The sequence below is a fragment of the Falco punctatus genome (assembly GCF_963210335.1).
Source record: "Falco punctatus genome assembly, chromosome: 6".
Taxonomy (NCBI): Eukaryota; Metazoa; Chordata; class Aves; order Falconiformes; family Falconidae; genus Falco; species Falco punctatus.
In genome coordinates, this window is record NC_137585.1 from 13,951,538 (window position 1) to 14,156,352 (window position 204,815).

Below are 204,815 nucleotides of genomic sequence, written 5' to 3' on the forward strand. Positions count from 1 at the left end.
GTGGGTGGTGGTGTGTGTACACAGGGGGCTGAGTTGTGGGTTTTTTTAGCACCTACTCTCTAGATGGATCCCCACTGCAAACTGAGGTTCAATACTGTTGTTACACCTTACACTAATATGACTTTGGTAATATCAGTCACACACAGTGGCAGAGTTTAAAAATTCTAGTGATGACAAACTACAAAAGTGATATCAGATATTGAGGCATTAACTAGAGAAGCATGACACTGAGATGGGTCTGCCCAGGCTCTTATCTTAAGCATCCTAAAAATACTTACAAGGCTTTTAAACTCAATGCTAGCTACATCTCCTCCACTTGCCAAACCCCGAAAAGCCCTCAAAGTGAGACAGAACAATAAATAGATTAAAAGTAACTGTTTCCCCACCTGATCCCTGTGTTGTTGCAGGGTGATCTTTTGAGGCTTGCTTGCTTTTCACCATCCCTAATTCTGCTTAGAGTGAGGTAGGACCTATGTGGCTTACAACAGTCTCAGCACATCTTGAAGTCCCTCAGCACGCATCTGCCCCTTCCTCTTCTCAGAAGTCACCTACTCCCTGCTGGTATACAAGCTCCCTGCCCGGTTCTCCTTTTTCTGCCTCTTGACTGGCACTTAGGACTTCACAAAACACAGACTAATTGACTGGGAATTTCATGGAAAGGATTAAAAAAGGGGGAAACCTGCTATATTGTTGCAAAAGATGATTCACAATATTAGGAGGTAACAGTCCAGAATAATCATAGTCTTCATTAGAAATTAAAGGCCAACTAGCTTAACAAAAATCAATAAAAAGCATGATTTAGCCACTTGCCTAATGGAATAAATACAAATAAATCTGCAAAGCAGCATGCTGTATGACAAGGTTGACTCAAGAAGCTGGATTTTGGGGAGTGAAGGTCTCCTTGCCTGCTGACACAAAGAGGTACTGGACATGGTGAATTTAGCACACATATTGTCAGTGGTATTAGGAAAAGGGATTGGAAAACAGAAGGTACAAACTTGGAGATTGCCCTGAGCAGACCTGAGCCAGAGCTTTTAGAAAATGGAGTGAGGCAATGCAGACCTCCTCTGGTGATGGTGGTGTGCAGCTTCACCTGGAAAACAGGGCTCCACAACAGCCTTGCTCTAAAGAATATTCCTGACTTGTGCCACCAGTTTCTCCTCCCCATGTAAAAGGTTTGAATAGTCATGACATCCACTCCGCTGAGCTACACAGAAACACCCAGAAGACTAACGTTCTTTTGTAAACTACCCTGTTAAATAGATTCAAAAGTAGCAGTTTTATTCATTAAGTTTCAAATTATGTTACAGTCTGTTAACCCTGCTGCTGCTTGTTCAGTCACCTATGTGATGGCAATGTTCAATAGAAAACATTCTTTTATTTTAAATAATGGCAGGTATGTTCCCTTGAAAAAATGGAATCCTGCAATTGGGTTTTGCTTCATGCATACCAACTCTCAGGAACAGACTCTGGGGGACAGCTCTTGAACCTCACTGTGGGAAAGTCAGGTTGCTTTTTCTGAGAGATGTATAAAGCCTAGGAAAAGTGAGTGTGAAAAGCATACAATCAACAGGGAAAATAATTCAAAATAAGGGAGCATTTAAAAATCCTTTCTTTGGTTAACACCAGCAGTAAATGTCTCACTTGAAATACTGCAAGGAAATTCAACTTGCCTGCATGGGAGGGCTATGGCAGAGCAGGAAACTAAACCCAGTAATTAACAGTGAGATTTTAGCTCTGACAACATAAAACATAGCACAACACAAGGAACTTTCTAATATTTTGCAATTCCTTTTAAGAATGAGAGCAGAGTTTAAAATAATGCAGGGAACTTGGGTGGAAGTTAATCATTCAACAGCAGCTCCGAGCAAGGATCCCCTGATCCTCTTTTGGAATGATGCTGGACTCTCTGTGGGCACTCGGGTCTACATGAGTAGATCACGTTTTTGCAAAATTGCTGTCTGATGTCCCGGCTAAAAGAATGCAGCCTTTTTGCTTATGCAAAGAGTGATCTGAAGTAGATACAACAGAAGTTCGAGGGAAGGGATACAGTGCTTCCCTGATCGTTCAACCATAAGGGTGTGCTGAAAGATTTCTTTCTGAGCCTCCTCCGGCACAACCCCCCAGTGAAAGCTACCGCGCTGGGTCTACAGAAGTCTGATTACTGTGCGCACAGTGCACTAGCTCGGCGATGAAGTCATTCAGTAGTCTGATTAAAATAACATCTTCTAATTCCCTTTTTGTTGTAATTTACAGTCTCTCTCCTTTGGCTGAACCTGCCAGCCATCCTGGAGGTGAACAAAGAGAATGTGCTAAAGTTGCCAGTTCTGGGGCCTGGTGTGAGAGAAAGCTTTTGTTTCCAGAGGTTGTATTTACTCTGGAGACAGTTAATCAAAGCTCCGCAGAGCATTGTAATTCTTCTGTTCCTTTCGTACGGGTATGAACTCTCGGTGTCTGATCCCTGCGACTGTCTTTCAAATCCCCACAGTAAGCTCACTCCTGTGTAACTTACACTAGGGCTGGTTAAGAAAGATCCAAATTTTTTCAAAATGGCTTTGGATAACTACATTACATCACTTGTGTTGTTGTATTTCATATTAGCACCATGGACACCAGCTAACTTTCCTACACGGCTGAAACGAGTTATCATCAGGACAGTTTCAGCATAAGGACATTTAACGCTCACTGTCCAAAAGGGGACTTGGATGCAGCCACTTCCATGGAGGAAGTGAACATTTGGGATAATAAGGTCAATTTGTCAAATGCCCAATATAAAATCAAGGGACAATCCGCACAGAGACATCCAAAAGGAGTGGGTGATAAGTGTGTGTCTTAGATTTTCTGATCTCAATTTGTTATTAACCTTCCTCTAATAATCCACATTGCCTCTGACCATATGTGAAGACTGTACATACAGAATAATTTCCTGATAAGTCAGTTGTCTTTCATTTAAAAACCACACAGAAAACTCTTTCTAAAGTCCTCTGGTGACACCAGTATACACTTTTTTTTTTTTTTCCCCAGGTACAGCTGAACAAAATAATAATTATTTCAACCAGCCAGCTTCTTGATTTGATCTTACACCAAGTTTGGAGTCTATGATGAAAGACTCTAAGGCAAAACAAAACTACACAGGAGCTACTTGTGCTACTGAGACTCTGACACATTAGTTGAAAGCTTTCTTATAAAGCATAACAATCATTTTTCAGCATAGAATAATACAGGGAAGAAACTTTCTTGGTAAAAGAAATTGTGTGCTACTTAACATGCAAATATTATAAGCCTCTTCAAAATACAGATACTTGAATAAACAGATTCATAAAGCCAGTAAAGGTTCTTTAGCTTGGACACGAATGCCAGTTATCCTAGATAAACGTTAAATACAAAGATCACTCATTTATTTTTAAACTGTTATTTATTTTTTAAATGGTTCCATTACACAAATGCAAACAAAGCACACCAGAAACAGAGTGCTCTGACACAGGTCCCCTGAGCACTGCCTCTGTGCACGTATCCAGCCCAGAAAATGCCTTATGGGCAGTGAACTCCAAATAATTTCAGCCTGTCTCCTTGGAGAGGATGCTGCTGTATCTAGGATTGGTTCTGGGTGGTCTCCAGTTAAATCGGAGAGACTGTTTTAATACAGATAATTTAGCATTGTAAAGCATTTTGTGACTCATTGGGGAATGATGATACTGAGAAAACGGTGATATTTAACAGTTCCTTCACCATCTCTATAAGATGAACCACACCAACACCTACCTAAGTCACCTTCTGTTTGTTTGGACTGAACTTTAGCCAACTTATTCCAGTGTCAGCCAGATGCTGAAGCTGGGAAAGGAGCACCGCATGCCAATCCACCAAGTTTGGTGGACTGGATGTTAGACTGCAGAGCTGTAGATTTGTCCCGAGTTCACCAACTTGTGACCTTGGTTCGCTTTGCCTCTGTTTCAATTTTAGCTTTAGTAATGTTGCAACATGCTTTTGTAGAAATATCTGCAACTGTGGGCAAGCTGGGTTCCTTGTGTGCTCCAGTACCAAATCCAAGCAGCAGCAGGAACACACCAAAGAGGCTGCACTGTGAACTACTGGCCAGAGGTTGCCTACACACTGAAGCACAGAAAGAGCTCAGAAGCCAGCAGCCCCCACTCTCCCACTGGGAAAGCACTGGGGTAGTGCAGCTACACTCCACATTCCCCAGATTGTGATGAGGCAAATCTCAGCAGACCACATAGCATTTGCTCCTTGACTTTTGAGCAGTGGAAACATAAACTGATGATATACAATATCTTTTTGGCCTCCCCAGTATCAGATTTCAATTAAAATCATTGCAACAGATACTACAGAAGCACAATCTGTGCTCAGAAACAGCAGGAAAGGTGATCTGTGATACCAGCTTTGTGTTAAAATGTAGTCTACCACACGCATGAAATCAAGTCTCTGAAAGACAGCGGATGAGAGCAATACAACCCCAGCCCACAAACCATTGCATTCAGATGCACTAACAAAAGATCATGGCCAGTTGTAAGAAAAAATACTTGAACACAAAGCCCTTTTGTATCATCAGAAGATGATTGTGATCTAATAAGTCCAGCTCAATATCCACCTGAAGCACTCTCAATTTGCTTCTATGCTTCCTCACTTAGGTCCACATCAACATCTGAGAGAAAGCTGCTTCTAATTAAACAGGCAAATTCTTATCCCATGCACTTATTTCACACTGTGCTAGCATACACAATGCTGATAAAGTAACAGAAGCTATTCTCAGCCACAAACAGTTAAATGGGGGCTCCTTTCCTTTGCAAAGTGTTTCTTTTTGAAGTGGCAGCATTTTGACTTATTCTGTCTTTGTTAGGAGCTAAGATTGTGCCACTGAAAATCTATGGTGAAATCTGTCCCCTACTGAATGGCAAAACTCCCAGCAACTTTGCCAAGGCCAGGAACAGATTTCATCCTCTGTATCTATAGCAACTCAGAGGCATAAATTGCATCCACGGGACCTTAAAAGTCAGAAAGCAATGGGTGGCAATCATAACGAAGCTGTTTTTCCCAGGATTCTTAGAAAACAGAAGACAAATAAATAAAAATCCAGAATATTTTAACATTTTATTTCCCCAACCCCTCTTCATGAACAGCTACAAGTCCTCAGAGTTTCCCACTGCCAGTGGTCAATGATATCATTCACAGTGATTTTTCTACACCCTTCATTCGCTGGCCTTTCTTAGGGCTGTTTTGGTTTCCTGTGGGCTTTGGTTTGATTTATGTTTTTCTTGGCCATAAGCTGACCTGAAAATATAAGGCTATTTCAGGCAAAACTATCAAAAAATAAAGCATGCTTTTTCAACCCGTATGGCCGCACCCCTAGGTCTTTTGCCATTCTGCCCAGTTAGCATTTTTAAAACACGTTATGTATTTATTATTTATTCGTGCATTCAATTGGAACTGCAGGAGTACTTGAGGCAGCCAGGATATAATTACAGGGACTGTAATTTGGCAATACAAATCAGGTTCTTCCAAAAAATGCTTCAAGTCTATGGGGCCAGATTAGATCCACCCAAAGGCACTAAGGGAGCTGGCGAAAGTGCTTACCAAGCCACTTTCAATCATTTATCAGCAGTCCTGTCTAACTGGGGAGGTCCCAGTTGACTGGAAGTTAGCAAATATGATGCCCATCTACAAGAATGGCATCTCGTACAATGTAAGATGTACAATGATGTACATCTAGAAGAAGGGCTGGATGGAGGATCCAGGGAACTACAGGCCTGTCATTCTGTCCTTAGTGCCAGGGAAGGTTATGGAACAGATCATCCTGAGTTCCATCACGCAGCATGTGCAGGACAACCAGGTGATCAGGCCCAGTCAGCAGGTTATGAAAGGCAGGTCCCACTTGGCTAACCTGATTTCCTTTTCTTACAAGGTAATCCCGTTAGTGGATCAGGGAAAGGCTGTGGATGTTGTTTACCTGGACCTTAGTAAAGCCTTTGACACCACTTCCCACAGCATTCTCCTGGAGAAACTGGCTGCTCAGGGCTTGGGCAGGTGTACTCTATGCTGAGTAAAAAGCTGGCTGGATGGCTGGGCCCAAATTGTGGTGGTGAATGAAGTTACATCCAGCTGGTGGCCGGTCACAAGTGGCGGTCCCCAGGGCTCAGTGCTGTTTAATATCTTTATCAATGATCTGGACGAGGGCATTGAGTGCACCCTCAGTAAGTTTGCAGATGACACCAAGTTGGGTGGAAGTGTTGATCTGCTTGAGCATAGGAAGGCTCTGCAGAGGGGTCTGGACAGGCTGGGCTGAGGCCAGTTGTATGAGGTTCAACAAGGAGAAGTGCCGGATCATGCACTTGGGTTGCAACAACACCATGCAGTGCTGCAGGCGGGGGGAAAAGCGGCTGGAAAGCTGCCTGGTGGGAAAAGGACCTGGGGGTGCTGGCTGACACCTGGCTGAACATGAGCCACCAGTGTGCCCAGATGGCCAAGGCAGCCAACAGCACCCTGGCTTGTATCTGAAACAGTGTGGCCAGCAGGACAAGGGGAGTGATTGTCCCCCTGTACTGGGCACTGGGGAGGCTGCACCTCAAATCCTGTGTTCAGTTTTGGGCCCCACACTTCAATAAAGACACTGAGGTGCTGGAGCATGTCTAACGCAGGACAGTGAAGCTGGTGAAGAGTCTAGAGAACAAGCTTTATGAGGAGCAGCTGACAGAACTGGGATTGCTCAGCATGGAGAAATGAAGCCTGAGTGGTGACCTTATTGATCTCTACAACTACCTGAAAGGAGCTTATATTGAGGTGGGTGTCGGTCCCTTCTCCCAAGTAACAAGTGATAGGACAAGAGGAAACAGCCTCAAGTTACACCAGGGGAGGTTTAGATCGGATATTAGGAGAAATTTCTTCACTGAAAGGGTTGTCAGACATTGGAACAGGCTGCCTAGGGAGGTGCTGGAATCACCATCCCTGGAGGTATTTGAAAAAACATGTAGACGTGGCACTCAGGGACATGGTTTAGTGGTGGACTTGGAAGTTAATGGTTGGACTCTATGATCTTAAAAGTCTTTTCCAACCTACATGATTCTATGGATCTCAAGTTCTACAAGGTGTTGCAAAAAGACACTTACAGCAGCTGTGCCCTGACAACCGGCACCTCTGTTTCTCCCACCACCCAAAACAGACCTCCTCTTGCCACAGGATGACACTTCATGCCAGAGCAAGGCATGGGCTTGGGCTGGAAAAGTGGCCCTTGCCCTGATTACCAGCAGCACCTTCCTGTGCTGCCTGGGTGTTCCTTTGGGGTTCTCTTTCCCATTGCTTCTCCCACGAGCAGGCTCTGATGAGATCGCAGGATTAGGTGATGCCACAGCACATGCTAAAGGCTGCACTTTCAGCCTCCCCTTTCCTTCTCAGGAAAACTTCCAAGCTTGCCATAGTACAAATTGACATAGCATTTTAACAGACTGCCTGTATCTATGTGGGCAGCCAAACATATAGTTGAAGGAATATTCTAATATTCAATTAGTCGTATTTTTCAGTTGGTATGAGTCTAACACTGTAATCATGACATTACAGGACACTTGCATAGGTTGATGTGGTCCTTTTATAATTATATACAAGGCAACGGCATCATTTTTTTTCAACTGAAAGTCTACATGATGGCACTGAATCTAAGTTTTTCCAGTTGCTGAAATGAACCTCACCTTTCAAAGAAAAGGGAAGAAGTCCCCAAGGAATTGCATTTCTAATTTGTTGAAAGCTGCACACAAAACAAAACAACCTCCCACCCAGAACCCTATATCCAGTCCTTCTTGCATGTTAAGCTGCAGCCATGAAGCAACTGTAAATTATTAAGCATAAAACTACAGTTACTGTGATCGATGCTACTTAGAACTGCATTCCTTCTTACCAATGAAAGGCACATACTGAAGTGCAGACCAGTGTAACTGCTGCAAAACTGCTTTGAAGTAAATGACATAAAGTGATTCAGCAAAATGGGAAACAATTTTGCCAGTGGGGTGTGGGAAGTGCAGAGTGCGAGGTACTCCAAATTTTGTGCACTGTCTTCTGATAGATTTGCAGGGGAAGTCACTTATGCTCTGATCCAGCAAAGCAGGTGAGCGTGGAAACAACTCTCTGATGCAACAGAGTTCATCTGAGTCATCATTAGCCATGGAAAAGGTAGGAGCCTTAGAGGGCATCCACAACCTGGGTGATTCCTGGAGAACTTTAGCCCAATGATGGCTTTGGAAAACATCCATTTTGTGGTTGTAACAATCTATCCAAGCTTATTCTATGACCAGAAAACTTGTGAAAGAGTTAAATTCTTTAATTTCTTCACATTTCTTCTTTAATGTGAAGAAACACTTCACATTAAAACTTGTGAAATTGTTAACAGACAAGGCCAGTGAGACAAAAGTTCACCCCTTGTATTGCTTATTTGGCTGTAGGGGGGTTTAACAGCTCCTCAGTCCCACAGCCAGTCATCAGAGACACATATCCAAATGATTCTTTTTGCTGTTGCTCTTACTGACCTGGCTTCTGCTCCCCACTCCTACCAGGCAGCACAGGAATAAAAGAAGGTTTAACATTGGGCCATAACCATGCACTCAAGTCACTTCTTCAGTGCAGAGACCACCAGGTCCTAAAGCCAGAAGGATGTCCCCTGTGAAACCAGCAAATACCCCCCAACTACCCTAGGACCAGAGCTGGTAGCTTTTGTCTTGTTAGTGCTTACCTTGCAGAAGGGGCTTTGTCTGAAGACATTGGGAGACTGAGGACACCCTACTTCCTTTAGTGTTTTGTTGCAACATGTAATTACTCTTGATTTAATCATTTGCTTCAGCTGCTCCAGTGACTCATTAGAAAATCAGTGATACTTACCCACATGAATACAAGCTCACAGGGCTTCAGAGAAAAATATGCAGTTTTTTATCTCTGCTTTTCATCTGCAGCTGACTTCTCTCCAGCCTTGCTACGACTGCTTTGATCTCATGCTGGCCAGCTTCCATGCCATCTTTCACTTCTTCTGGGGAAGACTGCACTGTTTCATCGTCAGGGTGGTTTTATGCTAGGCTCCTTCTGTCCAGAGATGAAATTTCCCAAAGCGGTGCCTTCTTTTCCATTCCTAAACCCTTATTTGAGCACTTTGGTAATTGGCTTTGGTTTTCTAAGACTTGGAGTATAAGGCATCTTCTGACAGGAGATATCAGGTGCAGGCACAGCTTTATGGAAAACATAGATCTTGTTTTCATGTTCCTAAATAGCAAATTAGAATTACAGGTTTTCATTTGTGGGCTTAAGGATCTTGACAAGAATGCCTATCCACTGGATTATAACTCCACATCATTTGGCAGCAATTGCTCAAGTTGTCATGAACAGTTTAAATCTCCACCAGTCACACAATTTGCTCATTGGGAAGCAAGTAGCTGGGTAAAACCAGATGGCACAGAATCAAAATGTTAAGAGATGTCTGCACGGTACAAAGCTAGGTCTAATGGAAATACTTACAAGACCTCTAAATGATACCAGAAGTAGGTGTGTGCCACATCACAGTTCCATAACTTCATCAATTTTCTAAGTATTTCTGGACTGTAGCATATTACTTCAGAATGGGATTCCAAACTTCCATTTAATATATGTATGTTCTACCATCATAATGACCTATTTTAAAATATATCATATATTTAACCTTAACTCTGTGAGACACTAACTTTTAAAGTTAGCCTGGATTATTACGCTTACTGTAGAGTAAATCCCATTGCTTTTCTGGAGTTTAGACTGACACTTCTTCAGCTGCTAAACCCAACAACATTCTGCAAATTTAACGGTATCAACACCTGAAGTGGCTAAATAAGTGAAGGGGCATTATTTAGCCACAATTTTCTCTACCAATATTCAGGAAAAAGCACCTCAGCCCAAGGGAAAATAAAATATGGCCCAGTACCTACCCATACAGTAGCGTAGGAATAACATGCATGGATAAAAGGTTTGCTGTGCAAATGCTCCTACTGGGGCTACGTTAATTTAAGGATAAATTTCCTAGGCTAACTTTGCTGTCTTGACCACTATACCTTGAAAATGATCTTTATGGTTACAAAAAAAATTTCTAATGAAGCTGAGATTGGAAACCAGCTATTTCACTTCTTAATGAGTGTCCTGACTTCTGATCTACTCCCCCTCAAAACAATCACTGCACAGCACCACTTCTTTTAATTGGAAATTGCAGCTTCGGGACAACTAAGCTGTCAGTCAGAAACTTCCCAAGAATGGTAACCGAGCTGAACTCTCAACACTCTCAGTTGGTAACTGGACTCCAAACAGAGGCCTGGCCTCCCCATGGTCCTACCGGATAACTTCTACCAGGGAAACAAGGAGCATTTCTACCAAGTCTAACAACTGCTGTGACTGACCCACTCCCACCTCAAAGGGGCTGCACTGCGTGGGGGCTGGCTGACTTGACGACATTGCTTGACACTGGCAGCACCTTGACCATGGTTAAGTCTCCAGGACAGTGGACAAGATCTGCACAGCAACGTCCCCACAAGACAACCTGTGCTCCTCTCCATCGGGCTCCTTAATACTGATGTGTGCGCAAGACACAATAGCAGCCAAAGGCTATACAGAGGCCAACAGAATCTTAACTTGCTCTTTTTATGCTACTGTTGTCACTCAGACTTGGGCTGGCTTGGATGGGCTAGACATAACCTGACAGAAGTCCCCCATGAAAAGTGGAAATGTAAATATCCCCAAGGATCTATGCTTTGGAGGAGCCTTATCATTCAGGACATTCAGGAGGATGTACGCTGTTAGGAAGCTGCATTATGCTGATAAGATTTCCTTCACATCCTGGCCTCTCCCCTTGTTACTCTTAGCCAGCAGTAAAATGTTGGAGGAAAACTAATCTTGATCACTGCCTGCCAACAAAATCCTGTAGGCTGACTGGTACAAGTTTAGGATATTTCCTATATGTATGCTCACATTAATGGCAAAAGGTGCCCTACAAGCTTTTTCACTGTAGTTTTTTAATGGGAAGTGTGATTTCAAACTATATTGCATTTCATCTCAAAAGAATTACTAAACGTTTACATCACAGAAAAGAGGAAAGCATGTTTATTCTTATGTTTTATTTTAGGTATCTGATGAACAAGGCACTATAATACTCATTTCCACTTGCTAAATAAGTCTTTTTCGCACTGGCAACACCACAGAGAGAGAGAAGTTGCATGGAAATGACTCTTTCTACTTACAATGAAATAATAGCATTTTAGAAGAAGCATGAAGATTTACCACTGGGAGAAGGCTAAATGTATTTGTGTCCTCTCTGCATTTGGATTGGTCATATAAAAAATATTTCTGTGCCATGTGATGCTCTTCATCACCCTCAGACCCTGCTTTGTCACACAGCAGTGCTTTGGTATGGTTAGTCTTTTCAGACGTTGCTTTGCCAGGCGCAGGTAGTGGAGATGAGAGGTAACATTCTTCAGATGCTGTCTTTGAGAAGTACTAAAGGGCAGCCATCAAGATGGACATAAATTGAGGTCAAGAAGAACCACTTTTAAAACAGCCATGGCTCGCTCCTGTTCTAGCTGTAGGTGGGGTTTGCTAAGCATGAACTCTCCGTGATATGGGATAACATCTTCTCTTGTGGGACTGAAGTAATATGATTTTATAAGCTAATAATTGTCCTTCAAAATTTTGCCTTCGACTTCTGAGTCAGGAAACAGCTGTGGCATCCAACATTACAGTCTTAGGGATGTAGTCTCTTTGCCTTCGGTTCCCTGCAGTCATGTCCTGTGTTAATCTAGGATAACATTGTGTTACTCCAATTACTGGAAAGCTTCAGAGAAGTCAGGAAAAAAAATCACCAGTGTAAAGTGAAAACAATCTTGAAACAATGTTATGCTACAGCATCAAAACATTCCAGATGGATTGTAATGCCCCAAAGTGCGGAATGTCAGCTATATTGGAAACCTCTGCTGAATCTGAATTGTAGATTTTTCTTCCTTCCCCTCCCCCATTTTGGTCTTCTTCACCCCCACCTTATTTTTATCATGTCGCTTTACCAGTGTTCTCAAAGGTCCCCATCAGAGTTTGGTTCCTTTGGAACGAAGCCCTGCACATTAAATTATCTAAAGCAATCTTCCTTTTATTCTAATACTGACATTCGTAATCCTCTAAGGACTTAAAAGCAAAGGAAGGAATAATATCAATTATGGGAAAAAGGCTTTCATAAACTGAAAAGGCGTTTTGATCTGTTAAAATAAAATTAAAAAAATTCAGTCATTTGCACAATGTTTCCCAGGCTAATCCCCAACATAATTCAAATGAGATGCTTTAGCCTACAGAAAATAATAGAGGTTCTTTCTACGGGACAGAAACACAAGGTTTTGTTTATTTAAAAGAATTGCAGCTGTGGGATAAAGAACTCTAGCTGTACCAAACAAACAATCTTTGTTCAGATATTACAAAAATTGCTTCTCCTCTTCGATCTTTTTAGAATAAAAAGGTAATCACAAAGAAAAAGTAGACTAGAAAATCTCAGTTGCTGACTATTTCAGATCTTTGCAAGACACAGGATTACCTGTGCTCCTTTCAAAGGTACTGGAAGGGACAAAAAGAGATGCCTTGCATGAGTGAAAGGAGAACATCCTCCTCCTCCCCAGACAAGTTATTAATAGCCCTCTGCATGTCTTCTGAGAGCAGGCTTGTCTTCTGCTGATACCTAATGCTCTAACTCCACAACTATCCAGCTATGCCATTAGAACTGGGAAGATGCTCTATGTGTGGTAGATATAATCCTCCAATGTATAAGACATCTTTAATTAAACATAAACATTTGCTCTGAACTGCCACTTGAAAACATATTTTAGAAGTAGACCTAAAACCTAAGAGCTATGGTTCTCCTCCCCACTTTTATCTCTGCTTTTGCTTTAGTGCATATCAACATAAACCCACCATATTTGCAATTTCTCTTGCAGGTTAATATTTAGGAGGATTTAACTTGACTTCCTGCATTGTTTAGATTTCTATATTTGTCCATGTTCACTAAAAGAATCTGTCAAACAAATAAACAAAATATTCAAGTCTTTTTCCACTTCCCTGAAGATCAAACTAGGAGAAGTCGTGAGGTCTGGTAGCCATATTTTTTTTTAAAGCTGGGACAGCTCTAGGAAACCTGAATCTAAATGATACTTTTATGCCATGGTTTTCTTGTTCAAAGTGAGGAGCAGAGACCTAATCCATCCTCTGAGCATTTGCAGTTAGCTTCAGAACCAGGACTAGGATTCACATTTCTCCAATTCTTGCTCTTGCTGCTCCTCGACATCAAAGCACAACTGTCTTATGAGCTGCGCATTTGCTGTAAGATCAGATACCTTCCCAAAGCTCATGGACCCTCCAGCCCTGTCTCTCTTCCCCACCCAAAAGACCCTTCAAGCCCAACTTGGAAAACTTGTGTGCAGTTTGATAGATGCCAAGTGGTCTGAATCAATTGAGTTCTTCTGCATACCTATTTGAGGAAAATATGGAAAAAGATAAAATAGACATAGATGCAAGACTGTGTGCTGCACGGCACTCAGCACCATCCAATACAATCATACCACCAGCTAAGGCCAGCACATAGGGACTAGCATCTTTCTTGCTGTCTATACTGTGCTAACTTAAAACAATCCTCATATAAGGCTGGACAGCTGAGATTCACTGGGAATGTGGGTCCATATGGTGCCCTCATGGTATGTGCCAGCTGAGCGCCAGGGTGGGCTGGCAGGGGTGATGGGGTAAAAGAAAAGCTGAGGTTTTTCCATTTCATGGCTTTAAGAAGACCAGACCCCTAAGGGACAGAAGAGAGATCAAAAGTCTGGATAGTGTCCTTATCTATAAATTAAGCATCAATCCCCCTTCAGTGCCAGTGAAACTGGATTTAGGTTGGAGGATCACAAATCTCCCATGTCTGTTGGGAGCTGTGAGCCATACCTGTGTCTCTGGGGTTAAGCAGGCTGGCTGAAAATGAGTTGTCTCAGGGAGCTTCAGATGTGAACACTGAAAAGGGATGGTGAAACCTCAAAAAAGCTGCCCCAGGCTACTTTTTGCCTTTCACTGCTGAACCTAACTTGTCCAGCTTTATTTACTCTGTCCCTCTGTAATTCCCAAAATAATATCCTGGTCTTCTGCCATATCATACTGAAAGCCAGAGTTTCCAAGGAGCACATGAATTGGCAAGTGTGGAAGCAACATTAACACTAGCTTTCCCAAAGTTTATGCTAAGCTACCAACAACAAATAGACAGCAGCTGAGCTGAAGATAAGACTAATGCAGTCACTTTTCATTAACAGACTTCAAAATAATTCATTTTTTTGAGAGGGTAATATTACTGTAACTCTTCAAATCACATAGAAATACTGTCACATTAGCATACTCCAATAAATTCTTATAAAATGCTTTTCTACATTCAGATGGACATGGACTACACAGCTGACAGTGAAACAAGCAAGGTTTCCTGGCATTACTCTGTTTCTATTGAGTTGCATTGATATCTTTCATAGTATTTGATGATGATAAATTTTACAGCCACTAAGAATAAGGGGTTTTAACTTTTAAAGAAAAACACATTACTGACCTAGATGGCTGCAAAAAATAGCTAGAAAGTATAATCTCTGTTTGTTTCCAAGGTTCAGCTCTCCCAGTTTCATACTTTGGATTTCAAATTTTTAATCCAATCATATTATTATTAGAATTACAATTCCTGAACACATAAGATCCCACAAAGGACTCACAAAGCTACTTGACTATGGAATTTCTTCCACATCTTTCTGCCGCTTCATTGCTATGGAGTAACCAGAAAACTTTGTCCTTTGTGTTGTTGTGTACCACACACAATGCAGTATGAACCACAGATATAGTCAGACTTCTTTTTTTTTCTTTAACTTTACCAAACACATTGAGAAGCATAACTTTGAGGTCTTTAGAGTGCACTGCTCTACCATTAGTTTCATCTATGAATACTCTGCAGCCAATTGGTTTCTAACCTCTTACACCAAAAAAATATAAAACCCTTAGTAAATTTAAAATGCTTAAAATTTCTGTAAGATTCAGGAGTTCAACAGTCTAGGGAACGTAAATGAGGGGAATTGTCCCCATCAAAGGCAAACAGATGTTGCTATAACCTTTTAAAAAGCCTGCTCTTGGAAGTTATAGTAAATATGTAAATATGCTTTGAAATCTAATATCCTTCCTGAAGTGGAAGCCCTGGAGTACAAGAGCTCTTTGAGAGTATGTTTTGGTTTCATGGGATCGTATATATGTGATACTGAGCTGTCACCAGCAAAGCCAGGAGTCATCGCTACCAAAGCCTCTTGGAAGATGGTTGTAGGGAGGAGAGCTGTCCCAGGAATGGATGGTGAGTGCATGTGCACTGACATCCAGAGGCCTCTGACCAGGCATTAAGAATCTATTACCCCAACAGGTACCATGAGTTGGTGGTTTCTGCCTCAATATGAAATACTGTGAAACATTTTCTATGTCCCTTTCCATCTCTTTCATGCAGGATTCTCTCACCTCGCACAGTTTTTCACCTGTTTGTGAAAGTGTCTGCTTCCAGCAATAAAAGGTCTTAGAGCTGACATAACTTAGGTTGCCAAACCAGTTGTACTGCTCTGCATCAGCTGAGCACCTTATGTCTCCCTTCTCTTGAAAATAATTCATCTCACTACCCCTTTCACCACAGCAGTCCACACAGGCTGGTGGCTCTGATGGGTTTCCCAGGAAGAGGGATCCTTAGATGAGTCCCAGAAAACAACTGCCTTTTCCAAGCAGAGTCCAAACTGCACAAAATTTCCTCCTTTAGCTGTACTGCACCATTAGAAATTAGTTGTGATTTCTTCCTTTTTCTACTCTGAAAGAGAAATGAAATTTCTGTTCCTCTCCCTCAAAGGGTTCTGGCTCCAGCCCACCAGTACACTGAAGAGGACTGGGAAGTAGGAGCAGCCGTTGGTCTTTGTCCTTAGAAGAAGGTTTGTAATTGTGGAACTTGGGCTGGTGCTGTTACAGTGAGTTAAATCCCAGCTGTGGTGCAGGAGAGGACACTTCTGGGCCAGAAGAAAAGCAAAACGAACTCAGATGTGTCACAGGCTTGGAGGATTCAGCAGGAGCAGAAACACACGCACCATGTGGAAGGGATGTCATGGTTCTGGGTCCACAGGATGCTCTCCAATGGGAAGGTGCAGGTTGCTGATAAGCCTGTTTCTTCCAGGCCCATGCTCTGAATAAGTACTCTTCAAGGGTGCTGTTCTGCTCTCACAAGCAGCTGTTCTGAACAGTGGGTAGCTCATGATCAGCTTGAATGACTGAAACCAAATCATGTTACAAAGCATTTCATCTTCTGTTCAATTCATGTCTCTTAAATTTGAGGCAGGGGATTCATAAGCTACCCATTGCTTGTGAAGTATCTTCCACAAATATTTCCTTGGACCACCTCCAGGGGAAAGAGCTCTCTCTTTCAATTCTGTCTGTTAACTCCTTCAGAAACCTACAAATGACATCTCGAGAGTTCCTGTGCAGAAAACTGTAACAACCCTTTGCTTTATGGGTGTAACCCCAAGATTTCAAAGGGCTTTCTCCTCTGAGGGGTCACCCAAACTCCCTCTGTTTCCAGACAGGGATCTGTGCATCGTGCAGTAACATACATACCAGTGCCTGCAGCTGCAGGACCAAGGGTGAGGGCTGGGCTGAGATGCAACCTCTGAGCATCAGGGGAGGCTCCTGGCAAAGCTCCCACCACGGCTCTTTCCCTGGGGTCTGCCCCACACCAGAGCTGGCCTGCAGCACCGGCAGGCAAGCCCCAAGAAGCATCCAGGGAAGCAGCTGCAGAAAAAGCATGAGCAAGAAAAAGCTACCGTTCGGTTTTGCTCTAAGAGAAAGCACAAGCAAGATAGGAAACACTTGATTTACCTAATGATGCTTTTATTTTTCATTATGGAAAGACAGGGCACATTGATAGCGCTGGAAAATCCATCACAGACCAAAATTGCCCAGACTCCAGCCTCATCCTTTATTTTTGCCATTTCTGCACTCATAGAGGGGCTGGAAGTGGATTGTGGGGGAGGGCCCTCATCTGCACTGTACTGATTTGCAGAGGCAGTTATCCAAAAATAATATTCTGGGTCGAGTTCCTGGAGAGGGACGTTGGGGTTTTGTGGTAGGGAAAAGCTGGCAACCTTGACTCTCATCTGTAAAAATCTTCCTTCACCCCTCACACATTTATTGGCTTGTTTTCACACCTTGCCCTCTTTAAAGGGTTATATACAGTAACATGATGCTGCCTGGAGCTTCAGATTCTTCAAAGGTGCATTCAAGCTTGAAGCAACCCCTTGTCCCCCAAAACATCCTAAAAAAGGTCGGACCCGCCCTGATTGCCTTCCTAAATTTTCCCTGGCCTTTTTGTTTTTGAAAGAACCATGCCACTTATGTGTGTTCTAACATATCCCTCTTAACTCAACAAAAATGCCATATCAAAAGCTTTAACTGCCATATGTCCTATATAGACATATGAAGCATATTTCTTTTTTATTCATATTTTATTGGAAGTCTTACAAAGCATACAGAACAGATGCCAGTACATCAAATTCATCATGCCGAGCCTTGATTATACAGACCCCGAAGCCCCAACACTGCCATACAATCCTTCCTTTCAGGAAATAAAAGCCAAAGACCAGTTTTCCCGCAGGACCACTTGTGGGTATAAGCTGAAGCCCTTATTACCGGAGGTTCCTTGGATACGATTTAAAGTTTGAAAGTTCCTCATATAGCTGTTCACTCATCATAAGGTACCTCTCAAAGTCTAGGCATGCTGCTAAAAGTAGGAACACCCATCCAAAACCAGGGAAGCACTCAGCCAAATATCTGCTTCCAGCTTAGTAGCAGCAGCCTTCTCTTTTTCCCTGAGCAACAGTGCAGCAGATGAGGAGAGAGATAAGCAGACAGAAAGCTCAACATCCTAAACAGCCACTGCCAGAAGCTGTTACTATGTGCAAGGAAATATCGCATTAGTCCTAATGAAACAGGGTTGTCACCTGAACTAAATCTACTTTGCAAAGAGGAGACAAAATAGTCCCCCAAGAGCTTTGTGTGCTATGCTGTGACAAAACACCAATTAAAAAGAAATGAATAGAACAGATTCTCGTTGGCCTGACATTTCCTTCTATTGTTCGTAGTGTAAATCAAAGCAGGCATGACATCCTCCGAAATTTTAGATTTATTTACACGTGTTTAGGCTGACCATGTTTACTCACGCGGGGTTTCACTCCACCACTTGTTAATGCATTTGGCATGTTCTCATGTAAATACATCTAGGATTTCAAAGGGAGGTCATTCTCTATCCCCCCCCTCCATGCAGAGGGAACATGCCAGAACTGTGCTGAGGATATGGAATGAGATCACTCGAGATCTGAGTTGCCATGGGTGGGTAATGATGAGGTTACCCCTATGGTGTGCATAGATGTATTCCAAACCCTCATTATAGTTATGATACATTCACAGGAACACATCAAATCCATCTTTGAAACTGTTCCTTGATTTTGAGTCTACTTGCTGCTTTATGGAAGCCACTCCAGTGGGGATTTTCTGCTGATGTAATGCTAAATGGCAGCAAATAGGGGGAAAAGGCAGCAGGGGCAGGGGGAACGGAGGCGTATTGAAAAGATAATGCAAGGAAACGATGGCAGAGGAAAAAGGATAGAAAACTAGGGTTCCACCATGTATATGAGGATGTAACTTCAGGACAGTTCTAAATCCCTGTTTATAAATCACTATTAGGAGTCAGCTGTGTGTGTAGATCCCAGTACTTACATGCCTAGCCACATTGGGGGAGACTCTCACCAGCTTCACTGCACTCAGAATCAGACCTTGTCAAGCCCTGTGCTCTTTTTTTTTTTTTTTTTTTTTTTTTTTTTTTTTTTTTTTTTTTTGGTTATTTAGAGCTTTTGGTCAAACAAGAGCTTCCTGAAACTCTGCCAAGCACTGGAAGTTGCAAAAATTGCAGTTTCTTGACCAAAACAGCATTCAGTGTTGCATGAGAGAGGAGATGCCTCCATCAACCATAAAATGTCTGCACCCATTCACTTCCTCTGTGAGTCCAGGCCGTTGCACTGGTCCTTGCTGAGGCAATACCCTGCGATGCACAAACATTGGTTCTGATCCCATCTGACATGTATTTTTTTCATATTTATTCTGTGCTGTTGTGGGAAAAGTCTATGTTGATTTTTAGCTTTATTTTTTAAACTTTATGGTAAAGAGTTTTGAATTTATTTTACTTATAATATAATTTTCTTTCTTTTAAATACATCTGGCTAGTTGGCATAAATATAACTATAGCTGGCTGAATCCCTAGAGTTTAAAGGAATATTTCTGGTCGCAGGGGATTTAGCTCATAATTTATTTCAGGATTATGCACTCAAGGATTAAGGCAAAATAAAATCCATGCAACACTTACTATTTTATATTTAAAATTCAGAAACTGCTTTGAAAAACCCAGCCAGCAAAAATATACTTTTTAAATGGTTAAAGGTTATTGTTAATCTTTCAAGTTTTAATGTTGAAGTTATCTTTGTAGAAACTGTACATATCTGTGAAATGCCTGTTTGCATAAAATGACAAGATTAGTCGAAGTCATATGTCAAATGCGGTTTTTTGTTGTTTTTTTATTTCTTTTGAAGAATGTACCACATCAATATCCCTAACTCTTCTGTACTTAGGATGGCATTTCTGAAAGTACTTAATATTGCATCTAACTAACTCAGTTCAGACCCCGTGGTGGCTTAAATGTGAGCAGGATTAGGTCATCACAGAAGACTTCTGAAAATCCCAAGCTGATCCCTGCTATTACCTCATTTAGGTCATGATAGCTCATTTTTGAATGGGTAATGAACTTCTGAAATACAGATTTTCATGACATAAGAAGAATGCAAGAGGCAACTTTATCACCTGGGTTGATAAAACCCCAGTACTACTGGGCTCTTACCCAGGTTTTGGTGTGGGAGACCGCAGGAGGAGAGATGCCCAGTGCTGTACCGCTCGCATGACATGACAGGTTGTGAGCTGGCATATAACACCGTGACTCCACAGAGACCAGCACCAGTTTCTTCCGTGAAACTATGGCAGCTGAACTGCTTATGCCTAGCTTAAAACAAACCACTCTGTAAACTCTGCAGAGGTTATGTTTTTCAAGACCAGCTCGTACATTTTGCCATCCTGATGGTCCCCATCCTACAGAGGTCAGTGCAAAGCCTGCCGCTGACTTCAGTGGTTCAAAGAAAGCAGGCTTTCCATGCTATGACAAACTTCAAAGCTGCCCTGTCTCATCCTCCCCCCATCCTTGCTCCTTCTCTGTGTATAGTCAGCTCCACAGTCAACCCCAAAACCCCAGCCATATGGCCCCCAGTAGATGCACCATCATCTATGTGCACTGCAAGTCATCTCTAACATGACAGCGGGAAGTGGACAGTCAGAATGTCTTTTATCTCAGGGAACTAAACAGCAATACATCAATATAATAGATCAATATTAGGTCAATACAAGTTTACAAGTGGGTTACTAAAAAGCAAAACCACTAATGTAAAAACCAACCTGTGTCCTGGTTTCCAGCATGGCATCATTTTCCCTCTGCCACATTCAGCTCCAAATACTATCTACCAGTCTCCTTTCACCTAGCTCCCACTAGAGCTGACCACTGCAAAACTAACATCCCTTGTGACCTTATTGCTAGGTGCTGATTCAGCTGAATGGAATCTTTTTATGAAACTACCAGGCTCAGATGAGGAGCAGTTTTAATAGTTCTTGGAAAGCCAAACAGCAGCACTAAGAGAGATACAGCACTTGCAGCAACCAGCAAAAAAAGGAGGAGCTCAGAGAAATACATCTCATCGATGAACAGTGTGAGGCTTGGCAAAACTGTATTTTAATGGTAGTGAGAAGGAGTCATGGTGGCACATTCAGCTCTTAGCTTCCCTTTTGGAACCAGCACTCTATACATTTTTTTTTTCTCATCTTTAGCTAAAGTTTGATTGAAACTTGTCTTAACCAAGCCCATTCACTTACCCACAGCTTCATAGCAGAGTAGTTGTGTTTGAGAAGCATGAGTGGTTTTGCTCAGGGTTTGTGGATATATCCGCTGGGGGGAGGAAAATTTATTTTTAGATATATCCTGATGCATCATGGTGTTTATGTAGAAAATTCAAAAACAGTTGGTCAGAGAAAATTTTACTTTTACCATGTTAGCACATGAGTGAGAGCTGACTCACATTTTTATTATCTGAGTGGGTCTCATCTACTGGAACCATCATTTCCAGTAGTCATATCTTGTACTTCTCACATCATCAGTTCTTCCTCTGCATGTCTCTCCCACACGTATTTCAGCTTCTAAGTATCAAGAATAAGGGAAGTGGGAGCACCCTGTGTATTCTAACATGTGAAATAAACCACCATGTTGGAGTTAAAATCTGAATAGTAGTTGCAGGATATAAATACTAGTCAGTTAACGTCTCCCAACTGCTTTGTGCAAAGGTGCTGTGGGAGACCAAAGAGAAGCCCCAGCAAGCAAAGGTTGCCATGTTTTTGATGGAGAAGTCTGCTAAACTATTCCAAATAAAGTAAATCATGAATGATCTTTAAGAGACAAATTTCACTGAGTTATTTTCACATGAATATTAATATACCTGAGAGTTTTGTTGCATGAGACAAGTAATCACAGAATCATAAAGCTGGAAGACATCTGAATACATCATTTAATGCACACTCCCATCCTAGGACAGGACCAGCCCTACATTTTTCAGTTCTTCAAAACCTTTATCTAGTTCTCATTTTCAGTGATGGAAATTACACCAATTTCCCAGGCACTCCTGTCCCAGTGATTCACTATTCTTACTATTAATTTATTTTTCTAATGTCTATTTAAACCCAGTCCTTATTGTCCCAACCACCACTGGAGTGAGGACCAGAGTTGTTTGTGTTTTCTTTTTTTCTGATATCGTGGTTAACTATTATGGAAAACAAAATTAAGAATAAGAGGAAACATGATTTTTTTCTGAAAAACAAATCCAGTACTTAAGATTTCAAAACATGAGTTATTTTTTTTGCTTTGTTCTAATTCATATCTTCACTTACTTGTTTTAGTCCAAAGCATTATGAAAAAAGCTGTATTTATGGTGTCTCAGAAATTCAGTCTCAATCTGGTTATGCAATAAATCAGAAAAAGCAGCCTACTCTCACAGGACTAGGAGGCTGATTTCTGGACCTGAATGGTTTCAAAAAAGTTAAACTTTTAGATTCTTATCTGAACCAAGCTATTAGAGGCTTGCCCATCACTTGCTAGTAGTCTAACTTTTCACCTCCAGAGACTTCAGTTTAAATTCTGGTTTAGGTCACAGTGAAAATGAGTTCAGCGGTTTGCATCCTAGTGGACTTCTGTCAACATTGAGAAACCACCATACAATCCTACAGAACTGGAAATTTTGCTTAAAAGAAAGCCTGGACTGGAATACCAGAGGCCATAACAAGCGTAACACTACAGCTACATGGAGAATTTTGAACAGCACCTGACACAAAGAAGTCCAGTGACAAGCAATATAAACTAACTGCTAGCTTAACAGGGATGTATTTGTTGTTTGTCCAAACTCATACATTTTTGAACCAAGCAACTTCACATATTATTACAAAAATCTGATGAGAACCTCATAATGAGCAACGATGACAGAGGAACCAATCTCAGACACAGTACTTCAAATTAAATGGTTAGCGATATAATTTCCCATCATCCCTACAGAAAATAGCTGTTAAGAGAAATCATAGAATCATTTAGGTTGGAAAAGAACTTTGTGATCATCAAGTCCAAGCATTAACCCAGGACTGCCAAGTCCATCACTAAACCATGCCGCTAAGCGCAACACCTATGCGTTTTTTAAACACCTCCAGGGATGGTGATCCCACCATCTCCCTGGGTAGCCTGTTCCAACGGTTGAGCAAACACTTCAGCAAAAATGATCTGTTGTACAAAAATATTTCTGTATGAAGGCATATTAAAAAGTTTGATACTGTTAACCTCAAGGGAAATACAGAAAATAAGGCATGTCAGAGATAAAGGTGAGTTTTAGATTAGAGTACAGATTTTACATTTACCATATTAAAAAAAAAAAGAAGACATAAGTAAAACAAAAAAAATGCAAATAATGTCTTCCTGGTCTTTCACTTCTGTTGCCCTTTTCTCCTTCAATTAGATATACACACGAAAACTTGCATTCTCAGCTGCTCTGAAAATATACAGACACGAAATGAAGTAGAAACACTCGTGTATAGACAGATTTTAATAACAAGTTTCTCTGTTCAGGTGTCCCAAAGCTGCAGATTACAACAGCAAAAGAGTGTGCTTTCCCATAATACAAGAAACTAAGAGGACTTTCCACCAACTTTCCAAAAAAGTTCACATATGGTTTTAGACTAGATTTTTTTTCTCCCATATAAGAATCTGAGGCAAAATAAATGGGAAGGAACAGAGTTTTGCACTGTGAGAGCTGATGTCACTTCAGCTACAGGCAGAATGCTTTGAATTCAATCATTTGTGCTGCTGGTTCATCACTGGCTACAGGTTATGTTCCAAAATCTCAGCTTTTAATAAATAAAACCAGAACAATCGCCTTTTTTCTTCTCCCCCCCCCCCCCCCCCCCCTCCTTCTACCACAACTGCAATAGAAGGCTTGTATTTTGGAGGACCACATAAATGAATATAAAATTTGTTTTCCTGAGTTTGTGGTCTGCCTTAAGCAAGGCTGGAGTCATGTGAAATGTCACATGCATCTCAGCAGAATATCAGCAATGAAGGAGGAGGATGACAATGGAGTGACCCACATCATCTTAAAAAGTAAGCCCCCACTCCAATGCTCAAGTAAAATGTGATAAAAACAAAGAAACAGCCCACACGAGAACTAAGGCACTGATTTTATCATTCATTCATAAATGTAAATTTAAAGGTATCTATTTCTCTGATGCTATCACAGCTTTTTCTATAGATGGATTTCTGAAGAATTCAAGTTCAATGTACATGATGCCTTGATGACAGCTTTCTCATATGGTGAAATCTATTGCATAATACAGAAATCTAAAGAACACGTTCCTACAATAGTTTTCATCTACTCATTTAATTTCACAATATTAATATTTAAAACCTACAGCAAAATGTCAGTTGTGGAGCTGGATCAAAATCCAGCTCTCCAGCCCCTTATAAAGGGGGTGATGGTTTTGATGGTGCAAAAAAATTTAAAGGATTTACTCAAAGGTAAAATCACAGGAAAATACTATAACAGACACAAAATACCTGATAGAAAAGGCAAACCTTTCAAAGCCTACAAGCATTTCCAGGAAAAATGCCCCAGAGGATCTTTACTCCAGTGTTCCTAGAACAGGTGGGTAGTATGTTGCAATGGGAAAACAACTTTTCCAGAGTTAAAAAATAAAAGGGTGCAAACAAATCAGAAACAAAGAAATACCCTTAAGGTATCTGCACTGAAAAAGGACACAGAAAAAGCACACCTAACTTCCATAGGCGAGGGGACAGTCAGAGGACAACTGAAGCACAGCTACCCTATGAATCTGTCCGGGAATAGGGACATCTCACAAACTGGAAAGTATTAGTATGAGGTAATAGAGTCACTTACAGATTACACTATTATAATTTAATAATTTAACCCAGAATAGGACCAAACACAGTTTAGCCCAGCTTTTCACATCCATCATGATTTGCTGTCACCACTCATGAGGGTCAGGCACCAGGATGTAACTTTCTGAAAATGATCTAACAAATCATGGGCTTGATTAACTTGGAGAAGTCAATCAAAACATATGTGGGGACTGGAGAGTACTTGGAAAAATGGCATTTAGACAAGAGTTGGTAGTGTTGATTCACATAAGAAATCTGAAGGCCTAGCACCTTCAAGGGATGCCCTACATAGATTTCCCCAGAGACTTCAGCTTTTTGTGAGAGGCCAAATTCTTTTTCAGTCTACAAAACCAGTTAGTTTCATGTTGTGAGTGAGAAATTGGATTGGTAGATGGCTACTGATAATCATTTGTATTTTAGGATTATTTTAGTAGGGAACAACAGATGACCATAAATTATTTGTGATTAAGTCACAGATGTACTTCCCAGTAAGGTTTCTGACACTGAATTTTGCTGATACCCAACTATGTATCAGTTGAGGAAAGGTAGAACAGTTCATTCTCAGCAACAAGATTAATGAATTTATGCAAACAGTGAAATAAAAATCAATGTAAATGTAGTGAAAGTTAAAAATCATATATTATTCTATTTGAAACTGGGAACACAAGAAAGCAGAGCAAGGTAAACAAGTAAAATGTCCTTAAAACAAAAGGCTCTGAAAAGCCTCTTCACTACAAGAGCAGAGGTTCTACATAGGTTCCATGTTTGCTGTTTCCATGTCCACCTCAGAAAGTGTCAGCACAATGTAAGAACCGTTGAACCTAAGCAAGCCTTACGCTGTAATGCTTTCAAGGAGAGGACCAGCCCCATTAGCAAGCTCCTGTTCCCTAGTTCATAGTATTGTTTAAAGCATTTATTTTTGGATGAAAGTTAATCAGAAGCCTTGATTTTTTTTGAGCATTAAATTCCTCAAAATGATTTTTTCTGCAAGAATATAAATTACCAGATGGAATTTCTGCACCAAATTCCAATTCAGACAATGACAGCTTGATGAAGACCTATATGCACTTTTCGTTTGATATATCTTTGTGATTGCCAACATCTTGCTATGCTGTCACTTTCAACTCAGAAGTAAATGAATTTCAGTGACTGTAAAATGTTTTGGAGTATGTTCAGGATCTTCAACAATCTGTAGTACATGGGTCTTAGACTTGTAATTGAATCGGCATGGTAAACTTACTTCTGTTTGGATCCCATTAAAGTCTGCTACTAGAGTTGCCTGCTTCCAAATACAGTACAAATGTACATCCAATGCAATGATCAGATAGTAAGTTTAAGAAACAGAGTAAGTGCTTTCTCACAGAACACGTAATTTAATTGTGGACCTCACCGATATCGGGGGTTTTGGGATTGAGACTACAGGAAAAAAAAAAAAAAGAAAAAAAAAAAAAGGAAAAGGACTCCAAATAAATCCATGGACAATACATCTGTCAGCAGCTATTAAAAACAGTAGTGCAGACAACCTCTGACTGAGAAAGTACCTAAGTCCTCGACAGCTGGAACCTGGGAGGGTGTTGTGGGAAAATACAGCGCTACAACTGGCCCCCATTAAAGCCTATGCTGGAGACAAAATGCTGCGCCAGGAGGACATTTGGTGTGACTCAGCATGGAAATCGTTATGGCTAGTATGAGAGCTGAAACACAGATTGTCCCATGGGAGTGCCTTGTATGTATAGTATATATACAATGAGATACTGTTAATCAAAATTAACAAACAGCTGGACATGAACCGACAATGTGCACTTGCAGCCCAGAAGGCCAACGCTATCCTGGGCTGCATCAAAAGCGTGGCCAGCAGGTTGGGGGAGGTGACTCGCCCCCTCTGCTCTGCTCTGGTGAGACCCCACCTGGAGTGCTGCATGCAGCTCTGGGGCCCCCAACACAAGAAGGACATGGACCTGTTGGATTAGGTCCCCGGGAGGGCCACAAAGATGGTCAGAGGGCTGGATCACCTGTCCTATGAAGACAGGCTGAGAGTTGGGGTTGCTCAGCCTGGAGAGGGAAGGCTCCAGGGAGACTTTATAGCAGCCTGCCAGTACTTAAAGGGTGCCTACGATGAAAGATGGGGACAAACTTTTTAGCAGGGCCTGTTGTGACAGGACAAGGGATAATGATTTTAAACTAAAGGAGGGTAGATTTAGACCAGATGTAAGGAAGAATTTTTTTACAGTGAGGGTGGCGAAACACTAGAACAGGTTTCCCAGAGAGGTGGTAGATGCCCCCCGTCCCGGGAAACGCTCAAGGTCAGGCTGGACAGGATTCTGAGCGATGTGATCTAGTGGAAGTTGTCCCTGGTCATTGCAGGAGGGTTGGACTAGATGACCTTTAAAGCTCCCTTCCAACCCAAACTGTCTGAAGTTCCTATGATTCTAAATAACCTTAGAGAAGCAGCAAGGAAAGCGTCTAAAGGAAAATATGCAGTTTCAAGGGGATCCCTGTTCATAGGCTTGTGCTTTTTCCTCCTATCCTGTTCAAAGGCAAGCCAATAATCAGAAAGGCAGTAAGTAGTGGTATGGCAATAGGTAGCTGCAACCTCTCTTCATCCTCTGTCATTATGGAAGTGCTAAGATTTATGCCTCCAGACTGTAGGTGCAACCCAAGGAAGAGCCATTGTACATGACAAGCTCTGTCTTCAAGCCAGGAAGGTTATGGCAAAGCTTCCAATTAGCCCCACCACTACTGGCTGCACACTTCACAGCTGCTACATACATTGGAAGAGTTATCTTTCAGAGAAAAGGTAGGGGAGCTCGTTGGCTTTTCCTTCCCCTTGTTTATCAGCCACACCTCCAGCTAGAGTCAGTAAGAAGAAACGGGATTGCGACTGCCTGGATTTCCCGAGCAGCCCCCTCTTTCACTGCTCAGAAGGATAGGAGATAAATTCACAGGATGCAGGACAGGTTAGAGAGCAACCTCAGTGCTGATTAATCAGTTTAGTTTCAGAAAGAATCTTCTGGAGGATAAATTCAGTAATGTTCTGTTCCAAGGTGCATTAAGATATGTCTGTGTATCTCGCAACAACTACGTTACAGAGGAGGACATGCCATGTCTGCAGTGTTGGAAAAATCACACATTACAGATGACAGTTAACAAAAGCACTCCAGTCACAAGTGCAGTAAACATGGGTAAGTTATACACCGTAGTCAGTATTTCCTGGCTATAAAGCAATTCTGTTTATTGTACACATTTACTGAACTTCAGAGGCAAGAGAAGCCTGGCTCTGCACATAAAACCACTCAGATAAATATGCCATCCTACTTCTTTAAAACAAATTTTGTACTGAATCAACTCCCTAGGCCATTTCCTAATGCGATATCATGGCTCTTGCAGAGCCAATGACAAAAACCTGTAAAATGTAACTCCACATAAATGATGTCAGTGTAGACTGGATGTTAAGTGTCAAATTAGACAAACAACTGAAATTTTGCAGGCTTCACTCCCAATGATAAGAATGGTCAAATGAGCAGGACAGGGAGGAATCAGAGTGTTATGATACTTGGGTTTGTCTTTCTGCAATTGCAGGGATGAATTTAGATGAAACCATTCTGCTGTCTGTGGCTTTAATGAAGACCATTTGCCTTGCCTAATCAAAAAAACAAAAAGTATATATTTGAGAACCAAAAATATCTTGGTTTAATGACGCACATAGGCAAAAGTTTATAAGTGGGAAAACTTTCTTGCTGCAGAGCCTCAGTGCACCTGTGCAACAGCTGGATTTAATCTATCGAGGACTGTATTTTAGAAGCCATTGCTGGATTTTAGGCTGGAAACTGAATAGTGCCCCACCCAGCCACGTTCCAGTCCACAAACTACTTTTAACATTTCAGTGAGGGTAGAACAATTGTATTCTGCGGGTTAAAGAAATCCAGGGATGATTTATGTGCTGCTGGGAGTTTAAAGAGGAGAAAAGAAAACAGGCAAATTCAGCTGACAAGAAAACAATCTAACCATTTGATCTAGTTCAGTGAATAGAACACCTAAACTTATCAAGAAATGCAATTGATATTTGTGCTAGATTCATTACAGAACAGATATGTACAAACAAGAATCCGATCAATACCAGCTAAGTTAATAATATTTCCTCCATATCTTCCAACAGTTACATATCTTAACAGTCTGCATCAATAAACATACAGATTTAGACATAAAGATCAAATACGCTGCCCAAGGGCCAAGCACAAATAACTATCAGCCAAATGACAGAACAGTAAATAAGTGAGGCTCTGAAGCCTACAGGCTTTCCCAGCAGCGATTTAGGAAACCTATCTTTGGACATTTTTTTTTTCCTCCTCCCCTCCAATCATGGGTAAAATCTTGATACCACTGACCTAAGTGGAGCCAGGTTTTTAACCGTTACCCTTACCATACAAATCCATCTGTTAAACAGATGGTATGAGATCAGAATATGATCTCATACCTTCTCAGGCATAATATTAAACCCATGTGATCACACCCAAAGCATCCAGAGCAAAGGATCTGGATGTGACAAGACTCAGCACCACTGCTTCATCATGAAGATGAGCAGAGATCTGTTTTCCAAACTTGCAGAAGGCAAGTTTTTCATAAAAGACCATAAAAATGTTGTCTGGCCTGCTCTGTAAGCTCTGAGACTCCATGACACTATTCTTAAGGCTAAGGGTCAGACACACTCCTTGATGCACTGCCCCTTCTCCCCTCTATTTTTGAAGCTGCCCTACTAGCATTGAAGATCACTATACTGAGAAGTGAAACGCATAACAAAATTAACCAAAAGTATTGCTGAAAAAAGAAACCTGCCTTAACATTGTCATTAAACCATCAATTTATGACCACCTGGAAAAGTTATTCCACAGTGAATCTAAAAAAGAAAGTGACCCTTTCTACCCATTCAGTAATACTGTTGCTGTATATTCTACTTTATATAATTGGCGAAAGATTTTTCTTGACCTTCCCTTTCCATCAGCTACAGATGGACATCCTATCTCACTCCGTGGCTCAACAGATACCTGATATAAAGTGAAGCTGCTCCTCAGAAGAGGCTGATGAAAACTTATTCCACGTTCCCCGACATGGCATTGGTTAGACATCCATCTAGGGGTGTGAACCGAGACTCTATTCCTTGTTTTGGGGCCTAATTACGTGTGACCTAAAGAGCCATCCGAACCACAGAAATTAAGCATCCTTCTGAGTCTGGTGACCAGGACCTAGCTCTGCGAGAAGCTCTGCTTTAGATCAAACAGGTCATTCAAGGCTGAATGAAGTGGGAACACTTGCTTTTCATTTTAATGAGCAAGAGAGAGGGAAACTAGCTGCAGTTGACCTGAAACAAGTGTTTTTTCTAAAAGTTTTGCTGAACTGGAAAATCAACTTTTCACAAAGCCCCTAATCAACACAGGCTTTCATGTTAAATACAGATGGATAAACCCCCCTATTGTATATTATGGTTTTTTTCCCTTAGAAATACTATTATTTTCTTCCTTTGTTCCACTTTTTCCCTGGAATTAGCTTTGCTTACCCTAAACTAAAAGCTTGAGCTTAGACACTTAGAGGTGCAAGGTGAGTCTCTTAATCCCATAGTGCAGTCAATCTATGGAAATTAGAAGACCTTCTCATTTTAAAGATTTATCAATGAGTTTCAGTTAATCAATCACAAAAGGAGAATCTCAGCCTGCATACAATTTAATGCCAAAAGGAAAAGCAACTTACCAGAAACTTACATTTGAAAATAAAAAATAAGCAGGGCTGTGGGGTGAGAAGACTGAATCAAGTTCCCGCAGTGTGAGAATGCGCATACACCAATTACATCTGGAAGCACACAACTTGTGGTATTATTTGGAGGCTGGAGGTTTCACCACAATAGAACATGAGAGGGTCTTTCTGTTGGTGACAAGTCCTTTCACATGTCCTTCCCCTGAAAAGAAAGGAATGCCAACACACCGAGTCACTTCTGCATCTCCTGTCACCACACTTCGTTCCCATGCTCGTCTTGGCCAGCTGTTACATTGTCCCAGCTCATTTTTATTTGAGCATCTTGATGGTATTCTGGAGCAGCAAGGTGGCATGCCAGGCAATTCTCATCCTGATACACGGCTCTTGCTGGTCTTGGACATATTTCATCACACAGATTTACAGGGACAGACAAACAGCTGGCTGACTCACCAACAGATACTTGGTGGATGGTAGAGCTTTGCAAGTAAATTCAGACTCTAAATGTCATTTATTTGTGTTTTGGTTCTTGTTAAATGCTTCAAAGCAAAAATTAGCACATTTCCTACCATGACTTCTTAACAACAAACTCTGCAGAAATGCCTTTTGCAGAAATTCCTAGGAAGCAATTTCAACACGGCTTCATGCAAATCTCATTTTTAAATGTCAGCTCTGATTCTTCTACTCAGCTATGCCTTCATGAAACTAGAGATTCTGACAGACAGAAGCTTTGAGTGCTCACCGCATTCCAGCATATGTGTGACTCCTGTATTGCCGTGCTATTTGTTTGCTCAAATATTTATCTTAACGATACCTGTGAGTGGTTAAGAAGTGTTATTAAATTCCCATCTGTGAAAACTGGTCAGAGACATTAAGGACAAGATACTCCCCTCCCTCCTCACCAACCCCACAATAAAAGCCAAAGTCCAAACAGAAGCATCTAATGCTGTTGAGAAAAAATTTGGACTCTCAATAACTGAGCACATCTTTCACAAACACACTGACTTGGCAAAACATTTATCAGTAAAAAAACCTCCAAAACTACAATAAAATGTAAGTACCTAAAGTTTTTCCACTATGCTTGCAGAGGACTGCAACCTTGTAATCAGAAAAGAGAGTCTTCATTCTTATCTCATAGAAAAGCCTGCTTGGGAATTACATACTAGGAGGAGTCCTTAGGCTTAGAATCCCTTAAGGAATCTGAGCATACCCAAAACATGCTTCCTAAATGGAGTTCAATATCAAACACAACAGACTTTGGTTTTAGCAGCTAAAGAAAACGTATTCATATTTGGTCCACCCTGCAAAATGAAACCATAGATAATTATTAAGTTTGAATCACCTGAATAAAACCTTAGATGAAATCCATCCTCAAAACAGATGACAACAGAGATGATTTCTAAATGTGACAGGATTCAAAGTAATTACAGCATCAAAGCATCAAAGTCCAATCTCAAAGGTGCATTTGGGAGGAACAATGGTGACCTTCCCACAGAACATTACCAATACAGAAGGGCACATCTACCTGCCCTGAGCCGATAATTATTTTTGGGGATAACTCCCAGTGAATTTGAAATAGAAGGTGTTAAAATCACAGCTTTACCTTCTGCACACATGCCATAAATAAGAAGTATTCACTTGACATCTTCAGGTTCCACTTATACTATTAGCCATTAAGGAACTTGTATGCTCAGTATGCCCTTGTCAAGTACAACAGAAATCCACTGCAAGAGCATTTTGATTTCAAGCTCATATTGCAAAAGAGGTAATGATAAGCAAGCAAAAGGAGAACTAAAGAATTAAAAGATGAGCCAAAGTGCATTCCCAGTGTCAGAGGCCCAGCTACTACTGCAGCATTGTATTTAGCTCAGTTCACCCAACTCACTGCAGTTTATACTATCATGCAAAACTTTGCAAAGAAGGTTCACAGAGGATGGACAAATGTTCCCATCTGGGTCCAATAGCATATTACAGGAGAGCAGAAAGCAACTGAAATCTGTTCCTCCCTTCATGTTTTGTAGCCACTTTTCTTCTTTTGGGCAGGTCTACCAGCAAAAATGCAACACACTGCCACAACTAGTATCAATGGCTGCGTGTTCAGAGAAGGCAATATAAATGGACAGGTTGGAAACAGTGAAGCTACGCTGAGGTTCACAGAAGCTTTGTGTTACCTCTCTGAAATCTCCATCCCCCACAACACTGCTTTTTATTGCCCCTTGTAGAAAAACCCAAACATATTATCTTCTGTGAAATGCAATGCAATTGACTCCTGACATTGGGAAAAGCAACATTCAGTTTGTGAATGACTGCACCGTGTCCTTCTGTTGCATTACTCTGGGGGTGTAGTAGTCACAACTACTGCTTTTAGAATAGTCCATCTTTCAATTTAAGGAATGGCTTTCACATCTGATGCTGGGAAACTGCAAAATCTGTGAAAATGTCCATAAAAATTTCATGCCCAGATACTGTTAACTCTCATCTAGAACTCCAGTGGGCTAACACAACAGATTGATGCACGCAGGCTGAAGTTTACCCCTTCACTATGACCTCAGCCTTATGTAAATCTTCTAAATTGAACTAAAATTATTCTTAAATGTAAAAGTATGTTACAGCTGCCACAGTTTTATCTGAACGAGACACACCAGTGCCGTTTGGGCAGAATAACTGTGATGGGGCAACAACTGCTTTGAGCTGCAGCTTCAGGCACAGAGAAAGTCCTGTCATGCAGAAGGATAAAAAGCTGCCAGCCTTAGACAGTGCAAGGCTCCGTCATCCAGAGGAGGCAGGCCCTGTAGGGATGGAGCCATAAGCAATAGCGATTCTCTGGCCACAAGAAGGTTACACCATGTGTTACTGACCCAATGAACTCACCATTGGGCTGCTCCTTCCCAAAACAGGAGGCATAACTCTTGTAGAAAATAACCGCCAGGCTGGAGATTATACACATCTACTCAGGCAATTACATTCAATATTCAAAAAACTTGATCGACATTAAGAAAAGCAGATCATTGCGGCCAAGTCCTCCCTCTTGCCAGAAGTGACAGATCTCTCTCTCGCCCGCCAGCCCTCTCTCAGCACTCTGGCCACGCATCGCGCCGTAGCTCTGGTTGCGACGGATGTAACTCGCGTTTGCAACCACCAGCCCATATCATTGCGCTTCCTATGCAGCTGCTAGGCCTCTCCACAGCACCGAGCCTTCAATCAAAACAAATTGTTTGTTTCTTTCTGACCACAAGAAGAAGTCTGGTTTCATCGTTTGCTTTGGCTATGTCGCCTGAGTAAAAACACACTATAATGCTAGGAACTCCACACAGCCCGCTCCGGAGCTAAAGCCATACGGTTGCAGTTTACAGTTCTGACTGACAAAGCAAAATAATTCACAACCACTTTTGAGGCCGTGGCGCTCACCAAGGAACCCTTCTTTGTATGCCTTATTCATACCCTGAGCTCCCACACGAGCATGAAGGTAAAGATACTCACAGAAGGGTTTTGAAGGATGGTGTGAGAAAGGGTTTGCAAGGGCAGCGTAGCACACAACACAGGGATACTCAAGCTGTGGGAATGGAAAGCCACCCAGCTGGTGCAGCATGGGGCTCCCCAGGCACTCGTCCACCCTGTTCCCAGCACCCAAGCCTCCTTGGCTCACCCTGGGCTGCACTGCAGGGTAGGCATACCCAGGGCAGCGAACTGCTTTCACTCTTCTGACAGAAGCTTGGGAACAGAAAGAGAAATAACGTTTGGGAACCTTAGTTTCTGACCTCATGCTCCTCCTGGCTACTGGAAGAGCTACCCTGAATCCTCCTCATTCTTCATGCTCTGCTTGCTAATGTTACTGCCTTTGCCCGCCACCATCCCTGGCTCCCTGGCACATCTCCTTATCATAAAACACAGACACCAGGAGAAACTTGTGATAAGTCTTATGAGGCTCCAATCCCACGGCTAACAGAGACAGATGAAAACTATACTGAACTGGGACAAATCTGTAAATTTAAACCCCCATCTTTTGTATCATCTAATGGTATGTCAGAAGACCATAATACAGTCTGAAAGAGGGTAACACAATGTGGTTTCCTGAGACTGGGAAAGACTGGAGCCAGTGACCCAGGAGGTCCCATCCCTTCCCATGCTCTTCTTTTCTTTCCATGCTCCCTTCTTGCTGCCACACATCTAAATTTAGGCTGTAAACTAATTTTAACTGTAAGGGGCACAGGGTTGACTCTTTTGAGTGTCTGACACACTGTAGGAGCAGAGTAACTAAAACACAAATGCTTACGTAAATTCATCTTTGATTTTGTAATCAATTTAGTTCACTAATTTGTTGCAGGGATTGACTGAAGTAACGTGCCAGAATTTTTACTGCCTCTCTGCCATAAAACTGACAAGCGTAGGTCTTCTGTTTTTGTTTTTACTTCCTTTCAAGTGTAATAACTTCCCTTTTCATAAAATGCCAACATATTCTTTTAAAACTGTCAGGCTGCCATCAACCTGGTCATGATCCAGTGCCAGGACATAGCCAGACAAGATGAGTTACAAGGTAATCTCTTCCCTGCCAAACAATACAAAGATATTGGCACCTTTCTCACGGCTGCAAATCCGCTCAAAGGGCCACAGAAATCAGAAACCCAAGAATCACTTCTTCCTTTTTTTGGTGTTTGCCCTTGCAAGGGAAGTGGTGTTCTGCAAGGAACCTAATGTTTTCATTAACAGCACACTGGTTTCTTCCCTTTCTTCAAGCCTTTTCCTCCACTAAAGTCCTGGATATGATTTTAATGAAATTGAGGATACCCTCCCCCCCTCCAAGTTACACACTGGATTCCTGATGACTGGTTTCAAGGAAATGCTACTCCCGAGATGAAATACAAAGCAGCTGCACAACTTTGGCAGGGGAGACTGCAGAAATGCCACCAGAAAGTGAATCGCTGTCTCAGCCTGACTGGAAATGTATCAATATTTCTATTCAGGAAGGCCACGCAGCAGTGGAGACCATCCCTTACATCATGCAGAAAAAAATAGTACAAAAGGCCACAGAACTGGAACATTGACCCCATTTTTTTCCATATGACTGACATTGGAAACGAGGCTTTTCAAAATCCATCAGCTGGTAAATTAATGCATCAGCACAGTCAGAGTTTTAAGACAGATCTTTAAAGCAGCGATAGCTTCACGTGATTTTGAGACTGTGCCTACATTCTTTGCTCCTACATACCCTCAAAATTCCTGTTGCTTTTAAATGATTTGAGATGTATGTGGGTAGTAATGAACCGCCACCTCCTACCTCTATCCCTCACCTGGGATTTCAAAAGGGCATTTTAATTTTACAGCCTTGCAATTTTACAGTTCTGAACGGGCATCAAGAATTGTGATGGAAACAAGTGTCTCCATGTGGTACTTTCTATGTCCCTTACCCTAGTCAATGCAGAACCCAACACTTTGCACATGTAGAGAATGGGTAAAGACTACAAGAAGATCCAGTTAGTGCTGCTGGGAAAATTTTCTTTTTTAAAGCAATTTTAATTGTATGACCATGAAGTACAGAGCCAACCTAGAAACATCAGTGCATCAATCCTTCCTCACCAATTTATTGAGCAGCACGGCACTTTTATGGTTGCTAGGCTGAGAAAAGTTAGCCTGGACGCTGACTGAAGTCAAGCTAGTAGCTTGGTAGCTAGTAGCACCACTAGTAACAGATTCCTGGAGCCAGATTCTGCCTGCAACTCAATGTGGACAACTCCCTGTTTCCAATAAGGTAGAACGGAGGTAAATTAAAGGCAGGATTTACATCCACAGTAACAAAATAGTTAACAATGCCAAGTCATATTCCAAAACGGAGACAGCTGCACACTTCAGCAATGCTTACAGCAATAAAAGTAGTAAATACTATTTTCTTTCACAACAGCAAGCTTATAGGGATATATTATCAGGTATTTGCTGATAATGGTGTGTAATGGAGCAATAATGGTATGTTATGAAGTGATAATGGTATGGAGGAAAGGTGAAATTTTTTCAGTACAACTTTTCAAAGTAGAAATGTCCTCTGGAAATCATTGGGTTAACTAATATATTACTGATACTTATTGATACTACTGATAATTACTTGCTATTAGAACAAATACACATGTGTAAGCACACACAGTACTGTGAAAATGCCCACACAACTAGTATCCATCACACACATCCTTTTTGAAAACTTGGACTAGAGTTGGAATGTAGTCAGCTTTGGGCTCTACACAAACTATTTAGCAATATACAATAGTCCTTCAATCAAGGATTTGGGCAAGGTATTACCTTTGGGAAGCCTGAATAAGAATTCATAGCAGTAGGTTACGGCTCTCCAGACTGGTAAGGGTACATAACTGGTATTCACAATGCCAGTGTTTGCATCCTTTAATCCAACACGAGGTATCATTAGAAAAGTAATGTTTGCAGTCATGTTAGAAATCATAAATCCCAATGCATGCATTATTAGAGAGATGGCAGATGAATATCAAACACACTGATTTTAAGGTATGAGTCTGAGACAAGCGTGCAGAAGATGATAGTAAAAACTTTCGCAATACTGCAACTCAATCATTCTGGAAGCATGAAAAGAATGATTAAAGAAAATAAAAAAAGAGAAAGGTGACACAGCTCACTGAAAGCATGAAGTGATTTGGGAGTTTGTCTAGTTCTGCTTAGGAAGCTAAATGAACCACTCACCAAGGGAAAACAATATCTAGTAAGGAAAGGAAATCAGATGAATACACAATTTACACACTGTCTAGATAAGAGATATTTACCTTTAGATAACTTTAAACTTAACTACTGAAATCGAGTCTTTCCGGTCTCCAAAACTCTTGTGACTTAGACCAACATCTTAATAGCTCTAATCCATGTAGCTGGAGATGGGGGGGGGGGGGGGGGAGGGAGGGAAAGAAGAAAATCAAACAGAGCTTGAGGTACTCTGCACTCCTGGATACATAGCAAGATAAGGTACATTCAATAAGGAAGTCCTCAGGCAATCTTCTGCCTATAGAGTACTCCAAACAAAGTAGTCCTTTTTTTCTTGCTAAGTACATTTAATTTGAAAAGTTTAACTAGAAAATGGGATTATATTAACAACAATTTTCCAGGGAGAGTTGCACTTCGGCTGCACTCCAAAGCTCACTGCAAAATATTAGACATGCAAGTTATGGTGATGGAGAAACCAAATTTCCACTCTTAAATTTATATAGTATAATTAGTAATAAATCCACTCAGAAAAATATTTTAAAAATATTTTAGTGGTTAAGCAGCACCTTCCTTTCTGATGACATAATGCTATTCTTTACATCAAATCCAACCTCACTCAATAGTTGTTTTTGATATTAAAGTGGAGCCTGGTAGTATGAAAGAATATTAAAACTGATGTAAAATTTAATTTTACATGCTCTTCAAGGCATCTTTTAAAAGTGGTAAGCGTTGTCTTGAAGTTATTGGAATCCAATTTCCTTGCTAATACATGAAAAGCCTTTAAAGTTTCATTCATAGAAATGTCAGAAAAGACCCTTAAGATTGAGTCCAACCACTTCTCCCAGTCTTCTTGTTGTTCTTCCTCATGTTTCCTGGAAAGCAACAACATACTAGCACAATACTTGTCAGTGAATCATGTAAACCCGAAATGTTTATGAACGAAATGATAATGAAAATGTACCCACTGGAGTGGGTCAGGCATCAGCCCCAGAATCATTTTCCTCTTGATCTGTACTAGTCTCCATGAAATGGCCTAGCATAATCCCAGTGAACTCAGGAGGACAAAGCACCGACGACCTCATTTTGCACACTGTACCCAGAGCCCCAAGGTTTTTTGGACAAAAGCATGTGGGAGAGTGTGGGGCAGCGGTAAAGGGGAAAGCCCACAGAGTATGTCCTGTCAATCAGCTTGCCATCTCTTCTTCCAGGTGAAACCTCATATAAAGAGACTACTGCTTTGGTGCCAAAGCTATAACAGAAAATAAATTACTAACCTAAAAGACTAACCTTATAAAAGACTAACCTAACTCCTCTTAAGGAAAGGACTTGTTCTTTTTAGGAAGTACCATATGCTGTAGGATGTATAGAGTAAGCATTAATTACGGACAAAGATCTAGGTGCTGCATGCACCTAGAAAATAAATTTAGTTCTTGCCTCAGAGAATTTCCAAATAAAGAGGTTAAGAGAGAAGATTTAGATTCAGGCAGACAGGTAAAGGACAAAAGATGCAGAAGAACAAAGGAAGAGAACAGCCTTGTGAAAGTATCTTCAGGTAGTACTACCTACCAAGCTGTAGACAAAACTTTCTTTTTAGGCATTCTTGCAGTGCAGGCTCAAGGAAGATTTTGAAGGAAAATAACATAATACATGATTTTGTATGACTATAGAAGAATCCTCTAACATACAAATAGCAGCAGAAGAGAAGCTTGACATATTCAGAATAATTTTTAATAGTCTTTACTAAAATAGCTCATGAAATATCAACCAACATACCTTGAGCACAAGGTGATGTCCAAACAAATAAAAGTAATTTCAAAACATTTCAGCCTCTACTGTTTACATACTCTTTAGCACTAATGTTGAACCACTCTGGTTTTATTTTAGCAGGCAACAGCACTTTATTAACACTCTAAAACTTCAAGTTTCCTCAAAAACGCCTTCAGCATGCAATTTGGATGACAGCCAGGCATGAAAAGCCACCTCTGACTGAAAAGTATTTAAAAAATGGAATGGATTTTGGAATGGAGAATATGCAAGTTCAGTTACCTAAGTCTTATGAAAATACAGCAAACATGAAGAGTAGATGGTGTGCCACAGGGAAAAGTCTTACACAGGTTGATTGCCTAATCAACATTTCTTTCATGAACACACTCTTGCTCATAGCATACTGGTGAGTAAAGTAGCACCAGTGGTTTGAGTTACATTCACATGCCAATTCAAATTTTAACTTTATTTAATATATTTGCTTCAAAGAAGAAACAGTCCCATAGTAATATCTCAACCTACCTTAATCCCCCCACCACAGGCACTCTACATTTGGGAGGGGATCACTTCCTGCAACATTAATGGGAGTGTGAAGAGCCTGCATATGAACTGAAACATTTACCTAGTAGCTTTTTAGAAAGTCATTTACCTTGAGCACGCATCCCATTTGCCCCATGCTCTATCAGTGTGGCAGAGCTCACGGCAACACGGTGGTGACTCTCTCCACTTCAACTCCAAAAGCAGTTGCAAACCTTCACAACCCTGTTTTGCCCTGGGTCGTTTGCTTCAAAGAGAAAAGAAAAAAAGGAAATAGAAAAAGCAAAACCAGGGCACAGCATTAGCATTGTCCTTTTCATTCCTGCAGCTGACCAGGAGTGAGGATTAGCTTCCTTTCCGAAATCCTCTGGCCTTTAGCCTTCACAGGCCTGAAGAGAAACAATGGAATTTTGCTTGTTCCTCTTCCTGAGGGCTGAAAACGTGAGAGATTTTAGGAATGGAACCAACAGGAGAGGGAAAGCGTTCTCACAACCAAGTACTGCCTTCCTTGCATTCTTTCCCAGCATTCATGGGACAGGAAAAAAGAGCCAGAATAAAGTGCCTACCCTGCCACACCTGGCCATTATTAATTATGTAGTTAATCAAACCAGAAAGGACACACAACCTAATCTAAGCAGAAACTTGGACAAAACCCGCTCTGTTTCACTGTTGATCTCCCGCTGCTTTTTCTGTGTGGGTAGTCAGGAGCCGTCATTTTCAGGCTGCGTGGACAGGCAAGAGCCAGAACGGGCATATTTAACCTGGGAGGAGGAAAGGTGAGATTTACGGTGAATGGCAGGAGCCAGTTACAAACTAAACACCTGTCATATTAAATAGAAAGATACCTGCTATCTACCGAAACTCTGCAAAGCAGAGTCTGACCCCACCTACAGAGAGCTTGAATTACAGGATATTTGTTATAACAAACAGAAACATACTAGGGAACCCAAGCCAGGAGTCAGGCTGGGCAGAATGTTGCAGCTCTCTCCCCAAGGGGACAACCTTTCCCCCAGTGCAAGGAGCAGCCCTGCCACGGAAGAATTTGTTATTTGCGTAGCCAGTCTCCTTTTTCTCCCTTGGCCCCAAGGCTGGGGGAAGGTAAGGTGTCCTGCTGTTTGTGGCTACGGTCCCATGGGAAGTGCTGCCCCCCCTCATATAGGGAACTGAAAATAAAATGTTCTGTGTGAACTGCAGAGATTCGTCAAAAATCTTCAGACAGGACAAAGGCTAAGGCTATCAATGGGAAGAAATTCTCTGTACTGCACATAAAGAGTCAGTGTGCAGTAGCAGAGGGAAGCGAGGAGTCCTTGCTCATTTGCTGTCCTTCACTTGCAAGACAAAGAAATCACAGTCATGCTGTCACCATTTGCGCAAGGTGAAAAAGCATTTCTTACCTTCCTGAGTCTCTAAATGATCATCTGGAGAGTGCGTCCTAAAGACCAGCCCAAAGGTCCTTACCTGAAGCAGCTGGGGAACTCAGAACCTTCACAGGCACCCAGGACTGGTTTAATGTGGCAAGAAGCAGGATTGCCACAGGAGTGCAGGGCATGCACTCACTTCTTGGAATTCAGCCTGTCATCTGCCATGTTTTGTGGCTGGCTGGTGAGAGAGCACGGCCCAGTTCTCTTACAAGACATGTAAACAAGACTAATGGCATCAGAAGCATTACAGCAGGGCAAAGGCGATAGGAAAAGGGAACTTGCTCTGTGATTACTTGACATAAAGTGGGTGAGAAAACAGATCCCATCTTAGGAAACTACTATATAAAAGCATGCCAGGTTAGATCAAACAACTGGCCTACCCGATATCCTGCCTCTGATGGTATCGAGCAGCATGGGTAGGTGTATGAGAAACACAGCAAGAATAAAACAATCCTCCTTGAGATATTCCTTCTCAGCTTCCAGCAATCTTAAGTATTACGGGGAAAAAAAGGAAAAAAAAAAAGAGATCATATTCCTGCTGATCTGCTTCGTGGTCCTGTGCAAATCACCATCCTTGGGTGCCTACCTTTGTTTGTCCTCCTTCCGTCAACTTTTTCTCCTACTCATTCAAGACTGAAGCACGCCTAGGCAAGGGTTGCCTTGCAACACATATGAATGGCACTCAGCACAAACAAGCCCTCATCTTGGATGGCCCTCCACATGGTCTACAGAGGAAAACGTAGGTTAAATTCCATTCTCATCTAGAAAAGTTAAACAAAAAAAGGAACAACTTGTGTTCTGCTTCTGGATGCAAAAACAGAGGGATTGATAGACAAAACCCCATCAGTATGTAATCTCTCCCCACTTCTACTGCTGCCAGAAAAACAAAGGAACCGAAAACATAACTTTTTGCAGCTTTTTTCCTTTCCATACAACGTCACTAGTGTAGAATACATTCAGAAAGTAAGCTGCATTTGCAATGACTATACAATCTGATGATCCATTAGAGAACCAATACAGCACAGAGGACTGAGAGCCCAGTAACTGCTTTCCATATACAAACTAAATATACTATAATTATTTTCATCATCTTACTTACAAAAAAATCAGAATTTTATTTGAAGGCATAGTTTTAGGAAGCAATGGCAAGTTAAAGCCACAGCCTCAGCGTAAACTAGTTGCTTTCCAATGTACTTGCATACCATTATCAAAAGTGCATGCAAGCAGCTGAAAGGTTGAACAGCTATAATTGAGAGGAAAATCTGGCCTGGTCTCTAAAATCAGGCTGAAATGATAGTTAGATCCATATTAAGCTTCCCTCCGGCTCTGCCCCCCCCCCCCCCTTTTTTTTTTTTTTTAAAAAAAAAAGCATCCAACCCATTAGTTTCCTAGCTTAAGTCTCTCACTGAAAACACTTTAAAATCTGATACTAAACAGCTCAGCCATAGTCCTGATACAAAATACAGTACTACAGATGACACACTGGGAAAAATAAAACAAAATTAACATACCAATGTTTGTGGCTGGACCACTATACCATTACTGGCATTTTGCTTATGTAGTGATTCCATTGGTGTTTTGCATTACATGGCAAAACCATAGGTTCCCCTTCTAAGAAAAGAATTGCTTAATGTGCCAAATGGTACATCTGGAGAATAGCACTGCCAGCCTGCAATGTTTAAAAAAAAAAAAAAAAAAAAGGGAAAACAAAAAGATTAATCTGATGCCTGCTGGCTAGGTTTCTAAATGATGATGCTCCTCACAATATTCCTGTTGAGAATCATATTTTGGTAACGTATTGTCTAAAGCTTTCAGGCTGGAAAGCATCTTTAATCCATTATTCTACGGATTTTTATTTTTTTGGCAAATCCTGTAGCTGCAGGGAAGACGACTGTGGTTTTGGTGAGATAACATGTATTATTAGTGCCTTGATTTAGCTTTTTAATTAAAATATTCTGTTGCCTTCCACTGTCAGAGACACTATCAAGCACAGAATTTATTTGATCTTTGAATGGGTATAATGTAAAATGAAGCCTTTTGCCTTATAGTGTGGATTTAGTGTCATACGGTACTTTAGGTTCAGCATATACATCAGAGAAAACAGGTAGAAAGGATCTATCAGATCATACATGGTCCGTTACAACGTGTTTTCCCAAACTGTATTACACTACTACTGCACAAAGTCTAGTCAGCCCTTCCAAGCAGTGGCTTTTGTTACTTCTTTGGAAGGTTACTGCACCAAGCAAGTTGCTACTGGCAATGGGATTCCTGCATGGGGGGACCTCCATGCCCTATCTGCTGTTACAGGGCTCTGGGTGGCTAAAAGGCTCTGACTGCACAACTGCAAGTGGAGACCTGGTGCAGCAGACCTCCATCTGAAGTTTTTAATTTAATTAGTTTCAAACTATGCCTCCTTTTGAAGCGCTTTCTTCCTGACATTTCCACAGAAACAAAGAGAAAAAATCCCAAGCATTTTAGACCGGAGATTAAAGTATGCACAGAATGATACAAGCAGCAGCCAGATCTGCTATGATTTGATGCCAGTGATACAAAATATAACCTCTATTAGCAAAAGTAACGTAACAGAGGTCACGGAAGATTCTACTGCAGCAAAGCACACAAGTAATTCATGGTAGGTTCAAGACATCACCAAACATATCTATCCCAGCAGACAAGCAGGGCAAGGCAGGGATAGAAAGACGCCTTGGAGCAAGGCTCTGCATTGCTAAAGCTGTGCCAAACCATCCCAGAATACAACTGTGCAAATCTGCAGCCGTTTCAGAAGCTGAAGGAGCTTTCTGGTTTTGAGGTTTGTAACAGTCCCTGCATTACAAAAGGCCATCCAAAGAATACGGATGATTTTTTTCCACTAAAGGTGAATGATTTTCCAACTGAATACCTCCCGGATTCAATGGTTCTGGGCATGCTTTCTGGAGTTTTTGGAAAGAGACATACATGATAGATCTTGGAGCAAAAGTTCCCAAAAGCATTGCTCTGGAGTTGTTCATGACCAGTCTGAAACAATCTGTGGACCATAGTGTACACTCCGTGGAGAAAAAAGGTGATGCCTTTTTCTAAAGAGTATTTCACAGCAAAAAATTCCATAGAGCAAGCAGAGATAGTTGAGACAGGGTACTTAATATGGCAATACAAATGCTTCAGGGATGACACATCAGTGCATGTGACAATGTAGACACAACACAGGTAAAATATTTGAAATTCTGTAAGAGGCTACGGGTCATTATTACCAGCTTGCACTGCTAGGTTAGGGCTGGGAGAGGGAGGCGAGTAGAGACGTGCCTTTCGGGTTACATCCCTTGGAGGCTGCCTTTATGCTGTGAAATTTCTTATCGGTTGGAACAGAGACACTGATGGAGTTGGCTTGGTCAAAATGCTGGTTTTGAATGGCACGTGTATGGCCACTATTTGCCTTCTTCCCTGCCAGCTTAGGTATATGTAATTGTACAACAGACGTCCCTTCAGCTCTGCTGGGTAGATAAACTACTCCAGTCTTCAACTAGGCAACTACCACTTCCCATAGCATTAATGAATACTGAAAAATAGAATTAAACCCATACTGATCTTTTCAAAAGTGTCTGTCATCATCTCCCCTGCACAGACAAATTGCCAGCCATCACAGGAAGGTTCCGTGTTTTGTAATGTGAATTGTGTAAATTGCTTTGGCTTTTATCCATGCTTCCCACATCTGGAAGCACCTCCTCACAAACTGACTACACACATTAAAAGACAGACTTGAAGTTTGCAAATAAGTCGTTTGGCAAACAAACTCACTTGTCCTCCAAATACATTGACATTTTTCATCTCACACAGCAGATCCTTTATTTCCCCAAAGATCAGAATTTTTACATTCCAGAAGGTAGTTTTCGGGATTGCTCTTTAGTTCCTTCCTGAAGAAACATGTTTGAAAATTGATCTTATCTAAGTTATTTCCCTTCTCTGACACAGAATATTAATGGAAATTTGAACAAAGAATTCAGGGCAGCATGCCTGTTGACAAGTGGATGAGGAGTGTCTACATTTAGACACAAGCTATGCAACTTTTCGAACAGCTTTGGCAGACTGATCTCTACAGGCCTGATGTTATTTGTTTACTTTCAATGTCCAGACCTGTGCTTCATTTTACTGAACCATCAGCTCTGAAATCTTTCCTGTGACAATTAATGTGCATCTCTTCTTTTAGTCTCAGACGTCAGATCTACAAGTATGGCTCTCATGGCATGTATAATGACTTTCTGCTTACTTTTATGTAGTGAAAACATCGTTTTTCCTGAAAAACAATGTAAGAGTGAAAGAACAAAGTTCACAGTGAAAATACATGTGGCATGGTTTTATCCTACAATAATGTAACAGTTCCTTAATATTTAACTTTCATAATAACAGCTAAATTAGATACATGCTTTCAGAGACACAAACTGTTCCAAGCCTTGCTGTTTCACAGATGGTGGATGCAGAGATTAAGCGGCTGGCTGAAAGGAACAGAAAGGAAATCTGTGGCAAAGTCAGAACCTGATCCGAGAACTCCTGATTCCTATCCGTTGTCTGAACCACAAGACATTTGTGTCTTCCAACTTGTATTATTATTTTGTACCTGTACATATTGCTTGCCCTCACCACAACCTGTTAACAGAGCTCTTGAAACCATTAGGAAACACCAGCTCTTATCTTCAGTAACACCCATGTTCGGTCTCACAAGCCCTACCCCCACCTCAAACCTGGATGGAGGTCCAGGAGCTCCTTCCACCATCGTTCCCAGACACACAGCACTGACAGCCCTCCCCTCACCAGTCCCAGAAGCACACCGCCACAGACATCCCACCTCCTCCCACCCCCTTGAGCACAATCTGCTTCACAATCTATTTGCTAAACCTGCAAATCCGGCAGCAGAGCTGCTGAGCCAAGTGTAGTACGTGAGTTGTCTCTGTTCATTAGTGTCTTGAAGGTACTTGTGGTTCAGAAGCCCCTTTCTGGTCTGGGAGGTCCACGCTCACCCTGGTGCCCAGCAGCTTCATCCAGCCAGCTCTGAGCTGCCACTGCTGTTGGGAGGGACCAATGCAGTAAATGTCACTTCTACAAATACATTTCTGCAGAATTTAAATTCCAGGAAAGAAAATCCCAAAGCTTTTACCTTTATTTGGGATAACTGAGAACATGGAAACTGTAAGTGTGTATGGGAGGGATTCAGAAAAATACAACCAGCTGTTAACCACTTCAAGTTACTGCGTGTCAATGGGAATTAAATATGACGTGTGTCTTCAAAAGCCTTTCTGATGTGATTTGCCTACAGCTGCAAAGCTCACACCAGAAATACAATCCAGGAATTGCATACCATTGTGTCCTGGCACCAATCACCACAAACTGGCTCGCTGCACCTTGTGTTCACGTGTGGACTACCTCAGGTTCTTGCTAGGTGAAAAGAAACCATGGTGGTTTGGAAGCCATCAAATCCAGCTTCTACAAATTTGCTAAAACAACTCAGAGAAAAAATGAAACAAAGATGAAAAATATTTGTATGGAAGTCTACAGTGCACAGAAAATTTAAAATTAATCACCATTTTAAAAACAGCGATGATTCCTCTTTTAAAAATTCCCTAGTTTTCAAGAAGACACATACCTGGATTTATTGTTCCATAAACCAGTTCATCCAGATTTGTTCCTGTTATCCAGATTCCATAATTTACAGTGGACCAAAAAGGAAAAGCTGGATCCTGTCAATGGATGCCAGACAACTTGTGATTAAAAAAGATTTTTGGGATGAAGTTTCCCAAGTAACCATGGAAAAACCACATATTGATCATTTGACTTCAGTGTTCTCCATTTCCCAAGGGAAAGAACATAAAAACACGCATTTGTTTACATCAGGTCAAAAGGAAGTGGTAGAAAGAATGACTGTAATACTGCCCTGTCCAACATTATTGCTTCACTTTCTCAGCGCCTGCTGATGTTTGAAGTGAATCTGCACAAAGTGTACCTTTGCTAAACTTCTAAAACTATGTGAAATCTCAATTATTTCTGAACAACAAAATCAAAATTAGCTGAAAATAGATAGGCAAAACCAATGCCATCTTCTTTCTCTCTCTGTCCACCAGCAGGAGCTGGCAAAGCCTATCTGAATCTGTATTTGAACCCCACCAGCACCATTGCAATTTTGTTACTCAGAAACCTCGGAACAATGGAGTTTATTTAAATGCTACAAATAATTTCTGGTCCCTGCCTCCAGTTTGATCAGCCTTCATAGAAATGTGAGGAAGCTGTGGAATGGTAACGACAGCAGATAAGGAAAAGAGGATTATCATCAAAGAGACTTACCTTACAGTGATCATTTGCAAATATTTGAGCTACGCCTTCCATTATCATAGCATTCACCATATTCTTTATATTACAGATATAGAAATGCCCAGGAAACATTCATTTCAAACTATGAAGTTATCCCAAAGGTGAACACTTTGAAAAAATAGAATACCTTACTTGTGCTACCTATGAGTTTAGTTAAACAACATGGAAAACAGGACTGTGGTCTTCCTGACAAACGTAAAATGGAAACAAACAGGTCTCGTGTGGAGATTCATGCTGTTAATTTGATTGGTAACCCCTGGAAGACGCTCTGTCATTAGCATATTATCCTCCTGTTCCACAGCACATCTGACAATTTATTTCTGACAATTTGCTATTACTCCTGGGTGCAGTGGGCAGCCTCCCATGTGTAGCAGGCTCCAAAAGAGTACACCCCTAAACTCATAGCTCCTCATAGGCTCTCGTAATTATTACAATGAGAAAGGACAAGATGCTAAACATTTTCTGTGAGGCTTCTTCTGCTTAGAAATTCAAAAAACAATTTGTAATCTCATGAACTTTGTTACCTCAGCAATAAGACAGGATTATTTTTATAAGTTTTTTTGTTTGGTTGGGTTTTTTAGGGAGTGATAGGAGATAGCAGGACAGCAGTGAATGAAACAGAAGGTATCTGTTTGGCATTCGGTGCCTGATAGTTGCTAATGTTGTGGGCTGGAACAGTTTGATCTAGAATTTGCCTTAAAAGAGAGAAAAAACATTAATAAATAAAACTAGGTAAGTCATCATGGTGAAGGAACCCTTGGGATCCAGCATTTGGAGAATACTCTGTGGATTGTGTATTCAAGGAGAAGCAGCACTACTCTTCCCTCCATAACCAGCTTCCACACAATGCTCCCGCCCCATCTCCAACACATCCTTCACAGCAACAAGTTGTCCTTGGCATGACCCATGTTTTCAGCTAGTAAAGTCCTCCTCTGTTCCCCCCATTCCCTCAGAAGGCATCAGTTTTCTATTTTAAAAATATCAAGTCACCCTATCTCAGCTGCATTATAAACAAAGACAAACAAAACAACCCAAAACAGTTTTGTGTGCGCGGAACAAGAACAAAACACTTCAAACCCAAAGAAGTTTCCAATAAGTCACTCATTGAAATTCAGGAAGAAAAAACCCCAAAGGGTAAAAATACCCCCACGTATCCAAGTTCTCTGAGGCCATTTCTTTCCCTCATCTGTGTTCCATCATCTTCTTCCTTATCCAAAAAAGTTGCGGTGTCCGTGGGAGTATGAAAAAACATTGGTGTGACCACCAAAAGGAACTCTCTGTCTGGCAGCATAAAGCCACGCGTTATCCCGTCTCCAGGAACTCAGCCTTGCTTCAATGGTCATAAATATTCTCTGATGACAAAGAAAAGGGCAGTCAATTCATCCAGGCTGAATAATGTTTTAAAACCTTGAAATGCACATGGGGATCTGTGCTCTGTCCCCAGCCAGAATGTAAGATCCATGGGAAGCAACCCCTGACTGGTCTTGCGTGCAGGACATCCAGTGCTGCCCACCTCCATCTGCAGGGTGAGCCAGGCAGGAAAGAGTTGGGCTTCTCGCTTTCTGAGGTCCCAACCCAGCTGGTGGCCATTAAATTTATCTGAGGAAAGTATGAAGCCTTAAAACCTTCCCAATTCCCTCCCTTGTAAAAACACTTTCTGTTTGGTTTTTTGTTTGTTTGTTTGTTTGTTTGTTTTTGTTTTGTTTTGTTTTTTTTGCTTGCTGACCTTGTCCCATCTTGAATGTGTATAGGAAGGCAGGCTTTGCATTAGGCAGGCGTCACTGGAAGGAGTATCACAGTGTAGCAAATTAAAATACCATATCCATGAGGGTGATAAGTCTCAATGACATCACTGAATGACCCACAGACACATGAAGGCTGAAGAAAGCATTCAAGCACAGGCTACCTGGTTAATGATAGCTAGTGTATGTGATTAAAGGGCACTCAGAAAGTTAGCTCACCTTTTTAGATACACTCTGCCCTTGGAAGTTTTCAAAGTTTTACAAAACATGTACATACATGTTTTTGAAAAGGAGGAAAGGACAAAAAGAACCCAAACAACAAACTCACTAGTTACAACACTAACTGTACACTACACTGCATAATCAGAAATCTCCTGATTTTCAAGAGCGTGTTACTTGACGTCTTGTTGCATAAATATTCTGCTCGTGCAAGCAGCTCCACGAGTGATTGGTAATGTACGTCACAGTCTTGCAAAAGTTATTGATGAGAAAATTATCTTTACAACTAGCTTTTATGTCGTCAGTGGAAAAAAAAAAATCTAAATGTAAATCACTCTCCTCTTTTGGCCTCCCTTTCCACCTTCCAACCCCAAATTATTAATAATATATTTACTATGAATAAATAATAACTTCATGCTTACCTGTATGCCTTCTCATTTTATGATAATCTTTTAAATTGAATTTAATCTTGCCATTCAAGGTAGAAACAAGTAATAAACCAAACCTGTTTATTAGTGTAGTTTTAGAATTATATTCGCATTTCTTCCTTGGAGAATGTAACTACTTGTTGACACAATGGAGGCCAAGCATGCGTTTATGGTGCATGTTATCATTGTGTGGCTAATAGAGGGAGTTTACTTATTCCACAGATGACTGCCACAAGAGAATTTAATTGCTCAATAATGTGTCGATGTACCCATGGGAAGGGTTTAAGTCATCTGAGACCTGTATTGGGAACTTGCCAGGGACCCCAGCACTACCTCTAATTTGCACGAAATGGAAGAATTGTGGCTGTAAGGATAAACAGAATGAGAGAGAAAGTCAGGAAGAGCCAAAAAGGCACCCCAAATCTGAAACTTTGTTAGACTTTCAGATTACATGAATAAATTGGAAGTTAAGTGATTTAAGTAAAAAGTTTTAAAGTTTCTGATTTAAGAGAAAGATTAAAAACACCCATTAGATTAAAAGAAGCTTTTAAAATAAACTTAATTTATATTTTTTAAGGGGTCCAGGATGTGGAGAGTATTGCCACCTAGCCATGAGATCCTAGCAGATGTTAATGCCGCCTCATAAAAAATGATTATGACATGCTACTTAAAAAAAAAAAAAAAGAAGTAGTATTCCTCAGAAAATCGAACACAGCTAGAAGGGAAAAACTGTTATCCAGATGCAGGAAAGAAAAGCTGTTAAGAGTATCAGACTTCCAAGGGGACAAGTAAATGTAAGTGCTGTGTACTCCAGTACATAAGATGATCTGCATCAGGGAGACATCACCTCACCAAGAATTAAAGGCTCAAAAATAGACACAACACCTGATTGAAAAACTATTTAAAGACAATTAAATCTCTGTACCATCTGCACTATGACAATTTTTTTACTTATGTATGAAGTATAAGTGCAACATCTGATTGAATACTAGTGCAAGATAAGTAACCGTCAAAGCAGAGTGAAGAGCTCACTGAACATTGCATATCAAGTAGCACGATGCAGGATCAACTTAAGAGATCAGAAAATTTTCAATACTTCTCAAGGAGGCAGAGAGTCATAGGATGAGATTCAGCTTGGTGGAGGCCCACTTTTAAGTATATAACTCCTTCCATTGATTTTGAGAAGGCTACCCAAATGCTTTAGTTCAGAAACATGCATTAAAAAACAAATAATCTGGGCAAATGAAGGCCTTGGTTAGGAATCCATCATTGGATGTGTTGAGCTTTTCAAACCAATGGCAAGTGTAACTCTTGGAGACCCACGATAATGTAAAGAGACCCCAGAGTTAGAGCAAGAATGACCTCACAGCCCCCGCTGGCTAGGACAAAACTAAGATTTAAAGCCTATCCCAGCATCCCATTGGAGATTTTTTCCTGAATTTTCAAAATGGTTTACAGGATACTTTCCATCCACCTTTTCTCCAGATGCAGTTCAGAAGAACCTGCCCACTCTTAGCACGAAAGGGTTCAGCCCCAAACCCCACAATGAGTCAAACGATCTGATTCAATGAGATGCACCATGTCATGATGTAATGCTCATCTCAGGGCCCATATGTAACCTACTCCATTTTTTGTTTTTTTAAATATATATCCTACACTAGTTTTGCTAATTTCACACTAGTTTTTCAAACTAGTCACTTCCCCCGGCCCTCCCTCTATTTCTCCCCCTCACTCCAATATGATTTTTCCCATTTTCAAGTAAGACTTAGAAATCTGCCCAATGGCAGGTGGGTGGAGGCGCTCCAGATACTATGTTTGTTGGTAGCCCAGCAGTTATTTGTGGTTGACTTTTTTTGGTTGCCCACAGTAATTTCCAGGGTGGTGTAAACAGACAGATGTGGGTTCTTTTCTGCTATACAGATCAGACCATAGAGAGATATCAAAGGGAAAAAACAAATCCATGAATAATGCACTAGTGGTAGCGTTTGAAGCTCAGAACTTTAAAGACTGACCCCTGAATTTATTGGTTTCATTGTTGGCTATGGACATTTAGGGTACCATACAGCTTTTGAAATCAAAACATCACTGAAAGGTTTACCAAATATTTAAAAGTTCATACGAAGTGGAAGTGGGCCTAAGTACCGGCAAACTCAAAGCTGATCCCGCCCTGACAGCACTTCCTTAACCTTATACGCTAAAATTGCTCTTTCCTTCTTTTCCTCACTATCACACGTTGGTTTGCTTTTTCCTTCCATGAGGCATCTCCATGGCACACTGCTGCTGTAACACTGGCAAGCTAAAGGGAAGGGGGCTTTGAGGGTGTGCGTGACAAGGTAGGCCTTTTGCTGGGGTAGATTAGTAAAGCTCCGCTGATCTCAGGCTAACTCGTATTAGTCAGGAAATTCTGCTCCATGTTCCCTTTTCCTTTTTTGTTTTTACTGGTACCATTATGCAAAAATGCCTTCTGCTGGGTGATTTCTGTGTGCCTCATGTTCACACAAGAGACACATTGTGGCATTTTCCCCCTTGAGATCAACAAGCAGCACGATTAAAATCACGTTAACTCAACAGTGCAACTTGCTAATCATTCTTCCTCTGGAACTGCCGGCTAAAGCTTTTTTCATCATTTATTTTTTCAGGAGGATTTGTATATGTTTCTGTCAGTCTATTTCAGATCACGGCAGGTTACGTAGGCGCTCTGGTTCATGGCTGGACATAGATTATTTTAAGCAGAAGGAAAAAGGAGTCTTGGTTTTAACGGCATTGCACTGTCATCTTGCGGTCGCAGTGCTCGGCTCCTGACCCGTATTTGGAAACGCCTTGAACAAGAGCTGGAACAAGAGCTGGACGTGAGCAGGAAGAAACAGCGACTGCCTCACTCCTGGGGCTTCGGTTTGTCTGGGGGCCTTCCTGCCACTCTTGTGACAACAAGGCACACTGACCTTGCTAACTGTTTCCACTTCAGTTCTTTCTATCTCCTTCCTTCCTGAGAGGAGAGCATGACCTCCCCCATAAAACCATCGTTATTTAGAAGACTTCATCTCCTCCAGACTTCCAGTACTTCTACTTTGACTGACTCAAAGACACGTTTTCAGGGCAGTGTCGTGTGCAGCCCTCCTTCCTGCCTGAGCTTTAAAAAGGGAATGCTCTACCACTGCCAGCTCCTGACTGGTTATACATCTGTTTCCACAACTGAGGCAGGGCACGCCAAACACTTCTTGGCTTCATTCACTGTTTCCAACTTGTAAACAACAACCACTTTTGCCGCTTTTTCTGGACTGCTCAAGATAATCAGTCTGGGATTCTCCTTGTAGACCTTTCCAATCAGCTCAAAAGAGCTAATTTCCTGAGCTTGCCTAAAACAGAAGAGAAAACCCTCAGCTAGGCTTCCCTTCGCCTCCAGTTGTGCTGTTCCCAGCTAGCGTGCTGCTCTGCCACCTGCCTCCTCGTACCCTCCTGCTGGCTAAAAAGAACCATATTCCAGAAAGACACACAAAATACATTCTGTCCCAGCAAAGTCTGACCTAATCAACTATCAGTGCATGACGAGAAATGATGAAATAGTAGTCAGCCTAACTAGTTACTTCCAAGTGTGCACCATGATGCTACCCGTAACCTAAACCACAGATTCCAAAAGCTGCAACCTTGTCGTCCTCCTCAAAAGGCAATATATCAATCTCCTGTTATGCAGATTCTTCCTTACCCTTTTACCAATACCAGGAATCAAAAGCTTAAAAATCCATGTTGTTTCTATTTGTGCTCTAGTTATTTCTCTGGTTAGAGAACAAAAACTTACAAGGTCACTATTGTTACCTTCCATTTTGGCTTTTGCATTTGTTTTTTTTTTTTTTTTAATTTTGTACTTGAATTGCCTACAGTTTAAAATGGTGTAAACCATGTTTACTTCAACTGTTTTTACATGTGAAAAAATGTCATGGTCTTGCAGATGGATTGCCACAGAAAAACTTATGCATTGACCCAAAATCTTACTACCAGCAGAGGGATCCTCTGTGGGCTCTGGAACGCATTAATGCACCATTCAGAGTACACACAAGGTTTACACTCCAAAACTCGCAAAATACAATATATTTATTGCAAGGTTCTTTTAAAATACCTTATAGCTGAAAAAAAAAAAAAAAAAAAAAAAAGGTCAGAATTATCTATTTTATCCTCACACTTTCAAAATGAGTACATTTTGGTTTAGCTTCAGAAAAGAACAAAACTTCTTGCAGAGATAAAATATAAAAACACTTCAGAAAGAGGACATGGGGGTACTGTGGAGACTTTTGGAACTGACAAGCTACCACTGGTGCAATTGCCGTTGTGAAAGAAATGGACTGAAATGTGAAGAATCTTATTTGTGGTAGATTTAGCAGAGATGTTAGGGGATTAATCCGACTGATAATGGGTGCGTGGTGAAGTCCAGGTACAGAGATGCCCCTGAACCCAGAAATCAACTGCAGAGGACAAAGCAAAACCAAACCAAAACGGGGACATGGCTCACAGCTTGATATTGTGGGAGCAGGAAAAGTTGCAGTCTCCCCAGAGGGAGAAAATCTACATGCACACACAATCCAGGCAGCGTCAAATCCCAGCTGCTGCAAGGCTCCAAGAGCAGGGTGCCTTGGCTCTGCTTCGGACAGACCACCTCTAACAGCAGAAGACAGCTTGATGGCTAATTCAGTCCTTCGCCTCACCTACCGATACTGCCAACAAGGCTGCTAATTAGTACTAACTGTGACGGTGGTTTCTGTGATGTGGACAGCTGTTTGTGAAAAGCTGGACTGAGACCACCAACTCACTTCAGACAGGCCACTAAACAGCTATCTGAGGGTAACCACTGGGTCGCTAGCAACTTGGGCTGGATTCAAACTAGTGACTTCGAGGTGAAAAGGCTCCATATTCAATTACCAGTCCCCTGAGTCATCCCATCCACCCTCTATAGTTATTTTCAAAGTGCTTTAGCAAGCAATATCTGAGGACATTACATGTGTTCAAAATGCTAAAAATACACATCTAAAAGGGAAGAGAAAAGATCAGATCACCCAAAAGGATATTTTCTTTTCTGTTTAAAAAGAAAATAAAGGAAAAAAAGGGGAGGAAAAATCACGATTCCAACACTTTAAGCTTGGGAGGCTTTTTTGTTTGTTTGTTTTTTTGTTGTTGGTTTTTTTTTTTTTTTTAATATATAAAAAGCCTTCCCCCACACCCATTTTGCCATACCAATTCATTTCTTGCAAATATCATTAGAATACTAAAGAAAAAGGGACTGTTCAGGGACACACACACACACAAAATTCCTTTTACCTTTGTATTTTCTAAATAGCCAAATCAACAGTAGAAAGAAGGGAAAAGTACTTTAGGGTGGGGAGTGCCAGAAGGGTAGCAGGAACAAAAAAAAATGCTGAAAGATGGATTAAAAAAAGCCCCACGTTGAAAACAAGTCCTAGGGATCCCACACAGGGCTTCTCAAACTTGCAGATTTGTTTTAAGAGCGACGCTGCCCTCTGGTACCCCAGGATATGGTATTTTCAATGCAGCTCCAGAGGCCACCAATCTATTTTTGTCACCTATCGTGGAATTTGACAACTCTCACCAGGGGCTCGGTTAAACAAGCCTCCAGTTTTTAAACAAAGTGGATTTTAATTGAGAAGCACCTGTGGTGAGAGTCTCTACTGGCATTATTAAAAAGCAAATTTATCACAGAGAATCATAGAGGCAGGGGGTGGGGGAAAGAGTGGGGAGGGGGAGTCCGTGCCTACGTCATACCTGCAACACAGTACCATTCCTTTCATAAAAGTCCCTTGAAGAAATGTGTAGGATTTGACTGCACCCCACGAAGAGTGTTTTTCCCAACAAGCTGTTCCCAGGGTGTTGAAAAGCTATCATTCATAAAAAATTATTGAGGGGGAAGGAGGTAGCAAAGGGGAGTTCAGAAGGCCAGGGACACCAGTGGAAACCACAGAATGAGACCCTCTGTAAAGCACGCACCTGTTTATGGCCACCATAATAGCTTAACTAGAAAGCTTAAAGTTCCAAATTGTGGGGGGTGGGAGAAGGGGGGAAAGAGGGAAAGCATAATGGATGCTTGTTCTAATATCAAAATACACTTTAACCCATGGAGTGCAGGCTTACAATGGATGGCTGCAGTTCAGAATAAAGCACTGACAATAAAAAATGCACAGAATTGATGAGGACACCCTTCCGACACATCTTGGTATCATTAAATAGACAGGGGCTTGGGCCAAAGATTGGAGGTGCACCACTTTATAAAGTATATGGCTAAAGCCCCCTGTTTATTAAATAATACTTAATGTGGCCCAGAAAGCAGTTGAAAGTAGGTGCCAAGGTCTGTCTAAATGCAGTAATAAACAACTCCTGCAACCATAAGTTTACAAGGCAAGGAAAACAGAGTGAAATCACCCTGCAAAGACTTGGATGATACACAAATGTTTAGAATGTCAAAGAATGTGCTGGAATTTTAATGACACTATTAGAAATCACCAAGGGATTATACCAACAGTGTTATGCACGCACTTTGCCCTCAGTGAGTGGTAAAAGTGATGTACTGAAGCCTGTTGGTCCAGCTGAAAAGACATTAAGCACGAGACTCCTCACAGGTATTGGTCAGTAAGGATTATTTTTTCCCCGGCAAGGACCTAGACATTTTCATCCATTACTCCCTTATAAAGTGGAGCCAAGACTTCTCAAAACATTTTGAGAAAACAAATCTTGAATTGAGGGAAACCACTGGCAGGGGGGATATACGTATCTCACAGGGAAGCTGGGTTTAAATCTTTTAAGTCTTCTGAGCGAGGCTGGAAGGCTGCCTTTGATGCAAAGTGCTCAGTCTTGTTGACAAACTAACCCTTCTGGCAGAACCTATTATGACGGGCTGTAAAAAGCAGAACAGGAGGGCTGGCCCAGAAATTTGGAGGGAAATATGGGGTAATACAAGACAGCTGTATGCTTCTTTTCATTAATATTGGTGGCCCAACATTTTCCCATTTGTTAGTGCACATGCAATGCTGCCTTTTTTTCTTTTTGCTTTGTTTGTGTAAAACAGCTTACTGAACCTCATTTTAAATCAAAAGTAGGAATAGTCTATGATGTGCCGAAGACAAGAAATGCATGACGCAGAATAAAAGTGGTAAGGAACTGACCAGAAATATCACCTGCTCTACATCCTATGTCACAATTTGTTTCTCTTTTTCTTTTAACATCACCCCCAAAATAATAAGATATTTTGCCCTTCCAAAGGGCTTTGATCTGCAAGGGTTGCCTTAGCTATTTTTGGTTTTTTTTTTTTTTTTTTTTTTTTTTTTTTAAACACAGACAGCTTGGACTGTTTAGATCTGTATTTCTAGGTCTAACCATTTTTAGTCAGTTTGTTCTATATATTCTTCCAGCATGTTCTACACCTCTTCCACTTTAATTCTTACATATAGCATTAACAGCTGAAAAAGTTCTGTAGCAAACGTAGGCAACTTCATCCACAGTTAATGAATAGGTAACCTGAAGCAGCTAATGGATTCTTCTCCACTCCACTTGCAAAAGAAACCCCACAAAAATTAAATACATTGTGAAGCCCAGTGCAACACACTGATCTTGTAACATAAGACCACAACTTCAGGCACTCCAGACAGAACAGGACAGGTTCTTACCACTCTTTCCACTGTTCTTCCTAGGCATTGCTCTACCCAAATGCAGTATCACTTCCTGCCATTTCTGGTAAACAAAATATTTTCAGGAATTACTGGCAAGAGATCATCACTTACCATTTAGCTAGTCAAGCTGTGAATTATATAAGTAATAAGCCACAAAAAAGTCCTTTTGTCATGAATGCTTACTTCCCTACTTTTTCCCCAATTTGCTCATAGCAGTTTACCTTACAAAAGAAACAAAAAACTAGTTTCATGATTGGTTCAGTGAGAAATGTGTCGAACAGCACATTACATGCTAATGCTCAGTGTTAAACTGATTTCTCATTAAAATTATTTAAATGTATTTTTAAAAAAGCAATACATAAAGCATTTATCACGAAAACCCAAGAAAATGCTTTTATAAGCATTCATTAAACAGCTCACAAAGGACAGATTTTAGGAAGCAATTGGCTGCCTGTACTCAGTACTGGGGAGTTCTGTGTTCAGTTTTGGGCCCTTCACTACAAGACAGACACTGTGGTGCTGGAGCACGTCCAAAGCAGGACAATAAGGTTGGTGAAGGATCTAGAGAACAAGCCTTATGAGGAGTGGCTGAGGGAACTGGGGTTGTTTAATGTGGAGAAAAGGAGGCTGAGTGAAGACCTTAATGATCTCTACCTGAAAAAAGTTGTAGTGATGTGGGTGATGGTCTCTTCTCCCAAGTTATAAGTGACAGGACAAGAGAAAACAGCCTCAAGTTGCACCAGAGGAGGTTTAGATTGGATATTAGGAAACACTTCTTCACCAAAAGGGTTGTCAGGTATTGGACCAGGCTGCCCAGGAAAATGGTTGAGTCACTGTCCCTGGAGGTATTTAAAAGGCATGTAGTGGCACTTAGGGACATGGTTTAGTGGTGGACTGGGCAGTGCTGGGTTAACGACTGGACTTGATGATCTTAAAGGTCTTTTCCAATCTAAACGATTCTATGATTATAATAACTTCCAGTAAACACAATTTCAAAATCCAAAATTCCCAGGCTAACACTTGAAAATTCCCTCTACACCCACAGCTGGGACTTAATGTTTAAAATAGATTATGTAATCCATATTTGTTTCCTTATTATGGTGTTGTGAATACAACGTAATCAGGTATTTCTGAAAAAGAGGTCAACAGTAAAATAGTTATCATCACTAACATTTGCTATGCTTACGTTTTAGACCACTGTTGAGAGGCCTGTTCAGTTCACACACTTCAGATACATTTTTTAGGTATTTTCCTAAGGCAACATAGGTTTTGTGCCTACTTTGATCACATTTTCAAAACCCATTGAGAATAAAATATCTTAAGAACAACTCCACCAGAAGACAAATTAGAGATTGGACTGTTTGTCTTGTAACCAATACTGACTATGAACATATGTCAAAAAGTGTGAAGATACTGAGAACTCTTGAATTATTACAAAACACCCGCAAAACTAAAGATATTGCATAACAACTCCACAAATGGACAGACAGGAATGACAAAGTGAATATTCAAACAGAAAACCCTTTTGTGCACTTGTGTCTTTAAACTTATGTTTGCTTGTACTCAAAAATGATAGGAAACTTCTAGTTTTAGTATAAATGTGTTACGGATGTCACTTGAAGTTTAAGCAAGACCAAGTAGAAATTACAGTGCATCTTATTAATAGAGCTTTTGTGATGTCCCTGCATCACTGTTGGTGAGGCATTAGCTCTGGACTTCCATCTGTCTTTACCTCCAGCTGCTTTTTCCTTCCCTATAACAAGATATGAAAAATCAGAATGCTCCAATTTGATTATATATTTTCTGGTTTTGATTAAAATATTTTAACTACTTCAGTATTTTTTTCAATTACATGCTAGTTTTAGAGTAAGCTGTCAGGCTGGACAATATGCTGAGGCAGACAGTAGAGTATCCTTGATTCTGATAAGCAACCAAAAGCAGTACAGAGCCAATCATACTGGGAATAAAACTGGGGTGAAAGTAGACATTGCTTTGATCTTAGTCTGGAGAGGGGAGGCTCTTCCTAAAGGATAACTTTTGGGCAGCAAAATTCTGCAACTGTCAGAGCCTAGGAGGAATGATGCAAAATAATCACACTTAATTTGTTTTATAAATGGACTGATAAAAATGTTCTCCATCTTCCAGTAGTCCTCTCTTGGACCTGAACTACCCCCTCTTTCACCCTCTGAGATCCATTTTTATTTATTGTTGCCTTCTCCAGTCTAAGCAGCTCCTAACTCCACATTAGATGGACACCACCAGGCAGCTCTCAGGGAAGTGCAGAGAATCTCTCAGCTCTTGATTTCTTTTACCAGCACCACACTAGCGAGGAGCAATAGCTGTTGAAAACACCCTGTACAGACCCTGGATTCATGACGGGAACAAAGACAATGCAAAAGCATATTTAGTAGCTCAGCTCTTACAAGTCTCTACTTACAATGCAAAAACTAAGGACTTCCAGAGTTTACAACAAGGCCAGATTTGGACTAGATTATGATAAAGAAATGTGCATAACCCTCATTTATATTGTGAATTAAAAAAAACAACAACCAACATACATTTTAAGGATACTATTAAACTGTACAAAACCCAACGGCAGTTCCTCATCCTCAAGTTACTGGATTTTGTCAGAAATCACTGTGAGAGAAAGCTCCTGTAAAGAAACCAATTAAGCCTAAAGCAGCATAGAAAAATTCCACTTGAATGGTTACAATTTGGCCAAGCTACACACAACCAGAGCTGGATCTTAATACGGAAATCATCATTTAACCCTGAACAGAGACACTGCTAACAGGTGTGCCCATGAACAACGAAGACCTAATTATCTTCCCCATGTAACAAGGTAAGGAATACTTGTCTTCAAGCAGACTTTGAAAACAGCACCGTCATGGTTTAAAGCTGGCTGGCAACCAAGCACCACGCAGCCACTTGCTCACCCCCCTCACCCAGAGGGATGGGGAGGAGAATTGGAAAGGAATGTAAAACTTGAGGGTTGAGATAAGAACAATTTAATAGGGAAAGCAAAAGTCACATGCACAAGCAAAACAAAGCAAGGAAATTCATTCACTACTTTCCACCCGCAGGCTGGTGTTCGGCTATCTCCAGGAAAGCTGGGCTCCATCACGTGTAATGGTTACTTCGGAAGACAAATGTCATAATGTCAAATGTCCCCCCCTTCCTTCTTCTTCCTCCAGCTTATATACTCAGCATGATATCATATGGTATGGAATAGCCCTTTGGCTAGTTCAGGTCACCTGTCCTGGCTGTGTCCCCTCCCAATTCCTTGTGCCCCTCCAGCCTTCTCGCTGGCACGGCCCAAGGAACCGAAAAGTCCTTGATTTAGTATAAAAATCACCCAGCAACAATTAAAACCATCAGCGTGGTTATCAACATTGTTCTCACATCAGAGCCAAAATACAGCACCGCACCAGCTACCAAGAAGAAAGTTAACTCCATCCCAGCTGAAACCAGGACAAGCATGCACGGTATTGCCCAGCTGTGGCCTCAACATCCTGCAGAGAAACTCCAAAGGCAATCAAGGAGAACACTGGCAATAAAACCATGAAATTGCTTTCGGCCGGAGGCGCCCGGCGGGCTCGCAGCGCTCTGCCCCCGCGGGGCCACGGGCACCTCGTCAGCACCTTGGACAGTGCCGCGGCCGCCACCGCCGCCCGCCACCGCCGCCGCGGCACGCTGCCCGCCCCGGGCCCGCCACCCCGCCTTGCACCTCCGCGGGTGCATCTTGCATGAGAAAGCCCTTGGGATTTCAAGGAGGAAGTGAAAAGGCAAGGGAAAACGCGGTCTTCCACACAACACACAAATTCCACCCCCTACCCCCCCCCCCGCCCTACACTTAATACGAAGAAGTTCTACTTGGAGCACTGTAAGACGACAGCAAACTCTCAGCCAACATAGAGCCACGATACGGATCAGGCTGGGTAAGATCTAAGGTAATTTTGGGTACAGCCTCATATTTTTTACTACTTTCTCATTTGCAAATAAAGGTAAGGTTTTTTTCAGAGTCTCACTATGCAAGCACACTGACTTCAAAATATAAAACCAACTACTATATAAAAATGGTGGCGATGGCATTAACTCCCTAGGATTTTATATTTTGATTTTACATTTAAAACTGTATTTTAGAAGTGCTTTAAGCAAAATAAACCTGAATTATTAGAAGCAGCAAAAATTCAGAGCTTTGCAAACATTTAAGCCTATTTCTCACAATTGGCAAGAAAGCTCTTTGAAAATCTATCCACTTATGACAAAAAAACAACTCCCTATTCCCTTTTAATAAAAAATAGACCTTAAAAAAAAAAAAAAAGACCTGATCACTATTGTTTGAAAGCACTCGAAAGCAATAAGATGGTCACAAGACTTGATCTGACTGTTCTGCCCCTTTACAAACTCAATAAAGCTTGCTTTTTATGACTGATTGCTGTGCTGTATTAATCCCCTAGCATATAAAACAAGCCTATTGGAGACTGGGACTCCACTGGGGGAGGACAGGGAAGCTGTTGTGTTCTGAGAATTAATCCATCTAGGAAAATCAAAAGCCAGCCACTCACAATACAGTAATCAGCATGTTCTCCACTGTGAAAGCCCTACATTTCCCATTTAGAAAACACAACTATTACTCCAATATGTACCGAAACACACAAAACCCTTTTATTTATTTGTGTTTGTTATTAATACGGTTTATATTTATGTGTTTGTGCCTATTCCATCGGTGGGTATACAACCATCATCAAGTTAAAAAAAAAAAAAACACCAACAAAAACCCACAACAAAACAACAACCCTGTCTATTCCCAAATGCTTAAAAGGAAAAAGGGACTCCCACTGCTTTTTCCACAACCAAAGTTCTTTCTGGATTTGCTTTGTGAACAGGACTTTAACTCTTTATTACCCTAAATAAAAGAAAATTCTTTGCATTTTTTTTTCCTTACACAGAAAATTAATTTTCTGTTCAGGATAATTATACAATTTTTTCTCACTTTATTAAATGATCTAACATGAGCTTCCTAAGTAGTGGTGCTAAAATAAATATGTTTGAAGTTTTATAAGTACTCAGTTGAAAACAACTTCATTTCTAGGTGCTATTGTATTTGATGGTCCTTTGTTAGAAAAGTTTAATTCTCTCCTTTTAAAGTTGAATGATGCAGCCTTCTGAATTAAACTTAAGAGCAGAATTTTTTTTTTTTTTTTTTTTTTGCCATTTAGGTGCTAGACATATGAATTTTCTGTTGTATTAAGAAGATTAAAAAACCCCAAACAAAACCAGTTGTAAATCTTACATGACCCAGTAATTAAACTGCCAAATGAATTCTGGCCTAAACACCAGAATTAAGGCTTATAGAAATCATTGAGAAACTACAATCTCATTGATGATGTTCTCAAGAAGAACCAAAACCATATATCCTTTTCCATTCAGCTAGCAAAAAGATACCTACCTGTATAAGAAATTACTTTATAAACCAGCACTTAAACACAACAGTTTTTAATATCCACTGAAATGTTCTTATCAAATTATTTTTAAAAGCACTTTGCTTATATTCATATTTATTCTTTGTTAAAACAAAGAACACTTTCTCCCCCATTTGTTTTGAAAGATATCACTAAACCCAACAAATCTTACAGTCTTTGTTCCTACTGTCATTATCCTGTTATATACATCCTTTACTTAATAAACCACTGAAGTCAACAGTTTTGCGTCATTGCCTTTAAAACCAACAGGTGACTGAAATCCCACTAGGTCAATTCAATTGTCCCACTGGTCTGCATGGCAGACACTGAAATCTTATGGTTAACCTAAAAAGATAATAGCAGGCTGGCTATAGTCACAATCATTTTTAAGTATTGCTGTGTATTTCTCATAGTTCAAAGCATCATGGGTTTGTTGTTGGTTTTTTTTTTTTCTTTCTCCCTCCCCCCCCTCCATTTTTAATCAAAAAAACAATTGGAGGTGCAACAGCTGATGTACATGGCTGAATGTCTGTTACATGTACATGTAGTTTTAGTACATAAACTTGCCTTTCCATTCAAGAATGGGATTAAATGACAACACCACGGACAATTTAACTTTTCTGGGACCTTCCTGTTACACACAGCTGAAGATAACCTAATGACAGCAGTGATACACAAGCACTAATAATAAAACTTTAAATCTTGTTTTCCTTATGCATGGAGGATCACATTTCTCAGCTACTAGGGGAAAGCTATGGCACACACAGAGTTAACCATGCCTCCCCACCCTTTCTTCACCCCCCTTCTCCCCCCCATCTCATTCATGCCACATTCCACAGTGGCAGGGTCCAACAACAGTATAGGAGGGTACCCAAAATGAAGAGGCAGGGCCTTCCATTCTTCTGCCTCTCTTGAATTAATTAACTGGAAATGAGTTTTGTCAATGTTTTGGAAAGGCAGAGGGGTGAAAAGAAACTGCTAGAATTAATCACAGTGAGAAACTACCTCTTCAGCAGTCTGCCAGGGTTCAGAAAACCCATGAAGAGTGCAAAATAAAAGGAAAGTGGGCTGACTTACCATCCAAAGGAACAAATAAAATTCAAACAAACACCCAAGTCTCCAAAACAGAGACATGCCCCAGTGCAAAGGAATGTAGCATCTGTTGCCACAACAGCTTCAGCTTTGCTTTTAATATACTTGTCATGAAGACTGAAAGGTAGCAAGGTAGAAAAGACAATTTAGTAATAATTTAAATACACAGAAGGCATGCCACATTTAATTCACTGAATATTTATGTACATGCAGTGTTCCACTGATCCTTATGTAAGTAGAGATATTTAAGCACCATGATTGAAAATGAGTAACTTTCATTGTTTAGCCCTGACTCAGCACAGATCTTTTAAATGGAGAAAGCAGAGTGCAAGGCAGTTATTTCTTTGTTGAGTTTTTAATGACAGTTATCTCCAGGTTCAGCAATGGAAATTACAACCCAATACTGCACGCATGACATCTTTCTATTAATGAAATAAGTAATGAAATTTAAACCATCTGAAAAGATCTTTTTCCATAGATTAATTTACCTAGGTATTTAGAAAATATATAGGTGTCCTTTTGTTTACAAGAGTGAGGCAGAAGTATCACTCAGCAGTTTTTCTGAAAATGAACATAACACTTCCAGCAGACTGGAACTGAAGAAATCTTGATTGCCCAGACAGGGGTAAATATTTTAAAAGATAAATCCTCCTTTCATGATTTGACTGTTCTTAATTTTTTGTTCATGAGGGCTTTTTCCTGGCAGATCTCAGAATTAACTTGTCATCTCGTTTCTCTATCTCCAAACCCGTCCTCTCAAGGGCAGAATTGTCAGCCAGCCCCTTCTCCTCCATCTGCGCAATAAGCTCTTGGTTTCTCTCATTCTGTTCAGTGAGATTTCGGATAGCATATACTGCCCACTGGTTCACAACTGTTGGACAAAGTTAAGGATCACGTATTTATTTAAAGACAATGCTTATTTTAATTATTTACTGCATTCCCCCTCCCCAGTTCTTCAAACCCAGAAAAACAGTGGAAATCAAGGGTTTGAAAAAGACATTTAGAGGCAAAAACTCTGAACCTGAAAATACTTGCATATGAGGTAATTTAAATTTAAATGACATATGGCCACTAACTTCAGGCAAATTTACTAGGTTATATCTAGAATTAGAAAAACCCCACAAATATAATCAAAAGGCAGGAATTAAAACGATGTATTGTTTTAAATTGAAATTGCAGTTAACTGAAATGTTCCAGTGATTTTCCTACTGACAAAAAGTCAGTCACTGTGTTACGGTCTGAACACTTGGACACTACGCTTCCAAGACCTGGCAAACAAAAGGAGCTGTAAATCTGGTACAAGAAGGAAGACAACTATTATTTTCACTGTAAAAGTTGAAGAAATGTAGAAAAACACATCCTATGCAGGTTAACAACTGAAAATAGCACAAGTAATATGGGAGACACTTAAAAATACTTAACTTCTAGTATTATCTAAATGTGATTCGTTGTGCCTGGTGGTTTTGCAAACTCGCAAACAGAACAGACACTAAGATCATCAGTAGGTAGCTCCTGCTCATGTTTAAATGGGCACAAGCTGCAACTCATTCACCTTCTAAGGTGGTCCCTTGAGGCCAGGATTGAGGCACATGTCAGGGCCATAGACAAACGATTTAAATTCCCAGGATTATCAGTCAGGCATCTTCCAAGTGAACTACAGTGTTCATTTTATGAAGTGTCAGAGATGTTAGTCCCAATTCTGCAGCTGAAAAGCTATGTTACGATATAATCTTTCACAAGTTACCCATATGGGAGGCAAGCCATTCTGAATCACACAGAAGTGGTTTGGCTGCAGGGCACCAATTATTTACTACATGTAGCTTCACATCCAGTAGAGGAATATGCATAATTTACTCATGTCCTTGACGTCTTTAGAGTTGGACAGTGTCTAAGCACAGAGATAAGTTAGTATTCTTATGGGCATTTGCCAGGGGGTGACTGGAGGGGAAAATTTCTCCCTTCAGGAAGATGGGAACTTCAGCCAAAATAATAAAAAGCAGGAACTGGACCTTCTGACACAACTTATCACGACAGCATTTAGAAAATCCAGTACCCCTGCATGCACATTCTCACGGTGGCGATCTTGCCATTTTCTCTGTGCACCTTGCACCAACTGTTGTGCCTACCTTATCACCACCTCTGACTACCCTTCAGGCTTACACGGTTTCAGCAGAAGCAGTCTTTCATGCTGGCTTGTTGGATGCACCAGGCAACATGGATGAACAACAGCATGTAGCAGAAGCAGCTTTCTTAATGCAAGACCAGGGCCTGCCTTCACAAGCTCACATTTTAAGAGAGGGGAAATGACAATCTGAGAGTGCAAGAGACTGGGGGGGGGGAAAAAAAAAAAAAAAGCAGCTTATGACCATACCTAACCACAGCACTACTTAGATGCCAAAACAGAAAACAGAAGGGACTAAAATAAAAAGCACATGAGGAATCCTCAACAGAGAGGGAAGGTTTTAAATGAAGAGTAGCTTGGACAAACATCACAGAAAATACACATGCTGGGGAACAATCCTGCATTGGCATGCATCAGTGAAACAACCCCCTCCCTGCTTTTTAATAGTAGTTTACATTTATTTTCACATTCAAGCAGTCCAAAACTGAAAAATCAAAAATAGCAAAGCAGCAACAACTATAGCACTTTTTTTCTGACAGCGTTCTTCAGACTTTGTCAGGAAACCTGCTGCACACCTCCCTCATATAAAAAATTCTGGCATGAGGTCATGACACAAGAGAGAAATTCAGAAGAAAAAATAAAATCATGTATCACAACAAAGCCTTAATAGGCGAACATGACAGAATATCAATGTATTCTCTTCTGCCAGTGCATCATTACTGTAGTTAAATGAAAAGACAAGTGCCAAGCTACATTTAAGTTACATAAACTGAATACTTCCACTGATGATTACATTTAAGTATATAAAACAACAATAAAATACCAAAGAAATAAAATCATATATGAGCAGAATTTCACTCATCAGCTCCAACAGCAAGAATAAATTTCAGCATAGTAAAATATGCAAGCTGATGAATGCAGAGGAACAAAAGCTGATACCTAGCAGGTCTTTTTGAGGTTTAATTCAGAGCATTTCACGAGTGCCAGAAAGTAACATGAAGTTCTCCCAATGGACTGTGAGAAACATGCTACCACCCTCCCTGGCTCTGCTCCTGGAACGAGTAGCAGATTTCTCTTGTGTTTCTAAAATACAGCTCTGCATGAAATACAGCACTTTCATAAAAGAATACCTTTGAAAAGAATAAAAGTGATTTTCAAAGACTGACAGTTCTCAATCATCCAAAGTGCCACACAGAGAAAAAAGTACTCTCTAGAATATTTTTTGTGTGTATTAGCCTTGGGAATAATCCTGTTACCATCATCTTTATGTCCTTCAACACAAAACAACTGCTAAACCCCACAGCAAACGATGTTTTCCTATTATCATATCCATTCATGCTTACATAATATCTAAGACATCCCCATTATCTTATGAACTCTATCATCATTATGGCATTTGTCATTACTGACTACTGTAGCTGAAGCTGCAAAATGGTTTCAATAACATTTTCAGTCATTCAAAAACCCTTTTCTGTATGTAGGTTTTCCATTGTAAATTCAGTCATGAATATGCATGATTTCCCTTGTTCGCATGCTGCGTGAGGCTAAGACCTTTGGATGGCTGTGTGTAGACCTAGACAGACTTAAGTGTCAGCAGAGATTAAAGCTAGTCCCCAGCTAATATTCACATTACCCTCTTGCTCCTCTCTCCAAAGACAGAGACACAGAGAGAAAATTAAACATATTCTAGAGTCTCTAATCCTACCAACACTTTAAGCACTTTATTGTATGCTCAGCTTTAGAAAGAGAGCTTCTAAAGTTTCCATAGTTACTACAAAATAAGAGCATGAGCCTGTTTGTTGTGAAACTGCATAAAAGAAAAGAAATGCAGCAAGCACAGTAGATCTGATTGCGTAGATTGTCCAGATTTTTCCAACAGGACATACTGCATTCTCAAATTAATATTACAGACAAGTGTAGATTACAATATCTCTGCCACAGTGCAGAGGGCACACAAAAGAAAGATTGGTTTTTTTTATTATTTTGCAGAAGCTTCATTACCAGACTACCTGGGTTTAGGGAACGAAAGCAAACATTTGTACACCTTTAGAGCAACTCTTCTTCAAAATCCTTCAGCACTGTATGCTATGGGATTCCTGTGTTACTTTGATTTACACAAACAATAACAAAACTGAATCAACTTGCCTGGTGTTCCATACTTGTGTAACATTTTCATACAGCAATTTAAAATTTATCATGTACACTCCTCTAGGTCGTAACTTCAATTGTCAGGGAGGGGAGAATACAGGAAAAAAGGAAGAGAGGTGGAGAAAATGTGCTAGCAATCTGCCCTAAAGGATGAAAAATTTTACTATCTGAAATCAAGATAAACCATGAATTTTATGCCACTAAATCCTGTGGAAATTTTGCCATTGACTGCAAAGGGAAGTTTTCACAATTTTCGTTTCTTTTCACATGGATTCTGCTACAAGAGGTTGCCAGAGTCAACGCTAGCAATAGCACAGTGACTGTTTTGTAAATTTAGTGGTGTGTGAAAACACAACTGCAAACTGTCAGAAGCCACTAACCAATATCCTATTGTGATGCACTATTGGAGAGGAGGACTTACAAACCATTTCCCAAAGAGACTATTCCAGCTTTTCATTCTCATATCAGGGGGTCCAATTGGGACTAAATGTTACTGGCAAGTCTATTGCAGCCATCAGGACCTCTATAAGTTGTTCTATAAAATGATGTGGATTCTATGGATGAAAGATAGTAGACATAACTATTAATGAGGTTTGAATCTGATGAGGTAGACATACAGCAATGCATAAGTAAACTGGAAACTATGTTGCCTGAAAACTTTTAACACTTACTACATGCCTTTAAGTATTATCATTAACTAGTATAGGATATTGAAGAGTGGCGATAATGAGAATGAAATACATACATCTGTTTTCTTAAGTCCCCTTGATAGTTATTAATACTGAGGCATTTCTAAATATAACATCCTTGATGAAGAGTTTGATTTATTACATAGCGTAGATACTTTTTTTTTCTTTTAGTTAAGACCATTTCCTGCACTACAGTTGGTTTTCAATAGTTAAATGATTACTTAGGAAACTTTCTTCCTTAAGAGTATTTGGCATAATGAGAAAGACAGGATATTCTTTGCCCAATTCCAGTACCTCATTTAAATCAGATTTTTGACTATTTAAATATTGACCATATTTTAACCAAATATAGAAAGATACAAAACCTTATCAAGAAAGACAACCCACACTGGTTGGAACCCTACTCAATCCAGCTGTTTATGCAACACCTAAAGCCACCCAACTTCTCTAGGAGCTCTTCCGGAACAAGTCTATAGGGCTAAAAACTAGATAATGAAAATACAATTCTTGTTAATTATATTTCTTTCTGGTCTTCAACAAGTAATCCAATTGCCACTAGCACTTCTGCAGATAGGAATGAAATACTGAAGTGTCATGTTAGATGAATCACTTCCACTTACAGATCAGACTGGACCACACTGAAAAGACATAAACTATTTCCCCTTCAAGTCTTTCAGTCCTTTTAAGTACTTTTCTTTCACAGCAACTTGAAGATAATTCTTCTCACCATTAAAAGAGGTCTCTAGGCAGCTACCACAACTGTTAATCAGAGTTTGGATCAATGTGCTGTGATTGACTACACGTAGTAGAGAGTCAGGATTTTCGTCCCTCACGGTCAGCCAGATTGCTTACGCAGTTCTATAAGTTTCTTCCTCTTGGGGGTTGTAGTAGCTTTATGAAGCCCTAGAAGCTGTTTAGGATGACAGCAATTCTTTACAACTTTTTACCTTTTCAGGGTAACTTTTACTTGTGCTTAATATTAATATATTGCTAAAAAAAGTAAATTACAGAAAATGTAAAGAACTAAAAGTTTTATCTTAATTTATTTACTTATTCTAAAGAAGTTCATTCATGGGTTTAGAATTAATGCCTGGACTTTATTTATACCTGATATTAACTTATCAGCATTACAAAACTTCAGGAATTCAGCCTATACAAACTTCAGATACTTTGCCTAGAAGTTAGAATAAAAACGTTTAAAATATTTTAGTTGCCTGCATTTTTATTTATTCCACAGCAGTTATTATCACTTATGATCGCAGTCACCATATTCTGGGTTTAGGAGCTAGAAACAGGCAGCACTGTATCAGCTGGGAACGACCTTCCTTCCTTCCCCTGCTTGACCTGGGCCTCGCAGAGCAGACGGCACAATGCACCTAACCCTAGAAGCCTCCAAGGTGGAGAGGTACCGTTGGATGCTGGAAGAGGCATTTATTCCTGATCGCATTTTTTAGGGCTAAGATTTGTAAGAGTGGGGAACCTAAAAAGCAAAGGTTCATTTCTGCTACAGGTAACTCTCCACTGGTCCAAGGGATGAGTTGGAGGGTTGGACCACTCACGGCCAACAAGCTGCAGTCTCCACCACTACGTGGCAGCAAAGCTTCACTGGACATGCACGAAATCCGCTGCCTGCAGCCAGCCCTTTCCTGCTCCTTACTGGGACAGGAAGCCCAGGGTGGGCTGCTGATGCTTACTGCAAGCACTCCCCATACAAACTGACATCCACAAAATATTTTGGTAAAGACAGAAACCCTATCCCCAAAAACCTGAGCTGGGGTTTCCAGCTCGAATTCCACTCTGTACAAGAACACTGCTTTGCCAGAGAAAGATCTCAAACGATACCATCTCAGAACAGACAAATGGGATCAAAACAGTTTCAACACCAAGGCGACGTTCTCTGTAATCCACAGCCTATTGAAATTAGGAAACATCCATAGCAGAAAAAAGTTGTACATTAAATAATATTTTCCAGTTCCTAAGCCTCCACTAACCTCCCACACCAGTAGTTATCTCTTCCTCTAGCAAATACCACCTTTCTGGTTACCTGTATTTGTATCAGTTTCTTGATATTCTAGCCATCATCTGTAATGATGAACCCATTTCCTGAAGTGTGCCTTGTGGGATACAGGTTTCTTTCAAATGGGACTGGTATCTTCTGTATAATCAACAGACAGCATGTTATAGCTCAGCTATAAGTTTCAGTGAAAATTCACATATTTTAAGTATCTATGGCCAAGAAATATACTTTAAGACCAGAATGGATGATTCTACCTCTTTTGCCCAACATTTCTGCACACAACACAGACGACCAAAGGTCAGCCACTCTTGAAATTGAGCTTGTCAGTTATGTTTCATGTACAAGATATTTTCATGCCTCCTTCTGAAAGACATCCAATGTTGATGAGGAGATTTCACTGTGTCCCTAAATAAATTGTTCAAGTGGGTAAGAATCTCATTCATTACAATCTGTGATCTAGCTCCGATTTAGATTTGTTTAGAATTGTTTTGAAACACTGACTTTCACTGTAGATTAAAAAAAAAATAAATCACAGGTCATAATCAAGGTATTCGGTAAGCACCTTTTGCATCAACTAAAGAGAGAAACCAATGGAGATATTCCAAGCTTTGCATAGTTCTTGTACCTCTTCCCTCCATTTGTATTTTCCAGCATCCCTTCTGAAGTATAGGCACCACAGCTGATGTTACAAATTCTGCCAAAATTTGCTATAAGGCTGATTGCAGGTGCAATGCAGTTGCCTGCTCCTTCTGGCTATTAGTAATTCAGAAAAAATGAAAAACAAAAGCTCATAATACTCAGTTGCTCTCTCACTCCTAGCTATAGCCCCACAAGTAAGGTCCATGTTCTCCAAGTCATTTAGAGAAACATTTTCAGCAGTGTCCAGTTCTGACACCCAGAGCCAAATTATGAGGCTCACTCTTAGTTCTTAGCTCATTTCTTAGGCTTGACTGTATTTAACTACATACTCACTTCACTGATGTCCACCTAAACGGTATCCAATGTTCATCAAAGTGCTGTTTACTACTTCAGCAATTTGGGTTACTAAGACATTTCTTACCTAAAGCAATGTGGGGATTTTTCTCCCCAGATCACCAGTATTTCAAGGTTAACAGATCACACAAGACATCATTGAACAGTATTACATGCCCAGATTGCTATTAGTCTTTAATGCCTGCCAGTTAAACAACATTTAATCCATATTCTATGTGCCTCCTTTCACGCTCTGTGGGACTTAAAAGTACAGTGCCAACACACCTTAGTATACTATGAAACCAAACACAAAATTTCACTCAAGTACTTCAGAGCTACAAAAGCCGTAGCACATGTTCAGCTATGTCAGGCTACTTTTATTATAATGCCTCTTATGCCAAAATTTACAGAACTAAAAAAAAAAAAGTGCCATAACCTGTAGTTTGTTTCACTTTTTCCTATACTCAGACCTGTAATATTAGCTAAAAACCATCAATATGACACATTCATTTTTGCTGCTTAGGCTGCCAATTTTTTTTTTTTAAGTTGTGACTTACATTTTTAATAGAAACCCGTAATTTATAAGTAGCTATAAATCATCTGGTTCTAAAACAGAAAGAATGACACTTTTGATCAATCTCAAGCTAACTGCTCCACAGTTACAATATTCTGTTCTTACAGTGCCTTCTATTACACTAATCCCCTTTTAAGAATTCATGACAAATAAATCTGTTATTATCTATAAGAGGTACCAGAGAGTTAGCAGGTTGTTACATTAAAAAGAAAAAGCTTCAATTGCTGTGACCTAGCTGTTAAAAATGCTTTAGCTTATCTTCTTTTTCCAGGTACAGAAAAAATTGCAAAATTCCATTAAGTTGAAACTTGTATATCAAATTACTATTAAAACCTACCGCAAACATAGAGATGTAAAGCAATACAGCATAAAGCGATGGCAACTGTGTTCACAAGCTAATTAAATATCATGCAGACTCCAATAATTTTAAATTTCCTTGGAAATGTAAAGAAAAAAAGTGTCACCTATACAGAGAAATATATTCAAGTGCATTTATATGCATACATATTAGAAATAAAGAGCTTTAAAATGCTTTAAAATGGAAATCATAGAAGTCAAATAAAACTCTCAAAAATTTGGCACTAGACTTAAAAGCTCGACCTAGTTAATACCTGAGATGTGGTCAAGCTAATTATAATTTATCACTCTAAGGTAGATGACAAGATAAACTGAATCACAACCTGAACAGAAGCTCTTTTTCTATTTATAATCTCTAGAGACTATTCATGTAGATTCTATAAGGATCTGTGAGCCAGTTTCTCTTTCAGCATTGTACTTGAGCATTTCATTGATTCAAGGTCTCTAAACAATTTATGTGGCATAACTCTCACCCCTGCTGCTTTTAGTAATTTCAAACATCACTTTATGACAAATAATCAAAACAATGAAGGTAAATGAAACTCCAGCTCCATTCTCATAGACACCAAATGATGTTCAGTGTGCATCCAAAAATAACAATGGTTAAATAAATGGGTGTTTTGAAAGATGCAACTAAATTATAACCAACTAAGGTTTTTCTCCCATGTTTTGCAAAATAGCCATTAGCCACAATTATATCTGCTACAATTTCAGGAAATGGTTGCATCTCCTTGAAGGAAACTCAGAACACCAAGAGACAAGAACAAATCAACAAGGTCAGTGGAATGGGCTGCAAATGTATCCTTAGTGAGAAAGAAAAGGTTATGTTTTGGAAACCATTACAGAAATAGAAAGAACAAAATGTAAAGATAGATCTGGGAAAGTCAGGGAAAATGATTTAGGGATCAGAAAAGAGCTACATAAGACAATGCATTTGCCAGCTGAAATTACAGATTGTTTTAATAATAATGAAACAGGACAACAGAAAAATGTCAGAATAAAGATATTATGCAAAGCACTGACCATATGACATATGAATATTCTTTGGAGCCATACAAGAAACAATGTCAAGAAGACAGACTGAAATATGATAAGGCAGTTGCAGAAGGCATTCCATTCTCAACAATATTTCTGAACCACTCCTAGCTTTATTTAAAAAAACAAAAACCTTTGTGTCTCAAATTTCTAGTGCTCTGTCTCAGCCCAGAGGGGAATTTTTCAAAGGAAAGTCTACAGAAAAATCAAGAAAGCTGTTTGAGCTATAAAAGCAGTGAAATATTATATTTTCTCTCTCTTTTTTTTTGGTGCTCCTGGTAACTAAAGATCCACTTTCTTTCAAGAATTCAAGCCTGTCATGGATTTAAATCCACCAAGAGGATTAGGGCAGAGGACAAATATGACAATATTTGGTTTAGAAATAAGAGTTATTAACTTCAATTCCTCACTTTTACATGCATGAGTTGGTATCTACAGAGATTACTCTTCTCAAGGGATTAGAAATATTATAATGTAGCATTTGAAAGAGCCTTCTTGCATTCTGTATACCTCTGTTAAACTTCCTCCAGCGCTAAGAGGGACCCTGTGTATCACACAAGTCTCTTAATGATTGTAGTTGTCACTTACTGGACGTGGGTAGAAGTAAGATACTGAAGAACAGTCTTTGTATTTACATTTCTCCCAATTTGATTTAGAATTTTATATATTCTCGAGAAAATTAATACACCTTCCCCCCCAAAAAAAACCAACCCCACTGGATTTCACTATTTTAATCATCCTGCAGATACGCTAAATAAATTGCATCCTGAAATTATGGAATCAGCAACATAAAATATACCATTAGGAATTACAACTTTGTTAAATGTCCAAGCACTAAATTTAATCTGTGGTCATTTCTAGAAGGAAAAAAAAGGGACAGCACTTTCATTTCTCAGAGTATCTCTTCCTGTACTGCACATCGCATTCATTCTGTGGTCTTAATCTTTTTTGTATTAGGAGAATACTGCATTTGACAAGAGAAAATTTGTTCTTGGGTAGCTGTGGATTACTGATGTAGCTGGTAGATGTAGAACACCTCACAAGAAAACTTAACATTTTTGTTTTCATTCTAAAGTAAACATTTTCTTGCAATTATCATTTCAGAAGTGCAGTCTTTTGAGTCAGAATTTAGATCTACCAACTACCATGCTTAATTGTGGTAGGGTTTTTTACTTGGTTCTCCACCTTTAACTGAGTTTTGTTCCAAAGAGTTTGCAACATACAGAAAAGATAAACAGTGGGTTAAGACATGGAAGTTATATTATCCCAACTCTTCAGATGGGAAGCCAATGTCAAGAGTGATATAAAAGAAGATTAGGTTACACAAATGACTCCTGTAACCTTTTCAACAGGGTGTGTGCACCTATATCCTCCCCCCTTCAGAGCTTTATAATAATCCCACTCAGGACACTTTATTCAATATTGCACAGAAAAATCCTATTTAGAATGGAATCCAGACCTTTTTAGTCCATTAACACTTCTGTAAGAACAAGACCGGTTACTTGTAATGCTTCTTTCAAGAGTGTCAAAACACCCTGATACATAGAAATAGGCATTGCTGAGCAGATGACCTTCCCAAGTAAAATCAAAAGCAGTGTTTGGGAATAGCTGTGTTTCTCCCCTTTCACCATGAGAAATACAGAAAAGGATGAAGTCTCTTGGGAATTACTTAGGAAACTGGCCCAATACTACAGCCAACACCCCCCAACCCTTATCATACAATACCGAGGGATTCCCTTGTGAGCCACACAGACCCCTAGGCTCCGGTAGTATCTAACAAAACACAGCTATAAAGAATTCACAGCAACTTGCAGGAACAGGATAGGATTTGGTCTGCTGAATAAGGTAAAAGAAGTAAGCCCCCCTCAGACTGTTCTTGCTCAATGAATAACCACACTTGTACCTGTTCCAGCTTCCAGTCTGACCAGTTCATCTGAATATAATTGTAAGACAGGGAGGAGTTAAGGTCTGCACACATGCCACAAGCCAGAAATCCTGCACTCTCTCTTTAAAGAAGAATTCTCAGCACACTGGGAGTTAGTCTGAACAGGAATATGGCAATACAGTGGTTTCTTCTTCCTTGACCATTGTTTTTCATCTTAGTTCCATCTATGGTAGTTGGATCCCCCTCAGCTGGTATTTTGTGTTGTATTTGGCACTATGAACCTAAAGGTTCTGCTTGTTAACAGCTGTTACCTGTGCTGGCAAGTCCCATTCTTTTACTCTCGACCTCAATCGCTGCTGGGTCACTAAAAACTTACCATCTACCTTTTTTGTTAAAGTTATAGTGACACAATCAGTAGTGGTTTACAGAAAATAAGATTCTAATAGTGCTCTGTGTCCAAGGGTAAGTGCTGCAGCAGCAGTAACCTGTGATAATGCAAAATTAAAGCCCTCTACCAAAGAATACACTTCCATTTAGCCCAAGCAGACTTTAAACTTACTTGTGCAGCAAAGTTAGTCTCAATGCAATGAGGAACAGGGTGATTTCTTCCAAGTGGGCAGAACTTGAATGGGCATAATAAGGTCATTACTGTTTTCATCAGCAGTCTAGGTCCTCTACACTGACCATATCCACTGAAATAAAATGATTTTATGTAGGCTTATGAAAATACAAAATCAAATAGGTCACCTCAAACTACTAAATACACTGGCAGTGCCTAAAGTGAGCTTTCCAAAGACAGACAACCATTACTGATGTAACGTTATGCTGCATTTTCTTGCCAACATAGACGAGATAGCCACATTTATGTGAAAATGCTCAACCGTATGAGGGTTTACTCTAAAAAGTCAACTCACACTCCTATTTTTGCTTTCTACTGGCTTCTATTCAGCTGTGAGGCTTTTTTACAGCATGCGGCCTGTTTTAGGTTGCACTCTGTAACTTAGAAATAAAATCTCTGTCAGCTCCCCCAAAAGTCTTTGCTGGCATCGCACAAAAACAAACTGCCATTGTTGTAGACCATAGCAACTCGATTTCTTCTAGCTTTAGCCAGAATTTTCATGAACCACAATTATACTTGCTGCTGCCATGAAGTCAAAAGTATTTTCAATCTACCTCTCAGATGACTTTCAGACTGAATATAATAGAAGCAGCTTAGGGAAGGAGTATCTGAAAATCAACTTGTTTTTTCTACATTTTCATCTACTATTCAAACCGAGGGGCTTATGCATGGATATCCATGATTGCAGGTTTTCCCCTTCAAAAAAGCTGAAAATTCTTACTCCTAAAACATAGCCAGCTGGGTGTTTACTCATATATATAAACATACATGTGTGTGTATCTCACACCCACACAACCTCCAGCAGGATATTTTTTCTTCAATTGTGATAGCTTTATCGGCTAACAGAGAAACATGCCTGATTAGGGGTTAATATAATATGGACACTTACTTAAGGTTATTCTAATTAGATTCAGACATTCACAAAATAAATTTATCAAGAGACTTACTATAGGAATCTCAAAAGAGTGGCAAGCATCCTGAAAAAACAAGAATATCTCATCTTCAAAACAGCTCTTCACTTTTGATTTTCAAGTTTTACCACTAAATAACAGGTATTACATTGCAGTACTTTGGATAATATGCTTTTTCCTAAAATATTTCTAAGGACAGCCATTAAATTAAAAAAAAAAAAAAAAAGGCACATTTTTGTGTGTTACAATCACAATTGTTAGGAAGTAGTGAAAAAACAGACAAGTTAAACTGAAGTCTTCAATAATAAACAGGTTAGTTTATTTAAAGTCTTTCATAAGCACCTTTTTTGTATGATTATGGTCAACAGTCTTGATCAGAACAGGCCTCTCTCCTTATGTTTGCCTTAAGCAAGTGGAAGCTGTGAAAGATCAGAAACAAAGCTGGAAGGAGCAGCAAGAGCTTAGGATGACGTAAAAGACAAGAACAAAAAGGGCCTGTCTGATGCTAGAGCCTGTCAGAGCTGAGGAAGATGGTGGTTCAGAGAGCAAAATACAAGATATTTTAATTTAGAACACCTTTTCAACCCAAATAACCTGAAAAGCAGGAACTGGAGTAAATTTTTTACTGGTATTAACCAGATAGGCATCTCCAACTCACTCTCCTATCCTGTGGCATGTTTAATGTATTTATTTTTTAAACACAGGTTACATAAGTAAAGCACAACACTCCCAACTTTTCAGAAGCAGAACATGAAACTGAATTTTCAAACCCAAAAATTTATCTCATGAAAGAACGTCTCCTTAATCTAAAGGCAAACAAGTCCACTTGCATTTTGAAACTCCTTTTTCCTTTTGAATACAGAAGGACAGTTGTGATTAGGATACAGCCAATCCAATATGGAAGATTTGAAGGGTATAGAAAAAATTAAAGTGACATTCAACCTTCTTTGAAGTTTAACTCTTCAAGACCCCAAGGTCTGCAGGTGAACTGCATCTCCCCAGTCTCACTGTTTATCTTTTTCCCCTGTGCTAAAAGCCTAATAGCATCTTTCAGCATCTCTCTACTGAATTTACATGGAACTATGCAAAGTTATAGTAGCTGAAAATTTTAAATACCAGTTCAGACAATTGCAAGAGATAAAGCAAATTTTTTCTTAACTGTCCATAATCATCCTCATGTCTGTTAACTAATGAGGGTGAAGGCTTTTTGTTGCCTTTACTCATGAAATATCCTGAAGGAAAAAAATGCTATTTGTTAGTATAAGTGTAAAGGATAGAAGTCTAAGATGTAATTAGGTAACAGTTCTCCCAAACTGATCACTGAAAGATGAATTCAAACCTAAGAAGTTAAAGCAATGCAAGCATGTTAGTTGAACTTCAGCTAGCAATCTCGCAAGCGATGAACCTCCTGGTATTTCTATGCACATTACAGAACTGTTCAAGATCTCAAAGGATGCAATTTTAAGGTAATGACAGGTTTACAAAGGAATTTATTTTAGGGTAAGAGCAGACCCATTTCCTATTTCAGTATGCTTCCATACACTACAAATAAAAAGATTTATCAAAGGATTTCTCCTCTCAAAGGTAATAAAGAGCTCTTTTAACATCTAACATGGCAGTCCAGCTTCTCCTGATGAATTGCATACTTTAGGTAATTTTTTTTTTTCTGTCTAGAAAAATACAATTTTATCACTTCTACCACAAAAGTAACATTTTTCTTTGGAAAAATTTGTATGTGTAATTTGGAGGCAGAAATTAGTAAAATGTAGAAAATTGGTATATCAACTCTGTTTTCAGTAGAAAACATAATGACATCTTAACAGTAGAGCCTGGGTGTCTCCAAAACAGATAAAGTTCAAACAAAAATGTACATCTACAAAGACTTTGCAAAGAAACCTAAGAAGTTCTTATATAAAAGGAATCTGGATGAAACTTTTTCCAGTCAGCTTTATCCAAGGAGAAATCTGAGTAACACAGCCTGAAACCACAAAAACAGGCACTAGAAACAAGAACGTAAAGAGAAGTTTCTGGACATGACTCCCCAAAGGAACTGTGGCTGAAGAGCTACACTGAGCTTTCCCTTGCAGCTTTCCACATCACCTTGGCAAACTGTAGCACCACTGAGTGATCATATTCAAATTTCAGCAACTCTCTCAACACCCGGCTCAAGAGCTGCCTAAATATTTCCTTTTAATTAATATTACTTGAAAACAGAAAAGAGACAAAATATATTCACTCTGGATCACAAAGTTATAACAATGGAGGCAATTTTAGGATGTTTCAATTTTAAGCAAGCAGGCTTTCAAATCTTAGTAAGACCATTGCTCTGGTTTGCAAGCATTACAAAATGGATTTGTGCCAGACAGGACTGGGTGCACAGAGGGAGGAGAGAAACAGTCAAATCTCTTCAAAGGAATGTTGTGCAATGGAGTCAGGTACCTACACGCTACTAAGGACTTGGTTTGTAGCATCTAGAAGTAGAACATGCTGCAAAGCAGATAGAAGTAGAAACAAGATACAAACTGCAAACCCTTCTGCTTCCCTGCATAAAGACATACGAAGAACACAGCTGGTGAGGAACATCAGAGGCAGGAGAGAAGCAGGAAGCGTTAACTTCACGTAGCACAGGATCACCTGAAATAGCTCTAGGTCAAAACAATAAACACAGTAGTAACCAGAAGCTGTGCTCAAAAAGCTGATGGCAGCAAACCATCACAGCAGGCTAGTCCCTGGCTCTGCCAAAGTGCTACTTACTTTTTCATACACCTGAATACTGTACGCTATGGACCAGTGGTGAAAGCTCGTATTAAAAGGTGTCATTATGTCTTTAAAACCCAAGTAAGCAAAGTCTTATCCTCTGGTAAAAAAATTATAGTACAGCCATAAAATGTCAGCCTGTATCAAAAGGTATGAAGTTCCACATTGCTCAAAATGCAGTAAAGGTTCCCATGATATTTTATTTTCATTTCATTCAAGATTGTAAATTGCAACTCTACCCTTTGAAGGCCTCAGACTTGATCCTCTTTTACTAACGGCTAAAATGAAGGATTAATCTTAGAAAGAAATTCTAAAAGTTGTTGCACAGCTGTGTTTTCCAGCAAAGGAAGAATAACTCAGGACCAAAACTGCTTATGAGGTTTTCTCAGGGCTGCTTTTCTGCTTAGGGAAAGGTTACTTCCCCTGCCCTTCCCACCACATCCAGCATTGCCCCTTACAAGAAGCAGACTGGGGAAGTACAGCTCTGCTACTCAGTGCACTGTCAGGTCTCCAACTAAAGGAACAGTGATGAACATAAAAACCTTGCACTTAAAGCAACAAAGTGAATAACTCAGAGGATACTTAACACCCATAGCTCCTCCCCCCAGACTGTTAACATTTTGCTATCATCTGTCCCTACATTATTTTATCCTTTTAAGATATATTAATATGCAGATGTTCTCATAATTGTGTGCTGTGGAACATGTAACATTTTCACAACTTCTATTTTGTTTTTATGATACCTGTTAAGAAGTGAGCTTTTTCTGACAAATTAATTTATAAAACCTGTTTCACGTGTTCCGTATAAGAAAACTGACATTACTCTGGACAGGAAAGGCATTTGATTTCCAGATGCACTTACCAGAAACTTACAAGAAGCTAATGATTTGATGACAGAAAATAGTCACTCACCCACTGAACACACCAGCAGGATTACTATTTAGTTCATGAAGAGATTGGTAAGTCTGCTTAACAACTGTTTATCTTCAATATAAAGTTATTTCCCTCTAATAGCAATTTATCTTGGAAAGTCTCTGCACTTAAACCCGAGGAGAAAAAATCCCGAATATGAAGCACAATGTCATTTATATTAAAATCTCCCCAACATATAAGTAATCTGCATCATTAATTCTCTCAATTATACACACTTTCATCACAGCTTGCTGGCCTTGTCTCTGTGCTTAGAATAAGTTCTCCAGTCAGATTTAGTAATTGTATAGAATTGATGGAATACTTATTTCAGTCTACTGAATAGATTTCAGTTGAAGCAAAAGCTCCAAGATCTGATGCAATGACCAAACACAGTCTTAATTCAGATTTCTATCACAGTTAACTCTTTGAATTGACATTTGTAGCCCAGTAATATCATTTTAAGAAGCTGAATAACCACAATTCAACTTCCTTAGAATCCAGTTCCTGAAAGTATTTTTATGAATTTGCTCACTTCTGAACGAAGCGTTTAAATACAACCTAGAAACACATGACAAGTTAGACTTAGGTACCAAGTGAAAGCAATGCTGGCAAAAATATATTAAACCCCCACAACTTTTCTTATGAGTCATCTTCCGTAATTAGAATTCTTTTGTAAAGGATACAAGGATTGTTGCTATCCATGCTGCAGTTATCCAGGATCAAGGGGATGCCGTCTAACTCATAAACCTAAATACAAACAAAAGATTAATTTAATGGATGTCTCAACAATACCAAGTATGTTTCCTGCAAGAAAAGTGCAAAAATGTAACAGGGATGTGTGTTTCATCAAAAATATTAAACATGTTAACATAAATTGCAGAGTGAATCTGGTATTAGCAGTAAGTATCACAAAACAGTAACACCAGCGGACAAAAATTTCACACTCTTCCTTCATTTAGCATGTGTTTGACTGAGGTATTTTCTGTGTCGTGCTTCTCGCACTGAGCCAGAAAAGCTGTTTATTGACAGCTCATGCTTGCTTCCAGAAGAAAGAACCAGAAAAAAAATGGAGTGAAAAAATAGGAAACTAAAAGTTGAAAAAAACCTATAAACATGCACACAAGTTAGCATGGGGCCACATGTCTTCTGTACCTTCTGGATTTATGCAAACTTTAAAAGCACTGTGTTACCTGTATGTACCTAAGCACAAATTCTTTATATCAAGAGCCACTGACTTTTTTCCTTTAATAAGGTGTTCATTATGTTATTAGCAAACTAGCAAAGATGAGATCTGTAATTTTTTATTTTTGATACATATATACACACGTGAATTCCCAAATCACACTAATACATTTGTGTGTGTGGATAAGATAATAATATATAATCCTAATAGTCATATGTACATAACACACCAACACTACCAAGAATTCAGAAGCTGATGTTAACAATAAATATGTAGCATGATTATCTTAGTAAAAGTATATTCCATAAGAAATTTATCTAGACTTCTAAGGTATACTGTAACACCATACATCATCATGCGTATTTATAGCTTTAGATAGTGTTACTTATTTAAATGAAAACCTGTTTTAAACTATCTGCAAAATTTCAACCTTGGAAATATTTTCTTAAGACGTATAAGCTTTTTTTGTTGTTGTTTTTTTTACATTACAAAAGTAGTTTTAAAAAGACTTCCGAGCATAAAGATTGTTTATATTCTTATAGTGATAGATTATTTACATTGTTTAAGCCACTCCAGATACAGTCCTGGGCAACCTGATCTGCATTTAAGCAGGGGGGCTGGACAAGACATTCCCCTCCAGAAGTCCCTCCCAGCTATTCTGTGATAGCAAAACCGTACTTGTCCAAATCCCAAATCATTTATCCCCTTAAAATTTAATTTCAAACCAAGAACTGGCAAGCAAAGCAATTTAGACAGAATGTCAGTTTAGGTTGTGGCTTGATGATGGGATTCTCTCTTCCATCTTCTTTGCCCAAAATAAGATGCTTTTTTATGTACCATGTAAATCAACAAATCATAAAGTTTACACTGCAGGATGAATCAGCTTCCCAAAATGCAATTTGTATGGCAAGAGAGGAAAGTTGGGTAGTTGGAGATTTAGATGGGAAATCCAGAATAGACTATTGATCAGTAAAACTGAATTCAGAGGCAAATCTGAGCACTCTTACAAGCTCCATTTCATATAATCTTGTTGCAGAGTCTCAAGCTATAAAATGAGAAGGTAACAGAGATGGATATACAGACAGGCAAGGCTTACATGTAAAGAATCAGAGATCATTGCCAGCTTTTAATATCTAACTGGCACACCTGTGCTAACATGCATAATTATATCTACATAAAATACAGTTAATAACACAAATTTTAAAACACCCATTCCTTCCACAAGATTTTCACATTTTCTCCACAGGTCATGCATCATTTATGATGTCATACTTCAAACCTTGAACAAACAGTGACCTTTCACTAATACAATACTTCTGCATGCTTGGGAAACGTTAGTTCTTTGATTTTCACACTGTAGTCGAACTCTGATATGCCTACAACGTTGCTTCCTATTTTCAAAATGCTGAACACTACAAATTAATCTAGATTAAGCGCTGCCAACTGAAATAAACCATGCAATCTGTTCCAGTTCAATTCAATTCAGTTCATTTAACAGAGTAAGCATGCATTTGGGGAAAATAAAATTTTAGTTAGAATCCACACATGCTTCAAAAAGTTACTTCAGGAATATGATGAGACTCCTTCAAAGTTAAGTGGAAACAGAAGCAGCAAATCACAGCCTAAGTGATACCTTAATGTAAAACCCAAACGTCAACTACCACTGCCTTACATACCCACTGAGAGTCTCTTAACATCATACAATTAAACTGTGCATATAATTTGAGCAAGTTAGGCATAGCTTTTGTCACCATGATGCCAGCTTTAGTATGTCACCTGGGACTTACTACACAGTGAAATGAAGCAAGGAAAAGAAAGTTTACAACAAACCCATCCAAGACAAACCTATATACTTCCTAGAGTGACCTGTGAGGCGAAAAGCTCTGATTCCTGAGCAACCACTACTACAGAAGTTCCAGTGCATGTCAGCTGTTTCTGTACCACCAGTGATCCACTGAAATAGCATTTTATGGTAACCTAAAATTCATGCCAGTGTACTGTAATGATCTGGGCTGCAACGTGAGCTACTCTGGAATTGCTCTACGTGTAGCGGCGCCATTTCTGCAACAAAAGTGCCACAGATAGTCAAAGGAAGGAATCACTGTCCCCCAACCAGGCTGTCCCACTTGCATGCTGAGTCTCTCTCAAATCTCACTCTCACCTGCCTGTAATCTCCCATGCCAGCAGATTTTGTACATACCAAGAAACCATCATCCTAGGTCTCAACTTCTTAATATACTGCCCAATATAAAAAAGTTAGTGAATTTTTCCAACTAATTATTGGCCTCAGTTTTTCCTTTGAAGAGAATTATCTCTGAAATGCAACAGTATAGAGCAAGGCAGCAGACCTTTTGCAGGGATCTTGTGCAGGACTTGGGAAAGAAGTCTACTGCACAAGTCTCAAATAGGGCACAAAAATATCCTGGGAAGAAAAATATGTAGTGGTCGGTATGAAATTCACTGCAATTCATTCAGATTTTAGAAAACATTATAGACAGAACCTAAGCAATAGGGAAGTTCTGGTGTCTGTGTGGTAAACATAATTACTCACATTGGCCTGTGTTACAAAAGGTCACTAAACCTTTTCTTCATTTACATTACTGACAACATAGCTGGCCAATAACATGGAACTGCACTGTACTGTAACAAAACCACGAGGTATTTTCTTATGAAGAACTATAGTGCTTTATTCTGAACTATGCTGAAACAGTAAATGAAGCTGCAACCTATGTGTAGGCTGAAATCTCAACTGCATTTAAGTTAATTACAAAAGTTACCTAAGACAAGTTTAAAATTAAAAAAAATACAGCTCTGGACTACTGATCTCTAGTGTTTTAGTCCAGTCAGTACCAAAATCTTCACCCTAATATTATGCTGTCAATTTCTGAAACTGTATTCTAAAAAGCACAAAACAGAACATTCAGCATTCAAAGGCAGGTACCAGTCTCTGCCAGTTAAAAAAGGTGTTTTTCACAACACAGTTTTATATTGCTGTCCGACTTGTTTTCTGTACTTGCCTCTGAAACATAACGAAGATTGGTTATCATGCCAGTGCGAAATTTAAATGCATTACACTTAAAAAAAATAATGCCTTCCCCAGTGACAAAGCAACTGCTAGGTTTTTTTCTTTTTCTCTGTACATTTCTGTAAATTTCTGTACATTCTCTGTAAATTTCTCTGAAATTTAATAATCTATTTTGATTACTTAAACCAGATGCTAAACAGAAGCCCATGTAGGCAGAGAAGCTATTTAAAAAAGAGCTTATGAAGGTGACCAGCCAACACTATATATGCCCACTGCTCTCATGGCCAAAGAACAATATAGGGTTTTACTTGGATGGTCTGGGACACGTCAATCCTGAGGAAAAAGCTATGCTTTTTTCCTTGATAACCAATGAAAATATTAAGACCAGAATTAAAGCTTTTAAGTTATCTTACAGAATTCACATTTATTGACCAATATATAAATAAGGTCGCTAGCATAATTAAGGATATTTGCCTGAAGAGACCTACTTCTGATAATCTCCTGGTATTTTCTTATGAAGTTCACAGAAGTAATTATCATTAACACAATCATTCAGAGCAGAGCCCAGAAAAAGTATATAAATTAACCATAGACTGTTTCTTGAATCTTTCCCTCTAGCAGCAATAGAGCCAAGCTCAGGGGTAAGAATGCAAATTCTCTGAGCATGACAGTGCTTGTTGCTCAATCTGCGTGCATCTAGTAAAATGCAACTACAATCTCCACGTCCGGCAACTATACAGACTGTAACAGAAAAACTCCAGCAAAAATGATCTCTTCAAAGAATCATTAACACTTCAGGCATTAGAAACATTACCTATTACGCAAAACAACCATTACGCCTTTAGATAACAACAGCTTAATCATAAATTATCCTTCCACCAGAATATGACCAATTCTCAGTCTTGAACTGATGCAGAAAACAGAATGAGAAATATATTTGTTTCAGTCCCAGAAATACCTCTCTTTCTTAGAAGTTTTATTTGGTCAAACTATAGATAAGCAAAAGGAAATGAGTTCTCACAAACAGAAGTGGACTACTAACACTTGGAGTAATCCATGCTAACACTTACTCTTCCTTTTAGCTGTTGCTGGTACGTACATCTACAAATAGACAAATTTCTAGTTTAAAAAGTGGTTGGGGGCAGGAAACACATATGCTAGAGAGAAGTGAAAAAACAGGAACAAGCAAGAACTATTTTTATGGAAAAACTTGCAGATATGACCTTCATTACAGATCACCTGTTTCCTACCAGAGTAAAAGTCATCTCCAACAATGATCTTTAGATCTGGCGTATTAACTTTCAATTCACATTATGGAACTTGAAAGAAAAAAAGGTTTCTGGGAGAACAAAACTGGCAAACCATATTTTTATGGACTTGGCTCCTTTACTGCATTCTTTGCAATGCTCCTAGTTCTGTCATACAGCTAGAAGAGTTGAAAAACATGCAGGTAGCAGCACATGGTTCAGAGGTGCAGGTGTGCCAGAAGTCAGCTGTAGTTTGCAGTGGATCAGGATTAAGCTGCCACTACCCAACCTCCTCGCTCAGGAGCACTACTTTGTGTTTCTCATTTACCCATTTGCTGATTCTCATAAAGCACAAAGTAAGAGTACAACAAATATTTCTGATACCCATATTTCTCTGACAAATTTGATTAAAACTGGCTAATGGATACAAAAGCTGGAAGAGGTGAAGTAAAGGAGAAGGGGAAAAATAACACAACTGGGATGGCATGACCACAGTAAAAATAAAGAGTATATTAAATTGCAGAAAACACATGTATCAACTATATTTTCTGTTTTCTTTTAGTACCCCACATTACTGAAATTATTACTTTTCAACATACTACAAGAGCTGAATCATCAGGATACTAACACCCATCTTTCATGAAACAGTACCATCCTAAACTGTATCAAGAGGAGCATAGCCAGAAGATCAAGGCAAGCAATTATTCTCCTTGATATTCATTAGAGAGCAACCTACTCAAGCGGCTGCAGCTACGCCATGCAAAGAGAGGTTGAGGGTTTTTTTTTTAGCTTGGAGAGGTTACTAAAAAGACAGAGCTGCTCTCCTGACTCAGGTTCACAGTAGTTTAAATTGAGAAAATATGGTCATAAAAATGAAACTGAGAACGTTCTGACTGGATACAAGGAAAAAATTTTTTACTATGAGGATATGGAGCAGGTTGTCCACAGACATCACGGGATCTCCATCTCAGAGTTCTTCAAAGCTTGTCTAGAAAAGCCTCAAGCAACCTGCTTTGAATTCAACATCAAGAAGGAGGTCTCCTGAAATCCTTTCCAGCCTGAATGTGCGCGTCTAAGATTTTTTCATCTTTCTCAACAAAAATGAAAGGACTAAGACCATGGAAAGAAGCATAAGTCCATTCGTGTCCTCACATTAGTTCAAGACCAGATTCTTTCTACTCTGGTAAGAACTCTTCTTGGTTATAAAGCTGGAAAAAGTTGTCAGAAACAATTTATCAGAGTATGTAACAAACAGAAACAGTTCTAGAAAAAAACCCCACACTATTCTTGCCCATTGGTGGAATAATCCTGCATATTCACTGACTTCACATGACAAAGAAATCTTAAAATAATTTGTATTTTTGATGCCAGACCATTCATATAAATTCATTCCCATTTATTGCCTGGGAGAAAACAAAAAGGATTCCTCAACTGTACAAAGTAAGACAACTTTGGCTTTCTAGAGTAAAAGGTAAGAATTTTGCACAATCAAATATACTGAAGAAATATCTGGGCTGGCTGGGAAGAAAGTAAAGGAAGGGATAAAAGTAAGGTCTAAAACCCACATCTCATGCGAAAACCAGCGAACGCATAAGCAACATTACTAACCTATGGCAGAAGCTTGCTAGTGAACACAGTAACCTTTAATCAACTTCAAGGAAAAAAGTATGCTCTATTATCTAAATCCAGGAGCACAAAAAGTAATGGACTTAAACAGAATGGTCACATTACATGTTCATAAAATATTTTTAACAGCAATGGTTAGTCAAGCACTGCAATACACTGAAACACCTGTCTCAAAGACTCCTGCAGCAGTAAGTCTCCACAAATGACCTGACAAATCTTAATGATGAATACTCTAACCAGTCCTGCTCTGGACAGGTAAATAGTCAGAAACCTTTTGAACCCCTTCTGTCTCTAAGTTTACAAGACCTTCTTAGAAAATCATACTAGAATGAATCATGCCAAAGAAAAGCGATGCAATGAAATACACACTGGGGACTTGTTGCCAGTCTTTGTTCACCATTAAAGGTATGTTTAAATCTTATTCCTTCTGAATGTACTACATGAGGACTACATGACTATGTAATGACAGATGTATCCTTCAAGCCTGCCACCAAACAAGCTGACCATCAAGAGTCAATTTTCCTACAAGACCTGCTCAGTGAGATAGGTAATTAGGAATTAGACATGTGAGCAGAATCCAGCATTCGATTTGAGGAACAGAGCAGCTTAATAAGACCAGGAATATATCAACTGGTAAGGTTCACAAATTGGCTCCTCTGCAGCTGTGATGGTACTGAAAAAAATGTTACTTCATTTTTTTCATTTGTGAGTCTCAGTTTTGGTTTATTTTTTATTTTTTTTTTTTTCAAACAGCAGAAATGACAGGAGATACACGGGAGATTATACTTCAAAGGACAAAAGAACACTTTAATCCCTTAGTGCTAGTGGCTTCCTAGGTCTACTGCAGACTACAAGCACTTTGGCTTAGAATAGAGGCAGCTGTGGCTTGTGGCAATCAAGTCTATTATTGGAGCTCACCACATCCTGCAGATCTACTGAAATACTTGTGGACAGAGACTCCTTTCTCCAGGACATCACAGCAGACTTGCTTAGCTAGTCTGAGAGCTCCTTGCACCAGTGTGAATGACTTTTGAGAACTAATAGAGATCTTTATGCCCGTTTCAGCCAAGGCAGTGTCCCCAGAATACTCTTCCGCCTACTCTGCTGTTTAGGTAAGCATATATTTAACATTTTAATGTTTGAAATTCAGAAATCATGGCAACAAAACTTGTTGCTCCTGCTACATTGATTTCAAATGTATTCTCCCTCTTTCAGCATTATTTCCTGGAGAGACACAAAGTTTATTTCAACTCTCCCAAAAGAGGTGACCCTTGCCCTCTTTTTTGGCTATTAAAAATTTTAGAAATAATAAAAAAATAATCTTAGAAACTAAAAGTGGAATTCTTTCGTGATGTCCTAGAACTCTCTGAAGAGAACTGGTTAGAAGATGACAGTTTTGGCCTTACTAAGGGGGAAGGGAAGAGAAGAGAAGACAAAAGGTACCAAGCACACAATCAGGCCTGAGCCAAAACAAGCAGAAGTTAGAGTGTCCAGCTATGAGTAGAGGGTAACAAGCCATCTCGATTGTTGAATAATTTTTTCCACTAGTCTTTCCAAGAGCAAAACACAGGAGTTTCCAGCCATTGAGAAGACAACATAAACACTTCAAAATTCAGAATAGATTCCCACAAGAGACAGTGACACAATTGGTTGATTTGTTTTTTAAACAGTTCAGCTTCCATCATTCACTTATGTACAGTTCCTCAAACAGAAGCCACTTTTCCGTAACAAACAGAAACTGCTATGAGGAGCAGGCTCTTAGCCCTTCTTAGGTTTAGATCTGCTACTTAACATGGATGAAGTAAGGTCTGACACAAGACAGATTTTGCTTGAAACACACAGTATTTGCTCGTGTAGTCTTTGTCTATCCTGGCAGCAACAGCAAGAGAAAACAATGGTGCTAAGCATCATCCAGTATTAAACCCCTGTGCTTCCTATCAGTTGAATTTGTACAAATTTGCATCACAAGAGTATATGTTTCTCTGCTAGTCACTCACTGTCTTGTTCTCAGTCCCCTAAAACCAGTAATTGGACAGCTTTGAGTTGCTGATTTCAAATCATTGCTATAAAAGAGGTCCTTTTAATTTTTGGAAATTAAGTGTAAAGATTACCCATGTGACTAGAACTGGGCTGAGGATACAACTTATACAAGATCATCAACATTTCAAAACTATATTTTGTTCCAAAGCAAGACTTCAAATTACTCCAAACTTTGAAATAAATACAGATATAAAGGCTGATTTCAGCTGTTTTAATCACCATTGCAACAGGAAGTTCCAAGCCATTCTGGCAAGCTGCCGCTGTTTTGGTGGCTACAGTATTTCTGTCTTCCATGTCAAGCTTAACAAAGCATTTTAAGCATCTCTCAATTAAAATGAGGGACTTCGTTTTGCTGGTTGTGTGTACTGGTTTTCTTTTGGGGTGGGGTGGTTTCTTTTCTTTTGAGTTTCACATTTTATATTGTCGTTGGAATAGCTTTTCTTCTAGAAAAAAATTCCAGGCATTCCATAAAATATCCTGATTTTGAAAATCACTGATATTGACAGAAAAAAGATTACCACAGAACGTTTCTGTTTATTTCCTCATTACGATTCTACACGTGATAACCCACTCTTCTAGCCAAAAACCAGCACAACAGTCTTGTGACTCTTTATTAACATCCCCGCTCGACTACTCACGCCAACTTTGGTACTTCACTTCTGCCCCAACAGCCTGCACACCTGCTTTGCTGCTACCTTCTCTCAACATTCCAATTGGTCCTTGAATCCCAGTTCAGCTGAAATATCTCCCCAAAACAGCCAGATGCTTACAACTTAAGAGTAAGTGGGAATGGAAAAGGAGGAAAAGCAATTCAAATTCACACCCTCTTTTGATGAATACACACCCTCACTGCAGCCACGTGTCATCACTCTCCCACATTACTACAGTATTCCAAAATTGCTTCCACTCCCAACGTCAAGGGACTAAAACTCTTCCTTGGAAACATCTGAATTCAGCAAGAAAAACTAAATGCCAGTCAGATATTCTGCACTCTGATGTCTTTTGTTGTGTCCAGCATTACTTAGCAGTCTCTTTTATTTCACTTTAAACGAAGGATTTAAAAAAAAAAAAAAATCAATGTCGGACATATAAATTAATCTGTGGCAAAACCAGCAACACAAAATACTCTAATAATTAAAATAATGTGTGAGAAAAGACCTAGCATTATTTCAAAATGTATAATGATTGGTGCATTTCATGGTAAAGTTCTGCAGCTAAATACAACAGCATGCCACACTGAATTGCAGCGCTTAGAGTGCAGCAACAGACTCAAGACGGAAGCCAAGTACCACAACCACCCAAGTGGTGGCAGTTTCCATAATTCCCCAGTTTCCTATTGCAATTAAGTGAATTTAGTAGTGATAAAAGTTTTTAAGGAACTGTAAGGATCAAGTTATTATGTTTATATAACCCAAATTTCAGAGCCAAGGATGGGATGGAAGAAAATTAAAAAAAAAGGAGAAAGCTAGTAGGCTCCAAGACTGGAAACAGCACAGAGACATTATTAATGGCATTCACTAGTCTCTTTTTTCACACTCCCTTGTACACAAAGCTTCCAAGATTTTAGTGACGGGTCAAAGAACAAACCATTAATTTTCTAGTACGTGTGTAAAGGATGTGCACTCTGTTACATGTTAAGTATAAAACTAACCTTAGCGATAATTAATTTTTTCACTAGGTTAAAGCACAGTAAAACAGAGCAAGTGTTTCAGGAAAGGACTGTAAAATGCCTTTCTAGAACTCTACAGAAATTGTAAATGGCAGACTGCAGGATCCAGCTGACTACTAAAGCTGGAAGACAGTTTAATGGTATTTGCTGCTTGTGTTTTAAATCAGGCCAATCAGGGAAGCCTTCAGAAGGCTTCAGCCAGCCACACAACGCCATTGCTTAATGCCGCAGTAAATAATACTTCTCACTGAGCAATGCCAACTTCACACTCCAATTTATATGAAATGTTATGTTTTCCGAGAAACACATAAATAACAGAACTATGGTCTTTTTGAAAGAAACACCCCCCACCCCAATCTTGCAATTACAATAACTGTTTTGTTTCAGAACTAACAGATATGGTCTCAATTTACTGCAGAGCAATACGTACAGCCTACTGGGGATGGTTTCAAAGGAGTGTAATGCAGGTGCAAATCAAGTCTTGCATCAGGAGGAAAGAAGCTTTAGACATACACTGTTCTACTGAGGCTGATTCGTATCTTCTTCCCAGTAACTTTTTTCCTTTGTGGTACCTTCAAGTCACAGAGTATTCTTCATCCAAAACAGAACAAGTGACATGTCATTTCAAATACACAACCAAAGCAAATACACTTACTTTCATTTTTCCAAAATAATTAATTGGCTTCCTTTTTATTCCATAATCTGTACAAAACATCAACCCTGGTCTATGTTTCCCTGGAAAACCCTTTACGTTTCTTCCTCCAAGTAGTTTTATAATCAAATTCAGCACATTTTTTATGTATTCATTTTTTTAATGTATTCAATGCTCAGTACATAAATAAATGTAAATAAAAAAACGAAACAACTTTCACTGTTTCATTATTCAGGAAAAGTAAGACAGGGTTGAAGTGTGCAGCTTCATAATGAGGTCTAGGTCCTCTTTTAAACATGATCAAACACTAAGCTCCTTTCTTTCACAAGCTCTGTACACTCAACTATCAGTTTCTGCCCATGTCACCTAGAAGAACAGTGATCAAAAGCTACCACATTTACTTCATATGCAGCAATAACAGATTGACAGACTGGTGCTGGGGTTCATGTATTTAAGTTTCTTATGCCTCTTTTTGCTATTATGATTTTGTAGAAAGCATTTACTGCAAAGTAAACCAAACTGTTTGTAAACAGTATCAAAAAGAATAAATTACCATAAATTAAGTAATTATAAAATAAAATAACTTTTGGTTCAGTTTAGCATTGTTTGCAAGTCAGACAGTATTATTTCTTCATGACTGAAACAATGCCACAAACTACTTCAGCAACATTTTTACTGAGATTAGCCACACAATTCATGAATAAAAAGCCCTCAATGGTTAAGAACTTTGCCTGAAGAAGATACTCTCTTGAAAACAGAATATTGCAGACAGGCTAAATGATTTCTCACATGTTGAAATCAAATGTTAAAAGAAAACAGAAGACTTTCAGTGTCGTATTTAAAAGATTTTATAGTATTAATGCAAGGAAAGCTGTGGCATGAGAGAAACACTGTGCAATGGAAAAGGTGTTCGAATACGTTGAGAGTCTATATTCATGTTAATCAGTAACATCATGTGTCTGTTCTCAACTTATGGCACCCTGTGAAAAACAATTGACTTTCAACAAATGTTATTTTATAAATTTATTTTTTTAAATAAAACTGATTTCTCATTATCTGTGTCTTATATAAACTAGTAACTTGGTGAGAAATAGAAATGTACTGATGAAGGTGTTTTGAACTGCCAACCTATTGCGGAGTGACTAGCAGCACCATATGCTAATATGAAACTTTGAAAATATCAGTGTATGGGAAGATGACAAACCAGCCTTTTCTGTCATTTAAAGAGAAAAATATTAACCTAAGGATTGTCAACCAGTATAGTTGCATTAAGGTGTTATTCTTTATCAGCTTAACTAAGTAAGTGGGGGAAATCCCTGTGCACAATACTATTCAAGCATTTAACTTTCCTCACATTGCAGAACAGAAAGGGTTTTACTTTATTTGGGGTCTTTTTTACACCTTTTACACAAACAGACCAAATCTTTACCATTCCAGGATTTTGCTAATAATGGTGTTTCATTTTTAATGGAAAAAAAAGTTTGAATGCTGCTATTTTTAACGACTGTTCATCATTCTTGATACATTAGCAAAAGGGGTTGCTAGTAACTGCAGTTAAAAATAACTGCTAGCGCTCCCCCACTGACAATCATTACAAAGCATGATTCTGGCAGCATGAATTTTTCATAACTTTTCCATTATAGTTTTGGAAATTCCCAAATTGCCAAACCGCAAAAGGATTCAGAAAGCAAACCAAATGATACTCTAGGTTACAGTAGCGTAATAGTACAGTACCTGTCCCCTTGCAGCAGTTATCTACAAACATACCAATATATAAGAGCAAAATAAATCATTGTGCCTTACACTACACCCCCATGATAGCTGAGAAAAATCAGTTATTAAGTGACACGGGCCACTTGTTCCATAACCCAGCTGTATTTTGAATTGCCATTGCTGACTCCAATTGCCTATCACCCAGATCACCTTTTGACAAACAGATAAAACTTATACTTAAACCTCTCCTGTAGGCTGAGAGATATCTGTGTTTTGAAACCCATTTTCAAGGAAAACAAACTACTGAAAAAGTTAGGAACTAGAAAACGTCATGAGGTTAATACCAGAGCAGGGCACAGCATCTTCAAAACCCCGTGCTGCAATTCACAAAATCTGCAAATGAACTTGCAATGAGTTGTCAAAGGTTGACCTATACAGAAAGTCTTTGAGGTGGGGGTCTCCGTGGACCAAGCCAATGGGATAAAAGGTCTAAATTCCTCTTACTGTCATATAAAGTAAGTACGTGAATCATTACAGGTGATGCAGAAAAGAAGGTGGAAGGAAAAGAAATATCAACCTCATCCTAGGTGAACAATACACTAGTGCGGTCTGAAAGCTGCAACAAATCTGGGTCATTCCAAATCATTTCAGCAGAGCTTCTAATTGCATCAGGAGAGATGCAGAGATGAGATGCCAGGCTTCAGCACTTGCTTGCAGTTGCCGTTTCTTGCTGTAGTTTTCAGACGGTCCCTGAAGGGCTGTTGACTCATGATGACTAGCACTCCTCTGGACAACATTCAGGAATGGTTTGGTATGTAGTATAGGCTATGAGCTCTATGGGTAGATGTATGGGAAACTGAATTCTGTGATTTGATTCTGGTGGGGGCAGATTAAAGTGAAGGAAGAGAAGCCCATAAAGGAGAATGCTGTCACAGGGATGTGAGCCATGCCAATTTTTGCAAATTGCCCTCAAGGCTAGAAATGGTCCTTAACACATTTTACTAGCTGTACCCACTAGGGACTGGCCCAGCCCTCGTGACATTGATTGTGTTTATTTGCTGATGATCCAAGACTTACAGAAAGTTCAGCAGTTACTCTCTACTACCTAAAATTCTAAGAATACGCATTTTCCTTTAATGATTCACCAAGCATAACCTTTGCACAGGATCAGATTCGCTTATTAAGATAAATTTAGCCACCTTGTTGAGATTAAGATCAACTTTACATTTAGAAAACACAAGAATCCTGATGTTGTGATTTATATGTCTATAAAAGCCATATATTTAGTATGCATGATATACAATAACTCAGGTATGCATGCTCTAGCACTAAATTTCATGCTGAAAGCTTGCTAATGCCTCAGGCTATTGAGCGAGATGATACATGAAGCTGTACATAAGGAGACTGCATAGTAGTTTCTTAATTTACCTCTAAGCTACAACTACCAGAGGATTTTTGAGTATTTGTGTCTCAGTGTCTTGCAATCTGGTAACAACTACTGCAGATACTATGAAAGTAAAATTCCCAGCTTCTAGCTGAACTCATATATTCATGATAAAGAGAATTCTAATTTTTAAATTTGTAAAGATGTGGTTTAAATTGTTTTAAAAAATCCATAATAAATGTATCCTTTCCATATGGTCTATTTACATGAAAATAATATTGTGCAAAACAAGACATGCATATATATCCTCAAGCACTAAGCTGTTTATAAAATTTTAAATGTTCTGTTTAGCTTTACTTATATTGTTATTTCCTTTCTTGCAACAGATCATTTATTTGATTACAGGTCTGTACCTATAAAGTTAAGGCTGCAGGTTCTAACTGAGAACTAGAAAGAGTTCTTGTTTCAAGACGTGGTTTCATTACTCTACATTAAATATGTATACACACCATGTTATAAAACGTCATTAAAGGAAAACTACACAGGCACAGCAACTCTTCCTCGTGAGTCCTTTAAAGAAAAAAAGATCTCATATGAACAGAGCTGGAGGGTACATTTCAGTAGCTGAAATTTGTACCAAAATAAATGCAACCATAAAATTAGAAACATTTTTAAATGATTCTTGCAAGTCACTATTTTTTATTTTTTCTTTAAAGAACAAAGAAAACTTCTATAGGAGTTTATTAATAAATACTGTTTTCTTTGAAGTTGATTTTCAAAGGGACAGGTCGACACTTTTATAGAAAAGCCTGCAGGAGCAGGTTGACAGTAATGGTGGGTCAGAAGGTGAGAGGAGTAAAAGCATTGAATCAGAACCTCAATCAGCTGCCACCAGATTGATCTATTGTAGGGGCATTAAAAATGACATTTTTACTTTTAAAATTAAGAAAGCATTTTTAAGCTTTTTTTTTTTTTTCCCTCAGCAGCTACATATCCTAAAAGCACTTTCAAAAAATGCATTGAATGGTGAGGCGCTCTCGAAATTGTATGATTCAAGAGCTTGAATTAAAAGGTGACACTCCCAACCACCAAATACTCCAATTGGATTGCAAGTTCTGGAAGAACTGGCAGTAGCTAATGCTCTCTCAAACTGCATTAGCTTCTCATAACTGGAGTTGTCAGGAACAGGCAGAGCTGAGACAACTAAACAGACCTGGTTGGAAAATATCAAGGTAGTGACATCTAATTAAGTTCAAGGGAACATAAGTTAGGTGCAAGTTCAAGCAAACTTCCCAGTTTATTATTAATTTTCAGTGAACTGTTTCCATTTTTGTTGTGGGTAAAACATTTACTTTTTAAAAATTATTTCCTTTTTTTACTACAATACTGAACAATTGCCTGAAATAAAGCATTTCAGTATTTCCAAAGCCAAATGCACAACCTTAATTTTGCTTAACTAAAGTGTGAAAGGATTTTTAGAAAAGCTGGAGACTGTCCTAGGGAAAACTGCAAGCCCTGAACAGCTCCATGGGTAGCACCACTCCTTTTCTAAAAGGGCAGGAAAAAAACTGAGGTAAATGTTGCCGTGTACCCTTAGTAAAACTCAACAGAAATGTTGCCAACCTCAAAATGAATTCACCGAGCTCCGTAATTGCTGATCATGCTTCTTTTTCACGTATATATTATGTATTTACATTAATGTGCATTTTTATATATTGCATATGTGCACAGGCACCTATATATTAAAATAGATATAAATAGATATAAAAATATGCATATGTCTATATATATAATTATACAAATTACAGATCATAAACAAGAAAATAGCCAATTTCTGTTGATTATCGATTTCCCTATTCTCTAGGATTACGGAAAAGATTCAAATGCATAAATGAGAACAATGAACAACAAGAACAGAACACCATCTTGACAGAAAGGCTGTATTTGCTATTTCAGAAACAAATTGTTACAGGTGTGTGGGTTAGTGCTCAACATACATGCAAAACAAAGTAGGGGTCTCTTCTGTACCTCCTCAGATTGCTAAACTTTTACACCTACAGGATATTTATGGTAAGTAATATGTAATCATTTTGGTGGGTTATTATATTGAACTTCAATCTTACTTTGCCTTGCAAAGAATGACTTTGGTCAAAACCATCCTTTATTTGTGTATCACAACTGCCAACAGTTTCTATACCTATTTTAGCCATTTGGAACCTGCACACACAGTTGTTTTCTCTCAATCCTCAGTCACTGGCAAAGTGCATTTCAGACTGTGAGGATGCACCATGAAAATCTAGTAAGTCAATCTTGGAGAAGATTTGGATTGTTTGGACATGCTGCGTTTGTATTATTACTTTTCTTTTCCAAGCAGATACAACCCTGCTAGAGTCCACAGGAGCTTGTACCAGTGACTGGAACATGGATAAACAGATGTGCAGTGCGTTGTCTGTTCAGTTGCTCTCTCTCATGCTAAACCCATGGCGATCCTCCACCTGAATATACAGATTATTAGCAAGCACTTAATCTTACCTTACTGAGTTATAACCTTCCGAGCAAGAAGAAAAATCACATTGGAGGCACAGGTTTGTTTTTTCCTTAGAGAAGAGCTTTGCATCAAGATATGTGATAGGAACAATCAGTCCTGTGGTGTTTTCCAGTGGAAATGCTTGGAGGGAAGATGGAAGGAATATTTCTAGCGGTCAGTAATCAACTAAGCTTAGTACATACAATCAAGCCATGATCTTGGCTTTTGCAGATTTAGTTCATTGTGCATTTCACAAACAGCAGAGGGTTAATTCAACATCTTGATGCTCTGACTTCCAGCACAGAGATCTGACACAGCACTTTAACATTGCTCCCACTGCTACAATATCTAAATACAGGCAGTGCTCCATTTAAGGAACTAAAACTCAATTGTTTTTTCCAATTGTCTTTTACTAGATCTTTGGTCAATGTCCCTTTGAAATCCTTCCAGCAAATCACTTCTGCCAAAACAATCTGAGCAAATCTGATTGACTGCAATTATGATGTGTGAACTTGGAGACATACAGTTTTAAACATTTAAACGCCCACTAATGAGGCAATTTTTATCTTTGCCACTTCTTTATGGAAATATTGAGGGGTTTTGATTTAATAATATAATTTTTTTCAAAAAAGCACAGTTTCTGTGAATTGCTAAAACAAAGATATCAGTAGACTGCAAAAGGGATATTATTAAAGTCTGTTCTCCCTCAAAATACAGACAGAAGATCCTCACTATTTATGAAGTTCTTAAACAACATGAGAACTGAGACATTTTTCTGAAACCTCCTTAAAGATTACAGGAAGTTCTCCTCTTGTTATTTGTTTTACCATTGCATATATAAAAGAAAGCATGAAAAGCTAGGCAGGTTTCTTCCAGTCATTGGCTGTTGACAGCAAGGAAAGTAGATATTCTATAGTTAAGAAGAGGATGCAAAAGTGATCACTACTTATTTTTACATTATGGTAGCATATATATATTATATATTAGGGTTCTTCAAAAAGGCCTGCATTTCACTGAACACAATCTTGCAAGTAAGAGCTGAACAGGCAGAACCTTTGCCTACAGGGACATGTGTATTCTCATTTCCCTCTCTCCCTCCTTCCCCTGCTTTTGCAGCCTTTACAAATTAGAACTTTGGTTCCCTTTGGGCACTGGCATCACCAAACTTCGCTCAAGCATTGCCGTGCTGAACAGCAAGGAGCAGAATACCGCACGCCTACAATTTAGAACAAACAGCATCACCCAACGGCAGACATTCCAAACTGCAGATGACAGTCGCTGCACTTTCTCTTCCCAAAGACACAAAGAAAAACAGGAGAAAGAGCGGAAATAAATTAAAAAAGCAAGTATTTGGCCTGAAGACTAGGTGCTCTGATACAGCTTCACGTGCTTCGACAGGAGTTTCAGCGAACAGTTTTCAGGGCTGGTTACAGAAGTTACGCTGCCTTGAAGGCACACAGGCAGAGAACTGAAGGCTCACAGCTGCTTTTTAAAGGCAAAGCCAAGCTGACTGCTGCAAGACATTACACCTCTGCTGAACCTGATGATGGGCTACACAGGAATGGAGGGAGTTAAGTAACTGAACCTCACTGATGAAACAGAAACTGGACACCAGACTTCTGTAAGCACATTTGTAAGCATCTGTCTAGCTCAACACTTCTCTGATTTTGGTGGGAAAGTGAGTATCAGGACTCAGTGGCATGCGTTCAGAATCCTGCTTGCTGATCACTGGGTAAGGGATCTTCCACCAGCCCCCACCAGCCTTCACACGAAGTTTCCTTGATGTCCTCCTCATCCTGAATATAGCACAGAGTACCAGTAAACCCAAGAGCAGTAAATTCATCACAAATCATAGTCTATCACATATTTCATGCTCTACTCTTTCCTCTATGAAACTATTTTACTGGCACTTCCAAAATGTGAACTGAACTAACAAAGTACAAGTAGCGACGGCCAAATTTCAACACCAACAAAACAGAAAATCTTCAGGTTTTTTTGCTTGTACCTATGTTCATAGGCTTTAGAATTGCCATAAAAATACATGCTGAGATACTACCTCACAGTAACCAAAACTCAGTAACTATCCAGGAAATAGATGAAATGATGACTGATTCCTGTGCCTCACAGGGTAATTAAAGCAGTAAAAAATCTCTTTAAGTGGAAAGGAAGAGAAAGTTTTAAGTATCCAAAAGGGATCACATTCAACACAGCATTATAAGATCTGCCCTTTGTGAAGTCTGGTGCAGCTTTAAAACAAACAAACAAAAAACCCAAAGAAATTGTACCTAGGATGGCAGTTAAGAAAAGACAGGGAAACTCAAAGTTCATGCTGAGGTTAAAAAAAATGAAAAACAACATAGAAAACTAATGAAATTCCTTGCTATAGTAATGGAAAATACATGTCATTTGTACCTGACACCAGTAAAAGCAGAAAGAATTTGGATTAACAGCTCAGATCTGAGTATTTAGAAAGGTAGACATTCTTACACACATGGTGGGCTTGCTCCCAGCAATATGAACACTGGCAAGAAGCACAAAACACAGGCAAACCCCCTTCCCACAAGACAGGGTACAGCATGTCTTGTGAGCCTTTTTTAATCAAAAATCAGCCACATCAGAAGGTGGTTATTTTATTAACAGTTTTGCTAACAATGGGTACCCCAACAAATTCGGTTCTTTACCATCTAGTAAACTAGCAAGAGGCATTTTTGGTGGATACGGTGCTCTTCACTTAACTGAGAACGATATACGGAACAACAAGCAAAGAAAAAAAGATCTCTGTATACCTCAGAATATTTTGCAATCTACTAAAACTTTAATATCCCATGTCTTACTGAAGCATCTGAATCCAAGCTGGAGAAAGGAATAAAAAAGTTGTCATGACTCCCAGACTCCTCCTTCTAGAAGCTAGGCCACATTGCTTCCCATCTTTACAGGCCTCAAAAAAAAAAAAAAAAAAAAAAAAGAAAGAAATGACTAGGCTGATCAAGATCACCGAGGAAAGCAAAGACATTTTCTGATTTCAGTGGACTTTAAACCAGGGCTTTTGCCCAACAGATGCTGACATTATTCTTGAAGACAGAAAGCACCTGCAAAACCCAGGAGAACACTCCTCTGTTTTACAAAGGAGATAACATTCAAGAACCACCTGCAATATCCACAGCACAGCTGTAACCCCTTCGTTATATGGTTCACACTGCGTTTACAGAAATTACTCCAAGCAGCAAGGACTGCCACACAATGTACTCTTCAGGTAAGTACTACATCAGGCCATTCTGCAACCCAGCAAGTCAAAAAGCCTGCAGTAGCATGAAGCACTCTCTAGTGAGCACCAAGTTTAATTCATGTTTGCCACATGTACGATAACCACTATTCAGATCATTTGAGCAGGAAAAAAGTTGCAGTACCTCTGAAAATTCTTCCATGTAATGGTCTATACCTTATTTTTAGGTTTCATTCTGGCTTAAAATGAGTATTTTTACATGAGCTCCTCATCTTAAGCAGGCACATTAAATATCAGTGCTATAGATGTAGTTTCAACACTTAGACAAGGTGCTTATTATGAGTTGCAAAAAGGTCTGGGAACAGCTGTTTGACAATGGCATGCTGAGCTTTCCTTTAAAAAGGGCTTGTGCTGTGCCACGACAGTAATAGGGTTCAAAACACCATTCAGAGTCAAGAAGAGGCTGACAAGCCTGTAAGTCGGTACTGACTGTTTGGAAATGTATGCAGAGACAACTCATTTTAATGTTGAATGTTAGAAAATATCTATTAATCTTATTCTTTTCTATATTCCCTCTCCACTATAAATCAAAGCAATTAATATAATTTCTAGAGCTATCCAATATCTTATTTTAATACACTGTAAACTTCACAAGAACAATCCTCCTCCCACAATCTATCTTTTACTCCAAATTGCCAAAACTATGTTACTGCTTTTGGCAAGTACATATATATATACACGTTGCATAAAATCATCGTTCTACAGACATCTTCACACTGGCAGAAGTGAATGTAGTTTACATTAATATGTATTCAAGGTTTGGTCAAGGTCTCAGCCTATGATTCATGAGAACATAATAATGTATAGATTGATCTTTATACCCCTTTATCTGTTACATGGTAATTGTGGTAATAATCCTCCACATGAAGCAGGCCAATAATATACTAGCAGGGAAGTATAGTACTGTGTGTTATGTCAGCCTTCACCTAAGCATTGGGGATATCCAGATAACCAGTATGTGGAGATGTGTCTATGTAGTATGTAATTGAAGTATCAAATGGAAGCTGTTTAAAATAAAACCTAAGGAAAAACAAACAAATAAACAAAGCTTATAGTCTATTAAAACTATTAAAACTACCTTTAATACGAAACTTTGAGTGTATCTAAGTGCATCTAAGTCCCGTACAATAAAAACTTTCTATGCATTGTATAATCAAGGCTTCAAGTGAAATTGGTCAAACCAGAGAAATTACAAGGAACAACTGTATCACTTGCCAAAAAATGGTGGGGCAGAAGGGGACACAGGAGCAGGACAAGAGGGAACATTAACTTGTTGCCTATAAAAGGGCAGAACAACAGCATAAAGTTTTGTATTATTCTCCAAGAACAAATGAATTGCATTGTTATAAAAATAATTCAGTGCTTTACAAACTATACTTGCATTAGGCATACATTTCTGACCTCAGGGCAAAAATACTCCACACTTTTTTGCTCCTCTTGTCCTGCCACTTAAGACATCTCACAATTCTCTAATAGTCTCTAGCACTGATGAAAATCTTGGCACTTCATTAAGGATTCATGATTGCAACAGAGCTGAAGACTAACATAAAATTCATATTGTGTGGGAAAATCACCTTGTGGGGAGGGAATTAGAGAAAATTGGGTCCTAACAGAAGCATAGTGTTGAGAAAGTTTTTTTAGGGTAAAATATAGCTATCACCTTCAGGATGGTTGGCATGCACAGAATCTACATCACCACAGTTCCCCAAGCAACACATCCTGCCAGCTCAGCACATGCTGATAGGAGCGTAGGAGTGACAGAGGATGGAGCAGAGTGGAGACACCACAGCCATGCTCTGTTGTGCTCCCTACAGGAATGGGAATTCAATGGCACCACACAGCTGATAAGCTGCATATTAGTTGTCGCATCAAGAATCCATGAGATGTCCATGGCTGAGCCAACCACTGTGGCAAAATTAACTTCCTCAGATGAAATAGTATCATTGTAATACTAATACACACCTCTATGTCAAAGTTACCTGTTTCCAAGATACTACTACACCTCACTGGGCACACCACACCAGTTAGTAACAACAAGATGTATGACTAGAGTCATTCAAGCTCCACCTAAACGTGATGGTGGTCAAGCTGACTCACTCTCTAAAGTTGTTATGAAGGGACTTCTAATCAAGGTAGTCAGCCACCGGGAGGCTGAGAAACAAAGAAAAGATAGTGAAGATACCAACTTTATCTAAGTTATGCAGAAAGAAGCCTTTAAGTGCGGAAAGTTCTGGCTATGAGAGGAAACAAGATGATCAGGTGTTGCTATCCACTGGCATCAACAGAAAATTAGTTGAAAATAAGACAAAGATAATTGTGGTAGTGGAGATCACGACCTCCAACTAACAAACAGCCCGCCTGAAAGAGGGCAAAACCCCCTCTTGAGGTTGCATAGTTAGTAAAGAACTTCAGTAGTGCTATCCGAGGATGTGCACTAATTTGCATTAGAAGTGTGAAACTTGTAACCAATGCTGTGTATGATGAATGAATATGCAACACGCTATGAAGTATAAAAAGTGGACAAAGGAGGGGAGAAGTTAGGGAAGGCTCCATCGTAACTTCTGTGATCAGTCGATGAGCTGAACCCTGTCTTCTCCCCCATAGGGACACCTATTGGGTAAGAACTTTTTCTGATGCAGGCTAAATAACTAACTCACACTAGCTGTTATTAGTGATTATAATTTAATTGTTTGTAGTTTGGTTGTATATGATTTCAAGCTTGTTTTTGCAGACAGTCCCTATCACTGGCAATCACAAACCTTAATTTGTCATGATTTTATATTAATAAAGAGTGTTAGTCCATAAATTGTTAGTGTTAGTCCTTTGTGGGTGCTAGCAGTTGCTGGCAGTGTGTGACACATTCAAATAAAGTGGAAAGACCTGCTGAGGGGACCCCTGATGCTGTTGGCGTGTTTCTCTGAACAAGGCAGTTGAATTGCCCTCCAATCCAGTGGGACTGTTCAGATAAGGGTCCCTGTAATGGGATGCTGACAGACTCGTCAGGCACAGGGGTCTCAGCTTTCCTGCGCGCTAACAGATAAATCAAACACCTGGGGTTGAGAGGATTTCCCACCCACCCCCATCCCCCCTTTCACGTGATATATGGGACCAGAACTACTTATATGTCACAACAGATAGTTCTAAAAGACACTCTTGAACCAAAGAAACTTTTCTACTTGGGGTATCACTATAGTTAGGTAGAGATCTCATTTCAACAGCAAAACCTAGGCTTTTAAAGCACTTCTGTGAGAAAGACCATTTTCAGCTTTACTGCTGACTTTTGCAGTGCTATACTTTGAGAAAACTTACCAGTTAACGGGCTCGGTCCTGCAACACCCTGAATGTTTTTTCCTTATCCAGCAAAGCATTAAAACACACAGATAGCTACAACGTGAGAATAACACCATCCAAACAGTGGAACCATGTAGAATTTTACAGTTAGGTGTGCAGAAGCTCATCACTTCAGAGCATTCAGATCCAAAAGGCTCCTCCTTTTTCGCTCAACTCTAAACCAAGAATCTCTTTCATTTTAGGCTTATGCTTAATGTTAGGAAAACATAATAATCACAGTTATGCAGGTTTCTAATGAGGAAATCAAAGTGGCTTATTTTTCTTCTCCCGCTCTCAACAGCATATGCAGATAAACGCAGGATGCTCTTCATCACAAGTAACTCCAAATCCTGCCATGCTAGAAAGAATGTAATTACTTCTTTTAAAAGTTAAACTGATCCTGAAGGAAAAGAACATATAGACTCATACAGTCTTTCTGAAAACCTTAGGTGAGAAAGAGCCAATTATTAAATAAAACAAAGTATTTGTCCTTAATTTGAAAATTTCTAATTTATGTTCACTACAGCAAGAAGAGTAAGTTAAGGAGCTGAATGGTGATAATTTGATCTATGGATGCTGGCACCTTTTCTTAACTGTATTGTAACTGGATTCATTGCACACCCTGCCCCAGTGAAAAAAAAAATATGAAAAACTGAATTCCACACAAGTCACATCTTGTTCATACTTTCAGGCAGAACAGTCTTCAAATTAGGGAGCTAATCCCATAAAAACAATTTGGCTTATATATATATATAAATCTAAGCTACATTAAATGGTATCCAGATGCTTTACTTGCTACTTTTTTTAAGACTAATTTTAACTGTAGAAGCTTTTCTTTTTCTTCTCCCTTTTCTCCCAGAAGACTTCATTTCTCAACTCTGCATTGACAAAATCCATTATATAATTGCATTAAAGGAAGCACTGCTGCCACCTCAAATAAAAGGGCACATGAAAAAAATTCCCTCAAATTGTTCACCTCATTAAAATGATTCCATTTAGGTAAGAAGGTGCCAAGTGCCAGTACCAAAGACAACTCTGTATTTAATTTTTTTTCCCCTATAACAAACAGAACAACTTTACACACATTCGGAGATGAATATCATATCACTCGGTCCATCAGCTTCCCCAGCATCTAAAATGTCCTTGACACATAAGGGTACAGATTGCTTTCTTCACTGAAGGGATTGGTTTTGCTTTTAACAGGCTGATTAAGTAAAGAGACATCTCAAAAACATCCTTCTGCATATTCAGTATTCTGCAGGGGACAGAGATCTCTGTCCCAGCATACTAACTGTATTGCTAGACAAAGTAAGAAGGAGGTAATAAACTACCTATCCTATCAGCAACAAGAGTCAAAGACAGAAAAGCCAATGCAATCAGATTACAGCACCAAACCCAAGCTAAATGCTTTGTTCTTACTAAGTTAGGCTCAGTTTTGCATTCAGAAACATCACATTTTTTCTCTTCCGCATCCCTCTCAAAAGGCAACAGTAGAGCATGACCTCAGCGTGCCAATTCTGCCAGCTGGCTGCTCCCCCGTTGCAAGGAACACAGCTCGTGTGTCACATCTAGCTTGTTCCAGACAACACTGCATCCTTCCGTAACAGTTTTCAAAGGACAGAAACCCCCGCCAATTAAGATTCCCTCGTTTGATCTCAGAGGTAATAGTGAACTAAAGCGAATAGTGAATAAAGACTGCAATTAAACTTTGTCAAGCTTTCTACTTCCCAATTCCCTGTCTACTAACTCCAGCAAGGTAATGTGATTGAAGTCTATGTAATTCCTCTGTACAGGAGGAAGGAAACATTGCAGAATAAGGTCTAGATTATTCTGTCGCTTGTTCAAGTACTGATGACATTTGCAATTAGATCAAGTATTTTAAACTAGTCATACCATTTTAGGAAAAGGTAGTAAGGTTGTGCAGAGCGGTGCTTTCTGTCACAATAAGGCAGACAGCAGTCATCTCACCTTCCAGTATGTATTCTCGTAAATGAGCAAAGAAATAGGGGTGCAGATAAATTGCTATGACCTATTTTGTGTTTGCTCCATTTCTATAATAAAGGATTATAACCCCTAGACTTCATTCATTAGGTTTCTTTTGTAAGTTTTATTCTTTAATAAAATGGTTCTACTACACTAAACCAGCAGGAAGAGCTGCACTGAATCCATCACTTCATAGTTTTAAGGGTGGAAAATAAGTGTACAAAGCCTCCCCCTGAAAAAACTGCATTACGTCTGTCCAGATGATAAAACTGAGGTGTTCAAGGAGGCAAGTCAAACAAGGTGAGGGGAGTATGGAGGAATTCTCACTTTCCCTTCTGATAAATTCATTCTTCAAGCACCAGCCAAAACCTCCACTCCTTGCTCAGCCTGAGAACCCACCTCATTCCTTGCCGTATATTTAATAAAAACATGCAATGCATCTTTGTGAAGGACACATACCAAAATATAAGCCACCGGACTGCCCCACATGTATGATAATAATTCTTGACAGCTCTTCCTCCTACAGAGGAAAGAAAGCACAGGAGAACTGCATATGCATTGCAGGCTCCTGGTGGGTTTGACACAGAACTAGCTCAAGACTTGGTGTTGTAAGTACAGCACTTTTATTTGTTCTTCTCTTCATGCAAAAGTGCGTGCAACTCAGGACATGCATGTACCCAACATTTATCAGCCCAGAATAAACATTTTATCAGACACTTTTCTTACAATACCAACCCATCCAGCTTCTCAAAACATGCAAGTGGGCAGTAAGCCTGGAAAGACCTATTTTAATAACTGCACCTCAGTTTACAGCTTAAAGGTCTGCCCACTCCCTTGTATCTTTAAGAACTTACCACAATTGTGTAAATAAAACTATGAGGAAGAAAAGATGTAAAGAACGCATTCCTAATGCTACCAGAGTACAAGCTAAAGAATGCTTTTTAAAAGCAAAGAATGATTTTAAACAGAAAGTGAAGAAGCAATAAAGCACTGCTCTCTGTTCCAAAGCATTACAAGATTTTTCAACACTGCCAACAAACCAGTGCACTAATGCCCTGAAATTTTTGTTCTTATAGCAGGTGGAGACCATAAACGGAGAAGCAGCCTTTGCAGAGCAATTATCCTCCCACTCCAGGCATTCTCTGTTGCTTTAACTCTGTCGCTAGCACCCTGTGCAGCAGGACTGCACCCCTGTACTTCAGGAGACACGCACACATAAGGCGTAGCCTGGCTCAAGATGCACCTCCCAGAGAACAAACAGGTTGTCACTCAACTCTTGAAGAAGCTCCTGAAGACAGTGATGCAGCTCTGTCGACTTGGAGGGCTTTGCCCAAGTCACTGCTTGGGCTCTACTTATGTTTTCAGAACAAGTCAGGCAGACCAATACCAAGCACTAAGGTTATATTATAAAAACAGGGGCTATACTTTTATTAGTAGTAGCATACTATTACTCTGTTTATTAGCGCATTATCATTTTTACTGGGAAAAAGCTCTACTGGGACTGGAAGTTAAGAGAAAAATTTTAGAGAAAACAAGTGTGAAAGCCTCGGTTCATTAAAGAGTCAGGATACTAACAGTGCTGTTAAAGAGCCTTTGGTAAGTTATGTGCAACCCTCTCATGCCAGGCAAGCAGCTACACTGGCTGAAGAGAAAGCCCCTTCCCCAGCTGATGACTACTACTCACACATAAGTCACACAAAAGCAACAGCTAACGGTAAAAGCCCAAGGTCTCTCAGATGCACGGTCAGTTTGCTTGTTATGTAAACCACATAACTACTATGTATTACGTTATTTTTGCTTGAATACAGGAAGTAAACTGTGTGTAAACCAAATAATGGATATAAAATAAGACCTATATTGTGAGATAGTTCTCTGAAAAGAGATGTGGGAACCCACAAAGCCTGTTTTCATTCAGTCCAGGTCTAACCCATGCATCACTGAACATTTTGATCATTTCAAAATTTCAGATGGGTTGCTTGCCCCATCCTCACAAACACTTGTCTATGTATGGAAAATGCCTTAAAGATGACAAGTGCATTTATTAGAACCAATTTAAATGTATGAAATAAACTGAAAGTACAGATGGGATATCATAATATTGGCATTTCTAAAGTTTCAACAACAGTTAAATAATGTTCCATGATATCACACACAAGAATCTAAGTAATTTTCAAGACATCATGAAGCAATAATATTTGCAGGCAGTTTAAGGCAAGTTAATACCCAACTTCCATTGAAAACACTAAGCCTGCATGCCTAATTGCTCCAGGGGCCTTTGAAAATCCCAGCAGAAATGAACAATAAGCAGTAAATCAACCCTTTCAAAATGAAAGCAACCCTCTCCCCTCCACTATCATAAGGTATTCCACAAAAAATGTATTTCACTAACATAAAACACATATTACATCATAACGGGTCAGAGACAGAGCTATGCAAAAATGATTAACAGGATTAATAGTATTTTTCTGAAATACTGAAATATTTTATTATATACTGTAGTATGAATGGGAAAAGGGAGGATCATTCCTGTATTTCCCATCTATATGCCCAGATTACTAGCATTTATCAGACAAAGAGGGTAGCATTCCTCAGATTTTACATTTCTGTACCCTGCAGACAAAAAATACAAGGAAATGGGACCATTCCTCCCATATGCTATGAAAATGCCCTGCTGCCATTATAAAAGTCTAACCTGGTAGACACTGAAGCAGTTGAAACCAGATTTGATGGCACCAGTACAAAAGAATCTATTATCTCCACAAAATAAAGTAATAAAAAATTTTAAAACTTAAGAAACAGAGAAGCTTCTAAGAGATTGATTTTTCAGTACTCAGTGTCTCAATCACTCTTTGGCATCACAGAATTACACTCAGAGTATCTCATCATATGGAACTTCCTGTAGAGTAACCAGTATTAATTACTGTATTTTGGGTACTCACTGACATGGGCCTCATTTGCCAACACAAGAAAGAAGTAAAAATACTCCGTTATCTCCTTTGTTCCTACTTTGATATAGTCTTTCTTCTGTCTTTTCCATTTTGCAGCCTAAAAATTACTTCCTTGAGAGCAGGTGAAACTGATTCAAATTATTAAAGAAAGGAAAACAATCCCAAATGTCCCTGTTGAATAACAAATATCAATACTAGAAGCTACTCAAGACCATTTCCTTCCAGGATAAGGCTGCCATAAGGAAAGACACTTCTAAGAGAAAAGGAAGATACGGGAATGAACACCGGGTTTCTCTACCAGAAACTCACAAGGAAGAACTAGAGAAACATAAACTTCTCACTAAGGTGAGGCTACTGTAATATGCTACGTGGTTGCTTAGGCCAAATGAGAAAAGTAATCTGCTGGGTATTTGGAAGTGCCCAGTTGAACTGTAAGAAAACATTATTTCATGATTTCTTTTCTTGCTGAAATTAGGTTAGTCTAACAAGTCCTGGAGGAAAGCCAAATATTTTATCACCCTACCAAAAAAAGGTGTTGTATTTAAAAACATGCTGCTGTTTCCTCTTTTTCCTAAGTGTGGAAACAAAACTAACTTTCCACACCAGAATTCTGAAGTTAAATTGTTCAAAGTGATTTGATGGAAATAGATGTACATTTTTAAAGCAGCATGAAAAAAATCTTAAGTTGAGGGGAAGCGTTAAGGACTAATTCAAACATTAAGTTCATGCAACAATTCCCATCCATTTCCCTTCAAAGGGAAGTTGAGGTTTAGTCTCAGACATTTTCTTTTCAAGTAAGTGCAAATGTGAAAACAATAAAGGAATTAGGCACTGGTTTGCATTCTCTAGGACTGAAGTAGAAGGAAGACAGGCACATACTAAATAGTTATTAAAAAGTTAGCATACCTGTAATAGTAATTCAAAGACATGAAAAAAAACCAAAACCCTCCTTTACATGACCAATTCTAACCTCTATTTGTAGATCAACAATATATATTTTCATCAGTAAGGTCATGGTCAGCCATAACGCATCTGTTCACATGTAAGAGTTCTGCCACAAAAATGTACGAACTTACCTTATCTTGGTTTTCCTTATTTTTGTAACACAAATTTCCAATCAAACGAATGAGATGAGATTTAAAATCCACAGCTGGATGTGAAATTTCCTCCTGCCCTGCCATAGCGTGTGTAGCAGTGAAAATATTTACAGACTGTTTCCCAGCAAGATGAGTTAATCTCAGGGTATCTATAGAAAACAAGAACACTTTATTTAATTACCAGATGAAAATTAGTATTCACTTTGCACAGAGCTTTAGTACTAGTTGTTAGGTTCAAAGTTAACCAACAATTTCAGATATTCAGTAGTAATATGTCAAAAGAACTTTGAAAGCTTTCTGTATTTCTTAATTTGTGCTAGTATAACCATAAAGGCCATCCCGAGGTCAGAAGGTATTTTCACATCTTTTTGACACACGTACGTAGTTCAGACATGAAGTCTGAAGGTTGGTGCTATAGGTCGCTACTTGAAGAATCAGAACTTGTGGGCTGTTGATGATTCTGGCACTGTAAATACACCGCTAAACCCAAGTTTTTCCTTTAGTTCAAGCTTGTCACAGCGACACATACCAATCACAGAATTACTTTTTTCTCTCTTCTCCAGTCTGCTCCTAGCTCTGTAGTATAAGAATAGATTTTGAGTACATCTAGCACCTTGACACATCTTTACAAATCCTTCAGTGCCACAACCTTGGCAATCAAGAAACACTAGTGTTCCTGTATGTTAAATGCTAGCTTAAAGCAGCCAGAATTTTTTTTTTCTACAGTGCTCCAGAGAGAAATCAGAGAGAAGGGAAACTAAAATCTGTGAAAACAACATTCCACAAAGAGAGCACACCCAGAAGAAAAGTTGGAATCATGTGAATGCCTGAGAGCTTGTACAGCTGAGAAGCCAATTCAATAAAGGCCGCGCCTATATTTAAAAATTAAGAAGAATTTCTCCTCTAAGTGACCTGCAATACTAATAAATGCCCTGGCATGCCATTGTCCCCAAGATGCTTCATGCAACTTACATCGAAACAATAGATACAGCAAACCCAAGTTACAGCACAGGGCAGTAATTCAGCACCGTGCTCCTTCTGTTCTAAATGTAACATCCATATTGGAATGGGCACTAGATCTCCTGGATTTAAATCAGAAGAAACTTCACAGGTCATCATATCATAGTTTCACTCCCAGATAGCTGATACAGGAGAAGAAAAGAAAACACCTCTGTCCTGATAAAGACAAAACTACATTTTTGGCAGGTTGGTTTTTTTTAATATGAAACTATAATAGGGCCTAGAGGCCTCCCGTATGACAGCTACCACTTATATTTGTTCGTATTTTGAACTACTAGGAAAAAACAATCTCCTGATTGCACCTAAAAAATATCATCATAAAATAGCTTTGAACACAATCTTCGCTCACTGGAATTTGTTTGGTGTTTTAAATCCATGAAAATGGGCAGTGTCTCACATCCTTCTCATGGCATTCCACTTTGTGTGCTTCCTTGCGTTATTGTCTTAGTCTTTTCCCACACACAAACATGTAAGAGGGAATTCCACGGTCCTCCCAAACATTCTGCCTGCCCTTAAAAGGGACCCCTGAACAAAAGGATAAAAAAAAAGGCACCCCCTCCAAAAAAAAAAAAAAAAAAAGTATAATAAACCCCTTGAAATTTTATTACAGTGCAGACAAAAATGCAATGAGCAGTGCATGTTACTGGAAAAAGAAGTCCAGGAGAAGGTAGAAGACAAACAGCCACCATCCATGCATGATGCCAACACAGAGAGAACAGTGTTCTTCTCACATTGTACAGCAGCGCAACACAGCGACTGCTGCCAGGATGTCACACATACTCTCAACTAAAGGACACCTCAGTCTGCCGTTCTCTCATTAACCCAAAAAGCAATTATTCCAAAATGCCTCCCAAACCAAAAAAACATTTACCTCCCCTGGTGATATTCCCCAAACACCATGCAATCAAGCTGTTAACAGTGCTAAAAATATTGTTAACACTGCAGTATTACTGTCTAACTTAATCCCCAGATTAATGAAAATAGCAAAACACACTCCTCAGTTGACAGTTAGGAGATCATTCAGATATTTTTTCAGATCTTTTGATCAATCTTTTAGTAATTCCCCAAAAGAAATTTCTCATGATATAAACTGAAAAGAACCGCTCCATTAGAAGATCTGTTAGATGAAAATCTTTTGCACTATCTATCCTTATTTTTTTGGTCTACAGACCTAAATACTGAAGGTGATGTAACACAATACAGATTTTTCTTGCTGGTTTTGCTAATCCAGGATTAAAGTCTGGAGTCTTATAGCCAAAACGTAGTCTTAAAGAAGAGAAACTATAGGAGTTGATAAATTCCTCTTGGCTGAGAGCATGTGGGATGGTAGCAATGTTCTAGCCTGCACCGGTTTCATTAGCCTGGAGACAGCTGTAGAGAAAAGCCATTCTGCACACAGCTACGGAAAGGACTGGCCTGTAGGCTTCCAGACTTAACTGATCTGCAGCTCCTTGAAATTCCCATTTAAATTGAAAGACTTTTACAAGTATTCAGATGTTACAATGAGTAACTCGAGTTTCCTCAAAACACCAGACACAAGATAGATCTTATTCATCATCTTACTATAAGTAATAAAACTATGGACCTGTCATAAAAAAACAGAGGCTTGGCTGGGGTTTCTTTTTGTTTGTTTGGTGGTGGTTGGATTTTTTTGTGATTTTGTTTTTGGTAGGGTTTTTTTGGCTTTGTTTTTGGTTTTTGGTTGTTTTTTTTTTTTTTTTACACAACAAGGACCCTTATATCAAAATGGTCACAGTTAACAGCCTTTTTCTTTTTTTGGGTTTGTTTTTTTTTTAGCCAAAATATTACACGTTTTTCTTTAAAATCCATAACTTTTTATAATTTTCTCAGAAAATGCTGGGATGCACCAGTCTCAAAGCGCTAAAATTTAGGAAGGCACTGGTCAGTACATGTATATTTCCTCCTCTTTACTCCCTGAGTATATAGTGTCTCTCTGGACCATCCTGGCTTAATTTTCTTTGTGTACAGCCCTTCTTTCCCTGTTGTTTCTTAGCAGAAGAAATCTTCTTTCAAACTGACCTTTAACAAGTCGCTGAATTTGGTTAAGAATATTCAGACTGTACTTAGTTTGTTTTCAGGAATCTGGGAAACAGAAGGGAACAGACATGGAAAAATCCTTTTTCTCCTTCTTGAGGAAATTCTTCCACACACATTCAGCCAGTGGAAGAACATAGGAAGCAGCTGTCCTTTGCACAACTCTTACTGTATAAATAGCACATTGCTGACAGTTGAATCAAGGCTCTGTTGAGTCATAGGAGCTAACAGAGCAAGTAGAGAAGCAGAAAAATTCCAGGAACAAATCAAATATTTGAAAATGTAGATTACCTTAATCTCCTATTTATTTATTTTATTAAAAGGTCAGAATCATAATTACCACCAGTTGTGAAAAACATGTTTTCATTCACAGAGCAACATGATTTGGAGCAAGCCAACAGTTCATAAACTTTGTGGCTTTTCACTCACCTATGGCTGTCTCAAGCAAACCAGGCAAAGCCTGTAGATGTTCTAGCTGTCCGTTGTTTGATGTCATTTCACAAAGAACATCAAGAAGACGAACTGTAACCAGTGCTTCCTGTAAATGAAATTTAAATTTCTGAAAATGACTTATGAAGATTACCATAAGAACATAAAACTGACAATCTAAACAGAGGACGGGAACTCTCAGCACCTCAGATTCCTTGCAGGTCTTCTAAACACCCAAGAATAAATTTATATAAAACAAGGACAGCTTTTTACAATAACAATAACATATTATATTGCAATAAATTATTTTCAAAAGTCAGTGTTATATGTGCCTTATAAAATCACAGGGAAACCAAAACAGAGCCATAAGGGATAAAATTTTAACAAAAACACACTAGCTTCCAAAAGGAGAAATACAGAAAATTACTAGCTGAGAAAATTATTTCTGTATAAATATTTTCTTTGAGTTTATTCAGTAGGAGCGTCCCACTTTAAAGACACAAACACCGCCTGCAAGACACCAATTTGTTGTCCGCAGGAATTCTGTAAAGTTCTGTGGTCAAATGAACTTTGGCTGCGAGAATTTACATTATTCTTGGGTAAATAGGATTGGGATCATAGATGCAGCATTTTGGTTAGGTATGAGACACACAATTTTATTTGCATATTATTTATTCAGCCAGAGAACTATTTTTTCTCACAGACTGTGTTGATATGTGCTTATAAGGACAATCCAGCACTTACAGAAACTACCTTAAGAATGTATGCCATAATTTGGAACACCACATATTGCTCAAGAACCAGACTCTGACTGCAAGATGATTCCACACAAGGTGTGGTATGTGAACTGCAAGCAGCCTTGAAAAGGCTCAGACACAGGCCACAGTAACTATTCCTTTCTTGTATAGTCTTGGACAAAGAGAAGTTTTCTTACCAACAGTGTAATATTTTTGAATCCATATAATCAATATCACAATTTGTGAACACTATTGTTGATTATTTCAGTTAAGTACTACAATTACATACACTCTTTGCTCCTTCCCATGCTCCTTGAAGACAACAAATCAGTATAGGATCCAGGTCCTAAAGCTGTATTTTATTTTTTTTTTCCCCACGCAGGTGTAGGAAGGTTCAAGTCTTGCACCAAGTTATCCGATAAATTGCTTTCAACAGCACACACACAGCCTCTGAATACTTTGGTCATTGTGTTGTTATGAAGTAGGAATACTCAAACTGTGTTTCAGTAAGCAGCTATTTACAATTTTAAGGCCATTTTGCATTGTTACAAGACAATAGCTTAACCAAAAGCCTCTTCAGCTCATATACTTAACGCTTACCTTTGCACAAGAAAAGCTTACGTGCTTTAAGCACACAAATATCAATAGGCAGCGATAAATCACACCAGTAAGGTTACAACAGCCCTTGTTGCCTATGTGTACCCCATTACCTATGCACATAATGCAAGCTCTATAGCAGTTGATACCACGAGGTATGGCTTTTCTTTTCTCAGCCTTACCCTTTTTCACCCCACTGCCTTTTTAAAATGTCTTTCTTCAGCGTCCTCTACGTATTCCTTCCCAGGGTTTTATACTACAATCTCTCCCTTTCTTTTATCCCACAATCTGGCTTAGTTCAGCAACTGTTCCATCTAGATTTGAGAACAGGAACAGATTAATTAGAAAGGAAAAAAGAACCTCTAAATTCTTATCCACATTTGCAACTTAATACTTCCAAAAAACAGTTTAAACATCTCTGGTTGGGTTCTCCCCAGCAACTTCCCAATCTTTATGCTTTTTTTTTTTTTCCCCTACACCTGTACAAAAGAAAGGCAATAAAGCATAATTTTTCCTTTTTAAGTTAAGTGACAAGATGCTGTTTGAAACCTGGAACATTTTGAAATCTGACAGCCATCTTGATGTGGATATAATTTGAAAAATATGTAAGGAAATAATTAAAGAGGTTTTTAAATCAACCTACTTTGAGAGAGACTCAGAAAAGATGTTCCTTATAAAGAAAGGAAATAAAAACTTAAAATCCAGGGATGGGTTTTATTTTGCAAGTATGGTTGAAAGTTAGCGAAAGCAAACTGATGCTGAAGGCAGGCTTATAATGGAAAAGCTATTTTAAACATTGGTTTAAGCACTGCAGAAGCATATGATTAGCTTTTCATTGGCTTAAGATGGAAGCAAGACGACCTGAGGTTCCTTGGGGAAAAAAGGCAGTGTTTACATATAATAAATTAAACAGTGGATGGGACACCCAGACAACATTTTGTGAGTCAGGCCAGTTCAAGGACTGTCCCAAAACGCAGATTTCAAACATGGTCATGCAGTTTTGAAGCGTGTGACAGCTTACTAGTACAGACATAGCCTGACCAAGGCACTTGGCTTCAGAGTCACAGAAAAGTCCAGGCAGAACTTAGTTTAATATCACAGTTGTTGCCTAAAGCATTTCTAATGACAGACTCTACATGTGCAACTGATTTTTTTTCAGTTAAATACAACTCGTGCAGAAACTACAATATTTATATAATCAAGGAGAAATTGGTGCAGTTTTTGATAATTTCCAGTAGGAAAAGAAATAGTTTTATAAATTAAACTGGAATTTCTGTTTTCCCAAGGCAAGCACATGTTATGAATAAATCTATACACTAAATACACTTTAAAAAAACTATTTTTAAACTATTTTGTCATTGCTCTCCATTTATTCAGCTATTATGACTTATATTTTGTGCTCATTAAATGATCCACATTTCCCACCAAACAGTGAAACTCAAGTTGTCATACATCATGTTTATGTGAGAGAAGAATAAAAAGTCAGTGTCGACCAAGACAAGTTATACAGTAATATTCTGAATACTGCTGTCCCAGCACCTTCAAGTTGGACAGAGACCTCCTTCTGCTGGGCGCAAACAAACTTTTTTTTCCAAGAACTGAAACCACAGAATACTTGAAAAGTAACCATACAGGATTAAACAAAAACAAAACAAAAAAAAAAAGGTGGTGGGAGCGGGAGTGGAATCATCTCAGTATATGTCCTCTTACTGCCAAGCTGGTAACTTTTCCAGAAGTAGACAGTTAAGTTTTCCAACATAACTTTGCCTAAGCAGTTGGGGGAAGCTGTGCTTCTTGGACAGATAAGAAGAGATTGAAGAGATTGCTGTGTGGTTGCTGGGTTTTGGGGGGGTTTGTTTTGGTTTTTTAAAATTTATTTTTTTAATATCTTTAATATCTTTTCATAACAACTCTCAATATAATTTAAAATTCTTCTATTTAAACAAATACAAAAACATTTGGCATGTACAGCACTGTGTAACTATCATATAAGAGCATTTAAAGATCATTATTTTTTCACTCAGTAAATCATGACAGCCATTCTCAAGAGTTTCTACAAATTAAACTATTATAGGTTAATTTTGTTTTAACAGGAAAATGCTTCTTAGTACATTTATATTGGGTAAAAAAATTTCAACATACCACTGTGGTCACTTGGCAAGATAGAAGCTAGGTGTGACTTATTTTGAAACATCTTTTAAAATATCTTATTAAGACAATATGTTAATTACACTTCTGAAACTAAGCATGATTAATCAGTGAGAATCAGTCATTAACTAATTCTACGCCTGACTAAAACATACTAGATTTCCCAGGCTTTTTGTTTTCTAGGTAGTTGTCTTTAAAAAAAACAAAAAAAAAAAAGACTCACCCCCAAATCAGCTGAAAGCATTAAAACTTTATGAGAGTAATCAAGAACTGAGACCAGTACAACCTGGCACTGCCTGCTAACAATATGATGACTTAATGCCACACAAATAAGGTCACTGCAAGTTATGGTACAAGTTGCTTTCTGTATTCCCAAAGGCATTGTTAGATCTTCAAGCAGGCTGGTTGGTACCAAGAGGAAAAACAGAACACCATATTAAAAAGGCCTCTACCCTTAGACGGCCTAAACCTCCTTACTGGCCTGTATGGTGTGGCAATAGCCAGCAACTCTTGGATACTTCATAAGGAGGAAACAAAATAAGGCCATCCAGGACAGAGCTCTGCATCAGAGGTTCCCAAAGTGCAACCCACAAACCATCTGTGACCCATAAAAGCCTTCCTATTTAGCTTGCAAAGGGACCTCATTGTGGCCACCCTCAACAGAACCAGTTCATTAAGTGTGAAGCAATAACGGATTTCTTCCAAGCGGACTGGAGTTGGGGCAAGTGTCTGGGTGCTCAGGAGACACGAGCTGTCTGCCACTTAAGAGCCCAGCAAACTCTGCAACTTGATGCTGCAGATGCTAGCTGGCCCCAGGACTGCTGCCTTCTTGGATGTAAGGTCCACCAGAGCGCCCCAAATCATTGGGAAATGGTGAAGAGTCAATAACAAAAGCCCCCTCCTGCAGGGAGGATGGCTATATACTTCAGACAGCTCCGCTGCGCTCAGCCAGTCACACACCCTGCAGCTCTCCATGATCAGAACCTGATGTTCACATCACAAACCGATCGGGAGCGCCTGCCTTACAAGCAGCCAAATACATTTTCAAAGAACAACTATTTGGGAACTTAATGATGTATTAATTATCAAGTTATCATCAGTTATCTCAGTTTTAAAACTCCCCCAAGATTTACTTTAGTACTTCTAGATTAAAAAAAAAAAAAAAAAAAAAAAAATGCATTTACTCCATTTTTACCCCAGTTGGGTGTGGAAATGCTGCTTCCCACCTACAAATAAAATAAATATATTAGGTTTTGATTCATATTTTAGTAAAATATAATTCACAACCTAAATAAATTACAGAAGTGATCCTTAGAAAGAACATAATAAAACATCCAAACACATGACAACTTGAACATTCTTTAACAATGTGGTAGATTTATTTTTATCTCAAAGTACTGTATTCTTTGTCATCCTTAAATTAAAAGCAAAATTGGGCTTCTATCTCACAGATTCTATTGTGAACTCTGCTACTACTTTCCCTATATAAACTAGGAATGTACACAAGCGCCACTTGGGTAATTGTGGCAGTGAAAACTCACCACTTCAGATTCTGGTACTATAATGGCTTTTTATCAGTCATACCTCATCTTCTCCAGAAGTTAACTTGAGCACTGCTTCACATTTCTCTTGGAAACATCCTACAAGGAAGTCAGCATGTCTCATAAACACATTAATTTCTTCACTGGTAACTGGGTTCTTCTCACTTACTTTCTCCATCATCAGCTCCAACAAAGTAACTCTAGAATTAGAAAACAACCTATTAATCAAATTCAGTAAGCCATATAGAATTATCAGGAAAATAAGCAGATACAGTTGTTAAAAATTATACACACAATTAGCATGCTAGTAACAGAGCTGATTTTTAAAAATAAGAATTTTTATGAACAGCAATCAGTTCCTGCTTGCTGGTTTATTTCTGCACGCTATTAATTTAATTCATCATTCATTTAATACAATCTGGCCAGACAGTCAAGTCAGTATTTTTCTCAAGTCTGTTTAAATTTCTAATTTCTTACGTCGTAACACAACATTAGTGTGACTGCATATTCTGTATGTCTAAAATTTCCAGCAAAACAGCTCTTAAAAGCTGTTATTAAGTTCAGCAGAACAAACACAGAGTATATGCCAGCTTCCGTTTGAAAATACCAGCTTTTCACAGCCCTTGCCTTGCACAGAGTCCTTCACTAATTCTCGTCCCCAAATCCAAAGCAATTCTGATCAGAAACAGGAGAAATAAAAATTGATATGCACACTGCGTTCTTTATAACTGTTTTATAATTGCCGCTAGATGGACTAAAATAAAGCCAAGTTGATTACTCATATACCCAGCAAGCCTTAGTGTATTAAACTAGCAAGTAAGCAGATACGTAACAAAGCTGTTCTATAAAATGTACTGGGGTCATTTATTTTAACAGCTTTAATGTAATTTTATTACCGATATACCTTCGTATTGTTATGGCAAACTAGGAGTATTTTGTGGAAGTAGGACTTTAACATGGCAAAGACCCTCCTACAGCTTCCCTGTTCAACTCCAGTGCAGAGGAGCACATGGGTTAGTGAAGTCCCACTGTAATTCTCTCAACCTGAAAGAGCACTATTTATTGAATGAATTCAAGAGCAGGCTTGGGGTTTTCTTTCGCTAATATATTTGCAATTCAGATGGAAGGACTGACATTTAAACATGTGGAATAGTTCAAATGCTTTTTCTTTTTTTTTTTTTTTTTTTTCAATTTACCAAGCAGGTTGTCACAAGGGGAAGAGAGATGTCTTTTTCTGTGGAAAAAGCACGGTCACTGCTTTATTAACCTCCAAGAACTCACCCCTATTAATCACATAACAGCTACTCAGTTCTTGCTAAACTCAACCCTCAATGTCATTAAGACAGCTGCAGCAAACAATTATCTGAACGACGACAAAAAAGCTTTTTCAACACAGTAGCACAGAAATGTGCTCAACACATTTGGGAAAGGGTGGACTCCAGAAAGAAAGCTGTCAAACACTGGTAACCTCTCTCACAGGCTTCGCTTATGTATGCAACAGCACAGACACAGAACAGTCATTCTGTTTGTTCTGTAGGTTACAACTGGGTACCATAACTTACCCATCTACAAACTACCAGAGTACAGTTACCCAACACCCCTAACTGAACGACAGCTTTCAGATTTGGCTTACTATACAAAGATCAAGTTGAGTGCACAGACGCGTCATTCATCCCCAAGACAGGGCTAGATTTTACATGCCAGTTTTACCAGGTTTAGAGCCTTTCAAGCATATGCTCAGCTAAGAAAACAGGCTGCTCGCAGACTTTATGATTACAGGAATTAATCCAATAAAATATTTTCTGCATAACAGAATTCTAGTCAGCTATTGTTGCACCAATAATCCAAATAATACATGTTTAAAAATGACAAGCAATCCATCTGTAAAGAAGCTGGAGGATTACAACATACTTCCATAAACTGTATTAGTGAGATGAAATTGTTGCCAATAGGGAAAACTGTTGCATTACGCTTCCTCTTGCAAAATCATTGGGGTGCCCTTTAGGACAACCATAATCCTTCCAGAGAAGCAGGACTGGCATTAAAAGAAATTACATACAGGTTGTGTTTTAAAATTTGCTGTTCTCTTTAGGCATTCATGTCAAAACTGTTTTCCTGAGTTTTCTTCCAGGCACAGTCATTCAGGACATGCCCATCTTTCCTTTGATTTTCAAGCAAGCCTTGCCATTCAGCCACCAATTTCCTGAGAGCAACTCTTTTTGTTCTGGTGCAAGTTCCCTTACATTCTTTTCTTCTATTGTTTCTCTCAGTTTTCTTCCAAGACACTCAAAATTTTCCAAGTTAGTTCTCCCACACAAAGCAATTTACTCTTTTCTTTTAAATTATCTCACAACTGGTCAGCCACTCAGATGACAGTTCCTACTTGTTTGCCCATAGCTAAACACAACAGATACGACAACTGGTAGTAACAGTTTTAGCATGTCTCATAACAAATTTTTGTAACCCTCAGTTCAACATCTAAAATATAATTTTGTATATTATAATTATGATTGTATTTCTATTTGGAAATGATCATGCATTAAGTGTCATCTTCCTTTGCTTTAGGCACCACTTAAGAAGATTTTTTTGTCGACCTCTTGCTTTGTTTCCCCCTAATCAAATTTACATCAGTTCTTTCTGAAGCTGAACAAATTGGCAAGAACTTAGAACAACTACTATAAATATATGCAATCATCACTAAAACACATTTCTGTCTCCTACAGTCTGCAAATAAACCACAGCATTAAAGTGCAATTTAATTCTGGATGTTCATCATTACAAAATAAAGTGAAGTCTTGCTAAGCCTGTGTAAAAATACTGTTGTAACATTCTACCAATTTTATTATCCCCAAACAATTCTGTATCAAGCATGCTTGGTTTACATAACCTCTTAGTAAGTGCCAGACACTTGAAACATTATCTCTCTGTGACTGGACTTCTTCCTGAAAAACTTCACTGGCAGCAACAGTTCTATGAGACAAATCAGGTCCTTCCTCAAAACTTCCAATTCTTTCATCTTTGAACGATACTTGTAAGCATCCTATTAAACAAAAATTGGTAAATTTGCAAAGGACTACAACCCCACACTACCTTCTGCTATTCTGTGTCTGTCAACATTACCAAGAACAAAAAAACACCACAAAACTGTCATTAGCAGCCCTACAGCTGAACATAAACAAGAAGTGGTGCCGCTTACACCACTTAAGTGCCCATTTCCATACCCCATAAATGCTGGTAATTCAATCAACAGCTACGTCATTCACTGAGCACACTTCACATGAAATAACACAAAAATCAAAACCAAAGATGCATCTTAAAAATGCCTAAAGCAATTCAGTTGCATTTTTGTTGCTGTTAATTGAAGCAAGACCCCTTCTTAAAAGGGACAACACAGATGTAATAATTTTGAAGATTTTACAATAATTAGGACTATCAAGGCATGAACTTACATTGTCCATGCTCAAGGCTAACTTGAATTCAAGCAAAACAGGCTTGTTCTAAATATTTCTGCCAAATACTTACACACACATGCAGGGAAATCTCAAATCTGGCAAAGAATTCAAGAATCTACAATCCTTTGGCGCAATACTGTAGCCATATGTTTCTGCAATAATCAGTTGCAGAGAAACAACAGGCATCGTCACATCATCATATGCTTTTCAAACCCAGAATACCATTAAAAAAGCTGATCATATTATCACAGCATTTATTTCAGGCCATTTGCAAACTCAGACATGCAACTCCAAAGTGCTTAAATTTGTTTGGAAATGAAAGGGAAAGTTGTCCAAAAGTCAAAAATTTTAATTGAAAAATCAAGACTCCAGATCCACTTCTACAAGAACTACTTCGTGGCATGCACCATGGCCACTGTATCACAAATGCTCTAGATTTCAATTACAGGAAATACTCTGAATAGTGCGAATTCTGTGAATAGTGCAAATAACTGCGGTTATGCAACTGCATACACTTTGGTTATCTAAGGCAACTGCCAACTTTAAGAGTCACCACTAATGTATGTATTCGCAAACTTTCTCAGCACAGTTCATGTCGTTCAGTAAATACATTTAAAATAAGCGTGCATGATAGAGAATACTGTAAGCGAGTGACCATATTCATGAGCTCAAGCTGCTTTCCCCAGACACCTCAATACCGCATCTGTCCTTTCTTCATTTATATGACTTAGTCAGCCTTACTGGACACCCAGTGCAGCAACTCTTGCGGTGAAGGCTCCTTGTCTCGTTTTGAAACAATGAATGCCCCATGGTTTGGTTTATACGGTTATTTTTTTTCTCCAGTTAATGACAGTCAAAATGTTTTTATCTGAATTGGATTTGTCTCCTCATATATCTCAAAAAGAATGCATTCTTAAATATCCTAACATTATATAGGAAGATGCCACAGCAGAATTTTCTTCTATAGCTCAGTTGCGAGAGGAGTATTTCTACAACACTTTTTACATATGTTTGACAGTAAATTAAGCAGTATCAAATTCATAATAAACTGTACTGTGATTACGTTTTTTAAAAATTTAATTGTGTTTACTTGATTTGCAGAACTCTTGGGGTTGATAATAAATTCAGTAAATACACTGTGACTAGCTATTCTGTATGTGATCGTCCGTATGATACCTTGTCCTGGTTTCAGTTGAGACAGAGTTAGTTTTCTTCTTAGTACCTGGTGCAGTGATGTGTGTTGGATTTGGTGTCAGAACAATGCTGACAGCAAACTGATGTTTTTGGTTGTTGTTAGGGAATGTTTATACTAAGTCAAGGACTTTTTTCTTGGGCCCTACCAGTGAGAGGGCTGGAGGGGCACGGGAAACTGGGAGGGGACACAGCCAGAACAGGTGACCCGAACAAACCAAAGGGGTATTCCATACCATATGACGTCATGCTGAGTATATAAGCTGGGGAAAGGAGGAAGGGGGGGGACATCTGGCATTATGGCATTTGTCTTCCCAAGTAACTGTTACGCCTGATGAAGTCTGGATTTCCTGGGGATGGCAGAACACCAACCTGCCTGTGGAAAGCAGCAAATGAATTCCTTGTTTTGCTTTGCTTGTGTGTGCAGCTTTTGCTTTGCTTATTGTTCTTATCTCAGCCCTTGAGTTTTACATTCCTTTCCAGTTCTCTCCCCATCCCTCTGGGTGAGGGGGAGTGAGCAAGCGGCTGTGTAGTACGTAGCTACCAGCTGGGGTTAAACATGACATACCTACACCAAAAGCCTTTCTTTCAGTCAAGGTAGCCAACCACCATCTGTAGCACAGTGTGTGCAACGAATCCTTTCTAGAAACTGATTACATCTATTGCTTTAAGTACAATTGAACATCCTAACCCAGTCCTGGCTGTCTTCAATGGGTTTATGAAAACATACAAACAAATTGCCATTCATGACATCCACCAAAAGAATTAAATCTAGCTCGTTCACTTAAAACAGTCTTTCCGGGTGACTGGTTACGGAGCCCCTACCTTAAGATAGATTAAGCACACAGCTCACTCACTCCTATTTAGTCATCCTGAATAAAGGAGGAAGACAATATTTCCCTTCTTATCATTCCCACTCCTTGTTTTCCATCCCTTACCTATACATCAATAATATTTTATGTATGGCTCTCAACCTATCATACACTCTGTCTTTGCCTGCCATCCTTTTCATTTCTTTTGTAATCTCTGATCAGCATTTGTAACAACACTGTAGCTTTAGTCACAGCAAAACACAGAGGGAAATAAACCACTAAGGCATTGCTTTGTTTACTACTTTGTCTTTCACCTGCAAAAACTATAGGAGGAACTTGCAGTTCCCCTGGGCTAATGGGGAATAAAGCAGCCATGCTGAATACATAAACAAGATTCAAAATCTTCAAGTAGTTGCAGAAGCTGTAGACTTCTAGTGCAGGATTCCCCAAAACTGATTATTCTAACAAAATTTTTCATCTTTCCCAATTCTCATTTAACACAATTGTAAACAAGCATTTTTCCAATTACAGCAGTGGCCATTTCTCATCCATTCAGCATAGATTTATTTAAACACCTGAAGGAAAACTAGCCAGTTTATTTCAGGGTTAAGGTTTGTTGAAGCATTTTATGTTTTCAATAGTGGAAATACTAAAAGATTAAGTAAACATGGGCATCTGTACATCTACATTTTTCAGATTCTGCTAACCAGTATTAGACACACTTCCAACTTTAGTAAAGGCTTCCTTTTAATTTCTTGTAATTACAACAGGAGTATGAACAGCTGAGGACATTTCAAATACAGCTGCAAAACACTGCAGGGTGTGGTGCTCTTATGAAATCAAGACACAGGCATGAAATTTTTTTATTTTTTATTTTTTTTTAAGTATTTCTTTACCAAGTAATGGCGCCAACCTGGATTCTGCAACCCTACATAAATCACTGCCAGTTGTGGCTAAGCTGTAATGTTAACCAACCAATTTAAAACCATTACTGACATAGAAACATGTATTTAGAGATTTTGTGCCAACTATGAAACCACACAGTTTTTCAATCATGTGAACAGGATACTCTATATGGAATGCTAAATACTAAAAGCCACATTGGTTTTTGGGGTTACCTTTCTTGATTGCTCAGTTTGGCATAGAGGGCTGTTACCAACTCCGGACATTTCAGCAAATGGTCTGTAACAATCAAGAACCTAAAAAAAAAAAAAAAAAAAAAAAAAAAAAGTGTTACTGGTGCTACACAAACAGCATCTACATTTACTCCAAATAGTGATGGCTGTTTTTACTTGTAGATGACCATGTGATACGCTTCTGGTCTATTTGCTAATAGATACACGTTGTCACAAAATAATCGCACATTGTTCTGCAGTAGTTTTGCTAATACAGCAATGGCCAGCTCCCATCAATTCAGCACACTTTAACTCAAATGCTTGAAGGGAAACTGGTTAGTGTTTTGCCAGTTATACAAAAGGCACACCCCAATTCAAATAATAAAATGCTTAACCAATTGTTTATGCATGTCAGCAAAAAGCCCAAACTCAAGCTTGAAAACTATTATGATACTTGTCACAACACTTTATGAACACCAAACAGTCAAAAAAGTGCAAATAATTTCTCTTTAAAAAAAAATATTGTAACAAAGCATCAAAGCAAACAGAAACTTGTCAGATGCAAGGCAGCAAAACACTGTTCACAACTTACAAAAAATACCCTCCTTGTGTAATAGGAACCTAAGCTGATAACCAAACTTAACTCCTTACTCTACAAGCCAGGTAGGTATGGTCAGTCTACCTTTGTGCTAAATCCAGTATTTACACCGATCACTTTCCCAAGCACCATTCACAGCAGTCGACAGCAGACGCTAGCTATTTAATTTCAACCCAAGCACCTACCTGCAGCATTATGCGGAAAAAACAAAGTATGTAAAAATATTTTTCTCTGCAAATTACATTCCTAGGAGTACTGAGAGTGTTATATATGTTGCATAGGTGTACGCATACTAAATTATGCATTTTTAAAGCAGCATGTCTAACTATTAAACATAAAATAATTACAGGTCAAAAAATCTCAGAGTATCCTCTGAGCTGATGAAGCTACTGTGAAAGAATAGCTAAAATAATATGAAAACCAAGCGATTTCAATATTCCTTCCACCTCCTCCTCCTTTTTCACTTTGCTGACAGCTTTTTATTTTGTGTATCTGTAATCTACTACGTAGCTAACAGAAAGATAGAACACAGAAGCCTCCCAGCTGTGATAAAGTATTTTTTGGATGAATGCTCAATGACAATTGGGAAAATAGGAGAACAAGAGGTCCAAAAGATTAATAGCTATTATATTTCTAACAGTAACTCTGGACTTAGCCAGCATCTGGTTCAGTTACTGTAAACTAGACTTTTTTAAGAGCGGGAGGGACAAGAAAAACTATTTAGTGCAGTGGGTTTTTTTTGTTTTGTTTTGTTTTTTTTTAATGCATTTGTACATACATTCAAGGAAAAAAAATTAGTATAAGTGTAGGGAATCATCAACTTCTGGCATTCTGAGCAGTGTAACATTGATTCAAGAGTTTCTCAACACAAATTTGAACCTACAGACTTCCCCAAAGTCAACAGCACAAATGTATTCCAACTGAGCAGCACAGACTCAATCATAACAACTGAATCAAGCCATCAGCAGGGTAGTCAAGGGGAACACTTTTACAGTTCCTGAACTGACAATTCACAGCATACAAGCCATCCAGCTGATAATGAAGTACAGTAAAAGTGCTTTTAAGGAAACAGTCTTGTCTGATTTTTCAATTTTGCAGTTGGAACCAAGACTTTAAATCTTAATTTTCTTGACTAAAATTACTTCAAGGAGATCTTGACTATTTGTCTTGTAGTTAAAGAAAGAGATCAATAATTATCACAAAAAGATCTAATGTTACTAGGTGCACGTTAGTGATTACTATTGCAAAGTGAAAGTCCTGTATTTTAGTCGTTACTTGGGTCTACACTCTTGTATTTATTCACACACCGCTTTCACATTCTGTGGACTAGACCTCTACTGCTTGAGGAGTTTGCAGTATTTCAGAATAACGTTTCTGCTTATGAAAGAGCACAGACCTCTTTATATCCTTCTAACCCTTTTAGTTTCATGACATGATGTAACACCTTAGAAATTTCTGCTTCTGTATTTAAGTTTCTCTTTTACCTTATCCACTTCCTGCATTACTGTGTCACACAGAATAGGGCACTGGCACATCTTTCAAGAGCATCACCAAGACATAACAGAATCAGCCGTGCAGTAAAGCACTTTCAGCTCTTGCTACCATGCCCAGAAATTCTGGTGGCAGTTAAGCAAGAGCGCAGCAAATTAAATATATCTTTAGTCCTCAGCTCTCCTGTTTTTCATTTGGGGTAGGGGAGAAGAGGAGGAAAAGTAAGACCATCCACAACTCTGAAATAAAAAGAGACTTCAGCTTTGGGATACTAACTGTATATGGCATTTCAGATGCACACAAAAGGCTTTGGTAGGAGATTTAAACTCTCTTTGGGAGCCAACAGTAGAACCACTGGGATATACTGAGGACCACTGTAATTCACTGAAGGAAATGGTGAAAATTAAAGTTGTTATGCAAGCGTAACACAGTAACAAATGAACAGTGTTAAATATGCCAATTTTCTTGATTTTTTAAAAACTGTTTGGCTAAAATCCTAAAAAAATCAAGTGCTTACATAGTAGATAAACACAGGAGATGTTCAGTTCAAAGACTTTACAACAGCACAAGGACTGCATTGTACCAAACTGAACTTGAGAAGAAGCCAAGATGAAACAGTATAAGCTACATTTGTGCTCAGTATATTCCAAATGACCACTAAGCTTGCTCCAATCAAAGCCGGGTGTAAGCAATCAACTTTATAATCAAATGTCATGCTCAATATTAAGTTGATTTGATCCCATTAACAAGTCTAGAGAACAGTGTCCTCAGTCTCAGAAAATGAGGAAGAAAACCCCCAGGAATTTTTTAGAAGAGAATCATCATGTCTTTTTCTATTTGATAAGCAAACTTCTCTTCCAATCTCAAAACCAAAAGCATTTTTCATCATCCTAAAATAATGTCACTCTATCCAAAATATTGAATAAGAACAAAAGAGCTATGTTTACTGTTGTTTAACAAACAAATGCAACAAATCATCCACACTTTTGGAGGAAAAAAAAACCCTTAAGACAGCTAACCTTTCAAAGCCATAATCACCAGCCTTTGTAGATGCTAAAAAAGCAATTATGCCACATGAGAAATGGTATGGGACCAGAACATATATTAGAAGCAGAGGTATTTTTTGTCCTTGTACAAGAAAATATGCACCCTACCAAAACTAAGAAACAAGTATAAAGCTATTTAATAACAAAAGGAACACATGCACTGTCACAAAGATCAAAGAAACTAGGTAATTCACCCCAAACACCAGCACTCAAAAGAACAAGGAAACACATTTCCATACTAAGGCTCAACCCAAAGTTATCAAGGACCACAATACTCCTCTCCTGAGCTGAATCAAGCACAACAGTGAATATCCTGCCATCCTCAAAAGGCATTACCCATAATGAATGCATCCCCCTTACAGGCCACGATACTGGTCACCAAGTCAACTCTCAGGTTTAGAAGACTGAATTCAGATTGTCTGTAACATTTCTTTGATTCAGAAGACACTCCCATTCAATCTGATAGCTACATCTGAAAGGCACTAACAATAGATTTTTACTTATGTGTGAAGTTGGAATTTTTTTTTTCCATAAAAGGTAACAAGAAAAAACTAGAAGACTATTAGAAACACAATCACTTCTTGCTCCTCCTTCTCCACAAAATATACAAGAAAGGGTGACAAGACAAACATGTGAGACTGGGCTTTGAAAGACAGAGAAAATCTGTGCCAAGACACTGCTACTGCAAACAGAAAGTAGAAGCTGCTCAGATCTTTACAATTAAGGAAACTTTTTCAATTGTCATTACTATTTAAAACCACAGTTGAACTTGGAACCTGCAACATAACTCCAACTTTCCTGGAATTAAAAAAAAGAATTACTTACTGAAGAGTACAAGAAGGGGGTGGGGGACACCCTAAACTGTCAGAGAGGAGAGAGAGTTGCCAGCCCAAAATGAAAAGAAAAAAAAAAAAAGTCAGATTTTCTGGTTTCTCTACCACATGCATACCAATTAAGCAACAAGCACTCTACTGAGGAGATCCATCGTTGCCTTTAAATCTGTGCCCATGGGCGAGACTCCTTGCCACAGGAGCACTAGTTTCTGTCCACACTTCTTTCCATAAGCCAGGACAAAAATCACCAAAGGCAAAAAATGGGGAGGGGGAGCCCCACATCCTAATCTTTACAGTCATCATTGAGCTGTGGTTTCAAAAAGAGAAAGTGGATGTTCAGAAAATCTTACTTCCAATGCCAAACAGCTGACCACACTCTTAATAACGTTTTTCTGGAAGCCAAAAGAGTATTATGGCTCTTATTTTAAAATGGAGGATTTTTGTTCCTTGCTCTTTAGGAATCAAAAATACAACCTGTTTTTTCTTTCCATAGTAGCTACGCTGCCCCATGCACACGCTTGGAAAAACTGATGACACAGGCTATACTCTCATCTCTAATGGAACCACCAAAGTATTTCTAAAATAAACAGCTTTTAGAATACACATTGGTCGCGGTTAGGATAAATTATAATGTAATTTTGTACTACTTTTTCCTAATTATTTTACAAAACACATATGTTTGCAGGTTCAATATTCTAAAATAGACCTCGTGTGGCATTCTGTGCTGGTTTCTCTTCTAAATACAGTAGCTTCTAAACTGTCACACACTTTTCTGCTGTTGATTAATACCAACCCAAAAGGGAGTGGATGTGGATGTGTGGGAAAACAGAGGAATGACTTTTGTAAAGGATCCACAATTTGCCAGATCTAAGGCATAGTGCTCTGCATGTTTTAAGAAAGAGTTTTTACTAAAAAAAAAAAAAAAGGCACTGCCTTTTCAGCACAATGCACATATGATGCAGGATATTGCTTTGCTTGCTTCTTCCTTTGGAACTGCAAGGAGTTTGTTACAGAGGACTCTGGACTCTTCAGACCCTGGTATAGAGTGCGTAGGAAATACATTTCAGTTACTGAACAGTGTATTCCAGCTTTGTTTCCCAAATGAAGGATATGACCAACTCCCTGATAGCATCCTTCGGTAGGCAGCAACTGTTGAAAGCAAGCAGCAATGAAAAAAGAGAATTAGCTTATGCAGTAAGTATATCTGCTTACATTTGTAAAATATGTTCAACTTAGTATGTCAGCACACCATTACAGAGGTATATTGGAAAGATGGAAGATACACAGAAACAAATTGTCTCACGAGGGCTTGAAAACTGTGCTCATCCCTTTGAATAGAAAGAGAGGATGAAAACATAAGGGTGGAGGAAGCAGAAACAAATGATGCATCAAGCAGAAAAACCAATCACAGTTTAAGAGACAGATCTTCTGCTGTTAGGGGAGAGATAGAAAGGAACTAAGTAATACTAAAAGAAAAAAAGTATCACAAGAAGTTGGAAGCAACATGAAGTTCAGAGGTTTAAAAACCTTCCACGTGCAAGGCAGTATTTCAGAGGGAATGCTAATCACACAACAGCGATCATGAGCAGAGCAAGCTGGAAGCAACAGATAGTAACCAACCCCTGAAAGGGCGAGCCTATATTAAAGGACAGTCTCAGGACTAACAACAGGACAGGAATGGTCAGTCACCCATGCACCAGGCTGTAGCAGCATGGAAGTCTTTCACCAAAGTTAGAGGGTATTCTTAAGCTAATAGCCTAGGTAGCAGCTGCATATTGCAAAGAACAACATGTTTTCTAGAAGACAACTGCACAGCAAAGAACTGTCAAGGAGATAGGATCATTTAATTAGTGTATGCCATAAATCAAATCACAGAAAGGAAACTAACTTGTTTCTGCAGAGCCAGTGTCTTTGCAAAGACATATGCTTTGAAGTATATTCTGTAACATCATACTCCCTGAAACTTTCTGAAAGCAGGAAGCTCTGGGCACTTTGCAAGCCCAACTACAGATCCAAACATTCAGGACAAGACAGGTAAGTTTCAACGGCTTTCAGTCCTGAAAACTTCCAGTTTCTTATTGCTCTAAGATTTTAGCCAAAAGCTACAAAACAAAGGGGTATACAGCCAAGGCAGGCAATGTTTTGAAGAACCTCAGCTGGAGATACACAATCTGCCTCCTCAGATCATTGCTCTTGGGAGTTAGACCAGCAGCAGCAAACTGGGAAGAGCTCCTAGTATTCAAGATTACATGATTGCTAACCTGAAACAAGTTCAGGAGCTGTGTTGATTAGAAATTTAGAAGGAGTTTAAAAATACATTGTCTAATATATGTTAATTAATACTATTTTTAAAAGCCACTCAGCTTCTAGTATTAAAGATGGCAAAGGTAGCAACATTAACAAAAATCTTGGAGCTGTTTAGAGAATGAAGCTTCTAAAAGAGCAAGAGGAAGAGCTATCAGTTCTTAAATCAAGACAGTATGTATTAAATGTGTGAATTACATTCTGCAACTTCACAGATTTCAAAGATAGTAGCAATTAATGATGCTTACAAGTAACCACAGGCTTAATGAAATGAGCCTTCAGACCAGATGGTCTGAATAAACAGGTATGATCATACAAGGACTGAATACAAAATTTGACCAGGGCAATCCGTATAGAACTGACTTCCTTTTTAAATTTATTACCTATTCTTAGCTCATAGCATGCCACAGAAAATAACAAAAAGTGTACACTCATGAAGACACACATAGATGCATGCACACCACTGCACTGTTACCTCCCTTTCTTCCAAGTTCTGAGGCAATTTTTGTTACATTGTCAATCACAAACTCTTAAAAAATGCATCAGTGCTTACAGTCTCAAAATTTTACTATCCTGATCTGCAAAATAGCTCTGTTTCAAAAACTGCTTAAGAAGTGGATGGCTTGGCTTCCCACCACTGATTAGACTCAGAAGTTGCTAAACTGAGGCCTTATCTCCCATAACTCACCCCTCTCAGGAAACATAGCCAACACTTCAGCTATCCCCTCTTCCCCTGCAGAAGATCCTTGTCTTCTACTGAATGTCTTGTGATGTGAAAAGTAGGCAAATGAACAGGAAAGTTCTAAAAAGCTATATCCTGCCTTTAAAGATGCTTCCTCTGCTCTCTTTAACTAAGAGAGGGGTTTATGGCAGACAGAGGAACTGCAAAAGTTTTGCTACCCACAGCTGCTTCTAAAAAAGGAGCTGAGGTACTGCTCAGAATAATCTCACATTTCCTCTGACAAAAACTCCCTACAGAACTGCTGTGCGACTGGAGGGAAAATCCAAAGGCGTCACAGTTGGAAAGAGATTCCTCCTGAACCTTCCCTAAGGACTTTTCCAGCTTGGAGATGGAAAACTGGACTCTAACCATGAATGTGGGATCATGAACAGAGGATGAATTGCCAACTCACCAAAAAAAGACTTTAAAGATGTGCTTGCCCTCCTGTGATAGGTGAAGAATAGAAAACTCAACATGTGCTAGCCAAAAGGAGTAGTGAGGACCCCATGGCAGAGACTACAGTTCAACCAGTGGACTTAAATTCAAATATTTGCCCTGGATGTCCTCTGTCTGTCCTAACAGTTCAGGGCAGCAATTGCAAAAATAACTTGAGCATTGTAAGTGTTTATTTGTGGAATTCATTGGATACTAACTTAGTGGAACATTAAGTCATAAATTTCAGTGCACAATAAAAGAAAAGGGAATAAAATAGTGAATAAAAGTTTTGCTATAACCAAAACTCGCCTGGTTATTCAAAAAAGGTTTTCAATACCTAAAAGCAGCATTTGATAGCAAGAAAGCCCAGCCAAGAGGAATAAACACACATGGCATTCACTTCTTACTCAGTGTAATAAGAAACCGGATGCTCCAGCTGAGAGACAAGAAGGTAGGCAGGAATTAAGTAATATTTTTAACTTTAAAAGTAAGAACATCTTAGTTTCAGTAATTTGTGAGTCCAGTGGCGAGAATAACCTCCTGAAATAAGAACAGTTTGTATTTCAGCTCTAACCATATAATGCCATCACAGCTGCTTAAATATGGTTGCTGTGCACTTTGTTAGCTGTGGTGCAAGGGACCCAAATCTTTACAACAAAGTACTGGCTCTGTTGCAAATACCGCGGCTATGTAAATTCGTTTAAGCAATCCTAGTGGTATGTACTTCAGTGAGAACTGAAGTACAGCTCCAAATTTTCAATGAATTGCTGACCAAATATTTTTTCTACAGTCCAGCCAGAGAGGCGTCCCAAAGCTTAGCTCTGACTTTGTAAGAAAAGGGACAGAAACCTTTTCATGCACTTTTACTTAACTATCTCTCACGCGTATTCTTCTGATCAGAAAGTAACACAGATCTGCGATGAGGAGGGGAAACAAAGTGTTCTAGTAATGAACCAAGAATTAGTTAAAAACGGGAAGATTATATGTGATGATAAAAATCGACACCAAACCAAAAGCAGCAATATACCAGAGTCTAAACTTATTCTAAACATATCGCCAAAGCAGCAACAACTGTGTCTCTCTTTCAAACACCTAGTCGCAGAAAACTGTAATCCATTCAATATCCAAAATTAGTTTAGAAATAAAAGGCTCTAATGAAAGAATAGGCATTATCAGCACAAGGCACATGCAAACCTTGACAATTTCAAAAGCTGTCCTAAAGAGACAGCGTTACTACATGTCAGGACCAACACTGACCCAAGGACAAACCTTAGATTTTCACCTATTGTCAAAAAAAAATTATCTTACAGTCAAGACAAGTCACAACCAAAGTGAATAACATTACTTCTACCAAAACAAGAAATCCTGTTTTCTGTTCACAGCAAAGTATTTGTTAGCCATTTCTGGACAGTGCCTGCTCTGCTTGATCACAGGAACAGAGCAGCACTTCATACTAGTAAATGGAGAGCAGTAAAAAGTTCCCAACAGTTTCCTACAGAAAATAGATGCAACGTGGCTGACATCTGTAGAGCTTTACCCTACATTTGTTGAACCAGCAGAGAAAACAGCTCGAGTAGGCAGGACATGACAGCACAAGAGCTGATTAGCTTGCTTCCTGCTGCTCAGCAATAGGAAAACAGCAAGCAAGCAAGCAACACAAGGCATCACTACATTACATGATTGTATCTCACAGTAGAGCGTACCTCTTTGGCTAGCTCAGGTCAGCTCCCCTGGCTGTGTCCCTTCCCAGTCTCTTGTGCCCTTCCATCCCTCTTGATGGCAGGTCCCAAGAAACCAAAAAATCCTTGACTTAGTATAAACAATACCCAGCAACAACTAAAACCATCAGTGCGTTATTATCACTGTTCTCACATCAGAGCCAAAACACAGCACTGTATCAGCTACTAAGAAGAAAGTTAACTCCATTCTGGCCAAAACCAGGACACCATCCATGTTTATCTCACAGTAGAAAGACTCACGCTAATAGAAGAAACAGGCTTTCAGACTCAACTCAAGAATTCCTTCAAAACAAACCAATTCTAATAATTCAGAAAAAGAGAAGACTATTTGGACTGGGAGGTTCACCTGTGTGACATCAGTTGTAATACTCTTAAAACACTCTTACAGTATGTGCTTTACAAATGGGAAAATGAAAGCAAAATGCAAAGAAGAATCCAATACACAAGCTGCAGGTACCTTGTGAAAATGTAGTCATTCACAGGATTAAACAAATACCCTCTGTAATTAAAGCTAAAGTAAGAACAACTTGTTGCCTAAGAAATACATGCTGTGTTAGTACTGCCAACAAGAAAAAACCTCTTGAGAGTGGGGGGCGGGGGAGGGAACAAAAAAAAATTAAAAAAAGGTATTGCAAGACTTTACAATGATTGTTCTACTTGTATCAAGACTACTAACTTTGTAGGCTCCTCCAAACCCTTCACTACACAGAAATACACCATGCAGTACATGCTCACAAGATGCATGTATGGTCTAAGATAAAAGCATTACATTAGTGTAACATACTGACCTATGGCCAACTGGAAGAGAGGAAAAGAAAAAAAAAAAAGAAAGAAAAATCATAACTAAAGTCAGGAAAAAAAATTGATTTTGTTTAAATCAGTGCTGCATAAGGGCTGGTACACACTAGCAGATTTCCATTGAAAATACAAAAAATAAACTTCTTACACCAATGTGTTCAGGTGTTTTTTTTAAATAAAAAAGTATTGAAAATGTTACTTTCTTACCTCCTCTCTGCACCAAGTAGACCAAAGATATTAAAAGTATTCTAATACATAAATATCATAGTTTCTTTCAGGATGGAAATCACTTTCTTGATGAATATGAGGGAGAACCAGAGAGTAAATGTGTTTCTTGAGATGGGAGATATTAAAAAAAAAAAATAATGGAGGAGTAGAAGAAAAAATGAAGTTGGGATCAAGAAATGGGGGAAACAGGAACAAGATGAATCACAAAAGGGCTCTAGAGCTACAAAGAGACAGAAAAATCAGCCCCTTCCTAGCAAGGAATTATCTTTGCCATTTCCAAGGTAACGCCATTTGAATACCTACTCAATGTCTGATACTGCACTGTTGCAGTACAGTTTTGGTTTAGATTTTGCACTTGTGAATGCATGTTACTTGTGTTGACTTGAAAACAGTGCCAACATTACTAAAAGATTTCCATTTATACTTCGGTTCAAGGTGACTGTATAAAATGCCAAGAAGCTTATACTACAAACTCGTTACTTTTTCCTTCAGTTGGGAAAACCGCTAATGCAGTTTGAGACTTAACTAGGCAATGATAAAGTACCATGAAAAACCCCCAAATGTATTATCTAATTAATGCCTGGAAGATATTCCAATGCTTTTTTGTATATTCCCTTTATGAGGAACTCAGGTTCTGACAGGAATCAGAGGGCAAACATTCTGCAAGTGCCTTATGGTAGAATTCCTCTTTTCTACCCATTTCTTTTCCTTCATCATGGTCTTACATGTTGTATAGAAGTTTGCCCCTTTTTAATTTCAAGAGTATGCTGAAGAGAGACAGTTTCCCAGCCACAACAAACATTCATAGTGGAGGTAAGATATTTTCATTGTAACATCAACAGAATGCACTTCAGATGAGAAAGATCGGGGAAACTGATACCTCCGCATTTATTTGGATACTGCATTTATTCTGCAATCACCTTTAAAATATAAATTTCACATCATGACAACCTCTTCCAGCTCCCCCGGCTTTCTTATCTCAGTCAAAATTCATTTCGGTATATCTTCAATACAAAGAAAAAGAAGGATAATCAAGATATTTATCTGAAAAGCAATCTTTCACGTGTTTATATTGACAGATGGCAAAACTAAAGACTCAGTTTGTCACTTCTGAAAAAGTCTGGTCACCTGCCCATCAAACTTTGAGTTTGCTTTCTGAAAACTATTTATGTCCTAAGCAAATTGACCTGGTTATGAAAAAACCCCAGCCACTAACAAATATTAAACTGTTTTTTCAGTACAAAAGCAAACAATTAAATGGCATTTGCTTTTCATTCAATCATCTTAACTGTGTTTAGAGACCTTCCAAATAGCTAGTAAAACACCAACAATTCTTCCTAATTAAAGTTTTTAATTTAAACATGACCTTCAAAACAATGCTACAAGAACATACAAACTATCCTTTTTATTCTCCCTGGAATGCATGATGTAACAATTAACTGAACGCGTGTCCTTGCTGATGCAGGGCAGAGAATTTCTCAGATGTGTAACTGACAGCAATAGTTACAAGAGTGCCCATTAGCACAAAACACCAAAGCTCATTGGCATCAAACCACTGATTAGGTGCTCTTAAAGTACAAAAATGAAACGTGCAATATTAACAAAATAAAACACCTCTGTTATGGTATAAAAATGACTGCATGTTGCACTAGACAACAGACCTGTAAAAAAGAAAAAACCCACTACATTTTATATAGTGCTCACGACCATTAGTCATACAAGTCTTCCTAGCATGACCCACTAACTGAAGTCTGTAAGACTGTTTTCTGTGTTAACTTTATTTCAAAAATCCCCACAAACCAACATACAAATACAAATTCGTTTGCATTCTAGACCATGACTTTAAAATTCCTGTCTATATCCTCAACAAAAATGTAGTTTTATTTTAGCAGCAATCAAAATAGTCAGTGAAAGTAGCCTGGACATAATACCAAATTACTAACTTCTGAATAGATCTTCATTTACTACTAAGCAGTGTCACAAATTTAGATATTTTAATACAGAGATTTACACTAGAGAAACACCTAATTAAGAGGGGGAAAAAATAAATCTAAAGATACATACGACCACTCAGACTCCAGCTGCTCTTTGTAGACTTTCAGGACATGAAGAGCCACAGCCAAGTTCCCAGGATCCAGTAGCTCTCTCACTTTCTCTGAATTAAGGCAGGTGAACAGAACCATACAACAATAGGCAACAATTTTCTCATCACTGTACGTTAAGCATGTCCTTCAAAGAGAAGAGTGAAGACAGCATGTTAAAAGCGACCCTGGAAAAACAGACTAGTGGCATTCAGCTTGTTGAGGAGTTGTTCTTTACTGTCTTCTAGAGGATCATGAATTTGTCATTGCCTAAGAGGGACAGAAGTCATCTGCAAAGAAAAACATCCAACTCTTAGGTGAAGGTCAAACTTAACAGGCAATTTACAAAACTAATGCTAAATTTGAGCTAACTGGAGATCTAAAATTGGGTGAAACCATAATAATTGTCTGCTTCTCTTATCATAAGGGCTTTCTATATCCAGTGCTGACAAGTGGGCTCCAAAAACACACAGAATGGTCATCAAATCGAATGAATGTGTCTTTGCTACTAGCTCACTATGAAAAATTTGGCCAAACACATAAACAATATTGTCGTGCATCTGCACAAAATCATTTATGTAATATTTCATTACACATATGTCATCAAACCTCCAGAAATATATTCTGGTGAGGTTAGGAGGGGAAGCAAAATGATTGGAAGAGACAAAGATTAATTCACTTCCGTAGATTCCAGCTTACTCACAAATACTGACAGGTCTGCACAGCAGCAAAGTGGACAAAGAAAAAGCTGTGTTCTTGGAAAGTAATATAACTACTTGAAAACACATCTGAAATAAAGCTTATGTTTGAAGCCCATACTTTTAAATAGTTTTCTTCACGTTTCTGTTAAATGAAATCAATTTACTGTTAGTTTAGAACAAGCAGGTTTTTTTAAAGGTCCTGACCCCTGCAGTTGACTAACAAAAAAAAACAGCTACAGGATATGGTCTCAACCATCCCATTCTCAAAGTTATTTTTCAAAGCTTCATGGTGCTAGTGGAAGCACAGCTATCATGTACAAAAGATTTGACTATAACCACAGAAATTACATTAGAAAAAAAACCCGCATCCATGCTTACAAGAAGAGATCTGGGAAAGCACACTTCCAAATGCTATTCTGGGAATCTCCATTTCCTGTTGCAATGTTTCCAAGAAACTGGAGACTACAACGAAGAGCTGAAAAAAACCCAGAAAAATATATTAACAGGAATTCAAAGAAACACTAATAAGTTTCATATAAATGACAAAACTTCAGTATTACAGCTATACACTGCAGAGTCCACCTCAATTAGGCTCTGGGCACAGTATTTCACTGCTACTGTACATAAATACTTGCATTCTCTTCTAGAATAATTTGTACGCTATGTATTAGAGTTATACCCAAAACAAACTTTTTTTTCCTCAGACTTATACGAATATGAAACATTGGTTACTAGTGATTACAAGAACTAATTGACTGTAAAGGTTTAAGACAGGCTGAAGTCAATGAAAGCTTGGAGCTACAGTCAGTAGAAACTGAGGCAGACCCATGCTGAACAAGTGCCTGCCACATAGCAGTAGCCATTTTGCCTCTTCCAGACCTGAGGTGGCTTTCCCTGTCATATTAAATCAACACAAATAGTCTGCCTGTCATCACCTGAACTCTGCAAGAGCAGCTCTGCCTGCTGCTAAGAGAATTCCCCTGGCACCTTCCCTAAGCTGGCCAGAGACAGCTTGAAAATTTTGTTGCAGCAGGTAAAGCCACAGCAAAAGAACTGAATCTGTTCCCTTGCCAGCCACATTAAATTCTATTTGGCCGGACAAATCATTATATAATATGATGATGTGCCCAGTACTTTCTCATTTCTAACCCTGAAAACTTAAAGCCAGTACATAATTCATGAGAAAAAAAAAGCATGAACCCACAAATGTCACAAAATCAAAACAATTCTTTGGCCCTATTGACAGCTCTCAACAGCCTGGCCATTATTGATAGGTTGGAAAAGAAATAAAATTAAATGTTATAATGCAGTTTAACAGATATTACAAACAGCAGCCTACTACGGATGGAGGTGGCTGATATTCCCAGGTTCTGCAAATATAAAATTAGGTCTCTTTGAATCTGTGCCAGCTGGCAGGCAGATTTCCTACAGAGGTCTTGGCATATGTCCTCTTGAGAACAAAAAGAAAGCAAGTCTAAAACAAGGTCACTTGGTCTTAGGGAATAGTAATATTTTTTTTCCATATATATTTTTTAATCCCAAAATATGTATGTCCTCTCCATAATGTATTTTGAATCATGTCCTCCTTTATGCTTTCGTTCTTAATATCTCTGTTCCCTCTCCCTGCACATCTGCACTTTTTTATTATTTTCTGCTTGTCATTATGCTTACGCTTCTCCCATCCATCTGGTTCCCATCCTGCTGACTCAGAATTTTTTTGAAGGACAGCAAGCATGGGCGCGCAACTCTTCTAGCAGACATTTTATGTAAATACTTCCCTTCTAGAAAAAACTAACAAGGCAGTCAATCCTAGGAATAGTGTATTAGCTCTTTTAGTGAACTCCTTACCTACTCTACTATGAGAAAGATCTTTCAGAGACACATGAGGTTGGTTGATTTTACTCCAATATTTACCTGAATTTTGCTTGACCTTCTTCAGCTATCAATTACACCTTGGTCATTAAAAGATCAAGATCTCAAAAAATATTACAGACTATGTAGATATATAAAAAGTTAAAGATCTTTTAAAAGTAGCCATCCTTACTGTGACAAGGATGAAATGCTATGAACACATTTGCAATACAATAATAAATATCTAGAAGTTCTCCAGCCATCACACACTGGAGTCTTAATTTTTGTGAAAGCAACTAACACTGCCCTTGTTCAGTCGTTGATGTCCTGAACAAGCAATAAGGATCCCAGAAAAGGGCACGATTCTGTGGATGTACCATGGAAATAAACCAGCTTCATCTGTAAGTGCTTGTTTTTAACCAGTAGTGGTTAACATTTTTATTTTAAAGGACACAAATCAATATATGGGTAAGCAAATAATCTGTGAGACAAAAGTTAGTGTATCTATTCACAACTAAGCAGAAAAAGATGCCTTGATAATGCAACATTTCCCCATGCAAGTATAGCCTCACATGATGAATCTTGGCAATTCAAAAGATGTGATACTACAAACATCTGAAGTAACTAATGGAGCTATGCTGAGAATAAAGTACACACAGCAGCACACAATCTGTCCAATCAATTTATGTGCTCTGTCACAACTACAATGCAACTGCTGCCATCCATTCAATAAGCCATGTGTTTTCCTTTTTTTTCTTCCTCTTTTTCAGAAAAGAATTAAAAAAAAAAAACCAAGACTATTCCACTTTTTCCCTGAAAACTTACAGATCTTTATGAAGCTAAATAAATTGTCAAGCATTCTTTCCAGCTGCATTAGCTAGTATTTGGGAAACATTACTCATAATTATAAAAAAGTATTATTTTCCATAGGACTGATTTATTTAACATCTTAATCCACTCCATAGCTGCTGCTGTCTATAAGCACTGACTTTTACAAATGATTCTATCAGCACAGCTAAATTTTAATTTAAAAAATATCACACTGTGTGTGGTCAGGAAGACTATTTTTAACCTGATGGTCAACCACTGTCAAATTACACATACTAAGATGTAACTTCTGATATATAGATTGACCCTAGAGCTGAAGAAATTTTTTCCCCATTGAGTTGTCAATGGTTCCTATAAAAGCAGGATGTCCTTTAGCAAATGCAAATACTCAGATTACATGTTGCTTTCATAACCAGCCTGTAATGGGCTATGGAGAGTTTTCTAGGTTCTACAAAAATAACCTCTTTATACAATAAGGTAATGTGTTTAAGGGGAAACTTCTGGTACCTAGATTTTTGGCTACATGTAAAATGACCTTTTAGAGTCGCTCAATGCCACCCATGCAAAAGGTGGGGCAGCTGATACTTTATGGCGCTGCATGAGGATGGCTTAAACGCACTCCAGCAGTTCAGTACCTTCAAGACCACAGCTCCATTTGTTCATTTCAATCTCTTACCATCACATGCTACCTGAACCAAGCTCTAGCACACACTTTTCATTTCACAATTATACTGCAGTACTACCCAGATGGTCTGAAGGACACACACGAACCTTTCACAGGCCTGGCCCTGTGTCTTGCTCCTCACAAAAACATCATCTCACACAGTATCATTTGCTGAATCAGACTGTGTATCAGATGAAAACTTAAACCCGTGAAGTTATTATGACAAATATATTAAGCATTATGATTTTAAAACATAACACATTGTTTCTTTCGGCTCCACATGGTTAGGTGATAATACTTACAAAAAAATCTATTGATGTTCCAGTACTAAAGTTAGAAGAGTTTATTGCTGGTAGGCCTCTATCAGCTGCAATCTGTCCCCTCCACTGTCTTTCCTGATTACATGTCTACACACAACCATTACCTTATTGTAAAACATATTTTGCTGTAGTGTGTATTATTTAAATGTTTATATTCATACACATTTTCATGTCTTCCTTACAGAAGATGAGTTTTTTTGCTGATAGAGTTAACAATAATCAGATTTATCTTCCAAATTCCTCTACATTTTCTCCCATCAAGAACGGGAGGAGCCTGTGAACTTGCTCACCAATCACTTTGAAAAATCACTTTGACCTCAGCTGCAGAGTCTTAACAACAGTCGTGAAAAGATATTTCCATTTTTTTTACTTGGGGCAGACAGCACAGAGATAGTCATAAGCACAATCCTCTGCCTTTATTGGAGTTACATAGAGATACAAAATAAATCCAATCAAAGCTAAGCTGTACAACATCACCTGCCAGACTGCAAACACAAGGTTAGTGAATTTGCATATCTCTCTTTAATGCTTTGTTAACCATTAACTATGCATGAAAGATAAAGCTGGCATGCTCCCTCTACACTGGGGGGGAAGCATGCACAAAGATTTACAAGTACTTAAACCAAATTACAGCCTCCCAACAGCTTGTACACCTTTTAAGTTGCCTGCAAGCTTTGCAAACCTAAACTGTGGACTGCAAGCCATTACACAGACCACCCCTGGTTGTTTGTAAACAACGGCAGAATGTTTTGTGTTATATTGCCATCCCTGGAAAAATAAAACCTTCAACTCAGCATAAGGTGTAGACCTCTATTACTATAAATCATTAGTTTCCACCACTATCATCCGGTCATTGACTTGTTTCCTTGTGGCTGCGAGTTAAAGCAACTTCCAGTCATAAAGAGTTATTTGCCTCTTCACCACCATGAATCATACCGCAAATACTGATGAAAATGTATTTTCCTTGGAAAATAGTCTGTCTAGACTACTCAAATTGAATGCACAATATATATACGGGCTCTGTCATTTACAGTTATTAAAATAGTGCTTAGTACTTCATTTCTGTAAATAAAATGAACGTCTTGCTACCGATTATATTTCCACCTTGATCACACTGCACTTGCTGCAGTGCAGACTAGTAACCCATTTTTATCATCTGTGGAATACCAAGAATGTTGTGTTTAGTAAGTTTCTGTTCCCACTCCTCATCTCCTCTACCTCCAAAAGAAAGTAACACAATTTTTCTTTCTTTCCCTTCAAAAATGTCAGCTCTAACATTAACAGAACATTATGTGCACTGACTCAACAACCATTCTTTTCTTGGAAGATAAACATCTAGTCAAAATATCAACACTGTTCTGACTAAAAAGGAGGATTTGACTCAAAGGCAAGAGAAATCCCCACCATGCTATTAAAAATGTGGAAATACAAATGAATTAGAAGGAAGACGGAAAAAAGCATCAGACCACTCATCAAATTAGCCTCTGATGTAAATTAAGTTCTAATGAGATCTCATCATGGTAGATTCAAAAAGTTCATTTGTGCATTTACTAGAAAGTCAGTTTGTGCATTTACTAGAAAGTCAGTTTGACAGCCCACTGCCTGACATGAGATCAGTTTCATACTGAGTCAAATTCATACAGCGTTAGCAGTGCTTATTAAATACAGCAACAGGACCACTCACTTTATCTTCTGGTACTTTAATTGAATCATTTTATTTTTAGAAAGTATTCATCATAAGTGTGTTCATTTCTTTAATAAATTATCTGTTAAAGTCTAAAGGCATAATAAATAGGACTCCTGTTACATCCACACAAGTAGCAAAAATACATGCCAGAGAGTACTCTCCTATGTGAAGTGAAACATGTCTAAGTCCTTGCAGACTTGGGAACTGCATTTATAAGCTTCCTGAATGCATTAGGATGTAAAATCTTTTTTCTTGAATCAACCTATAAGTCACGCCTAAATCTAACAGACACTATCTCTTTAAAGACCCTGCTGTAGCAAAATCAGCAGGTTTGGAGTACTGGGGAGTCTCAATCTGGACTTAAACCATGCCAGGAAACCAAAAAAAAAAACAATAAAAAGGATTGGCCACCCACTATGTTATTCGTGGTATCTAACTATATGACACACTACTACATGATACCTTGTACAGGTCTGGAAAAAAAACATAAACCAAAACACAGAAAAAAAATTATTAACATATAAAATGCTAACCATGATTATGAGCAAATTTCTCCAATTATTTTTGATAGCATACTGTGGATGTTGTTTCATATAAACCAAAATTTCCACTGAAGAGCTTTTATTTAACCTAGAAAAGCTAAATGATCTTTTTCTGTAAGTCTGTGGAAAGGATACCAGACCTTTTTTCCCCCACCTTGGACCATTTATATTCCGTATCTGCCCAATAAATGGATCGTGGTCCTTTTGCAATAGACAGAGATCAACAAATAAACTTACATTTAGTATTTTTACTTGCATATCCACATTACTATACAGCAACAGTTACATCATCCACATTTTGGGGCATTACCATTTATTTATATATTTTTTATACCTATAAAGGCAGCTTGCCTCTTCTCATTGCCTTGTTACAGTCTCTTCTGTTTCACACGTGACATATGCCCAGAGGATGGAAGAAAAGGAAAGAACTTGATGTCTCCTGGTATAAATCTTGTAACTTTTCCTTTCTACACGGCCAATATTACCTAAAATTCTCACTGAAAAGCTAAGGATAGGCATGAGGCACTTCTCTCCAAGCCCAAAGCTGCTAATAAAAAAGGATGCGCAAAATGGAAAAAAAAATATTTCTGTAGCTTGTGACTGGAAAGCCACGCTTATAGACAGCCCTCTCCTTTTCTACCAGAAGAATGCTCGTGTAACTGGAGAGCCTGGAAGTTGTGCCATGGCAATGATAATCAAAAGGCCGAGAGAATGCCATGGTGAACTTCTACACAATTATACAGTATTTGGATTTTTATCCAAACAGGTGACAGTTTACTCAGAGACAAGCAGATGCCTCATACTGTTCTCTTTGCCCAGAACTTCCTTTGGCTCCTTCCCAACCCCCTTCCATCTTCACTTTCTCAGGAGGAAGAAGTACAGCATTCTTGGGCCTCTGCGGGAGACTCTCTAGTAGGGGCATTTCCTCTCAGTACATGTGAAAACAGTTAAGCTTCTTCCCTCTACATTATATTTAGGACGGTCTCAACTTTAAAGTTTGTTTGCCCCATTCTTCCCACCTTGATCTCATGATCGCAATGTCTCTGCTGGGAAAATCAAACCCAACCTAGATCCGGTCATATCCTGTAGGAATGTAATCTTTACAATAAATGTATCCCCTTATCTCTTCTCCTCCATCACAGCAGTGAGACAGGGTAGAAGCATGTGACCTGCACTATGCCCGTAATTGTGAATAACGACAGGATCTGTAAGAGTCAGTATATAAAACTGGCAAGCCCCACTGATGCCTGCCCTTCCCTGGCCAAAGCCTGGTGGCATGTTACGAGGTACCGAGCAGTTCCTCTTCCTGCCTTTGGCATAGAGGGAAGCTGGAAACGGCCACCGAGCAGCCGCTGCAAGGTAAGCTGATCAGAAATGTGATGGCCGGCTCACGCCAGAGCTGCCCTGTGCAGCTGCCGATTCAGTACAGTGCCTGAGCAGAGCGGAACCGCCACAGCCTTTCCACCAAAAGGAAAAGGCAGGGAACAAACTTCCCATCCAGAAGAGAACAGCAACTTTCCCCCCCACACACACCCCTTTATAGTCAGCCAATGGCAACCATCTTAAATCTACACTGATGTCTGCCGTTTGGATTCACCTATATTTATTCTGAAGGAGGGAAGGAGGGAAGGAGGGAGGGAGGGAGGGAGGGAGGGAGGGAGGGAGGGAGGGAGGGAGGGAGCTTACAGAACACTGTATTTAAAGTTCCACAGAAATATAGCCATCACTGTTCATTTCAAGACTCAACCAATGTAACCAAAACCCATTCTAATTAAATAGGCATCAGCAAACTCCCATTTCCTTTGTGCTCCAAGTGGTTATCAGTCCACATTATAAAACCACTATGCATGTGTCATAAATCAGCAACATCTTTGCAGGCTGTATTAGAAAGCCTCCAAATTGCAGGAGCAAGAGAAAAAAACAAAACAGCTATACACACTGCCTAAAAGCAGTACCAGCACCAAGAAAAGGGAAACCTACAAGACAGCCCACTGACCTAATAATTTTTATAACTTAAGGCTATCAGCTCAAGTTAGCCTCTCTCCTAGAAGGAGCAAAATGATTTACACTGACTCTGAAACTGTCACTGTCTCCCAGTACAGCCATCAAAATCTTTTCCACGAGTACCATGGAAAGGGGAGTTTTGAGCACCAGTGCAACAAACATTGAATTGTTGGAAAGCATCACCTTTTTTGTCACTACTTCAAAGTCTTCTTCCAATGCCATCCATGTCATCAGTACCAGACAGATGAATCTCATTTAGGCAGGATCTGGTCTGTAGTTCAAATTGTACCTTAACGAGCTGCAGCAATAAAATACTTTTATACTCACAGTCCACAGTAAATAAAGTAATTCAGCTCAGCTCCACTTAAATCAGTCAGTCACTGCAGAAGCATCAGGACTGAAGTAGAGAATCAAGCCCAAGGTATAAAAACCCCCACTATCAAGAACCACTGGATTCATACTCGGTAGGACATTTAAACTAGAGTTAGGAAAAAGTTTTAAAATAAGAGGGGTCTTTCACAGGACTAACAAGGGAGAAACACAGCAAGCCGGAGCTTAATATACTCGGACATGAGATCCCATAACTACAGTTGCTGTGTTATTCAAGGGCAGTAATAATGGTCCAGGCCCTGCTGTAAGCTGGAGGCCCACTCCCTCCTCCATTAAGATAAGAAAATGTTGCATTTAGATAGTGTCCCTGGTCCTAAAGCTGCCTTTCTTCCATGGATCTGAACTTGCTGTCCTCAAACCTCCCTCCACTCCAGGTGTTATAAAATAAGAAAACCAAATTCAGGCATATGTAAAATTTCCATATTAATGCCAGAAGTCACAGCCAAGCCATGAGCATGAACACAGACACGTCAGGCTGAAAATAATGGTAACACTGGCATTTACTCAAAATGACAGTTACTGCTATCACATAAATACAGTTCACTGTACTAACTGTGCGGGTCACAGTTAGTTGTGCCTGTACACACTGCACAAGATTCAAAGTGTGGGACTGTCAGTGCAGGGAGCAAGAGTTAACCACTGCAGACAGGGGCAATACTACACACACAAGAGCTAAAGAGAATTCAGTGTTTGCTAACCCAGGACAATTCACCAGTTTAATTCGTCTTAGATTTGGCTCTTTTTCTCTGTGGACAGCTGAAAGAGTGTAAAAGTTCGCTCCCTATTTTGTAGTTTCTGAAAAAAAGGCAAAGAACAAAGACCTGGAACAACGACCTGAACCAAGGCCCACCCAAATCAGGGTCTTTCCACAGCCTTTAATGGATTTTGGACCAAACTATGAGGACCAAGAGAACCTTCCTGCTCACAGAAGGTGGCATCAGGTTGGCATGCTTAGGAAGGGTGAAGCTTGTACAACTGTAATCCTTGCTGCAGATGTTCTGAAGGCAGACAGTTCATTAAAAAGCTGTAGCAATATTCACCAAAACACAGCACAGACAGAGCAGTTGTAAACTTTAAACTGCAGTATTAAATAGCAGCAGAGCTGAAGTATTTTTGCCTCTGGTAATTTACCATCACCCAGCAGCAAGAATGCCTAAGCCCTGCCTGAACTGTTAACTAGCTAAGGGGCAACTGTCTATTGTTAGAAAACCTCATACTTGCTTCCTAGCACAGACGTTTCTGGAAGATGCTCACAGTTACCTTTCAAAAGCACTCAGGCTCACTTTCAATTAAAAAAAAATACAAAAATTAATGAGCTAAACAGAAAGGAGCAAAGCAACCAAAACAACCCCAAATGGTACCAAGAGAACAACCCAATTATTTAAAACTTTCCTGTCTCATAAAGTAGTAAAATGATCTGAGTAATAATAATTAGGGGACAGCAAAACTAAAAAAAAACCAACATAGAATTTTCTTAAGCTATGGAAACATGAAACCAAAATCCCAATACAAGTGCAAATAGCAGTTTACTTCTACCAGATAGCCTATCAACTCATTGTTAGGGCATACGCTCTGCAACTGCTACGAAGACCATGAAAATCCCAATATTATTTTTACAGATTGGAAAAACACAAAGGCCAAAAACAACACCAATAACTCAAATAAAAAACTTATGCTTATGTTTACATAAAAGTTTGATGAGTATAATATATTTGTCACACTCCCACAATTATTCCCCAAAAATACTATAAATATTATTTTGACAATGTAATTATAGTTTTTACTTTAACAGTGGCAGCAAAGTACTGGCACCAATCCCCCATACAAAAAAGCCTAATTGACAAAGCAAAGATCATACATGGAAATTGGCAACTCTTAAGATCAGGGCTGTCTCTTATTTATATGGCTAAAAAAAGTCTGTTTAAATTAACATCTGGTTTATTTAAGCTGTAAAACCTAAGTAGCTTAATTATGCTAGCAGTAAGCAAACAGAAACCCCAAATACAAAAATAAATGGAAGTTCAGATTTTTAAATTCTCTTATTTTTTTCCAAGCAACTGAGGCATGCTCTTTTCAAGCTGCTTTTCGGGAATTAACCCCATGGACTGTGGGTCCATTCAAGAACCACTCTCTCCCACTTCCTCTCCCTTAGGAAACAAAAAGTTAATATGAATATGAACTTCAATTGACAAATGTCACCTATTAACAGTTCACGATGTTTTTACCCTGCATGACAAGGAAAATGGTTCAAGCTTTATAACACTTACTCTCATTCCATGCAGTGTAATAATTTACAGGATTTGCTCATGAAAAACCCTCAAAAACAAAACAACAACAACAAAATATCTTCAACAAAACAGTATGCCTTCTCCTCCAGAAATATAGAGGGCACCGATGTGGGAAGAGAGGAAGGATTATCTTTCCTTCCTAGTCCTGTTGGTTTAATTTTAGTAGCCATCGTGTTTGAAAGTCTCCAGGATACAATTTAAAAGCTACATTTCTCCAACTGTAGTCACATTACAATCAAATCCCTACAACCAAGCCTGTGTGGAGACACTTATTGTTCAGACAGTAAGAGACCTCTGTTTATAGGCAATAAAACTTAGCAATGGTTTCCTAAATGGATTGGGTGAGCTCTGAATATTCACTCTGCTATGATGTCTGTCTAGTAAAAATTTGCTGTTCCATCACACTTTCCAGGCATATTTAAAATATTTATTTTTCATATATAAAATACAAGGGGCAATTTGGAAATGACACCATTCAGTGCAACATGATTTAAGAACTACAAAAAGCAGTGAAAGCAGAATGCAAATTCTTTACAGAATAAAACAGCAACATGAAAGATACTGAACAGGAAATAAAAGAGAAGCACAAAAGGTGAAAGAGAGACTCCTTCAGTCAATATCGGCATGCATTAAAGACTATTTAGGTTCTATGGCTGACAACTGTTTCTCTTTCCTGTTAATTTAAAATATGTTGCCGAATGACCAGTCATTCCAAATGATAAGGTACGAGGAAAAAAAGAAAGTATCAAAAATAGGCCACAGACCGTTAAGACTCCTATGCCAGTACATAAGCCCTAAATGCTCTGATTTTCAAACTAACTGGTTCTGCAAAGGTGCATCCTGAAGAGGTCTGAGTATTTACCCATGTCATTTTCCTATTGCCAAGGTACAGTCTCTTTAATGGGACCAAAAGTAACAGTGCTGCTGCTGCCATTGCATTCTAGGGGAAGAAATTAAATAAATAGACAGATAAATATTGACAAGAATCAAGAAATGGTTAAGGACACATGGCTGCTCCATTTAAAAAAAAGAATAAAGGAAAATCAATTTAGTGTTCCTTGGCAGGTTTGAGAACCTCACCTTCCCCTGCTTTTCTATACCCTCAAAATTAGCCAGCCTCTGTTCTCCAGTGCAATTCCAATTTGCAAACAGTTGAGTGCAGAACTAGGAACAGGTCAGAGCAAAGAAACATCTCATGTTTTGTTTCACTGACTGAGGACAGAATTGAAAGACTTGGTCCTCCTAGCCTCTCTGGAGTGAGTAGAAATCGCTTAATTGATATCCATTCATTTTTGTTTTCAGGAATACTGTTGCAAACCTAAGTCCTCAAAGCTCCCGACTTTACTCAGATTCTTCTTCAGGAAAACAAAAATATTTGATTAAGCATCTCCTTTCCTGTAAACACTTGAAAGTGACTTTGAATTAACAACTTTTTAGAAGGGATAAGCTACACAGTGCAGCTGCTAGGAATTTCTGATCTCTTCCCTGTTTCTTTTCAGAGGATCTCTCATAACAAAGTATCAACATGATTTTATAGTACTGCATGAACTCCTACAGCTTATAATTCAGTGGCTTTTTAAACACAGTATACCTTCACCTTCCAAGAGTTTACAAAGAAATCAAGTATCCTTCTTTGCTCAAAGGTGTGATGCTCTCCTGCAGACCTTGTTATTTCATCAAAGATGAAATGATGCCACCCTATCTGGCTTTTGCAAGAAATATAATCTCTGGAATCTATATATAGTCTAGGTTCCTTATTTCTTGTTTCTGAAGCACATGCACACCCTTATGTTTTGGGTTTGTTTTTGTTTTTTTTTTTTTTTTTTTTAATATCTATGAAAGACTGATGTTCTTTTTATTTTTACAGAGTTCTGAATTCTAAGGTCACTCATTGCCATTTCTTCTGCCCATGCTTCTTCTCTTCCACACTGACAGATTAGAATGTACTTTCCAATGCACTTTATTCCTAGGCCACACTCAACTCATAAGGCAGCAGTGGGCCAAGAGCAATTGTTTTTTCATTAACTAAAAAATACACATGATAGCTGATCAGGTCCAAATCCATTTGAGTACTAAAAGAACACTGAGTGAAGCTGAACCCAAGTTACTATTAATGCTCCTGGCAGGCAGGGGAAAAGCACTGAAAGTTTCAGATTCACTGTGGTTGTCTCTACCTGAACAGCATCACAGGCTTTCATCCTCTTCTGCTCAAAGCAAGAAACATTTTTATAGCTCCCTTGTAAGTACATGACATTTGAAGTATTTGAAAAATGTTTAAAATAAGATAGTCCATATTTTCCCACACATCCTCCCTCAAGGAGGTGTGAACAGGTGTTAGACACATGATATTCATGTTGAACATCCTACTAGAAAATGCTCAAGTTACTATAATAAGCATTGTATTAAAAAAATTTACATAGAGTCATCTTTCATCACTGCTTTTAAAAGAATGTTTTAAGTTCTGCTCTGAATAGAGTATCTGTAGCAGTTTCACTACACCTGAACACTTTTCAGAAAATTGGAAGCAAATTCCTGTTTGAGGATTCAAGCTTATCATCACTGCAATTTACCCAACCTCATAACATTAAGAGCTGCAAATGAGCTAAACCTTTGTGTAACAGTAAGCGCATCTGGACGCTGATTTGGATTAAGACCTGCAGGAGCACCCATTGACATGAACATATGCTGTTACCATTCTCCCATTAACACATTTTTATGCAGCTTACCCTGGTTAAAATCCCTCAAAACTTAAGATGCATGGCATCAGCACAGCACTAACAATACCTACACTACTTGGTTTTCAGCTAGCTCCAGTTATCACCAGCAGCCTGGAACTGAGGAATGCTGGTGCAATGCTCTGAGGACCTCTCTCAGGCACACACAAACAGCGCAGAATTTCTCTGCTGCTGATATGGTGCTGTCGCGCTCAGTTCTGCTCAGAGCAGATAATCAACTCATTCCGAGAACTTGCCTAAAAATTGTTTCATGCAGAGCAGCTATCTGATATTCGGTGCCTTTTCGTCCTAGAGGACAGAAAAGTATTCTGGCAGATAAACACTTTTTAAGCAATTATGTTGGAATTCAAAGCACATTCTTCAGCATAAGGGCAGTATTTTGAAGCAGTGAAAGGTCTGAGAAGATCTATTTACAAACAAAAAGATTAAAGCTCCTGTCCAGGATGGGGCGAGGGTGGGAATCAGTGAAAGGATCGGATGGGACAGAGCCTATAGAACATAAGCTTGCTTCAAAACAGGCATGCCCTTGCTTGCAATTTATCATAGCAGAAACAAAGCTATCAGTTTTTTCCAGATTTCAGAGATGAATCCTAAACCCAGATCTCACACTCTGGAATCTAAATATCACATCACCTTCACAAACCTCAATGTAGCTTCCAAAAGGCTGCTAGATTCTGATGGAAAGCTTAAGATTTGCCATAGGAAAATGGAAAAGAAAAAAAACCAGCCAAATCCTAACCCTACAACCTAACTAAGACATGCTATGAAGTGAAGATTTTCTACTTGGGCTTCTTACAAGGACACTTCTTACAACTGCTGCAATTCCTACCATACTGAACTACTTCTTACCCTTCTTAGCTCTTAAGCAATCTAGGTCTGGCTTAAGTTCAGTTAAAGTTCATCTGGCAGCTTCATCAGCCTGCTCCTGTGGCAAGTGTTCTTGGTCTTTGTACCCACAGCAAGAGGGAAAAAAAAAAAAAAAAAAAAAAAAAAAAAAAAGAGGCTTTTCTTTTTCAATTAAAAAACCCCACAAAACAAACCTAAAACAAAAGGGATGTGGAGAGGGTACTATGAAAATTCCATTACATCTATATTCTGCAGAGACTTTTTTCCCCCCTTAGACTCAAAGTAAAAATCTGAGTATCTTATTAGCTGTATGTTGGAAGACTGTGGTCTCAAATCAGTTAGTGAAGAAATATAAGATCCTCCTGCATACAACATTTCCACACAAGTAGGTTCAGTTCCTGCATCTTCAAGCCCTATTCAAATTAATTCTGAACTGGGGAGAGGCGGGCAGCATTTGTCATCCTGTCTGTCTTCCCACCAGGAATATCCAAGCTCCATAATTTAAAAGGTTAAGTACCTCCTTACACAATCATCTGCTTCCTAGACCTTCAGCATGTATAATTTTAAGAACACTGAGGTGAAGTCCAGTTTTCAGATACTGTCCAGGAAGTGTAGCACTTGAATTTTTCTCTACTTGACTGGGAAGTTCTACCTCTTGCAGAGAGCAGGAGGGATGACTGCTGGAACAGCAAGAAAACAGAGCACATATACTTGTATACGTGACTTATCTGTCACAAACCAGTGTTGATGGTGCCCAGAAGAAGAGCTATAAATTGTTAAAACATCTGTTCAGCATCATTGCCTATCAAACCCCTGTGCTCATCTAGCTGTGTGCTTTCACTGTGCAACTTCTTAGAGCAGATTCCCCAAGTATTACAAAATATTAAATGGTCAAGACAAATTACTACTATGTATTGTAAGCAATTACAAGAAGAGAAACTAGACTATGGAATTCAACTGAAACTAACCTGGGAAATAAGCAGGGAAGAAAAGCAGGGACAAGCAGCTATCTGCAGCAGTATCATATAGGAAAGGCCTAAAAATGTTCTTTTAATACAGGTATTAAAAAGAAATGAGAATATTATTACAGGAATAGCTGGCTCGCAGGTGGGGCTGGACAAATGCCATATGTATGAATTAACTAGTTATTTTTAAACCTACCTGGAGAGCTATTCCAGGACAGACATACTAACTTACCTTCAGGTTTTCTGGCCCATTAACGTAGTGCCATATCATGCACTCTAAACAACAGCTTTTTCTACAGCTGGCTGGGAAAAGTACATTACAAGCATACAGGAATTTGTCTAACCTTTTATAGGATTAAAAAAAATGCTGAAAACTTGCAGTAGAGTTATTTCAATAAATACACTGAAGTGAGGAGCCAAATTAACCATGTATATAGCACTTCAGCTTAAGATGAACTATTGAAAAAAGTATTTCTCCTAGCAAAGAAGATGAAAAGGAATCTGGATTTAATTGAATAAATCTTAGCAACAGTTTTTAATCACACCACTTTACACAGTACCTCCTTTTTTGCTGCTTCGATCATGTCCCCTTCCTTAGAACCACCACACTGGTCATGGTAGTTGCCAGAGAATATATACTTTATTTCGTTTCTGGCTTTATTAATTACAAATTGTACAACACCAAACTTCCCTACAAAAATTACCACACCACTCAAACTTACCAGTCTTGGCAGTTACCAATGGATAAGAGAGTGAAAACATACCACAGATCAGGTTAAACTAATTTTTCAGTCTGCACAAAGAATTTTCAATCTCTTTCATAAAAACAATAATGTTGGAACTTCAAGTTTATTTAGCCTACAATGATTTGTTCTGGGAATTTTTCACAGGGACATGAACTGAAACATTATTTAGTGTTCACTCTGCAATACAGCAGTACCTGTTTAACCTTGGATTTTGTTGCTATGGAAGGAACATGACGGTATTTAGAATGCCTTAAAGATATAAACAGGCACTGAGAGAGATCATCAAATCCAAGAAGCCATTTAAGGGAGGAAACAGAACACATATCCAAATGAACAACTTGCAATATTCCACTTAACACCTAATTATCTGCTAGAACAAAACACATATGCTACTCTAGCTTTGTGACCTCATTTCCTGTATGAAATATGAGGAGAATCATGAAGCAAAAATATAGTTAATAAACACAGTAACATTTACTAATTTCATGGGTTTCTTTTGTTTCAACAGTGCTATCCAAGTCCAATTTGTCTCGCTTTTGAAATTACGACTAATAATCCACAGTTTCATGTAACTGTTAACTTCTGAGGTATACCCTGTATAAGGATATCTATAGAGGCTGGTGCTCTTGGCATTAACAACAAAGTTCATCAGATCACTCAACAAGGATTAGCAACGCTTGCCTAGAAAATTTTTTGTATTCCATTTAGAATACCTAAGCCATGCTCATCACAGACGTTTCCTGATCAGATCAATGCTACACCCAGTATCAAAAAAATCACCTATCCTGGGACAATACATCAAATTTTGGTTATAACTCTAACTCATTTGTTGAATGGCTAATAGTCACAAAACACTTTTTATGTCCCCCTTAATTTTCAGTGGTGACAGAGAGATTTTACAGTATTTTCTGGCTAGGAAAAGGAACCTGAACCAGTTAAGTTACTGGGTTCCATCCTCTCCTTTCTTTTTTGCTGAGCAACATTCATCACTGCTTCTTCAAATCCCAGCAGCAGGAGAACAGCACACATGCATATGATAACCCATCAAGGAGGGGTCAGAAGGGCAAACCTCAGGCTGCATATGTAACCAACAAGGGGTACATCCTGCTCACTCTCCTGCAGATGCTAGGAAGCACCCCTGAAAGGTGGTACTCTCACACCACAAATCCTGATGCTTTGAATAAGCTGAAGGTGGCCAAGTCTACTTGCCCAGAACAGCCTTTCGAGCCCGCTGCTGTCAAGGACCCTCACCGGGACAGTGTCAGGCTGGACAAAACCAGCATTTCAGCTCCCATCTCTTTTCCTTTTCTCTTACAGGCCTACAAAGCGGTTCACAACTGTGGGGCAGGACATTCTTGCCCTCCATGGCTTTTCCAAGTCCTCCTCGTCCAACCCTGTGACACAGCTTGAAAGCCACTTCTGTATGCTATCAGTTCCTTCTCTTCGTGGTCATTGAGCAAGCCCTCTTTTTGCCACCCCACAAGGTTTAGTTTTGGTCCTCCCACACTAAATAAAGGGCTGTACTAGCATCACTGATCCTTCCCTGGAAAAAGGATTCCAGCAACGGGTGAAGGAGTGAACGTGGCTTAAGCATAATACCATCACATGCCTGAAGGGCTTCATTTTGAGCCAAATGTAGCAGAAAAGGAAAAACAGTATCCTGGACTTCACTTCTCTTTCCCAGCTTCATAAAGGTGTTTGAGGGTAAGTTACTGTATGACAGTAGTTTCACTTGCTTTCAGAAAACGATAGAAAAGCAGCAACAGGAACCCAGTAAAAACTTCATCCAAGTAATGTGAGTGAAAAGAAATAAAGCAGCAAGAGAAACCAAATGTTCCCTACTCTGCAACCACAGACGGTAAAGACTGAGATCCAATGCCCTGTATTAAGCTCTACATGCACACACAAGGAAATGCAGATTATGAAGAGAATTACTGTAAGTGTCTTAATATCCAGTGAAATGAGTTTGGTAGAAATTGGTAGCAATAACTGCCATTAAGAAGGAAGGATACTATAGTCATATTTCCTCTTCACTGCATAAAAAAAATCCCCAAAATGCCTCATACATTAAGGAAATGTGAACACTGCTCAAATCAGCACTTATAAGGCTCTTGGCAGGTATTACCCTGAGTGGTCCATAACTACAGCAGAGAAATAAAAATTTTTAAATTACTTTAAAAAGTCACAGCCAAAATTTGTTTCCTGGAATCAGTTAAATTGTTTAAAGCATCACCCAAATAAATAAAAAAAAGGACTATCTCTTCATTTCACTTTGTTTTCAGATCAAATAAGACGACAGTGAAAATTCAGAACATATTTTGAATGGAGGTATTGCAGGGACTTTTCCTTTTTGCAATTCAAATATAATGGTTAATTTTAAAGAAGTTTCCACATACCTTTCCTTTAACAATCTACAGGGAACAGTTGAGGGAAAATACAACTGGACTAGACTTGGGGCCAAGATTTTTTTACAGCAGCGTAAGAGAAGCCCCTCCCAATTATTAACTGTAATCCAAGAAACAATTAAGCTTATTTATGAAAAAAATGCATCAGTAAGGTGACATCATACCACCACAAGACTTGCCATGTAAGAAACATATAGCATACACTATATATTTAACAAGATCCACAGCCTTACCAGTCAATAACAATTCTTCTTTGATTTGTGTTCCATGAAGCAATTTGATCAAATGGACAGATGTAGAGATGAGACCCAAGTTCCTGTTATAAAATTGGGGAAAAAAAATAATCACTTGATATGAAATAAACTCAAATAAAGTGAAAAGGCTTTTCACTGAAGTCAACAAGTCTTTAACACCTTTAGAAACTCTGACATAAAAAGCAGTTTCTCCCACCTAACTGTGCCTGACTATCAGTAGCTACACTACTACCATCAGAAGCAAAATGCACAGGTTTACTGCATCAGCCTGCATATTAACAACTTTGTACACAGCACCTTCATAGCTAAGTACCCTTTCCTCTCTTTTTGCTATTCTTCTAAATCAGATGCTAAAAATTTGCAGGTTATTCCTGTAATTTAAACAGCTTTATTTGTGTAAAAACTTTGCTTTTTTTTTTGAAGTTCAAGTATTCAGGGAAAGTGTCAATATACATTACTTAGTAATAAAATTTGAGAATTTTAAATACCAACAAAGCAGTTAGTGACAGCCATCAAACGAACAACACGGCCAGTTCAAAGGGAAAAATAGAAAATCCTCAGAGGGAAGCAGGGAAGGTCAAGTAATCATTTATCCTTTCTCCAGTGAGAAAGAATCATAGTTGGAATCTCAGAATGGTTCGGATAGGAAGGGACCTTAAAGATCACATAGTCCAACCTTCCCTGCCATGGGCAGGGACACCTTCCACTACACAAGGCAGTGGAAAGCCCCATCCAGCCTGACCTTGAATACTTCCAGACACAGAAAAGCATGGTGTTAGTAAAGGAAAATTAGTGAAGCCATTTGGAATAAAAAACACCAAAATAATTCTACAGCTGACGATCAGCAATCCTGGAGGCAGATAACATACATGCCAGGATGTGCATGCAACAGGAATAAAAAAAACCCCAAAGTCAAAGAATACAGTATAAACAGATGAAGTTTTCAGATTTTAACTCGCTTGTACTTTGGTAGTCAAGCTTTTTGAGAACAGATCAGCCAAGATGGTGGCTGAAACTTCAGAACATAGCAATACCATCTCTACCAAACGTCCAACACCCATGCATGAGTTACTTAAAAAATATCGTATCACATATGAATGCTGAATAATTGCCTTCTGCAGATGTTTTCTAAACACACACACATATTCTTTCTCATTAAGTTCTAACACAGAAGAGAAGCTAAAGATACATTTATAAATATATAATACACCCATGCACACTGGTAGACATACAATCTACTGAAACATTTCCCATTCTTTCAGACCTCAGATTTCTTCACAGCACACAAAGCAGAAAAAACTGGCTCTGGAAGGAACAAAGCCTCATATTCCCCAATATTTAAAAGTTGTTACACAATCCATTTGTTTAGAGTCTTTGCATTCTTTCCTAGAAACAATCAGTTATAATTTTGATCAAACAACTTGTAGTTTGGGGTGGGAAGGAATGGGGGGGAAGGAGTTTGGAGTATCTGAATGTTACACACTTCAAACCAAAGGCACACAATTTTCCTTCCAATCACAACTTTTGATTGTTCAGGACACTTAATTCCTAAACAAGTTGTACGTTTGCAACTGTTTAAAAATCAACACAAACACATAGCTAATACACAGCTGGCTCAAAGCACCCAGTGCAGTATTAAAATGTGCATAAATTGTTGTGCTGCTACAAAGCCAAAACACTATCCAATGAGTGACCCACCGAGTCCTTCACTGTTGGAAACATGGTCAGAACCTCCTATACACACATGCCTTCTCCCTCCACAGTCTCAAGGAAAGCAGAATTATTAGCATCCAGCTTTTTAAATGAGCAAGACTATGCTAACTGCCTAATAAGGGAAAGCACACAGCACAATTTTTCAGCGTGCTTTTGTCCAGAAACAGGATGGATAACTGAATTCCATTAGAAAGTGAAAACTAACTTTCACTTTCTAATGGAATTCAGATATCCGTAACTATGTTGTATTTGTCATGCTACTGAAAAGGGCAATGCTTCAAACTCTAAGCCACGCAATTCTGTTCCCCCTGTTTACTTAGCATGAATAACTGTGGAGCTACATTAAGTTACAATAAGGAACCCAGTCTGGCTGAACATCCACCCAGCAAAAAATTATACACAAGCATATAAATATTCTGTCAGACCAGTTCCTTGACCCACAACACGATCATGAGTACTAGCACTGCCAGGAACAAAATTGGTAAGAGCCTGAACTTAGATCTAGCTTATCACAAAAGTAATGCCTTCCACTAAGTCCCACAATTTTTGTGGCATTAACAAAATTCTGCCCCAGCACAGAAGTTGCAACTTTTTCCCATGTCAAAATGGGAAATACATTTCATTCAATAAACCAAATTTCACTAGTCCCAAGAAATCCAATTTTAAGACTGTAATCCACAATGATTCTTCATGATCTAACAAGCTTGTAACATGTTTCTGGAGCATGTTTTTCATTGGTTGGTTTTGGATTCTTGACAGGGAAGGATATTTGTTGCTCTTTTGGGGGTTTTTGGTTGGGGGTGTGGTGGGGTGTGTGTGTTTGGTTTTTGGATGGTTTTGGGTTTTTTTAAACAGCAGGTAGACTACAAGGTTTTCAGTAATTACAGCTGGTTGTATCCCAAGCATTCCCTCAATGCTGCAACAAATGCAAACAAACAAACAAAAAAAGAGGGTAAATAAGGAGCCAGACTGACTTCTTATTATCTATTAATATGAGTATACCTGTATATATATCAGGGTGGACACGCACAATTCTACACATTATACTTTGCCATGAGTGCCAGAAAAATCGAAACGCACCTTATAAAAACATACAAATCCTGTAAGTGATAATTAAGACTATTTACTTATTCACTATGTTATCCAAAAAAATAAAAGAAATTAAAGAGGAAAAAAGGAGAGTTCCACAGTCAGACTTACAGAAGGCTTAAATCATTTACATAATCAACTTGTAATAAGGACACAAAGACTTTGTTCTACTATTCAGCAGTGCCCCAAACTGGCCTACAAATAGGTCAGCTATTTTTGTTTCTTGCATACTTTATTTCAAGTGATTGCATCAAGCAGGAAATACCAGTTAATAAATCAACTAACACAGCAGTGTAAAATAAGAATCTCTATATAAAACTACACAAACATCTGAAGGTTGTATTTTTGTACTGGTTAAAACGGATCATAACTATACCTCATGACATGTTGATTCTTGGCACACTCAACACAGGCATTCCGCAGACATCTGAAACACTCTGCTATGAGCAGCAGGCAGGTGTCTAGATCTACCAATGCACAGGAGTCCTTACAGGCCTGCTCAATTTCACTTGTGGTGCTTGTCAGGATTTCCAGGAGGTCACGAAATATACTTTCTTCTGCTATTTCTCTGAAAGAAAGAAATTTGCGATGAACAAAAGAAAAAAAATATGCACTGCTATCAAAAAGGCTCTATTACAACAACTACACTTCCTATTGTAAACCCAAAGATATTTCTGCAACAATCTTTAACTGTTCGTAGTATACAAGGTATTCCAAGTAGAAACAGCAAAATATATGCACACTGTCATCACACCAGCCTTTTCAGAAAGGGGCTGAGGGAGACTTGTGTTGCCTTAACTTTCCCCACAGCTTTCCAACAGCTCCTTGGAATGTTAAAAAAAAAAAAAAGTCTCCCTAATGCATATAGCTAGCATGTTTATACATGACACTGCATGTTGTTTTAAGAATTAGGAATTGCTTTAATTAATGAACACAGTTTAGATGTGCAGCACTAGATGTTTCAAAAGAAGGAGGTATCAGAAGCTCCATTACAAAATAGCCTGCCACAAATTTCACCAGAGGGAGAAAGAGAAGTCATGAAGAAATCCAGTGGCTGCACTAGCATCATTCTGAAGTGTGTGAATCAAAGCCAAGAGAGAAGATCAACTGTCCACTTCAGCAGACAACTACCCCAACACAAAAAATACCATGCCACTTCTTAAGAGTATCAAGACTAGCAAAAAAATTTACAAAACCATATGCATATACACAGATATCATGAATGGATATAGATTCACCAGACTCCCCAGGACTGACACACGCATCTGGAGATGATCTGCCACACAGATATGCACGTTTCCAAACTATAGCTATTCACATACTTTCTCCCCTGATTTTATGTTCAGAAAGGAGATGAGTGCAACGCATTACAAACATTGCAAACTCAGTTTTGATACTACATGCTGGTGAAAAGAAGCCACACCAAAGAAATGTTTATGGCATTGCTACAGGAAAGTTCATAAATTTGCTCATCCAGTACTTCCGACCAGAGTCGGAAAAGAGAAATCCAGATACAGTCTCCTTGAACAGACTTATCATGCACTGAAGATCAAATGGGAAAGTTAAGATCTGAGACATAAGGTTAAGAAATACCTCCTAAGCTATGAACAGAAGAGGGAGATGAAACAAAGTAATACTGAACAAAATATGTATGCACAGAAAACTCTTCCTAAAGGAAAATTTAAAGATTTCTTGATTAAACATTAGTGGATGATACGGTATTACCTGTGTTCTGATGCTCACTCAAATATCTAAACATTTGCACAATTAGAAATTCCACCTACTCTTTATCACAATTGTCCATACACCAAACCATCAAATCACTTAGGTTTTGTGCTTAGACTGAGTGCTTATGAGCACTGAATTCAACTGTTAACCGAACACTGCCAACTCCACCACTAGACCATGTTCCCAAGTGCCATGTCTACACATCCAGTCTGTAACACCCTTAGATATACCCGAAGATTATCCTATCTCCCACCTCTGATCCTGCCATATTCTCTTTCCTAGACTAAACAAAACCGGTTCTCTCAGCCTTCACACACAGTTCACATTTTCTGAGCATCTTATCACTCTTGTAGATGAACATGGAAGTGTCACTATTGGAGCAACACCTTACTGACAGTACAGTGCATCCAATACTGAGGTCTGTTAGGGTGTGGAATAGATTTACAAAGAAAGGAGAGCACCTGTATGTTAAGAAATACAACAATGTACACAAATATGATTAAATTACTGCAACATTAGATTTCAGATCTCCCGGAAATAGATTATTTTATTCCACAACTTCCAAGATGATCAAGACCAATACACTTACACAATTTCCATCTCCATTAAAACATTTAAAAAAACCCCAAGTACAGCATCAATGAGAATTACTGGGGGGGCGGGGGGGCCGCAAAGGAAGTTGCATTTTATAGTGGTGTAATAGTGAACTGAAAGTACCAAAAGTGGCACAACAAGGACCAAAAGCAGAGCTGGCCCCCAGTCATAAAGAAAAAAGTAGCACTTACATAACCAGAAAGAAAGTTTGGAATTTGGCGTTGTTTTCAAGATATAAGACATTCATGGGACTTGAACTTTCGACTTACAAGAACTGGTGCAACTCCTGCTGCTGCATGACAGGCATGCAGGCCAAAAGAAGATTCAGTGGCTGACACACCACAGTACACATGGTAAATGCATCCAGACACAAGTTTTTCTAAACATCAGAAGAACTACAGTCTGGTAAAGGAGCACCCAGCCAGGCCTCATCCCAAACATACAAAAGCTATGTTTTCTCTCCTGAGTGAAGATGCCATGCAGAACCATCAGCAGTTAGTCAGCTGAGTTTTAAAACACTGAAATTATTCTAAAATAGAAAATCACTCAGTCCAGCTGCAGTTTCCTTTATATTCATCCATGCCATGTGGTGGATTATCACATGAAACCGGTTATTTCCTGACCCAACTTCAAAATACAGAAATCAGTGGACAGTGCAAGACATGTACTACTGTACAACATTCAATTATTTGAAATTCGCAAAACAGAAATGAAAAAAGCTGCAAACATTTTTGTGCACATTCTTGTGCTCTACTGGTAAAAGGATATCTTCCAGGGTAAGAATAACTTTAAGTCTCTATTCTCGTTCAGTTATGCAGCAGAACAGAAGATGTAGTCAGATACTACATCACAAGCATACTGAGACATTGTGGCAACTTATTCTCTTACTATTAGATTGAAAGCAAAAAAAAAAACTCCAAGGGCATAGATATTTCCAGTAAAATGCAAAGATGAAACTCTTGCATGTCCTAACAGCAAGTGTGAGGTATACAAGGAAGTGCCTGTCCTTGTGAATGTGGAAGTAGATGTGGATTTTTAAATATCAGTGAGGAGAGACAGAACTCCAAATCTCTCTTGCACTCTTTAAAAAAAATAAAAAAAATGAATGTGCTTCATGTCTTCCTGGGCAGAAATCAAATCTCTTCCTAAAACAGAAAAGAAAATTTAACAAGCCAAAGTTATTCTAAAAGAACAAAGAATTACTTAAAGGCTGTTTGGTAAAGCAGGATTCAATTCAGAGAAGTTTAAATGCAACACCTGTACTTTATACATTTATACATCACTGCAATTTCAGTGTTCACTACAGAGGAATTGCAATTAAAATTATCCCTCTGTGCAAAACCTGAAATCCTCAAATTAGTGAGGAGGGCAGGAAGTGTTTAGCTAATACCAAGAAATCAGTCAAGAATGATTTCAGGTTAACTGTTCCACAGCAATGCTTATAACCACCTTTTTAAAAAAACAATCTTTTTCCAGAAGTACAACAAAGATTCACATAAGATAAAAATAGCAGCTACAAGTATTAAAAATGTATTTTTGAAAAGGAAAATATTTTTCTTCCATAACCTTTCCCCTATCTTTAAATATTAGTCTGTAAAACTATCAAAGAACCTGCTACATAGCTTTTAGATTAAAAACTACCTTCTATCGTAAACAGGACTTTAAATTCATTCAGAACTGCTCTGCGGATATTCCACAAACTTCTGGTTCCTATGTTTTGTTTCAGGATCTTCACAATTTGCTGCTGCCACCTGTTCTTGATTTCAGCATCAAGTATTTGCAGGAATACCAAAGGAAGCAGAAGCAAAGGGTACAACAGCCCAGCTCTCAGACAAGGAAGACATGCATAATTTCTTGATAAGGCAAAACAGAGAGTCAGAATTCATGTATTGATGCCAAAAGGAAGATTACTGTCACCCCACGTAAGACCCAAGTGCTTGATTGTTGCAAACAGAAACTGTACAAGATAACAGCCTAGTTAACAGAGAGTTAAAAACATTACTGTAAGCCTGCTCCAAAAATAACTAAATTAGTCTGGAATTACACAAACAATGCAGAAGTTTGCAATTCTGTACTTCCACTCTTATGTTTTAGGTACTTACACAATTCCACTCCTGTAAGCAAAGTCCCTAAAAAGTCTTCAAAGTATTTATCTTCACAATATTTCTGGTAATAGAACAAAGCCCTTTTCTTCCTTTTGTAATTTGTAATAGAAGCATGAAGAAATCAAGTCTTCTGCTCAAAAGCCCTGGAAGTCTTGAGTAAAGCACACAGCTGAATTCAAGTCTTCCAAATTCCACACCATGGTCTTGTAGCTGGGGCATTGTTTTCTCACCTTATTTGCTTCTGAATTACAGACCACTAGAACTCCCATTTTCACATTATTTTGTTTCCACAAGTACTGCACAATCACAAAATAACAAAAGAATTGTCACTAAATAGCACAACTTCCAGTACCAAACACCCATTGGCTCATGTCTGCTCGTTCAACAGCACTAACAGCAGTATTTTCTACATTTGGTGAATTTATTGCCAAAGCTGCTCTCGGATCCATTCTGCCACATCCTATAGGATGTAAAGTAGCACTACAGCTTTGTTCTTCTGGAAGGGCAATTACAGTGCCTCTCTTCCAGCCCACCTGCATCCACAAAACTTGGCTGTTTTGGAGAATATCTACTCTTCTGTCAATCACAGTGGCAGATGTTTCAGGGAGGAAGGCAAGAAACAGGGAGAGCCTGCACATAAGGCCAAAACGTACACAGGTCCTCCTCTCTTCCTCGAGAAATTGAGATGAACATCAGAAGGTCTCCTGTACCCACAATGATCACATGAGAGTACTTGTAAGTACATCTCCCTGTACCGCCCCCCTGCCCCCCAACTTTCAGTGTGGATTCAATAAAACAGCATTGGGAATTAAAACACCACAATTTTATGGTAAGCTAAGAAGTTTAATTTCTTTGCTCTTCAAACAGCTACTGTTAGGAGGAGCCAGCACAAGCTTCACACCAACCCATGCCTCCTCCCACCTTCCAGGAAGAGCAAAACCCGTCACCCTAAGCCCAGTCACACAGCCAAACCTCTGCATGCCCAACCTTTGCCAAACAGTGTCTGTGCAGTACTGCAGACACCCCGACCTTACAGGCACAGCAACACTCCGTACCGGCCCCTTGCTTTCTCCAGTAACCCCATGTTTTCTCTCCCTATCTTAAACCTACTAAGGCACATCCAACCCTTCCTCCCACTGAAGCCCACCCCGCTGCACACCACATGCCCTCAGGCACCCGGGCCTACGGCCGCCACCCCCATCCCGAGGCCTGGGCCTCGCACAGGCGTGGAACTGCATCCCAGCAGGGCCTCACATGGGCAAGGCCTGCCCCGCTGGAGGCCCCGCTGTGGCTTTCTGCCCCACTGCGGCTACTCCCACAGCTACAACCCACCCGAGTGTACCTGCCCAGGACAGCGACTGCTGTCACCTGTGCCTGGCAGACACAAAGCTCTCCTTCCTGCCCTGGCCCCGCAGCAGGCACAGGGGTGCAAGCAGACTGCCAGCTCCTCATGGGTCCCCAAGGGAACGGGGAGGCGAAGGGACAGGGCACCCCCACACGAGAAGCCACGGGGGAGGCCAGAGATTTCACCGCAGGGCCGGCAGCATCCGGCCGCCCTTCTGTGGGCGCCGAGGGCCCCTTTCACCACGGAGCCCCCGGCCCGCTGCCGACACCCCGAGCGGCGGCGGTGCCTGCGAGCAAGGCCGAGCCCTGCCCGCCGGCACACGGACCACCCAGTCCCGCCTGCACCACCGCTCCCACGGCGGGAGCTCCCTCCCCCGGCACACGTGGCGGCGGGCGGCCCCTCCTCCCCGCTACCTGGGCTGCGCCTCCCGGAACAGGCCCGCCAGCGCCCGCACGCTCTCCAGGCGGGCCCCCGGCGCGGCCGCCACGGCGCGCCCCAGCCGCGCCGCCGCAGCGGGCAGCGCTCCCGCCGCCGCCATCGCCCGCCTCGGCGCGCCCCAGCTCCGCCCCCCGCCGCGCGGAAATGGCGGCGGCCCGGCCCCGGCTGGCGGGCGGTGCGGCGGGCAGGGCTGGCCCGCGGGCCGGCGGCAAAATGGCTGCCGCCCTGTGGGGGCGCGGGCGGGAGTGGCGGGCGCGTCGTGCGGGGGTGCGAGGCCTTGCCTTCCCCGTCGTGAAACGGCAGCCGTGGGGACCGCGCTCGGTTCGCCCCCTCCCGCGGGGCCGCCCCCCCGGCGCTTCTCAGGGAGCGGGGTAACGGCTGGCTGCACGCTGTGGGGTCTGGGCCTCCTCCCGTCTGTTTTTGCAGATGCTTACCTTTAAATGGTCCAAATAAATACTTCAGCGTGTTCTGAACGTACATATGGAAAGTTAACATATGTATGTTGGGGGGAAAAATCAGGCTTCCCATGGATAAAGGGACTAATTGTAGCCAAATGCTATAGAAAGCTTCATTAAACTGGAACTAAACTCGGTTTACCAAAGGTACTTGAAGGAACCCGAAAGCAATACCTCCCACAGAAAGCGTATGGCAGGAAAACCCGCCAGTGGTTGATTTCTCCTCATTCACACATTCCTCCATGTTAAGGTGACATAACACTCGCTTTCACATATGCTCTAAAACCAAACTTTGCTGGTGTTTGTTTCCTACCACCGTAGATAAAAATCCCAGTCCTGTTGCACTCATTTTACACAGTTTATCTGCTGACGCAGTGTTGTGGGTACAGAAAACCTTCTAAAGTCCCCGGTGCGTCCCTGGTACCTGAGGCTATGCGTCCTTGCTGCCATCCCAGAGCGAGCCCCTCCATGGCCAGTATCCCAGGGTTGTATCCTTCTTTTAGAAATAAACTTGCATGTCTGGGGTTACCAGCGGGGCAGACTTCGTTTACTGTCAAAGTTATTCGTACATTGGTAAGTGCCATTTCCAGGCCTCTTCCTGGTAATCGTTGTGTGTTACTAATGCGCAGCCAAGCCGTTCTTGACAGCTCTAGAGCAAAACCACCTTCAAATAACAAGTAGAAATTAAGTATGTAAACATTGCCAGGCATGACTCCTTGCAATCATGCAAGTTCTTCCATCTAACAGCTCTTACTACGTTTAAGAATTGCCTGTTCATGAATAAAGAGTAATTTGTTTCAAATGCGATGGAACTCGAGACTAAGAATAGCAGAGCATGAGAAGTGCCCTGGCTGTGGCCGAGTGCATTGTGCCTAGCAGCAACGACTCCGGCGAGGAGAACGGCCTCAGCACATAACCACGTTGCTCTGCACGTTCTCACTGATTGCGGTAGGTCTGGGCAACCGGCAGGTCACAGCTTCAGGGAAGGAAGCAGTAGGGTACACTAAAATCCAACAGGACAGTCACATGTACTCTGTGAAAATTATCTGCAAATACCTAATTTTGTATTTGGTTGTATCCTACCCCATTTGGGAAAGGACGCGGTTTGTCCAGCAGTCCAGTTTAACTCACTGTCTTCATCTTTTAGCCAACGTTTTGCCTGTCTTTTGTCAAACTCAAATTTTGTAAGCAACAATTTTTTATATATACCTTATAACTTAAAAAAAAAATCTGATGTTTTAAGGTGACCATTGACCAGCTTTTACTCCATTAAGTATACAGGGTTTTCATGTAATGTAGTGATGCGTTAAACTGCAAAATGTTTTGGATCAAATATCTGAAAATACAGACTAGACCATAGATGTCCATGACATCAGTAAAGGGATGCGTTAGTTCTCTAATTCAAACTAGTACATTGTTAAGGCTTCAACTTAACCCCAAATGACATAAAGGATGACAAAAATAACTCATGCTTACCCTGGGGCAAGGTTAGATAGGCTACAGCAGCTCCACATATAAATATTTTCTTTTTAAGAACACCTGGAAAGCAATGCAGAACAGAAAAGCCTTTTTTTCTAGCAACTGTAGCAGAGTCCTGATCTTGGTGATATCTTCCAACAATTTCCACAGGCCAGCCTTACCCTGTTTAGACTTGCTGCCTATTTCATCATATGCCTCTTCAGTCAACATTATTGATTATTACTCATGAATCCTTGTGAAAAACAGTGTTGCCAATGTATATGATCTCTTTTGAATTTTTTTTCTGCCTTCAACAGCCACAGTGGTTTTGGGTTTCCTCATTTTAGTTTTTCCATGCTTTCATTCATTCTCAACAACATAACTCAAACCCACCTTTATTAACAAGGCCATGCAATACTTTGAGATAGGCTTCTCATAAGGGAGTTCTACAGGGTCTCAGGGATATCAGTTATAGAATTCAGTCATTTTTACCGGAGTACTCACAGATACTATGTCTTGAACTCATCTGATCTGTGGGATTCTGTGAATGTAGGCAGATCCCTTAAAAGATCCGTTTTTTCCCCCAGAAGGCTTACAACCTAAATGTTTGGTTTTCTTAGCACAGATTTAAAGAGCTACAAGAAGGGAAACAATCTCCCTAGAGATGATTACTCCATCTGAAAAGAAAATTATGCAGAACTTATTTTTAAGAGTTCTGCATCAAATTAAGAGGTAGGCCAGTCTCCTGAGGCACAGGTATTTGAAGCTGGATGTAGAAAAAGATCCATCCCAGCTGAGTCTCTGGAGGGAGTCAGTTGCCCTGTTTCAGCAAATGCCGGCTCTGCAGGAGGCAAAGGAGGTCAAAGACTTTGAATCCCTCACATGTCAAATGTTGAGAGATGGCCGCTCATTCTCATCACATGTATGCTAGTCTTGCCCTTTTTTTATTGGAGGTAACTTCCATCAGAAGATAAAATTTGGGCTCTGGAAAAAGTTACTTTACACTAAAGAAGCAAATCCCACAACATGTTATATTCCCGGCATAAATATTAGTTTTCTGACTCTTATTTTGGGCCTGTATTAGATTAAGTATGACTTGGGCCACAGAGCTTTGAAGCTGTAGACCAAAGCTTTTATTTTTGGTCTAGTATTTAATAAGATCCAGTGAAACTGATTGATGCACTTGGGAAAATGCTTTTGATTAGCCTTTGTTGCTGAGCAGTGAGGCCCACAGCAGATCCACTGGAGCACACTGTACCCTCATGCCGGTGTTCCACCAGGCAAATTACAGTAATTGGATGAGGAATTCTGAACACCTACATTAAAAGGAGTAAGAGCACATCTGAGAGGAAATAGTATCATCTTCTTAACCATCAGAGACTGAACACAAACCAGCTTTTAACCTTGTGGGAGATATACAAGGGCAATGAAGAATCTGTATGAAATGGATAGTGCAGACTGTCTTAATCCCACAAATATTTATTGCTGTCCCAAGCCAACAACTCCAGAGGTTGTTTGGCTTCAGATGAGATGATAACGTGTGTCAGAACCACAAAAGAGTGGTTGCATTTGATGTTGAGATGTATGTGTCGCTCCTTTGTTATGTAATAGCAGAAATAAATGTAATTCTTCATAAGAAAGAAATCCCTCTATCTGAAAAGAAAGCCTGCAAGGCCCTGGAGAAGATGTTCAAAGTGCTTGCAGTTTGTCATGGAAACAAATGGTGTCTTCCAAGAAATAAATACAAATGAAATGCTATCTGCTGTACAGTTGTCAGGCTCAGAGTCACTGCAGATACTCTTGCCTCATTTGTCAGGCACAGTCCAATTTCCAGAGTGAACGGGGAATTTTATAACTGTCATCCGCTTGTCACAAAGTTTTTATGATGCATCTTCATGGATTGTTTTTGTCAGGATCAGCCTTATCACCATGTGCATCAGCATTATCAGCAGTGTGCCTGTGTGGCCAAGGCCAGTGGGATCCTGCGGTGCATTAGGAGGAGGGTGGCCAGCGGGTCGAGGGAGGTGATCCTCCCACTCTGTTCTGCCCTGGTGAGGCTGCATCTGGAGTGCTGTGTCCAGTTCTGGGCTCCCCAGTTCAAGAGACAGGGAGTAACTGGAGAGGGTCCAGCAGAGGGCTATGAAGATGATGAGGGGACTGGATCATCTCCCGTATGAGGAAAGGCTGGGAGACCTGGGCATGTTTAGCCTGCAGAAGAGAAGGCTGAGAGGGGAATCTTATCAACGTCTACAAATACCTTAAAGTTGAGTGTCAGGAGGATGGGCCCAGGCTCTTTTCAGTAGTGGCCAGTGACAGGAAAAGGGGCAATAGGAACAAACTGCAACACAGGAGGTTCCAACTGAATATGAGGAAAAACTTCCTTACTTTGAGGGTGACAGACCAGTGGAACAGGCTGCCCAGAGAGGCTGTGGAGTCTCCTGTGGAGGGACTCAAAACCCTCTGGGATGACTCTGTGCAGCTTGCTCTGGGTGAACCTGCTCTAGCAGGGGGTTTGGACTAGATGGTCTCCAGAGCTCCTTTCCAACCCTAACCATTCTGTAATGCTGTGATCATCACGTTGGGCAACTGCATGAGCATGGAAGGGCACGATCCTTGCCCTAGTCAGCTGGATTGGAGAGCTGCTACAATTTCATAGTATATCAATTCCAGCTCATTGATGTATCAGTTGATTTATATCATGTAGAATTTGTAGCTGGGATTTGGTCTGGTATAGCAGGAGACGCAGATGAATTGTAAGAAGGATGGTGCTAATTTAAAGGAGCCTGTGTCTATGCTAACTTATATAGTCCTGACGTTTTCTGTGTCTAAGGGACACAGAAATCATCTTACACATCAGCAGAGTACGTGTCAGCCCTGAGAGTGTGAGGGCTGCATCCAGCCCTGGCTCATCACCTCTGCACTTCTCCAACATTCTGATTTTGAATGATATCAACCAAGAAATGCCAGAGGAGGGTGATTATTTTTTCTCTGCTTGCCATTAGCTTTGCCTTTGGCAACAGCTGCCTTGAAGATACAGGAAAAGCTCGTGCTATTTTGCCACATCCTCCCTTTCCCCATTTTGACCCATGCACACTGTACACGGCTCTGCTCGCACCTTCCACGCATTTCCCAGCTGCCGTCTCTCCTGTCCTCCAGCTGAAAATACCACTTGGGCTGCTTGAATTTGGATATGAGCTGGCTGGGCGTCCTTGGGAGATCCTAACAAGTGCCTTTCTCTGCCTGCCTTTCCACTGCTTCCCTCCCTTACCGTTGCAACCTCTTCCCTCCTGGTTAGTTTGCAGTTGTGACAAGTTGTGCAGTAAGGGCACAAGCAAAGCAAAAACCTTGGCCAGGGAGAGGCCTCCTTCCATTTAGAAATTTATTCTCATGGATGGACAGTCTCCCTATTACAGGGTTTGACATTAAATCCCATATTTGGGATTTAATTACCAGGACAGTGGCAAAACCCATACTGACTTCTGTGTTACAGGAGCAGCATTGCATACAGGGCTTACCTGCTTAGAGCTCCAGTGTCTGATGTGCACAACAGGATCCCTTTTGTCTGCAGCACACAGCACCCATCACTACAGAAGTGGAAGCCTTGTTCAGTTTGTGCATGCTTACATGTGTGTTCACACCTGCTTACATGTATAAAACCATGACATGTGGCATATCAGAGACAGGTAGACCTATAAAAAGCATAGGGAGTTATTTTTTATTATCGTACAGTATACACTAAAGCAGGATTCAAATTGGCACATGGGGAGTGATCTCATTTTTGTGAGAGGCAGGGTAAGTATGGATTGGGATGACTAAGGAGGTCAGTGAAGCCAAAATACAGAATTTATGCATAAAGGAGAAGATAGGATACAGTCCATTCTCTATCAGACTCTCTGTAAGACTTTATTTTTCCTGTACACTGAGGTAATTTGAATAAAACCTTAAAAAGGTTACTGATCTTTCCTCATTTTGGGTGTCATTTGACAGTAATACAGTTTAACACTGTGGCAGGGGAAAAAATAATTTTTTCAGTTTAGTGTCTGTAGGAAAGGACAGAGATGCTCCAGGCAATACACAAAGCAGGGAAGGACATCTCTCTCCACAAGGCAGGCTGCCCTTGGCACTAATCATGAGACTAAAGAAGAAAAGATAGATGTGGGGAAGATAACAGTAAGCAGCGGGTTTACAGAAAGGCATGCCCAGAAATGGGTCTTGCTGCATAGAGACAGGATATCTGAAATAAGTTATGAGCATTTTATTTAAAGTTTTGTGGGAAAGGAGGATTCTTGAGAAGGACTGTGAAGGTGAGAGTGTGCAGTTGCTAGTCTCCTCTGATGACCTTTTAAACTATCCAGTGTTATTTTAAGTCCTAGACTCCCATGTGAAAATGCTTCCATGAGCAGTGCTAAGTTTGAAAGTTGTGCCATATAATACGGATTTCCCATACAAATACAATTGAATCTCGTCTCTCATGTGAAAATCTTGGCTTTTCCTGTGTTTTGATAGCAGCAACAGTTTTTCTGGACTTCAGCAGCCTGGACAACGGTGCATCCAAAAAGCTGCTATTAACTAAGTGCACATAAATCACTCCTGTGCTCTATACTGAGCTCACCAGGCTTTTGTGCATACATGGAATAACCCTGTGTCACAGGATGGAGTTCAAGCAGACTCTGCTTTTGCATGCAGTGGGTAGTCACTCGCCACATGTACGTTAAACCTGACATGCTGGGCTTGCATCGTGTTCGCAGAGCTGCACAGGGGAAACTTACCTTTTAAGGGCTGCAGAAGCCACCGGTTAGCATCTGTGAGCAAAATCCTCCAAAATCCTGTGTACTGGAAATACTATCCTGATTCTGCCTCTTGGGAAATTTAATTCATCTGCTAAGTCTGCAGTCCAGCCTGGCTCCTTCAGCTGTTTTATAAAGATACTATTAGAGTGGTGAGAATACTTTCTTGAATTACATCTTCTTCCTAGAAAAATAAATATTCCTACCAAGGAACAGAAATAACAAAAAAGCTCCTTACCACCTGATTGCTGGCAGGGAGTAAAAAGGCAAGCACTTAAATATTTTCAAGGAACTCACAAGTGAAGTAGTTCTGAGCAGATGTGTCAAGTGTGGCCCCTTATGGATGGATGAGCAAGGGGAAATGCCCACAGGGAATCCCGTCTTGTTCGGTGCTGCTCCCATTTGTCAGCATTGGTGGACCTTGTCAATGCTGAGAAATTTGCTGGAGGGAAAAGACGGGCTAAAAGAGCAAAGAACAAGAAAAACCAATATAGTGACTCAGAGTATCTCCTATTTTGGGTTACTGCTGGTGATTGGAAGTGAAGAATTGTAGCTGTGATCCTGACCATGCTGCTTACTATGAAGCTGGGATTTAAACCCCTCCAGCTCTGTCAATGGACTGACATCTAGTGGAGGTGAAATAATGGGCTGCAGAACTCAACCTACGATCATCTCTGAATGACTATGCTGAGTTCATATTATTCACTGCAGATGTTCAGTTAATTCAATTTGTTAATTCTGTTTGTGAAATATAAAATAATTTCATCAGTGCATCTATGAATCTTTATTGTGAACTAAAATCATAGGAGATGATAGGTAAATTTGTAGCATTTCATTTAGCCTACACAGAAGATCAGGATCTAACTAAATCACATGAAGCCAAGGCTTTAGAAGGTTTTCTGTACCCACAATACTGTGTCAGCAGATAAGCTGTGTAAGATGAGTGCAACAGGACTGGGATTTGTATTTTGGGTGGTAGGAAACAAACACCAACAAAGTTTGGTTTTGGAGCATTTGTGAAAGCCAGTGTTATGTCACCTTAAGAAATAATATTTAAGAAGATACTATTGGTAACTCAGAATTGGCCACATACATTATCTGTCTATCTCTAAGGACAAAACATATCCAATTTATATAGAGTTGTTAAGACTGACTGATGGATACAGAACTGAGAAATGAAGGGTTGAAACTTCAGTTCCCCAGAACCTTATTCTTTAGGTCTTTGTCAGTTTTTGCAACTATAAGAAAAGTTTAATAGTCATGACAAAAGGGTAGTGAAAATTGTGAGTATTAATTTTGGTATAATGCTATGAAACTCATGGAGATCTAGTTAAAAATCTCAGATCTTATTTTCTTAGAATTGTCCTATGCCAGTGTCATATTCCTTTGAAAAAAACATGCAACACAACCTAAACTTTAAGAAAGGGAAAAAATATTGCTATTGAAGTAATATCTTCAGAAGTTTTCAGATTTCTGGATATGAGGATATTTTATTGCTTTTTAATTTCGAAACCTTAACACACCAAAAAAATACCTGATGAAACTTTGCTGTCATAACTGTGGACCTGAAAAAAAAAGAAAATTATGTTTCTTTTAAACCAGTATGTGAAGGCTTTCCATAAAGTGCATCTAATTATGTATCTAAAGCTTTGATACATTAATGCTTTACATGTTTTTTTCCCAAAAGATCATGTCAGTAGACTAAAGCTAAGTGATATATAGATTGGTGGTTTTTTTTTAAAACACCATCTTAACTTACTTAAACAGCCACAGATATAAATGAAATTAGCTAATTTCCTTCTGCATGTACTGATTATAAGATTTAGCCTCTGCAAAAGTCATTATTTGTATTTACATGACAGGATTCTGATTTTCTAAATTTACAAATCCCACACTCTGTAATGACTTACTATGGAGCCATAAATTTCCCTGCTCACATGGAGATAAAAGACAATTTTGAAGGAGGGGATTGTGCATCTGTTCACTTGTGTAATGTCCTCCTTAAGCCCAAAACTCAGAAAATCAGCCCACTGTGTCTACATCTGTCTGTCACACTTGCTATATCTAGACCACATGGGTTTTATTAGCCTCTCCTCCCATTATTTACCAGCCTCTGAATGTGCCTGGTACTTCAGTAACACTGCATGTGGTTATTAAGTAATGTAAATTAATAATTAAAAAATATTAACTATTAATATGGTGCAAATGCAGACATGTTCAAGACACTGTCAGGGATGGGCGAGCCTGCTTTCTGATCTGAAAAAGTGCTGATATTCACTGAATACAAATACCAGTTTCACTGGAGGGGGTGAATAAGGAGAAAACCTAGTGGTGAGTCAGAGGTGGAGCCTCAGTTGGCAAGAACTGGGTCTGGGATTGTTAGTCTAAAGCCCCTCCTGACTCCTCTCTTCCCCTTTCTCCTTGCCCAGGAGTTTTGTTACCTGGGACTCTGCAACTGTGCAAGACTCTAGGTCTTCCCATTAGTCTTGGGAAAACCTTGTTTGTCTCCCTTCCTGTGTGGTCTGGTTTAGAGGCAGGGTGAGAAGACGGATAAATAAGAATATGGCATTTGTGTCTGTTAAGTTCTGTCTTTTATCCATGCTTGCCCTGCACTGATGAAATAGCCATCCTTGCCTGCAGGGTGAATCAGCATGGCAGGCTTGTCACGCCCCGGGGGCTGTGCTCAGAAGTAACAGGCATCGGGGATTCACACTGTTCAGCACCCCGTACAGGGAAAGATGCAAGGTGAGTTATTTCTCGTATTATTAATGCAAGGTAAGGGGCCTGAACTCCACAGGCCACAATCTCTGCTCCTCTGCTTTTATGTTTTATGCCAGCGTCATCAAAAGCCAGAGATGTATCTTAGACAAAATCTCCTGAGTTGTTTTTCCAACCAGAAACTCCATCTAGCTACATCTGGTCTAACTTCCCAAACTAACATTCCCTTACTCCCTGAATTGTTGGCGACATGGACAGTGGGATTGAGCACACTATCAGCAAGTCTGTGGATGCCACCAAGCTGAGTGGTGCAGTCAACATGCTGGAGGGAAGGGATGCCATCCAGAGAGACCCTGACAGGCTTGAAAGATGGGCCTGTGCAAAACTCATAAAGTTCAACAAGGCCAAGTGCAAGGTCCTGCACATGGGTTGGGGAAATTCCAAGCATCAATACAGGCTAGGTGGAGAATGGATTGAGAGCAGCCTTGAGGAGAAAGACTTGGGGGTGTTGATGGATGAGAAGCTCAACGTGACCCAGCAATGTGCACTTGCAGCCCAGAAAGCCAGCTGTGTCCTGGGCTGCATCAAAAGAAGCATGACCATGAGGTCGAGGGAGGTGATTCCCTCCCTCTACTCTGCTCTTGTGAGACCCCACCTGGAGTGCTGCGTCCAGCTCTGGGGCCCCCAACATAAGAATGACATGATTCTCTTGCAGTGAGTCCAGAGGAGGGCTATGAAGATGATCATAGGGCTGGATCACCTGTCCTATGAAGACAGGCTGAGAGACTTGGGGTTGTTCAGCCCGGAGAAGAGAAGGCTCTGGGGAGACCTTACAGAGGCCTTCCAGCGCCTCAAGGGGGCCTACAGGAAAGCTGGAGAGGGGCTTTTAAGAAGTACATGTAGTGCTAGGACAAGGGGTAATGGCTTCAAGCTAAAAGAGGGTGGATTTAGATTAGATACTAGGAAGAAATTCTGTACTGTGAGAAGGTCCCTTCCAACCCGAACTGTTCTATGATTCTATTTACACCTGCACATGCCTGACTTCTAAATACAGACTGTAGTTTCCCAACACCATCATGCACAGTTGGACTAAAGAGGAGTCACTTCACAGATTAAAAGCAGGTAACAGAGTCAGTTTTTCCTAGCAGAAAACAAAAGTTTATAACACCGTCATGTTAGGCAAGAGTCTGAATATGGTGTGCACCTTCATTCCTGAAGCAAGGAGTGCCTCTACCGAAGAATCTGTTATAAATCACATTTTTAGTGAGACTGGCAAAGCTGCATAACTCTGGCCTCAGGGAATCTGTCTAATTTGTCAGCTAAAATTCAGTCTCCTGATAGAAAACTAGTCCATTCATGCTTCGTAAAAGCTAATTACCCATGGAAGGAATCTGCTCAGGGAACTGTCAGCAGTGATGTGGTGTGGCACCATCATCCGGGTGGGAACTTCCCTGGGAAGGTCGACAGAGATCCCTCTCCTCCTTGTGTGTAGCTTTAGCCATACAGCTGCTCTCCCCATCTGTCTTCTATATGTGCATGTTACTTTATGGCATGGTCAGTGGGATGTCCCGAGAGAGAAGCGTCCAGATGTGTGCTTTTGCAGGGAAACTGCTTGCACCCAGTAGCAGGGGAGGTCTGGAAGTGACAGGAGCTTGCTGTGGTTGGGATGGTCTAAAAGAGTCAAGATTTGTAAGGAAAAGTACATTTTGCTAGACTGTTAACAGATTTGCAGAAACCGGAAGAGTTCTTATGTACCCGCATCCTTCAGACCTGCAACAGAAGCTGCCTACAAACTCACTGTCACTTAGGTATCAAGACAGAAGGGACACAAATAATGTACAGCAAGCGGGAGCTTCCAGAAATAGTCCTGGGAAGCAACACTACTTAAATTCTTAAGAATTTATTTTTTTTGTAATCATTCACGTGCATTATGAACTATAAAAACTCCAGCACTGAATAAACTGCTACAGATTTAACATTTCCCATACCAGAAAAGAACTTTTTTTCTCTACTGGACTAATGAAAGTAGTTACAAAGATTTTCTAACTACAGATCATAGTTTAATTCCCTTCTATAATATTAAGCGTGCAGTATATTCTTTTTCTTCTGGGAAATAAACCTCTGTTGTTGGTCCTGAACTTTGATGAATTAATTCCTCTAGCTCTATTTTTTTCCATCTTAGAAACATTTTTGAATGATGGTGTTTTAGCACTGCTAAACATGTAGCCCAGACTTTGAGTATGTCACTAGAATAGTGATGAAAATGGAGATGTTGGAACAATGGTTGGATCCTCGGAAAACATGATCATTCAACATTATTAACAACCATTAGCAACTAGAGGTTCAGTACCTGTCAAGGCCAAGTTACGATTCTGTAATCTGCAATTGACTATTTAACTTGCTTTAAGAGTTATTCATCATGCAGTTATGAAGAGGTCTTCTGAAGTGAATTGTATTAAACAAGGCAAATTGCTTGGAAAACAGTTATGTCCCACCCCAACCTATCTATAGCCACTTTTTTATTTGTTATTATAGAAAAAACTTAGTTAAAAAATACCGTTACCAAAAATTGTTCACTGCAATTGAAGTGTAATGCACATTGACTAAATAAGCCCGAGTTCAGCAGGTTGCTGAAAACAGTGCAAGTTTGCAAGAAACTGAGCAGTCTCGGGATGATTAGCAACCTTAAAATAACACCCGTGTTTTAAGTTTCTTGATGTACCAAGGCCCCTCTGTGCTGTTTGACTCCATCAGCTTTCTGTGTTTGTTCTATTAGATGGCATCAATAACCAGTCTTTTCTCAGAGTGCTGTGTAGAAAGGGGAGCATAATTGTCAGAAAAGAGGCCTATTAAGTGTTTGCTTTTAAATCAAAGAACACTTTTGAAATATTAAATAAAGAGGGACTACAATATGTAAGTCACTCCAATCCATCTCAAAAACACTGATGCACATTAATGATTTACTTTGGCTTATTCATCTATTTGCTTTTGTATTCAAAACATGGCATTGTTACCTTGGTAACCCCAATATCTTAGAATTTTACTTATTCTCCATCTAAAGTACACCCTCTTCAAGAAATTCATACAGGCTCTCGTAAGAGCACTTTTCCCTCTTTTCCCCGTTGTTTGTAAAGGAAGAAAGAATGACTGGTTTTGTTGTGAATGGGGCATTTTTGTCTTTTCTTCCTCCCCTCTCCCATCCCATTAATGACAGCTGAGGTTTAAACATGATGGCACATTCATCCACTGTGTTCACTCTTTAACAACGTTCCCAGTCCTAAATGAGTTGGGCTGCTTACTCCAGTATCGATGCATACTGGTATCTGCAAAGAACCTTTCTAAGAAATTCCTTTCCTTATTTTAGAGGACACCTTCATTCTCCACAGTCTGACCTCCATATATTCCTTTAAACAAGAGCAATGTATCTCTGCTCTGGTACACTGGTATTTTATTGAGGCATCATTAAATGGAACATATTTCAGCCCTTTTTACTGTTTATTGCCCTTGGTGCAATGGCAAGCATCAAGAAGAGGTTGCCAATGAGCCTCACAGCCCTGGTCCTGACCCATGGCATCCACTGTCAGGTAGACAAGGATGGAGGGAAGAGCAGTAAATACCCTGTGGTAGGTTGTACCTCCCAGAAGCCAGAGATGACTTAAATTATCCGCCTTGAAATTGGCCTCCTCCTGCACTGGTGGTGTTTGTCAATGATCTGGCTGAGGGAGCTGAGCCAGGCAAATGCGGTGGCTGCAGACTGATGTGGAGCTGACAGCTCTCAGAAAGGGTCAGTCCTGCTTTGCCCCGGCTGTCGGTTCCCACCCTCGCTCTGTTGTTTGAGGTCTAACAGTCACTTGGGGGAAGAACAAGCTCAGTCAGCCAGCTGATCCAGCTGGAAGGCTGGAACCCAACTCCAGGACTCGTTGCCCTCCTTCCTGCTGCCTTCTTTTGGTTGCTGGTGTCCCACACCTCCCCACCTGCCACCCTGTGCTGCCAAGTGTTTCTGTGGCCACACATCCATCTGGGTTGGTGACCTGATCTGACTGTCCCATTTCCACCATATCATATTAATGTTACCGTCATATTTTCATCAGTTCCTGATGCCAGTCCACCACATGGTGGCTCAACACTCAAGGCAAGGGAGGAGTTGGTGGCCTGCAGGAACAGGGGACAGGGAGTGCAAGAGGGCAGGATGTGAGAATTGGTATTGCCACCCTTCTCCAAAAGTGTGACAGGTGATTTTGGGGAAGCAGGTCAGATCTGGAAAGAAAGATAAACTTTGCAGTTTGTGCTGGGCAGATGGCCACCTGTAGTGCTGTGACACAGCCTAGAGCAGCAGACCTAGCCCAAACTAAACCCCAATCAAGCCATACACAGCTCCTGAACCAGAGAATTCCATCTGCATCCCTTCTGTCCCCTGCTGGCACAGGGCAGCCCACACCTGTCTGAGCACAGGGTAGAAACATGCCAGTCAACAGAAAGCCCTAGAGAATTAGGTCCAGGGGAACATGATCCCAAGAAGGGGCGAAAGGACAAAACCATGGAGTCCATCCCCTGAGCAGCTACAGCACAGGCACAGCCACACGCTCACCCTCAGCCCTCTGCTAATGCCAGAAACGGCAAGAAGACTTGTCGAGCACTGTAGTTTACATGGCAAATGAATGTTTGTTCCAGATGTTGATTTTTTTAATTAAGAAGATTTATTCATACTGATGCAGAACAAATGAAAGAAGTAAAAGCAAGCTTAAAGGCTCAGAAGTTTCAAAGCTCGTTACTCAACATTATTTACTTGCTGCGTTAATATCTTCTCATCACTCATTGACCTCTGGCAAACAAAGCGCTGAGCTGACAGAAGCTTCCAATTTCCTTCCTCAACCCATGATTCTAAAAAATACCTTCTTTTTAAAGTTTTATTTCAACCTTTACAGACATTGTCCAAGAATCTGTCTTAAAAGCACCATCCTACTTGTCCTACACATTTAAGAAATTTGTTAAGAGGACTTCACAGTAAGCTAGGTAGACTACTTTTTCTTAACAAGAATAAATGAGAGAAAATTCCCAAAGAAGCAAAGCCAACCTGACAAAACATCTTTTCTTGTGGTATGTTTTTTTTTTCTTTGATTTATAAAAATGTCTTGTTAAGCACTGCAGGGTTTCTGAGGGAAAAATGTATGAGATCCCTATACAACAATATAGGTTAGACACACATGAAGCAGAAAAGATTGAATGATTTAATGATTAAACAAAAAGAGGATGTGTAAATGACTGAGGAATGTATCAGGGAAACATATTAACTGCAGTTCCTCGATGTATCTGCCTTTGCATTCTTAATAATTTACTTAGAGCAGACACTGAGGTGGACTGTTCCAGTTAGTTCTTGCTAACCTTAAACATAAAGAGTTTTTATTTATTTCAATCACAAAAAAAATCCCATCAGACTATACCCACTTCGTGACAGTTTATAAATCTATCTGTCTCAGAGCTGATGAAATCTTTCCAAGTTTTGGATGATGTCATCTTTGTAAAATTTTGAATTTAGATAAAATAAAGTGGTTTTCAGACTTCTTCAAAAATAGTAACATTTTTTTTTCTCAGATATGTAATTATCTGAAATTGTCCAGGTTTTGAAGTAAGGATGAAAAATATTTATGAACATTTTAATGTGAAGAAGGAAATAAATTTTCATTAGAGCTTTGCAGCATCTGGGTAAACCCAGAGAAAACAGAATACATCCTTATCTAGGTAGAAATCTCAACACAAAGCTACTTTTATTATCACAGTTTAAGTGTGGAACTGCAAATACTAAGTGTCATCAATATGGTCTCAAGGAATATTGTGAAAAAGGTTTTCACAGATTAGATTTGCTGGTTTAGCAAAAGAAATACTTAGTTTCACTGAATTAATTGGTCAGATGAACTTAATGAGCTCAAGCGATGGTAGTTTTTCCAGTCACACTGCAAGTGAAGGTATTTTGGAGGAGTTACCTCCAGGAGATGAGCGACCTTCTACTAGGCACAGATGGAAAGTAAATGGCTTTGCAAATGGAAGTTACCTGGGCATCTAGAAACTCCCACTGACCTCAAACAAGGACAAGCATCTCTGTGACCCCTGTGCACTGGAGCCATTCCCACCTTACAGCCTGATCTCTTCCTACAGCTCTGAGCATCGCTGTTAATGGACAGGAGCTGAACCTGGGCTAGTTTGCTCTGTAGTGGCTGATCCTTGGAAAGCCCTTACACTCTAAATCAGGTTTGGCTCATATATACTAACACAAATTTCATCTCCTCCTTATATCAGTGTGTGAATTTATTGGAAAATAACGTTTGAGTTTGCCCCTAGAACGAGTACAGCACAAATACCGTTAGGGCAGGAGCTTTTTCCATACTAAGGGAGAAAAATAGTCTGGGTCTCAGCTGACATTCAGTTTCTAGCACTTCCACTGATGTCTCTCAGCAAAGGTAGAACCATAAGATGGTGCCTGTTGAAATATGATCAGTTACAGGCTCTGCTGGCACAGGACCTGTCCATGTCAGGCAAGCTACCAGGCAGGGAGGTGTTATTTGCATTGGACACTGGAGGTAGTGGTGAGAAAGCCACGATTCTCTGCGAAAGATGCCCAAGAACAGGACAGTCTCTGTCTGGGGAGTTTGGCTGCTACCAGCTTGAGTGAGATCTGAACTGATGACCATCAAGTCAAAAGGTTCTGCAGTTCATTAGCTGCTTCATGCGCCAAACCGCTCTATCACACCATTTCAGATTGACCTTGCTACAGAATGTGTCTTTGTATAATGCAGTGGAGTTTTGCTTACTGCAATGTGTGAGTTACTGCTAGCTGGGGCTAGGGGCAGAGCTACTCAGGGATAAAAATGGGATATAGAGTTATAATTGCCTCCTTGGAGTATTCTCCTTTCCTTGCTCTAGCTGAGAATGTGCTCAATTACTACCCCTATTAGGAGCATATTATTCTCTCCTTCATGAAAGCTTAGCTGTGTTGCCTCACAAATTATTGGAAAAAAAGCCGAAGTGCCATCCATTTATGACCACTTCCACGTTCCTCCCACGCCTGCAAAAGCACCCACAAAACTTGCTCACTCACGCAGCCCTGACCATCCCTAACACTGTGAAGTGGTCTCAACGTGTGCCTGTTAAGAGCGGTGAGATGTAAGAGAGGAAGCCATGGCTAGAAGTTAGGAAGGAGAAGCCTGAGGTGCACTTTCCTCCTTGCCCTATCAGTTTGGAAATGGAGGGGTGCAGGGAGAAGGTAGTTTCTGGTTATGGCGCACATTTTCCTAGCTCAGCTTAGCTGGAGTACACATGCTTGTGGTTCATCCTCACAGATGCCATGTCAGGCCCTAGGCCAATACAAACACCAAGTCTGTCTTCAATATATATAGTGAAAAAAATAGTTCCAGCTCACTCCAAATTGAAGTGTGCTTGCAGAGAGAGGGAGGAAATGAGGAGGGCTCTAGTAGTTGTAGCTGAGTAATGCTGATCTCTGCCCTTAATAAGTTATGTTGTGGAAAGCACAGCTATTTTCCCTAGCTGGCACGCTTTAGAGTTTATTGTAATACAAATAAAATGGTAATCAAACACACCAAGCCAAAGACCCCGGCGAAATATATCTTAATTCTGTAGGATAAGAGTTTTGCCAGGGCTGTGTGGGAATTATGGTGCCAGCATGTCCCATACTTTAAGGGAGATACAGGTACTTTATGCCATAGTTCATTTCTGGTAAAGACATCTTATCAAGTGACATGGTATTTGTTGATTTTGTCTTTAAAATAAAATGTTGTAAAAATCTGTAAAACCACCTCCCCCAAACTCAGATGCTGGTAAAAACGTTCAAACCTGACATCTAAATAGGCTGAAATCTTGAAATCTTTTTAGTTTTCTTGCACCTGGAGATCCAGTCATCCATGAAGCAGAAACAGCATGAACAAAACAAAACAAAACAAAACAAGAACTTTCAAGAAAAGCAGCAACTGAAAAGGATCCTGATGAGCCCTTGATCAAAACTGGAGACAGAAAAATAAGAGAAGTTAACTTTATTTGCAGGTGTTCAGTCACTAAAAATTAAATTGAAAGCAAAAGAGACCATATAAATTAATAAATTATTCATGCCAATTAGTTTGCTAAGCATAAGTCCATGCAGTATTCATTGAGAATAAGGATCCCAGTCTGGTTTCCTGGCCTGATTCCAGATAAGGTAATTACATTGTCCCTACTTAAATTTCCTTTTCAGTTCAGCATGATGTACTTGTCTTCCTCTCCAAAAACTGTTGTCTAACAAGTCTAAAGCCTGCCACTTGCCTTTCAATTCAGATAGCTTTGGGTTTTGCTGCAGGACTCCTTATACCTCTACCCCAGAAAGCTTTGTATTTCTTAGTCTGATAGCATGAAAAAATAGAGCTTGTCAGAGCATTGCTAAATCCTAATATTTCTAAGATTTTCATACAATTAAATACTTTAATGCCCTTGAGACCCATGCCAAAGCCACACAACTCAGCCTAGAAAGGGCACTGACATTGCCCAGCCTCCAAAAGTCGCTGTGTGTTTCTGTCATTAGTTAGGAACCAAATTTCAGTCAGGCTACCCTCTCCAGATATGAACCTTGCATCTTAATGCTTCCCTGTGGGCTGAGGATTATCTGCATGTGACTTCAAGTTTTGGAGCAAGCTTAAAAACATTTCAAAAGCAGCTGAAGGCTGTTCCTGCAGCTCCACCTTTTGGGAGCTGGGGATCAACCAGATTGCTTGAGTTCGTTATTTTTTCACTAGAGAAGGGCTTAACCTTGTTGTATTTGTTGCTGACATTAATCTCTAAAATATAAAGAATAAAGTGCCTTGGAGGTTTTAAAGATGCATTGATTCCTCACAGAAAGCCTAAAATGCATTAGTCTGGAGATGCTTTTATTCTGAGCAGTTTCCAAAGGCTGATCAGTATCAGAAAGGACCCTGATTTATATATATACTTCCCATCATCATAATAAAAACATTTTCATCTGTCCTTTCTACATAAGATTCACTTGAAATCATTATGCCAAATTGAGATGTGCGGCAAGTAGACCATGTCAAATATAACAGCATGTGGTCCACATTAAATTCAATACTATTCTTGTACTTTTAGAGATGGATTTGGTTTCTAATCCTCCACTTGCAGCCTCACAAGTGATTGCAACCTAGAGACTTCATGCAGTAAGGTGCTGAGTGCCTTCAGCACTGCTAGGTAATATCTGTGCTCTGATGGGAGGTCAAATTATCAGGTCCCTTTTAAAGAGGGCCCAGCACACAGCAGGAGGAGATGTTACCCTGTGTTTGTGGGCTGAAGGCATTTGAAACATACAGAAAGCAACCTGGATACTGTGGACGTTCAAAACCTGTGTTTAGACTAGAGCACAAGTCTACCTCTCTTATAAAAAACAGGAGTGTGCTGGAGACTGCTGAAGGGACTGAGCTGGAGTTTGCTGGAAGTTATGAGACATACGGCTTCCACTGGGACTTGATTGAAGTCTGCAGTGAGTTTTAAGATGAAAAGATACTGCGGTGGCCAAGAGTGATCTTTAAGAGAAAAGAGACTCATCCCAGAATAAATATCCTCACTTGTTGGTTCCAGAAACTGGAGGGTTGAGTGAAGAAAAATTAGTAACTCACAGATCAACAACATAAAATCCTTTTTACCTCTTTTCACTATTCAGCCCTGGATTAAATTGCTTTGATGAATATCAGACATGTATTTGCCTTTCATCACTTTCATCTTCTAAACCTTGCCCCCAGACTTGGCATCTCTGTTTCAGACTACTAAATATTATATGCGCACAGGAGCAATTTGGTGTATATAACGATAGGCATGATTGTTAAATTGGTTTCCAGTGTCTTTCAGGCTGCGTCCCTGCAGAACTGCAATTAAACACTTGACAAACCACAAGGCTCTGCTAATCCAGCTTCAGAAATCTCTGATGGCAAGGATGGCAGTCTGCCTGCCTTCTCCACTGAAAGACAGAGATGCAGCATTACTCAGGCTCTTCTTAAAAATACACTTTTTCCCCTTGGCTTGGTGGTTCATGTTTCAGCTGTAACATTCTGCCTGAGTTTGCTTTTGCCATGTAACAATCTCCTCTTTGTTTAGCTCGGCTACCTCATTTCTCTCTATTAGCCTTTAATCCCTGTCAGGGTTTCACCTTTGCAACGATGAGGTCACAGCTCACGTTGATTGGGAAAGGAAATCCTGATGATTGTTGCTGACAGAAAGCTGATAATGCTGGTTTGGGCAGCAATAAATTCTCCGTCTCTAAATGAAGACTAATCTTTGAGCCAGAAATCACCTCTTTCAGTAGTTTTTTTGGGCCTCATTCACAAATATTTTCCCATGCTCAAGCTGCTTGACCTTTGGAGCATTCAGTGCACCTATGTTATTGTGCAGAACTGTTTTCCAGGGATCAAAACAAGCAGCCATCTATCAGTGAGAGGCAGGTGAAATTATGAAATAAATCAATGATGTTATCCTCATTGGGAATGCAGTACTTGGAGCTCTCCATAGCCTCTGCAGCCCTAAGTGCAGAATTGGTGTCTGCTGCTGAGCAATTCTGTCCTGTCAGCATTTTTATTTCTTCAAATGACTGTTATTGTCACGACCAGTTATTTTTATTTTTTTCAGGATAAAAGTGCATCATGTAGAGAGATAAAAGAGGTGAGCAGGCAGGGTTTGTGCTGTTAAATTCATGTTGCTGACCTGATGAGTGATTCAATAAAGATAGTTCTTAAATAACCCTGAGCAATGCAGATGCTTCTTTTACAACATCATAAATGCTGGTTTTGGTGCAGTTCACCACTTTAAATCAAGTACAGTCATTGGACTGGCCTTTCCCTGCTGCAGTATCCATTATATGCAAACTCCTTGCACCTCCTGCAATGATACAGCTCCTTGCTGGCAGTGAGCAGCGGGGAAGTTCACCAACAGATGAACGAGGAGAACTTTATTGGAAATCCAGTAATTCAAATAACTGACAATCCTGTCAAAAACTTAACTTCTGCACATTGCATTGTCTTTTTCTTTCTGTTCCTCCCACTGTTCCCAAAACAGATGTTCCTTTAGTACACTGCAATCTAATCTAGTCCTAGTGTCTTATCTATCTGAGTCTCAGTGCTCACAAATGCAGCTTTTTTGTGCACTAATTCACTCCTGGACAGCTGCATCCAGGCTCAGTGCTCATAAGAAATGAGAAGCTGGTGGTTGAAAGCTTCAGCTCTCTGCCAGTCCAATCTGACTATTGTTTTTGTCTCTGCAGCAGGCTATAGTCACTCCTTTGATCAAAATAACCCTGGACTTGGGTCTGAATACAGATTTGAACTTTACAAATTGGGTCTCCTGCATCTAACAAAGTGGGCATTTTACTCCCTTTCCTGCTAGCAGCAACAAAACTCCCTGCTCCTGTGCACAGCTGGTAGCATTTTAGTCAGGAAATCCCTATGTAATCTATTATAAACTTTTTTATTCCTTCTACAGTGTGTTGGTCTTCCCAATGGTGGAAATCCACGATTGCCTGGCTGCAATTCTCTCTGAATACAGGCTCCAGCAGAGCTCCTGAGGAGAGCAATTCAGGTGCCCGAACACAGATGGTAACGCTATAATAGATGATTTAGGCTAGCTGAGGTATCTTCAGCAAGCCGGCAGATGTGATGTAGGAGCTATGGAAGATACACACCTTTCTGGAGGGGCAGCCAGAGCCCACATGGGTTGTAATAAAATCTTGAAAAGATCTCATCTGATTTCAGATACCTGCAGCCCATCCAGGCAACACCACGCCATCAGAGGGGCAGATTGCTTCTGTGCTCATCAGCTGAACAGGTAAGTTTGACGGTACATTATCAAGTTAAAAAATGGATCATTATATGATGATATAGAAACCAGCACTTCTGTGTTTATACTGATACTCCCACCTCTGCAAGGACAAACAGTAGGTATGTATTATAATCCTTATGCCTACAGGTAGCTACTTTGCATATCTTATACATGTCTGCATCTGTCTGCATGTATCAGGTTTTCCAATCCTTTTGTCAACTAAACCTACTGGCCTGTGAGTTAAACTCTTTAGAGCAGAAAGGGAAGCTTTGTTCCTTGAATTGTTTTGACTTTAGGATTCTTTGCAATCTTGGTTTAGTGAAAACTCTAACATTAGCTACACTCTATGTGCAAAAGAAATTTCTCATTAGGTAAATTTGGCTGCACTAAGACTCCTAAACCTGCCTCACACCCCCAGCCAAGAACCCCTTTTCACACATCCCCGTCCCGCTTTCTTTCAGGGACATCTCAGGAGTTCAGCGACAGTAACAAACACAATGGCTGCGGGTCAGACCAAAGGTCTAGTTCTCCACCTCGGACCACAGAGTGTAAGCAGATACCTGGGAAATGCTTAGGTAAATTCAACCTGGGGTCCAGGGAGGTGCTGTTTTTGAAAAGCAGAGGCTAAGGAGCCAGTGCACACAAAGTGGAGACCCGTCTCCTTGGTACTGGGGGACCAGTAGCGAAGCAGGAAGAGTAAAAGCAGGAAAACATCTGTGGTACAGAGAGCGCAAGCAGGGATGGTGGCCTGCTTAACTTGGTTTCCATTACCCGCCTTGGCTGAATAAGAGTGAATTTCCTTAATTGCAAGATCAGTATCTCTGCAAGGGATTGGGCTGGACTGTCTGGCTCTCGTTTGTGCCTTTCATTTGTATGCCCTGGGATGTTGGCGAGGCAAAATACTGCACAAATGCATGGGTAAATACACAGCAGTGTAGCAGTCAAACTCAACGGGACCACAGCATCATCCCTCCTGTGCTCCCAGGACTCTGCTCCAGACTACAGATCTCACTGTTTTGTGCTGACTCCTTTGAGCATCTGACCATTTTCTGCCCATACTGCACAGCTCCATTTCACAAAATTTAAACCTTGAACTGAAAATGGGCATAGTAATGCATCCTGGGAGATGTATGTGGAGATATGCTAATTGCTGATGGATAAAGTCCCAATAGATGGCACTTATTTCTCCCAGACCAGATCAAACTTCCTTCCGTGCACTGCAAACAGTTTTTTGCATCTGTCCCTTCACAAGTAGCTCTTAACAACAAGCACACTATCCTGCTTTGTGTACAGAACTGTTGCTAAAAAGAACATGTATTATGGCTTTAAAATAACTTTTTTTTTTATCTTACATTTTATAGATCAATATAACATAAAAGCTAAAGAAAAACAAAGTAATCCTGATATTGCTGAAACATATACCTAACCCATCCAAACTGGCATCCTGAATGTTATTGCAAAGAAAAAATAAGCAGCTCAAGATGTGGAAAACCCTTTAAAGAAGATAAATTGGGATGTCAAGTACAGGGCTACTATTCTGCAATGCCATTTTAATCCAGTTGCACAACTAGAACTGAGTAATTAAAGTCACCACAAAGCTTTCTTCAGCTCTGCACTGAATTCATTATTCTCATTTCAAAATTTAATCGCTTAAGCCAAAGCAACCACAGTATTACTGTCACAGCTCTGTGCTGCTGCAGATAGGATACCTTTAATCTTTCTCAAGCAATATAGCTAAAGGCAGACTCTTACGGCAAAACACTTTGAATGACATATCACAATTACATGACAACCTTTGGGACTGAGAATTGCCTTGGGTTTGGGAGATTTTATATAAATAAATGCTCTTGAAAAACAAACAATTTCATCAGTATTTTAACCCCATTGGCTGCGGGCATTTTTCCCTCAAACCCATTTTCCAGTCTAAGTTTTCTTCTTATCTTTTTATCTCCTCTTTTTGTTCAAAGACTGTATAACAATGTGCTGGTTTTGGCTGGGATAGAGTTAATTTTCTTCATAGTAGCTGGTATGGGGCTGTGTTTTGGACTTGCACTGAGAACAGTGTTGGTAACAGCAATGTTTTAGTTCTTGCTGAGTGGTGCTTGCACAGTGTCAGGGGCTTTGCTGCCTCTCACCCCACCCCACCAGCGAGCAGGATGGGGGTGCTCAAGGGGTTGGGAGGGGACACAGCCCGGACAGCTGACCCCAACTGCCCAGAGGGATATTCCATACCATATGGCATCATGCTCAGCGTATAAAGCTGGGGGAAGAGGGAGAAAGGGGAGAGGGGGGAATGTTTGGAGCGATGGTGTTTTGTCTTCCCAAGTCACCCTTACATGTGATGGAGCCCGGCTTTCCTGGGGATGGCTGAACACCTGCACGCCCATGGGAAGTGGCCATTGAATTCCTTGCTTTGCTTCCTTGCACGTGTGGCTTTTGCTTGTGTGTGCAGTTTTGCTTTATCTATTAAACTGTCTTTATCTCACTTTTACTTTTGTGATTGTCTCCCCCATCCCACCGGGGGGGACTGAGTGAGCAGATGTGTGGGGCTTGGTTGCTGGCTGGGGTTAAACCATGACAAATAATTATGACCAGGTCCCCTTCAGAATATTTGGCCTTTGCTAGAGATGGCATATATATAATTAGTCTAGTCTAGTGCCTGAGAAGAAAAGGGCCTGGCACACCTGACAAACAGTTTTCTAGGGAACTGAGGGGCTGCAGAGATGCCCAACCCATGAATCCCTCATGACTTAAGGCAGGCTGCAGGAATATTGAAGGTCAGATTGATACTTCGGGGCATGCTCCATGGCAAAGATTTAAGCCTCTAGTGTACTTGATGAAAACTCGTGATTCAACACCAAAGAGCCTTGGTGAGATCTGATGGTTTCACCTATAACAGATGGGCAACTAAATTCTACCTGCTTAAAAAGATGTTAGGTGCTGAAGCCTAACATCTCTATTGACTGAGCATCTGGAGGCTGCTGGTTTTCAAAAGGTTGTAATTTCTTTTATTCTTGCAGACTTTCTTGGAAATGGAAAAAGTTGCCTACCTGACAGAAAGGCCATCCCACCTGGGAACTAGGAAACACTTGCTCAGCAGCCTGAGAGGATGCCTGGGGCAGATGGGGGAGAAGGAAGAGAGAGAGAGAAATCCTTGTTTACTTTAATATAGGAAAACTGCAAATTTAGACTTTTCGTTAGCAACAGGCAATGCATCGTATGCCTCTGTGGCAGGATTCATGTTCACCCCCTCTATCTGGCACCCATCAGCTCAGGTTTATGGTCACTCTGATTTGCCGCAACCACCTACTTGAAAATGTCCAGCTTGTTTTGGTTAAGAGACAAAAACTGACCTGAGGCATAGAAAATTTCTGCCCAAACACTAAAATTTTGCCAAAAATCCTAGTGCTGAAAAGAGCATCATGTAACAGGCAGTGTTCTCAAGAAGTAATGGTAAGCTACAGTGCCAGCTCCTGTAAAGCAGAAAACAGGAGCTGGGAGTTTGCCTCTTACTATCAGTTACTGTATATTTCCTTTTTGGCAGCACAATGTTCTCCATACTTATGCAGTTTTGTCCTGCAACATTCATATAAAGAAAACCAATGTGCTTTCAGGTAACTTCAGAAAGCGGTTTAACTCACCTCTGCATTTTCTGCTGTAAAGGATGGGGTCAGGTTTTAAAAAAAAAATTACCCAGGCTTTACAAACTAGGAGGGTCACAAAATGACACACTTTTTTTCAAGAACTTATTTCTAGGATGGGATAGATCAATAGCACCTGCTTCACTTCTACAGACAGAATTTCCGAATTGCCACCCCCTAGCAAAAGTTTTATGGCTTGGGACAGACAGATCCCAAGAAAGTTCCAGACCTCACCCAGCCTATTGATAAGGTGTTAAACTGTATTTCTTGCCATGTCAACCAGGTTCCAGCCTCCGGCTGATAAGAAGTCCACATTTTGAAAGGCACAAAAAAATATGTGTGTGGAACTGTGCAGGAAGGCTGCTTGCTTTGATGCCAAAATTTGGACAAAGGAATTACAGTCACTACAAGCATAGGCATACCAAACAGCGTGTACCTTACTCCTATGATAAAGCGAACATGATTTTTTTCTTTCTTTAAACCATTGTGCTGTTAATTATAGCTGCTTTGTTGTGCCTATGTGATCTTTTAAGGTAATGACCTATTTACTGGACTGCTAAAAGGTCCTCAGTTAAAACATTTCCCACAGCAAAGCAGTAGTTTCTTTTTTTTGATACAGACCATGTAAAACAGGGGTCCTCAAACTACGGCCCACGGGCTGGATATGGCCCCCCAGGGTCCTCAATCTGTCCCCCGGTATTTACAGACCCCCCCCGCCCCCCCCCCTCCACCACCGGGGGTTGGGGGGGAAACCAAGCAGCCGCAGGTGACTGCCTGCCACTTCATCCGCGCGCCGGCCCCCTGGTTAAAAAGTTTAAGGACCCCTGATGTAAAAGATCTCGTTTACAAGACAAATTCTTAGAGAGTTGCTTCAGCCATAGTGATGGGACAGTGAAACACTGCTCAGGGTTTGAAAAGACTGCTGAGGAGCAGGAGCTTCCCAACATGACTTTGAGAAGGAAACCTGTCATGAGATATATAACCCCTCTGAGTATTACGGAGCTGCTCTCTCAGACCTAGTTTAAGCCATCAGAACATCTGATTCCCTGATGAATATGGAAAAGCCTGAGCTTGGCCAACAGCAACGCTAGCTGCTTGTGTCCATGTAGGCTGTAGATTTATGCTGCATCATATGTGCACACTGAGGCTTTCCACCAGTGGCGGATCAAAAGCTTTAATGTGAGCTAGTAAGGGATTTTTTTGGCTCTTTGTTTGGTGGGATGCTGAGATTTGGACTGAATGGGTTTGTTTTCATAAAAAGCACCTGGGTTCTGGGGAAATCACAGGTCTGTGTAAAAATGTAAATGCCCAGTCCCCAAAATAGTGAAGCTGAAGTAGTAACATTCAGTTTTCAGTACTGCAACATAATTGAGACAGAGTTTATGTCCTTTCCCATCATGGATCACTTCCCAACTTTGGGGAAAGACGTGTGGCATTATTGTGAGACTGAGTCTGTAGAAGGATTTCAGCTATTCTGGAAGAAGGATATCCAGTTTCTCTCTCCTTAGGGAACTGCAATATAATTTCCAAAAAGTTATATTTCAAATAAAAATAATTCAAAACCTGGATCATTGAAATTATTATTTGAATGATTAAATTTGAAAAAATCTAAAGCCTTTTAAAGAAAGAAGTGATCAATTCAAGAATTGCTATAATATGTTAGATCAGAGGTCTGCCTTGCTCCATTACCCTATCTCTGGCAGCAGCCAATAGTGGGTACTTGGGGCAAGCACATAGTGATTCTTCCCAAAGACACTCTCCAGTCCTCCAACAGTTTGCAGCTCAGAGTTCCCAACACACAGGAAAAATCTTTTGAAAAATATCCCTCTGTAAATTTTCCTTCTGGGAATCTGCGCAGTCACTTTTGTAACCTTGTGAAGTTTTAGTATCTACAACACCCTGTAGCAAGGAACCAAACAGCTTAATTACCCGTTGTGTGAAAAACCACCTCCTTGTTCAATTTCAGCCTAACCTCTGCTAATTATGCACCTACTAAACATCATTTAATTTTTACTTATGTATTGTCAAGTGAATGCTGAAATACAATATGCTCTCACATCTACTATCATTATCATAGTAGCTAACCAGGTCACACATAAATGAACCTAGTATAGCAATATGCAAATGAGACAGCAGGAGTAAAAGGGTTATCAGACTTAGCATTTCTGTTTGCACCATTAGTGCACTTCTGAAGTTAATTTCCTGGTTGTCCCCCCCTACTATGCTTTCATTTATATTGTGGAGAGGTGGTAGAGTAACAGCTGGATTCATCCTGGATTAAACTATATCAAGTTGCATACCAAGAGGGCTCCTAATGTGCTCCAGCCTCACGGATGCTGTGCTACAGATCAGACTAGACTTTTTCTCTGAAAAAAAACCCCCAGCCTGTAGGGTTTGTGTGTTTGTGGAGCGTGAACATCAACTCCTTACCTTCAACTGTTTCAGTCTCCAGATCTGATCCTTTTATGCTTCACCGCTTGCTAGCGTAGAAAAAGCCTACACAACTTACTCAAGGACAGAGAGAGCATTAAGGGCAGCGTAAAGATAAAACTCAGCCCTCCTGAGCTGCTTCTTACCTCTGAGACATGTAACACAATTAAGCAGGCAATTATAACCTGCGTCCAAATATCTTGGGCTACATATAGCCTCATATCAGGATGCACATCTGATCTGTCACCAGCTGCAGTCAAACAAGATGCCCCTGCATCACACAGACCTGTCTCTCTCATCTTTCTTTCTTCCCCACAGAAAAGTGCTTTTATTTCCATCAATGAGCTCCACAGTGACCTGGGACAATTCCACCCACTGGCTTCTGACAAACCAACTTAGTCATGGATGATGGTATTAACTTGACTAATAATAGGCCAGCAGTGCAAATACTGTGAGGCCAGAAATATAGCATGGTGATGACAGTCTTTTTGTGCTGAAAGGATAATTTGGCAGTATCAAATTTCAAATGAGATTTATTGACCATAAGCTGAAGGTGAAGAGGCTGCCAGTCATTTCATCTGTAGACTTTCTTCCAGTGTTTAACAAGTAATTGTTTGCTCTGCTGTGTAGGTGGTTTACAGTTAGTTGAATCATATTGCCTTTGTATCTTATAGGATATCAGCATTTCTATTCCTCAGCCCAGTTGAGGGGCCAAAGCTATTGCCAATTTACTTCAAGTTTTACATATATAATATCTGGTTTAAGTTTAAGGGTGGGCAGTGGGAAAGCACATTACTTTCTAGCAAACCCAACATATTTTATTTTCATGTTCTAGTCAGGCAAGAATGGTATTTTTTAAAATGCCTTTCTGTAAATACCATTGTACATACCTTATTTTTTTTACAGACAAATTTTGAGGAGATTAAGGGCTAAGTTTAAAAAAAAAAAATTGACATACCTAAATATCACAGATAGCTGATCTGTCTTGACTCTTATGACAATCTCACTAGGCATCTGCAGATCTTCAGAAATCTGGCCATGTGGAAAATGGTTTCAGATCCACACAAATATTTGTTGGGTATTCCTTCCCCCTCTCCCTTCCCCCAAGAGCTTCTTTTTGGGTAAATAAAGCATAGGGTTGTTGTGTTATAGAGTCTAATGCATTTAGCATTGTAGAAGAAAAAAAAAAAAAAAAAGAAAACGGGGGTAGGAAAAGAGAAACAGAGAGAGGTTCAGTCATTAATGAAATTCTCTGGTGAAAATTAATGGCAATGCTCCACTGACTTCAAGAAAGCAAATTCAGGCCATGAACTGCAAGAGGAGGAGAATAAAAGCGTATTGTCTGGACAAGACGTATGTGCAGTGTAAGTTCAGAGATGGATGCTACTCAGTTATTTTAGCAAGTTACATTTATGAGCCAGACACAGGGCTGCAGTTACCTGAGCGCTCCTTATGTTAGCATGAATTAAATTTCATATAACATTTACTAGCTGTAGAACAGAGCAGCGCTTGTTTACATCGACATGGTGGCTTACACAATATTCCAAAGAAATGTGAAAGAGCATGGCAGGCACTGAAGAGCTGCAGAGGGCAGGAAGGAAGAAGACTTGTGTATGCAATTAGAATTGCAAAGGAAGTTAAATAAGCAGAAAATAATTGCCAGGTTGGTATTTAGCCTGTAAACAGACTATAATATACCTGCTTTTACAAACTCCTCCTTCAAAAATCTAATGTAAACTCTTTAATATACTGCAAATAATTAGACTCTCAGATTTCCTTTAATCTCACACATGTAGGACTTAAAACCTTGAGTGAGGCACCTGTAGTTTGAAGGTGATTTGTTGAACTTCTCTGTATCTAATGGCCCCCACCACAGCATTGTAAATTGGTCATGGCTAATTCGGTTATAGCTATGTTTTATCTTTTTTTGGGTTTTGTTATGACATCCTCTCTCAGAATGAGCACTATTCCTCACTGCATTTACCTCATCTGTGTTTACTTTTCCAAGTGTTCATGATCGGGAGCAGAAGTGAAGGAATACAAGCATTTAAACCAGCCTCTCTCCCTGTCAAATCAAGACTGAAGCTTCTCTCCCAGTCTGGGGATCTGTCAATAGAATAAGATTATTTTTTCAGACTCTTTTTTGACTGGAGTCCTCAAATTCCAGTTAAATGGAGCAGAATAGGGTGATTTAGAGTTTTGCATTTATGGAAGCTGGTGCGAGCTTTAAAAAGACAGTGATATCAGAGTGAATTCAGTTCAACAGCCTTTTTAAAAGAAGATTCAGTCACAGACCCTTGCTGACCCTCGGGTACGATTCACTGGGCAGGAGAGATTAGAGATAGAACTGAGTTCCTTCAATGACTGAGTTTCCTCTGACAAGACAGCGATGGTCTTTATTTATGGCCTACAGTTTATGTGGTTTCCTGAATTGCTCTATTTATTATGATTTATTTTTGTAAAAATGTCTGTATTTTATATGCATATTTTAAAAAATATGATTTTAATAAAAGATGCAAGTTAACTGAGACTAATAGAATGACTTAAAAGATGAGATTTATTTCATTTGGGCTTCATGAGTACGTCATGCTGAAGCATCATCTTGATGTGCTTTCTGTGAATGGGGTAAAAATTCTAGTTTTTCATACATAACAGAAAAACAATAGGATTTAAACTTCCTAGCCTTCTGTTAGTAGTACCTACTGATAGATCCTCAAAGACAGATCCCACAGGACCCTCAGAGGTACTTTGCACAGAGGTCTCCCTGGGTACAGAATCTGGCAGACTGGAAGATCTAATTTTTTTTTCTGACAAGAACCAGCCAAGTGATAGCACCTCTCATTCATACACTGGAGTTTGTGGTCTATAAATAACTCGTTATCTGATTTACATACAGGTAGCTATCAAATGCTTTTCTCTCACCCGAGCAGTTGCACTGATACTAGCTGGCAGTCACTCAACTGCTTAAGTGTAAACCCACTGGGCTGAAATTACTTTAATCAGATGAAAAAGGGAAAACTCAAACTGCCAACTCTCCCCAGCTCCTTGTTTAGTCTTTCTGCCTACATTGTTCTTCAGTTTTGGTCAGGTCTTGATTGAACATTGTCAGCTTCTTTGCTTAGTCACTTCCTGGTCTGCATAGTCCATCTTCCAGCAAAGTAAGATAATAATGGAAAAAATCTTCTCCAATTTGTTTCATTGCTTATAGACACATTCCTCTGACAGCATCTGCTTTTTCTTATCGTCTATTGTCTTTGAGAAACTGGTGAGATGACAGAAAACAGCCTTTTTTTTTGTCTACACAATTTTGTATTTTCATGTTATGTCTGTTAGATTAAACCTCATTTTCCCTTTTACAGTGGCTCATTGACATATGGTTATGAAAGCCCATCAGCATGAAGCTGTGTTGGCTTTTATTCTGCTGAATTCAGTGGTAGAACTGTTGACACAGATGACTGAACCCAGCCCCATATAAATAAAGCCAGCTCTTGTCTGTTGGAGACAGAGAAAAGCACCACCAGGTTAGATCTGGCCGTACCAGCTGTGTCCACCCTGGTCTTCCCACCAGAGCAGCCCTCAGGAGGACTCAGTGCTTTAGGGTGCCCTGGACCAGGCACTGGGTATGGGGTTCAGATGCCAAAATTCAGGCAGTTAGGACAGCCTGGATAGCCCCTCATCTCCGCCCTCTTCCAGAAGGATGTGGGTCTCCTGGAAGTCCTCTGTCATGTCCCAAGCAGCACACAGATGTCTCAGTGTATCGGAGACATCTGGCACTAGAAGCCCGTGGTTCAGCAATTGAATCCCACCCATCAGGTCCTTGCTGACAGTGGTATTTCTGACAATGTCCACCTTCACAACATGTGGTCTTGGACCCACATGGAGGGGAACAGGAAAAATTCAAACCAAACTCTTCTGCTTACCAGCCTACCTGGGGTCATCGTGGCAGGACTGGGTGGGCTAGCTGAAGGCTACAGGGGGCTAATGCACAGGGACTGGTGTGTTGGGGAGGAGCCTCTGCGCCTGGGCACCATGAGCTAACAACTCAAATTCCCCGGAGACCTCAGACTACTCCTTAAGATTGAAAGCCCTGTCTTACTTGTACTTCAGACAGCTGCCTTTCAGTTAGACCTGCACTTCCATCAGCAGGTGTTTTCAGACTGAAGATGGGTGGCCAGGGAGCCACCACTTCCCTACGAGTTGGCTTGACAACATGGCCTCTGCTCTCCCAGGCTGCCCCTGCCTCTCCTCCCTCGCAGCTGGCTCTGCTGCTTGGTAAACCTTTGCTTCCCACTCGCTCACTCACTGGGAGAAAACTACTTATTCCACCCCAAACGCAAGTATTTACATCATTTTAAAGACCTTTGTCAGTTCAAGGAAAGAAGGACCCAGGGACCAAGAGCTGCAGGTGGGAGCACTGTGCTACAGGGTATTGAGCCTTTAGACTGGTTCTGCAGGATCAAGCCACTCCTTCTGGATCCTCCCAGCTCAGGGTATCTCACTGCAGCCCACAGCAGCCCACAAAAGCCACCCTGTTCATACATGTTGCTGAGAACCTGTCAGCAACGTGGGTGCAGAGCTGTGGTCTCTGCGGAGCTCAGGACTGCAAGATACTTTTCTTATTGGCCTCCCCAGTGGTCCCAGGCAGCCTTTCCACTGTTTCTGTGAAGTTTCTAGATTATTAATTTAAAAACATTTCCAAAACCAGTATTAATATATTTCTTTAGTTATATACAAATTTTAAGATAAACCAATTAATAAAATTTGCATGTTCTCCCTTGGAGTCTCTGCCACTCAAGGGTACTACTTGCTTTTATTAACATAACATGGATTTTTCAGGTACCCATCTACACAGTCTCTATAGACTGTAGAAATGGGTAAAACATGGTGTGAAGAGGTGAAACACTTGCCCAAGGTTTCTTTATAATGTTGGGTGATGACAAATCATGAACTTCTCATTAACTTCAATAGACACCGATTTAAGCTTTTAGTATTATTGCCTTCAGATGAAATAAAAGTCAGACTGTCCAGACCCCCGTGCAGTAATGAAGAATAATTGGATAATATTGCTTTAGATAGCTTGAGAACCACCACCAGACCTTCATGGCTTGCACTGGAGAGACCATCCAGACCCCTGCCACAGCAGCTGAGCAGATAGAAGCCAGGTCTGGTACAATAGGCACGGCGTGGAGCCAGTGTGGTTTCCCTGTACACCTCGTGTGTAGAAAGCAAAGGCTCAATGAGCCCTTTCCCCTATTACAATTGCCTTCCTACCCTCCATGGGCTCATGCAGATCCCCTCAGCTGCTGCTGGACACCCCTACACACATACCAGCTCTGAATGGTGCACAGCCACATGTCCAGCTCTGCCCAACATGTCCTGGCTGGGAGATCAATCCTGTTGGCTCGTGGTTTTCCTCCTCCTTGCTTCAGTAGGAGTGGTCTCTCCATTTTGCTAGATCATAACTGTCTGCCATGGAAAAGAGGATGAACCAGGTGGCCAGGTCGTCTCGCCAACCCACTACCTCCATGTTTCAGAGGAGACGGGGGTCCAGAGAAAGTGGAGGTGAGTTTTGCTGCAGCAATGTCAGAGAGACCCTGCTGACCACACTGTTTTTTGAACTGCTGTTCTCCCTCCGGTCTCCTTATAGAAAGGCTCCTGCAGAGGCAGCCTCTAGACCAAGTATCATGTACAAAACCACCACTGAAGAGGGGATCTCCAGATCCTACTTCATCTGACCCCTTGTGCCTGTTCAGTCCTTCTGCCCCCGCCTAGGTAAGCCCATCTTTAGCCTAGACATGTAGCTCTGTTTTAGCTCCTCTAACCCTGTCTCAGTAAGCTCTGGGAAATCTTGTGGGTTTAGGAAAAAAAAAGTTCATTTTGTCAATGCCCTTCAATGAGAGCAATCTTTCAGCCACCCACACCTATCAGCTAACTGTTTGGCCAGACATCAAAAACAAAGCCAAGCCTGAACCACCAACAATTTCAGTATAACCTTTGCTAGGAGGAGTTCAGGAAAGCCCACATTTCCAGACTGTATTAATGCCTGCTTCTTGGCTTGCTAACATAGGTACTTTCCTGCACCTATCTGCCCACCTCATCCACATGACCTTCTTCACTGGGTCTATGTCTGACATCGAGCCAGCAGCTCTACAAACACAGCGGCTTATAGGAGCAGAACATCTCATTTCTGTTTGACTGATACAGACATCAGCAGCTGAAATACTCTTTCCATGTTCCTAGCTATTCCACATCTGAGAAACTTAAGGAGGAGGAAGTGGAATAAGTGGCCAGATGTGAGGCTTACTCAGGTTAAGGATAAAAAGAAATCAATCATAAACATTTACAGAGAGATCAGCAGCCAATGGTGCATGAGTTGGAAAGAACAGTCACCTGCATGAGTTGAAGAAATATCACTGAAATGTCACTCATTTATAATTCAGTACAAAATGAAACTCACCATTACTAAAGAAAGCAAAATTTACCCTGACCTCTGTTGTGATTTAATCCCAGCTGGCAACTAAGCCCCACACAGCTGTTCACTCACTCCACACCACCCATGGGATGGGAGAGAGAATCAGAGGACTAAAAGGGAGAAAACTCGTGGGCTGAGATAAAGACAGTTTAATAAGTAAAGCAAAAGCCACGTACAGAAGCAAAGCAAAACAAGGAATTAATTCACTACTTCCCATGGGCGGGCAGATGTTCAGCCATCTCCAGGAAAGCCGGGCTCCATCACATGTAATGGTGACTTGGGAAGACAAATGCCATCACTCCAAATGTTCCCCCCCCCCCCCCCCCCCCTTCCTTCTTCCCCCAGATTCATATGCTGAGCATGACATCATATGGTATGGAATATCCCTCTGGGCAGTTGGGATCAGCTGTCCGGGCTGTGTCCCCTCCCAGATTCTTGAGCACCCCCATCCTGCTCGCTGGTGGGGTGGGGTGAGAGGCAGAAAAGCCCCTGACACTGTGTAAGTACCGCTCAGCAATGAAAAAAACATCCCTGATTGATCAACACTGTTCTCAGCACAAATCCAAAACACAGCCCCATACCAGCCTCTATGAGGAAAGTTAACTCTATCCCGGCCATAACCAGCACAACCTGTTAACTGATGGAGTCTGGGGAAAAAAATAATAAATCTGTGAGATTTAGTGGCTGCAAATGAGGTCTTGAATCCATAAGAGGTGAAGCACATCATAAATTGAAGGCTACCAAGTCCATTTTTCCTTATGTTTTGCGTAGTTGTTTTACAAAGTACTTTGTCATCTGTTGATACCACAGATAACCCGATGCTTCCTCGTAGAGCTGGACAAATGGTCACCCACTCAATATGTACAAATGAAAAGCAATTTTTCCACTTTGGAAAGGAAAAACATTCTAAATACTAGACAGCTGGCCACAGTTAAAGCACCATCTAGTACTTTCTGGTTAGCCTTAGTTAAACACATATTTGTAATTTTCAAAACCTAAACTGTAGTTACAGAGTTATGATGGTATCCATTACATGGGTGCTTTTTTATCATTATTACAACTTCTTCCCAAAATGTTGGCAGTATTCAGCAGCATGTAATGTAACTTACCTCGCGTCCAGACTTGAGGGTGGTCCCTCTGATCAGGTCCAAGGTCACTGATGGGGCAGGTTAAGAGAAAGTTGCTCTTGCCTCTGCCAGGGTGAGTCCAAAATACAAAAGCATTGCCCCACCATCACTGCCTGACCTCCACCAGATCTCACTCATGTGAGATCCATCAGCTAATGGCAAAACAAAAGAGCTAATCACCATCTTGGGAATCAACCCGCAAAGATCACTCTGCGAGAATTGCCAGGCCAAGGTGTCAGATATGATACAACTGGTTTTCCTTTGTTTGATTTTTTTTTTTTTTAATTTAAATTGCGTGAGGGAATCCATTTTTGTCAGAGCAATACCAATGCCAGACTTAAGCTAGGTGTGATCATAAAATAACTGTGGTCAGCTTTCACGGGTTCTCAAACACTGCATACTGTTAAACCTCCACACCGTGTGAATTGTCGCACACCAGCTGGTGACCTGCTCCTCTCTCTGCAGACCAGAGGACCTCCTGTAGCCCAGTTGCCACACAGAGGGAGCAAGTTGTGACTTCTGTTTCCTTGTTCATCTAGCTAGCAGCTCAGTGGAAGTTAAGAAGCTCCTAGAGCCACTAGCAGACATGTAGATGAAGGCGTGGAGGGGCTGGACGATACACTCAGTTACCAGAATAGCATCAAACAGCCCAGATCCTTGATCCTCACTTTTTGTCATTACATTTTGTCATAATAAATAATGAGCTGGGGCATGTCTCAATGCTATAATCATAAAATTTCCAAGTTGTTTGTAGGTATCTACATGACATTTAGTTTACCTACTTCAGCTGGTCAGCACAGTTCCAGGGAAGAGCCTTTCTTGTGCTTCTGGACCCCGTTTCCCCAGAGAGCAACCAGCACTGGTTGCAGGAGGGGAGTGAGAGTCCCAGCTTGCTGTTGTTCAGAGTCCCAGGTCTTCTGATGGGACAAGCCAGCTTTGCCAGTTGCCTTTTAATGCAGGCAGACTCGAAAAGTCCTGTAACACACCAAGAACATGATTGTAGCATGAGTTTGTGGAGGGGCCATGACATTTTGTGGCATGTGAGAACACACTATCAGTAGGGTATGGGTACTAGTGTGGGGAACCTGTGTCTGCAAGTAGTTCAGACTCCATGAGGAGGTTCCCTACACCCCTGACCCAGTGGCACTTGCTGCAATCCATTAGTCTGGGTCCATGATGAGGGACCGATCCTTTGCTTCAGCAGTGCTTGCAAAAGTGTCACCCAGGACTGAAGCTTGCAAAGAGCATGGTGGGTCCCCCAAACAGCCATGCAGACCCGAAGGACAGATATCAGCCAATTCTCTCATCTGCAGCGCAGGCACAAAGAGAAACCCTCAGGAAGCCATCTGGAAGCAGAAGTGAGAAAGTGTATTTGCATCTTGAGCTCATGTTGCCTCTCTGCGTTATCCATGGTCAGCAGAGATTTAACCTGGATCCTCTGACCCAGCATAAAGCATGATTGATTCACATGTTCTGTTTGCTACAGGTGCAGAAAGCTCAGTGACCCCCTGAGGCCACACAGTACCATCCTGAATGAGAATATCTTACAGCAGAGGGCTTTTGGTTCTGCTCTGTTTCCCCACACTTCACATTGCCTATTGCACTTTGAAGCGATGAGTATGTGGATTTAGGTATAAGAAGTAAGTTTAAAAGAGGGTGGCCATAAACTGTCCCATGCAGTCCTGTTGGCATGATGTGATTCGGAGTGCCCTGGTAAAATGTTTGGGGTATGAAAGCATGGTGTGCCACTGTCTGCAGTGACCCCAGGATAGGTTTTCTTTCTGCAGCTCTTCAATATCTCTCTTCTGGTCTGATGGACACGTTTAACTTCAATTGCTCAGTTACAAGTAAACACTCAGTGATAGAAGAAAAGAAAAAGATGGATGGGGAAGTCAAAATAAGGAGAGGGAGAAAAGAATACAGTAAAAGGAAAGGGAGAGGGGGAAAAAGATGAAATAGGATAAGGTGAAAGCAAAATAAAGGGCTTATTACAGAACAGATAGTGCATTCTTAGCCACAGCAGGAATGAAAAATCTTTCATCGGATCAACGATTTTGGAGACTTGGTGAGTGTACTTTATGCCTCTCTCGTCTAGTAGCAGCAATTTCCACACAGCCTCACACCTCCTGTGCTCACCACAGGCAGCATGGAACAAAGACGCTCAGAAAGCAGAAGTGATGTTGGGAAGGGCTTTGGCATTCCTTGCTGTTGGAGTGGGGAGGACCGTTCAGCGTCAGACCAGATGGGTAATTTGAGGGAAGGGCGTCCTTCACAGGCCCGCAGGGCTGCCCGGGGAGCCCCAGCTGTGATGGGGAGAGGCTGAGGTGCACAGAGGGCAGGCGAGGGTGCAGGACTGCCTGCAGGCAGGTTTGAAACCTCAGCCAAACTCAGGACCCCGGTACAAATCAGATGCTGGTCCCTCTCATTTTCCTTAGGAGAAATAATATTTCTTAACTATCAGCTAAGTGCATGCTGGCCAACCAGCAGTGACTGGCGTTTTAATCAAAACTGCACTTGCTTCAGCCTTGGCCAAGACAGATCAATCAAGTGCTATTTTCAAGGGTGACTGACGGCAAGCCCTTGGAATGAGCGTCCCTAGGAGACTTCAGCTGACATCTTTCAAAGAGCCAGCAAAAATCCAACTTAGGGAAAAGAAGGATTTTTTTCCCTTTCTGAGAGAATGCCTTTTCCACAAATCGAAAGGAATACATTTAATTTGTTCTGACTGGGTGTTAAATGTACCAAAAACCAAAAGTGAAGTGGCAGCCAGTGGACCTCAATTTTAACCTTGCTATAGAAAACAAGTAACTTTCGAATGAGAAGACATAGTATCATGACAGTAGGTATGGCCACAGTACAAAAAATTTGCAGAATGCTGTTAGACAGATTTTTATTGTCTCAAAAAGAAAAAAAATATTAAGGAGCGCATTTATTTATTTTGATTCTACTGAATTCCAACAGCCTTGTCTTAAATTCTTCTTGAAACTACCTTGGATTAATTAGCAACCCCAAAAAATAAGTTACTCTGCTGTCCTTAGCACCGTTTGCTTATTTTGAGATGCACTAGATCATTATGCCAAAAGTAGATAGAAGTACAGTTTTTCCACTGTGTGAATATTTTTCCTGCTGTTCTCACAAATAGTATCCTCACAATTCACTAGCAAAAAAGTTACACAAAATAGATGGGGGGGGGGGGGAATGGGGCATATGACCCAAACAATTTTCTGCATTAACTCTTACTTTTGTACTGATCTAATACAGCACGTGGATCACATACAGAAGACAAGATCATTTTCGAGATGCTTTACAATCTCATTTAGAGAAAGACAATATGCAGGCAAGGCACTTACTTCAAGCAAACTGACATCCCTCAGGCATTCAGCCATCTCTGTAGAGATGACATGGTGACATGGCCCAAGGGGAATTTACTGCTGGAGAGGATGCGGAGGAACCTGTGCCCATCTGGCACGTAGGGCAAGGCCAGACCCCGAGCTGTGGTACATACTCAGGCTGCTGCCTGCAGTGGGTGTGAGCCCTGGGACCCCCCTTGGGCAGCCTCCAGAGACCCGGGCTGTCTGAGACACTCTGCCAAGGGGTGCAGGGCCTACGGGGAGTGAGACAGGGTGCACCTGGCCACCAAAACTGCTGCACATTGCCCACTTGTGTGTGGGCTTTCTGATGCCAGCATCGTGTGCCATGTGACGCCCAGTACAGCAAATGCAAGGGACATCCCCATGGGACATTTGGC

At 39.9% G+C, this 204,815-nt stretch overlaps 1 protein-coding gene across 6 annotated transcripts; it reads right to left on the minus strand.

Moving 5' to 3' along the window:
- Nucleotides 1–23,690: 23,690 nt before the first annotated feature.
- On the minus strand, nt 23,691–166,478 carry ATXN10 (ataxin 10). Of its 6 annotated transcripts, none has more exons than XM_080393369.1 (13): nt 166,120–166,385; nt 160,311–160,502; nt 157,112–157,194; nt 138,986–139,082; nt 137,890–138,054; nt 125,636–125,716; nt 119,106–119,262; nt 114,040–114,148; nt 110,515–110,684; nt 81,512–81,575; nt 42,375–64,701; nt 39,555–41,588; nt 23,691–31,247 (listed from the first exon to the last, which is right to left on the minus strand). In XM_080393369.1, exons 1-11 carry the CDS (start codon nt 166,242–166,244, stop codon nt 64,514–64,516), a joined length of 1,431 nt encoding a protein of 476 aa, XP_080249495.1. In that variant the 5' UTR covers nt 166,245–166,385; the 3' UTR covers nt 23,691–31,247; nt 39,555–41,588; nt 42,375–64,513. The 6 variants fall into 6 exon arrangements, with proteins under 6 accessions (XP_080249495.1, XP_080249494.1, XP_080249496.1 ...); XM_080393368.1 differs by having other exon boundaries at nt 39,555–41,350; nt 41,450–64,701; XM_080393370.1 differs by having other exon boundaries at nt 39,555–39,689; nt 41,244–64,701.
- Nucleotides 166,479–204,815: the final 38,337 nt, after the last annotated feature.

Excerpts from the sequence above, each read along its gene's own strand:
- ATXN10 (XM_080393369.1), bottom strand. The coding sequence starts at position 166,244 with ATGGCGGCGGCGGGAGCGCTGCCCGCTGCGGCGGCGCGGCTGGGGCGC. Across the intron at positions 157,195-160,310 it reads AAGAATCAACATGTCATGAG|GAACTTGGGTCTCATCTCTA; the intron begins GTATAGTTATGA and ends ATTTTATAACAG. Across the intron at positions 110,685-114,039 it reads TTTGCTTGAGACAGCCATAG|ATACCCTGAGATTAACTCAT; the intron begins GTGAGTGAAAAG and ends TGTTTTCTATAG.